This window comes from Schistocerca nitens, chromosome 3, assembly GCF_023898315.1.
Source record: "Schistocerca nitens isolate TAMUIC-IGC-003100 chromosome 3, iqSchNite1.1, whole genome shotgun sequence".
Taxonomy (NCBI): domain Eukaryota; kingdom Metazoa; phylum Arthropoda; class Insecta; order Orthoptera; family Acrididae; genus Schistocerca; species Schistocerca nitens.
In genome coordinates, this window is record NC_064616.1 from 925548069 (window position 1) to 925836426 (window position 288358).

The window sequence follows — 288358 nt, forward strand, 5'->3', positions numbered from 1 at the left end:
TTGTAATTCAACATAACATACTCTTCTCATTTAAAAAAAATCATCCCAGATTTTTCCTTTGTTTGTCTCTGGAACAATTTCATGACATTTATATTGGGTAGATAGTAATGTGCTGTATAATTTCTGTCTGCAACTCGTGGTCTTGTGGTAGTGTTCTCGCTTCCCAAGCACTGCGTCGCAGATTCGATTCCCGGTGGGGTCAGGGATTTTCACCTGCCTCGAGATGACTGGGTGTTGTTTTGTTGTCTTCATCATCATCATTCATCCCCATTATGGTCAGAGGAAGGCAATGGCAAACCACCTCCGCTAGGACCTTGCCTAGTACAGCGGTGCGGGTCTCATGCATCATCCCCTACACTCTGTCAAGGAGTATGGGACTTCACCATCATCATCGTATAATTTCTTGATGTTCAAATGTTTCTAAAAGCTTATTCACAAAGTCTTTGTTTTGTTTATTAACCTATATTGTCTCAATTGAATCTTTATGCTCCAATACAAGTTACCAATCTTATTTTATGTACTATTTTTTGTCCATTATTGATACTATTTAGCCACTCAACAGGACTTTGATGTATTGATGGTTCAGGGTTTTACATCTCAAGCAAAAGTAGAGTTCACAAACTGTTAGTATAATCATGGCAGTACTGGTAGTGGTAACATTTGTAGTGATAGTATTATACCACGTCTATCTCTATAGTTATGAATATGCTGGAACATTTATTCTATGGAACTTCATCCTTTTTGTGATGCTGTCTACATCTACATCTACATTTATACTCCGCAAGCCACCCAACGGTGTGTGGCAGAGGGCACTTTACGTGCCACTGTCATTACCTCCCTTTTCTGTTCCAGTTGCGTATGGTTTGCGGGAAGAACAACTGTCTGAAAGCCTCCGTGCGCGCTCGAATCTCTCTAATTTTACATTCGTGATCTCCTCGGGAGGTATAAGTAGGGGGAAGCAATATATTCGATACCTCATCCAGAAACACACCCTCTCGAAACCTGGACAGCAAGCTACACCACAATGCAGAGCGCCTCTCTTGCAGAGTCTGCCACTTGAGTTTGCTAAACATCTCCGTTACACTATCACACTTACCAAATAACCCTGTGACGAAACGCGCCGCTCTTCTTTGGATCTTCTCTATCTCCTCCGTCAACCCGATCTGGTACGGATCCCACACTGATGAGCAATACTCAAGTATAGGTCGAACGAGTGTTTTGTAAGCCACCTCCTTTGTTGATGGACTACATTTTCTAAGGACTCTCCCAATGAATCTCAACCTGGTACCCGCCTTACCAACAATTAATTTTGTATGATCATTCCACTTCAAATCGTTCCGCACGCATACTCCCAGATATTTTACAGAAGTAACTGCTACCAGTGTTTGTTCCACTATCATGTAATCATACAATAAAGGATCCTTCTTTCTATGTATTCGCAATACATTACATTTGTGTATGTTAAGGGTCAGTTGCCACTCCCTGCACCAAGTGCCTATCCGCTGCAGATCTTCCTGCATTTTGCTACAATTTTCTAATGCTGCAACTTCTCTGTATACTACAGCATCATCCGCGAAAAGCCGCATGGAACTTCCGACACTATCTACTAGGTCATTTATATATATTGTGAAAAGTAATGGTCCCATAACACTCCCCTGTGGCACGCCAGAGGTTACTTTAACGTCTGTAGACGTCTCTCCATTGATAACAACATGCTGTGTTCTCTTTGCTAAAAATTCTTCAATCCAGCCACACTGCTGGTCTGATATTCCGTAGGCTCTTACTTTGTTTATCAGGCGACAGTGCGGAACTGTATCTAATGCCTTCCAGAAGTCAAGGAAACTAGCATCTACCTGGGAGCCAGTATCTAATATTTTCTGGGCCTCATGAATAAATAAACTGAGTTGGGTCTCACATGATTGCTGCTACCGGAATCCATGTCAGTTTGTCCATTGAGCACAATAAGTTGGAGTTTAAGGTGTTGTTAAGGGACATTAGGTTTTGTCTGGTAACACTTCTAACAGTTTTTCAGAACTGTACAGTGCAGGTTGAGATAACTTGATTGTGGTCGTACTGGTGATGGTAGTTGGAAGATGAAATCATGCTCTAGCTATTTGACAAGATGTACCATTTATCAATATACTACTGTTTCATAGTTCTACTCAGGTCATGCCTTTGGGTTTTCTGTTTTTGTAACACGTCTCATGAGAAAACTGAATAAATCCAGTGTATCCCACTCTCTGGAAATGTGGTTGTGAGGCCAACACTTCTCTTTTGCACTCTGCTGTTTCTGCCTTCACTAAGAACAACTGTACTTCACATGAATGAGATTTTCACTCTGCAGCAGAGTGTGCACTGATATGAAACTTCCTAGCAGATTAAAACTGTGTGCCGGACCGAAACTCGAACTCGGGACCTTTACCTTTCACCAGCAAGTGCGCTACCAACTTGTGCTTCACATGCCAGAGCCTTAGACTGTATCATTCTGCCTCAAAAAGTCATGATGCTTTCTCTTATAGTTTCCTGTAAATCTGACACTGACATGACGACATATACCTCCCTCTGTTCTGAGTTTAATAATACTTCCTGAATTTGTGCCTGTATCCACTTGCCTATAGTTCTCCATTTTATCAGATACAGGTGAACAATAAAACAATGTTATCATGCATTCATGTTCACAACCACAATCTGAATGGATACATGCAGTTTTATTTTATTCAATTGGACTTTAATTGCTAAATGATAGAGTAGTGCTAGTTTTTTCTCAGTTAAGTTAATTATATGTTGCAGTTCTGGGGGAAATTTTTTTGTCCCTGGCATAATTATGCTATGAACTCACCTCTGTGGCCAAGGTCATGAACACATGCTTGTGGAGACTTTCTGCTAGTGTCCTGGTTTAAATACCAAAGCTCTCAACAGTGTCTCATAAAGTGAGGACACTGTTCACGGTAATCTGTCCTTTAGATGGTGACGTTAAGCATAGCAGACCTCTTGATTTGATTTAATTTAATTTTATTTTATTTACTGTTCCATAGGTCCAACTGTGTTGGGTTCACAAGGACGTGGAATGAGTCAGTTTTTTTACAAATACAATATGATAATCTTATAGTATATACAGACATTTGAGCACACAATTATATAAAATTTTATACAGTAATTTCTTTGAGTAGCAATACAGAAAAAAAGATACATATTTTCTTAGATTCATTAAAGCACCACAGAAAAACAGGTACAGAGCACAAACGGAAACAGAGCTCAAGCTGAATAGCATTTTTAGTGGCATTATGTCATCTTGTGTTATATAATATTAAAATCTTACAATTTATTTATTTAAAAATTCATCTAGAGTATAAAAAAATCTTTCTAGCAGAAATATTTTAGTGCTTTCTTAAACTTACTCTTGTTATGAATTTCTGTCTTTACTTCAGGATGAAGAGCACTGTAGAGTTTTGTTCCAGGGTAGTGGACACCCTTTTGCACAAAGTTCAGATTCCTATGCTCACTGTGTCTTTCATTCTTCTTCCGTGTGTTATGCTCATGATAATTACTGTTTGGTTGAAACATCTCTATATTTTTATAGACAAAACACATGAGAGAAAAAATATATTGCCATGTAGTTGCGTTTATTTTAAATTTTCAAAAGCTGTTTATACATGAGTCTCTTAGGTGCAGTCCACACATAACTCTTAAAACTCACTTCTGAGCAATGAACACTTTCCATGCTAATGACTGGTTGTCACAAAAAATAATTATGTATTCAATGAGTGAGTGAAAATAGCCATAGTATGCCATTTTTGCAGTTTTAGGTTCAACACATGTAATGACAACCTGCAAAGCATATGTACTAGAGGTAAGTCTCTGACAGTGATCTATTATATGTGAAGACCAGTTCATTTTTTTGTTAATGTGCACTCCAAAATATTTTGTCGTTTCCATTCTTTCTGTTGGCTGATTACCACATGTCATACTTAATTCTCTCTCTTTTTCTGTTTTTGTACAGAACTGAATAAAACTGGTCTTACTGGAATTTACTGAGAGACCATTCACATTGAACCAATTAACCACATCTGAGAGTATGTGATTAACGGATTCCTCAAGATCACTATCTGTTGTACTGCTCATAAAAATTGTGGTATCATCAGCAAATAAATTAAATTTACACGGCAGGCTTGTACATGATGGTAGATCATTTATAAAAATCAAGAATAATACTGGCCCAAGAATTGAGCCTTGAGGCACCACACATGTAAAAGAACTCCATTCAGAATGTGCAGAAACATCACAACTCCACCTGAACTATTCAAGACAACTTTTTGTTTTATGTCTTGGAGATACGACTGTAGCCAGTTACCTGTAACACCACTTATTCCTACTAATTTTGCTTTTTGCAAGAGAATCTGGTGATCACCACAGTCAAATGCTTTAGACAAATCACAGAAGACACTAATTGCTAGCATTTTCTCATTAAGGATTTCTAGGACTTCATTTGAAAGTGCATAGATTGTGTCTTCAGTTGAACGGCTCTTTTGAAAAGCCAAACTGGCTCTTGCTCATAACTCCATTCTTCATAGGGTGATCAGTAATTCTTACATGTATTAACTTCTCTAGAATTTTAGAGAAAGCTGTCAGCAAAGAAATAGGTTGATAGTCAGTTAATTCAGTTTTATCACCCTTTTTGAATAGAGGCATCACAATGGCTTACTTAAGCCTACTGGAAACAACACATTTTTCAAGGTAAGTATTGAGACAGGATTAAGGTGCATTTCTGGAATTGTGTTTGAATGTACAGTAACAACATAGAACACTAGAAGAAATAAAAACATATTCCATACATTAGAATTAATACTTATGTGTACACATTCAAATTAACAATATCAAAGTATATAACACTACAGCAACAAATAGTTAACATTTACACTAACATTGAATGGCTAACTCAGTTGTATAGTAAAACTTTGCTCCTAAGCACTAAAAAATTCACTAATTGAGTAGAATGACTTTTGTATTAGATATTCCCTCAGTTTGTTCTTGAACTCTGGTGTTTCAGGAGCGAGACTTTTACTCCTTCCTGTACAGAGGTATAGTTTGACAGGTTGCTATGAAATTTGTCTTTTGACCTTGTGTTGTGACCATGATAGTCACTATTGGTTTTGAAGAAAGAGTGGTTTGTATTAATGGAAACATGCAAGGGAGTATATGTACCGAGATGCCATTGTAAATATCTTTACTTTCCTAAACGGATTCCTGCATGAGTGCCTTGGTTTCACACCACTCGTGATGTATATAGCTCTCCTCTGAGCAACGAAAACTTTTTTTTTTTTTTTTCCAATGGCTGGTTGCCCCAAAAGATGATTCCATAAGACAAAACTGCATGGAAATATCTGAAATAAGCAGGTCTTATGGCATCTTCACTTGTGGTTGATGCAATTATACATAAGGCAAATGTTGCAGAATGTAGCCTTTTTTCTATCTAGAATATGGTTGGACCCATTTTGGTTTGCAATCTATGTACACACCCAGGAACTTAGCTGAGTCCACTTGCTTTATTTGTTGCCCATTACATTCTATATTTATATCACTTGGTTCTTTATGTGCCATGAGTTTTTTTATATTCACAGAGAGTCCATTATAGTTAAACCATTTCAGAATATCATCAAATGCATTGTTTCCTGATGTTTCCCTGTTGCTTTATCAACTAGAGGAGACGTATCATCAGCGGATAGGGTGAACTTGCTCACTGACATGGTGCAGTGAGGGAGGTCATTTACAAATATAAGAAACAGTAAGTTTTCCAATACTGAGACTTGAGGCAGTCCAGTGTTGTCTGTGTCCCACTTGAATAAAGCTGGGATTCCATTACTGTCAGTAATTGTTACCCTTTGTTGCCTATTGTATGGTAGGGTTTAATCCATGTCCCCATTATCCAACTTAACCCATAGTAGTCTGCTTTATTTAGCAGAATTTCATGGTTGACACAGTCAAAAGCCTTGGATAGGTCACATAGGATTCCAATTGGTGTCAATTTTCTGTTAAGAGATTCGAGAATTTGACTGATGAAAGTGAAAACAGCATCAGCAATTGATAAGCCTTGCCGGAAACCAAACTGACATCGACTGGGAATGTGATGGCTGTTCAGGTGATTAACAATTCTCCTGAATACCAGTTTCTCAAGGACCCTATGAAAAACTTGTTAGCAGGGATATTGGGCAGTAGTTTGTTAGATCAGTTTTTTCACCTTTCTTGAAAAGTGGTTTCACACAGGCATATTTTAATCTAAGTGGAACAATACTTTGTTTTAGGGATTAATTAAAAATGTGACACAAGACTGAATTTATATAATCATGTCAGTGCTAAGTATCTCAATTGAAATACACTCCTGGAAATGGAAAAAAGAACACATTGACACCGGTGTGTCAGACCCACCATACTTGCTCCGGACACTGCGAGAGGGCTGTACAAGCAATGATCACACGCACGGCACAGCGGACACACCAGGAACCGCGGTGTTGGCCGTCGAATGGCGCTAGCTGCGCAGCATTTGTGCACCGCCGCCGTCAGTGTCAGCCAGTTTGCCGTGGCATACGGAGCTCCATCGCAGTCTTTAACACTGGTAGCATGCCGCGACAGCGTGGACGTGAACCGTATGTGCAGTTGACGGACTTTGAGCGAGGGCGTATAGTGGGCATGCGGGAGGCCGGGTGGACGTACCGCCGAATTGCTCAACACGTGGGGCGTGAGGTCTCCACAGTACATCGATGTTGTCGCCAGTGGTCGGCGGAAGGTGCACGTGCCCGTCGACCTGGGACCGGACCGCAGCGACGCACGGATGCACGCCAAGACCGTAGGATCCTACGCAGTGCCGTAGGGGACCGCACCACCACTTCCCAGCAAATTAGGGACACTGTTGCTCCTGGGGTATCGGCGAGGACCATTCGCAACCGTCTCCATGAAGCTGGGCTACGGTCCCGCACACTGTTAGGCTGTCTTCCACTCACGCCCCAACATCGTGCAGCCCGCCTCCAGTGGTGTCGCGACAGGCGTGAATGGAGGGACGAATGGAGACGTGTCGTCTTCAGCGATGAGAGTCGCTTCTGCCTTGGTGCCAATGATGGTCGTATGCGTGTTTGGCGCCGTGCAGGTGAGCGCCACAATCAGGACTGCATACGACCGAGGCACACAGGGCCAACACCCGGCATCATGGTGTGGGGAGCGATCTCCTACACTGGCCGTACACCACTGGTGATCGTCGAGGGGACACTGAATAGTGCGCGGTACATCCAAACCGTCATCGAACCCATCGTTCTACCATTCCTAGACCGGCAAGGGAACTTGCTGTTCCAACAGGACAATGCACGTCCGCATGTATCCCGTGCCACCCAACGTGCTCTAGAAGGTGTACGTCAACTACCCTGGCCAGCAAGATCTCCGGATGTGTCCCCCATTGAGCATGTTTGGGACTGAATGAAGCGTCGTCTCACGCGGTCTGCACGTCCAGCACGAACGCTGGTCCAACTGAGGCGCCAGGTGGAAATGGCATGGCAAGCCGTTCCACAGGACTACATCCAGCATCTCTACGATCGTCTCCATGGGAGAATAGCAGCCTGCATTGCTGCGAAAGGTGGATATACACTGTACTAGTGCCGACATTGTGCATGCTCTGTTGCCTGTGTCTATGTGCCTGTGGTTCTGTCAGTGTGATCATGTGATGTATCTGACCCCATGAATGTGTCAATAAAGTTTCCCCTTCCTGGGACAATGAATTCACGGTGTTCTTATTTCAATTTCCAGGAGTGTATTATCAACCCCACAAGAGTTTTTTGGCTTCATCTTTCTGATTGTCTTATTGATCTCACTAATTGTTATGGGTGTTATGTGCATCTGGCAAACTCTGTCACTGTCTCTTTATGCAGAAGAGCTATCACATCATTCACTGAGCCTTCACAGCCTATTTTTTCAGCAGCTGTTAAAAATGTTTATTGAAGATATCAGCAACTTCCTCAGTATTTTTTAGAATATTTCCATCCTGAATTTATTCTATGTCAGTCATGTATTCTACTTTTTTAACACTCTCCAGATGCCAGATAGATTTTGATTTGTTATTTGACTTATCAATTTCAGATGTTATGTACATAGTTTTGGATTTTTTATTACCCTTTTTAAAATATTACAGTACAGTCTATATAGTCCTTTTTGATGGGATCACTGGATATCCTTAGGGATTCATAAAAAATTTCTTTTTGTTCTACAGGAAATTCTGACCCCTTTAGTAATCCAGGGTATCTGTCTTGTGGCCTGAGGATTGTTTCTCAAGATTATTTTTGGAAATACAGCTTCAAACAATGACATAAACTCATTAGAGAACAGATTAAAATTTTCATTAATATTCCTCTCCATAAACACAGGGGTCCAGTCAGTCTGCTGTAAGAGAAGGTTGAAGCTCTCTAAGTTATCATTACTGTCTGGCCTGGCAAGTTTAAAGGAGTGTTTCGGTTTGGCACACAGTTTAATATCATATACTGCAAGCATCTGACCATCATGATCTGACAAACCATAAGGATTTGACTTACAATAATACTGCTGCTTCTGTATCTGTCCAGGAATATATTGCAAATTAGGCTCTTACAAATATTAGTTACTCTAGTGGGAAAGTTAACTACTGAAATTAGTAGTTGTAGTAGCTTTATTCATCCATATATCTCTTTTTACAAGGATGTAGGACGTGTCAAAGTATTTACAAGTTTAGAAAATTCAAAATAAGCTAATTCGTATACACATATATTTACGGACTTCTAGTTAGAGACAATCATTAGATTTTACTCCTGGTATACAATACTTTTTTTACAAATAACTTATTAAATAATGTAATGCCACACTGTTCACTCATATCCCACTATCAGTCACTGCACGCACTATACACACATTGTTTCATAACACTTCACTCACTACACACGCAAACACACACACACACACACACACAAACACAAACACACACTGGTGATCTCTGGACCGTTTTCTGTACCACAGCTTCCCATTTGCTATCCTGAAAAACTGAGTCAGCATCCCTCCATAATGAGTGAGATGTTGAGCTCAGAAAGAGGAAGAGGTGTTAGTATTGCGCTATGCATAGATTGAGGGGAAATTGTTTCTAGAAAGGAAAAAAGAAGGAAATAAACATAAAGTGAAGGTGTTATGTGGATTGTTGGATGTTTTCTAATCATTATTATTAATATTTATTTGTATAACATTTGTGTATCAAACACATACTCTGTTTTATCTAAGTAATCCTTTAATGTATAAAATGTATTGCATAACAGATACCTTTTACCTGCCTTTTTAAATAAGTGTATTTTTGCAATTTCTGTAATCTCTTTCGGTAATTCATTGTACAGTTGTATTCCTTGGTAGAAAATGCTATTTTGAGTTTTATGTTTATATTTTCTTGGTAAATGTAAGTTGAGTCTATCTCTTGTTGTATGATCATGGACAGAGCTGTTTGTGCAGTAATTACCAATGTTATTTTTGATGTGTACAACTGACTGGTAAATGTTTTCACATAGAGTAGTTGAAATCCCTGGTGTTTTGAACAGATCCTTACAATGAGCTGGACTAGTATTTTTGGTTATTATTCTTATGGCTCTTTTCTGGAGTTTGAAAATTGTGTTCATATTTTGTGCATTTGTTCCCTAAAAAAGAATTTCATAGCTAAGAATTGAGTGTACATATGAATAATACGTAACTAAAAGACACTGTATGTTACACACTGATGATAGGATTCTAAGGGCATAACATGCTGATGAAATTCTGTTTGCAAGTACCTTTGGGGGTTCACACCACTTCAACTGAGAATCAATATTCATTCCTAGAAATTTTGCATTTGTTACACAGTCTATAGAGGTGCCAGCTACATTTAATTTAACATTGTCATTTTTCTTCTTCAAACTGAAATTCATGGCATTAGTTTTCTTTATGTTCAATGTCACTTTATTGTTTATTGACTAGTCGTAAACTTCCTTGAACGTTTCATTTGCTTTCTCTGCAAGGAGTTCTCTTGCTTTCTCAGTGACTATAATATTGCTGTCATTAGCGAAGAGAATTTTTTCACCATGAGTAACACTACTGGGAAAGTCATTGATGTATATCAGGAATAGTATTGGTCCTAATATAATACCTTGCGGAACCCCTATACTAATGTATTTTGGTTCCGATAAGTGTTTTACTAAATGTTTAGATCTATTTGAAGTATGTGTTATCTCTACTATTTGTACTCTATCTGCTAGGTATGATCGAAACCAGTCATTAGCTACCCCTCTTATTCCTAATGCTTCTAATTTATTTAATAGAATCTTGTGCTCGACTGTATCAAACGCCTTAGAAAGATCTAAAAATATGCCTGTGACACATTCATCTTTACCAAGAGCATCAAGTACAACTTTTGTGAATTCTACTATGGCTGATTCCGTATTTTTGCCACTTCAGAAACCAAACTGTGATTCGCTTAAAAGATTGTATTTATTCACGTAATTCATTAACCTGTCTTTCAGAACTGCTTCTATTATTTTTGAGAATGCTGACAGCAGGGAAATGGGCTGGTAATTTTCTATGTCTTCTGCATTACCTTTCCTAAGCAAAGGTACAAATTTTGCCTATTTTAGCTGCTCTAGAAATGTCCCTGATGTGAAGGATTCATTTATTATGTTTGTTAAGGGGCTTTGTATAATCCCCAAGCACTTTTTCAGTACAAACATTGGTATTTCATCTAAGCCTACTGACTTTTTATTTTTTAGTTTTTAAACAGTTTTATTGACTTCATTCTCTGTGGTTGGAAGTAACATCATTGTATTTAGTGTAACATTATTTACAGGTGTTATATTTGTTTTGGGGAATTTTTGCTGTAACTTCTCTGCAAAACCTGAAAAATGCCCATGTTGTGGATCATTTATTACCTTATCCCCCTCCCTCAGCAGTATGTTATTCTGCAGTTGTTCACCTCTCCCCATTACATTTTTTATAACATCCCAGACTGCTTTGCCTTTATTCTCTGCATTATGTATTATTTTGTCATCATAATGACTTTTTTTGCAGCAGTCAGCACCTTCCTATAGATCTTTTTCTATCTATGATAGAAATTTAAGAATTCTGGATCATTGTGAATCTTTTTCATGGAACTGAGGTGTTTAAGTGTTTTGGAGGACTTCTTAATACCTGGTTGTCCATCTGTTATTGTGAGATGTTGACACAGACATGTATACTTTTGGAAATGCCTTTTCAAAGTTCAAATTACACAATGTGGAGAATTTAGAGAATTTCATATTCACATTGGTTTCCTTATACATTTCATCCCAGCTTTGTTTTTTTTTTTTTTTTTGTTCTTTTGAAAAATCTATTATTTTAATTTCTGATAGATGTCGTTCGTAGACTTGTAGTTTAGGGAATGATTTGATGCCTGATTTTACTGTTGTTATTTGGTAGAGATGGTCTGATAGTCTGAGATCTTTTACAGCTACATCACATTTTTCCCTGTCCATATTTGTGGCCACATGGTCAATTATTGATGCAGTCATTGGAGTAACCCTTGTTGCACTATTGACCAATATGGACATTCCAAACTTCGAAGGATGTTTATGAAGGTGCTGCTGCATGTATTTATGAAAAATGCTCATTTACATAGTTTGCTAAGTGTTGTGGATCATTTATTACCTTATCCCCCTCCCTCAGCAGTATGTTATTCTGCATTTGTTCACCTCTCCCCATTAAATTTTTTATAACATCCCAGGCTGCTTTGCCTTTATTCTCTGCATTACGTATTATTTTGTCATCAATGCTGTTGCTGTTAATGTCCCCACACAAAATTATGTTGACCTTTGTACTTGAGACTTTATCTAGAACTTCTGTTAATTTATTGAAAAAAGTGTGCACACTACCACTGGGAGATCTATACAGACACAAAATGAATAATTTCTTGGTGATACAAGCCCTGTTAATTCAATAGCTGATACTTCAAAGTGTTTGTCTTCACTTACTGTACTGAGGTCATGTCTTGATTAGAGCTGTGTTCCTTTTCTGATATAAATGCATGATCCTCCTCCCCTTGAAGTAGTTCTGCAGCAAGAGTTTGCGTTTCATACAATGATAATACTACATTTTGGATTTCTGTGTCTCTACACCAGTGCTTAGTAATACAAACTACTGTGCAGTTCAAAGATTGGAGCTCAACTTCTAATAGTGTTATTTTATTATTTATTGATTACATGTTTTGATGGAGGATTCTTAACTCTGTGAAATGCCCCATGTGACTCTTTCCAATGTTTTGTTTTTCTTTGTGACATCTGGTAAATGTGATATTTGAAGTGTTAAAATCTGTCTTGTGAGTGATTGTTTCAGTATTTTTTAAACTGCTGGAAATACTTTTTAGGCAGGGGAATCTGTTGTCTGGATTTATCCCAAAAAAGTTCTACTTTTCCTACCTTTGACAACAGGTATTTGACCATGTGTGGCCCGAGATCCAGCCCCTATACTTTCATGAATCAGCTGTACCAATCTTCCCTTCCTAGTCCTGTTTAGGTGTAGGCCATTCTTAGTGAAACCCCATCTGTTGATAGTCCCAGCGAGCACCAGAGAAACATCAGCAAAGTTTGCTGTCCTCAGAGCCATCCCTAACCCCACATTGATTCACCTCACAGCTCCATCAAGGTGTGGTCGATCATGATGCCAGAACAGCTCAACAAAGTGTACGTTGGTGCCATGAGTCAGGGGAGCAATCTTGTGCAAGTCACCACCTATGTCATATGCCCCATCCCTGTCCAAACTGTTTCCCGCCCCACCCCGTATCACTACTTGGTCCTCTTTTGTAAAGTCCTTACATAAGGACCCTAGGACCTCTGTCACATGACTTAGCCCTGCATTTCGCTTGAAGATATTGGTGGCCTGGTACGCTGCCCCTAAACTTTCCTGTAACTGAGGGTCTACACCTCGCCCATGGCTTCTACCTAGCAGCAGCACTTTCTTCTTCTTAACACTTGGTACATTCCTAAGTTTATTGGCCTCAGTTGAAGTGCGCTGCAAATTTCCTGCTGCTCGTTCTACCTGAGGTTCTTCTCCACTTAAATATGGCAGTGGTAGATACCTGTTTTTGGTGTTGATGATAAAACTGTCAGATCACGTTCTCTTTCTTCCTATCCTCCTACCAGCTGCCAGTTCCCAACCACCCTCCTCCCCCCATCTCTCTTGATCCTTATCAGTTCCTTCCTTGTGTTGCAGGGTCAGGGGGTTGAACCTGGGCCTTCAGATGGCAGAGATGAAGCCGAGACCCACCACGCCGTATTTCGTCAGGAGGCCGAGCAAGTTCAAGAGCCTCAAGGGGCAGTGCAGAGTGATACAGCGGTATTCGGTAACATTTGTTTATTCCGATAATTTACAGTACTCGATGGGTGAAGCATAGTGTCGGCGTGCCGACCACGTGCTGTCCTGCGAGTCCAGCTGCCTCAGCAGACTCCTGGTATGCCAACGCCACTGCTACCATCATCAAGGCCGTCCTGCTGGAAGTCGGCCACTCTCTCCTGGTTGCCGCCCGCCGTTGCGTTGCGTCTTGCACCATGCTGCTGCCCGTGATTCTGGAGACTGCTACAGTCCCTGGTCCTCGCTGTCTTCCACCCCGTTTGGCCTGCTCTGTCCGACCAAGGGACGAAGGTGGCTGTACTGGTCACCCGTGGCCCTCGGGCCGCTGTTACTCCCAGGACAAGACCCGACTTGAACCCACACCCTCTTGGATACTGTGCCGCAACTTGCTGCTAGTGGTGCTTGCCGGATGGCAACACCCGTCACCATCTCTGGCACTGCTGAAGTGCTGCTGCACCTCCCGCAGTTTACGCCTCGCCCAGACCCCAGTATGCCAGGTGAGAAGCGAACGTGGCCCATAGACTCGAGTGGAACTGAGCCCCTCCTGGACCCACTGCAGACTACTGTCACTGCCCTCTCTCAGGCAGACCATGTGATCTATAAGTTGCAGGCTGCAGTTCCATACCACCCTGGTGTTGTGTCCCCGGAGGCAGAATATAGCCCGAACAAGTACATAGAAAACAGAATACGAGTTTATGCAGAATACTTTGCTGCCAGACTGGCCCCCATAAGCAAAGACCAGCACAGGTCCGTCCCGACGCTCGACTGACATGGCACACTCTGTCTCAAGCTAAAATTGCCCGTCTATTTATATTGGTTCCTCCCTCGCTTTTGACACAGTGTCAGAGAGAGACATAAACTATGACAGGGATAAATTCCCACACGTCAGCCACTTGCAAATCGCCACTCTTGGCTCTGGCCTAGTGCCCCGCCTCATACATCGCAATAACGTAAAGCAGCGCTGCATTTTCCTGCCTTGTTGTTGCTCCACTCAAAACAAATCGTGCGTGCAATGCCGCCATCGCAGCTCCGCGTCCGCGAGTGCCATGTTTACCTTTCCTGTGGCCTGCTGTCTGTCGACTGTTACCTCACTCTGCCAGCGGCCCCAGATTCCATTGCCCAACCACGCCTTCATTGAATTTTGATAAAATTTTCCTTTCCTTCGACTAGGACTGACACTTGCGCGGCACACCTCTCTCCTTTCAACAAGATTCGTCCCGAATCGAGGTAAAACAGACGTGGCCTGTGGCTGCGTAAACATACCTTGTTCACAAACTTAAATTCTTCAGACTAAAACTAACGAGAACATCAAAACATTAACTCTACACCTATACACTGTTTACACTGATTACCCATGCCGTAGGCAACTGATGTGTTGGCACCTCCTCCGATGGTATACGTTTTCACATTCTCCACAAAGGCCGGCCGGGTTGGCCGAGCGGTTCTAGGCGCTACAATCTGGAACCGCGCCACCGATACGGTCGCAGGTTCGAATCCTGCCTCGGGCATGGATGTGTGTGATATCCTTAGGTTAGTTAGGTTTAAGTAGTTCTAAGTTCTAGGGGACTGTTGACCTCAGAAGTGAAGTCCCATAGTGCTCAGAGCCATTTGAACCATTTCTCCACAAAGCTACACTCAAGGAAAATAGAAAAACGGCACACCCTGTGGCTGAAATGCCGACTTTCGTTATCGTCCGATGCTATTGTAACGTTCGAACGTGTTCCAATACTTTATTAACCGTGATATATCTTCCTGTGCATTAATAAAGGAATGCAACGTTTCCTAAAACCCTGGGTTTAACGTGGAGTTCAAATATGTCAGACTCTGCACTGTTAATATCTCCAAAACCCCTTCCGGATAAAACAACGTTCCCTGTGACAAAGTTAAAGCTGTTTCACCCGCACATGATGCCGGAAGACGGAAATGCTCCCCCACAATCTCACAAACCGTACCATTTATAGTTATTCTACTCTCCCGCAGTTGCAACCTCCTTATTTCATCCACTCTCTCCTTGGTATAACAAGTGACCATCACCCATATCGGCGTAAATACCGAATATAACCAATGCCTCCCTACTTTCTGGAAGTAGGAATGTGTCGATAACACCTCTTTCTCATAACCTGAGCCATTCGTAATCCCCAGGAACAATCCAACTTCACATGGTGGATTAGAGCAAATCATCACTCGCCCTTGCGTACAATACTCCAACTCTAACAATGGTAGTACTCCGTGAGCTTCTCTGTTCGCCAAAATAAAAAGTACGTCTCGCGTCCTAATCTGCACGCATTTACTGATCTCCTTCCATTTCACTGGGTATGGATGAATAGTGCAACACTCATAACGTGAGTCAACTTCGACTACTGGAAAATTGACATCGGTGTAAACTTGCACCCCATCTGTCCTCACCTGTACCAACGATACTTGAAAGAATATTGGTATAGCGGCCCCTGTTACCTCCACTACATGTTCTATATCTGGTAGAAATTACCTCGTCGCTAATTGTAATCCTCTAAAAAGATCGTCTGGTGAGATTAACACTGGACTAAGAAGCCCATTTATTGCATGATATATTGCTTCCTGTAACATCTTAACTTCTGTACGTGCGTCACTTAATCGGTCTGCTAATGCCCTGAGCAACCTGGCAATAGCCAACTTACCATCCAATATATTTAATCGTTTCTGCAGTATCTCTAACTCGTTATTTATAATTTCCCATGTCTCTCCCGCGTATCAACTCCTCTGCTAAAGTTTGTACGAGCTTGGTGTTATTCAATACCCTCGTTCTGTGGGGCGGCGGTTATGTGGGGAAAAATAATAATTGCTGTTCAAATGTTTGTTTGTTGAATCAGTTTCTGGCTTTTAGCATGTTGTTAATGCTGCCTTTCGCCGTTCTCAACACTGGCTCTCTATTTACTTTTTAGCCCTCAGAAAGCGATTTAACAAAACGTGAAGCCTGTAATTAGAGTTCCTAGTGCCCACTTCATTTGAGAATAATATTATAGCTGCAGCTTATAGCTCTGAGGAATTAGGAGATTGTCCGGGATTTCTAATCAAAAACGATTTTCCAAAATAGTTGAGTATATTCTCAAAGTCACAAATAAAAAACACAAGTATCCCTACAACCTAACTAACAGAGCAGTTCAGAGTCTAATGCGCTGATGCAACTATAAATGTCCGAATTAAATGTTGAAATGAATGCTCGCCATAATTTGATGAAAATTTTTCATCAAACGCCACGCTAAATTATTGGTAGAATGTCTGTCCCGCGACGGCACGTGAAAATACGACAATACGCAAACTGAAGCTAGAAAATGAAAATCACTTGAAATGATTTCATGATTACGCGCATCTCGAGTAACTGAATACGGCATCCGAGGCTGTTAGTAGCAGTGATACCGACGCGACGCGACTGTCCAAGGCTGTTAGTAGCAGTGATACCGACGAGACGCGACTGCCGACACAGATGGCGTGTTATTCAGCGTCTGGAGAGAACTGGGGCCTTGCTTCCTCGCGCAACGCTCTTATATATAAAGCCGCGGTGCGGACGGCTAAGGGAACGCCTGATCAAATCGGCTCTCCCGACTAGCCGCTGGGCTAGTAACGCACCACTTCAAGTTACATAATAAATTATAGCTTCTTTTGCTGATGGCCGATGAAGCTCTTAATTTAAATGTGCATTCAGCACGCAGGTAAGTATTGATAATAAATTTTTGACGTGGCTAAGTTAAATATTTTGGGCGAGAGAATTAATTTAATTACACTGCACGCAGCAGATGAGCTCTGAACTGTCCCTTTTGAGATCCGCTATCGCTATAATTTTATAGGTATTCCAAAGAAACTTTTCACATCTTCATAGTCATAGCGGACCTCCAACCTATTTAAATCTAAACATCCTAGCCTTATTTCTTAGCTTACTTAATCTATCTTGCTTCCTTCAGTTTTGAGACGAAAACCAGAAAATCATGAATTTCCACTAAAATCTTAATCTGTGAAATCCAAAGTACTGTTTTTATTAAATCATTATGAAAGATGAATCTAAATATAAATTTTGAAGCCTCTAGCTCTTTTCTGTTGCGCCAATGATTTTTACAGAAAAACGTCCAATTCTCGGAAATGGCTTAAGTTATCGAACTGATATTCAACACACATTAATTTAGTATTATTTCTGACATGCCAGAAAAGTTTTAGGTTATTTGCTTGATTTTTAAGGTATTGCGCAACATTTATGACGTCAGAGCTAGTTACAGCAGACTGGCTGGCACACAATTGAAAACTGATGTGAATTTACTACAGCGTGAGTAGGCTGCTTCCCTACATCACCCTCTACTTAAATTTTTTGTTTATGAATGTTAATGAATGAAAAAAAATTTAATTACAAAAAGGGAAGCAAGAGTACAGTTTAACTCCCTATGAAAAATCAAAATTGAAATGTAAATATGTAGAACCATTAAAAGAAAACTGATTACCTACATTAATTATTTAAATTGTGGGCATGTTCACTGCCTTTTAAAACAATGTCATTACTCAAAATTTTAAGCAAAGTCAATGAAATATTTTGGCATACATATTGCCTTAGACAAACAAACACATACAAATTGAAAAATTATGAAAATCTTAGATCCATTAAATACATTTTTACATACACAAATTCAAAGAAAATAACATGATACATAAACTGATGATTATCTCTTAGCAGTCTTTTTTAAACCTGAAAGAAAAGTTCACAAATAATTTTTACACACGTGGTTGTAGCCGCTTTGGCTGGCGTCCTACACTTCCATTCACAAGGGTAGAGGAGGGGAAGTTGCTATGGTGTGTGTCCTTCTCGATCTCTCTAAATTACATGGGGAAAGGGGAGGGGTCACTGTGAGTTGTGTCCAAGTCACTCCACGCTTTCACGCAGCTATCAGGCTGCCATTATCTGGTTTGTCCTGTAGAACAAACAAAAAGAGTGCCTCAGACTCTGTTCACTTAATATCTAAGGGTGGGTCACAATGAAATGGGGATATATACATTTTATCCTTCAATATTTTGCTGGAACAAAGTTAACAGAACTTTTTCAGTATTACTCTCGCGGTTACTTAATTGTCATAAAATCGTTAAACAAATGGCTCAAAACGCCTTTAGTCATGTACTAGAGAAAATTTATGCTCCTAAGGCATACAATCATAAATCATATTTAATCTGAATTTATTATTTCTGGGCCGGAACACTGAAACAATGCTCGGTACATTCCTGATACATTTGTAATTTATTCACTTAGCTGACATATCTTTGATTACCTTATTCTTAGAGATATTATGAGTATGATTAGTGGTTGTTCTCTCAGCTTCTTTGTACAGGTGAGTAACTTTTGGTAATAGTACAGTTGTGAGTGTTCAAAACACACTACGTTTAGTTGACTACTAAATCCACTTATTGGTCCTCTACTGTTGTCAGTTCCACATCTGCAATTAGGTACTTACTTACTTTGAAGTGTATTTATGCTGAGCTAAAATAATGTTTTACGTCTGCCATTATGTTACTTATTTACTTTGCTAGTGTATGTACTTATTTAACACTCACTCTATTAATATTTAAAACATAGGATAGCACATTTATTTCATATCTTTAGTGTATTGCAGCTGATCAGTTTGCTTACGTGGCAATCCATTTCCAATCGAACGGACGCTGAAACCACAGGTAGTCTCTCTCGACCTCCCACTAAAATGCATCAAGTAATTATGGACGAGCGTAATGCTAATTTCCTTAAACCTATAGGACACCATGAGCTGCTCTGTCTCATCTAACATAAGGGTACCTATGGTCGCATTCACGCCTCCAACTCATAACCTCAATACGTGTAGGTGTATCCTGTCACACCCTACACTAACGTAATGGCCAGCTCCAACCTTATAAATACTTCAGGGACGTGTCCTTCACGTCTCAACCACAAACACTGCTCAATTCTATTACACTGCCTTTCCTTGCTACACAAGGTGAGTTCATCCTTACAACTTATCTGCATATTTTTCATAACACTAAGCAATCTCTTTCTTATTAACTAGTTAGCTCTACAGCATACACTAATTTTCACTACCACTTCAGATCCTGCTTGTACACGAATTAGTACATCTTTTTTTAAAAAATATTATTGTGGGAGGACCATTTCCAATAAAACAACACTTTGTACTTACTATTTTACCAGGGTTCTATACATAATTGTTGCTCAAATACATTTTTTTAAATTATGTCATACTTCTCTATTGTTTGTCACTATTAGGTTTGTCACATTAGGTATTTTTCTTCACTAATCGGTAGATAGAATGGTTACATAATTCATGGCTTGATAGCCATGACAGAAAATTTTCATGTGTTGGAAAGAAGAGGTCGAAATTTTTGGGGACAGGAAAGATGAAGAATGAGTGAGACCTGAAAGAGAAAGAAGATCTCACACAGCTGGGACTGCACAGCTGCCACACTGTGTAGAGGTTACAGAACCACCTCCTCCCTACAGCATTCATTAGTTGAATGCTAGCTTAATAGTCATACCGGAAATTTTTCATATTGGAAAGAAGGGATCGAAATTTTTGTAGATAGGAAAGATGAAGAATGAGTGAGACCTGAAAGGGAAAGAAGATCTCACACAGCTGGGACTGCACAGCTGCCACACTGTGTAGAGGTTACAGAACAACCTCCTCCCTACAGCATTCATTAGTTTAATGCTGGTTTGATAACCATAACGGAAAATTTAATGTTGGAAAGAAGAGGTCGAAATATTTTTTTTGGGGGGGGGGGGAGGGGGGGGGGTGGGACAGGAAAGATGAAGATTGAGTGAGACCTGAAATGGGAAAGAAGATCTCACACAGCTGGGACTGCACAGCTGCCACACTGTGTAGAGGATACAGAACAACCTCCTCCCTACAGCATTCATTAGCTTAATGCTGTATTGATAATCATAACGGAAAATTTAGTATTGGAAAGAAGAGGTCGAAATTTTTGGGGACAGGAAAGATGAAGATTGAGTGAGACCTGAAATGGGAAAGAAGATCTCACACAGCTGGGACTGCACAGCTGCCACACTGTGTAGAGGTTACAGAACAACCTCCTCCCTACAGCATTCATTAGTTGATTATTGGTTTGATAACCATACCGGAAAATTTTGTGTTGGAAAGAAGAGGTCGAAATTTTTGTGGATAGGAAAGATGAAGAATGAGTGAGACCTGAAAAGGAAAGAAGATCTCACACAGCTGGGACTGCACAGCTGCCACACTGTGTAGAGGTTACAGAACAACCTCCTCCCTACAGCATTCATTCATAACTTTTGACCACGCCACGTCGATCTGAAAATACTTTATGATGCCTTTTTAGAACCTGTCTCAGTTCTTCCTTCTGATTGGCTGAAATCTTATCGATTTCCTGCAATTTAACTTCTATTTTGTCCAAAACAACTGCTTCTTCTTCTTCTGTGTTCAGCTTACTTGTACTAAGATTAACACCATCGTCCCAATATCTCCTATTTTTCAGTTTCATCATCAGTTACTACATGTTTATCACTAAAAGGTACTATAATTACTCCGGTTATTGGCAAGACCATTTTTAACTGGCTTCTTTCAAAGTCAACAACACTCTGATATTTTGACAAGAAATCTATGCCAATTAAAACCTCAATACTGAGATTGTTTACAATTAAACATGGATGATCAATTAAATTACCATTAATGTTAAAGGGCAGCAAAGCTTCTTGCTTTACTGTTTTTGACACCTTGCCAGTAGCACCAATTATTCTTCGTCCTGATACTCTCATTACTGTAAGCTTGTCTTTAACTGGTAATGCATCAAAGAAGGACTGAGATATTGCACTCACCTCACTTCCACTGTCTAAGAGACAACGTGCATTGATACCCAACATATTCTCTATTATTATAGGGTGGCTTATTCTAGGTTGTACAGGTGGTTCCTCAAATTCATCTAATAGTTCCTGTTGGATTTGTCTCCCACTAAAGTGATCGACATCTGTCTTCATTACATTTAGGTCACAGGGTGTAGGGGTTTCCTGAATTACATTTTCAGCTGCCTTTTCCAGTCGGTCTATTAATTTTAAATCGAAACATCGCACGACTTCATTACATTTAGTTTGCTGAACATGACCCAAATTACTGTAGTCTGGGCGATTCTGCGCTTCCAGACCGGGCATAACACTAGTTACAGCTAAACCACTTTTACTATTATCGTCGGTTTCCTTCTCAAGTGACAACTGGTCACAGCTACTGGGTTCATCGACCCCCAACAGGCTACCCTCTACATCCTCACTTATCTCCTGTCCTAAATCTATTAGTACATTATCAACATCCTGCACAGGCACTTTAGATAAGAGCACATCATTCTCATCGTAAATATAAGCATGAATTTCTTCTGCTTCTTCACCTGACAATTCAGTATTTTGTAGCTCTTCCCTACTGTTACACTGCTGCGCCTACTCTTGCTCTTCCCACTTAGAAAGCGTCTCTAACACGGTATCTATCAAATACTGTGAGTGATCTAATATTTCTGTTGTATCCTTAGGTGCTACCGACTCTTCATCCACATGTTCAGTTTGAGTATTCTGATCTGTCTTACCACTTCCCTTAACTACTGGCTTAGGAAAAGTAACCGCCTGGTGAGCGCCAGTGTCCTCATAGACGGGAACTAGTTTTCCTGCCTCGGCCTACTATTGTTTCCTTTATTTTCATTATAGTTAACTGGCACAGCATTGCTTTCCGCACTGTTGTTTACCTGCATTTTTCTGTTTGGAACAACATTACTGTCATTTAGATGCCATGGTTGGTTCTGATAATTAGTTCCCCAATTCCTACCTCTCTTAGGATGGCGAACACCTACTGTTCTGATGTTTACATTGCCATTTTGCTCGTTCCTAAAATTACTACTATTGTTATTAGCATTTCTGTTATTACGTGCTTGCTCCTCATTGGCAGCAACACGTTTTACACGTTCCAGATACTCAATGAAACGATCCAGATTGTCTCTAGGGGCAGATACAATTCTAGTTTGCCAATACCATGGCAGTTTGGCTTCAAGACCTAGTATAATCATTTCAGGTTTTAGCTTTTCGTCCAAATGTGACAAACGTGAGATCCATGACCTAGCAAACTCTTTAATTGATTCCTTGCCTGCATTGAAGCATTTTCCACTCCAAAATTCTCTCCACACTTCATTTTGCTTGTTACTAGACCAATACTCATTAATGAAAGCAGCTTTAAACTCCGCTAATGTTTTACACTTCAACATAACATCAGCTGACCAACGCATGGCGTCACCTGCTAAATGGCTTCTAATAAATGAGATTTTCTCTCGTTCAGACCAAGTTGGTGGAATCACATCTTCAAAATCGTTCCAGAAATCTAGCGGGTGGATATTTTTATCTGGATCGAACCGCAAGAACTGCCGACACCCGATAAAAGCGGCGTTTGCAGCTACAACTTGTTGTATACTACCATTACCAGAAGCTACTGAAGCTACTTTACTCTCAAGGTTAGCAATGTTAGTACTGATATTTTCTACTTTCATTTCCACATTATCTACTCTTTGTACAATATGAGTAGTATCAGTTTTGATTGCATCTATGTCAGCTTGACATATATTTACTTTTATATTAACATCTTTAAATCGATCTGAGCACAGTTCAGATTCCGCCTCGATCTTTTCTGTTAACTTGTGCTCCAGCTTCGCATCTTCCATTTGGAATTCTTTGCGAACCTCAGCAACTTCGGATTTTACTGTTTTATACATTTCAGAAAATTGTTGAGCAACCTTTTTCTTAATATCATCATGATTGTAATCAATTTTACAATTCAAACTGTCTAGATCCTCTTTCAACTTATTGCAAACAGCCTTGAAGGTATTGTCCATTTCCTCCAATCGTTTATTAAAATTAGTTTGGCTGGCCACAATTCTGTTATTTACCTCAATTATATCAGATTTTAATTCAGCTGTCATTCTAGCATTACTGGCTGACATTTTTGCATTACTGCTTTTGACCTCAGTTATTTCAGACTTTAATTCAGCATTACTGGCAGCTATTGCTTGTAATATAACCTTTAAATCAACAGCCCCAGCATCTTTGGGTTGCTCACTAGCTGGCTTTTTATCACACTCAGGTGACGAGAAACTAGCTCCAACACCAGAATCATCAAAACTAAATGAAACTTCTGACTGATTAGTCATATCTAACTGCTCCTTCTTAAACTCTACGATCTCTGATGACTGTTTCATTTTTAATTCATCAGAGAAACTATCATCCAATAAATTTACAATTTCTACTTTCTGCTTTACTACAGGGGTCTCTATTATTGAATCATTGCCCCTTCTTACACTACTGTCAGGAGACAATACTTCATATTTCACCTTAACATTACTACTTTCATGCACATTTACACTTGAACCGTTGTCTAGATTTACAGTTCCCTCAACAAACATAGGTTCTAATTTAAGTTTAAACTCAGTTTCTTTTGGCGGTTCCATCGCCGACAGTCTTTTAGTGCAGGTTAGTAAAATTTTTAACAGCTTTTCACTTAACTTAGTTCCTTCTGCACGACGTTGTCGACGCGGCGTACCAGGATTACTGATGCGACGTGGCACGTTGAACTGCAGACGGCACTCCGACGGCTGTTGTGTGTTTGCGTGGCCCGTAACTACAGGCACGGCTCCGGCTGCTGCGGCTGACGACTGCGGTGCGGCGAAACTGGCTACTTGCGATGCCGGCAGCACTGCTAGACTCAGTGCCAGCTCCGTGAATCCAGATGCGTTGTTAATCCAATTGCGTCGTCCACATGCACACGTAACACTTTCACTGTTCTATTACTCAGCTGCGTGTCGCATTTCACTCGCGAATCCGAATAGTTAAAAATCACTTTCACTTAGTTGATTTCCCGGCCGATGCACCATATGTGGGGCGGCGGTTATGTGGGGAAAAATAATAATTGCTGTTCAAATGTTTGTTTGTTGAATCAGTTTCTGGCTTTTAGCATGTTGTTAATGCTGTCTTTCGCCGTTCTCAACACTGGCTCTCTATTTACTTTTTAGCCCCCAGAAAGCGATTTAACAAAACGTGAAGCCTGTAATTAGAATTCCTAGTGCCCACTTCATTTGAGAATAATATTATAGCTGCAGCTTATAGCTCTGAGGAATTAGGAGATTGTCCGGGATTTCTAATCAAAAACGATTTTCCAAAATAATTGAGTATATTCTCAAAGTCACAAATAAAAAACACAAGTATCCCTACAACCTAACTAACAGAGCAGTTCAGAGTCTAATGCGCTGATGCAATTATAAATGTCCGAATTAAATGTTGAAATGAATGCTCGCCATAATTTGATGAAAATTTTTCATCAAACGCCACGCTAAATTATTGGTAGAATGTCTGTCCCGCGACGGCGCGTGAAAATACGACAATACGCAAACTGAAGCTAGAAAATGAAAATCACTTGAAATGATTTCATGGTTACGCGCATCTCGAGTAACTGAATACGGCATCCGAGGCTGTTAGTAGCAGTGATACCGACGAGACGCGACTGCCGACACAGATGGCGTGTTATTCAGCGTCTGGAGAGAACTGGGGCCTTGCTTCCTCGCGCAGCGCTCTTATATATAAAGCCGCAGTGCGGACGGCTAAGGGAACGCCTGATCAAATCGGCTCTCTCGACTAGCCGCTGGGCTAGTAACGCACCACTTCAAGTTACATAATAAATTATAGCTTCTTTTGCTGATGGCCGATGAAGCTCTTAATTTAAATGTGCATTCAGCACGCAGGTAAGTATTGATAATAAATTTTTGACGTGGCTAAGTTAAATATTTTGGGCGAGAGAATTAATTTAATTACACTGCACGCAGCAGATGAGCTCTGAACTGTCCCTTTTGAGATCCGCTATCGCTATAATTTTATAGGTATTCCAAAGAAACTTTTCACATCTTCATAGTCATAGCGGATTGGTTGGTTGGTTGGTTTTGGGGAAGGAGACCAGACAGCGTGGTCATCGGTCTCATCGGATTAGGGAAGGATGGGGAAGGAAGTCGGCCGTGCCCTTTCAGAGGAACCATCCCGGCATTTGCCTGGAGTGATTTAGGGAAGTCACGGAAAACCTAAATCAGGATGGCCGGACGCGGGATTGAACCGTCGTCCTCCCGAATGCGAGTCCAGTGTCTAGTCATAGCGGACCTCCAACCTATTTAAATCTAAACATCCTAGCCTTATTTCTTAGCCTACTTAATCTATCTTGCTTCCTTCAGTTTTGAGACGAAAACCAGAAAATCATGAATTTCCACTAAAATCTTAATCTGTGGAATCCAAAGTACTGTTTTTATTAAATCATTATGAAAGATGAATCTAAATATAAATTTTGAAGCCTCTAGCTCTTTTCTTGTGCGCCAATGATTTTTACAGAAAAACGTCCAAATCTCGGAAATGGCTTAAGTTATCGAACTGATATTCAACACACATTAATTTAGTATTATTTCTGACATGCCAGAAAAGTTTTAGGTTATTTGCTTGATTTTTAAGGTATTGCGCAACATTTATGACGTCAGAGCTAGTTACAGCAGACTGGCTGGCACACAACTGAAAACTGATGTGAATTTACTACAGCGTGAGTAGGCTGCTTCCCTACAGTTCCTAGGCTTGACAAGCGGGTTGCGTGCCATTCTACGGGTTGCGTGCCATTCTACGGTTCCTCTAACCTCACTGACCGCTTGTTCCACCTGCATTACTGATTGATTCAATGCTCGGCCATCATTGTCATCCACTGTACTGAACACCGTTTTCAGTATCTTTCCCCCTGCATTTATCCATCCCTCTTGCGCCTAGTTACTGCCTGTGGCATACTCTCCATTAAACAAGACAATTGCTCCCTAAGTTTACTATAAGTCAACTGTAGTTCTTGATACTCCCCTCGGTATACAATTCCGAAAATGATTCCTGGAATTTTCGTACTTCATTCCTGATCTTCCCTCGCTCTATTGTTGTTCATAGCAACCACTTATGACTTGTAACTAATATATCTGGCGGTCGTGAATACAGTACCCCCGACTGGATGGTTATCCGTTGATGTCCTGCTCCATTGCTGTGACCACAGATCAGCATCCCCATGGCTATCATCCAGCACGTCCACATACGTTCTGACCCTGTGAAGAGAAGGAACGAAACATGTGTGTACCACCTCTTTTCCACTACAAGTTACTACACATCTTACGACATCCTCAAAAATTCCCGACAGTTCACTCTGCCCCTATCTAAGTCTCTGAAAAAAAAAAATAGTCTCCGCCATACAATGACAAAACTAAAACAACACACAAGAAAAACGCAACTATTATCGCACCCACCAAAGCGCGGGAAAAAAAGAGAGAAAAAAACGCACTCACACACAAAAAAACGCAAATTATCCCCTGGTACAAAAATACAAAATGTAAACATGCCATACAATATTACACATACAATAATTTACTTCCTCTGTGACCGTAATTCTTACGGAACGTTATGCGTCCGCTGTTGTCCTTCCCCCCCCCCCCCCCCCCCGAGACTTCTTCTTCCGTTTGCTTTGCCTAGCCTCTGCAGTCGGGTCACTTCCTTGTAATTAAGGTAATCCGTCTACCATTCCTTTAGAAGGCTTTACTCTACTCACGTGGATAATGGATATTTTTGCTGGCAGCAGCACTTTAACATTCACAGGCGAAGTCATCTCCACGACCTGGTATGGTCCGTGGTACTTCGTCAAGAATTTTTTCGTCTCTTTCCCTTAGGTGTATATGGATTCGTGATTAATACCCATTGACCTACCCTGTAATGTGGTAAAGGTCCCAACCACTTATTTGGTTCTTCCTGCCTCTCTAACGCTTTCGTATTGACCCTCTGTACCCTCTTCCAGACTTCCCATATTGTTCGTGCAAATTCCCTCACTGCGTCCCTTTTAGCTCCCGATTTCGTACATAGAACGTCAAATGGCGATGGCATCTTTCTTCCATAGACCACCTCGAACGGTGACATTCCGACCCTCGAATAATGTTATAACGCGATACATGGACGATAAATAGTTTGGACAAGAGGAGAATAGAAGCTTTCGAATAGTGGTGCTACAGAAGAATGCTGAAGATTAGATGGGTAGATCACATAACTAATGATGAGGTATTGAATAGAATTGGAGAGAAGAGGAGTTTGTGGCACAACTTGACTAGAAGAACGGATCGGTTGGTAGGACATGTTCTGAGGCATCAAGGGATCACCAATTTAGTACTGGAGGGCAGCGTGGATGGTAAAAATCGTAGAGAGAAAGCCAAGAGATGGATACACTAAGCAGATTCAGAAGGATGTAGGCTGCAGTAGGTACTGGGAGATGAAGAAGCTTGCACAGGATAGAGTAGCATGGAGAGCTGCATCAAACCGGTCTCAGGACTGAAGACAACAACAACAACAACGCAATACCACATATGGAAGATAAACGTCCCAGTTATCATGGTTTCCATTCACATAATAACTTAGCATTTTTGAAAATTGTCCTATGTACTCGTTCCGTTCGCCCATTCGCCTGCGGATGAAATGGACTGGTCCATAATTTTTTAATTCTCAATTGACGACACAACTGTGACATTAATTCGATCATGAATTGCGTTCCCTGATCCGTAATTACGGTATCAGGTACCCCAAACTTCAATAACCAGTTATTGAGTTCAAATGGTTCAAATGGCTCTGAGCACTATGGGACTTAACAGCTATGGTCATCAGTCCCCTAGAACTTAGAACTACTTAAACCTAACTAACCTAAGGACAGCACACAACACCCAGTCATCACGAGGCAGAGAAAATCCCTGACCCCGCCGGGAATCGAACCCGGGAATCCGGGCGCGGGAAGCGAGAACGCTACCGCACGACCACGAGCTGCGGACCAGTTATTGAGTAAAGCTTGTGCTACCGTACTTGCCTGTTGGTCTGGTATTGCGACCATGGCTAGAAACCGTGAAATGTGATCAATTATAGTAAAACGTAACGATTCCCTGCCGGTGTTTTGTTGTATGGCCAGCAAATATCTAGCTTTTGGTAACTGTTGCAATGGAATTCTTGCATGCGTCACATCCGCTCGCTGCACACACGGCACACAATTTGCTACGTATTGTTCCACATCCCTTCTCCGAATGCACCACCAAAATCGTTCTGCTACTCGTCTTTCCGTTGCTCGACGACCACCATGCCCCGAGGGCACATGATCATGGGCCTGCTTTAAGACTTCCTCTCTCAAACTCTTAGGTACCACTACCCGAGGTCCGCACCTGGTAACTCTACACAACAAATTTTCCCCCACAATGAAATGTGGTTGAGTTCTAAAACCCTGGCACTACTCATCCTCTACTTGTGCTCTTTGTCATTCCACGACACTCTTACCCATTGCTTCTAATGCGTCTAACTTGCGACTTAATGCATCTGCATTCCTGTGTTTCTTCCCTGGCTTATGAATTACTTCAAAGTCAAATTCACTTAATTTTAGAGCCCACCGTGTTAATCGACTAGAAGGATCCTTGAGTCCCAGTAACCATCTCAAGGCTGCATGATCCGTCACGACCTTAAACTTCCTACCGTAAAGGTACCAAGGAAAATACGTTACTCCATATATTACAGCCAACATCTCCTTTTCCGTTGTGGAATAATTCCACTCTGCCCTATTTAACTGTCTAGAAGCATACGCCGGAAACACCAACACCGGACCAGAAACTAATCTCATCTTTAATTCATCGAAAGCTTCCTGACATTCTTCCGTCCATTGAAATTTAACCCCTTTCATTAAAAGCTTTGTTAACGGCTCAGCTATTTTAGCAAAATCTTTTACAAATTTACGATAATATGAACATAACCCAATATACGATTATGATTGCCTCATTGTACCTGGTGTCGGAAAATTTTGAACTGCCTCTGTTAACTGAGGATCGGTTTGAACCCCTTGTCCACTAATTACATGACCTAAATATTTGACCCGCATCTGCGCAAAATTACATTTTCCTCAACTTAATGTTAACCGTGCCGACCGCAATCTTCTAAAGACTTCTCTTAAAGACGATACATGTTCGAGTTTCGAAAATACTGTAATGTTACCTAGGTAAACCATACATGTCTTTGGTTTCAATCCCCTTAAAATCCCATCTAATAATCGCTGGAAAGCTGCCAGTATATTCTTCAACCCGAGCGGCATACGTACACTCCTGGAAATGGAAAAAAGAACACATTGACACCGGTGTGTCAGACCCACCATACTTGCTCCGGACACTGCGAGAGGGCTGTACAAGCAATGATCACACGCACGGCACAGCGGACACACCAGGAACCGCGGTGTTGGCCGTCGAATATCGCTAACTGCGCAGCATTTGTGCACCGCCGCCGTCAGTGTCAGCCAGTTTGCCGTGGCATACGGAGCTCCATCGCACTCTTTAACACTGGTAGCATGCCACGACAGCGTGGACGTGAACCGTATGTGCAGTTGACGGACTTTGAGCGAGGGCGTATAGTGGGCATGCGGGAGGCCGGGTGGACGTACCGCCGAATAGCTCAACACGTGGGGCGTGAGGTCTCCACAGTACATCGATGTTGTCGCCAGTGGTCGGCGGAAGGTGCACGTGGCCGTCGACCTGGGACCGGACCGCAGCAACGCACGGATGCACGCCAAGACCGTAGGATCCTACGCAGTGCCGTAGGGGACCGCACCGCCACTTCCCAGCAAATTAAGGACACTGTTGCTCCTGGGGTATCGGCGAGGACCATTCGCAACCGTCTCCATGAAGCTGGGCTACGGTCCCGCACACCGTTAGGCCGTCTTCCGCTCACGCCCCAACATCGTGCAGCCCGCCTCCAGTGGTGTCGCGACAGGCGTGAATGGAGGGACGAATGGAGACGTGTCGTCTTCAGCGATGAGAGTCGCTTCTGCCTTGGTGCCAATGATGGTCGTATGCGTGTTTGGCGCCGTGCAGGTGAGCGCCACAATCAGGACTGCATACGACCGAGGCACACAGGGCCAACACCCGGCATCATGGTGTGGGGAGCGATCTCCTACACTGGCCGTACACCACTGGTGATCGTCGAGGGGACACTGAATAGTGCACGGTACATCCAAACCGTCATCGAACCCATCGTTCTACCATTCCTAGACCGGCAAGGGAACTTGCTGTTCCAACAGGACAATGCACGTCCGCATGTATCCCGTGCCACCCAACGTGCTCTAGAAGGTGTAAGTCAACTACCCTGGCCAGCAAGATCTCCGGATCTGTCCCCCATTGAGCATGTTTGAGACTGGATGAAGCGTCGTCTCACGCGGTCTGCACGTCCAGCACGAACGCTGGTCCAACTGAGGCGCCAGGTGGAAATGGCATGGCAAGCCGTTCCACAGGACTACATCCAGCATCTCTACGATCGTCTCCATGGGAGAATAGCAGCCTGCATTGCTGCGAAAGGTGGATATACACTGTACTAGTGCCGACATTGTGCATGCTCTGTTGCCTGTGTCTATGTGCCTGTGGTTCTGTCAGTGTGATCATGTGATGTATCTGACCCCAGGAATGTGTCAATAAAGTTTCCCCTTCCTGGGACAATGAATTCACGGTGTTATTGTTTCAATTTCCAGGAGTGTATATACTGACAGTGTCCCCCAGGAACAGTAAAAGCTGTCTTTGCCCTGTCCTCTAGCGCTACTTCCAACTGATGGTATCCACTCTGTAAATCCGTCGTCGTAAAATACTTACATTGTCCCAGATTTTCCAATGTGTCCGTGATGTTTGGAATCGGAAAAGCGTCCGAAGTAGTTTTTGCGTTCAGAAACCTATAATCACAACAAAACCTATACTTCCTTGTACCATCCACCGACTTCTTAGGTACGAGAACTACTTTGCTTGAATATGGACTATCGCTATGCTCTATGATTCCATCCCGTAGTAGTTGTTCTATAAACTCCTCTAGTAGCGGTTGCATATAACGTGCTATCCTATAGGGTTTCCTAAACACTGATGTATTATTCTCCGTTGGTATGTGATGCTTCGTAATCAGTGTTGCCGGTAACGTACCCTCCGTTCCGAATAAATCGCTAAATGTCAATAATAATTCCTCCAACACGACCCTGTCGTCTCCCTACAAATGCTGTAATTTTCCCCTAACTGCACTGCATCGACGTTTTGCTTATGGTTTATACTCCCTATCGAGGTCATCTTTATGAAAAGCCCCCAAGGGGGCCAATAACAACCCTTTCGACAAGCTAAAATCCGCTCTGCCGAAGTTATCTATACTTACAGAAACCCCTATGATCTCCTCCCACATAACTTGCCTGAGCTAAACTCTTCCGCACAAAACACTGCGCATTATCCAACTCCTCATTACTCGGGAGTGGCTCCACCATGTACAACGTCTCCTTTGTTAAGTCCGTATTTATCGAAACCCAAACTACCTTCCCTGTACCTGCCGGTATGTCATCCTGCTCATCGACCTTTAATGAATCTGTTCGCAGTTTAGCTGACGTCACCTTCATGTTAAGTGCGCGAGAGTCTAATATATACAGTCGCGACACTCTCGCTGATTTTTGTTATACACTGCAACAACAGCGCCCCCAAGCGGTGGAGAAGCTACGCTGCTGAATACGGTATTCAGTAAATGTAAACAGTATCGTTTATATTCATTTTTAACATGGTTTTTACGAAAGGCAGCGTATGTAGCGCAATCAGTTGCAGTAATAATAGGAAGAAGACACAACATTTGTCATTATTCAGGTTTCCTAAGGACCCTGAGAGGTATGAAACACCACATTAGAGCGCTCTTTATTTACGATTTTTTTCTAATCTGTATTGAATTACTGAATTTGTTTTTCTTTTTTAGGAACAATAAATGGTTAATAAATAGTAGAGGACAGGACCTGCTGCAAAAAGATGCCCTTTATTTGCACAATAACGCGAAGTTTTGTGCGTTACATTTCGAGTCAAACCAGTTCATGAGCGCGGAAAAGAAGACATTGGTTTGGAATGCAGTTCCTACGTTAATTGACGTGCCGAATAAGCCACAAATAGTGACGATGAAGATAAAATTGCCATACAAACGTGAAAGTGTTACTGCAAAAACAATAAAACTGTCTCCTGACACAGAAGAAACAGCTACCACAAATGTTACTGCACGAGAGACATATCTAAAATCACTAACAATGGAATCAGTAACACAGACATCTTTTGAAGATGAAATGCTTAGGTTACGTGAAATTATTCGCGTGTTGGAAAATCGTGTGAAATGTAAAAAGTGCAAATCATTAGACTTCGTACAAAATTACTACGTGACAAGGAAAGTGCCCATCGTAAGAATAAACTGCAACCACAACGTCACAGGACACAAGTACAAAAGGACAAGCTCATTTTAAAAAGTATTGGTTCCAAGTACTTGAAAAAAGATGCTCTCGATTTATTGATAAGCCAAATCAGTATACAATTGAATTGAAAACGTGGTGCGAGATGGAAGGATGAAACTAAATTATTTGCACTTAATTTGTTGTATTATAGTACTCAGGCATACAGTTCTTTATCACACTGTTTTAGCCTTCCATCAGTACGTACCTTACAAAGGTATGTGGAAGATATACAATTAAATTGTGGGATAAATACACTCCTGGAAATGGAAAAAAGAACACATTGACACCGGTGTGTCAGACCCACCATACTTGCTCCGGACACTGCGAGAGGGCTGTACAAGCAATGATCACACGCACGGCACAGCGGACACATCAGGAACCGCGGTGTTGGCCGTCGAATGGCGCTAGCTGCGCAGCATTTGTGCACCGCCGCCGTCAGTGTCAGCCAGTTTGCCGTGGCATACGGAGCTCCATCACAGTCTTTAACACTGGTAGCATGCCGCGACAGCGTGGACGTGAACCGTATGTGCAGTTGACGGACTTTGAGCGAGGGCGTATAGTGGGCATGCGGGAGGCCGGGTGGACGTACCGCCGAATTGCTCAACACGTGGGGCGTGAGGTCTCCACAGTACATCGATGTTGTCGCCAGTGGTCGGCGGAAGGTGCACGTGCCCGTCGACCTGGGACCGGACCGCAGCGACGCACGGATGCACGCCAAGACCGTAGGATCCTACGCAGTGCCGTAGGGGACCGCACCGCCACTTCCCAGCAAATTAGGGACACTGTTGCTCCTGGGGTATCGGCGAGGACCATTCGCAACCGTCTCCATGAAGCTGGGCTACGGTCCCGCACACCGTTAGGCCGTCTTCCGCTCACGCCCCAACATCGTGCAGCCCGCCTCCAGTGGTGTCGCGACAGGCGTGAATGGAGGGACGAATGGAGACGTGTCGTCTTCAGCGATGAGAGTCGCTTCTGCCTTGGTGCCAATGATGGTCGTATGCGTGTTTGGCGCCGTGCAGGTGAGCGCCACAATCAGGACTGCATACGACCGAGGCACACAGGGCCAACACCCGGCATCATGGTGTGGGGAGCGATCTCCTACACTGGCCGTACACCACTGGTGATCGTCGAGGGGACACTGAATAGTGCACGGTACATCCAAACCGTCATCGAACCCATCGTTCTACCATTCCTAGACCGGCAAGGGAACTTGCTGTTCCAACAGGACAAGGCACGTCCGCATGTATCCTGTGCCACCCAACGTGCTCTAGAAGGTGTAAGTCAACTACCCTGGCCAGCAAGATCTCCGGATCTGTCCCCCATTGAGCATGTTTGGGACTGGATGAAGCGTCGTCTCACGCGGTCTGCACGTCCAGCACGAACGCTGGTCCAACTGAGGTGCCAGGTGGGAATGGCATGGTAAGCCGTTCCACAGGACTACATCCAGCATCTCTACGATCGTCTCCATGGGAGAATAGCAGCCTGCATTGCTGCGAAAGGTGGATATACACTGTACTAGTGCCGACATTGTGCATGCTCTGTTGCCTGTGTCTATGTGCCTGTGGTTCTGTCAGTGTGATTATGTGATGTATCTGACCCCAGGAATGTGTCAATAAAGTTTCCCCTTCCTGGGACAATGAATTCACGGTGTTCTTATTTCAATTTCCAGGAGTGTAATAACATATTTCATCTTTTAAAGCAGAAAGTGCAGCAGTTACCAGAAACTGATATAATTGTTAATTTGTCTATGGATGAGATGTCACTAATGGAAAATTTGATATATGACAGCTCCAGGGATCGTGTTATTGGATTTGAAGACATGGGTTTCATACGTACATCTGTGGTTGCTAATACTGCATTATTTGTAATGATTAACGGCATCTTCTCAAATTTTAAACAGCCATTGGTATATTATTTCTCCAAAGGACCACTAGGATCCACCCATCTGACGCGCATATTTTTTGAAGTTGTCAAAATACCCACAGAGATTGGTTTGGTTGTAAAAACATGTGTGACTGACCAAGGCTCGAATTTTGTGGAGTGGAGGCACAGACTGGGTATCACACCAGTTAATCCATGCTTAGTACACGAAGAGAGTAAGATCAACTTTTTTTATGACACCCCACACTTGATAAAAAGCATACGTAATAATTTATTCAGGTATAACATTATCCACACAACAGATGTCACTGCTTCATGGAAGGACATTTGTCAGTTGTACTCAAGTGATTGTGAAAGGAAGTACAAGTTGGCCCCCAAGCTCACTAAAAGAGCTGTCCAACTACCAGCATTTTCAAAAATGAAGGTAAGTAGTGCAGTTCATGTGTTGGGTCATACAGTAACAGCAGGCATTGAGACACTTGTTACTTGTGGCACCATATAATCATCTGCTTCTGCTACTGCAGAATTTTGCCAAAAAGTAAACGATATTTTTGACATATTTAGTGCATATAGTGTTAAAGGGCTTCCCCCATGAACCATGGACCTTGCCGTTGGTGGGGAGGCTTGCGTGCCTCAGTGATACAGATGGCCGTACCGTAGGTGCAACCAAAACGGAGGGGTATCTGTTGAGAGGCCAGACAAACATGTGGTTCCTGAAGAGGGGCAGCAGCCTTTTCAGTAGTTGCAGGGGCAACAGTCTGGATGATTGACTGATCTGGCCTTGTAACATTAACCAAAACGGCCTTGCTGTGCTGGTACTGCGAACGGCTGAAAGCAAGGGGAAACTACAGCCGTAATTTTTCCCGAGGACATGCAGCTTTACTGTATGATTAAATGATGATGGCGTCCTCTTGGGTAAAATATTCCGGAGGTAAAATAGTCCCCCATTCGGATCTCCGGGCGGGGACTACTCAAGAGGACGTCGTTATCAGGAGAAAGAAAACTGGCATTCTACGGATCGGAGCGTGGAATGTCAGATCCCTTGATCGGGCAGGTAGGTTAGAAAATTTAAAAAGGGAAATGGTTAGGTTAAAGTTAGATATAGTGGGAATTAGTGAAGTTCGGTGGCAGGAGGAACAAGACTTTTGGTCAGGTGATTACAGGGTTATAAATACAAAATCAAATAGGGGTAATGCAGGAGTAGGTTTAATAAAGAAAAAAAAATAGGAGTGCGGGTTAGCTACTACAAACAGCATAGTGAACGCATTATTGTGGCCAAGATAGACACAAAGCCCATGCCTACTACAGTAGTACAAGTTTATATGCCAACTAGCTCTGCAGATGATGAAGAAATTGATGAAATGTATGACGAGATAAAAGAAATTATTCAGGTAGTGAAGGGAGACGAAAATTTAATAGTCATGGGTGACTGGAATTCGTCAGTAGGAAAAGGGAGAGAAGGAAACATAGTAGGTGAATATGGATTGGGGGGAAGAAATGAAAGAGGAAGCCGCCTTGTAGAATTTTGCACAGAGCATAACTTAATCATAGCTAACACTTGGTTCAAGAATCATAAAAGAAGGTTGTATACCTGGAAGAATCCTGGAGATACTAATAGGTATCAGATAGATTATATAATGGTAAGACAGAGATTTAGGAACCAGGTTTTAAATTGTAAGACATTTCCAGGGGCAGATGTGGATTCTGACCACAATCTATTGGTTATGAACTGCAGATTGAAACTGAAGAAACTGCAAAAAGGTGGGAATTTAAGGAGATGGGACCTGGATAAACTGAAAGAACCAGAGGTTGTAGAGAGTTTCAGGGAGAGCATAAGGGAACAATTGACAGGAATGGGGGAAAGAAATACAGTAGAAGAAGAATGGGTAGCTGTGAGGGATGAAGTAGTGAAGGCAGCAGAGGATCAAGTAGGTAAAAAGATGAGGGCTAATAGAAATCCTTGGGTAACAGAAGAAATATTGAATTTAATTAATGAAAGGAGAAAATATAAAAATGCAGTAAATGAAGCAGGCAAAAGGGAATACAAACGTCTCAAAAATGAGATCGACAGTAAGTGCAAAATGGCTAAGCAGGGATGGCTAGAGGACAAATGTAAGGATGTAGAGGCTTGTCTCACTAGGGGTAAGATAGATACTGCCCACAGGAAAATTAAAGAGACCTTTGGAGAGAAGAGAACCACTTGTATGAATATCAAGAGCTCAGATGGCAACCCAGTTCTAAGCAAAGAAGGGAATGCAGAAAGGTGGAAGGAGTATATAGAGGGTTTATACAAGGGCGATGTACTTGAGGACAGTATTATGGAAATGGAAGAGGATGTAGACGAAGATGAAATGGGAGATAAGATACAGCGTGAAGAGTTTGGCAGAGCACTGAAAGACCTGAGTCGAAACAAGGCCCCGGGAGTAGACAACATTCCATTAGAACTACTGATGGCCTTGGGAGAGACAGTCATGACAAAACTCTACCATCTGGTGAGCAAGATGTATGAGACAGGCGAAATACCCACAGACTTCAAGAAGAATATAATAATTCCAATACCAAAGAAAGCAGGTGTTGACAGATGTGAAAATTACCGAACTATCAGTTTAATAAGTCACAGCTGCAAAATACTAACGCGAATTCTTTACAGACGAATGGAAAAACTGGTAGAAGCGGACCTCGGGGAAGATCAGTTTGGATTCTGTAGAAATGTTGGAACACGTGAGGCAATACTAACCTTACGACTTATCTTAGAAGAAAGATTAAGAAAAGGCAAACCTACGTTTCTAGCATTTGTAGACTTAGAGAAAGCTTTTGACAACGTTAACTGGAATACTCTCTTTCAAATTCTGAAGGTGGCAGGGGTAAAATACAGGGAGCGAAAGGCTATTTACAATTTGTACAGAAACCAGATGGCAGTTATAAGAGTCTAGGGGCATGAAAGGGAAGCAGTGGTTGGGAAAGGAGTGAGACAGGGTTGTAGCCTCTCCCCGATGTTATTCAATCTGTATATTGAGCAAGCAGTAAAGGAAACAAAAGAAAAATTCGGAGTAGGTATTAAAATTCATGGAGAAGAAGTAAAAACTTTGAGGTTCGCCGATGACACTGTAATTCTGTCAGAGACAGCAAAGGACTTGGAAGAGCAGTTGAACGGAATGGACAGTGTCTTGAAAGGAGGATATAAGATGAACATCAACAAAAACAAAACGAGGATAATGGAATGTAGTCAAATTAAATTGGGTGATGCTGAGGGGATTAGATTAGGAAATGAGACACTTAAAGTAGTAAAGGAGTTTTGCTATTTAGGGAGTAAAATAACTGATGATGGTCGAAGTAGAGAGGATATAAAATGTAGACTGGCAATGGCAAGGAAATCGTTTCTGAAGAAGAGAAATTTGTTAACATCGAGTATAGATTTAAGTGTCAGGAAGTCGTTTCTGAAAGTATTTGTATGGAGTGTAGCCATATATGGAAGTGAAACATGGACGATAACCAGTTTGGACAAGAAGAGAATAGAAGCTTTCGAAATGTGGTGCTACAGAAGAATGCTTAAGATAAGGTGGGTAGATCACGTAACTAATGAGGAGGTATTGAATAGGATTGGGGAGAAGAGAAGTTTGTGGCACAACTTGACTAGAAGAAGGGATCGGTTGGTAGGACATGTTTTGAGGCATCAAGGGATCACAAATTTAGCATTGGAGGGCAGCGTGGAGGGTAAAAATCGTAGAGGGAGACCAAGAGATCAATACACTAAGCAGATTCAGAAGGATGTAGGTTGCAGTAGGTACTGGGAGATGAAGAAGCTTGCACAGGATAGAGTAGCATGGAGAGCTGCATCAAACCAGTCTCAGGACTGAAGACCACAACAACAACAGTGTTAAAGGGCCTGTATCCTTAAGGAACTACGTTACAAGTGCCTCAGGACATCTGGAATTATTAAAGACACTGAAGCCATGGAGACAGCCATGGAAATTTGTAGATGTTGATGGGAAAGATTTTTCATCTAGGATTAAGTGTGTTGAAGGACTTCTGGGTAACATAAGCGCTTTGAACATGTTTGTTGATGATGTTTTGGATGGAACCAGGTTATATTCATTAACAGGAAAAATTAATCAGGATCAAATGGCAAACTTTTTCTCAGTGATAAGGCATAAAGGTGGTTTTTGTAGCAACCCATCACCACGGCAGTTTTGTGCTGCATTCAATAATTGTGCTTTACGCGAATTAATGAACGCTCACAGTGTAGCTAATGTGAGGGAATCTACTGGGGTCAGACAATAGTGGATATGAAAGCAGAGCCCAAATTACTTGTTTCACCACTGTTTGACATCAGTGACACGAGTTCAGTGATCAGACTACCAAATGTGGAAATCCAAACAGACCTCGGAGAGGCAAACAGCATGAGACACGTGTTTGGTTATGTATTAAAGAAACTGCTTACAATTCATGAGTGTTATAAATGTAGGACAGTACTTGTAGATGGCAGCCAAGACTTAAATGCAAATGAAAAAGTTTATTGTCATTTTAGAAGTTATGAAGGCAACTTTGGAAGCCTATTTATTTGTACAGAAGATGTCAAAGAATTTTTAACTCATTGTGAGACTAAGATGACTTCTACTTTTGATGAATATGCTCACATAAGTAATTGTGGTGCTTTCTTTGTGAACATGTTGATGGACATCCCCAATTTTCCACCTGGGTGCTGTGCTGAAACAAAGCTGCTGTTAATAAGACTGTTTGTGAAAGCGAGGCTCTTTTACATTATTAAATTCAGGAATCAAGAATTAGTCTGTAGGAGCAAGAGAAGAAATAAAAAAAGTGATGAAGCTGGCTCATTTGGGTTGCTAAAGTGTTAGGACTGACTCATTCATTGAATTTTATTTTCGTTAAATGTATCAATGGGATATAATAAAGTTTTAAAACAGTCATTCTTTTTATTGAGATAACCTGATACCACAAAGAATAAGATGGAAATTATATTTATGGAAGCAGACTTCCTGCAAAGCATAGCGGAATGAAAAGTGATGTGTCGCTTCATTTTTACACAAGGAAGAGCATCTATATACTTCATGTGTGGAATATACAGTGTGTATTCTCTTACTTTCAGTGGAATAAGTGCGACTGTATGCTACTTCTTAATTATTTCTTCAAGAATATGTTGCAGCTTATGTCACTTCATTCAATAGTTCGTGCTGTGTTTACTTATATTTCACGATCATTTATGTCTCTCGCTGTTCTCGTAACACTTGTGACGCAAAAATATACTAACTATTTTGTAAATTACGTACAAAACGAATTAAGAACAAAAATTATTTTCATGGGTGCACCCAGCGAGGGCAGGAGGGGGGGGGGCAGCCCCCCCCCCCCCCAGAAGATATTCGCAGTTTTTTTCATGGGCGTACCCAGCGAGGGGCAGGGGGGGGCAGCTGCCCCCCCCCCCAGAAGATGTTCACAGTTTTTTACTAGTATACTGTTTTATTTAATAAGAAATGCTGCATGTTTTCTCGGATTGTACAAGTGCAGTCTTGTATTCAAAATGTTTATTAAAAGCAGTTTTTCACTGGTTTACTGTTTTATTTAATAAGAAGTGCTGTATTTTGTCTCGAGTCCTTGTTTCCTGAGACTAGTATGACCTGCCCCCACCTCTAGTTCAGATCCTGGGTACGCCCTTGATTATTTTTACGTCGCATCTGCTGTCAGGGGAAGGCGAGCTTTCTGGCTGCTAGGGGCGCTGGTGTAACTTGAACTGTCAAATGGTAACAACTTTCACAAAAGTAAGTGTCGCGACTGTATATATTATATATTAGACTGTGAGTGCGCCTTGTTACATTCGTCCATTTGCAACCGTTTCCCCCATGCGAAATATTGTTTTACCGAGTTCCACTGTTTGTGCCAAAGATCTATCTTCGCGCGATGTTCGTCAAGGAATTCCAGTCCGAGAATCACCGAATACCCCTCACCCACACATGGTGACACCTCTACCTGCTCACTAAACTTAGTTCCTGCGATCACGAATTGAAGTACCATCATACCCAATGACTCCACTTTATAATCTCCCACCCCACGTAACCTATAATGTGGTGGTTCAAGCCTTCTCCTGCTAACCAGGCCCAGACTAATAACAGACATGTGTGTCCCCGTGTCAACCAGAAACCTCTGTACCCTTCCGTTCACCAAGCCTAATAAGCAGCATTCCGTCTGTGCACCTACAAGCGCATTACCTAATTTCGCTGGGACTGCTCTCCGATGGTTGAGGCAATCCCGTTCTCGTTCAACGGCTGCTGCCGCCGAGGTTCCCCCTACTTTTATTCATGCAGTTCACTGCCCGGTGACCCATTTTCCTACATGAGTAACACCGCAATTGACGCTGACATTGCCTCCTAATGTGCCCTACCTGGCCACACCCAAAACAATTTCCGCTGCCAGAACTCTGTGCTCCACCCTTTGCTTCGTCGAATAATCTACCTCCTCTAAGTATGGGGTAATCCTTAGAGCCGCCGCAAGATCACTGGGGCTCTCCATTCTCACCCGACGTGACATCCCCGGCGGTACTCCCCACAAAAACACATCTAACGCCCTGTTCTTGGCCTCTTGTAACAGCACTCTATTAGTCTCCCCATTTTGTGACAGTTCGAACGTTTGTACATTCAGTTTTCGAATCCCGTCTGAGAAAATCTCCATAGTCTCACTTTTCGTCATAATTAGCGCATTTAATTTTTCACGACAAAAACCTGGTACTATTCTGCTTTTGGTACCTCTGGCGTAACCCAGCATCACGTTCTGAAAACGTCCCCACATTGTTCAACGTTCCATGGTACAATATGTACGACTTGGCATCCTCTATCAAGCGTAACTTCGCCACTCTCAACATTACAACATCCGACCGCCCATTGGCCTCAGCCATTGTGGTAATATCATTAAGGAATACCGACACATCCTCCGTTGCTTTACCCGAATAGGGGTTAATCAATGCCGCGATTGCCGGGTCAAACGCTCTATGACACTCCACGACCTGTAATTTACTTTCACCCGACGTCCCTTCCCCTACTCGCAATGCCTCAAATCTCCCTGCTAATTCTGCATATTTTTCTTTGTCACTTATCGTCGCCTCTGATAATACCCGAATTTACTCTGTTAGAGCGGCTACAGCTTCCGCTGTAGTCACTGCCACAGCTTCCGCTGCTTGCCGTGTTTCCACTATTCTGTCTTATAGCTCCAGTGTTGCCATTAATTTCACTCTGCTACTCCTTAAACTTAGTTCTTGCGGCGAATCATCGCCCATCTACATTCTGAACAACTGCACGCCAAATTACCAAATCTCTCGCACATAAAACAATTATTTGGCACCCACTTCATACATGATAATCCGTGATCTGTCAGATTACAAAAATTACATCACTTAGGCGCTATGTTATCATGTTTCCCATTTTCCCTGAATCCAGATAAATCTACAGACTCCTCTGGCCTTACAAAAGACACCTTTAAAAAGTCTATCCTAATTCATACTTAACCCTTCAAAACACAAAAGAATGACACATAAACAATAAATCAAACGTCACTCACCCATCCACATCATGCTCGTGTGCAGGTGAACAGTCCTGCTTTCCTCTCTATACTGGTATGGATGAACACCTCCCGAGCGACAAGATGTAACAAGAAGTGCATGACCACCTGTCACGATGGAACCAAACACCTCAACTACCCGTCTACACAGGCACACCTCAACGCTACTTGTTCGACATAAGATGTGGGAGTGGAAATCCGGTACCAGCTTTATAACTGGCACCACTTCTGACACCATTGTTGTGGAGTAGGGGGGTCGAACCCGGGACTCCGGATGGTAGAGCTGTATTTCGCCAGGAGGCCGAACAAGTTCAAGAGTGTCAAGGGGCAGTGCAGAGTGATACTGCAGTATTCAATACCATTTGTTCATTCCGATAATTTACAGTACTTGATGAGTGAATCATAGTCTCGGCGTGACGTCCGTGCACTGTCCCGCGAGTCCAGCCTGCTCAGCAGACTCCTGGCATGCCGACGCCGCTGCTGGCGTCATCAAGCAACACCACCTAGACGTCACATACTGATGGCCGGGTCTCTATCGGAACGCTAGCGTTCAGCACTCTGCAGCTATACGAACTTTACGAGTTTTAGAGCTGAGACCGCATAGGTATTCTCGTGCTTTCCTTCTCTACATGGCCTTGGAATGAAAGTATGGAAATTTATATCATTGCGTAAAGTAACTGAACAAAACTACCCTATGATATTTCAAGATGTAAAATTACTTTGACGCGTTTCTAGGCTCGAATAGAAACTGTAATTTTAAATTCCGTCTTTTACCTCAGGAGCTATGTTTTCTTGCAGTAAAAAATCGCCAATATGCAATAACAAGCATACGTTTTCGGTTTTAAACAAAGCAGCTGTAGCTGCTACAGAATTCAAGAATTTGCTTCCTTGGTTATTTTCATAAATGTTCTTCTCCACTTCAAAATTTGCTGACCACACACGAAACTCAAGTCATTCAACGAAATGGAGCACCTCCTGACGTAATGTTTAATAAATCAAAAAACCCGAAATACTATTTTATTTCCCTGTTTCTCGAGAACTTTAGAACCTTAAACATGAAAAGATTGTTTCTCCTATATCCTTGACTGAAATTCGTGTCACAGAGTGCTGTTAATTAAATCACAATGCACTTACATCGAAATTCTGCTTTCTACACTGCTTAATCTGTCGAACACTGAATTCATTAAAGCAATTTTCTAAGGTAGTTTACTCAAATTGAAATTATTTCCGAATAGCTGTATATGTAAAACTGAAGAAAATCATTCTGTAACTCTTCCAAATAAAAGTACTGGAAACTCAATAATCTGGTAGGAATGATGAGGAATACTAAACATTTTCCTGCCACACTAATTAATATAACTATTCTGCGCGACAATAGTTGCTTCGTATTAACCTCGCAGCAATGACCCAGAGTTAAGAAACAAATTATACTGGTACATGATACATAACTACTTTTAAAAACAATTGTCAAATGTGGTGCAATGGAAACAAATAACACGCTATAAATTTTTTGTCATTTACTTACCCTTGAATGATGCATAGACACAAATTCCTGTCTGGGAATAGCTGCAATCCAGCGATTTCTCAAATTCACACATTTGAGAAATCGTAACATGTGCATTTTCAAGCCTTTTTCGGATTTATAATTTGCCTGGCAAAAGGGAACGCAACACTTGTATCCCATACTTCGAAGAACTGTAGGCGGATACTTTATGAAATATATATCACTTTCACGTGGCACACAGTTTCAACACAACATACACGCCAACAGGACTGCCGACTACAGATAAGATGGCCAACAGTTTGTGACGTCACGTGCCAATATGGCCGCTCTGCGTAGGCCTTGTATCTACAAATCTAGAAGGCTTTGCATCAAGGCCGTGCTCTCCTGGTCGTCGCCCGCCAATGCGTTGCGACTTGTGCTGCGCTGCTGCCCGCGATTCCAGAAACTGCAACAGTCTCTGGTATTCGCCGCCGCCCGCCCCGTTTGGCCTGCTCTGTCCGAGCAAGGGACGAAGGTGGGCGTACTGGTCACCTGTGGCCCTCGGGCCGCTGCTGCTCCCAGGACAGGACCGGACTCGAACCTGCGCCCTCTAGGATGCTGTGCCGCAACTTGCCGCTAGTGGTGCTTGCCGGATGCCAACACCCGCCACCGTCTCTGGCGCTGCTGAAGTGCTGCTGCGCCTCCCGCAGCGTACGCCTCGCCCAGACCACGGTACGCCAGGTGGGAAGTAGACTCGAGTGGAACCGAGCCCCTACTGGTCCCACTGCAGGCTCCTGTCACTGCCTTGTCTCAGGTAGGCCGTGCAATCTCCAGGTTCCAGGCTGCCGTTCTGTCCCACCCCGGTGTTGTGTCCCCGGAGGTAGAATATAGCCCGAACAAGTACATAGAAAACAGAGTACAAGTTTATGCAGAATACTCATAACTTTGCTGCCAGAATGGCCCCTATAAGTGAAGACCAGCACAGGTTCTTCCCAACGCTCGACTGACCTGGCACACTCGGTCTCAAGCTAAAATTGCCCGTCTATTTACACTACTGGCCATTAAAATTGCTAAACCACGAAAATGACGTGCTACAGACGCGAAACTTAACCGACGGGGAGAAGATGCTGTGATACGCAAATGATTAGCTTTTCAGAGCATTCACACAAGGTTGGCGCCGGTGGCGACACCTACAAAGTGCTGACATGAGGAAAGTTCCCAACCGATTTCTCATACACAAACAGCAGTTGACCGGTCTTGCCTGGTGACACGTTGTTGTGATGCCTCGTGTAACGAGGAGATATGCGTACCATCACGTTTCCGACTTTGATAAAGGTCGGATTGTAGACTATCGCGATTGCGGTTTATCGTATCGCGACATTGCTGCTCGCGTTGGTAGAGAGCCAATGACTGTTAGCAGAATATGGAATCGGTGGGTTCAGGTGGGTAATAAGGAACACCGTGCTGGATCCCAATGGCCTCGTATTACTAGCAGTCGAGATGACAGGCATCTTATCCGCATGGCTGTAACGGATCGTGCAGCCACGTCTCGATCCCTGAGAGCCGGCCGAAGTGGCCGTGCGGTTAAAGGCGCTGCAGTCTGGAACCGCAGGACCGCTACGGCCGCAGGTTCGAATCCTGCCTCGGGCATGGATGTTTGTGATGTCCTTAGGTTAGTTAGGTTTAACTAGTTCTAAGTTCTAGGGGACTAATGACCTCAGAAGTTGAGTCCCATAGTGCTCAGAGCCATTTGAACCATTCGATCCCTGAGTCAACAGATGGGGACGTTTGCAAGACAACAACCATTTGCACGAACAGTTCGACGACGTTTGCAGCAGCATGGACTATCAGCTCGGAGACCATGGCTGCGGTTACCCTTGACGCTGCATCACAGACAGGAGCGCCTGCGATGGTGTATTCAACGACGAACCAGGGTGCACGAATGGCAAAACGTCATTTTTTCGGATGAATCGAGGTTCTGTGTAAAGCATCATGATGGTCGCATCCGTGTTTGGCGAAATCGCGGTGAACGTACATTGGAAGCGTGTATTCGTCATCCCCATACTGGCATATCACCCGGCGTGATGGTATGGGGTGCCATTGGTTACACGTCTCGGTCACCTCTTGTTCGCATTGATAGCACTTTGAACAGTGGACGTTACATTTCAGATGTGTTACGACCCGTGGTTCTACCCTTCATTCGATCCCTGCGAAACCCTACGTTTCAGCAGGATAATGCACGATCGAATGTTGCAGGTCCTGTACGGGCCTTTCTGGATACAGAAAATGTTTGACTGCTGCCCTGGTCAGCACATCCTCCAGATCTCTCACCAATTGAAAACGTCTGGTCAATGGTGGCCGAGCAACTGGCTCGTCACAATACGCCAGTCACTACTCTTGATGAACTGTGGTATCGTGTTGAAGCTGCATGGGCAGCTGTACCTGTACACGCCATCCAAGCTATGTTTGACTCAATTCCCAGGCGTATCATGGCCGTTATTACGGCCTGAGGTGGTTGTTCTGGGTACTGATTTATCAGAATCTATGCACCCAAACTGCGTGAAAATGTAATCACATGTCAGTTCTAGTATAATATATTTGTCCAATGAATACCCGTTTATCATCTGCACTTCTTCTTGGTGTAGCAATTTTAATGGCCAGTAGTGTGTATTGGTTCCTCCCTCACTTCTGACGTATTGTCAGAGACATAAACTATGGCAGGGATAAATTCCCACACGTCAGCCATTTAACAAATCGCCACTCTTGGCTCTGGCCTAGTGCCCCGCCTCGTACATCGCAATAACTTAAAGTAGCGCTGCAGTTTACTGCCTCGTTATTGCTGCACTCAAAACAAATCGTGCGTGCAATCAAAATGTTCCTACTGCATACTTTGCAGTTCCAGGAGAGAGCCTTTTCTGTTCTCCCAACATTCTCCCCACTGCATCCCCCCCAGTGAAAATATTTCTTACAAGATTAGCAACAAATCCCTCTACTCACTACCCTATAACAGCTCCCACATTTCTCACTCATGGTCAGTTTCGAAAGAGTAATTAAGTTTAAAGAACGTTTTAAATTTGTCAAGGACGCGAGATTAGCTGTGTGTAAGCAAAAATCGACACAAAGGTCTCATGTGCGGTGGTTGTTGTTTTTGTACTGATTTAGAGATACAATGACAGAAGAATGAATTGTAATTACTTCACTTTTAGAGAATTTACGCTATCAGGCGTGTTTGGTCAGGCTTTTAAACGTTTATAACTCGGAAAATTTAGGCCTATATCGCGTCTATCTAACTAGTAAACAATGCGAAATGTGTTAGTTATGCCGGCCGCTGTGGTCGAGCGGTCTTAGGTACTTAAGTCCGGAACCGCGCTGCTGCTACGATCGCAGGTTCGAATCCTGCCTCGGTCATGGATGTGTTTGATGTCCTTAAGTTAGTTAGGTTTAAGTAGTTCTAAGCCTAGGGAACTGATTACCTCAGATGTTAAGTCCCATAGTGCTTAGAACCATTTGACCCATTTTGTGTTAGTTAAATACGATTTAGAAACGTTTAATTACACTTTTATTGCGACAATAGACACTGATGAAACTAGTAGCTGCCTTTTTTAAACGAATTTTGCACTATCAAGAAAACTTGAATAAAATTTGTTGTGTTTATGTCACCCAAAATTTCGGGTTCTGTCGCGATTATCGGGACTTCAGCTAAAGAACAAGTTTTTTCAAGAACAAGCTCTGCTGGGACGCTAATTTTCAGTTGTGTGACAAGAACGGACACTACAGCAAGTATACAAAACAAAGAAAATTTAAACTTGACACTATTTCCTCTTAAATAAGTTCTTTTAGCGGACAAAAAAATACCTGTGATCTCACTCGGCGGTCATCTTGCAACTCAATTAGGTTAAATGATTACATCAGGCGCTCTTGTTCTTATCTGCTGTTATTTGTAGTTAAGAAGTTAATATTAAAATCACACATGATAATTAAATCCTGGTGTTTTCAGTAGATTTGCTTCAAAAGTTGTCCCATATGGTTTAGAAAGGTATATATTTTCCCTGCAGGAGCCTTGTAAACTGTCAAAAACTGATTTATTATTTGTAGTAATTTCCGTTACACGTGCTTCAAACTGAGAATCTACACCATAAGTAATTGTGTCTAGGGATTTATATTTTAAATCAGTTTTAACATAGATTGCAGTCCCTCCTTTCTCCTTTATCGTTCTATAGTAGCTGGCTGCCAATGAGTATCCATCTATTTGAGGAATTTCAGTTCGACTTATCGCATGGTGTTCAGTAAGACATATTACTTGTGCATGGTTTACAGATTCAGTGTTATTAATGTCAAGATTTAGAAGCTCCAGTTTACTTCTGGGACCATTGATGTTTTGGTGGAACACACGGAGTGTACTGCTACGTATATCTTGGTTTTTTGCTGCACTTCGATAGCTTAACATCTCCTATAAACGTGGACTGTTTGGCAAATTATTACACCCCGGATTATCACCAGTCTTAACACTTAGCCTAGAAAAGTCTTAGAAACAGATTGCTGATGTTCGTCTAAGGATAATGTCCGCATGATTACTCCTCGAAGCTTATTTCCTATTTGACTCAGCACTTTATTCGCTACAAGTCGTTTTCCCTGGCCATTTAGATGCAGTCAGTGAGTCTCCCTGCTATTATCATCCTCACACAACACAAACATTACGCTATACTCCACACACACACACACACACACACACAACACACACACATGTGTTATTACAAATGTTGTAAAGGAGTATGTTGCAAATAAATAAAAAAAGATCCTGCTATGAGCTGCTTTGGAAGAAAAGAGTGCAGGACTGTTGCCCTTGTCTTGCATGCTAAACTGCTTTTGCAGTGTTGCTACTTTAAATCTCGCATCATCGAAACTAATTGCCAATGCTCGCAACAACCTGGTTACAGTCATTCTCTCATCTATTGCACCTATACAAGTATCAATTCTTCCTAAGTTGTTATTCATTGTTTGCATAGTACTTCTCCTATACTGTGTCAATTCTTTAGTTCTCTTACCATTCTCATATTATTTAAGACATTCTGTTCCATGTTTGACAGCTCCATTGTATGCTATTCTACTGTGGTTTTTGTGATCTCCGCTATTACCTCTGTTTGCTCTACTATATTACTTAAATTTTGTATATCTTCACCATCTGGTGTACTAAATATGGTTTTCAGTAATTTCCCTCCGACATCCAATCGTCCTCTTTTCCTTCATATTAGCATCAGTGGCACTATTTCTGTAAACTTATTCAGCTACATTCTAAATTTCTCATACAAGAATCTCAGCTCTTGATACTCTCGGTAATCTTGATACTTGATACAAGAAAGGATGAATTCTTTTTCGAAAACTGAGAATATCAGTTCTGGAACTGACATCAACATTTTTTCAACACCTGAAATACTGTTTAGCATTCTGTCATCCATTCAAATTTTACGCCTTTTCTTAATAACTGGTTTAAGGTTCAGCAATTTTTGCAAAATCCTTGTTGAATTTTCTATAATAACTTCATAAGACAAAGGATGATTGAAGTTGTTTGGTTGTTTGCAGTGTTATGTAGTCATGAATTGGCTATATTAATTGGGGATCAGTTTTCACACCTTCCCCACGAATTACATGTTCAAGGGAGATAATTTCTGTTTGCACCAAATGGCATTTATCTGAGCTGAGCATCAAACATGCTGTTTGTAGTCCATTAACTACTTCTTCCAATGTTTTTATGTGTTCTTCCACATCTTTCGAAAATACAGTTATGTCATCCAAGTACACCATACATTCCTTGGGCTTTAATTCAAGAAGTACCCCATTCAACAGCCGGAAATGAAGTTGATGTGTTTTATAATCCAAATGAAATTCTCTGATACAGATAATGAGCCAATGGTTTTGTGAAAGAAACTATATTTAGTTCAGGTTCAGGAGACCAAATGGGCAGCAATCCCAAAGACAGAAGTCATCTAATGAATGATAGGCAGCATGTCACATGGTCTGCATAGTAGCTGACTGACTGCAACTGAATCACATATGGGCTTGGAAGCCTGAGAATTTATTACTGCTTGTCTGAAGCAATGACGTTATGTCTTGGAGGGGATGGTCGCATGTGTCATTTCTGGATTCATCAGCATTCTTTTCCGCACCTCAATGTCACAATAGTGGCTTTCAGAGCATCAGCTTGGTGCTTTACTGCCATGTCAGTGGGCTGGTAGGCGTTCTTGTGGACAATTTACTTGTTCTTTTGGCGTTGTGCTAAGCTAGCAATGACGTTATGATCACTCCTCATTGAAGACATGTTGGTGAATTAACAATGTAGACGTCTTGCTCGAGTGAGGTGAGGCAATAGCTTCCAGGGTGTGCCATATTACACAGCTCTACAAAAAGTTTGAACGAAAATGGGATATTGTTATGATACTCATTCCGAGTATATTTGTACTTTTTCCAAATTGGCTCTGGTTTTTGAGATATAGGTTATTTGTGGAAATGAGAGTTTCATGTGGATAATATCGACTGCAGGGTCCATATATGGTGTAATGTATTTGCTACCTGTTTCTAATTAGTGATATTGTACTATCTTTATTAAACAATTGTGCTCATGGAGTGCATCTGTGTGGTTGAGGATTACATCATGCAAACATCACACTGTCAGCATGTGTTAAGTCCTGTTGTGCGGTGCGTGTGTTGAAGATATTGAGGGTTGTGCAGATATGAATTCGGCGGTACTCGACATTCATTTGTTGGCCGAGGTAATCCCCGCAACAGCCGATAGGTAGCGTTCAGTGTAAACAAGAAAAATGGCGATGGTCGAAAGTCACACACATATGCAGTGCAGCTTCAAGGAGATAGAACCTTTTCGTCGTGACGTAGCAAATAAGAGGTGAGTATTCATTTCACACAAAACAATTAATGATGTTTGTTGGATGTGATTGACATGCAAATACAAGAAAGTTCTGCATAATATGTAGTATTTGTGCAATTTTGTTTTAGGAAAACATGAGTTCTTCACGCCGTCTTTGCGTGAACCATCCAGATGAGTTCTGCTACATTTGTGGTGAATACGTTCTTCAAAAGAACAGGAAGAATATCACTCCTTTTGTGAAGGAAGCGTATCTGGCATATTTCGGAATTAAACTTGGAGATCAAGACAAGGCGTGGGACCCCATAAAGTTTGTAAATGCTGTGTGGAGTGCTTACGGCAGTGGACAAAACGAAAAAAGAAAAGCTTAAACTTCGGAGTGCCTATGGTATGGCGAGAGCAGAAGAACCATACAGATGATTGCTATTTTTGCATTGTTAATGTGAAAGGTTTTAATAGGTTCAAAAAACGAAAGTGGGAATATCCCGATTTGGAGTCAGCAAGAAGACTGGTGGTGCACAGCAACGATGTTCCTGTACCAACCTTCACAACATTACCCACGCTAACATCATCAGATGACGATGTGCACGGCGAGGAATGTACAAGTAGTGGTTCGGAATACGAAGGACGTGAGACACAACCCCAGCAGTTCGACCAGAAGGAGCTCAGTGACTTGATACGAGAACTCAATCTTTCAAAGCAAGCATCAGAACTCTTAGCATCCAGGCTTAAGGAAAAGAACTGTCTTCATCCAAGTGTTAAAATAACAGCTTACCGGACGAGAGAAGAAAACCTTCTTCCATACTTCAACCAAGAAGAGGTTATAGTGTATTGCAGCAATATACCTGGACTTTTACTTGAATTGGGGCTGCCGGAATATAGACCAGAGGACTGGCGTCTCTTCATAGACAGTTCCGCTAGAAGTTTAAAATGTGTTCTCCTACACAATGGCAATCGTTACGCATCTATTCCAATTGCCCACTCAATAAAACTTTGTGAAGCATATGCTAACATCAAGATGGTTCTGCAGAAAATTCAGTATATGCAGCACCAGTGGTTGATTTGTGTTGATTTGAAAATGGTGAACTTCTTGCTTGGACAACAAAGTGGGTACACAAAGCACCCATGTTTTATCTGCATGTGGGATAGTAGGGCAAAGCACGAACATTGGAAGCAGAAAACATGGCCTCCAAGGGAACATATGGCTGTTGGTGAAGCAAACATCATTAATGAACCTCTGGTTAGTAGGGACAAGATTGTTCTTCCACCATTACATATTAAGTTAGGACTAATGAAGCAATTCACCAAAGCATTAGACAGAAATGGTAATTGCTTCACATATATCTGCAATACGTTCCCTGGACTCAGTAGTGAAAAACTTAAGGCAGGAATATTTGATGGTCCTCAAATTCGCAGGCTCATCAACGATACCAATTTTACAAGTGTCATGACTGTCACTGAAGCATCGGCCTGGAACAGTTTTGTCGCTGTTGTAAAATGTTTTTTGGGCAATCATAAAGCTCCCAATTACGAGGAACTGGTCAAAAACATGCTCACTAACTTTCAAAACTTAGGAGCTAACATGAGCATAAAATTGCACTTCCTTCACAGCCACTTGGATCGATTTCCTCGTAATCTAGGTGATTTCAGTGAGGAACAAGGAGAGCGGTTCCATCAAGATATGAAAGGAATAGAGGAAAGATATAAAGGAAGATGGGACAGGCATATGATGGCAGATTATTGCTGGAATCTGCAACGTGACTGTTCTGAAGAGACCTATAAAAGGAAAGCGTGCAGGAAGCGGTTCGTCATGGACGGAAAATGATATACTTATAGAGAAACTTTTCAATTATGTTTTATACGTGGACAAATGCCTATCAGGTTTTCATAGAAGCTATTTATAAAGATTATTTTCTTTTTTCATTGTAGTTTGAAGCGCTCGAGTTCAGTATTAGCAATTTTTTCAAATTTTTTGAATAAATCATGCATTATCTCAAAAACTAGAGCCAAACTGCATAAATGATTGCTATATTCGTCCTCAGCACCACTAACCCATCCTAAAGCCACTCAAATATCCTTGGCAAGAAAATGAGTGTTGACCAGTGTTATTTACAATATTGGCTCTCTGCTTGTTTGTCATTCTGATTACTGCATGGCGCACTGGCCTGGTTTAACTTGGCTTAGCACTAGCTGAAAAAAACCTTCAGAAAATGTTACAGTTGCCATGATATCTTTCTGTGACACAAATGTGTTTCATATTTGTATATAAAAAGACTTTTCTGATGTCATGCCACATCATTTTGTGCAGTCAGAGGCCAGCCATCTGGATGCATAGCCATTCTGCCAGTGGTGGGGCCGAGGCATAGTGGGACAGTTGCAATTGTTCCATGAAATCACCAGGGATGGTGAGTGGTTTTCCACAGACAAGGTTGGCAGGTAAAGATCCCATCTCTACCTTCGTAGTTACTCATAGGCTGAGCAGTACCAGTGGGAGTTGTTGGTTCCAAGCAGTATCAGAGCAAGTCAGGGATGCATCTAGTGTCTTACAGAGCCAAATGACCATGTCATTAGTCCTGTGTAACTAGCATGTAGTCAAACTGGTGGACACAATGTGTCATGAAGTGACTGGGGCGTAGCATGTCACCCAGGTGTTGATGAAGGCAGCGGCAACATCTCAGTGGTGATGTCAGCTACGGGCATTTCCTCAAGCCAGCGAGTGAAGCTGCACATCATTGTCAACAATTAATGCTTGTGATGCCATTGGGGCAGCGAGTGTAATATGCTCATGTGGACACGTGCATAACTGCGTGTTACATCAGAAGCCACTAGTGGTTGCATGACTATGCCTCCCAACACTGGCATTCTGGCCCGCTGATGGCAGTCTCTCTTAATCCCTGGCCAGAGGAAATAAGCAGGCAAGAGTGACACAGCAGTTTTGATGCCGGGGTGTGACAGCCCATGGATGTACTCAAAAGCAATACACCAGAATTTCTCTGGAAGCAACGTGCAGTGTGTGCCCATGGAAATGTTGCAAAAAATCTTGATGATAGAGTCGGGAATGGACACTAGTCCCAATTGTAGGCCACTGGAGGTGTTGAGGCGAAGGTTAAGCCGCTTTCGTTACTCTCCTGTCCTTGCACAATGTCCTCAAAGTTCACAGGAAGCCAGATAGCTGCACAAGTGTGGGATAAGCAGTCACAATACCATAGTTCTGACAATATAGCGCAAGTCCACAGAGAACTGAGACGCGTGATCTAACTGCCAGAATTGGTGTGGTGAACACTTGGAATGACTGTTTCGAAACACATGAGTGATGGGCTTGTGATCAGCGAATATAATTAAGGAATGAACTTTCACTGACAGGTGGAAAGACTTCACCTCCTCATATACCAGAAGCAACTCGTGCTCATAAGGGCTCCAAGATTATTGCACTTCCAACAGCTTCTGTGAGAAGAACGAGAGACAGCTACTGGTGACACATTGTTGGAGCACAGCACCAATGGGAGACTGGCTGCCATCCACCAGCATGGCTAATTCAGTGTTGTGCACTGAATCAGTGGGCAGCGTTACTTCAGCTAGGCTTTGTTTGGACTCCATGAAACTTTTCTCCAGTGTATGCATCCAGATAACAGGTGTCTTTCTTTTTGAGATGGTGCCATGTAGAGTTGCAGTCAAAGGTTCCTGCATAGTGGCAGCATTTGGCATACGGCACCAATGAAAGTTTAATGTGCTCAGAAGTGACATAAGTCTTCACACATCTGTGGGTGCAGTGTATTCACGATTTCCTGTAACTTCATGGGGAGTCGTTGATCAAATGGCCAAGAAACTACATTGCAGTGACCACAGATATGCATTTAAAAACGTTAATGATGACACTGGCTTCACTCAGGCACTGAAAGATGATCGTTGGGTGGCGACAGCGGAGCTCAGACGACGCAAAGAACACTAAGATGTCATCAGGTTAACCAAAACACCTTGGTGAGCCTTTCAAAGCGCCATGCTGCCAGTTCTGGACTGCATTCCGAAGGTCAAACGTTATAATCATACTCTCAAAAAGCCCACATGGTGCGATAATGGCCATATTATGAATGTTCTCAGGCACCACAGGAATCTGCATGAACGCCCTCACACATACTCAGTTTTTGCTGAATATAGATGACTCCGTCAAGGCATGGATGAAATCCTGCAGGATTGGTACCAATTAATGGTTCATGACCTTTCATGGATATGGAGCGTGTTTGTCCCCACAAACTGTCTTTCGAGAGGACTGAGTGCAAGGTGGAGAACCAGGATACTTGATGGTCGAATTATGACTTGCTGCAGGATAGCCTCAAGCTCAGCCTTGGCTATTGTGAACATGTTGAGTGGAAGTCGACATAGGTGGTACAAAGTGGATGCAGCAGTCATGGTTAGAATGTGGTGGACAATAAGTTTTTAGCTCCCTCAGTGCACCAGGCGGGAGGTGAGCTCTGGAAAATTTTCAAGAAAGTCAGCATATGTAATGGGGCAGTTCATTGGTTCCATGATGAGAAAGGGGCCTGCTAGCACTTTGCCATATCACTCCCTAAGTGAGTATGGTGTCAACAAAACCTGTTAAGGGTTGTTATGACATCGGTGGAGTACTGCAGGGAAGGCTGTTGCTGCATTGCTCGTTGCACAAGCACTGATAGCTGGATCTTCTGCTGCTATGGTGCCTTCTGCTCACTGGTCATGAGAGTACCAACCAGCTGACTTACATGGTTGGTGCTGCCACCTGGACAGCCAGATTCTGGACTAGGTAGTGAAGGTTGGCATCCACAGAGGTCGGTCTGGAAAGCATGTGTTGCTTCAGAGTGTAAGATGATGCTCGGGCTATGGCATCATAGGCCACCATGCCTGAGGTACTAGGAGCCATTGCCATTGTGTCACGTACCCAATCAGCTAAGACCACAACGGCATCCAGCTGCATTTGTTTTTTGGTGGCGTTGACTGGTTACACTTGAGATGGGAGGCTATGCACCCAGACAGCACACAACAGTGAGTCTGGAACCATGTTGCACTGCGCAAGGCTCTGCAAGTGGTGCAGAACTGAGATGGCCTCCTGTTGTTGCATTCTTGTTGGTGTAGTAATTGATGCACCCGTAGTGGCTGAATTTGATGAGTTCACAGGTGATGTCGCTGTTCAAGAAAACTGTCTCCACTTGGCTAAACCACATGAATGGGTTTGGGGTCCAAGAGGACGGTACGCTAACCAACAGCTATTCTGTGCATGTCACTGCTTCAGTAACAGTAAGGGGAGCTGATGTGGTGAGTGGAGGGCACTGTGGGTTCAGGTCCAAATGTTTGATGTCAACACTTTTTGGTGCCTGCATTCTGGGAACTGCACTGACATCAACATTTTTTGTGTCTGCATTCCTGAAAATGCCAATTTTGAGCATCTTCAGGTGTCAGCATTTGTGGTTGTGAAACAATTGCGCTTGTTATATTCAAGGTCACCGATTTCCCCTCCCCCGTTCTGCTCTGGGCCAATTGCAAAACATCAGTGTCATCAATGTCTTTCAGAAAACATGCTCTCCTAATTTGATTGAGAAACTCTTCCATGTCTGAGACCAGTGACCATTCAGATTTGGCACAGGATATAATTCTCGAAATTTTTTGTCACAAATTAATTTATTCATGTTAACACGTTTCAGTACATAATCATCTGAAAATATTAGTGGTAGGAACAAAAATACAAATTAAGAACTGCTAATGAAAAATATTTCATGCATAATACAGCAATTTCTACTCATACTTACAATAAAATACAAAACAACGCCCACAAAAGTGAGCACATAAGTCACTGTAAATATGACTCTCATATCTATGGAGTCAAGTGCCAAACTGTATATGCACTGTTACGGCAATGGGTAATATGGGTCTCAAGTTATAAAATTTTTAACGGAGTTCAACCACCTTGACGTAATATAGGCTGGTTACACCGCGATTAGCAGCGGACCAGGAAGCATGGTGGTGCAAGACAGATGGGCAGCAGAGTCTGCAACTCTGCAGTAGCTGAGTGTGAGAGAGCACATGCAGTAGGAAAACAGAGAAGGACAGCGACTAAGCAAAATAATACGCACCCTCACTTGCATGGCGGAATACCCCAATAAGCAATAGCCACAGCTAGGGAAAACACTCGTAGACCAATTTAACTAGCTGCAAGGGTATCAGAACAACGAGGCCACATGCAGCCATCGCTAGTAAACCACACATCACAGAACTATGGTGAGCTCTTTACATACCAGAGACCCAATTCCAAATACAAAGAACAATTCAGGTCAATGGGAACGATGGAGTCCGTGTCGATGAAATTCCACTCCATGACCATGTTGTTTTAATAAGTCTTGTCTCAGATCAACCAGCACAGCATCAGTCAGCCGTGGAGTGCTACATAGCTGAACTCCACTGATAAACTTCATGCTGTGTCACACCAACCACTACTGATGGGAGAGCTGATGAACTACCAGCAGCAGTGCAGTGCCAGGTGCTGTACTCTCTGAGTGTGGGAAGACGACGACCAGGCCGGCAGTACTGGGTTCGAAACCTGCCGTCTACACCACACCGCGGGTGAGGTGGTCCAGGGAAGAAGAGGCGCGGATTGGGATCGAGCACACTCCCTCAGCCGGTAGCAGACATCCATGCTGCACCAGGCTGGGCTAAGCATCCGAATCGTTGAAAGAGGAACGACGTCTCGCTAGGACGCAGGCGCAAGGACTGACGCAGCGTCCGACACCGGGAGTCTGTCCGCGACTGGGGCAGGAGGCAACTATGGCCAACAGTGCACCACCATTCGTAAAGTTGTCACAATAAACGATTCATTGAATAATCCTGTTTTCTTAGCGGCACGAGCGCTTCCAGACGATTCCTGACATCGTGCAGAGGCGTCATCGGCTCGGCATCTCTGTGGCACCAATAGCATACCGATAAACAAAACATTACAGGCGCCAGATGGAAACGGTTATATAGAGAATAAATCGAATATCAAAGAACATAAATGCTATCAAAAAACTAAAGCAATGTAATATACTGTATCAAGTAGCATCTAAGGAAATGAGATACAGGTATAATACATTAAATGCCACAGTAATAGAATATTACAAAAGTTTTGCATCTTGTAAATGTTACAATATATCAGTACAAATGCAGACAACAAGATGATTTTACATTAAAATTACACAATAGGCACAGAAATTGACAGTTTAAAGTAAATTCAAAATAAGAAAGATTTTTTTTTGTTTACAATCCAGCTGTGAAAAAGGCAACAGCAAACTGCATGGATGATGCCATGCACATCAAAAACATTATACTGACAAAATAACGTATGTACTATTAGCCAGTAAAACCAAAAGGATAAATAAAATGTGCAGTGGTATAACCTTAACATACATAACAGTAATGAGTGAAAGGGTTACAATGTCAGAAATAAAATTGTATATACAGACTGCCACCAGTTATGACAGACCTGAAGTCGTTACTAACGTGAAGCCATTCGGGTGTACAGTAGGGCCTCAGTAATTTAAGCTAATTGGGTCTGAGTTCAATTCGAATTACGAAAAACTCAGATAATACGGAAATATTTATAAATTAAATGGTAGATCATGAATAAATGTTTAAAGAGCACAATAATGAACACTTGTGTTATATGTACAGTCTTAGACAAAAACATTGACCACTGGCCAGCCGCCACAAAAGCTAAGTCCGAGTCATTCACTGAAGGTGGCCAAGAAAGTCGATCGCCCCTCAGAGTTCAGTGTCCGGTAATATGCACGAACTGGCAACACTGTAGAATGGGAAGTGTCTGGAAGAAGTGTTGTCTTGTCCTTGAGAAGTTGAACGGTTGTAGATGCTTATGGTCTAGTGATATATGTATAGCGATGCAGCCACGAAATCATTTGGTCGAATTCACTCTGTTCAATTTTTTTCTTTAAAATCGCATTTCGATAGTCCGTGAAAGCAGTCAGTATGATGGAGCTTTGTTGTGTTTATCAACACAGGCGCCGACTCCATGGGGCCTGAGCACCCTAAAAATTTCGTTTGGCGGGGCTCCGCCCCCCCCCCCCCCCCGCCCACCCACCAATAATTTAAGAAAATTGCTAGTTGTATTATGCACGATAGTTACCTTTTAAAATACATTCAGTAACGAGTTTCAACAAATAATTATTATGGTAGTAAGCATGTTAACTGAAAACGAGTGGTGTGAATCATGATACTGTTCGGTGCTGCGAGCACACTTAGAATTTGTCCCGGTGTGCGAACCTTCGGGTAAAGTCTGGCGCCGGCGGGCCAGCGCTGCGGCCGCGGTGACATCAAAAGGACTGGTGCTGAAGCCCCTGGAACCCTTCGTCTCACGTCGCCTTGACGCTTCAAGACATTACGACACCGCGGCTATATAAAGCCCACCCTGCTGTTACAATCATTCAGTGTGGATAGTTTCGTTCAGTGCATGCTGCAGACGTGTTTAGTGTTCTCACTTTAGCGCCTAGTGGACTATTTTATATGACTTTATTTTATTCGTTTACTTTAGTCTCTTAGTGTATTGTAAATTAAGTTTACAATGGATAAATTTGTTACCAAAAAGGCGTGCTTGGAAGTTGATGATACTAAAAGTCAACATCCAACAATTATTATGTCGTCAATTGCTTCGTCGTCTTCAGGCGAGAACAATTCACAGCCGAAACCTGGACAATCCGGTAAGGGAAGATTATTTCAGAAGTCTTGGTTGATCAAATATACATGGCTAGAATATGAAGCATCTACCGAAAAAGTTTTTTGCAAAACCTGCAAAGAGGCAGATGCTATAAATCTATAACCATTTTCTTCAAAAACAGATGATGCATTTACTTCCGTAGGGTTTTCTAACTGGAAAAAGACTTTGGAGAAATTCCCTCTTCATGAAAATACGTTTACGCATAAAGAAGGTTTTCTGAAACTAAATTATATCCCTAACCAAAGTGTGGCCTCGCAATTGAATGAACAGTTACATGGTGATATGAAGAAAGGCCGTTTAGCTCTTGAGACAATTTTTACTACCGTGCAATTTCTGTGCCGACAAGGACTAGCAATTAGAGGACACGAAGATGTAAACTCATATTTTTTGTCGATTGTTGGAACTCCGAAAGAATGACATACCTGAGTTTAAAGATTGGTTAGGGCGTTCGCGGTATAAGTGGACGTTCCAAGATATTCCAAACAAGCTCATTGATCTGCTAGGAAAGTCTGTATCGAGAAAAGTATTGGCTTCAATCAAGAAGACTGAAAGTTTTTCTATTATGGTTGACAAAACAAGCCGGCCTGTGTGGCCGAGCGGTTCTAGGCGCTACGGTCGCAGGTTCGGATCCTGCCTCGGGCATGGATGTGTGTGATGTCCTTAGGTTAGTTAGGTTTAAGTAGTTCAAAGTTCTAGGGGACTGATGACCTCAGCAGTTAAGTCCCATAGTCCTCAGAGCCATTGTAATGTGTGTTCCAGCTCACAAGCGACATTGAAGCAGGTAGTTCCTGTGACTTAGTATGGACTGAGGTTATATTCGACAACCGGAATAAATTAATAACTGGCTCCTTTTACCAACCCCCAGTTTCAGATGAAACAATTGCTGTACATTTCAAAGAAAACTCGAGTCTCATCGCAAATAGGTACCCTACTCATACAATTATAGTTGGCAGTGACTTCAATCTACCTTCCGTATGTTGACAAAAATACATTTTCAGGCCATACTGTAGATAGAAAACAACTTCCATAATTGTTCTAAATGCTTTTTATAAAATTATTTTGAACAATTAGTTCACGACGCCATTCAAATTGTAAATGGTTACGAAAACACACTTGACCTCTTAGCCACAAATAATTCTGAGCATCACGACGGTTACAGGAACTGGTGAACACACAGTCGTAGCGAGGTTCAATTCCGTAACAAAGAAATTCACCAAAACTAAATGCGAAATATATATATTTTTAAAAGCAACTAAAAATTCGGTTGAAGTCTTTCTAAGAGACAGTCTCCAATCCTTCCGAACTATGTAAGTGAAGACCATATGTGGCTTAAGTTCAAAGAAGAAGTATCAAAAGCACTCTAGAGATTCGTACCAAATAAATTAATATCAGACGGAACTGATACCCCATGATACACAAAACACGACAGAAAGCTGCTGCAGGAGCACCGAAAAAGGCACGTATAATTTAGACGAGCGCAAAATCTCCAAGATTGGCGAAGTTTTACTGTAGCTCGAAATTGGTGCGGATTTCAGTGCGAGATGCATTTAATAGTTTGTCACAACGAAACTCTCTCTAGAAATGTGGCGAAAAATCCATAGAGATTCTGGTCCTATGTTAAGAAACCCAGCGGCGAGTGAGGAGGAGGAGGAGAAGCAGGAGGAGGGGGAGACAAGGAACCCAACACTTCCGAGCAGGTAAAATCGTGGCAAATGTCCGCCGTGGCAAATGTCCGGCGTGGCAGACCAGAAAGTACCTGTACGCTCGCACAAGCTCTCAAATAAACGTGCTGGGTTATCAAAGAAGTTCTTTTTCTTATTCAATGGGCCGTACAGAATCAAGCAGATGCTTCGCAGGAGAGCTTCTGTGAAGTTTGGAAGGTAGGAGACGAAGTACTGGTGGAAGTAAAGCTGTGAGGACGCGGCGTGGGTCGTGCTTGGGTGGCTCAGTTGGTAGAGCACTTGCCCGCGAAAGGCAAAGGTCCCGAGTTCGAGTCTCGGTCCGGCACACAATTATAATCTTCCAGGAAGTTTCATATCAATGCTCACTCCGCTGCAGAGTGAAAATCTCATTCTGGATGCGTAGTGTTGAGTAATCTGATAGCATCAGAATGTGAATGGTTATGAGGATCAGATGAGGCGCTTTCTCTCACAGTAAGATAATTTCTTTCTTTCTCATAAGTGAAAAGGTATAGAGTATGATGGTGTGGCGAGTAAATGGTCGTGAAGTGGTTGTTTATGATTAATTCCAGTTGTAGCGTATTTATTCCCTCTCGGTGAGGATGATTTTGTGAGATTTGCAACTGTACTACGATGTTTATGAGACAATTTGACGACTTGTAGGTTGATGGATTTGTGTATGAAGTGAGACTAATGCTGTTTGATTTTCAGAGATGCCACATTATAAGATGATTGGAAGTTGCAATTTGTCACCACCTACTACCAGGTACGTTTTTGGAAACCTAAATATGGAAGTCCTGGAAGATGGATATTGAAACACGTTTTAAAAGCATGCAATTTTATATTTGGTAAATAATCAAGGTAACAATCTATAAGTGTGAAATAACATGAAGATCCCTGGCGACACGTGGTGAGTAATGGTGCAATGGTTGTGAATATCATACGACAAGTAGTAAGATGAGAAATTATGGCCATGGGCAAATGATTTTTTTTTTTGACAATGTTTTATGTGTTTACGTATAGGATAAAGTGATTCTGACTTCTGTTTTATGCTCACTAATTCCGTTTAGACCAATCTGATGCCTAAATATTAGCACGTTATAATTGCAGGTGTGACTTGTATGAACCTTCTGTGTCTCATCAACCATAACTTCTATTGTGAAATGTTCATAGAAAAGATGTCACAGATATTTTCCACAGATCAGCGAATGTGTAGTGCAAACCATGGAGAAGCAGTCATAAAATAGCAATATGGGTATCTAAAAAATATATTTTTATGCGTGGGGATCGTAGTCCTATATGTTTGTGGTGACTGGTACAAATTCTGTAGATTGTGTGTGGGAATGTAGTTAGTAGTAGATAAAGTTTTGTGTTTGTAGTTAGTAGCGTCACCAAATCTACTCCAATTCCTTAGCAAACCTTGTGCAAGACCTGTCCTGAACCATTGTCTCAACGTATGTAATGCTGTATCTACACTCCTGGAAATTGAAATAAGAACACCGTGAATTCATTGTCCCAGGAAGGGGAAACTTTATTGACACATTCCTGGGGTCAGATACATCACATGATCACACTGACAAAACCACAGGCACATAGACACAGGCAACAGAGCATGCACAATGTCGGCACTAGTACAGTGTATATCCACCTTTCGCAGCAATGCAGGCTGCTATTCTCCCATGGAGACGATCGTAGAGATGCTGGATGTAGTCCTGTGGAACGGCTTGCCATGCCATTTCCACCTGGCGCCTCAGTTGGACCAGCGTTCGTGCTGGACGTGCAGACCGCGTGAGACGACGCTTAATCCAGTCCCAAACATGCTCAATGGGGGACAGATCCGGAGATCTTGCTGGCCAGGGTAGTTGACTTACACCTTCTAGAGCACGTTGAGTGGCACGGGATACATGCGGACGTGACTTGTCCTGTTGGAACAGCAAGTTCCCTTGCCGGTCTAGGAATGGTAGAACGATGGGTTCGATGACGGTTTGGATGTACCGTGCACTATTCAGTGTCCCCTCGACGATCACCAGTGGTGTACGGCCAGTGTAGGAGATCGCTCCCCACACCATGATGCCGGGTGTTGGCCCTGTGTGCCTCGGTCGTATGCAGTCCTGATTGTGGCGCTCACCTGCACGGCGCCAAACACGCATACGACCATCATTGGCACCAAGGCAGAAGCGACTCTCATCGCTGAAGACGACACGTCTCCATTCGTCCCTCCATTCACGCCTGTCGCGACACCACTGGAGGCGGGCTGCACGATGTTGGGGCGTGAGCGGAAGACGGCCTAACGGTGTGCGGGACCGTAGCCCAGCTTCATGGAGACGGTTGCGAATGGTCCTCGCCGATACCCCAGGAGCAACAGTGTCCCTAATTTGCTGGGAAGTGGCGGTGCGGTCCCCTACGGCACTGCGTAGGATCCTACGGTCTTGGCGTGCATCCGTGCGTCGCTGCGGTCCGGTCCCAGGTCGACGGGCACGTGCACCTTCCGCCGACCACTGGCGACAACATCGATGTACTGTGGAGACCTCACGCCCCACGTGTTGAGCAATTCGGCGGTACGTCCACCCGGCCTCCCGCATGCCCACTGTACGCCCTCGCTCAAAGTCCGTCAACTGCACATACGGTTCACGTCCACGCTGTCGCGGCATGCTACCAGTGTTAAAGACTGCGATGGAGCTCCGTATGCCACGGCAAACTGGCTGACACTGACGGCGGCGGTGCACAAATGCTGCATAGCTAGCGCCATTCGACGGCCAACACCGCGGTTCCTGGTGTGTCCGCTGTGCCGTGCGTGTGATCATTGCTTGTACAGCCCTCTCGCAGTGTCCGGAGCAAGTATGGTGGGTCTGACACACCGGTGTCAATGTGTTCTTTTTTCCATTTCCAGGAGTGTATGTTATATAAGAAGTATCTTCGTTGTTTAAACCTTGAGTATCATGTCGCTCTTGTGAAGGGAACTCAGATAATTTCCTAAGAGTTAAATCCATTTCCCTTTATCGTTAAAACTAATCCTAATGTTTAATAATTCGTCATATAAATTTTCATTTTTTAGATTGTTAAAAAGGCCCTCTTTGTAAAACCAATTTTGGGCAGTTTTTCATGTATCAGTCAGTAGTAGGAATTTCCACCGATTTTTTTGTAATATATGCATCATATTATGTGAAAGTATCTGTGAGTGCTGCTATTAAGCGGGCGCAACATCACCAGGCCGCCTAGTGAGCCTGCGCATCAGGAAGTACAGGACCCGCTGCAACAGCAGGTGTTGCGGAGCCTTGCAATCAACAGCGAGCCAGTGGTGTGGCAAGCGGACACGGCTGTTTCCATGCCAGAGGGGGCGGATGCTGGTTTTCCCCCAACCCCAGACTGTCGGCTGGCTCTGACAGCGTGGCGCGGCAGGGTATCGCGAGTCAGTGGTGTGCCGAACGGTCACAGCTGTTTCCATGCCAGAGGGTGGTGGATGCTGGTTTTCCCCCAACCCCAGACTGTCGGCCGGCGCTGACAGCTTGGCGCAGCAGGGCATCGCCCTGGTCGCTGATCCGGGCCAGGTACCAACGCGCGCACTGGGTTTGCGTGACACAGAACAGCGTCGCTCGCGCACACACAAGCGAGATTTGGGCAGTGCCCGAGGCACGACCAAAAAACATTAATACGGTCTGACGACAACATGGCTCCTGGTCTATTGAGACGTTACCATCTCACTAATATGGTTTTGCTGAGTTTCACAGTATGGGTTCATGCCCATGTGACAAGTACAGAACTGTGCAGCTGACTGCTACCAAACAGCACCTGAAGTGGACCTTCTCTGCTTGCTGAGGGTAGACACGAAGAAGAGCTTATTAGTGCATTCCTCGCGCGGGAATGTCCTGACGAATATTGCATGGCTCTACCAACTGAGCTCTGTGCAAACGATGATGACGATGGTATGAAGACTGAAGTGACGTGCACTAACATTCAGAAGAAATGCAGTTGTGGTCAACGTTCCTTGCTTGCCGAGGGCGGTGCTAACAGAAGAGCAATTTTTTGCCTCCCTCAGGCAGGAACGTCAAACGACCATGGTACGCTAAGATGTCCTAGCGGAAGAATTGACTCCAGCCACGGCGAAGTACTTCCGCATACTTCAGAACTGCCGAGTAGGCGTGGTGCATGGACAGTGACGCGTGGTGACAACTACGCCTGTGGGAGGGGTTCCACCAATGAGTTCCTTCATTCTGTGGGATGACGGCATGCACTCTGGTGAATTGGGGGGTTATGTAACCGCACGATCAGTGAAGTGCAAGTGTATGTTTTGTGTTGTTCGCTGCATAATATGGATGTGTGATTGTCTTGAGATAATCTATCGAGGCAGCCGGCCGAAGTGGCCGTGCGGTTAAAGGCGCTGCAGTCTGGAACCGCAAGACCGCTACGGTCGAAGGTTCGAATCCTGCCTCGGGCATGGATGTTTGTGATGTCCTTAGGTTAGTTAGGTTTAACTAGTTCTAAGTTCTAGGGGACTAATGACCTCAGCAGTTGAGTCCCATAGTGCTCAGAGCCACTTGAACCATTTAGCCAATCTATCGAGGCGCGTATGTCTTTAATGTGTTACAGCGTGGAACTAGCTATGATGATAAACAAAGTGCCAACGAAAGTTGCAACGTCATGTTTACAAACCACCGACGCAATATTCTCTTGTCTAGCCGTGCACTCACGAGTTAAAGCTTGTAGTATTGTGTGTTATTTATTTTTTTTAAACCTGTATATTTTATGTACCTTTTATGTAAGTTTCAGTGTTAATTACGATTTTGTATTGAATATCGTTATAGCCGTGTACTCACGACTTTAATCTTGTAATAATGTTTTTTTTTAACCTGTATGTTTTGTGTACCTTTTATGGTATGTTTCTGTGTTAATTATAATTTTGTATTGAATATCGTTAAACAATTTAATTTCCAATGTTACTTTAATGACCGACAGAGGTCTGTTTTGTCACATACATTTCATGTTTTCTCTTTAAAATATTATTTGAAATGTGTGTAATTTGGCTCTTCCATTGAGCATGATGATCAGCACACAAGTACTCATCACCTTATAATAATCACTTTTAATAACTGTTTAAAGCAATTTTTAGGATGATATCTCATGTTTGTTATTGCAATAAGTTGGGTGATACTATGTCAACTTCCAATGTCATACATTTCATTTATCTTAATCTGTTTGCTTTGTGGACCACATGAGGTCACAACTACTGACTCAAGTCATCCAAAATTCATTTAAATATTGTAGATTAGTCGTTTCCTTTGAACTGCTGTTTGCTTGTTGGGATAATTGTTTCTTAAGTTATGTCTGTTTCGAAGACTGTTGGCGAATCTCCTAGCACAGCTGGAAAATTTACAGCACAGTATTCTCCGGGACGTTTGGGGTGATGAAAGGGTCCTGTAGTCCCCTTTCATTATCCTTTTATTGGGTGTGTTTCATTTTGCTATACAGTGGTTTAGTCTGCTGCAAGAGAATCAGCGGTAGTCTTTCAGAATGGCCAACATTTGTAGCTTTCAGGTGAGAGGCACCCACATGCCTTGCTCATACTGTGGCATCAAGCAGTCAGGCCTGCAAGATGAGTGGTCTGCCAAGCGAGTGGATTCATTCTTATTTATCGAGTAACATGAGCTCTCGTACTCACAATTAAGTTACAAATTATCCTCCTGTATGAATAATACGCAACGGAAACGCACATCTGACTATCAGTGATTTACAGAACTCTGACTGTTCACTACGCACTGGCAATACCACTTTTTTTTGTCTTTTATTTAACGGCTTTTATCAACACGTGGCCACCGCACTGAATATGAATGGCGCACACATTATAAATTCGGGACATCATGACAACATACAATTCGAAGGAAAAGTCCACCAATCTTTTTCTTTTCACTATCTTATTTATTCCGATAAATTCTATAACCTAAACACACAAATTCTATAACCTACAACAATAACACATGAGAAATTCCGCCCAGTGGGCATGGCTTTACATTGGTAATTCTCTACCTTATGGTCTCGTAATTATTTAACGCTACAGTGCACTTTCTGGATTGGATGGTGGATCTTTTATTATATCTCACACTTCGACTCTCACAATCATCATCAAGAAACTTTCCTCCAGACCGAGCGGTACAGAAGGAACAAGCATAACCCACTAATCTTTTGAAACTACCTTGCTACTCTCCCATGCAAACCACACATACCCAAATTACATGACATACACCACACTACAACATGGAATACAATACAATAAATAGTCACAACACTATCACTTTCAGCTTTCCCACTTCAATTAGTATTTATCCCAGTTTCACACGACACTGCCCCACTTTGTAATTCTACTTTCCTACTATGAACTCTGGAGATATATGCACGTCTTCCTGTGCAATGCAAGCCAAGTGGCGTTGATGGATAGACTGCCGACTCACCTTGCTTCTCTCTCAGAGTTTGAATCTAGCGTCACACGGAATCATATCACGCAAAGTAACATAAAGAACATATTCATCACACACGCGAGTCCTCAACTGATACCTTGGACGAGTACTTCTCTTTATCCTTTGTCTCATACACAGATTGAGACTCACACAGTACTCAGCACGTGGAAGTACTCGTCTCTAATTTCAAGTCCTGCACACGCCATTTCTTAAATATTTCAACTTATGGTACACACGCTATTTCTTAAATATTTCAACTTATTGTACACACGCTAGTAATTCAGCTTAACTTAAGCACACGGAAGTATTTCAACTTATTGCTACACGTGGTTTCATTGTGACCGTTGGTCACTTCCGAAGATTTCTACGATCCCATTAATATTACCTGCCTGACATTTAATTCTCCCCACAAAAGTTCCTGAAATAGAGAAATTATTATTTCAAACTACTCTTAAATATTCCACATGCATACCATGTCTCCACTCTTTTGTCTTTACGGAGCACAACTAAGACAGGTCTTAACAGCACAAGATCCAGCGGCAGAGTGCTGAAACATGGCCGTTCTTCAGGTCCTCTCGCACCTCTGCTGAAGTGGGGTAGCACCTTGCTACCGTATTGGTCAGCCACATTTCAGGCGATCAAAGCTCAGGTAAATTTCATCTCTTCGGTCCCAACAAAGGTGGCCAAAGGATCGTCTCAAAGATGATCATATATTCACATTCACTATCTGCGGTTAGCAGACAACCATACATTCATTCATTTCACAGATCTCACCAAACTGGATGTAGGGATTTACTTTGTGGGAGTGCACATGTGATCAATTAAATAAATAAATTGTCATTCTTTCCCACACTGGTATCCGGCTAACGCTGTATTAATTGAAATTGAGTTATTTTACGAAAAAAATGTTTTGTTCTGACAAAAATAATGAAGTATGTTGTACCTATTTTCAATGTCGGGCGGTACTGTACCCTTCCACAGGTAAGCAAAGAGGTTTGCTCCCCTTGTGTGAAAGTTACCGGTGTTAGGTTGGTGGCGGAAGCCTCATCTCAGGGTTTTCCTGGCCATGAGATCGCGTGGGAGACGTTGGAGTGTGTGAGACAGTCAGTCTGCTTCCAGCTCACCGAGGGCCTGCAACCAAAGTCTCTTCAAAGAAGGGTGAGTTGACTAAACCGCGTGGCGCGTTGTCTCATAGCAAGAGGGTAGCTTTTAGCTTTTGGTCTCGCGTTTCATCTTATAAAGATTGATTTGCTGGGTCGCAGCAAGGAATGCAAGACTTTTGCTGACTTTCAGTTTGATTCCTAATGCAGACTTGACTTTGATCTGTAGGAAGAACGTTGCACAAAGGTGTTGCATATGTTGAAGCGCCCTCGGTTCAGTGTGAATGTTTGTGTGCCTGCAACTACGCGTATATGCATTCTTATCTTTTTCGATTCGTAGTAATTTTTGCTTCTTTGTGGATTTTCTTTGTCTCATTACTTGATGTTACTATAATTTGGCCACAGTACGTAGAAATTGTGTCTCCGCAAACCACGTGGGCACACCAGTCTGTTGTGAAACATATAGCGTTTCACAAGGAATTGTACTTAGTGTCCAGGCAACAGCAGTCTATAGAAGCATTACATCAATGTTGTAAGGTATAAATAAGTTTGCTTCCAATCTTATCCAGTGTACCGATGTTATGTCTCCATTACCTACGCCGTTTACCTTGTAGTTTTCCTTGTTTCCCCATCCATAGCGTTTCCATGTGCACAGGTCCACTGGTTAGTGTCCTTTTTTATTTAAAACAAATACTTTGGAATAGATCTTGTTTCAAGGAACGTTGCTGCAAGCTGCACTTATGCACAGCGTTCGTGCACTCTTTACTTTATTCAATATTTGATTCATGGGAACAGTGCCTGGATCATATTAATAAATACATCCCATTCTTTATCAGTGACTTTACAATGAATATTCTTTTGTGAGTTTTTCTTATGAATAAATTAAGTAATTTTCCGACTCAGTGCAACATCTTATTTGTCGTGTGGCTAGAGTTGGTGGCGACGCAAACTTTTACGTTGATTTCGCTGTCAGATAGCATTTTCCTATTCCAAGTATGCGTGGCTCTTTTAGCCATCAGGGTATATTCAAAGTGCGCTTCACACTTTTTACACATAGCAACTTTTTATTCACGTTCCTTACAACCTGTACTGCAGGATGGAGCCAGGCTGGCTGCTGCTCTGTTATGCTCTGAGGAACAATCAAGTGGGAATTCATCGGTCCAGTGGAGCACGTGCAAGGCGCCATGATGGCCAAGGAATGGTTCAAATGGCTTTGAGCACTATGGGACTTAACATCTATGGTCATCAGTCCTCTAGAACTTAGAACTACTTAAACCTAACTAACCTAAGGACATCACATGACATAAAGTCATCACGAGTGGCCAAGGAATATTGTACAATTGTTGCAGACCACATAAGTAGTAGGGCTAGGAGAGAACAAGCGCAATTTGCTAGTGCAAGTTGCCTACATCAGGGGCAGGTATGCACTCAGGGACAAGCTTATTGTTCTCCTTTGATTGATAGATACTTAAACTATTGTTCTCCTTTGATTGACAGGAACTTAACCTATTGTTCTGTTAAGTGCTTTCCCATGTCACTCTCATTTCCTTATATTTGACAGGCATTTAAACAATTGTTCACCATGCCCCCTCCCCCAACCCCTCCCCCCTCGCTGCTACAGGTACTCTTTCAGGTCTGAGTTATCAGAATAGGCCCCAATCTCACTCTAATCAATTTGATTGACTACTTAATTAAATTGATCAATTAATTACCTCTCAACCCCTAGGGACTGGCTGGAAAAACACTCAGCCTGTGTTGGATAGGACGGACATAAGTTTTAATTAACCTGTTGTTCTGTTAAGTGGTTTTCCATGTCAACCCCATTTCATTAAACTGTTGTACCGCATTTGATGCCAAATTAAGTAATCAGTTATGCCTCCCACGATTTTCTGGAACACTTTCCGAATTCCACGAACGCAATTTCAGGCGCATCCTTCTCTGTCACCCACCCCCTTAAACTATTGTACTGTGTTTCACATAAAAATTATTCAAATTCACTTAGTGTTCTGCACTTAACCCGCTGTTCTGCTCCATGTCACCCACTCACACACACCCTCCCCTTAAGTATTGTACCACTAACAGCACGTTGATATAAAAAATTTATACAAATTAATTAATGTGGCTCTCTTCACATGTACGGGGTGGTTTTTTTTTTAATTCACGGCATCCTATTTATCTTAGAGTATTGTTCGTCTGTATGGGGCCCTTACCAGTTGGGTCTGATTCAAGAGACTGAGGTTCAAAGAAGAACAACAAGATTTGTGGCTGCTACATTTAACCATCGCGAGAGTGTTACAAATCTCATTGAAAGTTTGAAGTGGCACACATTTCCAGATAGACGACACGCTAAATGGAAGGGGCTGTTTACTAAACTCCAAAATCCTATCATTGCCAGGGATGCAGGGCATATATTATTACCACCATATCGCACAATTATCACCATTCAAAGATAAGGGAATTTAGAGCTCCTACTGAGGCGTTCAGACAGTCACTTTTCCCTTGCACGATCCGCAAGTGGAACAGAAGGGAGGAAATACGACTTTGGTGCGAATAGTGCCCTCCACCGCGCACCGCTTAGTGGCTATGACAGTATATATGTAGATGTAGATGGAATATAGTTTAAACAAAAGATCGCTAGTAAAAAACACAACCTGCCACCCGACACCCGATGCCGATGACAGAGTCAGGGTGCACTGGTGCTCCCTGAGAAACTACGACGTGACCGGTCAGGTCCCACAAGAATGAGGTGGTGACATCACTTTCATACTTGATATCTGAGAAATTCCTGTTGAAGTACATGTTCACCTAGGCACCGTTGATGGTGCATGATGCATAGCTGCAGTCTGCGTCCAACCTCAAGAGAGATGTTGCTATGCTTCCCAGAATAGAAATGCATTCCTAATGGGACAACCCGTACATCACTGAAATTACCCGTCAAACTGCTAATGCTGCCAGTGTGGGATCACTATCAAAAATGGTTCAAATGGCTCTGAGCACTACGGGACTTAACTTCTGAGGTCATCAGTCCCCTAGAACTTAAAACTACTTAAACCTAACTAACCTAAGGACATCACACGCCTCCATGCCTGAGGCAGGATTCGAACCTGCGACGTAGCGGTCGCGCGGTTCCAGACTGTAGCGCCTAGAACCGCTCGGCCACCCCAGCCGGTGGGAGCACTATTCACCACTGTTTACTGCAGACGAGACTTCCGGCGGCAAAATTATTTTTCAATGATCGCTACATTGGGCTGTGGTTGTGGTACGAATCTCGGTATCTATAGCGAACTTTAGGAAATTGCGTAGTGTCCCACACATACTTAACTTGCCCTTTTGCAGGAGTTTTGTGATGTCTCGGTTGTATGCACGGAAATTCTTGCCCTAACAGAACCTGTTTACGAAAATAGCGCAGAATAATGTCGAATGTATTCTTCCTTGCAGTCCTAGCATGGCAGCCTGTCCATCACATGTTACCCTTCCTGCTTTCAACATACGCAACCGTTCTCACAGCTATGTAGAGATTCTTGTATCCCAGGACAAAGGATGTCTTGTGAATGAATTGGGCATTATGATTGGCTCTTTAGGAATTTACTCGCCGAAGTACTGATGCCACTGGTGTGGAAGCACCATCCGCCTTTATTTTCTTTCTGCAGATGAGGTTTTCAGGGGAAAAAACATATTTTACAAAGATCGCCATATTGCACCAACAATTAAACCTTGAAACGTGCCACTACATATCGTCAAATACTGGCAAACGCTTATTGAATTACACTGTTCACCCACTGAGGACAGGAGCTTGAATATTAGAGCATGAAACCAATCTCCAACCCAACAATATATCACTGAATACCATGTCGATGGAGTAAACATTCAATTCGTATTGTTAGTTATACAAAAATCGCCCTTTTTACATCATTTGTACACATACCGCGAAGACACACAGCACTGTAGATACACTTGCGCCACTAGATATTTCCCTGCGAGGTCAGCGGTAATCCACACCTGAATGGTGACCAGAGTGGCCTCAGTAGGCCGAAGTCACTCTCAGAACTGTTTTACAAATTTGGGCTTGTTCCGCTCGACACAAGCGCTTTACTGTTTCTGGTCCAGACCTGCTTGCCTACTCGCTCTTCTACATCCATCTCCAGACTCTGGGATTACAAGAACATATATATTTTTGCATGGTTCGCCATAATATTATACCATTTTCACGGTACTTCTCGATATCAAGCACACAGCAGTATCCTACCAATGGCTCGTGCAACATAATTCCAAAGATATAGACTGGAAATTATTTCTCTACAAACCAGAAACTTTAGCTAGGTGGGGCATGCTGTAAACCACTGACTACCTAGGAACTTGGCATGTCTACAAACACATTTACGTGGAAACTCGAGAAAAATAAAAAAAACTGATATTTCCACTTGTGAATACCGATGCAGGTGATGCAGCAGATTCCAAATCATCCTTATAATTTACAAGGTCAACTAAGATGTTTCTCATGTCTAGAGAACCAGTAAACGTGTCTTCCACATGCTAGATGTACACACCACAATCGACTTTCCCTCAACTAAATAAATGCACGAAGTGTGCAGAAACATTCAAACGAACAATTTACATGGGAGGGAATAACGGTCCAGTGCAAACACAAATCCATATTCAATCTTCTCAAATTTCCATGGCATCACAAAAGCTATGCAACACATACTAAGTATTGGTTCGCTATTCGGCCATCTAGAGGACAACAGTTAAGTCAGCTACATTCCTACTCTCCAACAGGCCTCTGCATTCGGACAGCTCCAACAGTTAACGGGAAACGTAAATAATTCCTGCCACAAGTCACTGGCGCTGCACACCAAGCAAACGTAGACAGAATCGTCCTAGGAAAACAACCGTCCTCATATATATTTGATCCCTGTACCTACAACTAAATGTTACGATGGCGGTCTCAGTTGAACAAAATTCGGCAATGAGCAATGTATTGGAAATACACCCTGTTGACTGCTGTGGCTCTGGAAATAGAAATATCGCTACCATTCATATGGCTTGACATTTGCTTCCCTTTGCTATCACAGTGCTACACGTCAAATCCTTACCTTCCTTACGACTGGACATAGTCATTTCCTTTGCGCATGTACTTTATAACCCTGATGCTCAAGGTGAACCTATCACACACCCCCTACTACTAAGTATAATACTTCGTCAATAACAGATTGCTGGTGATACTAAATAATACTGACCTAAAACCAAAGATGGGTGGACATGTCTCATAAGTTTTTCTTGCGAGTGCGACCACCATGTCTTAGAAAGAGAGGTGCAATCGTCTTACATACTGCCAGATGTTAAAAAACCTGATCCCCACAACTAGTGTATGTTACTGTCACAAGCGGTCTTGGTTCTACATGTGCACACAAGTATCCATGTTAAAGCTATACCAGGTTTATAAATTGAGTTATGGCATTACCTACAAATGAATTAGTTTTCCAGACAAATCCCGTGACACTGAATATAGACGGTGCACCCGCGCAATAAAATTGCCGAATTTAGAAAGTGGTGCAGCTAAGGAGCAGGGTGTGTAACAGGTATTTGCAACCACCTCACGCCGCCGCCATTAGATATTTCTCCAGTATTTGTATGCATTCTGTCTCGATGCCGTATCATATTTGTGGCACTCTCATATCGCTAAACAAGTCATCTTTCTCGAACCTATCTGCTACAGTAAAATTCCAACATGGTTTTATTCAGACCCTAAGCATCTTGCGATTGCTGCCATTTCTGCAGCTTTGCGCATGTGATCGTTCTAATGTAAGTCAGAACTGAGCAGAAGTTGGAGAAAGCCATATCCACCACCATCTACAACCCGAGTAGAAACACAGCGACCTGAGTGAGTGCGACAGGACCGTGTTTTCACCACTCAGTGTAAATGGGCACATTGTGGTGGGTCCCCAAACTACATGCAGATACTGCAGTCCAAAGCAGATCTGTGACCCTCAGGTCCCATTCCCGTCTATCAGCCCAACATGCTATCATCGTTATTTTGTACCATCGAACAGAGAAAAAATTACGAACTATAATAGCTCCACTAACTATATCCGATGGAGAACTCGATAAGATTTTTATCACATCTCTCTCCTCCCACACATCAAAAACAAATACTGCATGCATACTGGCATCGAGCACATGTGATGATCCCATTAAATATACAGGTGTTGATCCAATGCACCGACCAGTATTAGTTTAATCACCGGTACTGTAGGAGGATGACCAAATCCCACAGACCACACTGTAAACCACAACACATGCTCCCTGTGAACCTGTGTCGTCGTTTGAAAGGTTGTTTCTTTCTGCTGTAACACACTTTGTGCACTGCCGTACATTTTGTTTTTCCACCACAACTTCGAGGTCTATGTCAGGTTCTAAACTGACATTAACACGTTCTGATCCATTGCCTCTCGTAGAAAACTAGATTTCACATGGTATAATTATCTTGTTACTCCAGCTACCATAACACGCCAAACACACTGGATGATTTTAAATAAAAGACAGTTACAACATAAGGAAACTGGAAGAGTTTGGCGGCATTGTCGAGATTTTCCAAGCTGATGTCAGAAAGTGATTGACGACCTCTATATTTAAACTCATCTGTCACAACGATGGAATATCTGATGGCTCTGCACTCTGTTTTGACTGATTACTCAGATTGCACTCATGTGTGAGATCACTGTTTTGGTGCAATCCATCGTCAGAAAGTATTGTCCACTCACCAAACCATTTCTCCAACGCAAACAAGCGATTTCAGTCAATCATTATGTGGTAACCAACAGTGTACCAGTGGACGGATGGGGTGGAAAAGACACCACCAATGTATCCAAATAATAAGCAATACAGTTGACAGTGCGAACAATTTTAGCAATTATACAGTATTGCTGCGACAGCATGTTTCCCAATTTCAATATCATAGCTAAACCACACCCCTCTCTACTTTGCGAGTATACTGACACTGACCAACCCACCCTGCAGCACCGTTACCGATTTAATCTGCAACCAACCAGACAAAGACCGTTACAATCCATGTCTCGTGAATGAATGGAGCTAGCCAAGTCCTCGCCCATCCAAGTACACAAGATTTCTCCAGAGGCACCCACATTATCAGGTTAGCACCCCTTATCGACGTATACTAACAGATTTGAAAGTGTTGTAATAGCAGACGGTTAAGAAGAACAAGGAACGTGTGATTTTTATACATGATGAAGCTCCAGAGGGATGGAGTTCGAAGCATATTAGGTAAATCAACTACGCTATCAAGTCTAAAGTATTATTCTAGAGTGTAGGACAGTATCTGGAAGGTATGGGTATGTATTGGTATGAGCGAAGATAAACACACGTAGTCCTAAGGCTACAACCTTCCACACTTAAAACAGACAATAATGTTAGATCCCTTGAATTTCCGATCTATCAGTCATGTGGATTGCAGCGCTGTTAATATCCCAGTGTAAGAAATATGTTTCCACTGCATGGCATACATCCTTCTTGCAGGTTTCTCTAGAATAAACTGTGGTATCGGACCGTAAAACGAGAAAACTGCTTCCTTAAAACAATGTCTTAAGTGATACATGCACAATATAGCTTTCGTGAGATGTATAGCGTCCACTGTCCACATTCGATCACCATCCAGAAATTATACTATGCCCACATCAGTCCTATATAAAATGATCGCTAGTAACGGAGAATACCTCTTACAAGAAAACAGATAAACGCATAGAAGTGGCGTCCGACAAGAGAAATTACAAGTCATGTCGCCACTAACTTTGTAAACAGCACATCTGTCAAGCAGATGTATACACAGGGGATTGCAGTGTCTCACAAACTCCTATCACTGACTTTAGTTATGAAAATGAAGTATCGATTTTACACTAACATGCGACAGGGGAATGGAATACATCGCGTAAATCTTCGTTCATTTAGAGGAATGTGTCATGTTTCATCACACGTGAGATGGAAGTCCTCTGATGACCGAGAGGTTTACTGTTAGCGATCGCAAGTAGACACTGCTCTAAGACCCACACAGAACAAGCAGTTGTATACGAGTCGAATGCAGGTTATGTCACACATCTGTTGCATCCAGACGGAACATCAAGAGAAAAAAAATGATCAAATGACCTGCAGCAACTTCCCTCCCTCTCTCTCTCTAGAATACATCAGCAGTCTACCATTAAATTACACCTCGTTATACCCCCATCTTAACTGACCAATCTATCAACTCTATGTCGTCCTTTATCGCAGATGCAAGTGAGTTTAGAGGCAGGTGGTTCTCTGTCTTCCCGAAAAGAGTCAAATATAGTAGTCAACTCGCGTGTATCACTGTTACCTCAATAGACATGCAGTAGAATCTTGCCTTTGTGGAAAAAAAGTGACTGTTTCCCTGTTTCCCTTCGCTTCCAAGTCGATTTCTATCGATTTTATGTCAGTTCCATCCATGCGATCATGACATAACCTTTCGTTCTGTGTTCTAAAATTACTTGTAAATGTAGTACATCTGCCAACACCTAGCCCAAATGGGCTAATCGGGAGGTGTAGTATAGCACTGTACTCGATTGTATCCAGTCACCTCCACATTTGGAGAGCGCCTGCTCTGTTTTCTGTATATCTGTGTATGTTCATGTGTCGCGAGCGGCTCCCAGGATAAGGTCCTCTCACTGGTGGACCAAACTTCGAACATAGAGCACGTTTTCGGACATAACACCTGATTGGTCCACCTGTGAGCCCTATCCCAGATGTAACGTGTGGTGGATCTGCCTCTGAATATCGGTCTGGATGTATATAGTGTGCGGCAGATCCACACTCGAATGCTAACTTGAATGTAGTATATTTTGGGTGTGCATCCAAACACCACTCCGAATATTGTGCGTAGCGGATCCGCCTCCAAAACCCTATACCGTGAACGGCATGTTGAGGATCCGCTTCCCAACATTGCTCCAGATATAATGCACTGCGGATCCACACTCGAACGCTAACTCGGATCTACTGCGGGTTCTGGGAGCAATCCGCAACACATGCACATACACAGATATACTGAAAACAGAGCAGGCGATCTCCAAATGTGGAGGCGACTGGATGCTATCGAGTACAGTGCTATACTACGCTTCCCGATTAGTGTATTTGGGCTAGATGTCGGCAGATGTACTACATTTACAAGCAATTTTAGAACACAGAATGAAAGGTTATGTCATGATCACATGGGTGTAACTGACATAAAATCAACAGAATTGCGAAAAGTGATGGGCGAATAGGTATAAATTGACCAAATATACACCGAAATGTGGGGAAATTGAGCAAGTACTTGCACGTCTTCTGCTTCGCACAGAAAAAATTGTACATCGGTACAAGCATGCGACAGCAAGTGGTAGCCGAGAAAAAATTAACTTGGGAGCGAAGGGAACCAGGGAAACAGTCACTTTTTTTTCCACAAAGACAACATTCTACTGCATGTCTATTGAGGTAACAGTGATACACGTGAGTTGACTACTGTATTTGACTCTTTTCGGGAAGACAGAGAACCACCTGCCTCTAAACTCACTTGCATCTGCGTTAAAGGACGACATAGAGTAGATGGATTGGTCGGTTGAGATGGGGTTGTAACGAGGTGCGATTTAATGGTATACTGCTGGTGTATTCTAGAGAGAGGGGAGGAGGGGGGAGGAGAATTTGCTGCAGGTCATTTGATCATTTTTTTTCGTGATGTTCCATCAGGATGCATCAAATGTGTGACAGCCTGCATTCGACTCCTATACAACCGCTTGTTCTGTGCGGGTCTTAGAGCAGTTTCTACTTGCGATCGTTAAAAGTAAACCTCTCGGTCGTCAGAGGACTTCCATCTCACGTGTGATGAAACGTGACACATTCCTCTAAACTTCATTCCCCTGTCGCATCTTAAGTGTAAAATCGGTACTTCAGTTTCATAACTAAGTTAGCGATAGGTGTTTGTGAGACACTGCAATCCCCTGTGTATATATCTGCTTGACAGATGTGCTGTTTGCCGGCCGAGGTGGCCAAGCTGTTAAAGGCGCTACAGTATGGAACAGCGCGACCGCTACGGTCGCAGGTTCGAATCCTGCCTCGGGCATGGATGTTTGTGATGTCCTTAGGTTTAAGTAGTTCTAAGTTCTAGGGGACTGATGACCTTATAAGTTAAGTCCCATAGTGCTCAGAACCATTTGAACAGATGTGCTGTTTACAAAGTTAAGGCGACATGACTTGTAATTTCTCTTGTCGGACGCCACTTCTAGGCGTTTATCTGTTTTCTTGTAAGAGGTATTCTCCGTTACTAGCGATCATTTTATATAGGACTGGTGTGGGCGTAGTATAATTTCTGGATGGTGATCGAATGTGGAAACTGGACGCTATACATCTCACGAAAGCTATATAGTGCATGTATCACTTAAAACACTGTTTTAAGGAAGTAGTTTTCTCGTTTTACGGTTCGATACCACAGTTTATTCTAGAGAAACCTGCAAGAAGGATGTATGCCATGCAGTGGAAACATATTTCTTACACTGGGATATTAACAGCGCTGCAATCCACATGACTGATAGGTCGGAAATTCAAGGGATCTAACATTATTGTCTGTTTTAAGTGTGGAAGGTTGTAGCCTTAGGACTACGTGTGTTTATCTTCGCTCATACCAATACATACCCATACCTTCCAGGTACTGTCCTACACTCTAGAATAATACTTTAGACTTGATAGCGTAGTTGATTTACCTAATATGCTTCGAACTCCATCCCTCTGGAGCTTCATCATGCATAAAAATCACACGTTCCTTGTTCTTCTTAACCGTCTGCTATTACAACACTTTCAAATCTGTTACTATACGTCGATAAGGGGTGCTAACCTGATAGATGTGGGTGCATCTGGAGAAATCTTGTGTACTTGGATGGGTGAGGACTTGGCTAGCTCCATTCATTCACGAGACGTGGAATGCAAACGGTCTACTTCTGGTCGGTTGCATATTAAATCAGTAATGGTGCTGAAGGGCGGGTTGGTCAATGACAGCGTGAGGGGTCTTTCAGTTTCTAATTTTACCCTAAGACTGTGAGAATGCTCTGTGGCCCCCATCAACATAGAGATAGATCGTATATAAAGCACAATGCTCGAGGTGTTAGAAATATGTAGAGCACTGTCTGGTATACTTCGATGATGTATGTATTCGACGATTAATAATAAATGAACAAACCGCACAGTCATCTATCTACATTCTCAATGATACTCGCAAAGTAGAGAGGGGGGGCAGTTTAGCTACGATACTGAAATTGGGAAACAGGCTGTCGCAGCACTGTTCGGTGTTGAAATTACTGTAAAATACACTCCTGGAAATGGAAAAAAGAACACATTGACACCGGTGTGTCACACCTACCATACTTGCTCCGGACACTGCGAGAGGGCTGTACAAGCAATGATCACACGCACGGCACAGCGGACACACCAGGAACCGCGGTGTTGGCCGTCGAATGGCGCTAGCTGCGCAGCATTTGTGCACCGCCGCCGTCAGTGTCAGCCAGTTTGCCGTGGCATACGGAGCTCCATCGCAGTCTTTAACACTGGTAGCATGCCGCGACAGCGTGGACGTGAACCGTATGTGCAGTTGACGGACTTTGAGCGAGGGCGTATAGTGGGCATGCGGGAGGCCAGGTGGACGTACTGCCGAATTGCTCAACACGTGGGGCGTGAGGTCTCCACAGTACATCGATGTTGTCGCCAGTGGTCGGCGGAAGGTGCACGTGCCCGTCGACCTGGGACCGGACCGCAGCGACGCACGGATGCACGCCAAGACCATAGGATCCTACGCAGTGCCGTAGGGGACCGCACCGCCACTTCCCAGCAAATTAGGGACACTGTTGCTCCTGGGGTATCGGCGAGGACCATTCGCAACCGTCTCCATGAAGCTGGGCTACGGTCCCGCACACCGTTAGGCCGTCTTCCGCTCACGCCCCAACATCGTGCAGCCCGCCTCCAGCGGTGTCGCGACAGGCGTGAATGGAGGGACGAATGGAGACGTGTCGTCTTCAGCGATGAGAGTCGCTTCTGCCTTGGTGCCAATGATGGTCGTATGCGTGTTTGGCGCCGTGCAGGTGAGCGCCACAATCAGGACTGCATACGACCGAGGCACACAGGGCCAACACCCGGCATCATGGTGTGGGGAGCGATCTCCTACACTGGCCATACACCACTGGTGATCGTCGAGGGGACACTGAATAGTGCACGGTACATCCAAACCGTCATCGAACCCATCGTTCTACCATTCCTAGACTGGCAAGGGAACTTGCTGTTCCAACAGGACAATGCACGTCCGCATGTATCCCGTGCCACCCAACGTGCTCTAGAAGGTGTAAGTCAACTACCCTGGCCAGCAAAATCTCCGGATCTGTCCCCCATTGAGCATGTTTGGGACTGGATGAAGCGTCGTCTCACGCGGTCTGCACGTCCAGCACGAACGCTGGTCCAACTGAGGCGCCAGGTGGAAATGGCATGGGAAGCCGTTCCACAGGACTACATCCAGCATCTCTACGATCGTCTCCATGGGAGAATAGCAGCCTGCATTGCTGCGAAAGGTGGATATACACTGTACTAGTGCCGACATTGTGCATGCTCTGTTGCCTGTGTCTATGTGCCTGTGGTTCTGTCAGTGTGATCATGTATCTGACCCCAGGAATGTGTCAATAAAGTTTCCCCTTCCTGGGACAATGAATTCACGGTGTTCTTATTTCAATTTCCAGGAGTGTAGCTAAAATTGTTTGCACTGTCAACTGCAATGCTTATTATTAGAGTACATTGACGGTGTCTTTTCCACCCCATCCATCCACAGGTAAGCTGTTGGTTATCACATAATGATTGACTGACATCGCTTGTTTGTGTTGGAGAAAGAGTTTTTGTGGATGGACAACACTTTCTGGGGATGGATAGCACTGAACCAGCGATCGCATACATGACTGCAATGTGAGTAATCAGTAAAAATGGAGCACAGAGCCATCAGCTATTCCGTCACTGTGACAGATGAGTTTAGATGTAAAGGTCGTCAATCACTTTCTGACAGCAGCTTGAAAATTCTCCACAGAGCCGCCAAACTCCTCCAGTTCCCTTATGTCGTAACTGTCTTTTATTTAAAATCATCCAGTGTGTTTGGCGTGTTATGGTAGCTGGAGATAATTTACGCCATGTGACACCTAGTTTTCTGAGAGAGGCAATGGATCAGAACGTGTTTATGTCAGTTTAGAACCTGACATAGACCGCGAAGTCGTGGTGGAAAAACAAAATGTATGGCAGTGCAAAAGCGTGTTGCAGCAGAAAAAAAACAACGTTTCAAACGACGACACGGGTTCACTGGGATCATCTCTTGTGGTCTACAGTATGGTCTGTGGCATACGGTCATCCTCCTACAGTACAGGTGATGAAACTTTAAACAGGTCGGTACATTGGATCAACACCTCTATATTTCATAGGATCGCCAAATGTGCTCGATGACGGCACGCATGCGGCATTTGTATTCCATATATGTGAGTAAAAATCTTATCGAGTTCTCCATCGGATGAAGTTAGTGGGGCTTACATAGTCCGTAATTTTTTCTCTATTGGGTGGCACAAAATAACGATGATAGCATGTTGGGCTGACAGACGGGAATGGGACCTGAGGGTCGCAGATTTGCTTTGGACTTTAGTATCTGTATATAGTTTGGGGACACACCACAATGTGCCCATTTCCACTGAGTGGTCAAAACACGGTCCTGTCGCACTAACTCAGGTCGCTGTGTTTCTACATGGGTTGTAGATGGTGGTGGATATGGCTTTCTCCAACTTCTGCTCAGTTCTGACTTACATTGGAACGATCACATGCGCAAAGCTGCAGAAATGGCAGCAATCGCAAGATGCTTAGGGACTGACTAAAACCATGTTGGAATTTCACTGTAGCAGATAAGTTCGAGAAGATATGAGAGTGCCACAAATATGATATGGCATCGAGAGAAAATGCATATAAATACTGCAGAAATATCTAATGGCGGCGGCATGAGGAGGTTGCAAATAGGTGCACCACTTTCAAAATTCGGCATTTTTTGCGAGAGTGCACTGTCTATATTCAGTGTCACGGGATTTGTCTGGAAAACTAATTCATTTGTAGGTAATGCCATACCTCAGTTTATAAACCTGGTATAGCTTTTAACATGGATACTTGTGTGCACATGTAGAACCAAGACCGCTTGTGACAGTAACATACAATAGTTGTGGGGATCAGGTTTTTTAACATCTGGCAGTTTGTAAGACGATTGCACCTCTCTTTCTAAGACACGGTGGTAGCACTCGAAAGAAAAACTCATGAGACATGTCCACCCATCTTTGGTTTTAGGTCAGTATTATTTAGTATCACCAGCAATCTGTTATTGACGAAGTATTATACTTAGTAGTAGGGGGTGTGTGATAGGTTCACCTTGAGCATCAGGGTTATAAAGTACATGCGCAAAGGAAATGACTATGTCCAGTCGTAAGGAAGGTAAGGATTTGACGTGTAGCACTGTGATAGCAAAGGGAAGCAAATGTCAAGCCATAAGAATGGTATCGATATTTCTATTTCCAGAGCCACAGCAGTCAACAGGGTGTATTTCCAATACTTTGCTCATTCCCGAATTTTGTTCAACTGAGACCGCCATCGTAACATTTAGTTGTAGGTACAGGGATCAAATATATATGAGGACGGTTGTTTTCCTAGGACGATTCTGTCTACGCTTGCTTGGTGTGCAGCGCCAGTGCCTTGTGGCAGGAATTATTTACGTTTCCCGTTAACTGTTGGAGCTGTCCGAATGCAGAGGCCTGTTGGAGTGTAGGAATGTAGCTGACTTAACTGTTGTCCTCTAGATGGCCGAATAGCGAACCAATACTTAGTATGTGTTGCATAGCTTTCGTGATGCCATGGAAATTTGAGAAGATTGAATATGGATTTGTGTTTGCACTGGACCGTTATTCCCTCCCATGTAAATTGTTTGTTTGAATGTTTCTGAACATTTCACGTACTTATTTAGTTGAGGGAAAATCGATTGTGGTGTGTGCATCTAGCATGTGGAAGACACGTTTACCATTTCTCTAGACATGAGAAACACTTTAGCTGACCATGTAAATTATAGGGATGATTTGAAATGTGCTACATCACCTGCATCGGTATTTGCGAGTGGAAATATCAGTTTTCTTTATTTTTCTCTAGTTTCCACGTAAATGTCTTCGGAGACATGCCAAGTTTCTAGTTAGTCAGTGGTTTACAGCACATCCCACCGAGCTATAACTTTGGGTTTGTAGAGAAATAATTTCCAGTCCATGTCTTTGGAATTATGTTGCACGAGCCATTGGTAGGATACTGCTGTGTGCTTGATATCGAGAAGTACCGTGAAAATGATATATTATGGCAAATCAAGCGAAAATACATATGTTCTTGTAATTCCAGAGTCTGGAGATGGATGTAGAAGAGCGAGCAGGCAAGCTGGTCTGGACCAGAAACAGTAAAGCGCTTGTGTCAAGGGGAAAAGCCCGAATTTGTAAAACAGTTCTGAGGGTGACTTCAGCCCACTGTGGGAGCTCTGGTCATCCGTTGGGAGTGGATGATCGACGACCTCGCAGGGAAATATCTAGTGGCGCGAGTATATCTATGGTGCTGTCTGTCTTCGCGGTATGTGTACGAATGGTGTAAAAGGGGCGATTTTTGTATGGTGTAGGATACGAATTGTATGTTAACTATATCAGCATGGTACGCAGTTATATATTGCTGGGTTGGAGATCGGTTTCACGCTCTGATATTCAATGTCCTGTCCTCAGTGGGAGAACAGTGTAATTGAGTAAGCGTTTTTCAGTGTCTGACAATTAGGGGCACTTTTAAAGGTTTAATTTTTGGTGCAATATAGCGATCTATGTAAACGTTTGTTTAGCCACTGACGTCCTTGTCTGCAGAAAGAAAAAGAAGGTGAACGGTACTTCCACACCACTGGCATCAGTACATCGGTGGGTAAGTTCGAAAAGAGCCAATCATGATGCCAAATTCAATCATATGACATCCTTTGTGCTGGGATATAGGAGTCTCTACATAGCAGTGAGAACATTTTCCTATGTTGAAAGCAGGAAGGGTAACACATGATGGACAAGCTGCCATGCTAGGACTGCAAGGAAGAATGCATTCGCCGTTATTTTGCGCTACTTTTGTGAACTGGTTCTTTTAGAGCAAGAATTTCCGCTCATACAAGCCGAGACATCACGAAAACTCCTACAAAAGGGCACGTCATGTATTTCTGGGATACTATGCTACATCCGACAGTTCGCTATAGATACTGAGATTCGTTCCACAACCACAGCTGTCAAGAGGAGACATTACCTGTACATCGATCGGTGTCAGACTGTAGCAGCAATCGCAATATTTAATTGTAGTTACACTGGTAAATATGTTCCTGGCTTCGTATATTCTTTTGAGTCTTGTATGTATTTGATGATATGTAGACAACTTTTGCAGGGTTTAACTATCAGTGCAATGTAGCCATCTGTGCAAAATAATTTTGTCACTGAAAGTTTCGCCTGCAGAAAACAATTTACAGGATTCAAGGCAGTGTATGGAACATATGGAAATCTCTCTTGGCACTGGACCTAGACAGCAGCTATACGTCATCGCACCAGCAACGGTGTCTAAGTGAACACATATTTCGACAGGAATTTCTCAGGTTCAAGTATGAAAGGGATGTCGCCGCCTCATCCTTGCACAACCCGAACGGTCGCGTCAGAGCTTTGCAGGGAGCACTGGTGCACCTCGACTCCGGCGTCGGCGTCGGATGTCAGGTGGCAGTACGTGTGTTTTATTAGTGATCTTTTGTTTAATGTATACTCCATCTACATCTACATCTGCATATATACTCTGATAGCCACAAAGTGGTGTGTGGTGGAGGGCATTATTTACACCAAATTCATATTTCCCCCCTTCTGTTCTACTTGTTGATTGCGCGAGGGATAAACGACTGTCTGAACACCTCAGTATGAGCTCTAATTTCCCTTATCTTTAAATGGTGATCATTGCGAGATATGAAAGTTGGTGGTAATAATGTATGCTCTACATCCCCAGCAAAGATAGGATTTAGGAATTTAATGAGCAGCCCTTTCCGTTTAGCGCTTTATCTATCTGCAAGTGTGTCCCACTTCAAACTTTCAATGCGATTTTTAATGCTCTCGCCATGGCTAAATGTACCAGTCACGAATCTTGTCATTCTTCTTTGAACCTTTTCAGTCTCTTGAATCAGACCCAACTGGTAAGGGCCCCATACAGATGAACAATACACTAAGACCAATAGGATGCCATGAATTAAAAAAACTAGCCCATACATGTGAAGAATATCGAATTAATTAATTCGCATAAATTTTTATATCAACGTGGTGCTAGTAGTACAATAGTTAAGGGGAGGGTGTATGTGAGCAGGTGACATGGAGCAGAACAGCGGGTTAAGTGCAGAACAATAAGTTAATTTGAATAATTTTTATGTAAAACACACTTCAATAGTTTAATGGGGTGGGTGACAGAGAAGGATGCGCCAGAAATGGCATTCAAAAGCATGTGAAATTCGAAAAGTGTACCAGAAAATGGTGGGAGGCTTAACTGATTACTTAATTTGGCATCAAATGTGGTACAATAGTTTAAGTAAATGGGGTTAACATGGAAAACCACCTAACAGAACAATTTGTTAAGTGCCGACAAAGGCCCAAGCATTAGGTTAAGATATCCAGAGTACAGTGCCAAACATTATTTTATGCAACATCTTTGACACATGTAATTGCTTCTTGCAAGACCAAGATGTTTCCAAACAGCAGAGAATGATGAGCAAGAGTAATCCAACCCCCACAAACAGGTTTTTTACATAAATAAACAGTACACCCTTTCCATATATTCCATACACTGTCTTGAATCCCCTAAATTGTTGACATAAAGAATATTTCATGCACAGCAATCGCTTTCCCTCCAAATGACGGATCAACTGAGTCTTTGTTCCCGCCATTTTCGGGGAGGGAGGGAGAGTGAGTGGAGGGTGTACCAGAGGGGGAGAGGTTAATTAAGTAATCAATCAAATTGATAGTAGTGACAGGGTCTATTCCAATAACTCAGACCTGAAGGTGTACCTCTAGCAGTGAGGGGGAGGTTTCCTGAGGGGGGAGGGGAGAGGGAGGGGGTGAGAGAACAATAGGTTAAGTGGAGCGAAATGGAAAACCACTTAACAGAACAATAGGTTAAGTAAGACTTATGTCTGTCCTATCTAGCACAGGCTGAGTCTTTTTCCAGCCAATCCCTAGGAAGAGGTGGCGGTCAGATGACTTAGGTTAGTGGAGGTAGCCCAGGTGCCTTTTTTCTGTTGTTTTCTTAGGTTGGTGGAGGTAGTCATTGTATGTTGCGTTTTCCTGATGGGACTTGAACTTCTCACCATTTTCTGGGGGAGGAGGGGGGAACTCAGGGGATTTACCAGTGGTTGAGAGGTTAATTAATTGATCAATTTAATTAAGTAGTCAATCAAATTGATAAGAGTGAGAGGGGTGCCAATTCCAGTAACTCAGACCTGAAAGTGTACCTGTAGCAGCGATGGGGGAGGGGGTTGAGGGAGAGGGAGGGGGTGAGGGGAACGATAGGTTAAGCGCCTGTCAATCAAAAGGAAATGGTGACATGGGAAAGCACTTAACAGAACAATAGGTTAAGTACCTGTCAATCAAAGCAGAACAATAGGTTAAGTACCTGTCAATCAAAGGAGAACAATAGGCTTGTCCCTGAGTGCATGCCTGCCTTTGATGTACGCAACCCGCACTAACAAAATGCGCTCGTTCTCTCCTAGCCCTACTACTCACGTACACCACTTCATGACTATCATGTTTCCTGACGGCAGTGGCATTTTAACGAGATAATGTGCAATGTCACAAGGCCAGAACTGTGTCCGAGTAGTTTGAGAAACATAGTGGCGAGTTCCAGTTGATTTGCTGGCCAGACAACTCGCCACATCTGAACCCAATCGAGCACATCTGGGAAGTGATTGAATGTGGCATCAAAGTTCATCACCCCCATCCCCGGAATTTACGGGAATTAGGTCACTTTTGTGTGATGATGTGGTGCCAACTCGCTCCAGCAACCTACCAAAACTTCATTGCCTCCAAGCCGCAATGCGTCGAAACTCTTTCCCGTGCCAAAGGTGGACATACTGACTATTAGGTAGGTGGTCAGAATTTTTTTAACTGATCATTCTGTATTACCTACTACATTCAGGATACAAAACGAGCTGCCCTTTTTTGCACCCATTCGATGTCCTCCGTCAATCCCACCTGGTAAGGTTCCCACACCGCGCAGCAATATTCTAATAGAGGACGAACGAGTGTAGTGTAAGCTGTGTCTTTAGTGGACTTGTTGCATCTTATAAGTGTCCTGCCAATGAAACGCAACCTTTGGCTCGCCTTCCCCACAATATTATCTGTGTGGTCTTTCCAACTGAAGTTGTTCGTAATTTTAACACCCAGGTACTTAGTTGAATTGACAGCCTTGAGAATTGTACTATTTATCGAATGATCGAATTCCAACGGATTTCTTTTGGAACTCATGTGGATCACCTCACACTTTTCGTTATTTAGCGTCAACTGCCACCTGCCACACCATACAGCAATCTTTTCTAAATCGCTTTGCAACTGATACTGGTCTTCGGATGACCTTACTAGATGGTAAATTACAGCATCATCTGCGAACGACCTAAGAGAACTGCTCAGATTGTCACCCAGGTCATTTATATAGATCAGGAACAGCAGAGGTCCCAGGACGCTTCCCTGGAGAACACCTGATATCACTTCAGCTTTACTCGATGATTTGCCGTCTATTACTACGAACTGCGACCTTCCTGACAGGAAATCACGAATCCAGTCGCACAACTGAGACGGTACCCCGTAGGCCCACAGCTTGATTAGAAGTCGCTTGTGAGGAACGGTGTCAAAAGCTTTCCGGAAATCTAGAAATATGGAATCAACTTGAGATCCCCTGTCGATAGCGGCCATTACTTCGTGCGAATAAAGAGCTAGCTGCGTTGCACAAGAACGATGTTTTCTGAAACCATGCTGATTACGTATCAATAGATCGTTCCCTTCGAGGTGATTCATAATGTTTGAATACAGTATATGCTCCAAAAACCTACTGCAAACCGACGCCAATGATATAGGTCTGTAGTTCGATGGATTACTCCTACTACCCTTCTTAAACACTGGTGCGACCTGCGCAATTTTCCAGTCTGTGGGATTGACGGAGGACATCGAATGGGTGCAAAAAAGGGCAGCTCGTTTTGTATCCTGAATGTAGTAGTTAATCTATCGGTGAGCGAGCGGTTGTATATGAGTGCTAAGTAGGGAGCTATTGTATCAGCGTAATCTGAAAGGAACCTAATCGGTATACAGTCTGGACCTGAAGACTTGCCCGTATCAAGCGATTTGAGTTGCTTTGCAACCCCTAAGGTATCTACTTCTAAGAAACTCATGCTAGCAGCTGTTCGTGTTTCAAATTCTGGAATATTCCATTCATCTTCCCTGGTGAAGGAATTTCGGAAAAATGCGTTCAATAACTCCGCTTTAGCGGCACAGTCGTCGGAAAGAGTACCATCGGCACTGCGCAGCGAAGGTATTGACTGCGTCTTGCCGCTTGTGTACTTTACATACGACCAGAATTTCTTCGGATTTTCTACTTTATGAGAAAGTGAAACGTCTTTTGATTGTTACGGGCTTTGAAAATGTTTCCTTTAAGAACACTGTCATTGGCACTGTCACAGAAACAGAGGAACACAAATGAGAGGGCAGTCACCTTTCATTGCAAAATGAGAACTTCAAGGAGAGGCTTCGTAAGCTACGAATAACGTTACATTCTGAACCAAGAATTAGCTGGAAATCCGGTGCAAAAAACTGTGTAAAAGAGTGGCACCAGCGCATATGCACAGAGTTAGTTCGATTCAAACTACTGCTAACGGGAAAGGAGAAGCAGTTGTCATCAGAACAAGGAATAAGGGACGAAAAATGCAGACAGTTATCTCTGCAATAAGTCATCATTAAGCAAAACTGTCATTAAGTCTATAAATATTGAAAGAATAACAAGTAAAGTATGTACTCGTAATGATTACAGTATAACCACAGTTGATGTATTGTAAGTAAATGCGGAGAGCATCCATGTTGAAGAGCTTTTTAACCTGCATTATGCTTAACACAGAGAGATAGCGAGATAACAGTACGTTCACCATGGTGAGCGTTGTGCTTATTTTCTATGCCAGCGCTTCACAATCGCTGCACGGTGTTAGTAACTGAGTCCCTGGTGTTATCATTTATGAATGATGCCTCTATCCTGCCACAATACTCAGATTATCAGAATGTAATACGATGCCACAGAAGGGCAGACAATTCCAGTAGTTGCAGAAACGATTTGTACGGTGCAGATTCATGTCGCTAAACTACTATTGCGTCCGATTGTAGCTCAGACTTTTTTCTGCTAGCGGAAGAGTTATTCAACAGTGGATGAAAAGCATACACACCCTAGCACCCCACACAAAACACAGACCCATAATATGCCTGTTAATAGCAGTGAAATCCCATATGTTCGCGTCTTCCTGGCAGCGCCGTTTTTCCTTTTTTCTCCTTTTGCAGTAGACTGTCACGTCGTTTTGGAAGCGTAACATCAATTGTTACTGTCTACCACACCATAATTTATACCCACTAGCTCCCCATCCACCCACGACAACAACCGTGGAAGGTTCTTAAAATATGACACTGGATGCAATTTCTTACCTACATTACAAGCTTCTTGTTGTGAGCTTTTTGGAGTGGTTATTCTTCTGTTACTTTGAAGATGAATACATAAGGTACATACTAATATTTTATTGTGGTGAACGTCCAGTATCTCCATTCTTCCAGCTCCACCATTCAAAATGCAGTGAAAATGAGCAGCAAAAAGGCGCTTATGACTGATAAGCAGTATTATAGTAGTAACTAATGAAGTGTGGTTACGACGATAACGAACTCAAGTATTTCATAGGATTTTTTAGTTGATTTCGTTGTGGTCATTTTCAATTAAAATAGAAGAAGAGGATAAACATAGGCGACTGGAATGGCTATTGGAGTATTTTAGGGGTAGTGCTGCCAGTGAGAGGCCAGAAATCCATTGCTATCGTTGCCTTCTGCTGGGCTGGAGCCTTGCCTCGTTTGTCGTGATTGAAATCACGGCCTCTGCGGGTTGCAGATAATGTTTCATCAGTTGCTGTGGTGTAACACCATGTGATTCACTTTTTATCATTCAGTTGTTCACTTATATTTTTGACATCCTACGCTTCATCTGCATCCATGGCACACTGAATGAGTGTTAGTGGTTTATGAGATTACACTACTGCACTGCTTAATCTAACACTGAATGGGACATAATTATTCCACACAGTAGTGGTCCTTAAGCATAGCCAGCATGGCAACAATGAATTACAGCAAATTTTCTTCAAATGTGTTGCCCATTTGTTGTGGACTACAGAAGACGTACTGATGGTATTTGTTGTAGAGGCAACTGAAACATAAATCCGTAGAGTACCAAGCACATTTAATGAAAGCTACTGCCTTCCAGGAAAACAGATTTTTCAAAACTGATACCACGAATTTATTAAATTCCAAAAATTGTTATTACTGCAATCAACTTCAATGTGAGCCACACATGTTTGATCATTGCTGTTAAAGCAGGTGCACTAAACTCATGCAGAACTGAAGGATGTATTTTTATGGAATCATCCCTCAAAACCATTTCTCTATTAGTCTTTAGCAAGTTGATTGTGTTTTGAATTTTTTCGTGAATCATTTCACCTGCCAGCAAAAATAAATATCACGGGTTTGGCAAAGTGAATTACATGATCGAGGGGTAATTTTTACAGTAAAAGTGCCTGCTTTTCTTTCATTTACAAAGGTTTGATTAGAAAGTGCCTGATTAGTCTACACTTCCCATGAATCAAGGAAACGTTACCCAAATATTTCTAACTGTAAATACATGACACAAATAGAAAATACGTTTGAAGAACGTTTCTGGTACAAATTTTTTTATTAATGAAATTACTAGTGCAAAACCCAGTATTTTGGAGTAATTTTTGCAGGGCGTGTACCATTTAATGATAGCCTGTACAATGAAGCTGAAAAGAGAAGTACACAGACAGGATTTGAACCTGTATGGTCTGCATGGTAGCTGTGAACTATGGTGACTGAGCTACTCTCACTACCGTGGAACAAAGCTCACGTTATTGGTATAGGAGGTACACAAAAAACTTCAAAATCGATTTCCTCGGAAACTAGGAGCCACTGGATGAGAAGCCACTAGCAACGTACCTAGAACAGGTCACTCTGTGACGTACCTAAGACTTATCAAAATTTCTGATTTACAGGTCTAATGGTCTCCTTGTGAGAAATAGAAACCACTGGACATTTTGAACTTCTGCATTTGCAACAATGCTGCCCAAATAAATCCCATCGATGGTGTAACAGACAAATCATAGAAGGGAAGCTGATGTATATGACTAGTGCTCGTTTGCTTCTTCCAAAAGCGATATTAAGTACATCGACTGCAGTGTCATTAAAAGAAATGCACTGCAAAAACTCTCATACACTATGCTTATGTGATGCTAATGCTAGAATGAACATTAAATATCTGTTTTAGTGGTGCAAATATAGACTATATCAGATTTGCGGACGACAGAGTAACAATAATAATAATAAGAATCGTAGTAATAACAGAGGAATTATCAGAAAAAAGTGGGTTCAATAAAAACTACAGACAGTTGGAAAATGAGTAGTAATGAGGAGATCTTAAAAAACATAGAGAAAATATTTGACATGATAGCTAAGTGAGGATTAATGTTTGTTGAACATATCTACTGAATGAATGCGAACAGGCTGAAGAAACAAATAGTCTTTTACTTTGGGAAGAATAAATCAACAACAGCATGGGTTAAGAAGTGAGCAAAGAACTAGGAAAAAAACGTCAAAGTATTGGAACTAACGGAAATAAACTTTTTAGGGATAAAATATTGAATATAGAAGGCTTTCAAAGCAGAAGAAATAAGAAAATGGAAACGACATAGAAGAAGGAAAAGCCAACATAGGAGAAAATAATGAGACATTTGAAAAAATAGGGAACAATAACAGAGAAAGGAGAGGAATTGACATTCTTACGTGATCCTAGTTGGTAAATATGATAATAATAATAATAATAATAATAATAATAATAAATTGATTTCAAAAAAGCTTATGACTCAATGGATAGGGACACACTCATCAAAACACTTCGAGAATATGAAACAGATGAAACAACAATCACCATAATCAAAGAAACATTAACAAATACAACATCAAAAGTAAAATTCCAAGGAGAAATTTCACGGCATTTCGAGGTCAAAACCGGCGTCAGACAAGGAGATGCGCTGTCCCCGGTACTCTTCAACTGTGTTCTGGATAAAGTCATAGCAGAATGGAGAAAACTCACGCAAAAACATGGAGTTGAGAAAGTCCAAATTGGAGGGAAGTGCTACAAAGCCATTGAAACCAACTGTTTTGCCTTCGCTGACGATCTCGCCTGTTTAGCTTACACACAAAAAGACACAATAAAACAAATAGAATTACTTAAAGAAACTGCTGAAAAAGCAGGCTTGCAAATTTCATTTGAAAAGACAGAAACCATTACAAATATCAAAAATCCACCAAAGAAAATAACTACGAAATACAGGAAAATACAGGTATCTAAACATTTTAAATATCTTGGTGAACTAATTCAGCCTGTGGCAAAAGGTCATCCAGCCTGCAGGGCTAGAATACAAAAACTAGAGACAGCAACTCACTACTGCAGACAAATGTATTCAAAAAATGTATATCAAAAAACATTAAACTCAGACACTACCAGACCGTCATTAGACCGCAGATACTATATGCATCAGAAACACTGGCAAATTTTACATACGCAGAAAAGATAGAAAATCATGAAAGAAGAATTGTGAGGACAATTCTTGCACACAGGAAAATAACAGATGATCAAGGCAAGCCTGTGTACAGACTAAAAAGCAACAAAGAAGTGTATACGATTTGCAGCAAAATTACAGACGAAATTAGAAAAAGAAGATGCTCATTTTATGCTCACATCATGAGGATGAACCCGAATAGGCTTACAAAACAAATATTTTCGTACATCGCAAATCTAAAAAATAAAAATTTATGGTTTATCAACACAGAAAGAGATCTAAAAGAAATGGACATAGATCAGGAAACAATATTTAACAGAAACATTTTTAGAAAAAAAACTGAATTCATTCACGGGTTTCGGTGTGAAAATTAAGAAGACTTGTGGAACTAAATGGTCTGAAGAGCGAAAAGCCGCCTTCAGCGCAAGAATGAAAGAAGTGTGGACGGAGAGAAAGAAGATTTCCCAGAAGCGCAAGAAATACCTGTTTTCACGGTCTTTAACGGCCAAATTTGTATAATAATAAATAATAATAATAAATGAATACCTGAAAACTATGAAAACATTTTTATGTTATTTGCTGTCCATACCTCCAGGAAATAGATGTCGCCTTGACAACGCTTGGCTTCATTGCATTCTCCAGAATATTAATGTAGGCCTGAATCTGCCACAGGGACCCTGCTCCCTGAGCTGAGATATGGCCCCATACGGAAACAGAATAGCTTCCACTTCTTTCTCTTTCAGCCCCTTTTATGCGCTCGACTTTCTTATTTCAATTGGCTACTCGAGACACGTGCGTTTACTGCAGCGCCCCTATCGTTTGATCCACATATTGAGTCTCATCTGTTTTGAATTGTCATTTTCGTTGACAAGTCAGGTCATAATTGCCGGTGTTGTGAGAGATGTCTGCTGTGCAGTTTCGCATATGAATTGTGAAAGTGAGGTTATGAGGGACTATAATTTTTATGGAAAAGTCGAAATGTAGTGACAAAATGTAGGAACGAACAATGACGATAGAGTTTATTAATGGCCAAAGCAGAATTCAATGTGGAAGTACTTGGCAAAGGTCGTGTGGTAAATTCTCTACACTCCTGAGCACTGAAAGAATAGGAGAAGTGTCAGCCAAACATTTCAGAAAATATGCATTTATTTGTTCCAGAAAATATATACTTCCAAACACATTAGAAAATGCGTAGACCGCAGTAAATAGCACCAGTTTGCTTTATCCTTTGTATCTTGTTTGCGTGTGAAGTGTCTAATAACAAAGAAAATTATTTTTCTCGATCTATAATTCTAACTGTTTCGCTGTTGAAATAGTTTTCAGGAAAACACAGTTACCTATTTACCTTCTTATTTATGCATAGTGTTTTTTTCCCCTCTGTAAAACGCAGTGGCGGCTCGTGAGTATACATTCTGGGTGTTCACAAATTTTTAGATTTAGATAACTCTGAGAGTGTGAAATTAATAGCATCTGCTATGTAACAGTCACGCTTATCAACAGTTTTATACAACCACAGCCACTAACCAATAATAATAACAACAGTAATAATAATAATAAGATGCATAACTTATCTGACGAAAGAAAGAATTGTTTCTATCGAATTTTGTTGTTTTGTACATAATTAAGTACCGTTTAGGACAAGAACGAAACAGCTTTAGCAGCTCTCCATTTCGCATTTTTGAGTAAGTGGAAGTTTTCGTTCTTTTCCATATTTTCGGACAAATGTACAAGATCCCTGACAGATGTACTAGTTCACGTATTTATTTCCAGGCTGAAAATCAGATATTCTTGCGTTGTAGTCACGCTTATATGATTTTGTCACTCTTCAATCAAATGATCTGTTCTCGGAGGCCCTAGCTCCTTTGCAGCTAATTATTTCTGGTAAGTTACTTTTCTGTTCCCAGAATTAGGTTTTTGCTTTGTGCACTGATATGAAACTTCCTGGCAGACTGAAGTTGTGTGATGAGCCAAGACTCAAGCTCAGGACCTTTGCCTTTTCCAGGCTCTACCAACTGAATCACCCAAATTCAACTCATGTTTACACTGCATACAAAAGCTGATTCCTACACAGTAAACAACCAACTCAAAACACAAACGCCGTTTGTGAAAATGATTAAACTCAAGTAGTAATGTCTACCAACATGCTCACTTGACTAGAATAGGATTGAGGCGCAGAGATCTATAAGCGCCTAAAGCATACTGCTGTCAATGCCACATTTAAGTGAATATCAGAGAAACCAGTGGTACAGCTTTTAGCGAATTTTCTTAAATATAATGTTACCTAAAGCACAGATAAACCTGATTCACCATAATATCAACAGATTTCAGAAGCATGAATACATGCTGCAATGTCACAATCGGTGATGATGTGCTTTAGGCCTTTATGACTCTCAGGGCCTTAAATAGATTACTGTGTGACGATATTCGCACCTTGATATGCTACACTATGTGATCTAAAGTATCTGGACACCTGTATGAAAATGACTTACAAGTTTGTGGTGCCCTCCATCGGTAATGCTGAATTCAATATCATGTTTGCCCACCCTTAGCCTTGATGACAGCTTCCACTCCTGCAGGCATGCATTCAATCAGGTAAATAAATGTCGTGTGACTAGGGCCTCCCGTCGGGTAGACCGTTCGCCACGTGCAAGTCTTTCTGCCACAGGCCATGCATTATGAACAGGTGTTCGATCGTGTTGACAGATGCAGTCGCCATCCCCCAATTGCTCTTCAACAGTGGAAAGCAAGAAAGTGCTTAAAACATCAAGGCAGGCATGTGCTGCGATAGTGCCACGCAAAACAACAAGGGGTGCAAGCCCCCTAAATGTAAAACACGACCACACCATAACACCACCGCCTCCGAATTTTACTGTTGGCACTACACACGCTGGCAGATGACGTTCACAGGCATTCGTCATACCCACACCCTGCCATCGGATCGTCACATTGTGTACCGTGATTCGTCACTCCACAAAAGGTTTCTCCACTGTTCAATCGTCCAATGTTTACCCTCCTTACACCAACCGAGACGTCGTTTGGCATTTACCAGCGTGATGTGTGGCTTATGAGCAGCTGCTCGACCATGGAATCCATGTTTTTCACCTCCTGCCTAACTGTAATAATATTTGCAGTGGATCCTGATGCAGTTTGGAATTCCTGTGTAAAGGTCTTACACAATACGACCCTCTTCAACAGTCAACAGACGAGGTCGGCCTGTATGCTTTTGTGCTGTACGTATCGCTTCACGTTTCCACTTCACTATAACATCGTAAACAGTGGACCTAGGAATGTTTGGGTGTGTGGAAGTCTCACGTACAGACGTATTACACAAGTGATACCCAATCACCTGACCACATTCGAAGTCCGTGCGTTCTGCAAAGCGCCCCATCCTGCTCTCTCACGATGTCTAATGACTACTGAGGTCGATGATACGGAATACCTGGCAGTAGGTGGCTGCACAATGCACCTAATACGAAAAACGTATGTTTTTAGGGGTATCCAGATACTTTTGAACAAAATGGTTCAAATGGCTCTAAGCACTATGGGACTTAACATCTGAGGTCATCAGTCCACTAGACTTAGAACTAGTTAAACATAACTAACCTAAGGACATCAAACACATCCATACCCGAGGCTGGATTCGAACCTGCGACCGTAGCAGCAGTGCAGTTCTGGACGGAAGCGCCTAGAACCTCTCAGTCACACGGCCCGGCGATATTTTTGATTGCATAGTATATAACTCATATAGAAACCTACAAAACAGGTTCATTGTCAATACAAATTTAACATATACTGACGTCCGATCTGATTTTACTACAGTATATTGTTAGTGAATTACCATACCTAAGGAGTGGCTATATCTAGCAGGATTTATGCCAAGCGATCAGGGATAAAATTCTGCTACATTGTGCTACCAACCGCTGGCACTGATGTAAACTTCTATTTCAATGGTAAGGGTTAAGCTAGCTGAGCACATTGTGAAGCATGCACGCTGTTTATCAGATGAGTATCTATTTGGCCCATACGAGAATTATGTCATGCGAGTTGTGCATGCGTAAAAGCTCCTTAAAACGTGAACAACTGAAGGTGTGCTCGCAACACTGATGGCAAGTTTCATGGAGTCTATAGGAGAAGTAGCTCGTTAGATTTAAGTGCCCTATATTTCTGATTGCAACATCTATGTTACGTTTAACAGCATTCAAACAAAAATAACCAATAAATCCGCAAGGTGTCGAAATTCAGGGTGCTCACACGCTGTTGTGCTCTCACACAGCAGCCGCCAGTGGTAAAAAGTAAATGCTTTATGTTTTCACATATTTCGTCTCTTTTTGTAGGAGAACACTAGCAGGTAGGAAAAAATACAAGGTCCTTGTGTAATCGCTCACTGTGCCACACTAACAAAACAAACAACATAAGAAACATTAAGAAGACACGAAAACACAAAATACATTTCTACAATAGGAGTGAGCTAGACCAGAATAGATTATAACTTCCGATGTTAGCAGACGCTGCCATAGTCCCCTGTCTATGCTATGCACAGCATGCAGCATACCCGGAAATTTAGAACTCCACAGTTAACACACACTACAGATCGTTGACATCATAGACACACTCGCATCGTGAAAAGTTGCTGATTCACATGAGGGCACGAATGGCGCACAAACTTCAAGTGGTCGATTTTGACCAGAAAGTCGCTTATGTAAAACGGGCTTCAACAAGAAACGTTGAACTGAACCACTCTCCTCGCGGACGGTACACCTAGTAATATCAAAACCGTTTGATGTTAATAAAACCGCTCACAAATTCAACGAAAACATTTATTGAACAAGGGCAGCGTCATAAAAGTGTAACTATAATAGAAGGCAAACCGATTTTATGAATGGCGTTCTGCACTGCAATTACGCAAGGCCAGTTTTACATATAAAGCTTGCATGTATGATAGTACACACAGTCAGTTTGCTAATATCACACTTGAACTGGGACATTACTCACTGAAGAAAAGATTTTCAAGTCAGAAAATATGACTCTGCTCCATTCAAAGGCAATGTATTCTCTCGCAAAAGCCATGCGCTCGATCTTCTGATACATAGTCAAGCGTTGCTTTAAAGCAGCTCTTTGGCACTAAAGTTCATTATCTTTCAACCTCCTGCTCGCGGTTCTTGTTCTGCCAGGACACTCAGAAATCTCTCCTAGGTGACGGCAACTGAGGAACGGATTGGTGCGTATGTTGTCGAGCAGACGTCGGTCGTCTCTCTCACTGGACACACTGGGTCGCTCACTCCCACTTTCGTTGATTTCCGTAAATTTATGCGAAAGTGTTAAGCTGGTCAACTTATTTAAACACTAACACAGACAGATATTATTTCAATAATAAACGATTGTGAATAGTGAGAAGTGACACCTTGTTTTTGCCGTGCGGTTCTAGGCGCTTGAGTCTGGGACCGCATGACCGCTACGGTCGCAGGTTCGAATCCTGCCTCGGCCATGGATGTGTGTGATGTCCTTAGGTTAGTTAGGTTTAAGTAATTCTAAGTTCTAGGGGACTGATGACCACAGATGTTAAGTCCCATAGTGCTCAGAGCCATTTGAACCTTGTTTTTTTGCAGTAAACTCATTTTGTTACTAATTAAAACGCTGCGAGAAGTGAACATTATTTCAGCACAAATTCCCTGCCTGCATATGTTTAGGGTTATTACAACAGTGGTTGGTCCTTGGATGAAAACACAGCAACACAGCCAACATTTTAGAAATCTAACTATGTTGAGGAGGCCCTATAAACAGTGTTTTTTCCTGTATTTCAATTTTTTTTATTCTTACTAATGCATGTGTGGCTCACTAGTCATTATTCGGTGAAAACAACAGTTTATAGCTTCGCCATTTGTCATTTATTTATCCATACAGAATTAACAAAGTTAGCAAGAAAAACAAATCTCATTTACTTTCACCATACATCAGTCGTGTCTGAACCCTAAATGTTGCAACGAGTGATGAAACGTATATCATTCACAGTGCACTGCTTGAAAAAGCCAGCCAAAATATAGCTAGCTAGACTGTCACCTATAATGGCTTTAGGAACGTCTCCTAGGCTTTTAAAATAGGGTAGAACAACAGTCTCAAACCAATCTTCACAAACATTTCCCTCAAACCAGCCAGACTTGCGCCTGTTAAAAAAAAAAATAATAAAATAAAATAAAATAAAATAAAAATTTTCACCTTTAGGTTCATATTCTATCCATGTATTATACAGATTATCTGACTTGTGAATCACTTATGTTGGGAGTGAAACCCCACTAGCTGTGCCTGAAAACATAACAGAAAAGTTTGTCTTTGAAATATCTATTATCCTTCCTGGGTGCTTGAAGTTCCACTTCACAGTCACTTTCCTTTTCCCTAGGCTATCTCGGCATACTAGTTTGGTCGAAACTGACAGCTTCCTGGCTGACACTCTCTTATGGAACTAGCCAGTTCACAAAAATATTGATCTATAGTTTGTGGTGTAACTGCTGCCGTGGCATGTTCTTTAACTCGATAAATATCTCTTTGCCCCTTTTGTTCCGAGAAAATGGTTTTTGAATCAAGATTCTACCACTCCCTTTACATCAACGAGCCCCTGTACGACTCATTTAATATCAAATATTGTTAGTGGACGTCTTCACTCTGCTGTTAAAGCTGATATCGAAAATAACTTTTTCTTTATTCAGACTGAAAACAGTGGGCCAACCATTAGGATTCTGCTGTATATTTTTTACCCTCATCTGAATCAAAGACTCTGGAACTCCAAACTGTTCTCCACTATCTGTTTTCTACAATTCCAGCTGCCTTCTGTGTGGGACTGTCACTAAAGGTATCTTAAGCTTTTGAAGCCATGTCTCGTTAAACAATGCTTTCCCTCACTAAAACCTGAAAACAAAACAATGTAAGCATAACCTATCAATTACTTTGAATCAGTTTTGTGTCCTAACTTGGAACTTTTACTGTAAACACACATACAAGTCAAATGCAAAAAGATTTAATCAAAATATCGTGGCTAAGCCTTTATTACAACACTTTAGGGATACCAATTATTTACCTGACTTGAGTTACTCGTACAAGAGAGTCTTAGAAATCTGTGGAAAACCAGTAGACAACTCCGACATTGAGAAACGTCGATTTTCACGAACTTTTGCATCAACTGTCTGAACGAGTTCGTCAGTCACCAATGATGGTCTACCACTCCTCTCTTCATCATGAACGTTTTCTCGTCCACTTTTAAATAAACGTACCCATTCACGGACAACTCCTTCACTCATAACTCTTGGTCCGTACACGGCACAAAGCTCACGATGAATAGCTGCTGCAGAATATCCTTTGGCTGTAAAAAACCTTATGACAGCACGCACTTCACATTTGGCGGGGTTTTCTATTGCAGCACACATTTCAAACTGCCACAAAAACTAAACTAGCGCAGGTACGACGTTCACTCGACCACGGCTTGATGCCGACTGACCTGTTTGAGTGCGTGAACGCACAGATGGCGTCGCTACTCCCCCCACAAACCACACTGTGACCAATCGGCGGTTACTTTCTGAACCGCCCTCGTATAGCTTTTACGTTTTTTATAATACTTGTATTCACATAAAACGTGTTTCGTGGTACACACCCAAAAAGGGACTACTACACAAAAATGGTCCATATCTCATGGACATCAATGACAGAGATGAAATAAGGAGCCAGATGAGCAACACAACAACACTACCACTGAATCTGGCGAACTTTCAACTTATGAACAAGATACAAGTATTGCTCTCTAGCAAGTGGTTTAGTTAAAGATTTATTCTGAACAGCTCACCTTAATTGCAATAACAATTCACAAACTGAAGGTCTGTTCACTGGAACAGCAACAGTAATTTGTTTGCATTGAATCAACCGCCAGATCGAATCTCCCATACAGTGATATAGGTGTACCAACTGTCAACATGAAAGATAACAAAATATCTCCATTTAGGATGCTCTCCCAGGTATGGGCATAGGACTGTGTCTTGTTTGCAAAAAGCACTGGGAAACTGCATCAAAATTAATACATCCAGAGATAAAGTACAAGATGCACACTAATAAACATATGACTCAGTCGCTAATGGTAGTCCACATTTCACGGTTAAATTATTCAACAGCTTGTCCAGTTATATAAAACAGCAACAATATAAATACCCCTTTGAAAATACTCAAGTCGTTTCTGATAGATCGTTCCTTTTACCGAGTGAAAGGAATCTTGAAGCAAAAATACAGTCCTTGTAAATTATTCTTCTAAGCTAAACTCTGAATTATTGGAAAATTGAGCTACTGAAACTGTGTTATTTATAATTTGTATATCGAGATTCTGTGTACCATTGGAAATTTGATGTTTCTAAACTAAAAATAACGCTTTCTTTGTTTCTCTCTCTCTCTCTCTCTCTCTCTCTCTTCACAAAACAGACTTCCCTATATTGAATATACCAGCATGGTTAGAATCTGCATCTACATCTACACTCTGCAAACCACTATGAACTACATAGCAGAGGTTATACTGTACTGGTTATTAGGACAATTTTTCCATTTCATTCATGTATAAAGTGTGGTAAAAATTATTGTTTAAATGCCTGTGTGTGTGTATGCTCTAATTAATCTAATTTTATATTCGTGATCTCTAAGGGAGTGATATGTAGGGGATTGTGGTACATTCCAAGAGTCATCTTTTAAAGCCAGTCCTTGAAACTTTCTTAGTAGACTTTTCCAGAAGAGTTTCTATGTGTCTTCAAGAATGTACCAGTTCAGTTCTTTAAACATCTCAGTAATACTCTCCCGTGTGCCATATAAACCTGTGATCATTCATGCTGCCCTTCTCTGCATATTTTAAATATCGCCTACTAGTCTAATTTGGTATGGGTCCCACACACATAAGCAATATTCTAGGATGGGTTGCACAAGTAGTTTGTAAGCCACTTCCTTTGTAGACTGGTTGCATTTCCCTATATTCTACCAATAAACCAAAGTCTGCTACCTGCCTTACCCACTGCTGTGCCTGCGTGATCATTCCACTTGCTATCTCTACTAAGTTTTACACCCAAATATTTATATGAGACTACAGATTCCAACTGTGACTCACTAATATCATATTCACAGGATATTATGTTTGGTTTTTTTTTCAAGTACACAGTTTTACATTTTATAACATTTAAAGCAAGCTGCCAATCATTGCACCACTTTGAAATGTTATCATGAGCTGACTGAATATTTGCACAGTTTCGTTCAGACGGTATTTCGTTGTAGATAACTGCATCATCTGCGAAAAGACTGAAGTTAGTACTAATATTGTCCACCAGATCGTTAACATACAACATAAACAGTAAGAGATGCAACATGCTTCCCTGAGGTCCACGCGAAGTTACTTCTACTTCTGTCGATGACTTTCCATCTAAAATAACATGCTTTGCCAACCTACAAAGAAATCCTCAGTCCAGTCACATATTTCGTCTGATACCACACATGATCCTGCTTTTGATAATAAATAAATGTATGGTACTGAGTCAAATGCTCTTCGTAAATCTAAAAATACTGCAGCTACCTGTCTTGATCCATGGCTTTCACGATGTCATCTGAGGAGAGTGTAAATTGAGTTTCAGATGAGCTGTGTTTTCGAATTCCATCCAAACTGGTATGGAGGAGGTCGTTCTGTTCGAGATACTTAATTATGTTTAAGCTCAAAATATGTTCTAAGATTCTACAACAAATGGTTGTCGAAAACATTGGACATTAGTTTTGTGTATCACTTCTGCTACCCTTCTTGTAGGCAGGTGTGACCTGTGTTTTCATCCAATTACTGGGCACAGTGTTTTGTTTGAAGGATCTATGATACATTATAGGTAATAGAGGGGCTATCTTGGCTGCGAATTGGCTATAGAATCTGATAGGGATTCCATCAGGCCCTTTAGCTTTCTTCAGTTTTAACTATTTCAACTGCATCTCATCCCCACTGACACTAATATCTATTTCACTCGACTTTTCACTAGTATGAGAATTAACTTTGGGCAGTACTTCTAGGGTTTCCTTTCCTGAGGAACGTTTGAAAACAGAGTTGAGCATTTCTGCTTTTGCTTAGCTACTCTCAACTCCAGTTTCAGTTTCGTCCAAGAGGGGTTGGACACTAACTTCAGTGCCTGGTGCCTCTAACAGCCTTTACACATGAGCAGAATTTCGTTGGGTTTCGTGAAAGATTATCTGATAAAATTCCACTACAGTAGTCACTGAAAGCTTCATGCATTGCTTACTTGACCAAACGTCTTTCATTCAGTATCTCTGCCTACAACCGTATGCTTCGTTTTACATATTATGCAGTAGTCTCTGTTTCTTTAGAAGTTTCCTTACAGTGACTATATACCATGGAGGAACTCTTCCATTATGAACTGTCCTGCTGGGCACATATCTATCCAGTGCACGACCACCTATTCTTTTAAACTTCAGCCAAAGTTCCTCTACGTGTTCCTGTACCGAACTAAAAGTTTCCATTTTCTGATGGAGGTGTGACACTACTGTTTCTGTGTCATGTTTGCTGAACATATAATTTTTTCTGGTTGTTTTAATGGCCCTTTGTGGTTTGGCATTCATTGTTGCTGTAATGTTCAGTGAAGGGAGCAGTTTTGAACTATTTGTTCTATGTAGTTTTCAAAGGAGGCATTTAGTTACGTTTTACATACTAACTTGATATGCCTATCACTAAGAAAACAATAATTATCCCAATTACTTGTTGGACAATAAAAGTCTCCTCCACTGATTACAGTATCATTAGGGAACTTACGTACAAGCAAACTGAGGTTTTGTCTATAGTTATCGGTTATATCAGTAGGAGAATATAGTGGTCGATAGAAGGACCCTATTATAATTTTTTCCCACCCTTGGTACGGAATCTTGAATCTCACATACAGTTTCGACTTCTGTCTCTATGGATTTGAGTTTCTTGTCTACTGCAACAAATACACTACCTTCATATCCTGTTTCCCTATATTCTCACCTACAGGAGGCATTTCCTTTGATCTTAAGCCCGGTCCACACGCAACGATCTGTCTGCGCAGACATCGGCGCAGATGTCTGTACATGCAAAAGATCGCTGCAAATGTGGTGTGTTCACACGACACAAACCCCAGTCTACTACTCGCCCGCCATCTGTCGGTGTAGAAAAGAAATATCAGTGGCAAGCGACTACGCTCCCCGTAAACGTCAAAAATTTAATTAAGTTATTTTGAATTATAGAAATGGAGAAAGTTCTGTTGTGGTCTGTGTTCGCAACTTGTGTTGGAAAAAACATTCAGACCAACCGCAGGAAACAGAGAAAGCGGTCAAAATGGTGTAGACAGTGGCTGATAAAGCGAAAGCAGTTTTCTCACGTAAATTTACTGCGAGAGTTGCTGGGCGAACCTAACGACTGGCGAAATTATTTGCGGATGGATGTCGACACTTGTAGCCCCTCATATTATGAGAAAAAATACGTGTATGAGAAGGACAATTGCTCCTCACGAACGGCTTGCCAAGCAGATCAAAATACCATAACGTTGGCTGGTATACTTGATCTACTCCTACAACAGATCTTCTAGATTTCTGAACTTTGGATAACTCTTTTCTGTAAACAGTTCGCAACGAATTTTTTAAAAATATATATTACTGTTTCTCTGTTTGCCAAGGCGTCAACTGCCCGCAATTTTTCAATTAGAACATTGTATGCTGCTGTCTCGGGCACTATATTCTTTACTTTAAATCTTCCACAAAAATGGGTGGTTTCTATATATTTCAATGAATTCACTTACAAGCGCTCGAGAACACTAAAGAGTATCAGCCATTTTAATGCCCTGTGCGCACAAATACAAACACTAGACTGAGCAAACAGCTGTTTCGCGCCAGATTTACGGCGATCTCCTGTCCACACGCTCCAACTTGTCTGCGCAGATGTGGTTTGAACCCACAGATTTGAGAGGTTTCGCTCAAACCTCCAACTCCAACTTCCAGGTTTGCACACACCTCAGGTTGGTGCAAATCTTCTGTCCACACGCAACGATCTGTCTGCTCAGATGTGATGTGCGCAGACATTTGCGCAGACAGATCGTTGCGTGTGGACGGGCCTTTACTGTGATACAACTATCGTTATCTGGATTGGATGGAGGGTCGTCATATATATAAAACCTTATGTGCACCCCACACACAGTCAGCTACTTGGGTAGCTGCATCTGGTGTGTAGTGCTCACGTGATCGATTTAGTGAGACCGTACAACTTCCAGACCTATGGTGCAAATTTAGGAAGTCACAGTCTAGTTTTGTCACAGGATCGTCGTAGCCTCTGGTTCAAGTCATTGGGACCACTGTTTGTTCTGGGGACAATGTTGCAGATTGTGACCTTCGTTAAAACTACGTCAAAATGAGGAGTATACTGCTGATGATAGGCAAGGTCAGAGGCAAAATTTTATATTTGGATAGCTGGTCACTCAAGATTTATTTGTTATAGTGTAGATATCTGTGGTAACTGAAAAACATAAAACTACGTCAATATTTTCTACAACGCCATGTGAACAGTACTCAACGAGGGAGCGTAAAAATAATTTCGATATTTACACTCACTGCACGTTTTTGTGGCTTGTGGAACCTCTTATATACACATTACTGGCCATTAAGGATACTGTAGTACAATCGATTATGAGGGCGATAGTCGACATGCCTGCCCAGATTCCACCGGTATGTGTTGTGTTTGTGAATGTGTTGATTTTGACGGTGTCGCGTTGTACGGAACGCTTTAGGAAGTGTCAAACAATGGAGCGTCATTAGCTTGTCTGTCGGCAATGGAAATTTCAATACGTGAACGAGTATTGCTAACGATTTATTTCGAAGTTTTAATTGTTACGACATCATTTAGTGTCTTGAGCGAAACACCACAGTTCTGTGTTTCGGAGGAGGATGGTAGTAATTCCTGTCACCCAAGGAACGTTTGGAACACTGACAGGTAGGGTAAAAATTTTTGTGTTAAATGCTATGAAACTGTATCTGCGATATTTAAAAAAAATTCTATCACGTATCATGTTTTTAGGTACATTTTGTATGACGTGAATCCACCGGAAGGATTCAATTTGCGCCGAGATGTTTACATGCGAATCGCAGTTCTTATGAAGACGATGCAGTCTCATGGGAACTGGAAACTGGTATGAACGTTTTTTATTTTTATTTATTTATTTATTTTTACAGCACGTAGCATTTGCGTGTACATTATTTTTTACGTATTGTGTATCGTACCGTACTCTGTTGCAATTTATATAGTTACATGATTATTTTCACCCAGAAATATAATTTTATTTTCCTTTTCATATTAGCACGAATAATCCACAGCAATTAATATCAGATGTCATGAAAGATTGCTCATTATTTACCAACGTGCAACTGTTTTGTCTTATACTTGTCAGCCTGCTCCTAGGATTTGATTGACGTATTAATAAGGAACAGTACAATTTGTTGGTGGCCGTAGTTGCAATTGCATTCAAGAAAGAGAGGAACTGATAATCAAGAAAAATTATTGGTTGTTCAAATTACATAACGAATTATTGGGATCATAACCAACGTGATGGGGTCTGGATACCCCAATACTCATGCAAACATTGGTATAAATTTCGTTAATATTATTGAAATATTCAATTTATGATTGCTGTATACTATTATGGACAGTGCTGGACCTATAGAGAGAATGACATAATCAAGATTTCATACTAATAATCTTCAAAAGTGTCTTCAAATTCTCTGCAGTGTGGTTGTAGGCCTACACATTTGATGTTACAATGAGATGTTTGCTGCAACAGAATGTTTTGTATTACAGTGGAGAAGCAAGGTAAACTTGGTCCTGAGAGCCAGCCAACCTTACCAGCAAAGAACAGAACTTTCTAACTACTGCTCTACTGTAACTTCCCATATGAGACAAATATGACATTTAAAGAATTTTCAGGTGTTACCAAACTAAACAAACAAAAAATCTGACAGTTTTTGTCATTGGCACAAACAATAGATTTGCCTTTCTACCTCAGTTAACTAAGGAAGAGGCTAAGGTAGATGCAAATGTAGTCAGCACTCAGCAGACTTTGACCAGAAAACCAACTGTTTCAAAAAAAGTAGGAAGTCTGAGGAAAGTTTTGTTGTTAACTAGTAGCCATGGAAGAAATGTGTGCCAGATCTTTTAGAAAAAAAATGGTGACAGAAATCAGATCACAAGGTTTTTCAAGCCCAGTGCATGTCTTAGCCAAGTGATAGAGGATAAAATATCATTGTGCAAAGGTTTCACAAAGCAGGATCATGTTGTAGTGGGTTGACTAGTAAACAGTATTGATGGGATTAGGGCTACAACATTGGGAGTGTTCTGGTAGAAGTAGCATCTGCAACAAACCATACAAATGTTGTCTTGGTTTCTCCTTTCATGCGGTAGGATCGGCCCCAATTGAACAACTCTGTCAGGAGGGTCAGTATGTAGCTAGATCAGTTGCTTCAAGCGGCTACTTTGTCAGGCATGGGTTTGGTTCCTGTTGATGGTATGGGTAGGTAGGACTTCGCAAGACAGGGCCTGCATCTCAATAGGAAAGAGGAAGGTAGATTGGCTGAGATGATAGCAAAATTTTGAAAGGGGGGGGGGGCACTGACACTCATGGGAGTACCTCTTTTTTGGGCTAAGATCAGTGTACAATGATTTAACATTGAATGAAATTAAGCTTAATGAGGATCTGAGACAGGTAGATACTAGAGATTTTAAAACGTCACAAGGTTCTCATAAAAGAACAATGAAAGGTAATGTTAGTATGTCACAAAATTCTCATGAAAGCCCAGTGAAAAAATAATGTCAGTACATTGCATCAGGATATCAGTGGACTAAAAAATAAAGTTTATTTAGAAGATTTAGAAACTGAGGTTGGAATAGATGTACTATGCCTGTCTGAACATCATATAGTCTCAGATATGGAAAAGGTAAATGTAGGTGGATATAAGCTTTCAGTACATGTAAGTAGAGATACTATGGAGAGCGGAGGAGTTGCCATATATGTTAAAATCTGTAATAACGTGAAAAATTTACAAACTAAAAAAATTTTTGTGTAGAGCAACATATAAAAGCATGTGTGTGTGGGAGCTTAAACTAAATTGTGGTACACGTCACCCATTGGGATTTTTTGTCATTTCTCAAAGGCGTTTTACTGTTTGAATTGTGAAATTCTTCTAGATAAGCTTAAGTAGTAGCATGGAGAGCTGCATCAAACCAGTCTCAGGGCTGAAGACAACAACAACAAGCTTAAGTGATGTGGTATGAGTGGGACAATGTGCAAATGTTTTAATTCATATTTAACTGGAAGAATGCAGAAGGTTGAAATTAACAGTACAGGTAGTCTGCAAAAGTAAGCAGAGTCCCGTAACTGGGGAGGTATCAAGAATGGTGTCCCACAGGGTTCAGTCTTGGGTCCCTTATTGTTCTTAATATATATTAATGACTTGCCACTCTGTATTCATAAGGTGCAGAGCTAGTTCTTTTTGCTGATGATATAAGCATAGTAGTCACACCCAACAAACAAGAATCAGCTGAGGAAATTGTAAGTAATATCTTCCAGAAAATTATTAAGTGGTTCTCTGCGAACGGACTCTAAGTTTTGAGAAAACATGCTATGTACACTTCTGTACAGTAAATGGCATAATACCATTGATTTGAACAGAAGTTTGTTGCGAAGGCAGGCTATTCAAAATTTCTGGGTGCGCGCATTGATGAGAAATTGTATTGGAAGAAACACATCGATGATCTGCTGAAGCGGTTAGGTTCAGCTACTTATGCTATTAGGGGTATTGCAAATTTTTGTGATAAACATACCAGTAAATTAGCCTATTATGCCTATTTTCATTCACTGCTTTCATGTGGCATCATGTTTTGGGGTAATTCATCATTAAGAGAAAAAAATATTCATTGGACAAAAGCTTGTAATCAGAATAATAGTTGGAGCCCACCCAAGATCACCTTGCAGACATTTATTTAAGAAACTCGGGATATTCACAGTACCATCACAATACGTATTTTCGCTTATGAAATTCGTTATTAATAACCCATCCCAATTGAAAAATAATAGCAAAGTGCATAGCAACAGCACTAGAAGAAAGGATGATCTTCACTATTCTGGGTTAAATCTGACCTTGGCAAAGAAAGAGGTAATTAAGTTGCCACAGAAATCTAGGGTCACACACACAGGGTGGAGAAAAATTGTGTCACAAAATTTTAACCCTGGATAGCTGATGCCAATAGGAACCAAAATTACTAATGTTGTGTAGGTCAACAACCCACCATTTTTAATCTACAGAAACTTGGCACCGTGCTCTCTGATTGGCCACAGTACAAACCGCAAGAGCTATTTGACGAGTGTGTATGACATTTGGGCAGTGGTGGGGTGAGGGACGTTTGTATGTGTGAACCGACAACCATAGCGCTGCCTGTTAACTGATGAATGGCAATCTCATAGCCATTTGGAGCACTTGGCGCCACGTTTCCGTAGTTTAAAAATGGTGCGTTGTCAATCTACAGAACATTAGTAATTTTGGTAAGACAACTTGTTTTATCGTATGTAGGAGTACAGTATCTGTATTAAAATACTACGCAGACAGTATATCATGGCAGTTGACCGTTGCTGTAAACAAATGAGAACTTGAACTGTCTCAGGGGAGAGGAGCAGTGCAGAGGAATAAGCACTGCTTCTATGAGTGTCGTGTGCTTCCTCAGTCACAGAGATTGTGGATTCCCTTTGTTGTGGTGAGAGTTGCATTCCTACCAGCGTTAGTCTATTCATGTATTTCAAAATAAGAAAAAGAAAACAAGCAATCCATAACACAAAGGATGTTGTAGTGGCTACAGCACAACTATTTGCTGTGGTTGGCAGTGGTAGTTCAGGCCCATCCTCTACCTGTATCTAATGCAGCCATAGTTCAAAACACTCCCCATTTAAAACTGCCACGATGTAGTGTCCGCATAATAGCAAGATTTTATTGTTTTGATTTAAAGATTCTCAAATTTTTGCATGCAAAAGAGATTTCCTTAGAAGAAGTTGTAAGATGAAAGTTGATTGGAATTTTGTAATGTTCTTGAATTACAAAAGTGTCCTGTACCCTGACAAACTTCTCAGTTTCCCTTCATAGTATTGTGTGCATCATTGTGAATTAGGGAGGGTTCAGCACTCTCGAGCATCTGATCCTTGTGCTTAGATGATTAAACTATTGACCCCTCATGTGTCTCAGCATGGACCGTAGTTTTTTTACTAGAATGTTTGCATTGTATATTTTGGAAACCTGATAAGACAGTGCTCACATAGTTCTAGATTAGAATGAAAGATTAAACAGTTATAACATTAAGTTAATTGGGAAACACTGTCATTAATTAACTTTATCATTGGCTTCTCACTTAGTGGGCATAAAACTTGTATTAGTTTCTGCTCCAGCTTGCATTATGAAAGTACTAGATTTGTTTTTTCTGTTTGCTACACTTAGATCAAGTTCTGCACTAGTGTCTTGCAGTGCCACATATGATAGTCATTTATTGTTGTAGGCTGTTAAGTTGACTTGGCATTTGCTGCCATATGACTTGTCACATTCATGGACAAATCTAACTTTTGTTGCCCAATAAGTTTAAATCTTGAGAAAGGGTAACATGCAGATACACTAGACTCTCACTAATCCGGCCATTCCTGGCACACATGGTTGCCAGATTAGCGGAAGTGCCAGACTATTGGGTGTCTGAAATTTATTCATTTATTTTGAAAACATAGGGGATATAGTGTACTGTACTTTATAAACCAAAGGATACAATTTTAAAACAGAGGATATACTTAATTAAATCCAAAAACACACACATCAAAAAAAGTTTCTGAGAGTTCTGGAACCTGCACAGAAAATTGGTGGAGATCAACGTAAACATCATTTGCACCCTTTTTATTGCTCATGAAAACCACACAGTACATGTTGTACCACCATACAGCAAGACCTTCAGAGGTGGTGGTCCAGACTGCTGTACACACCTTACCTCTTATACCCAGTAGCACATCCACTTGCATTGATGCAGGCCTGTATTTGTCATGGCATACTATCCACAAGTTCATCAAGGCACTGTTGGTCCAGATTGTCCCACTCCTCAATGGTGATTTGGCATAGGCCCTTGGAGTGGTTGGTGGGTCACGTCGTCCATAAACAGCCCTTTTCAATCTATCCCAGGCATGTTCGATAGGGTTCGTGTTTGGAGAACATGCTGGCCATTCTAGCAAACAATGTTGTCATCCTGAAGGAAGTCATTCACAAGATGTGCACGATGGGGTCGTGAATTGTCGTCCATGAAGACGAATGTCTCGCCAATATGCAGCCGATATGGTTGCACTATCGGTCAGAAGATGGCATTCATGTATCATACAGACGTTACGGCGCCTTCCATGATCATCAGCGGCGTACATTGGCCCCACATAATGTCACCCCAAAACAGCAGGGAATCTCCACTTTGCTGCACTCGCTGGATTGTGTGTCTTGAAGTGTTCAGCCTGACCGGGTTGCCTCCAAACATGTGTCCAATGATTGTCTGGTTGAAGGCATATGCGACACTCTTTGGTGAAAAGAACATGATACCAATCCTGAGCGGTCAATTCGGCATGTTGTTGGGCCCATCTGTACCTTGCTGCATGGTGTCGTCGTTGCAAAGATGGACCTCACCATGGACGTCGGGAATGAAGGTGCGCATCATGCATCCTATTGCACCCAGTTTGAGTCATAACATGACATCCTGTGGCTGCACGAAAACCATTATTCAACATGGTGGCATTGCTGTCAGGGTTCCTCCAAGCCACAATCCGTAGGTAGCAGTCATGCACTGCAGCAGTAGCCCTTGGGCGGCCTGAACGAGGCATGTCATTGACAGTTTCAGTCTCTCTGTATCTCCTCCAAGTCCGAACAACGTGCTTTGGTTTACTCCCAGACACCTGAACACTCCCCTTGTTGAAAGCCCTTCCTGGCACAAAGTAACAATGCGGACGCGATTGAACCATTGTATTGACCATCTAGGCATGGTTGAACTACAGACAATACGAGCCATGTAGCTCTTTCCTGATGGAATCACTGGAACTGATCGGCTGTCGGACCCACTCCGTCTAATAGCTGCTGCTCATGCATGGTTGTTTACATCTTTGGGCTGGTTTAGTGACATCTCTGAACAGTCAAAGGGACTGTTTCTGTGATACAATATCCACAGTCAACATCTATCTTCAGGAGTTCTGGGAACCGGGATGATGCAAAACTTTTTTTTGATGTGTGTACATTAATTTTCAAAGAAAACTTAGTCCTTGAGTGTATACTGCACATAATTATACAGTCGTATCACTCACTATGAAACATGTCCCTAATTTTTAACTGTCACAATGTTGATACGCAACAGTGGCATGCTTTATAACGCTACTGCTTTACAAGGATTACATCGGTACTGCATGTCTCTTGTTGTTGCGTAATGTACTCCAGGAAGACCTCGACAGCTTCAGCACCAGCAGTGTGAGAAATCTTCATGTTCTCTCCTCCTATGTCCTCTTCTTCATCAGTTTCGTCATTAATTTCGTGCACACTTTTGATTATTTCTTCATCTGTTAAAGTTTGATCCATGTCACAGTTTTCCTCATTCAGCCACTTAAGAACATCTTCATCATCAATTTCTCCTCCTCCTGGAAGGTTGTGGAACATGTCAGTGTACAAAGTAATAGATAATTCTGAATTGACTGGCTCATCGCTGTCACTCACTACTGGATTCAACTCGGCACCAATTGGTGGCCACAATTTTCTCCAGCTCTTTATTATGGTAGCGCTCTCCACTTTATCCCATGCTTCGGCTGCTTGGAAAACATCACCACTTATGTCAATTGCTTCCCATGCCTTCAGCATAGTCTTGATAGAATCATTTTCACTTTCGTTCAGCAAGGAGATAAGTGAATGTCAATAATGACATTTAACTGATTCCAAAATTCCCTGGTCTATGGGCGGAATTAGGGCTGTCACATTGGGTGCGAGAAAGAGTGCTTGTACATGTATACCACCGGACTTTAGAGAAACTTCTGAAGAATGACTGGGGGCATTGTCAATTGTAAGGATAGCTTTCAGTGGAGGCTTTTTCTTCTTTAGCTCTTTTCTCACTGCTGGTACATACATTTCATGGAACCACCGAGAGAATATTTGTCCATCCACGCTTTCTTCAAAGGGCAATACTGCACTGGTAGAGTATTTATGTCAGTGTGTTGAAAACAACGTGGATGTTGGTATTTTCCAATCACCATAAGTGGTTGTTTATGACTTCCATTTGCATTGTAACATGCCATTAATGTTATGCACTGTTTCAGTTGCTTGTAACCACGAGCTTCCTTCTCGTTCTTGGCAGCTAATGTTTTTGAAGGAAGCATCGTGTTAAAGAGTCCTGTTTCATCAGCATTATACAAGCCATCAGCAGTTAAATCTTCTTCCTCTATTATCTTCCTTATCTTGCGTACAAACTCATCAGCATCCTTATCGTTAGCTGAGCGACTGTCCCTGGTGACTGTCAGCTGCCGAATGCTATGTCGTTTTTTTTTTTTTTTCAGTTTGATTGCAAACCTTCACTTGCTGCAAACAAGTTACTACCACCAAGTTGTTTGTTAAATGCAGCTGCTTTTTCTTTTATAATCAGGCCACTGATGAATTCCTTTACTGCATTGTATGAACCATCTATAAACAGCTACGTCCAGTTCTTCATTCTCACTCTTTCGCATAACCTTTCATTTTTCCCAACTCACTATCCAATTGTGTTGAGTACTGTTGAATAACATCTTCTTTCTTTTTGATGTCATAAATAGTTACTCGTCCAACAGTGAACTCGGCAACAATGGCTGTCTGCGAAGAGCCTTGGTTTAACTTACCTAAAATTTTGAGTTTCTGCTTGAGATCAAGTGTAATGTGTTTCCTTTTAGAGGACATGATTCTGAACTGTAAAGAAAGCTACAATTTCAAATGCAGTATATAAAGCGTTGTTTAAGTAAGCATTGTTGCACACAATAATTCAGTGTTCACATGTTTTTGGATATGTGCCGGATTACTGAGGGCCAGATTAGCAAGAGTCTAATGTTTACATTTGCGACCACTCATTGGAAATACCAATATAGATACCAGCCATCAGCTTTGACCCGTTGTGTCATCAAGGTGATGGACACGACAGTTTCACCCATATGCTATATGATGACCACGATGTCACAGTCAAGACTTGAACAGATGAAAATGATCTCATTATATGAAATTTAACCAAAATAATTAAAAGACGAAGAAGAAACTAACAAGGCAACCTCAGCAGTTAGGGAGTTTTGGGGGAGGACCAACAAGATAGATGACATTCCTCATGTGAAATACATACCAAAACTGAAACTTACACACAAATTTAGAAAGCTTACATTACATGAAATCCACAAAATTAGTACTGCCAACTTCAGTGGACCTGAATAGATAAACTGATTTCAATGTCACCGACATACAAATAAATCTGTAACAAACTGGTATTGGAATTTTAACTTGACCTATATAGCTCAAACGAAATACATGATTCCCCAAAACCACAGCTTGCTCCAAAAACTGGTATAGATAACTGCACTTGATTTATATATCTAGAACAAAGTTCATGATACCAAGAAAAACCAACTATAAACTTCCTGGCAGGTTAACACTATGTGTCAGACCAGAACTCAGACGTAGGACCCTTACCGTTCACGGGCAAGTGCTGTACCAACTGAGATATTCAAGCATGGATAGCTTAGTTGGTAGTACACTTACCCACAAAAGGCAAAGGTCCTAGGTTCGATTCCTGGTCCAGAACAGTTTTAATCTGCCAGGAAGTGCAGACAATCCCACACTCTATTGAAGGGTGAACATTCATAGTGGAAAGCACAGATCATTCCAGAAACATGTATTGAAAACTTCACCTCACATATTTAGCTATAACAAAGTGCACGACACCATAAAACCAAAACTCACTGATTTAACTGTAATGAAAAACTTTACTTGACCAAAATAGAAGAAACTCTACAATACCGACAAAGCTCCGAACATGCAGTTGCAATACAAAGCAAACGAGTAATATACAGTGCCCGACAAACAACACTACACTAGTCCAATCACTCACTAACAACATTCAATAGCAACTTGGTAATAACAACATTCAATACTAGAAAGCACCACCACATACTACAAAATGCCCTCTTGAAACAAAAGCAATTTTGTAATGTCCACATTCAACACTAGAAATTGCCACCACATACTACAAAACACTTTCTTTAGACAAACACAACTTCAGAACATTAATGTTCAACACTAGAGAGCATTACTACACACTGCAAAAGGCCCTCTTTAAATATTCCATGTAACCATAAAATCACATAACACAACATAGTTACATGACAAGTTAGAGCTGATGAATGGTATCACATCGTTTGCATACTTGGATCTGTAGAATCCATACATCTTTGTATATTCACACTTACCATAATAATTACTGCCTGTTTCATGTCATCTTTAATCCTCATTAGTCACTATGCTTTCTGACATAATCCTTTTCAGTCCAAAACATGACTTACATCTCTAATGATCTCATCATTCACAGGACGTTAAACCTTCATCTTCCTTTCTTCCAAAACCACAGCAACTTTAGTTTCACATGCTTTCTATACTTATTTGTGTCTAAACAATTTATATTTAAGTGATACGGCCACAAAACCCGTGGAAATGACTTGGCTTTGTCTGTTGCTGTAGAGATAGTAATAACTGATGTAGAGACCTGAGATATCTACACTTTTCGTTATCTATTGTTAGATCACTGTTTGTCCTGTCTTATGTCTTAAATAATTAGTAACTTATTTTCTCTCTTCCTGACTGAATCAGCAATCCAAATCCTCCTTACAATTTCTTGCGTCAGGATGTGGACCTGACTGTACAACAAAACTCTTAACAACTATAATGTGTTATGTTTGGTATCAACGTATCTCTTTAGATCTTTTCTGTGATTCACAACATTCTCGAGGAAAATGAAACGTCTTTTTGGACAATTTTTCTGGTTGTTTCAGCATTTATCCTGTGTGTGAAATATGTGTATATGGTATGTATTTCATGTACCTGTTTTTTTTACTACACACATTTTGTTAATATGTTGTCATTCCTATCCTGGAAGGTGTTACCTCCATGGCCAAAGCTTTATCACTGGCAATCAACAGATGTTGGAAGACAGGACATGCTGCCTTGGAGCTTATTTTTTGACATAGAGAGCCTCAAAAAATTTACCCCAGTTGTGGAAATGACAGATTTTTTTTCCGGTATGCATTATGTAATTTCTTAATTGTTTTTTCTTCCTTTGTGTATGTGTGTGAACCTCTGAATGAAATATCACACTGATTAAAAGTGTTTTTGTGACATTGCATGCTGATTTATGAAAAAAGTCTTTGAAATAAATTTTAAGAGTAGCCTTTTGTTGTGTGTAAACCACTGTCAAGGCTGAAGTTAAGCTGGCATGAATTCATGTATTGTTGGATGAAAATATAAAACTGACCAGTTTTTCCTTCTAAGATCTTGATGATTTCGTTATTGCTATGTAATGTACTTACTTGGCTGGTAGTCCATCATTCAGCTGATCTGTTGCTTGTCCCTGACGTGTTGTCTTGTGCTGCACCAGGTGTGCTATTCTTTCTGTTATTTCTTTCTTATTGTTTTTTGCCATTTTGTCAAGCTCCAACTATCACTTCAGGTATTTCTCATGTTTCCTTGGCATATTTCTCCTCATTTTCAGTTGTCATATTACCTGTGTTGAGTACAATAGAGTCATTAACAGTAGACATAATTTTCTGTAACTATTTAGTTTTTATTCTGTGTGAGCAGAATTACTTCTCAAGTTTTCACCCTAAGAATATTCTGAAGCAGTTACTTGTCTTGTCCTTTGAAGCATGTTGGGTGGCCTCTTCACAACTTATCCATTAGATGCCACTCGTTATTCTTGATTTCTGATTCTGTGAACTAATTTGTAGTCACCAAAATGATTTATTTTGCTTGCGTATCATTATGCACGTATGCAGTTATTACATGTGATGATTTCAGCACTCACTAATTGAAGAAATGATAACTGTCATTAGGCATTAGTAAGCCATTACTATAGATCTAAAAATGTAACATCTATTTTTGGTGAAATTAGAATTTATGTTAGCAAAATTAGCACCAATTATTTGGAAATGATTAGATGTGCAGATTTGAATGAATCTGGTTACTCCCTGTTACTAGTATGTGTTATATCTTGTAGTTGGCAACTGCTTCATTAACTACTACTGTGTCATTAATCTCTTTGAGGAAAGAAAGAAAACTGGTATTTTATGACTAATTTCTTAGATTATATATTTTTGTCAAAAGAAAGTAGTGTATATATCTCATATTACATTTTTTAATATTACATCTGCTGTCTGTAACAACACTGTTGTAGTGAGCAACATTGTTGGTATCCACAGTAAATCTAAACAATGTTTGGCAAATATTGTTATGTTTATGCTCAGTCTGAGTGGCATGTAAATCATCCATTACATCAAATTTGCCATTTTCGTTTAACTGCTTTTCAACAAGTTACTTAAAATGACCAAACCCACTACACACTGCATGTCATGTCACACCTCAAAAACATAAAATTGTCTCAGTTTGATCTTCTTTTCACTAATATTTAACATGACATTCCTGGGAGAAAATGTCAGAGCGAAGACTCAAACCTCTTATGATTGGGATCCTTGCTTTCCAATATAGCTAGAGTTGGTCATTCCATGTCAAATGAACACAGAAAAGTGCAATTTTGAACCCAACCAACTCTGTTTTTTACGACATTTGATTTGTTCATTGCAAATGCTGAGAACAAAAAGTACACCGAATTTCAGAATTGTAGCATGATCACGACAAAAATAATTACTTTTAAAAATGCTCAGAAAATTCAACAAACACCACTGACAAAAACGTAACTGCTGTTCTAGTATAGACAGAACCGTGAATGAGGTAATTTTGGAAAGGGCCAAGAGCAAGCTTTATATCCGACATGACCACATTCAAACAATGTGGATAAGGGCCTTGATCTTTGACCTTGAATATCTCAAAATGTGTCTCCTTGAAAATTTCTGAAAAAATATGTTTGCTTCTTTATGATGCTGCACAGCACGGTAAAAGATCAAGTTGGGATGACATTTAGATTAGAAGATATGTTAATATCTACAGCTGTGTGGTACAGTAAAGCAATACACATTGTCTGCAAATGCAAGAAAATGACATCAAGTGCTGAAAAATGTGTTAACTGTTGAAATGGTGGTGTGATAGCAATGCACAGTAAGGGAGCAATATGAACAGGCCAATAGCAAGCATTTGTAATAGGCAAAGTGCAAATGTGGATGGTTGATAAGATCAGTGACATAATGACAGACCACTAAATATGTGATAGGTCTAGCAAAAATCGACACAGAAAAAAGGGCCTGTGGCTGAATCAACTACATTGAAACTGATAGGTATCACAAACCTGCATATATCCTCAGATGAGTCAGACACATCTTTAGCCACAGATATTGATTTAGTTGCATTAAATGACAGTCTGTATCCCTTGGTGAGTCACCAGTGGAAAAGAAGACAGAGAGAGAAAACATATGCACAGAAAAAGTTTCATAAAATGTCAAGGTATTCCAAAGTTAATACGAGAAAATGTAGAGGGTGAAAACAGTGTGGAATCTGAAACTATAATGTAGTTTAAATAGAAATTCGGTACTAGCACCACAAATAGGAAGAAGATGCAGATATTAACATTTCTTGCAAAGAGTAGGAGCTTTTGGAGGATTGAAAATGCCGGCCGCGGTGGTCTGGCGGTTCTAGGCGCTCAGTCCGGAGCTGCGCGGCCGCTACGGTCGCAGGTTCGAATCCTGCCTCGGGCATGGATGTGTGTGATGTCCTTAGGTTAGTTAGGTTTAAGTAGTTCTAAGTTCTAGGGGACTTATAACCTCAGCAGTTGAGTCCCATAGTGCTCAGAGCCATTTTGATTGAAAATGAGTTAGGAGCCTCAAACTATTTAGTGAGAAAAACAAAACAATTATTCAAAGAATGTGGTATCTTAGTAACTCTTAATCCAAGAGCTAGACGTGTCCTAAGTGAACATATGAAACATGCCATAGAATTCTACAACTGAGAAGATATAAGCCACTGTTTACCTAGGGAGAAGGATTTTGTTTGTCAAGGAAAATGGTTCCAAGGTTCAAAAAAAAAAAAAAAAAAAAAAAAAAAAAAAAAAAAAAAAAACTGCCGTTGGGGAACATGAATGAGCTGTGTCAAGCATTCAAAGATAAAAGTAGCTTTATCCAAATTTTTCCAGTTATGACCCAGTAACTACAGTATGTGTGTTTGCAGTATTTACAAAAATGCAGTATTCACGAAAATTTGGAGGTGTCATGTTGAAAGGTTTGAGACTGAAAGAGTTGACACATTTTGCCGATTGTCAACATGTACAAACGCTGTCTTGCTCAGATCATTTGTAATCCCATGGAGCCAAAGTGTTATATGTCAACATATAGAGAACTACCCAACTTCATATTCTTTAATGACATACAAGGAGAATTACTTGACAAAAGTTGAACTGATGAAATAATGTACAAACTGTTGACATCTACAGATAAAATAACTCAACAGATATGTCTTGACTTCTATGGAAAGCTTCTAGGAAAACCTCATCGAAAAATTAAGAAAAGCTCCTTCTGCACTCCTCTGTAGCCACCTAACAGTTTGAATTTCTGCAACATCTGAAGAGAGACTTTCTGACAGTGAATACTTCATTATACATGATGTTGCAGAGAATTTTGCATTTGTCTACAGGATGAGGTCCGTGGGTTTCAATGGAACAATGCACGGGCCACCATTCATCCATTTGTTATTTATTATAGACATCCAGAAACCCTTACAGTTGCTCAAATTTCATTTATCATCATATCAGAATGACTTACACATGATACTATTTGGTTTCATCTTTTCCTCCATAATTTCGTTAACTTCACGATGTCCCATTGTCGTAGACACCCAAGTACATTTATTACTTCTCAGATGGTGCTGCAGCCCACTACTGATGCCAAAAGTATTTTGAAAACATATCTTTTCATGAGTGTGATTCCAGTGTCTGTGTAGAGTGGCATTTCTTTGCCACATCATATGGCAAAGGACCATTTGATGAAATCACTGGTATCATCAAGAGACTTGCTCCCAAAGCCAGTCTGCAGTGCGTATACAGCTCTCAGATGATGACATGCAGTCCTGTAACATTAAAGTGTATCACGTACATTATAAAACTAATAGTATGGTGAAGAACCATCTATCCTTATAGAGCGGCTAGCTGAGATTTGCACATTTGCAGATACAAGTTACACTGTGTTATTTCCACCAGCCACAAGAAAATCCAAACTAAGGTTTTCTCCAATTCACGAAACTTCAGAAATGAATATCTAACAGTGACCAAACAAGGCTCATGCCTTGGTGACATCACTGTTTTTTTTTTTTTTTTTTTGTTTACATGTGTGAAGGTTGCTGCTGGCTTGGATGTGTTTCGAATGTTAAGGAAGTTACCAGTGGGGCTACAGTTAGCTTCCTACAGGCACATGGTCCTTCACCTTTATTAATAAATCCCAAGATAACTGACATCTTTACTGTGGATAAGAAATGTTTTGCTACAAAGGTTGCTGTAAGAACAGCAACAAGCTGGAAGTGTGCCCTTTCACCAAACAATGCACAGTGTTTTATCTTTCTACCCAGTATTGAGGTATGATGTGTTCTGATGATACATTTGTCTTTGCATTTATTTGTGTAAATATGAACCTGTTTGCCATTCATTCCTCCTATATCTGTCTGTGAAGGTTATATCTTGTTTTGCCTCATTGAAGGTCAGAGGTCATAGTTCGTTGCCTCGCATCTTACAGGTACTTGCTATTGACCTGTTCAAATTGCTATCGTACTGTGTGTTACTATTACACCATGTTTCTAACAGTTAACATATTTTTCAGTATTTTTTCATTTTTCTGCAGTTTGCATTCAAAGTGTATTGATTTTTGGAAAACACAGCTGTAGATATGATTTATACCTCTCAATCGAAATGTCATTCCAACTACACTTTTTTACTGTGTTCTGTAGTGTTACTTGAAGAAGCAAATATATTTTTGTCAGAAATTTTGAAGCTGATATGTTTTGAGATATTCAAGATCAAAGGTCAGAGTCACTTACCTTAATTATGAACAGTTTGAATATGGCCATGTTGGATATCATGTGAACATTTGTTCATAGTTCTTTCCAAAACTACCTGAGTCACAGTTCTATCTCTGTTAGAACAGAAGTTGCAGCCATTTTCATCACCAAGCAAGGTGGCATAGTGGACTAGCATTCTGGAGGACGACGGTTCATATCCGCATCCGGCCATCCTGATTTAGGTTTTCTGTGATTTCCCTAAATCGCTTCAGGCAGATGCCGGGATGGTTTGTTTGAAAGGGCATGGCTGACTTCCTTCCCCATCCTTCCTTAATCCGATGGGACCGATGACCTCACTGTTTGGTCCCCTCCCCAGATGAACCAACCATTTTTGTCAGCAGCATTTATTGAATTGTCTGCAGATTTTTAGAACTTTGCATGGCCATTACTTTCATCATGCTCGTGCTACAATTTTGAAATGGTGACATCTTTCAGTCTCTCCTTTTGTACAATTTTCAGTCTCTCCTTTTGTGCAATCTTTCATTCTCTCCTTTTGTGCAATGAACGCACCAAATTTGATTAAAATCAGAGCTGGTTGTGTTGGCAGTTATGTTGATTTGACATGGAGTGACTCTTTTGCAGAATTAGCTGGCTTGCCAAAGACATCTTTGCATGCAGCTTGTTCTGATGTCATTAGAGCACACAGTGCTTGTTATGTATCTTCTAAGCGCTGTTCTTCACATATTATTCAAAAATTTAATTTGAGATTAAGTATACAGTTTTAGATAAACTACAGGTGATGCTGGATACTTTGAGTCCTCAAGTATAGTTACATGTTCCACAAGCTGCCTGACATTTGACAAAAACCATATGGGAGTAAATCCTATTCATGTCTGGCCTTAAGATTTTGTGTAAAATTTTCACCACATTTGCTTGTCTCTGGCAATTTAAAGAAACCTACAGTGTGGTAGAAGTTACTTACCAAATAGAATATTGCTTCAAACCGGCTGTTCCACCTATGAACTACAGGTAATATATGGGGTTTAGATTCCTTTAAATTTCCATTCTTCAACTTGAGAAATTGACTGTAGTTGTATTTACATTTCATTTAAGTTGGACATTGCCGTTGCCCAACATTTACTAACTAAATTGCGCTGATGTGTCCAACACTACACTGGGATTATCTAACTGCCAATAGTGGCCTTTGAAGTTAGAGGCACTGTCACTAACAATGTCATATGGCATGTTGTGCTCATGTAGTGTATCTCATATTATATGAGAACAGTTTTTTGCATTTACTGGTTGTTGAAATTTCACAGCACTAAGGAATAACTTGTTCTTCTGCATCAGACACTTGAAACAGGACATCAAAAATGCAGCTTTCCATTCTATGGTTTCATCACATGGGAGGTTTGTCTTCCTTCCATACAACAGTCACAAAACAATCATCAAAGTTTCAATTCACCTGGAAGCTATCCTGGCAGCAAAGTTGGTTTCGAACTGATTTTTCTGATATTGTTTAAGGTATTATTAAATTAGCTTACAATGATAAAAAGAAATGGTTTCATTATAGCTAACAGTAAAGATTTTTATTTATTTTGTGCAAGACACGTTATGGCAAATAATTTCCATCATAGAGCAAGTTTTCTTACTGTGCCGTGGTATCTTAAGTGTAATGCTTGCTGTGTGTGACCTGCTACATAATTGTGTTGACTATACTGTCATGCAAGGACACAAAAATTTGTCCATGACTGATGTATCTCATCTTACAACTCATACCAAATGTGAAAGTAACTGTAATTATGAAAGTTTGAAGTGAACTGTGGTGTAACCCTGACTGCTGGCCACAATGTTTACTAAACAGTAGTAGTTATTGATGGAGTAGTTATCTGAGCCACAAAGAGGAACTATTATGAGATCATTCCAGAGTAATAGAATAAAGTTAAAGCTCGACTTAGTTGAAAAACATGTACTTCATTATCAAAATCCCACATAGGCAGGAGGTTGTGGAGTCCACAAGTTATTGGTCTGTTGCACTAAACAAATAAGAAACAGTCGTCAGTGAAGAGTCCACTTGTAGAAGTGAGTTGGGCAGCAGCAACTAGGGCTGAAACCACCGTTGGGCAGCCTTATAATTGGCTCACTATGGAGCTACATGACTGGCTTGCAATATCTGCCTTGTTCCCTCCACAGGCACTCTCGCCAGACGTGTGAAATTTTACATGTATCGATATACAGGGTGAGTCACCTAATGTTACCGCTGTATATATTCCGGCTTGCAATATCTGCCTTGTTCCCTCCACAGGCACTCTCGCCAGATGTGTGAAATTTTACATGTATCGATATACAGGGTGAGTCACCTAATGTTACCGCTGGATATATTTCGTAAACCACATCAAATACTGACGAACCGATTCCACAGACCGAACGTGAGGAGAGTAGCTAGTGTACTTGTTTAATACAAACCATACAAAAATGCATGGAAGTATGATTTTTAACACAAACCTACATTTTTTTAAATGGAACCACGTTAGTTTTGTTACCACATCTGAACATATAAACAAATACATAATCAGTGCCGTTTGTTGCATTGTAAAATGTTCATTACATCCAGAGATATTGTAACCTAAAGTTGACGCTTGAAACCTCCGACGTTCAGTTGCGTGTTGTAACAAACACAGGCCACGGTCGGCGAGCAGCATCTGCAGGGACATGTTTACGATGACGACCGTGTTTACGAGTGTGGCTGTAGTGCACTGTTGTGGTTTGGTATAGCTGTCGCAGTGTCCGCATGTAGCGCTTGCTGCTATTGTTATTCTGCATTCGTGTCCACATGCAGACCAACTGTAGTACACCGTGTTACCAGACGTCTGTGATAGTGTAGTGTTGTAGGAACTGTGGCCATGGTGTATTCGAACTCTGAAAATGCGGAGATGATACTCATATATGGCGAGTGTCGACGAAATGCAGCTGAAGCCTGCAGGATGTATGCAGAACGGTACCCGGACAGAGAGCATCCAACGTGCCGCACATTGCAAAACATCTACCGCCAACTGTGTGCAACAAGTATGGTCGTAGCACGCAAACGGGTCCGTAACAGGCCCGTCACAGGAGAAGTGGGTGCAGTTGGTGTGTTAGCTGCTGTTGCCATGAACCCACACATGAGTACACGGGACATTGCAAGAGCCGGTGGACTGAGTCAAAGTAGTGTCATGCGCATACTGCATCATCACCGCTTTCACCCGTTTCATGTGTCGCTACATCAGCAATTACATGGTGATGACTTTAATCATCGAGTGCAATTCTGTCAATGGGCATTAATAGAGAATGTGTTGCAGTTCTACCTGTTTACCGATGAAGCGGGTTTCACAAACCACGGGGCAGTGAATCTACGGAACATGCATTACTGGTCCGTGGACAATCCTCGCTGGCTCAGACAGGTAGAGCGACAGCGACCGTGGACTGTAAATGTATGGTGCGGAATCATTGGCGACCACCTGATTGGTCCTCACTTCATTGCAGGGGCCCAAACAGCTGCAACATACATCGCATTTCTACAGAATGATCTGCCAACGTTGCTCGAAAATGTCTAACTGGAAACACGTCAACGTATGTGGTATCAGCATGATGGTGCACCTGCACATTCCGCAATTAACACTAGGCTGACCTTTGACAGGATGTTCGACGGGCGTTTCATAGGACGTGGAGGACGCATAAATTGGCCAGCCCGTTCTCCTGATCTTACACCTCTGGGGTACGTTAAAGGAGAATGTGTTCCGTGATGTGCCTACAACCCCAGAGGATATGAAACAACATATTGTGGCAGCCTGTGGCGACATTACACCAGATGTACTGTGGCGTGTACGACATTCATTACGCCAGAGATTGCAATTGTGTGCAGCAAATGATGGCCACCACATTGAATATCTATTGGCCTGACATGTCGGGACACACTCTATTCCACTCCGTAATTGAAAACGGAAACCACGTGTGTACTTGTACCTCACCCCTCATGGTAATGTACATGTGCGTCAGTGAAAAAGACCAATAAAAAGGTGTTAGCATGTGGATGTAATGTGCTGTTCCAGTCTCTTCTGTACCTAAGGTCCATCACCGTTCCCTTTGGATCCCTACGTAATTTGGTGCTCTCCGATATACACGATCGAACAGCGGAGGAGTGGTACTCAAGCATCAACTTTAGGTTACAATATCTCCGGATGTAATTAACATTTTACAATGCAACAAACGGCACTGATTACGTAGTTGTTTGTATGTTCAGATGTGCTAACAAAACTAACGGGGTTCCATTTAAAAAAAACGTTGGTTTGTGTTAAAAAACATACTTCCGTGCATTTTTGTATGGTTTGTATTAACCAATTACACTAGCACCTCTCCTCACGTTCGGTCTGTGGAATCGATTCGTCAGTATTTGATGTGGTTTATGAAATATATCCAGCGGTAATGTTAGGTGACTCACCCTGTATATGTATCGTCGGTCTGCATGTGTAGTGTGGTTGGTAAATACCCCCTCCCATGAACTGACACATAAAGCTGGTACCTGTCTGGCCATTATGGGGGAAGATGACACAGTAGAAGTGGCAGAGAGCTGAGTGGTGTCATTGCTAAAGGTTCTGGGGAGACGTCCCGCTGGACTCTGCCCAAATATGCATGTCCACATCAAGACATCCATACAGAACTGTGTGTCTGTGTCTGTCTGTCTGTTTGCTTAGTGTTCTTGGGGTTAACACAGGAGATCCAGAAGCATCCTGTGAAGATACTCATAGAGGTGCTGTGGTGGGCTTCGACCATTGATGGTTATGGACCTGTAAGATGCTAGGGAGGTGTTTAGTGGTGGAGCCAATGAAGCAGATCATGAAGCTTTCAGCATTCGCACATTAAAGGTGTGAACAGATTATAACACTTCCACTCTGCTACTATTACTGCACCATAACCTCAGTGCTAGAAACAGGTTGTGACATAAAACTATTTTGTAAAAGCAATTATGGTATAAAGCAGCAGAGCAGTGTTACCCTCTGAGAGGAATTTTGTTGTTTGACCGCGTTGTACCTAACAGAGGTGGCTTATCGGAAATGAAAGTCAGAATTACGTAAATGTTTGAACAGTAACAAACAAAATTTTGCCTATCTGCACTGTTTAACTGATAATAGAAAACGGTCGCCAGCCTAACTAGGCAAAAGAATGATTAACATTCTCGTTGAAGAAAATAGTTATTATTAATTTTAACGGATAACATAACCTATACTTAGCCACACGTGAGTGCAATGAACTCTGACACACTCATATGATTACGGTAAGATTGAAACTGACAGTTGGAGCAGCACAAACTATTTGCAAAATTATAACAGCTACCGAAACACACTATTACTTTCAGGGCTTACACAAAGTGAATGGTCTTTATAACATTACTATTAATATGCCCTTCTAATACACAAGAGAGACAAACACTTAGCAAACAAGAGTGTATAACATTTCACCACTGCAGCTTTCTCACTTTTACTACATCGAAACACAATGCTAACAAAATTGCAAGAAACTGGCTCACCTTTTAGAATTTACTACAGATATCAAGGTGATCATTAGCTAAGCAAAACTTTAGAAGCCTCAGTCTTAAGAACTTTTAATTTTGCAGTTGGCAACAGCACTTTAATAAGCAGTTTTAATAGGAAAATTATTTTCAGCAAACAACATTTACTTTAACTCACTCTCTTGCCACATTAACTTTAACTTTCTTTTTACTAAGTTCAAGAGGCATTAATTAGCATAACATTGGTCATAAAAGTTCTTTCAGTAGGGACACTCGGTGATTACTTTAGTTCAAACGGAAAGGAACCTGAGAGGTGTTATGATGAGGAGAAAAATCAAGGTTGGTACATAAATTCAGATATAAATTACCTTATATTTGAGCACAATAACACCTCCATTAAGCTGATCCTTCACTGTACATCATTATAGTATTACGTTACAGTGATTGCGCAACGTGATGGCAACTGCATGTTGGTAGGTGGATTCGCAGACTGAATTGCTGGACTCTGTCATTTCTTGGTGGCGACGACAGATACAAATTCCAGAATAGTTCCAGCTATTTATCCATTCATCCGAGGCATTGGAAAGTAGCAGGAAAAGCCTCTCTCGGAACCAGCACAATATGCATCTTTTACATGGCAGTGCACGGACTCGTAGCTCGTCCCCGACTGCTGGCTCGTCCCCGACTGCTGGCTCGTCCCCGACTGCTGGCTCGTCCCCGACTGCTGGCTCGTCCCCGACTGCTGGCTCGTCCCCGACTGCTGGCTCGTCCCCGACTGCTGGCTCGTCCCCGACTGCTGGCTCGTCCCCGACTGCTGGCTCGTCCCCGACTGCTGGCTCGTCCCCGACTGCTGGCTCGTCCCCGACTGCTGGCTCGTCCCCGACTGCTGGCTCGTCCCCGACTGCTGGCTCGTCCCCGACTGCTGGCTCGTCCCCGACTGCTGGCTCGTCCCCGACTGACTATCAGTTCCACCTTTTCCACCTAGGCCAATGACAATTTGCGCGCACTACACAGTTCCGTTCCCGAGGGGAACCACAACAACTTTTATACACAAAATTACTAAGATTCCTAAGTGAGGATCAGCAGTTTACATAACAGCAAACAAACGCATTGAATAACACAGAACATTTGCACATATTAACATGTCTACAAAAAATTATTCACACAAAATTACAATTATATACAGTAAGTTTTGTTCCCTCCAATTGGTACAAAGAGTTTAAATGGAAGATATGCTACACAGCATAGAACCAAACCATGACATCAAAGTTTATATAAAGAAAGGAGTATACAATTTTATGTTATCGATTCTAACAAACACATTTACAGAAGCACAGCAATGTAACATTAAATGAAACAAAAGCAAAATAGATTAGTAGAGCATTAGAGCCATGGTGTTACAAGATCATTCGGCCAGCCTATTTAATGCTCGATGCAAAAGGGGCTGTGATAATATGTTTAATATCATTGTGGGTGCAAAACCTTTTGTAATCGATTTTTGTGAATTGGGGCTGCCGTCGGTCACTATCTTGTGGGTGCACCTTCTGTTGTGATGATCCAGTCAAAGCTCCCATTGAGGCTGCCATTGTTGTCAGCTGCAGGTGGACAATGTGCGGATTGTGGGAGAAGGAGCCCATGATGTGCAGACCCCAGGAAAGAGCCTTCAAATTGGATGTGAACTCCATCCCACAGCTGTGTCAGTACTGGTCATCATGGCTGAAGCAACTGGTGTGGGGCTGGGGGCTGATTGGTGTGCTTGGTGAATGGCAAACTGTTGCACCACCCATGCAAATCATTGGAGCTACACAGGGCCAGTACACATAGTGGCGTATTAGTTGATGCAGTCTAGAAGTTTGCCTGTGGGCTTATGCATAAGCTGAAACACAGGGTCATTGCAAAGGAAATGGTACTACCTTCTGGCTCTGTTCGTCATCTTCTGTAAGGAACACCACACCTTGCCAAACTGGAAGTTAGTGCTGCTGATGAAGAGGGGAAGAATGGGGAGGAGGCAAAGACCAGGTGTATCTGCACCAGAGCACTTGGGAGACAAACCCAACTGGACATTTTACAGCACTCATTGAAGAAGCAGGTCATATCAAGACAATTAATGTTCTGAGAAATTATAGAGAACTTGTTCAGAAGTTGATCTGATTGGTTGTCTAACTGAAAACAATCTGTTTTCTGGTAGTCAAATTCAGAATCTGCACCTGCTGGCAGGCAAAACAATACATATGTTTTATAATTCTGAGTGAAGTGTGATAATGAATAGAATATTGGCAAATCGCCAGATAGAGAGCCCGTTACAAAGGCAGTGCCGCATACACTCTGGTAATTTAGTCTTGGGTACAAAAAGCAGGGTGGCAGCTCTTCTGGAAAAACTAGAATCCTCAGGGAATTATATTTTACCTGTAAAAATCTGGGAAATCTCAGGGAGTTCTATGAATTTCATAAAATCTCATTTGTAGAGTTTAAAAACTACTTATTACACCTGGTATATAGCTCAGCTCAGCTGAGAGGAAAGAAAAGACATTATTGTGTCAGCCATGCGAGGATATCACGCCGCAAAACCACTGAAGAGGATCTCTGAGTCAGCAAAGGAGAAGACCATCTGCCTTTGTTTGATTTCTTGGAGCCTTTGCAGTTGGCAGCTGAAGACTCAGATGTTTGTTGGCTGGAGAGATGTAAAAAGTCTTTGTGGGCATATTCCTTCCGTTGTGTAGCAGGTGATTTCACCACCAGAGGCGACAATTTGGGTCTTGTTGCACAGCTGGAGTCGGAGAAGATAGGAATGCTACCATGGCACTGGGTATTTTACAACCATGGTGCTGAATTTGAGGTTGCAAGTCTGTGTGGCCATGGCCCTTCATGGAGGCAGGTGTAGCAAGAACGGTACTGTAAGTGCCAGATGGTAAAATGCGGGGCTTTCAACTAGCCAACAACTTGTGGGCAACAAGGTAAGACACTTTTTCCTTCACCTGGATTTCCTGGACAGCCCACTCATTGGGATGTACAGGACATTCTCGAGCAGAGGCTGCATTGTCACAGTTGCAATTGATACAGTGGGGAGGAGGAGGAGGGCAATCACATTCATGAGCATCCCTACAACACTTGTAGTGGTTCCACCTGCTTTTATTTCTTTGTTTGTTGTCCTCGGTGTTGATGTATTGCGTTGCTACACTGGCTGAAAAATGGGTTGTGGATTCCGACACTGGCTACTGTAAATAATGTAGCAGACTGGTGCACAGTTGCATTTCACAGTACTTTAATTTCACTTTTCACAACCTCCTAATAATACACAGTTATATGGCCAGTACAATATTGTTTAAACTTTTGATAAGCCTCATTAATAGTTAGCAGGCGAACCTCCACATACTACTACTATCTTGATGCAATAATTTACCAACAGCCGTATGATTTTTAGAAGTTTTTTTTTTTATGAACTTCTATGTGTACCAGCTTTGGCATTACATTGATGCCATCTTCTGGCCCCACTCGTCATAGTCTTAAAATCGCTATACACGGAAGGAGCCATATAACTGGATCCGTGAATCAATCGTCCTGCAACAGCTCTTGGTGGACAGGCGACGCAGACTCAAGTGGTAAATTATTGCACCAAGAAGTTCATGCCAACCGTCGTCCCACGATCCATAATGGATCAACGAAGATTACATACTACTATAGTTTCTTGTCGAACGTCTATGAGCAGTAAAAACCTAACCACAAAGTTCACAGTTCTTGAAGAATAATCAGGTACGTATGGAGCAGACACTGTCATTGTTTTTACACATGGCCTAATTGTTTAACACTTATTACACTGTTAAGTTCAAGCATTGTTGTTGTTCTAACCAGCACAGGTTACTCATCTGAAACATGGCCATTGGCTGACTGTCTTGTGACCAAAAACCGGGCCCTTATATATCCTCACAATAATAGGTACTGAAACTTCACATTGTTCGAAGTTAAATTTACAGAAATTACAATTACAATTAAAACTTAACTCATTAAATTAACTGAATACATCGAAAAATTGCATCTTTTTAACAGTTTCTTCTACTACAAGACTTAAGCCGAATTATTTGTTTAAACCATGAAATTAACAAATGTAGTTATGTAAACAATACTTTTGACAAAACTGTTAATTACTTTCGAATTAATGAAGGGCCGGTTTTGCTGACATGTTTTTGAATAGAGCCAAATAGATACTTTAAGATTAATAGCATTTTGCCCTCCAAACATTTATAATTAGTGCAGAATTTATATTTGTTTATATGCCAACAATAGAATTTAAGTTACGAAACAATTACTGATTTTTCCCTATAATGAAAGATACTAACTAGGAGTAGTCAAAATAAATTAGAAAATCAATTACATACATAAAACTAGGCATAAAATTAGATCTGGTGTTATATTCTTTAAAATTAAGGACCAGTCTTTCTCTTTTATGAAAATGCAAATTATATTCACGTATGTTAATGGTAACTATATAAACATGAAAAAATGAATTTAAGGAGGCAGATGGCAAAACAAGGGGGTAATTAAAATTATCCCAGCTTGCTTCATCACAATCTTGTCACTTTGTTAACCCATGCCATGAACAGTTTTATTTTGAAATACCAGACTGTTGCCATGTTTGTTGATTTGGAGAAAGCCTACAACACCTGCTGGAGGACTGGTATCCTCCATACACTCTACACGTGGGGGTTTCAGAGCCCGCCTGCCCCGTTTCCTTCAGGACTTTCAAAAAGACAAATTTTTCAAGATACGTGCGTGTTCTGCCTTGTCAACACCTTTATTCAGGAAAACTGTGTGCCTCAGGTCTCCATCTGTGTTCCATTGCAGTTCTCCACAGATTTGTCTCCATGAGCGGCGTCATCAGCGACATCTTGATTGTCTTTACTCGTGGAACATCAACAGTGGCTTTTGATTTTCCGTGGACAAAACTGTTTGTATGAATTTCTGGTGGTGCAGTGGGTTTCATCCACTGTCTGTAAACCTTGGGCCTCTTGCTCTTCTGTTCACTGAAAGGAAACTTTCTTGGTCCTCCCAAGTGTCTTACCTGTCTGCGTGCTGTACCTTGTCCCTCAGCGTCCTGTGTGTTCTAAGCAGTACTTCCTTGGGAGCAGACTGGACCGCCCTCCTCTGTTTGTATCGATCCCTTGTTCATTTGAAACAAGGCTATGGGTGTTTTGTTTATGCACCTGCATGTCTGTCCATCTTACGCTGTCTAAATACAATCCACCATTATGGAATCCGTGTGGCCCCTGGTGCCTTTTACTGTAGCCTGGTAGAGAGATATGTGCTGCTCAACAGATACGCATGCTGTTTGTCTGCCATGTCTGGCCACATCCTATGCTTCCTATGACTCCTTTGACCGCCTGTATGGGGCATGTCCCTCTTTTCTATTGCTTCCTGGAGTTCGCTTTTGGCTATTGTTTTGGCAGCTTAACTTCATGATACCTGCTGCTCTCCTGGCGGCACATGTTCACCTTTGACATCTTTTGTTTCCCAAGGACACTACTCCATATTCTATCTATCGTTGTAAGTTTCTCGATATTCACACAGAACTTAGTACCTTTGTGTACACTGATAGCTCTTGGACTGACCATGGTGTTGGGTGTGCCTTTGTTATTGGCACCGATCATATTTGGTATTGGCTTCCAGAACACTGTTCAGTGTTTACAGAAGAGCTCTTTGCCCTGTATCAGGCCAGGCAGTACATTTGGAAACACAGGCTTTTCAATTGTGTCATTTGCTCCAATTCTCTCTGTGCCCTTCAGAGCCTCTGTGTGCTGTACACAGTCCATCCCTTTGTGAAATGGGTCCAAGAAAGCTTCCACTTGCTCACTTTTGAGGGAGCCACTGTAATGTTTATAGGGGTCACTGGTCATGTTGATCCAATGGGAAACAAGGCTACCGACTCTACTGCCATGTCTGCTGTCATCCTACCTCGGCCTGCTAGTTCTTCCATTCCTTCCGATGATCTCCGTGTTGCCATCTGTCAGCAGTTGGTGTCACTTTGGCATCACCACGGGTCTTCCTTTTGTGGGAACAAGCTCTTGGGAATTAAATCTCTCCCAACGACTCGGTCAGCCTCCTCTCGGTCCTCTTGTTGCAAGGAGATCACTTTAGCTAGGTTGTGTATTGGGAACTGTCATTTTAGCCATGGCCATTTGTTAAGGGGTGACCCCCAACGCTTTGTGCTGGTTGTCGTCAACCTTTGACAGTTCGCCATTTCCTGACCAAACACCCCCCCCTTTCCCCCCCCCCCCCCATTCTGATGTATGTTTGCCGTCTGAGTTATTGGCTGTTTTAGCAAATGAAATGCAGGCTGTCAACTACGTTTTACTTTTTACCTGTCATAGTAATGTGGCAATGGACATTTGATTTCTAGTTCTGGACCTCCATTGTCTTTATGGCATATTTTGTGAACCTTCCTCCAGGAGGAAGGCCTTGTTCTTAGCTCTCTTACCTTCCATCGATTGGGCGTAGTACATAGTCGCTTCTATTTCCTTTTTCCTATTGGTGTTAAAACTTCCATCTTTAACTTACGAGAGAGAACTGTCCCGATGCCATTTAGTGATGCATCTGTGACCAAGTGGGGCAGGTAAGTCACAAGGCAGGATGCTGATTGGAGAGCCAATTTTGACCCCTGAAAAGCCCGATTGCACTCTTCATATGTTAGAAAGGTTCTCTCTTTTTTTATGGAGACAATCTACTGGACAGGCTATGGAGGCTGCCTGGGGAATAAATTGTGCATAGTAATTAACTTTTCCAAGAAATACCTGAAGGTATGTAAGTTATTTAGTCGCAGGCACATTCTCACATTCTGAATAGTCTCTATGTATTCCGTGGTTTGCTGAATACACTCATCAGTGATCTGAATTTGGATTTTTCTTTTTTTTTTTTACACAAATCATGCATTGATATAATCTAAATAAGTGATTAATGGCTGAGAGAAGGCACATTTGGAAAAGTTACACTGATGTCCTATCTGACCAAGGGCCACAAAAGTCAGGCAGAGACTGTGCAAATATTTATCCGTTGTACTGTGCAAATGTTCATCTGTTGTACAGGCAGTGGCCAGAACATCATCAAGGTAATTCACACAGTACAAAATGCTGGTAATAATCTGTTTAAGAAAGCTCTAGAACGTGGTGGGAGGATTAGCTGTGCCAAAGGCAACTTTCTCCGAATGTTCGGTTAATCTGAACATGAACAAGTATGGAAAACTGTGCAGTACACTGCTTTACATACACACTATTTTAATTTGCACCGTACAGGAAACATGTATTAGAAAAATTGGCAAGAAAGCATTAGGTTTAAACAATGCATAACAATGAAAGAAAAGCTGTCAGACTTACTAAAATGCAGCGGACATTTTATCCCTACTTTTTAGATGACAAAAACTCAGTCATTGTTTTTTGGTGTAATGAAGACAGACTGTTATATGACACATATTTGCTCCATCGTCTCATAAACATCAAATCAGCAGTGGGCTGTTGCTCCAAATAATGTAGCACAAGGTCAAGGGCTTCTGCTGCGTCACTGTGTGGCACCAGCTCTCCTGTGTCGCATTCAGGCTCATTGTCACTTCTGTCACAGCAGTCCACTTCTTCCTGATGTTGAGGCACAGCAGCAACTAAATCAGAGTCAGTAAGGTTCTCCACACATTCCGCATCTACTGCCATCCACTCATCTATGTCTCCTTCACTAGCTTCTTCACATCCAGGTATTGCCTGTATCATTCGTAGTAGATTTTCCTCTTCATTTTCAACTAGGTTGTCCTGAAATTCAAGAGATGTCCACAGTTTTCTCCACGATTTTCACCAAGTATTTTCTGAAATATTCTGCCATACCTCAGTGGCCCAATAGACAATATCCTTCACATTGGTCTTTTTTATTTTGTCCACTAAAGGAATGCATTCTTAAAAATTGTTTTCTGTAAATCAGTTTTAATGTTTGCAGTACGCCCTCATCCATTGTCTGTAGAAGTGGTGTAACATTCAGCGGCAAAAACTTCGCCACAATTTCTCCATCATATAATTCCTCAGTGCTGGGGTGGAATGGCACCTTACCAATCAAAAGGATTGCATGGGGAGACAAATGATTTTCATTAGAAAACCCTCGAACAGAGGGAACAAACTGGCCGTGAAACCATTCTTTGAACAGCTTACCATCCAACCTTCTTTTTTTTTTTTTTTTTCCTGGTTGTTACCAGCAGCATTGTTGCACACTAATAAAGTTACACGATCTTTGCACATTTTAAAACCAGGAGCATGGTCTTCTTCTTTTGATGCCAGGCTTTTTGTTGACAATGCCCTAAAAGTAAGGCCAGTCTCGCCAGCATTATAAATTTGTTTGGGAGAATACTTTCCCTCTCTTATCATTTTTTCAAACTCACACAAGTATTCCTTTGCTGCATCACAGTCAGATGAAAGCTTCTCTCCAGTAATTGTTAGCTGACGGATTCCATGACTGTTTTGAATCTGTCCAACCAACCCATACTCGCACTAAATGAATCATCACCGTTCATTAACTCGTTCAGGTAAACAGCCTTCTCATGAACCAGTGCTCCACTTAAAGGAGTTCCCCTTTCTCTTTCCTGCATAAAGCAGAGGAAAAGAACTTCATCCACTATATAATACTGGGACTGTTTCAGAGTCTGTTGAATTTTGAGTGTTTTTCCTGAAGGCGTTGCACAGAACTGTTAGAGCTTCACTTGGTTCTTCCTTCAATCACAAATGGTTGCTTTACCAATACCCAGTTCCGCTGCAAGTTTAGATACATTCTCACCATTGTCTATCCGCTTCAAATCATTCAGTTTTTCTTTGAGAGTTAACGTTGTATGTTTCTGTTTACTCATGACGAAAATATGCACACCATTACACCTGAATGAATACAACTCTTACGCGTACCAGCGATAACCAAGTGCTTTGCGAGCCAGCTGGCAGTGCACTGACCTCGAGACACTACGAAGGTCTCAACAATGCACAACAACAAGGGTAGGGAGCAAGAGTGAGTCATTGTTCCCACACTTGTTACCATGGTGTACCTACTTATCAGCTTGGTATACTTTATTCTCCGGCTAATCCGACTAAATTGGTAATCCAAACAAATCTGTAATCCAAACAAGGTCTGGTCCCAATTAGTTTGGATTAACGGGACTCTACTGTATATACAAAGTGTTTAAGACTAATATCTTCCATGAGACTTCATCAAGAAGCAATCGAGAAACTGCCTCTGTTAAATTGATTTTAGAGCGTAGTTTACTTCCTGAAGGCTTAGAAAAGAATTCATCCAAACTAGGCAAAGGGATAAGAATCAGTGTCTGCCTGAGGCAGAATGGTTTGCCTAAAGTGACCACACAATCAAATAGAGCCCCCAGTTTACTTGACCACCACTGATCCCAAAGCCCACTCACTGACTGTAAGAAGTCGGGGACAGTCTATCCAGATCAATCTTAGCCTCATCCTTAATGGTCAACAGAATCGGGCGAGCCTCACAAAATTTCGTACTTGCTGCAGTCTTAAAAGGCAGAGCCAGAAAGTAAAGTGCTGTCACCAAACCAGGTTCAAACAATTGTACAAATTATGTATAGAGCATAAAGTGGCAACACAATGTACTATCTAGCTGATGGAATCTACTGCCAATGTAAAGAAAATCCAGAAGCTGAATATATATCGAGGACAAATATATTCCACAACAAAAAATGACAGTATTTGAGGCACCCGATTATAAGTGACATTGCTGATGAGCAAAAAGTAGCACCTCACAGTGGCCGTATGCGAACAACTTTGATTCCACTGCACTGAGTGAAGGGGCATCTACTCTATAAAGTACATCAACTGGTTGATCACTGAGAGTGACACATAAATATCGAAGAGAAAAGTCACTTTAATTTTTTTCACTGTTGCATGTAATTTCAAATGCACAGCACTTCAGCCAGGGATGGTTCAGATTGTCTTAAAGCTTGTGTTCAGAGCTCCTTATCCAGGGATACATGGATCACTACATCACAAATTAAACTTTCACATATGGTTTACCACAGTCACATGTGGATTTACATTTTCAGTTTCCTCCCTGAATTCTGCAGTCCAAGCTGCATAACTTAAAGCATATAACTTACAATGATGTAAGAATTCTAGCCTTGCTACTGCATTCGTTTTGTTGGAAAAATACTCAGACAATAAAGATTATATATATCAGACAATAGTAACACCTGTGAACCAAACAATATAACTGAGGATTCATAGATAGCATAAAGACCTATTTGCATCCTGGACATTTAATCTCACTTGCTGGGAAATACAATGCAAGGCATTTTTTATATGCTTCCCAGTCTTCTTGGGCCTCATTAAATGACTGGATTGGTGGAATGAATAGCAGCACCTGTGAATGAAACTGTGTTAAATTAGTGACATATTTCAGATATTCCTGATGATGATGCTGCTGCTGGTGCTACTGCTGCTCCTGTTGCGGTTTTAGCTGCTACCATTGTTGTTTCTGTGAATGAGTTAAGTGTTTGATCAAGCCATACTGTTGGTTTAGCTGTTACTACCACAGCTTGAGAAATTTGGTGAAGCAAACTGCGACCCCCTCATTGCCAATATTGTAACTTTCATTTCTAGCCACAACATGTACTGGACATGAATAAATTCAGTACCAATAATCTAAATTGTCAGCTAGTCCATGAACCAACCAGCAATAGTTTGTGGCGAAATATTAATCTAAACCATAAATAGAAACTACTATGCTATTGTTCTAGAGCAGTAGAATGAAGCCCTAGCACGGTTTGGCCGGATAACATGTGTTTTGTGATCAGAGTCCCATATAGGCAAGAAATGATGGAGTCCACAAGCTATTGTCTGTAGCATTAAACACACAGTAAACAGGTGGTGCCACCAAATCCACTTGTAGCACTGGGCAGCTTTATATTTGAGCCACTACAGAAGCTAATGTGTGCTGCAAGCGCTCTCAGCAAACATAAGCAATGGTATACCTATTAACATGTATGTATCAGCCATCTGCACACCCAGTGGGGTTACTAAAAACTGTAAGTGATGAGTAGCATATGAGTTTCTGAGTAAGAGGATGTATTTGGTAGTATGAAATGTACATCACAGTTTTTGCATATTTTACATTTCAGTAAAGTCACAACTGCAATGCAGTAACTCGCACTACTTCTTGGCCATTAATGCTGTATGATCATGTCAGTACATAGCTCTTGTATGAAGGATTGCTCTGCAGACTGTGACATGTATTGGATTAAAAATGTGTGAAATTGTGCAGGATCACACTACAGAAGTATTCAGCTGGTTTCTGACTTTCTCATTTTTGTGGCAGCTTATTTAAAAACTAAAGGTATAGTAAACCAGTTACCATGATGTAATATGTGTTTAAAAGAAAGTGATAGTATTATGCACTAAAATTGTGTGTTCCAGATGTATATCTGTCACTTTGATAATTCCTATTGCAAAATTTAAGAATGACTACTAACAGTAGACAGCAGTCTTGACTCTGCATTTCCATTCCCTGCTAAAAGAATCAAAATAATTTGAAGTTATTGTAGTGCACAAAAATGATGTGTTCTGCACACGAGTTAGCGAACAAGACCTGAGATCTGTTTTGCTGTTATTTCTGATTTACATGATAATCTCAAAGCTCAAAAGCAAATAACTTACCTGAGAAATATTTTCCATGCAAAGCGCTCACACACAATAGATCTTCGTTCAAGGATTGAACAGTCCCTGACCAGATGGCACTATTTTCCAGCTTTTTTAGTGGATTTTTTTCACAAAAACATCAACATTTCTATTCACAAAATGGTCTTTACCATGTTTTCTTCTTTTAGCACAATTTAAGCTTTCCCCAATTGATGATTGATTGTGTAGAGAAGTAGCAGCATTTTCTAGTGAGTAAACGGAATTGCTTCTCCGATTTGAAGCATTTCTCAACATTGTCATTCTTTTTCCACCCAATTCAACAATTGCAGAATCTGCACAACAGCACATCAGCCCTTACCGGCATATTGCTAAGCCTTTCATGTGCATGCATAGCAATACTTGACAATACTACAGATAGAACTGACGAGGTGGTATAAATAGAACTGAAATGAACTACATGCATGCATTCCAGAAAGACTTTCAGCGTGGCAGCTGATCAGAGTAGCTGAATTGGTAGAAGACAAATGACATTGGCCCATACTGACTGCTTTTTGATTGCTGCCACTGCTAGCTTGCAGACAGTACATTTAGGGCCAATATATCCGCAAAACTAGAAATGACAATGTAAATTACCAATAGCTGAAATGTGAGTCCGATTGAGATTGTATCATCTCATTTGTTGACATTTTAAATACATTAAACACTGTTTTGTCTGCTAGTTAAAAATTATAGCAACTGGAAATTGGTAGGTTCTACTGGTCAACGTATTTTGATTTCTATCAATCCAGCAACTCCCATCAGCTACCTAGCGAGAGCTCTTGTTTTTGCTGGCCACATCTGACGACTGACTCCTACGTAGCCATATGTGACATACATCTGGTGGAGGCCTTTCACCTGCCTGACAGTTGATGTAGCACCACAATATAAGTTAAAAGTGCAATGGTACCCTATTTCATTTGTGCATAGGTGCACTTTTTATTTGTCTGTATTTTTGCAGATGCATTCTTACATTCTCCTTCCACATTGTGTTTCACCAGCTATTGTGTAATACTAGTAACCAAAAATTGACTACTTTATAGATATTTATGTTCAGAAAATTTGAAATTATTGTAGAAAAAATAGTTCATCTGGATACAATTTGTTACAAAATAGTATTTATTAGGTAATTTCACAGATTTTCATCTTGAGCTGGAATTGGCATCTATATTTGCATTTATTACAAATGAGAACTTTTAAGGTCCACAGCTATTACCAAAGTTCGTAAGTGCATGTCTTCCAGACATTCATCTTCTTGCATAGGTTTCTTTCTCCAGAAATTTATAATAATATTGTATGTCTATTGCAAAGTGGCTTCAGTGCCGTGGTAAAGGAACCTAGGAAACATCTCTGTCTTCAAATTATATATATATAATCTAGTTCTAAGGGAATTATATATATATATATATATATATATATATAGCTGGCAGGTCGATAGACACACAAACAAACACAAATATACACAAAAAATTCAAGCTTTCGCAACAAACTGTTGCCTCATCAGGAAAGAGGGAAGGAGAGGGAAAGACGAAAGGATGTGGGTTTTAAGGGAGAGGGTAAGGAGTCATTCCAATCCCGGGAGCGGAAAGACTTACCTTAGGGGGAAAAAAGGACAGGTATACACTCGCACACACACACATATCCATCCACACATACAGACACAAGCAGACATATTTAAATATGTCTGCTTGTGTCTGTATGTGTGGATGGATATGTGTGTGTGTGCGAGTGTATACCTGTCCTTTTTTCCCCCTAAGGTAAGTCTTTCCGCTCCCGGGATTGGAATGACTCCTTACCCTCTCCCTTAAAACCCACATCCTTTCGTCTTTCCCTCTCCTTCCCTCTTTCCTGATGAGGCAACAGTTTGTTGCGAAAGCTTGAATTTTTTGTGTATATTTGTGTTTGTTTGTGTGTCTATCGACCTGCCAGCGCTTTTGTTTGGTAAGTCTCATCATCTTTCTTTTTAGATATATTTTTTCCACGTGGAATGTTTCCCTCTGTTATATATATATATATATATATATATATATATATATATATATATATATATATATATATTGTAATTCCCTTAGAACTAGATTTTTTTGCAGAAATCACATAACACAGATTTCAACATCCTGTGGATGACAGATGTATTTCATTTGAATTTCCAGTTCCTCATACTTTGCCAGTTCCTCATACTTTGCCAGTTTTTTGGTTCCTCATAGAGGAACTCTGAAATCAATAACTTGGGTCAACTAAACCTACTGAATAATGGATGCTGACTAATGATGTGGCGTGTGGTGTCACACACGCATCAACAGAAAGAGCACAGAACACTGACAGTACCGTTTTTATTTTTCGTGTCTATTATTATTATTATTATTTTTTTTTTAATATGCAGTTGGCAAAGGAGTATCATAAGCTTCACTTAATGCAGTAATTTTGTCGCTCTCATTGATTTTGATCCTGAAAATGCTTGACAATAAAATTTAAGTTTTTTAATGTTAAGAGAAGTATAATGGATGATTCTTACTGTGTTTTTGTGCTGATTTCAAATCTTTTCCATTACCCACAGTTTGTGAGTAATCTTATTAATAACATTTCTAGTAATTAAATAGTTGAGTAAATGTAATAATTTTACCTACCTAACATGTATTTGAAGTAGGTTTTTGACTACAGTTGAGGAACAACTGTGCAGAGTGTCCAATAGTAGTCTGCCAACATATTTGGTGTCCATTTTCCTTGATAACATTTTTTTCATTTCAGCGATGTCCTGGTGGAAATAGTGACTGTTCATTGGTTGCTGATAGTGTTGAATTTCCCAGGGAAGAAATCAAGATGCGAGTCCAACATGTATATTTTCAATGACATTCTCTGTAATGTTCAGACTTTGTTTCCTAGAAAGTTTGACAATGTTTTTCAAAGAGAACCATGCTGCTGATTCTTGCGTATTTAACAGGCTTTCAAACTGTGAATGCTTCATAAATTCTTGAATTTTATGGCCAACCTCCTATCATAATCCATTTATTTCACAAAATTCACAATCAAACCTATTTTTACATGTAATGGATGCATAAGGTTTTGTCAGCACATACAAGTGGTTGATGAACAGAATTTGCATATTTGGGATTGAATGGCTATCTGTTTGGCCAGCTTTTCGTAATGTGATGATTGCTTTGGTCTCTGCTATGCTACAGACCCAAGAAACAGCAAAATTTTGTATAGCCAAGTTGTAATCCAAGCAGAACAGGTATCAGTTTCAAATCTGCTTATATCTGAACCACAAATAGTCATCATATTGGATACTGAATAGCAAGAGATGCATGTTTATGTTACTTTCCTTCATGCCAAGTAAGTGAGATATAAGAATGGATGGAAACTTATTTCTGTGATGTAGAAAGACTTCTTTCTAACTGGTTTTCAAGGAGTCAGTGAACAAATGCTGATCTTCAGGTTTATGTTCAATAGCTATTGACTCCATCAAAGAATCAACTTTTTTATAGATAATATTTAGAAAATAAATGCTCAAATTCTTTTTGGTGTCAATGGAAAGACCTTATGTTTATGCCACCTTGCAGGAGGTGCCAGCCTTTCAATCTTAAAGCAAGTAAGTCTTCTATACTTTTAGATCACCTGAGACCACAGTCATTTAGATCATCCTGTGTTAGAAAGTGCAGTTCATTTGTGGTAATTTCTTCCACAAAATGTGGATCACTGTTATAATTCACTAACATCATCAACACATTCAAAATCATTTGCCGTCTGATGTATGTATGTATGTATGTATGTATGTATGTATGTATGTATGTATGTGAACGCCTGTTCCATCAGGCACTGATTGAATTGCTGATCCTAAAGATGGACGTTTAACAGTCTGTTTGGAATTTGAACTATTTCAGATACAGGGTGTTACAAAAAGGTACGGCCAAACTTTCAGGAAACATTCCTCACACACAAAGAAAGAAAATATGTTATGTGGACATGTGTCCGGAAACGCTTACTTTCCATATTAGAGCTCATTTTATTACTTCTCTTCAAATCACATTAATCATAGAATGGAAACACACAGCAACAGAACGTACCAGCGTGACTTCAAACACTTTGTTAAAGGAAATGTTCAAAATGTCCTCCGTTAGCAAGGATACATGCATCCACCCTCTGTCGCATGGAATCCCTGATGCGCTGATGCAGCCCTGGAGAATGGCGAATTGTATCACAGCCGTCCACAATACGAGCCCGTAGAGTCTCTACATTTGGTACCGGGGTTACGTAGACAAGAGCTTTCAAATGCCCCCATAAATGAAAGTCAAGAGGGTTGAGGTCAGGAGAGTGTGGAGGCCATGGAATTGGTCCACCTCTACCAATCCATCGGTCACCGAATCTGTTGTTGAGAAGCGTACGAACACTTCAACTGAAATGTGCAGGAGCTCCATCGTGCATGAACCACATGTTGTGTCGTACTTGTAAAGGCACATGTTTTAGCAGCACAGGTAGAGTATACCGTATGAAATCATGATAACGTGCTCCATTGAGCGTAGGTGGATGAAACTAAAATGAGCTCTAACATGGAAATTAAGCGTTTCCGGACACATGTCCACATAACATCTTTTCTTTTTTTGTGTATGAGGAATGTTTCCTGAAAGTTTGACCGTACCTTTTTGTAACAGCCTGTATATTTGTCAAACAGAAATACCAGTCTCTTACATGATCCTTTCATTTCCACCTTATCACAGGAACTGCAAAAGGCGTATGATAAGACCCTTTAACCAGCCAGTTAATGTTACGCATTAAGCACAAAAGGTTTCTGGAGCTCAAAACTTATTCTAGCCCATTTTATTGCCAAAATAACACTTGTAAGCCTTTTTAATTCAATGAGTAAAGTTTTGCCTCTATAGGTTTAAGGTGAATTTGTCACAAATGCAACAAAAACTGTTTTTATTGTTTAAACAGTTGCGAGACGTATCTCCTCCTAAAACACTGTGCTTAATAAAACACACTATTACCTGACACTACATTGTCAGTCCACAGCTGAAGATCACACAAGATTAGGTTATTTCATTAAATAAAGCTTCTACTCCTCGGGCTACTACCTGACTCAGTCAAGCAGGACATTTTATGTCTGTAACAGATCTTCTTCCTTATATGTTGGTAGCACAAACCTTGACCAGTGTGTGGGAAAGCCATTATTTGTAAGGAAACATTCATTGTTGAACATTGTTGTTATTCCTGAAATCAGACAATAATTAAAAAAGAAACCACTGTCCGAGCAGGCCTTGAATTCCCAATAGTACCAACTGGCCGCCGTGTTACCCTCAGCCCTTGAGCGTCACCGGTATGTTGGTGTGTTCTTCCCAACAACCTGTGCCCAGAACCTACTTGCTGGTATTTTAATTTTGCTAACTGGGAGAAGAGGAGTTTGTGGCACAACTTGACGAGAAGAAGGGACCGGTTGGTAGGACATGTTATGAGGCATCAAGGGATCACAAATTTAGCATTGGAGGGCAGCGTGGAGGGTAAAAACCGTAGAGGGAGACCAAGAGATGAATACACTAAGCAGATTCAGAAGGATGTAGGTTGCAGTAGGTTCTGGGAGATGAAGAAACTTGCACATGATAGGGTAGCATGGAGAGCTGCATCAAACCAGTCTCAAGACTGAAGACCACAAAAACAACAAACTGGTTATGTACGTCCAGTTACACCATTTCTGAAAGTGCAAGTTCTCACACTGAGTTAAATCAGTCAAGTCAGTTCCATATTATTATTATTTCTTTACTTTCTCAGACGTTAAGTCTGGTTAAGAATGGAAAGTGATGTGGACCTTGATCAAGCATCACTTCCTATTAACTGTACGGTATGTGTTATATTGCATTTAGGAACTTTCGGGTAATTGAACATATATCAATAATTACGGATTTCTGTAGTTGTATATATATGTTTGGATGTAGCTGTATTGCATTGATGTACTGGTGGATATTGTGTGGTATGACTCCTGTAGTTGATAGTATAATTGGTATGATGTCAACTTTATCCTGATGCCACATGTCTTTGACTTCCTCAGCCAGTTGGATGTATTTTTCAATTTTTTCTCCTGCTTTCTTTTGTATATTTGTTGTATTGGGTATGGATATTTCGATTAGTTGTGTTAATTTCTTCTTTTTATTGGTGAGTATGATGTCAGGTTTGTTATGTGGCGTTGTTTTATCTGTTATAATGGTTCTGTTCCAGTATAATTTGTATTCATCATTCTCCAGTACATTTTGTGGTGCATACTTGTATGTGGGAACGTGTTGTTTTTGTTGTATGGCAAGTCGTTGATGTATTATTTTTGCGACATTGTCATGTCTTCTGGGGTATTCTGTATTTGCTAGTATTGTACATCCGCTTGTGATGTGATCTACTGTTTCTATTTGTTTTTTACAAAGTCTGCATTTATCTGTTGTGGTATTGGGATCTTTAATAATATGCTTGCTGTAATACCTGGTGTTTATTGTTTGATCCTGTATTGCAATCATGAATCCTTCTGTCTCACTGTATATATTGCCTTTTCTTAGCCATGTGTTGGATGCGTCTTGATCGATGTGTGGCTGTGTTAGATGATACGGGTGCTTGCCATGAAGTGTTTTCTTTTTCCAATTTACTTTCTTCGTATCTGTTGATGTTATGTGATCTAAAGGGTTGTAGAAGTGGTTATGAAATTGCAGTGGTATAGCCGATGTATTTATATGAGTGATTGCCTTGTGTATTTTGCTAGTTTCTGCTCGTTCTAGAAAGAATTTTCTTAAATTGTCTACCTGTCCATAATGTAGGTTTTTTATGTCGATAAATCCCCTTCCTCCTTCCTTTCTGCTTAATGTGAATCTTTCTGTTGCTGAATGTATGTGATGTATTCTATATTTGTGGCATTGTGATCGTGTAAGTGTATTGAGTGCTTCTAGGTCTGTGTTACTCCATTTCACTACTTCAAATGAGTAGGTCAATATTGGTATGGCATAAGTATTTATAGCTTTTGTCTTGTTTCTTGCTGTCAATTCTGTTTTCAGTATTTTTGTTAGTCTTTGTCTATATTTTTCTTTTAGTTCTTCTTTAATATTTGTATTATCTATTCCTATTTTTTGTCTGTATCCTAGATATTTATAGGCATCCGTTTTTTCCATCGCTTCTATGCAGTCGCTGTGGTTATCCAATATGTAATCTTATTGTTTATTATTATTATTATTATTATTATTATTATTATTTGTGAAAAAGCCTATTACGACTGCAAAGTACATAGAGGTGGGCATTTGCCTTCCTTTGTGCCTATATTTCTTTCGTTCCCTTCCTGTGCTCTTCCTTTCTCTCTTCAGACTGTGTTGTTCCAGTCTTCTTCTATGGTTTTTCGTATTGTCAGCATGGCGTTTGTGAATTTTGGATCTGAAGATTTTGCAGTTTTTGATATCTTCTGGTGTAATTCCTGCCAGTTTCAGATCAGTTTTGATATTGAAAATCTATTTCATCATGTCCATTGTGGCTATTAAAGAATATGACTGTTTATTTTGTTAAGTCTGTCTGTGTTCATCCTTTTGTCTGTAGACTCTTTACCTGCACTTTCTAATGTCAATAAAGTATTTGTGTATTGTCTGATTTCCTGGTAGCCTCTGAGTTGGTATTATTCGTCTTCAAGTTGTGGTCCTAGAATATTTCTTAAGATTTTTTCCAGTCCCAAAATGTATTATTATTATTATTATCTTTACTTTCTCAGACTTTTTAGAAGTCTGGTTAAGAATGGAGTGACGCGGACCTTTATCAAGCGTCACTTCCTTTTTGCTGTACGGTACATGTTATATTGCATTTAGGAACTTTCGGGTAATTGAACATGTATCAATAATTACGGATTTCTGTAGTTGTATATATATGTTTGGATGTAGCTGTATTGCATTGATGTATTGGTGGATATTGTGTGGTATGACTCCTGTAGTTGATAGTATAATTGGTATGATGTCAACTTTATCCTGATGCCACATGTCTTTGACTTCCTCAGCCAGTTGGATGTATTTTTCAATTTTTTCTCCAGTTTTCTTTTGTATATTTGTTGTATTGGGTATGGATATTTCGATTAATTGTGTTAATTTCTTCTTTTTATTGGTGAGTATGATGTCAGGTTTGTTATGTGGCGTTGTTTTATCTGTTATAATGGTTCTGTTCCAGTATAATTTGTATTCATCATTCTCCAGTACATTTTGTGGTGCATACTTGTATGTAGGAACGTGTTGTTTTATAAGTTTATGTTGTAAGGCAAGCTGTTGATGTATTATTTTTGCGACATTGTCATGTCTTCTGGGGTATTCTGTATTTGCTAGTATTGTACATCCGCTTGTGATGTGATCTACTGTTTCTATTTGTTGTTTACAAAGTCTGCATTTATCTGTTGTGGTATTGGGATCTTTAATAATATGCTTGCTGTAATACCTGGTGTTTATTGTTTGATCCTGTATTGCAATCATGAATCCTTCTGTCTCACTGTATATATTGCCTTTTCTTAGCCATGTGTTGGATGCGTCTTGATCGATGTGTGGCTGTGTTAGATGATACGGGTGCTTGCCATGTAGTGTTTTCTTTTTCCAATTTACTTTCTTCGTATTTGTTGATGTTATGTGATCTAAAGGGTTGTAGAAGTGGTTATGAAGTTGCAGTGGTGTAGCCGATGTATTTATATGAGTGATTGCCTTGTGTATTTTGCTAGTTTCTGCTCGTTCTAGAAAGAATTTTCTTAAATTGTCTACCTGTCCATAGTGTAGGTTTTTTATGTCGATAAATCCCCTTCCTCCTTCCTTTCTGCTTAATGTGAATCTTTCTGTTGCTGAATGTATGTGATGTATTCTATATTTGTGGCATTGTGATCGTGTAAGTGTATTGAGTGCTTCTAGGTCTGTGTTACTCCATTTCACTACTCCAAATGAGTAGGTCAATATTGGTATGGCATAAGTATTTATAGCTTTTGTCTTGTTTCTTGCTGTCAATTCTGTTTTCAGTATTTTTGTTAGTCTTTGTCTATATTTTTCTTTTAGTTCTTCTTTAATATTTGTATTATCTATTCCTATTTTTTGTCTGTATCCTAGATATTTATAGACATCTGTTTTTTCCATCGCTTCTATGCAGTCGCTGTGGTTAACCAATATGTAATCTTCTTGTTTAGTGTCTTTTCCCTTGACTATGCTATTTTTCTTACATTTGTCTGTTCCAAACGCCATACTTATATCATTGCTGAATACTTCTGTTATCTTTAGTAATTGGTTGAGTTGTTGATTTGTTGCTGCCAGTAGTTTTAGATCATCCATGTATAGCAAATGTGTGATTTTGTGTGGGTATGTTCCAGTAATATTGTATCCATAATTTGTATTATTTAGCATGTTGGATAGTGGGTTCAGAGCAAGGCAGAACCAGAAAGGACTTAATGAGTCTCCTTGGTATATTCCACGCTTAATCTGTATTGGCTGTGATGTGATATTATCTGAATTTGTTTGGATATTAAGTGTGGTTTTCCAGTTTTTCATTACTATGTTTAGGAACTGTATCAATTTAGGATCTACTTTGTATATTTCCAATATTTGTAGTAACCATGAGTGGGGTACACTATCAAAAGCTTTTTGGTAATCAATGTATGCGTAGTGTAGAGACCTTTGTTTAGTTTTAGCTTGATATGTCACCTCTGCATCTATTATCAGTTGCTCTTTACATCCTCGTGCTCCTTTGCAGCAGCCTTTTTGTTCTTCATTTATAATTTTGTTCTGTGTTGTATGTGTCATTAATTTCTGTGTAATGACTGAAGTTAATATTTTGTAGATTGTTGGTAGGCATGTTATGGGGCGATATTTAGCTGGATTTGCTGTGTCTGCTTGATCTTTAGGTTTCAGATAAGTTATTCCATGTGTAAGTGTATCAGGGAATATGTATGGGTCTGCAATGTAACTGTTAAATAATTTAGTTAGATGTGAATGTGTTGAGGTGAACTTCTTTAGCCAGAAATTTGCTATTTTATCATTTCCAGGGGCTTTCCAATTGTGCGTAGAATTAATTGCTCGGGTGACTTCATGTTGCAAAATTATCACTTCAGGCATTTGTGGTATCATCTTGTATGTATCTGTTTCTGCTTGTATCCACCGTGCATGCCTATTATGTTGTACCGGGTTTGACCATATGCTGCTCCAGAAGTGTTCCATGTCTCTTATGTTTGGTGTATTGTCTATTTTTATGTGTGTGTTATCTATTGTTTGGTAAAATTTCTTTTGGTTTGTGTTGAATGTTTGGTTTTGTTTCCTTCTATTTTCACTTTTTTTGTATCTTCTAAGTCGTTTCGCCAAAGCTTGTAATTTTTGCTTCTTTTCATCTAATTGCTCTATTGCTTCTTGTTGTGAGATTTTACGTAACCTTTTTCGTTTTTTGTCTGATATTTCATTTCTTTTAAATTGTGTTAACTGTCCGATGTCTTTTCTCAGTTTTTCTATTCTGATCTGTAGCCTGTGTTGCCATGCTGGTTTTGTGGATTTCTTCTGTGTGTTGGTTGGTTCTGATCTCTGCCTAGTGTGTATATTTAGTGTAGTGAGTGCTCCTACATAAACCAGTAGTTGTAACTCTTCCATAGTTGTGTATTCATTTATTTTGTTGTGTATGATTGTGTTGATAGCTTTTATTGTTGTTTCGACTTGTGGGCTATTTGGTGGTCTATGCAAGAATGGTCTAATGTCTGTATTTGTGTCTTTGTATTCTATATATGTCAACTGAAATTTTTCTTCTATATCTAACATGTGTGTCACTTCGTGTTCTATTTGTGCTTGTGCTGGTGGCTGTCTTAAAATTTCATTTTCCTCTGATTGTTTAATTGATGCGTGTTGTTCTTTGTTTGTTTGCTCTGGGATGTTTGAGTCCATTACTGTATTTTCTTCTTCTTCTTCTAATTGCACATTATTTTGTTCCAGTATTTGTTGTACTTGTTGTTTGATGTTTTCTAATTCTGACTGGGGTATCCTGTTATTTTTTATTATTACACGAATCTGATCAGCTAGACGTTGTTCTGTTAAAAATTTTAATTCTGGGTATCTGGTAATAAATGTTGTGTATACTTGTGATCTGTATCCAGTTGTGTTGGTTCCTAGGTTTGTTGCTTGGTAATAACAGAACATGAGGTGTCGATTAACTTCATCTGACCATCTCATCCTCTGTCTTTGTTTTCCTTCTAGGGTGGTTGCAGGAAGCATATCCTGCAAAACACCTCTATTTGGATTTAAATCATTTTCCAGTTGGCTAGCAGTGTCATTACCATTGTGGGCGGGCATAGGGTTCAAGCGCCGTCCCCGACCATGACGGCGCTTGTCCGAGGCTTCTTTAGTTCTGTCCTGAACCAAGTAATCACACTAAAAGGGGGGTTAGCCCTATTAGTGGTTTGTTCTTTTCGTCGCCTTTTACGACTGGCAGAACATACCGGAGGCCTATTCTTTTCCCGGGCCTCCACGGGGTTTATTATTATTATTATTATTAATAGTAGAATAATAGAATAGTAGAATAATGAACTGCTCAGTGTGGTTATCTTACCTTCATTCTTTCTATTTTCTTTTTAATTTTATTTAATGATCTGAGGATGTGGCTTCCACATATTCGCCAGCTTAATAAGAAGTTCCCTTTGAAATCTTACATATTGCAGCCTCAGTCACACTTCCTGGGTTGCAGACTGCTTCACCCTCTTGCATCTGTACAAAGCACTAGTCCTATCCCTACAGAGTTATGGGTGTTTGGCCTATTGATTAGCAGCCCTTTGATGTTATGGCTGCTGAACCTAGTTCACCACTGTGGGATCCAAACATCACCAATTACTACTAAATCTTGCAATAAGTGTCCGCACTACCCGAACACCCAAATAACCTTATCCTGTTGGGATGACTTGCCTGCCACAAGAGTGACCCAGGCATGGTGTTCAAATGGCTCTGAGCACTATGGGACTTAACATCTATGGTCATCAGTCCCCTAGAACTTAGAACTACTTAAACCTAACTAACCTAAGGACATCACACAACACCCAGCCATCACGAGGCAGAGAAAATCCCTGACCCCGCCGGGAATCGAACCCGGGAACCCGTGCGTGGGAAGCGAGAACGCTACCGCACGACCACGAGATGCGGGCCCAGGCATGGTGTTCTAGAGGTAGTTCATCTGGAGTCTCTTCATCCTAACCTTGGCTTACTGCCATTGAACCCTCGTCAGGTTATCTCGTTGACCCTGCCCCGACATGGTGCATACCTCATACAAAGATTCAGCTGGACCTTTCTGCTGGACCAAAGGAAATGATAGACCCTTCTGTAGTTTGACATTTGTTACAGTTCTTGACAAATTTTCTTTTTCAGCAATGATCTATATTGATATTTTATAGGTTGACAGTCACATCGGCTACACCACCATACATTCTGGGGCCATAAACAACACTCAGTATCATAGAGATGTAATGTTTTGACAGCAGTAGTAGTGGCCATGATCCAAGCCCCTCCATTATATCTACACTCACGAAAATCTTCTAACATGTAATGATTCTCTAAGCAGCCTTCAAGCCATAAACCAATGCTATCTTTGGAACCTGTTGGTTTTGACCATCTTTCTTGCCTCCATGATACTGGGAGCTCAGTTGTATTCCTCTGGACTCTAACTGCTGTAAGTATTCAAACGATTTTGCATACTGCTTAGGAAAATAAACTACCAAGATGAAAGTCATGGTGATGGGGGTAGTGGGATCTGACTTGTGGTCAACACTAAGTCTTCAGCATTTTGAATGGTTCACTGTTGCCACTGTGAACATCTACATCTGCATCTACATAGATACTCCACAAGCCACTGTACACTGGATGACGGAGGGTACCCTATACCACTACTTGTCATTTCCCCTCCTGTTCCACTCGCAAATAGAACAAGGGAAAAATGACTGTCTTTATGCCTCTGTATGAACCCTGATTTCTCGTATCTTATCTTTGCGGTCCTTAGACGCAATGTATGTTGGCTGCAGTAGAATAGCTCTACAGTCAGCTTCAGATGCTGGTTCTGTAAATTTTCTCAATAGTGTTTCTCAAAAAGAACATTGCCTTCCTTTTAGGGATTCCCATTGTAGTTCCCGAAGCATCTCCGTAGCACTTACATGTTGTTGGAACCAACAGATAACAAATCTAGCAGCCTGCTTCTGAATTACTTTGACATCTTCCTTCAATCCGACCTAGTGCAGATCCCGAACACTTGAGTAGTCCTCAAAAATAGGTCGCACCGGAACAGGTGAACCGCTCTTTCCTAAAATTCTCCCCATAAACGGAGGTCGACCATATGCCTTCCCTACCGCAGTTTTCTCATTCTCATTCCACCTGAGATTGCTCTGCAATGTTACACCCAGATATTTAAACGAATTGACTGTGTCATGCAGGACACTAGTAATACTGTAACCTAAGATGACAGGTTTGATCTTCGTACACATCTGCATTAACTTACATTTTTCCGCATTTAGGGCTAGCTGCCATTCATCACACCAACTGGAAGTCATCTTGTATCTTCCTACAGTCACTCAACTTCGACACCTTACCATATACCACGGCATCATCAGCAAACAACCGCAGATTGCTGCCCACCCTGTCTGCCAAATCATTTAATATATAGAGAACAACTGCAGTCCTATCACTCTTTTATGTCGTTCAGTAGCCAAATGACAGGATGTTTGTACAGTTCTCCTGTGTGAAAAATTTCTTGAATATGAGATTTAAAACTTCGACTTTCATTTTGCTTTCTTCAGCTGTCAAGCCAGACTGGTCAACAAGGGTACGAATGGAAGCCTTAGACCCACTTATCGATTTTACATAGGACCAGAATTTTCTCGGGTTCTCTGCCAGATCTTTTGCTGAGGTGTGACAGTGGTGGTAGTTCTATGCTTCGTCCATAGATCTTTTCACAGATGCATGAATCTCTACTAACCTTTGCTTGTCATCGTGTGTGTGTTCCCTTTTGAACCGGGAGTGCAATAGCCTCTGCTTCTTCAGCATCTGCCGAATTTCGTTTTAAACCATGGGGGTCTTTTCCATCCTTTGTCTACTTATTAGGCATGTAACTCTCCAGACCACGATTTACAATCTGCTTAAACTTTACGCGTAATTCCTCTACAGCAATCTTACTGGAACTAAGTGATACTAATTTACTGTCTAAGTGAGATATTAACTGCTTATCTGTGCTATCTAGCAGACACACCCTCCTAGCCTTCTTGACTGATTTATTAACTTTCATAATCATAGTTGCTATAATGACACCATGATTGCTAATTCCCATTTCTATACTGACCTTGTCGATAAGGTCCAGCCTATTTGTAGTTATAACGTTTAAGATATTTCCATTTTGTGTGGGCTGCAGAGCTAGCTGCTCAAGACAATTTTTCAGAAAACCTGTTCAAAAGTATTTCACATGACTGTCTGTCTGTACCCCCTCCCACAATGTATCCATTGACAACCCAGTCTATACTCGACAGGTTAAAGTTGCCTCCAACTAGTATTGCATGATCTGGGTTCCATGAAAGGGTCCATGACTGCATGGCGATTTTCCTTTCACCCTTTGCAAATGGAATCCACTATCCTTTGCCGACTATATAGCAGAAGTACCTGGCTGACTCACAGTCACTTTCTCCAGTGAGAGGGTCTATCTCATTGTTGTTTTGACATTCTTGTGTCAGTGGGTCACATCTTGTTTTAATTGTACCAGTGTATCTGGTTTGTGCTGAACACTGAAGCTTGATAACTCTTTGTGTCTACTATTAGACAACTTTGTCCTTTGAACAGGACACTTTTGTTTGTGTACACTGTTCTGTATGTCTACATGCCTCTAAGGCTCAGTTCAAGATTTGATTGTATGCACATTGTTACTGTATGACAAGAAGAGTTGTCAGCATGGAAAGTTGGTCTCTGTATTAGAGTTTGCCATAGCATTCATCTTGGCTATTTTATTCAAACATTCATCCACTGTTATGAAGCACAAAACATTGGAATCTGCCTCATAGTGGTTGTCCATCATCAACACCACCAGCTGATGACAACTACCTACATGTAATGGCTCTTAAGTACCGTAAGGAGACCCTAACAGAACTGCACACTGCCTTTTTGGAGGCAGCTAAGACTGGGCTGCCCCAAAAAGTATTCAACCATCTCCACATAATCAATTTGGCTTCAAAATATCCAATATTGACAACAGTACAAACTATCCAGCACAGAGGTGCCCAAAGATAATGGGCAAGGGAACATGTGTAATGAAACATGGATCACCGTCGTTATGTTGTCTTCAGCAATAAGTGCAATATTTTTCCGATGTCTGATAATCGCCATAGAAAAGTATGGAGGCAGCCAGATATCAGTTCACATGTCAGACATGCTATCCCAGGGATTCAGCTAGGTGAGTCGTCATGTTTTTTCAGTATCAGTTACAGACATTGGATGCCTCTCAACATTACAGAGGACAGTGCGGTATCAAGATGGTATCTCCTGATCTACTGTCCAACTCTTATCATCAACATTTTTGGTGATGGTTTAGTCTTTCAAGAGAATAATGCATAAACACAAAGCATCCATGTCCAGAAGGCAGGAATCAAACATATGAAATTGCTTACAGTATATTTTGACACGAACCCTATTGAGCATGCTGGGGATCAGTTGAAACTTGAAGCAACCCTCCTTGTGCTCAATATAACTCTGGAGGATAACCATCAAAGAGTGAGACAAATGTGAGCATCAATGTCATGATCACTTTGTGAATAGTGTGGGGATCAAAGTATGTTTCAGTGCTTGATATGGAGCAATGCAACATTGAATTTACGCAGCAACATATTTTGCTTTTGCTGATGAGCTCTTTCCAACAGACTGGCTTTATGTTGGTAATTTTTCTTTTTTTTAAATTTCTCATTAAAGCTATTTTTGTTTTGCTTTCTTTCTTTCATTGCAACTCTTAGAGTCTAAACCAAAACACATCCACAATTATGCAGGTGGTGCAAAACATTGCTTCAGCAGTTTATGAGCAGCTGCAGGCAACTACTAGTGGGATGAAATAAGTGAAAATATCACAAATAAAATAGTTGCAGATAGAATCAATTAATTTTAACCTCGGGAGTGTCCAAACTCACATTCATACTGTGTTGGGAACATGTGGTCATCATACATATTATCCTGTATCCTGACATGTTGTGGCATCATGCCAGTGAAGGTTTGATCCCATTTGCTGGATGGAAAATGGTCAGTAAAAGTCAGTATTTTTCATATTTTTCAGTTTTAGTCTGCATTTTTCAGTTTTGATCTGTAAAGTCAGTGTTATACAATGGCTTATTAAAATAGATTTACATGATATGGAGAAAGGTTTGTTGCCAGTAAAGTAATGTTTTGTGTGGCAGGTGGATTGAAAAATTAGAAAATGCTGTTGAGAAGGCCCTGAGTTACACCTTTGTTAACAACCTTGTTCGCCAGTACCGAGCGAGGTGGCGCAGTGGTTAGCACACTGGACTCGCATTCGGGAGGACGACGGTTCAATCCCGTCTCCGGCCATCCTGATTTAGGTTTTCCGTGATTTCCCTAAATCACTTCAGGCAAATGCCGGGATGGTTCCTTTGAAAGGGCACGGCCGATTTCCTTCCCCAAACTTCCCTCACCCGAGCTTGCGCTCCGTCTCTAATGACCTCGTTGTCGACGGGACGTTAAACACTAATCTCCTCCTCCTTGTTCGCCAGTATATGATTCTTGATTTCTATATTGGGAATGTTACATAAGAGATGTGAAGTTATTGAGAACATGAAGATATTTGACAGATCTCAAGACTAGCCCGAAATTTTCAGTTTCTTGGGGCTTTAGTACTATACAGGAGCATGCTTGCAACTTGAAAGCACAGAGAACAATGTAAAGTGAAACTGAGTGCTTCACAACTATATTTGCCTTCTGCCTGTTGTGGATGTAGCAGTGATATTGTAATGTAATCTCCTGGAGATACACCATCAATTCAGCTTTATTCTGCTAGGAAAGCTGTTTTAAAAGCAGAATTAAAGTGGTGGTTGGAAATGATTGGAGGGAACTTTGCTGTTGAGTCAACTTGTGAAGATGTCAAAGAAACCTTTGAGGTAATGTTTCCTGGAAGGAAGTGTTCCTTTTGAGTTCACCCTTTCAAAGACAGAGGCCAGATATTTATTATGTGATGCGTTAGCTCCATATTTTAAAGAGCAATTGGTGGAGATGTTGGAGTAGCATATTTCTCTCTTTGTTTTACCTCCAGAGAAAGATTTTCAAACTGTGGTTAAATACTGGTCTGATTCCAAACAAATGATTATGATACGACATCTGCAGACTTTCTTCATCCGTAAGCCCACTGCTAGTGATACAGGGTGACACAGAATAACAGAAATGTGTGAAATGAGTAGTGGCAGCCATGGGCAGGTGGCAGCACTGCAGGTTCGTGACAGTTAGCGAGTAAACAATGTGCCATTTCAATAATCATGGATCAGTGGAATGGACAACAGCATGCATTAGCTATATTTCATAGCCAGCCCCAATAATTCTATCTTCAATAGAGCTCTCTTCCTCTGCTCGTGCACATATTTTGTAAAAGTATCCTTTGGATAAACCTTGGTTGTGGTATCTTGTATGTGTGCATCCTGCTAAGAGGAAGAAAGAAGGGTCATACAAAAATGTAGTGAAATTGGGTGCAGTTCTTCCTATTGTGTACACTGAATGGCAACTACTGACAGTAGAAGAAGTAAATTGGGCAGTGACAAGAACACAGTAGAATGGTTACTGGAGTAGGTTTTTTGAGAAGACATATACCTCTAGAGAAAAGAAGTACCCTACCATTTTTGTTGTGGAGGCTGCCCTTGCATTTCGCATGGCAATACGGATGTAGAAAGGGGATTCTCATTGTTGAGGAACATCTCGAATGAAGACACTACATATACATGTGAAAGAACATTGGATGCCCATTTGACTGTAAGAGATGCTGTGGTGGTTACTTTATAATTACCACTCAAGAACATTTTCAGTTAGCACAGACAACTCATATCGGATACAAGCAATACTGTGAAGGGGCTGAGGAAAAACTGAAGAAACAGGAAAACAATAAATTTTGCAAGTAAGTATGAAGAGTAAGTTTGAAAAAGAAAGAGTAAATATTGAACACAGTAAACAGATACTGAAGAAAATGAAAGAATAAGAAAAGGAGAAAAGATGAACTGTAGACAGATTACTGGGTGGTGCAAACAAGTGCTTGAAAGAATTAATTAATAAGGAGGTTTTTTTGGAGGGGGGGGGGGGGGGAGCATGTGTGTCTCAAACAAAGTTTGGGGGGAGCTACAAAAGTTAGGGAACAAGAAGTGAAGGAAGTTAAAGACTTGGAAAGGGTACAGAAAACAGTTGATAAGTGAAAAAGGAGTGCTATAACATTTTTTCAAAGAAGCAAAAGCAAATTGAGTCCTAATGACCTAATTTTGTAGAGGAACTAAAACATTACATTTAGAAGTTGTAACTATTTTGTTTGTATTACTCTGAGAATGGTACTGTACAGCTGCACTTTAAAGCTGTTTCTAGCTTTAGGTATGTTTGTGCTGGATAGGAGCATGTCAGTATTATAATGAAAGGCAATGATTTTTTTTAAAAAGGGTTTTGATCCTTCTTTCCTAATGAGAAATTTGAATCAGTGTTAAGTCTTTTTTTTTTAATGCACAAAGCAGTAAAGTCAGTTTTTGTAATCAAAATGGTCAGTAAGATAGTAATTTCAGTCTTGAGTTTGGTTTCCATCCCTGCATCTGGTTTGTACGAATGAAGCGATGTAATGGTTTTCGAGACTACAGGTGACTGAAAGTGGAAGTTCTCAACATCATGTGCATTTCATACTTGGTCCTGCATAAGAATGTATGTTCATTTAACAGAGCATGTATTATTGTATACAAACTAAAATCTTTCATTGATCGCAAAAATGTAGGGTTAGGAGCTGAAAGACATCATCTACAACTGGCAATTTCTGTGGATAATTCTCATCCAAATAATGACTGTCTTTTTCAAATCAGTGTATGTGCTAATGCTCTATGTAGTTATGCTTGCTACAGACTCCATTTTTGTCATGTTGTATACAGTTTTCTGCTTGAACAGCTTTTATATTTCATAGCCTGCCCCAATAATTCTATCTACAAGAGGGTTCTCTACCTATGCATGTGTACATCAGAGCAGTGCCGAAATATTTTTTGGTCAAATTGATGCATCATTGTTTTGTGGATAATTGCTGATTTTAGATATTTTCATTGCTGACCTGTTTTTTATGTAGACATTGGTATGTGTGTATTGACAGGGGAGCCTAATAGGTATAGTGAAGTAACATGACACATTATATGTATGTGTTTATTATGCATTCTCATGCTTTCACCAGTGTGATTTTCTACTTATATTAGGCAGTGACTAATACACGGTCCAGTCATATTAATGTGACCACCTGTCAAAAGCGTGAATAAACACATTTTGCTGTGCGGACATGCTGGAAGATAGTCAGTGAGGTTCTGATAGGTACCAACAACAATATGGAGTGTTTCCGACTCCTGTGCTATAGCCAGCTTCGCTAGACTTCTCGCTTGAGGAGCCATGGCGCAAACAGCCCAGTTGAGGTGGTCCCTCAATTTTAGGCGCTTCAGTCCGGAACCACACGGCTGCTACGGTCGCAGGTTCGAATCCTGCCTCAGGCGTGGATGTGTGTGATGTCCTTAGGTTAGTTAGGTTTAAGTAGTTCTAAGTTCTAGGGGACTGATGACCTCAGATGTTGAGTCACATAGTGCTTAGAGCCATTTTTGAGGTGTTCTCACATATTCCCAATTGTACTTCAGTCCGGGTAGTTTGGTGGCCAGGGGAGTATGGTAAACACATCCAGGTGCTCTTCAAGCCTCTCGTATACACTGTGAACTTTGTGACACATTGCATTGTCCTGCTGGTAGGTGCCATCATGCCAAGGCAAAAAACAAGCTGCATGTAGAGGTGGACATTGTCCCTAAATGTAGATGAGATCACCCAGGGAATGCCACGAAAACATTCCCAAGGCCATAACGCTCCTTCCTCTGGCCTGGACTCTTCTGACAACCAACGGCTGCCTGTGAGATGGAGCATAAAATGTGATTCATCTGAAAAGGCCACCTGTTAACACTCTGTGGTCATCTAGCAGTAGTATTGGTATGCAAATTCCAGCCTTTGTCACCGATGGACAGCACTCAGCATGGGTGCATGAACCAGGCACCTGCTGTGGAGACCAAATGCAGCAATATTTGCTGATCAGTCATAGGGGAGACACTGTTGGTAGCCTCTTGGTTCAACTGGGCAGGCCATTGCTCAGCAGTTGCACCTCTGTTAATTTACACATCCCCGTAGCCATCATTCACCCTGTCATCTATCGGCCATGGTGCACTACAGTTAGCTTGGCATTGGTTTTGGATAGTGCCATTTTGGCATGCACAGTGTACTTTAACCATGGCTGCTGCAAACAGTTTACAAACTTAGGTACTTTGGAAATGCTTCCATCAGTGCCCCAAAAGTCTGTGATCATGCACTTTTAAATGTCAGAGAAATCGCTCTGATTTCACATTACTACGATGACTGCACTGTTTTCTGCATCCCTCTGACAAGCTTTTTTATATCCTCCACTGCTAGTGCTGCTGCCTGCGAATGGTTATTGCATATTGATGTCAAACACAGGCAGTGGTCACATTTACGTGACTGGACAGTGTATGACAGTGTTTCAAAATTCTGAGGAGAGTTCATTGCTGTAGTGTATATTATCTACTAACAGTAATAAACCTCACAAATTTTGCTGTTGTTTAATGCTGTTCATTTTGATCTTTCAGAAGTAAACACAACCATAATTGACCATGTTTTCTATCTACAACACCCAAAGGACCTGTGGAAAGATGGAAATTTTGAAGAAAGATATAGTATTGATGAGTGCCCTCAGAGCATTCCTTACAGGTGTGAACTTAGAATTAAGTGTCATTAAGATAGTTTTGTGGAGATTTGTACCAAATCAAACAAGTTTCAACTGTCTCATAAAGAGACAAAGCAAGGGAAAATATCAATTAAGTAGCATAATGTTCATTTAGCAAGAAATGTACACACTTAAAAGTAGTTGAAGCTCTAAGTAAGTGGGGAGAAATGTGGGCTATCCAGATATGCGACATTTGTACATATGTAACTTCTAGAAGGTGTAGCCAAGTACTGAAAGTAAATGATACTGGTTGAATAAATGTGTTGTTACTAATTGGGTGCTCAACCTTTTGTGTCGTAGGTTGCTTCTGCTTAGAGAAAGCTAGATGGGAATTGGACAGATGACAGAGGGAGAGAGGTTAGAAGTGGGAGCTGGCAGTTGACAAAAAGATTATTAGGAAGAGGGCAAGATCCAGTTAGTGTTATGGTAAATGTTGACAATAAGGTTAGTCTGCTGTCAGAGTACTACAGTTGACAGGAGCCTCTGGTAGTTGTAGAATCAGGGAGGATGCAGCAGACTTCCAGCATTTTAAAAAAGCCTAAGTGAAATAGAAACATTAAGGAGAGGATGATGATGCTGCTGCCAAGTAGCAGCCATAGGTGAGGTAAATGCACACGGCTATTGAAAACTTTAGTCGCCATTATTTTCAACACAAACTCAAGGCTTAGTAAAGAGACTGAAGACTTATAAGGACATTGTGTAAGGACTTGACTAAAGAAGATCACATATTGATAGGGAGTAGGGAAAAGGGGTCTGCAAGAAGTCTTGGTAAGGACTGAACTTGTTACTGTATATAGGCAGTGACTTTGAGACGGTCGCTGCTCAGAATTGCAGCACTAGTATTCACTTTGTACAGCTATAACAGCATCATCATCAGCCCCATTTAGATAGAGATATAAAGTGAGTTAATATGGGATCTGAGAGATCACTGATGACTGCTGAAAAGGCACACATTTTGTTGGTGCCAGTAAGTCAGATTACATTAGAAATGGCCTGGGAAGGGGTTGCTAGTTTTGCTTATAAGTGATAGTATAGCATCGATGTTATTGCTCTCTCTAGTCCAAATTCCTGTGTAGCTTGTAGAAGGGTGAAACCTTTTTTTTGGGGATGAAGCCTGTGAAGGGGTATCACTCTTTCAAGATGGTTTCTGTAATAGTGAATATTAGTACAACGAATAGGGAATGCAGGTTAGAGGGCTCACAGTGAGATTGTTTTGTCAAAATTGGTTGTGAATTAGAGATAAAATAGAGAAACTGATAATGATCTCAGCTGTGGAATTTGTTTTTGCATCAGACTATCATGCACATAGAGAAGAAATACTAAGACTTCCTTTAGAGGGGTACCTTACAGTATATCTGTGTGAGGAGTTATTGCAGATGGCAGAATTGACCATTTATGCAAAACGTGATGTTTTGTTCAGAATAATTTACATAGCAAAATATCCTACAGACAAATATTTGAAAGTTATGTATGAGTGTTTGTATTTTCAAATAAAAAATTTTCTGTTTTAGTTGTACAGATCACCCAGTTCAGATTATTTTCCTCTCCAGACTTGACAGTATGCTAAACTCATCCGTAAAAAAGACATAATGTTAATTTTGTGTTGGGATCTCAACATTAACTGTTTCACAGGTTCTCCGCAGAAAGGAAGGTTTATTGGATCAGCTTGAGTCATACAATCTGATGTAGTCAAACTAGGGTATGTGGACAGATGCATATAGATAATATCGTAATAGATTTTTCTGTAGCAGAGGCACACAGTGTGAGAAAAATTGGTTATGACCCATCAACACTGTAAGAAAATAATGCCAAGTCATGTCCTGAGATAGTAAACAAAAGATTTAGAGATATTAGTCCATTTGCAATGCAGGCATCCAAAGCCTGTCTCAAATGGCACACTTTTCTATCTTTACCATAAGAATAATCTTTTGCATAGCTTCAGTCTATTACATCCTATGGTATAAAATTTTGGAGGAATTTTATGCAGTCCCAAAGAATGTTCTGAGATAAGAACTGGATAATGAAAATGATCTGCTATGTCAATTCACAGACTATGCAGGCAGTTGTTCAATTGTGTTAAGAGTTCTTATTCCGCAATCTCTATACATAATATTACTAATCAGATATACCATATACTTAGACACAGTGGAGTGGATTGTGGGCCTCAACAATAAAGACAACTAGCTGTATCATAGATTGAACCATGTCAGAGGTGTATATGTGGAGAGGCCAGATTAACATATGGTTCTTGAAAAGGGGCAAGAGCTTTTTTTGTGGTTGCAAGGCAACAGTTTTTATGATTGACCAATCTGGCCTTGTGACATTATCCAACATAGCCATTTTTGTTTGTACTATGGTGCTGTTGAAGGCGAAGGGAAACTACAGGCATTATACTTCTTGAAGATTTACAATTTGGGTGCATGTTTTAACGATGATGGCATCCTCTTGGATAAAATATTACGGAATTAAAATATTCCCTCATTTGGGTCAACAGGCATGTACTACTCAGGAGGATGTCATCATCAGAAAAAAGAAACATGGTATTTTATGGGTTAGAGTGTGGAATGTTAGGTCCTTCACTTATGTAGTTAGATTAGAGGATTTGAAAAGGAAGATGATTAGTTTGAAGTTTAATGTACTGGGTGTTAATGAAATTCTGTGCTAGCAAGAACAGGATTTCTGTTCAAATGAGTACAGTGTTACCAGCAAAAAATCAAATAGTAGTAAGGCAGGAGTCAGTCTGATAATGAACAAGAAAATATGATTGTGTGTGAACTACGATGAATAGCACAGTGAATGTGTTGTTATAGCCAAGATAGGCACAAAGACAAGACCCACCACAGTAGTACAAGTATGCCTACTAGCTCTGCAAAAGATAAAGAGAATTAGAGATATAATTGTGATGAGATAAAATAAGGGAGATTATATTTTATTTATTTATTTATTTATTTATTTTTTTGAGGAGGGGGGGGGGGGTGACATTTGACAGTAGAAAAGCACGAGAATGGAAAGTAGTAGCAAATTGTGGGCTATGGGAAAGGAATGAAAAGGGAAGCCATGTGGTAGAGTTTTACACTGAACCTAGTTTAATAACTGTGAACTCTTGGTTTAGAAATCATGAAATAAGGTTGCATACGTGGAAGAGACCTGGAAACATTGGAAAGTTTTAGATAGGTAAGGTGGGTTTGAAAACTAGATTTTAAACTGCAAAACATTTCTAGGAGCAGATGTGGACTGTGACCATAATAATATGTTTGTTTATTAACTGCAAATTAGAAGTGAAGAAATTAGAGAAAGGTTGGAAATGAAGGAGATGGGACCTGGATAAATTTAAAGAACCAGTAGTTGTTGGGAATGATATAGGAAGCATAAGGCAACAATTGATTGAAATGGGGAAGGAAATGCAATACAACATAAATGTGAGAGATGAAATGATTACATCAGAGGTACATCTAGGCAAAAAGACAAAGCCCTGTAGAAATCCTTGGGTAATGCACGAAATATTGAAAGGAGAAAATACAAAATGCAGCAGATAAAACATGCAAAAGGGATTATAGAATCAGAAGCACGCGATTGACAGAAAGTGTGAAATGGTGATGCAAGAATGGCTGGAGGAGAAGTGTACAGTTGTGGAAGTGTACAAGACTGCAGAGGGAAGGATCCGCATAACGTCTACATATAGGAAACTTAAGGACAATATGGAAAAAGAGGAGGAGGAGGAGGAGGAAGAATTTGAAACAAGGCACTTGGAATAGACAACATTTCTTAAGAATTATTAAGATGTCTGGGAGAAATGACAAAATTATTCCACTTTGTACGCGAGGTACATACCATCAAACATTCCAGAAGAATGTACTAATCCAAATTCCAATGAATGAAGCTGCAGAAAGGTGTGAATATTAACTGTCAGTTTAATAAGTCATGGATACAAAATACTAACACAAATTATTTACAGAATAACAGAAATATTGTCTGAACCTGATCTCAGGGAAGATCAGCTTGGGTTTCGGAGAAACTTTGGAACATGCAAGGCAGTACCAATCTTACGACTTAGAAGATAGATTGAAAATAGGCAAATGTGCATTGACAGCATTTGTAGATCTAGAGAAAACTTTTGGCAATTTTGATTGTGCTCTCTCTCTCTCTCTCTCTCTCTCTCTCTCTCTCTCTCTCTCTCTCTCTCTTTCTTTGAAATTCTGAAGGTATTAAGGATAAGACAGAGGCAGCGAAGGGCACTATTAAAACTTATACAGAAACCAGACTTCAGCTTCAGTTATTTGGGTTGAAGGACATGAAAGAGAGGCAGTAATTGGAAAGGGAGTGACACAAGGTTGTAACCTATCCCCGGTGTTATTTGATCTGTACACTGAACAGGTAGTAAAGGAAACCAGTGAGAAATCAGGAACAGGAGGTAAAGTTCAAGGAGCAGAAATAAAAACTTTGATGTTTGCCAATGACATTGGAGTTCCATCAGATGGTAAAGGATGTGGAATATCAGTTGAATGGAATGAATAGTATCTTGAAAAGTGTTTTTAAAATGAATGTCAACAAAAGTAAAATGAGGATTATGGAATATAATTGATTTAATTTATGTGATGCTAAGGAAATAAGATTAGAAATGGGCTGCTGTAAGTAGTAGAGGAGTTTTGCAATTTCAGGAGCAAAATAATACACAGTGCCTGAGATAGAGAGGATATAGAACTTAAAACTGCAATGGCAAGTAAGGCTATACTGAGAAAGTGATATATTTTAACATTGAATGTAAGTTTTGGAGGGGCAGGGGTTAGCTTCAGATGAAATTGAAATTTGAATAATGATCAATTCAGACAAGAAGAAGATGCGAAAATGAGATAATTAACAAATGTACTGAATGAGATCAAGAAGAGAAAGGTGATGTATAACCTGACTAAAAAAAGATTTAGAAAAAACTATTTGCACTTGGATTACAGTTCCTGTGCACTATTTAACTAGTTTCATTTTCTCTAGGCTTCTAACAGAATTAAAAAAAGAGCTATACACCCCATATTTTCAAATCCAATTTGAAAGACTTCTTAGTGGCACACTGATTTTATTATGCACAGGAATTCCTTGGAGTTGTTTATACCCTTGCACTATAAAATATTATTTATTGTGTAACCACTTGTAAAACTGTGTGTGTGTGTGTGTGTGTGTGTGTGTGTGTGTGTGTGTGTTTTCCCCGTCTTCTTATTTGGTTTTTAAATTGAATTATCTGTATAAGAAGTTATCAAAACTTAAATGTTTGTTAAATGCAGATTGAGAAGGTTGTTTTTTGAATAGTACAGTTCATGATGCCAGTTCTCCACTTCAGGAATAGTGACATCTGGAGATTGGAATACATACTGTAAATGCTAAGAACAGTTAAATATCAGCAGTGTAAGTGAAGGAATACTGATTAATATATCTGTTATGATTTCTGTGTACTTAGACTTCAATGAATGAATTGCTGTTTCATTCATTGTTAAGTGGTGACCAATTGTGTTGTTTCACAGAGTATCATAGTTTCATAATTTGAGTATTTTTATAATAAATTGATGCAGACAGCTATGCAGGGAAAATTCTAATTTCTCTTAATCACACAAACATAATATAGTAATTTTATCAACCATTGCTGTTCTTCTAGGAAAGTAACAAAAGATGGGATATGGAGAGGAAAATTCTGGGGCTATTCAAACCTCACAGCTACAGATCTGAAATGCATTTCTTTTCATGGACATGTCTCGCTTCTGGTAGACATTCTGAAAAACGTACATAAGAGGTAAGTTTTATTTTACAAACATTTTTTCCTGTCTAGCATTTCAGTTAGCCCTTCAGCCACAAACATTCATTTGGTTGGTCATACTGAATTTCATATTTTTAACAACAAATTATGTTTTATTTTCTCCACCATTGAAGATAATTGTTCTGTGCAAATAATTTCCACTTTATACATGGAAAAAGTGCTGTACTGTTTGGGGGGTGTACTGAAAATATTGAGTTTCAAAATATTTTAAACTTTGTCATTATTTTAGTGAGTTTTTAGTTAAACACAATCACGGCTTCAGACCTGTGACAGTATTTTTAACTTGTTTGTGAGGATCTCTTGGTTATACTGCCTACCATTTACCCATTACAACTTGTAAGCTTCTTTTTAACTTGTAAGCTTCTTTTTGGTCATAGATTTATGCTTGGGGTCAGTGGAGAGAGATTTGTAGCGTGTTCAGCGAAAGTAGCTACAAATTGCTTGGGTAATGTACACTAGCAGTGTCAGGCACAATCTGAATGTAAGTATTCTGAATATTATAGTAAGAAAAGCACTTTGATTTGTGTGTAAGAAACATAGAGAGAAGAAGTGATGTAATGCAATTTCTGATCATTGTGCTCTTTCGTAATGTTTTAAATTCCAAACCTCACCCAAGTTTCTTACAGAGTCAGCACATGAGACATTGCTGACAAGGTAAGGGCTATATTCTCTCTTATTAATTTCAGTGGTGCACTATTTCACAGACACAGGCTGTATACATGAACCAGGTTCCCTAGGGGGCTCACATCTCTTTTGTGAATATGTGCTTAGCCACCTCAGGGCCCAAGCTCCTTTCACATGCTGCAAGTCTGTCCTTTTACTATTCTTTTTTGCTCTCTAGCTTTCCATTGGATGACATTCTTGAAATCAATTGTGCTTGGATCTGGTTTGTCTGTGTTTGTGAATTTGGACACTTGTTTTCTTACTTTCTGGCATTCTACAACTGTTCATTCTTAACTATATGGTCCCCTTATTGGGTTTGATTTGCTCCTCATCTTCCAAATCATGCAGAAGTGCATATCATCCAGAAAAGGTTGCCCAGTCCAGCGTTAATTCCACCTCTTGTGCCTCCTTTCTTTGCACTCTACCTTTGTTCCAATCAGATCGAGAAACCACACCAGTCTTGGGTATTATTTGTGTTAACAGCTTTTTCAGTATTAGATAACAACATTTCAGTTTTTCATGTAGTGAATCGTTTGACGAGCTTTAATGAGGTAATAGATTCTTTCACAGAATGGAAAGCATGCCATGTAAAGCTGTAGCAAGATTAGAGAGGAAAAAATGCTAGGAGCTAAGTATTGAAGAAATGTGTACTTTGTTGCTTGACTCTTTCCTTTATTGGTTTTATGTATCCTAGATTTAATTTTATGACACACAAAACAGCAAGTTATTAGATAATAGGCAATAAACAGTGCAAATTTTCTGAAGAGTTCTTGTTCTCCCGATTACAAAGAATCCCATCCACTATTAATCCGATATTTAAATTTTTTTTAAAAAAAAGAGGGGCAGGCTGTCAAACCGGCCGACTGGGAGCAGGATAGGCACCACAGGAAGTTTCAACTTCCAACTGTCCTGAATATAGTTTGATGGCATCCAGTGCAATATATACACGTTTCAGTTCCACGGTACGAAATACAGTGATGTGCGATAGAAGAATGCTTTATGAAGAGGCGTGGCACTGCACTTTGGCACACTTAACACCAAATAACATGTCTTACATTTCCTCAAACACATATGTTTTATGTTTCAGACTTTTCAGAAAGATGTGCACTACAAGATGAACATATTTTTGAAAATTTGATTTTAGTATTATTGACCCGGTTCGCAGATATCGTAGATCCGAGGCTGTTGCGCATAGCAGTCTTGAGTTATAGTGGATAGTGTTCATGTTACCCGTGTTTAAATTTAGCGATTTCCCCTTCATTTACTCTCACGTCAAATGAAAACAAAACAGATATCTGTGGCCGGGAGCTATCAAGTGAATTAAAATACATTCATATAATTACGGAAGGCTAAAATATGTCATTAGTTTCAGATTTTATTTTATTTCCACCTTTCTGACTGTCAAGCGTTAATTGCCTTGCAGAACAATGAAGTTATTTTTGTCTGTTTGCTAAAGAAATTTGACTTTTATTAACCTTTTCCGCAGAGACAGCCAATGTATTTGAAATGAAATGTTAACTTCCACAGTACTGGCTAGTTTCAACTGTTAACTGCATTTCAAGTGCATGTTTTCATCTTCTAGCACGTATGGCATTATGCCATAATAAAGAACCAAACATGATATAATACAGTACTGGTGCTCCAAGAAAATTTACATCCCAGCAACCACACTGAAAAGCTTAATATCAGGTCGAGGTCTACTTGATTGGGAATCTGGACATACGAATGTGCACTTTAAGTATGCACTTTAAATGTGCACATTTTAGTTATGGTTCATGAAATTCTGATGCTCTTGGAGTATCCTCTGATGATGTCTTGTTTCTTTTATGACATAATGTATGATCTTTCACTGTTTTACACGTACGTACATACGGTCTTCCTGCATCATAGTAGCTGCGCAAGCACGGTGACGCCTGTTATCTGCGCTCTCTGGCAACTGCTGAAATGAACCTATTTGTAACAGGTCGCGGGAAAACATTGCGATTGTTGGTTTGAAAAGCGTTCCTTTCAAAGTAAATATCCTTTTACATAAGTTGAACTATGTGCGAGGATGTACCACGAATTTCTTAAATCACAGAGCATTTGACTGTCATTTAAAAATCAGCCCTTTGATGACGAGCCATTTAGAAGAATTTCAAACCCCAAAGAGCAGACATTTGTCATTATTAAAAATTTTACTGGCACATTTGTGTGATTCTTAAAGTGTAACACGCGAAAAAAAGATTAACATTATATGTGAAATCATAGCTTCTCTTGCAGCTTATTAACCTTAGAGACCAATATTATATGTGAAAGCTTTGCTTTTCTTGTAGCAACACTAAGTATATTAATTTTAAACTATTAACTTTCCCTATCAACAGTGATGTTGCTGTTAGCTGACTACATCACGTGTCCTATGCTCTGAATATTCGCTGTCATCAGCTGCCGAGATCACATGACATGAGCTATGACTGGCCTACAGAAACATACCGCAATATCGATTTCAATGATTCGGAAAGTAACATGCGGTGTTTGGTGGAATTCCAATGTATACTTTCGTAATATGAAAATACGCAACATACATGTTGCTGCACATAAAAGATATTTCCAAAACGTGTCTTTTTCCAAAACGTGTATTTTTCTCTGAGTTTCGTTTTCTAAAGTGCCAGGAAATTCTACGCCCATGAATAAAACCTTAACCATTCAAAGGATTGATAAGGGAAAATATACTGTCATTTAACATGGAAAAAGCGTGTTTTCACCTGGGAGAAAGTGTATTTTTAATTGGGAAATCTGAGAAAAATCCAGGAATTTTTCTTCCTTGTCCACGTATACAGCGTGAATAATCTTCTCAACCTGGACCCCATTCTTTTCTGGGCAATCCCAATGCATTGTAATTTAGGAAGTGTGACATTAGGATCATAAGGTTGTTCTACACATATCCAGTCATATGCCTTGCCGTCACCGTCTCCCAAATACTGTGTGTATCTGAATCTCTGTTTGCCACTGAACGATAAAAAGTCATGAGAACTCTTTCTACTTCCATCCCACCACTTGGACCAGTGTAATTCATACTCTTTCTCAGTCTCACTGCCACAAGTTTTACAGCACTTGCTTAGAATGTCTACATCAATTACTTTGCCTGTATCAAATGATGTAGCTTTCATGACACCATTTAGCAAAGCGCGGCCACATTTCTGCCAGCTGTATTCAAAACAAGCACAAATATCACCACTTCACTGTTATTACTTTCCTTGAGTGCTTCTTCAGCTGCTTCCTTCATGAGATGTTACAAATTTCAGCAACAGCAGTTCCAATAATTTTATTGTAAGTCATAAATTTTGGAGGTAGATTTGGAATGTCAAGTGATGCAAATAAGAGTTTGCCTGCCTCCATCCGTTTACCAATAGATCTGAGACCATAAACTAGCCTGATGGTATTACCATACAAATTATTATTTGCTATTTCTGATGTGTCATTGCTGTAGCAACTGCACACATTTTGCACAATTAACGTCTGTTTTGACACAATCCCATTGCAAAAACACCGATTCTCTCCCAAGGATACGTCACCCCCACATATTCTGCACACAGTATTTTTGGAAATGAAATCACAGGATATGCTAAGGTTCACCACAATATTTCCAAACGAATGTTCGTCTCCACAAGCTAACTGGGAGGAAACTCCTTGAAGACACTGCAGTTTCTTTCTTGAGGTGCTGATTATCTGTACATTTAACATTTTTGCTTCCTTTGACCTGCTAACATCATTTACCTTTATGTATATTTCCTCTGAATTTTAATTTAGGCGAGAGTTGATTTATTTGCAGCATTTTTATGAAAATATGTGAAACTAGAGAAAATAGAAATCAGCACTCACTCCACTCACAACCAATAGTGTTCAAAAACAATAACAAACATGATGAGAACGATGAGTATCACTAGTAGATACAGGGTAGGAAGCCTTGACACGGTAAAACAATAAAATCAGGAAATAATGTACAAGGAATAAAATAAACCTGTGCATTCTCTCTGCATGGTGCCAGATCACACAGTGTCAAGCGGAAGACCATGTTGCTTCCAATGGACTGCTGAGAGGTTCGTCTGCACTTTTAAAACTCCACTGGTGAGATTGCACTGACATCATGATCTCGACAGAGTGATCAGTTTATTTTTATTTGGTGTATTTGCTTGAGGGAATGTTCACTGTACTGGGTACTATCTGTTGACAACTTTTGCTTTGATTTGTCTACATAAGGACTTTAAGATTGGCCAGCTTTCTTTTGTTTATGTGACATCTAACTTGTATGTCATTTTCTTTATTATGCGTTTCTACAGTGTTGTCATAATAAGCCAAATAAATTGTGCTCATAACTGCAGACTTCTACGGTGGCGACAAGTCTTTTTGAACTCTAAATGCACCAATATACTGGACAAATGCAGAATTTATAACGCAGTGGCTCCAACAACAGCAGAAACAGAGACTTCTTGGTTGGCAATTACTGGAACAACAGCAACAGCAGTTGGCCTTACTACAGCAACACATAATAGCATTGTCCATCAGGAATGAGACAACTTCAACAGTTCTGCCATTTTTTTCATTTCTGAATGATGTTTATGATCAGGAAATGTACTTACGACACCTCCACCATCACTTTTCTGCCTACAAGATTGGTGATGGTCAGTTTTTCTTTCGTGGTCTTCGTATTGTGTGTTGGATTTGCTCCTTGTAAATTGTCCCGTACTAAACGTACTGATAATTTGTCTTTTGCTGAACTTTGTAATCTGCTGTCAGATCATTATAGAAAGCATTTGCTAAGATATCAATTTTACCAACATTACAAACAACCATCAGAAACCTATAAATCTTGATCACTGATCTGCAGGGTCTTAGTCACCATTGTGCTTTTGTGTGCTCCGACAAATCATGTCCCTGATCGTCTGCCAACTTCTTGATTTTGAACTTGCTTCTCCAACATTCGCCTGACAAGGAAGTCAGCTCCCAGGCTTTATGCCATGTGGCTCCATTGTCTGACAAAGTCCTTAAAATTTCTCAGGCTTTTTAATTAACAGAGGAAACTGAAAGCCAGTAGGAGGTTCAGTCTGCTGTGCCCACCATTGCCACCTGTGTAACGCTCCACACTTCCTGTAGGCACAGTAATTAAACACATGCTGTGCTGGTGCACTGCCCTCGAGGCACAAGAACCGGGCGGTGACACTTCTAGTGGCTCTGAATGACCTCCCTCTCATAACAAATTTCAGAATCTTTTCTGTTTTCTCCATATCGATGGAATTCCAATCTGCATTGTGTACCTTCTTTTGTCCTCTGTGTTTCCACCGAAACCCTCCCTCCCTCAGCCCACATCGATACACTACTTGTTTTTTGTGTAGCGTTAGGGTGCACATTGCTAATGTATGGTGGTAGTCCAACACCCAGAACCATGGGTATGCTGTAATGTCTGGCTCTTCCATTTTGTTCCTTGCAGGATCTCATCACAGCTCTCCTACTGAAGCAGTGTACCCTGTTGAAACTGACACAGCATGCTGCAAGTCAACTTGTCATACTGGTAATCATGTTAAGAGTGAATAAATGGGAATTCCCTTTTCAGGTGGATACTGGCAACATCCTCTTCTCTTATGAACAGTGCTATCTACACTGCTTTGGTTAACTGCCTTATATATGGATCTGTTTACCCCCCCCCCCCCCCTTCCCCGGTTTTAGACAGGCTGTGGCTATAGCTGTAAAAGTTCATTTGAAATCTTGGTCTGTGCCTCATTTCTTGCACGCTCTCCCTATTCCACACATCGATGCCATTAAAGTGGAATTGGACTGATTGAGGTATGTAGTAACAGACTCGGACAGCGACGTGGAGCTGTCACAGCTGTGAGAGATCAATCCCTACCTTCTGCTCTCACCACTTTTGGCACTGCAGTCTGCAAGTAAGTCTCTGCAAGAAGTGCTGTGGGAAGAGGCGATGTCCCTGGAGCTCATGTCACATCACTTGGCGAGACCCCATGACATCTGATCGGCTAGAACCACGTGCTGCCATGCAGAGGACACTCATTCTCTTGTGTACCATCTTGAGGGAATGTTTACTATACCCGCCGCCATCTGTTGACAACTTTTGATATGTTTTTGGACTATATATGGCCTTAAATATTGGCTGGCTATGTTTTATTTATGACATGACATGACATGACATGACATGACAGAATGTGTCAGTGTAATAAGGCAAATAAACCTGCAGACTTCTACACATATCACCCCAGTGCACTGTTGCAGTGTGTTGGCTACCCAGATGGAAGAATTCTCACAATTTTCTGTTCCAGCGTTGGTCTACTTGACACACAAAAGTACTGATGGCCACAGCTGGCTTACTCAGCTGTAGAACCCGCAGACCACAGGACCCAGGAACAACAGCCTTTGGCAGACCAGGCACCAACTCACATGGACAACAGCAGCAGTTCCGTCACCCCCTGGCAGTACCACCATCTTCTGGGGTGCTGAGGTGTTACCATCTGTCTTCTAAGTGGCGGGGGATGCTCTTTCGGGGTTCATAGCCCACCAGCATAACAGCATTGCGCCTTGAGCAGCCTATGCCAACACTTGAGTGGCTGAACACCGCCACTGCAGTTCCAAGCATATGATTCACCTACAGGCGGGAGCAGCATCGGCACGCTCTCAAAAGGGTGCAGTTGGTGTGGACCTACTCACTATTGCAGGATCGTGAGCTCGAAAATAGGTCTTACAAATCCTGGCAGCTCAATAGTGATTTCTCCATGAACAAGCTCTCTTGGGCTTTATGCTGATTGGTACCACTGTTAGTCAATCAGAAGCTGTCCTGGAATTCTCCCACAGCCTGTCGTCTGGTGCCAGTCTACCTGCCAGAGATCTTCGTCTCTGACGCTACATAGAGCAACCAGCAGTTGCCATGCTGAGACTTGGTCTTTACAGTGTGGACCTCCAGCACTTTGGTATGTTGGCTCAATGCAGTGTTTGTGTAATTAGAGAGTCGGTCAGTTGCTTTTGACCTGTACTTCAACTCTAGTAATTGATTCGCTTTCAGTGGCTGACAGTTCACTGGGTTTGTGTGTCTCACATGCTTCAATGAAAGAGACCTAACTGTGAACTATTTCGTGTAACCTAAAAAAAAAAAAAAAAAAACAACTCAACCTCGAGGTGTGCTGCGTTCTGATGGAATGCATGGCTGTTGAGGTGGAACAGTTGTTTGTGGGCAACGTCTGCAGAACCTGCCGTACCTCAGTTGTGCTCTGTCTGAGTGGACCCTTACTTCCCTAGCTGATCGTGTGGCCAACATGGAACCCTCGAAATCTTCTTCTCCTCCCAGCAGGAAGGGTGTACCGCCTGGGAGTATTCACACCCATTCATCCAAAAGAATGAGAGAGGCTAGTCCTCCTGATAATAAGAATACTTTGGACTGTAGTAACAGGACTCATGGAGTTGTGAATAACAGGGTGTTTCTGGTGATAAAGAGGAAGGAGGGGACATTTGAAAAAGTGTCCTCCTTTTATATCCATAAGGGTTTGGAAGGCCTTGCTGGAACATTAAAATCTATAAAATGATTGTGTAATGGCTCATTGTTGGTCGAAACTAGCAGGTCAAAGCAGGTAGACCTTAAGAAATTGCAGAAACTGGGTGACTATGATAACATTGTTGAGATGCACACCTCTCTCTACTCCAATAAGAGTGTTGTCACATGCTAAGATATCATGGACATGGACATGGACATAGAAGAACTTAAGCAAGAATGGGCATCCTAGGAAATAGTTGATGTGGAGCAACGAACATGCAGGAATAATGGAGGAACTGAAAAGACTGCCACTTTCATTGTCACATTCAATTCTCCGACACTGCCTGAACATTTCATGGCGGGCTTCCTTCGACTTAATGTTCGGTCTTACATTCGAAACCCTATGCGGTGCTATAAATGTCAGTGTTTCGGTCATACAACCATGAGTTGTGGAGGTGAAGCGATCTGTGGGAGCTGTGGAAAAGCCACTCGTGACATTGGGACTGACTGCTCATCTCCAGCAGTCTGCATCAACTGCTCTGGGAACCACCCAGTCTAATGCCGAGACTGCGCTGAAGATTGCAAAATACAGGAGATGAAAGTGACCAAGGGGATCCCCTATGCCGAAGCAAAAAAGAAATTAAGGCGACGAAAGCCTCTGTCTTTGCCACCTCATATTCTTCCATGGTGCAGAAACCTATTCCCAAGGCGGGCACTTCGGCACAGATGACGCTTAATGTGCCTGTATCCACCACGAGCACCTTACTTCCATGTGTAGATGTCAAGGGAAAAAGAGTAAGAACAAAGCAATCCAGGCAGCTACACTAGGAAATACCAATAACGGTTCCGCAGCGAGCATCCAGAAGGTACAAGAAAAGCAGAGTGCCTCTCAATGCCCCCTTTCCCCCTCATCCTCGAAGGGACAGGGTGCAGGGAAAGGCTCATGACAGAGTCAAAAGGTGTCCTGAGCACCATCAGACATAATTCTTTCCGTCTGACTGATGAGGAGGATATCATAGAGTTAGATGCCTTGCATCCAGGCAGCCCCTCCACTCCCCCTCGCTCTTAGAGTGCTTCATCTCCCCAATGCAAAGATGGGGTAGATTAAAACCACACTGAAGATATGGGTTCCGTACTGTAGAGAAACATGAATGGGTTCAGGACTAATGTAGAGTAACTAAAGCTCTTAGCACATGAACGTCTCTTGTGCTTTTGTTTACAAGAAACACATTTTAAAAATACAGATGTCCCTGTGCTCCAGGGATATACACTATACCGCAAGGACGACCTATTGGGGGAAAGGACCAGGGGAGGTGTCGCAGTGTCTGTCACTAATGCGCACCACTCCTCTGCTCTCTCCTTGTCTACTGACCTGCGAGCAGTTGCAGTTCAAATTCATGTGTGTCGAAGGATTAGTATTTGCTCTCTGTATTTACCTGTGCAAGATGCACTAGACTCTGGGGCTCTCACAGATCTTATCGCACAATTCCCATGACCATTTCTCCTCCTGGGAGACTTCAATGCCCATCTTGTCCTGTGGGGCTCGACCAATACTTACCCTCGGGGTCGGGTTTTGGAGGGCCTCATGACATCACATGAGCTGTGCATCCTCAACACGGGTACTCACACACATTTCTCTACTGGTACTGGGTCATTCTTGGCCATCGACCACTCTGTTCTGCCGCCCTCGCCTACTCTGTTCACTGTGTCATTGGTGACCTTCATTCCAGTAACCACTTCCCAATCCACCCGCCTTCACGTACTAAGTAGCTCAGCACCTGAAGTTAAGCCCCGAAAATGGATGGTCAGCAGGGCTAACTCAACACATTTCAGCCAGTTGGCTGTGTTCGAACACTGCGACAGCGTCAAGGATGAGTGGACATAACACAAGTGATCCATCGTGCCACTGACTTCTCCATCCCACAGCCCTCAGGCCATCTTAGGAGGCGACCAGTACCTTGGTGGACAGATGAATGCCATTCCGTGATCCGGGAAAGGCATGCTGCTCTTCGACATTTTAAATGCCGACCAACAACAGATAACCTTAGGGCCTTTCGAGTCGCAAGGACCAAGGCTCGACAAGTTGGTAGGGATAGTAAGAAAAGGTCATGGCAAGCATTCCTGGCCTCCGTCAAGAGTTCCACTTCTTCTATAACAGTATAGGAAGCCATCCGGAGGATTTACGGTAAACGCAGCCATTTACTGATAGATGCTGGCCGAACATTCTGCATGAACTACTGACAAGCAGGCCAGGATCCAGCATTTCGTTGCTAATCGTGCAACTGTACGGAGGGAAAAGTTGGACTTCAGGTCCAACAGTTCTGAGGCCTACAACTCCCCTTTCTTCATGTGGGAGCTCGAATCGGCTCTGACTGAGATTCGTGACACTGCACCCGATCACGACCAAATGTGGTAATGCATGCTTCAACATTTGCCAGCAGCATCAAAGAAAATCCTCCTCGAATGTTTTAATCTAATATGGCAGATAGGCAACTTCCCCAACTCGTTGAGGGAGGCAATTCTGATCCCTCTCCTCAAATCAGGAAAGGACTGCATGCCCCAGTAGTTATCAGAGTATCACCTTAGCAAGCTGTGTAGGAAAGATCCTGGAGTGAATGGTTAACTATTATCTGGTCTGGTTGTTAGAGACCAGGCAACTCCTTAGCTGCTCTCAGTGTGGATTCCAAAGATTTCAGTTCACTGTCGACAATCTGACCCTCCTAGAGGCAGCTATTCAGCAGGCTTTCCTCCGTGAGCATCACTCTTAGATATAAGTAAGGCATACGATACTACTCGGAGACACTTTATTCTCGCACAACTGCATCAATGGGGCTTTCATCACCACCTCCCCATCTTCATATGGTCTTTCTTGTCTCAGCAGTTTTTTAGGACATGAGGTGATGACACACTGTCTGATTGATTTGAACAGGAGAATAGTGTTCTTAAGGTCAGTGTTTTAAGTATTACCCTCTTTACCATAGCCATCAATAGTGTGTCACATCTATGGTAAGGAGTCCTGCACAGTGCCACTTATTTGTGGATGATTGGATGATTTTGCTGTTTTCTGTTCCTCCTACAGTGTTGCAATGGCAAGCTGTTAGTTGCAACTTACAGTGCGATGGTTAGAGGAGTGGGCTGCAAAGACAGATTTTCAGTTTCCTGGAGATAAGTGTGTGTGCATTCATTTTAACTGTTCACGTCGTCTTTGTAATTTGCCTACCTTGAATATGGGGGACACCAACCTACATTTTAGATACACAGTGTGGTTTCTGGGCCTCATTTTTGACTCCCAATTGTCGTGGTTACCACACCTGTGAGATCTGAAAGCCAGAACCCTGAAGGCACTGAACATCATCAAGTGGCTTAGCCACAGGTCTTGGGGAGTGGACAGGGCGTGTCTCCTTCAGTTTTATTGGGCTTTTGTGTGTTCGCGGCTGGACTATGGTTGCATGATGTATGGGTCAGTGAGGCCCTCTTACTCGTGTGTCATTGACGCTGTCCATCATCATGGGATTTGGCTGGCCATGGGTGCTTATCAGACTGGTCCCATACCTAGAATCTATGCTGAGGTGGGGGAACCGCCACTTTCCATTCAGAGACAGCTCCTCATGGTGCATCAGGTGTGTAAGTTCCTTGCAGCTCCAACTTCACCTGCACACCATACTGTTGCTTGTCCACCTCTGGAATACCTTTTTTCCAACCGTCCATGAGCCACAATGCCATTTGGGATCCTCGTGCAGCTTGGAGCCAGTATGACCCCAAATCCAGGGTTTTAACCACCTGCCACCGTGGTTACTGGAGACGCCCAGTTCGATTTTAGATTTCGTGCAGTACAGGAGAGAGAGCACTCCTGCTTCTATTTTTAATGTGATATCCTCTGATATTTTATCTGAGTACGACGATCATGTAGTTGTTTTTATGGATGGGTCCAAGCAGAGGGACTCTGTTGGTTGGTCTGTCGTTTTCCCAGATCGTGTCCTCAAGGTCAGACTGCCTCCAGTATTTACCATCTTCGACACAGAATTATATGCGATCTTGCGAGCACTGGAGCAGATGAGATGTTCTTCCGCTGTTAAATTTTTCGTCTGCTCAGATTCTCTGAGCGTACTTTACTCTCCCCAACATTTGTACCCAGCAGATACTGTAACCCAGAATATTCAGGATGCCCTCCTACAACTACAACAACTGTTGAGGTGGGATCTTTCTGCTGGGTACCTGGGTACATTGGAATTGCAGGGAATGAAAGGGTGGATCGAGCAGCCAAGGAGGCGTGTCATAAACTTCCAGTATTTCAGTGTGCTATCCCCCTGCATGCTATCACCTCACTGTTGAGGTACAAAGTTGTGTCGATGGGAAGACTAGGGGCTGGCAGTGACCAATAACAAGGTCCGTGTCATCAAGCCCACAACTTTGCCATGTAGTACTTCCTTCCAGTTACGTTGGCGGGATGAGGTCCTTCTTACTTGTCCTCGCATAGGCCACAGCCCTAAGACACATGGATTCTTAGTCCAGCGAGAGGACCCTCCAATGTGTGGTGCTTGTGACCTGCAGATCACAGTACACCACATTTTATTGGATTGCATTTTATTTGCTGACCTGCAGACAGCTGCGGATTTGCCTGCAGATCTGACGTCTATTTTATGTAATGATCAAATGACTGTGATTAGGGTTTTTAAAGTTTTGTGAATTGTCCAACATTTTTAACAAGATTTATGGGAGATATTTTTAATGTGTCAAAGGGTGGCTGGCTCACCCTAGATTTCTGTAAGTGTTCAGCTAGTCACATTTCCCCATGCTTTTCTGTTAGTACTTCTGTGCTTTGTTTTCTCTGTGTTTTAATTTCCTGATTAGCTCTCTTCCTATCTAATTGGTTTTTTAATGCATGTGAGAGTGCAGGTGATCCAGAGTGACTGTGGTCATTTAGAGTGCGTGTTTGTAAAACACTTTTAGTTCATCTCTACATTCATTTGTTTTTATAAGTGTAAGGGCGCTGATGACCTCGCTATTGGGAGCCCATTAGGTCACACACACACACACACACACACACACACACACACACACACACACACACACAGTGTTTTGCTCATGTTTTGCAATATGGATGTTGATGAGGCACCCCTACTCACCAGTGTAGACCAGTTCATAATCACAGCTAAGCTTGTATACTCTTAGTATGTAGTCTTTAGTGGCATGCAGGAATACTCTTACTTTGTTGTTGCTGTTGTAGATGGGTTTGATTGCTCCTTTGTGTAGAATCTTGTCCACACTATCACTGAGGCCTCATACTTTGTAGTTGGGGTATTTGCTGTGGCAGTTCTTCCTGAGTGCTCTTGATCTTGTCTCTTGTTGTAATAGCATTCTTTATGGTACTCTCACTAAAGCTACTTGCTCTGAAAATGGTTCGTTGCCTCCAAAGTTCACCATCCAGGGTGCTGCTGTTACTGATTCAGTGTGCTCTTGTTTTTAGTGTGTGAATTAGAAAATTATTTTGTTTTGGGTGGTGATAAGACATGACAATCCAGTATCTGTTCATGATTGTTGGTTTTAAATACTGTGTGTCCGAGTTTCCTGCTATGTTTCTCATAGATCTATTCTTTCTCATGTCCACAGTGAACTGTATTCTGTCAAGTTATTAGTTTAGATGCTGGTGGAAAAGGCAAAGCTTATTTCCTCTGTGTGGTTAAATGATAAATGTCATCCACATTTTGTAACAAGCATTTAGGAAGAAGATAGATTCACCCAGCTACAAGTCATCAGATCAAGCACAACTGACTGTCAAAATCAGAATTTTGCCCAACTATCACCACATGCTCCCAGTGAAAAGCCTACGCTGGACACATTGGAGATAGTTGTGAACCACTCCAACCACACCCTCAGTGAGGCAGCCAAGCAAGTGCTATCCAAAGGACACAACTTAGCATTGGCTCCGCAGTGGGTCTCCACAGAAGAAATAAGAATCAGTGAAAGTTTCACTCTGTGCCCTGCTCCGAGTAGAAGCAGAGAAGATTAGACAAGAGACAGTCAAGACCTTGCTACGTGCAAAGCTGCTGCAAGTTAATATCTGAAAGGAAAAACAACATGCCATGTTAGAACTGAGGAATAATCCTGATATTTTAGTCATACAAGTTGACAGTGGCGATGTGTCCATCATTGTGGACTCTGTGGACTACAGTTCCAGGATGAGATACCTCATCAAAGAGACCATATAAATAGAACTTAAGAGTGACACTAGTGCCAAGATACAGATGAACACTCTAATTAAGGAGTCAAGATTACAGAGTGACACAAGAAAAAAAGTCATACCTGAAGTTCCAATAGCACCAAGGATTTATGGACTATCTAAGGCACACACAGAAGAATATCCATTAATTCCTATAGTTAATTGTATTAATTTGCATACATACCATCGGGTGAAATGCTTAACGAACAAGCTGAGGCATGATGGATCATACAGAGTTGTATGTTCAGGACACTTTATATTTCATTGACCGCTTAAAGGTCCTATCCATCTCATCCACAGAATTAATGGTGAACTTTGATGTCAAATTCTTGTTCATCAGTATCCACTACAGGACATACTGAATATTCTACTTCAGTGTGCTGAATCATATACAGAGTAGTCCATTGATCGTGACCGGGCCAAATATCTCACGAAATAAGCGTCAAATGAAAAAACTACAAAGAACGAAACTTGTCTAACTTGAAGGGAGAAACCAGATGGCGCTATGGTTGGCCCACTAGATAGCGCTGCCATAGGTCAAACGGGTATCAACTGCATCTTTTTAATAGAATCCCCCACTTTTTATTACTTATTCGTGTAGTACGTAAAGAAATATGAATGTTTTAGGTGGACCACTTTTTCGCTTTGTGATAGATGGCGCTGTAATAGTCACAAACATATGGCTCACAATTTTGGATGAACAGTTGGTAATGGGTAGGTTTTTTAAATTAAAATACAGAACATAGGTACGTTTGAACATTTTATTTCGGTTGTTCCAATGTGATACATGTACCTTTGTGAACTTATCATTTCTGAGAACGCATGTTGTTACAGCGTGATTACCTGTAAATACCACATTAATGCAATAAATGCTCAAAATAATGTTTGTCATTCTCAATGCATTTGACAATACGTGTAACGACATTCCTCTCAACAGCGAGTTGTTCGCCTTCCGTAATGTTCACACACGTGTTGACAATGCGCTGATGCATGTTGTCAGGCGTTATTGGTGGATCACTATAGCAAATATCCTTCAACTTTCACCACAGAAAGAAATCCGGGGATGTCAGATCCGGTGAACGCGCGGGCCGTGGTATGGTGCTTCGATGACCAATCCACCTGTCATGAAATATGCTATTCAATACCGCTTCAACCGCACGCAAGCTATGTGCCGGACATCCATCATGTTGGAAGTACATTGCCATTCTGTCATGCAGTGAAACATCTTGTAGTAACATCGGTAGAACATTACGTAGGAAATCAGCATACATTGCACCATTTAGATTGCCATCGATAAAATGGGGGCCAATTATCCTTCCTCCCATAATGCCGCACCATACATTAACCCGCCAAGGTCGCTAATGTTCCACTTGTCACAGCCATTGTGGATTTTCTGTTGCCCAGTAGTACATATTATGCTGGTTTACGTTACCGCTGTTGGTGAATGACGCTTCGTCGCTAAATAGAATGTGTGCAAAAAATCTGTCATTGTCCCGTAATTTCTCTTGTGCCCAGTGGCAGAACTGTACACGACGTTCAAAGTCGTCGCCATGCAATTCCTGGTGCGTAGAAATATGGTATGGGTGCAATCGATGTTGATGTAGCATCACCAACGTTTTTGAGATTCCCGGTTCTCGCGCAATTTGTCTGCTACTGATGTGCAGATTAGTCGCGACAGCAGCTAAAACACCTACTTGGGCATCATCATTTATTGCAGGCCGTGGTTGACGTTTCACATGTGGCTGAACACTTCCTGTTTCCTTAAATAACGTAACTATCCAGCGAAAGGTCCGGACACTTCGATCATGTCATCCAGGATACCGAGCAGCATACATAGCACACGCCCGTTGAGCATTTTGATCACAATAGCCATACATCAACACGATATTGACCTTTTCCACAATTGGTAAACAGTCCATTTTAACATGGGTAATGTATCATGAAGCAAATATCGTCCGCACTGGCGAAATGTTACGTGATACAATGTACTTATACATTTGTGACTACCACCCTGTATAAATGACCTTGTGCAGCATTGCCTGACACACTTATTTCAAGTGGTAAGGGAAGTTTTATAAACAGTGTGACAATAGGCACTGCTCTCCACTCCCCAGCATCCTAAATGTTGATTCTGCTATGTGGATGACACATTTTTCATTTGGGCACACAGAGGAAATGAACTTCACTGTTTTCATCAACATCCAAACCAACAATATGACAAAATACATTTCATGATGATGGAAATCAAAAAGGACGGCGTGCGACCATGTCATGATGTTGAGGTCTATTGGAAGCATGATGGGAAACTCGGACACAGTGTGTTTAGGAAGCCAAATACCTGAATGCCATGTCTCATGACCACTCAGAATAAAAGAACTTTGTGATTTATGCATTGACAGTGAGAGCACATGGAATCAGTGATACCGAAATCCTGGAGGGAACTTCACAAGTTATGAACCATATGCAGTGCAAATGGCTATAGTGAGGATACCACAAAGAAATCTATAGCAACAAGGGACAAAACTGATACTAGTAAGACAGAACCACCATAACAAATTGCCCATCTACTGTATATAAAAGGTGTTATTAATAGAGTGGACAAATTTCTACATAGGGGAGGAGGATGAAGCCAATTTAATACAGCAACAACAAAACAAGAAACGCTCCTGGTTCCACTAAAGACTGTAGGCAAAGTTCGTATACCAGCTCAGATGTAATTATGAACTGGTCCATATTGGGGAGATGGAGTGCCCTATCAGCTCTCATATTGGGGCACATGAGTGATACGCATGGTGTGGTCACCATACTAAATAGACAGTGGCATAAAATGCAGACAAGTGTGGTGGGTCTGTGCAATGTCTGTACATATTTCAACCAGGTAGCCAGTTATCACTAATGGAAAAAATCAATCAGGTTGTTGAAATATCTGAGTGGCAGTGAGGAGGGCTAGAAACTATCACTGTCTTGGTTGCCATTAATTGCAGGCCGGTGGGCCAAATGTTATAGATGAGTTATCACACCATGTGATGTAAATACTGCACTGCAGGCAACGTGAATCACTGACAGGTCACTATGTAAGCAACAGCATGTAACAAAGGCAATTTTCACTGGATTCTCAGATGACAATCAATTAAAATCAACATTCCCAGGAATAGTATTTGATATCCTTCCACCATTAACCCTTCAGCCACCAAAAAATAGTATTGCCATTACAATCAGCCATTTCTATTTGTGATGCAGTGTTAGTACAGTGTACCACATTCACAATAACAACATATTTGATGTAGATGCATGAGGCAACAAAGTAAATTAGGATATTATCACAAAGAAACCACAGGCAGTAACTGATAACTTTTTGGGTGCAGCTGGATGTGTTTCTTGAACTTTATATTTTATGGGTGTTATACATTGTCACAGATGCTATATGATGTTGCTAGTCATATCAAAACTACCAGTGAGTGCTCCTGGATTACAATAAAACTAATGGCGTTACCATAATTTCTGTTACAATGTGAAGTTCATTGTCATTCCTGTGTCATCCACTACTGTGCTTAGGAGCATCTATGATACTAACACTGTGAAGATGAAGATGAATGTGGTTAGTATTCATATTATGTGTGTTTTACATGCCTTAAAAATGCAATTAACAGGAAAATTTTTGTTCCAGAGCAGTCATGATTGATCATGCAGAAATTGCTCTGCATGATGCATTTGGTGATAAAGTATACTGGGAAGTGAGGAGGAGTATGAGATTTGCATTGCCACTTGTTGAGATAGCAACAGAATTCAGGAAAGATTTTCTTGACTCTGATGATGACACTGATGGTACAGTAAGGCCAAGGGACTGGCAGATGGAAAAGGTGATATAAAAATTAATCATATATAATAGACTTCAAATGCTTTTAATTCCATAGTCTTAACAATAAATCTTTTTTTACCTCCATTTATTTAGTTATTGCCAATAGTTTATTTGTAGTGGACTCGCGCAATAAATTCTTTTTTGTACCCCACAAGTGCAGAGAATAGTTGTGTGGAACTTCATATGGTCTTTCACCTTTTTAAAGACAATGCTGTGCTCACATACTCGGATGAAGTTATTTACCAATTGTGATTGTGAATATAGTGAGCACTGTATTCCACTTGATGAAGAAACCATTTAAGAATTGCTTTAAGTAGCACTGGAACAAAGCTTGAAACTCTTTAGCACAGCAGGGATATTGTTGTAGTTTTTTTTTTTTCACTTCAGTAAAAAAAGTCTCATAGCTCATGGCCGGAAGAGTATAAGGCCAAGATTAGAACATCACAGGGTCCCAGGTTCGATTCCCAGCTTGGTTAGGGGTTTTCCCCACCAGGGAACTGGTTATTTGTATTGTCCTCATCATTCGGGAGTGGCGAGATTGGAACTGGACAGATGGGGAAATTTTACGGGTGCTGATTGTCTCGATGTTGAGCACATCATAATCAAGATTAGAACAAAGTCGAAGCTTAACATTTCTGTCTTTATCAGATTTGCAGCAGTTCTAAGCAGATGAAGTAGTTTGTAAATTAAAATGTATTTCTAACCAAGAAGGTCTAAGAAGCAGCTTCAGTGCTATCTGCAATTGTCACATTAATTTATACACTGTTCCTTATGTCTTTAAAAAAAATTGTAATCGTCTCAATATTATAAAACGGATAGTTGCTACTCACCATATATCGGAGATGCTGAGTCGCAGATAGGCACAACAAAAAGACTGTCAGAAAGTCAGCTATTGGACAGCAAGTGTTGAAAATAGACAACATAGAAACATGCATGCACACACACACACACACACACACACACACACAAATGCAACTCACACACATATGACCACAGTCTCTGGCAGCTGAAGCCAGACTGCAACCAGCAGCGCATGATGGGAGAGGCAGCCAAGTGGTGGAGGTAAGAAGGAGACTGGGGTGGGTAGGGGGACGTTAATGTGCTGCTTGTGGGAGCATACAGGGATGAGGTGGAGAGAGGGTAGGGCAGCTAGGTGCAGTCAGGAGGTTAGACGGAGGGCGGGGGTGGGTGGGGTCAGGTAGGGAAAAGAAGATAAGTGAAAAGACTTGAGGGGGTGCATTGGTGGAATAGAGGACTGTGTAGTGCTGGAATGGGAACAGGTAAGGGGCTAGATGGATAAGGACGATGACTAATGAAAGTTGAGACCAGGAGGGTTACAAGAATGTCAGATATATTGCAGAGAGAGTTCCCACTTGAGCAATTGAGACAAGCTGGTGTTGGTGGAAGGATCCAGATGGCACAGGCTGTGAAGCAGTCATTGAAATGAAGAACATCATGCTGGGCAGTGCACTCAGCAACGGAGTGGTCCAGCCGTTTCTTGGCCACAGTTTGTCAGTGTCCATTCATGTGGACAGACAGCTTGTTGATTGTCACACCCAGCACAGCAGTTGCAGCTTAGCTGATAGATCACATGACTGGTTTCACAGGTAGCCCTGGCTTTGCTGGGATGGGTGATGCTTGTGGCTGGACTGGAGTAGTTAGTGGTGGGAGGATGTACGGGATAGGTCTTGCATCTAGGTCTATTACAGGGATATGAGGCAAGGGGTTGGGAGCAGGGGTTGTGTAGAGATGGATGAGCATATTGTGTAGGTTCAGTGGGCGGTGGAATAACGCTGTGGGTGGGGTGGGGAGGATAGTGGGTAGGACATATCTCATTTCAGGGCACAATGAGATGTAGTCAAAACCATGGTGGCCAATTTAATTCAGTTCCTACAGTCCTGGGTGGTATTTAGCCACGAGGGGAACGCTCTTCTGTGGCTGGGGCAATGGGACTTAAGGAAGCGGTGGGTGACTTGAAAGATAAGGCACAGGAGATCTGTTTTTGTACAACGTTGGGACGGTAATTACGGTTTATGGAGGTCTCGGTGAGATCCTTGGTATATTTCGAGATGGACTGCTCGTCACTACGTATGTGACGGCCATGGCTAGCAAGGCTGTATGGAAAGGACTTCTTCATATAGATTGGGTGGCAGCTGTTGAAGTGGGGTATTGCTGGTTGTTGGTAGGTTTGATATGGACCGAGTTGCTGACGTAACCATCTTTGAGGTGGAGGTTAACATCAAGGAAGGTGGCTTTTTGGGTTGAGTAGGATCACGTGAAGTAAATGGAGGAGAAGGTGTCGAGGTTCTGGATGAATGAGGATAGTGTCCTGCACCTCAATCCACACCAGGAAGATGTCATCAGTGAATCAGAACCAGCTGAGGGTTTGGAATTCCAGATGTTTAGGACGGAATCCTTTAGATGGCCCATGAATAGGATGGTGCCATGTGGGTGCCCATAGCCATACCCCAGATTTGTTTGTAGGTAATGCCTCCAAAGGGCAACAGCCTTGCCGCAGTGGATACACTAGTTCCCGTCAGATCACCGAAGCTAAGTGCTGTCGGCCGTGGCCAGCATTTGGATGGGTGACCATCCAGGCTGCCATGCACTGTTGCCATTTTTCGGGGTGCACTCAGCCTCGTGATGCCAATTGAGGAGCTACTCACCCGAATAGTAGTGGCTTCAGTCAAAGGAAACCACCATAACAACTAGGAGAGCGGTGTGCTGACCACATGCCCCTCCTATCCGCGTCCTCAGCTGAGGATGACACGGCGGTCGAATGGTCCCGATGGGCCACTTGTGGCCTGAAGTCAATGTGCAATGCCTTCAAAGGAGAAGTAATTGTGGATGTGAGGATATAGTTGGTCATGGTGACTTGAAGGAGGTTGTTGGTCTGGAATCCGTTGACCTTGGGAAAGGTAGTGTTCAATAGCAGTAAGGCCATGGACATTAGGGGTGATAGTGTTAAAGGAGGTTGCATCAATAGTGACGAGAAGGGTACCACGTGGTAAAGGAACAGGAACTGTGGAGAGTCGGAGGAAATGGTTGCTATGTTTTCTATAGGAGGGTAGATTGCGGGTAATAGGCTGAAGGTGTTGGTCTATGAGAGCAGAGATTCTCTCTGTGAGAGCGCTGTAACCCACCACACTGGGGCATCCTGGGAAGTTGGGTTTATGGTCTTTGGGAAGCATGTAGAAGATACGAGTGTGGGGAGCAGTAGGGGTGAGGAGAGAGATGGATTCCAGGGAGAGGTTCTGGGATGGGCATAGGGAATTGAGGATAGACTGAAGATCCTGCAGGATATCTGGGATGGAATCACTGTTAGACAGTTTGTAGGTGGATGGATCTGATAGCTGGCTGAGTCCTTCTGCCAGGTAATCCTTCTGGTTCAAAATATCAGTGGTGAAGCCTCTGTCAGCAGATAGGATTATAAGGTCAGGATCAGTTTTTTAGGTGGTGGATTGCAGTTCTTTCTGCAGATGTAAGGTTAGTTCATATGTTGAGGAATTTGGGGACTGATGGTGAGTCAGGGTTCAAGGTTAAGAAATTTTGGGAAGTTAACAGGGGGTGGTTTAGGGTCAGTGGGTGTGGATCACGGTTGGATAAGGAGCAAACGGAGTCAGGTTCAACATCGGTGTTTGGTTGAGTATGATCAGTAGGCGTGGTGGTGAAAAAGTTTTTCCACTGTAGGGGCCGGGAGAAGGAGAGGTGGTCTTGAATAAGTCCTACATGATTGAATTTTGGAGTGGGGCAAAAGGTGAGGCCTTTGGAAAGGACTGATACTTCTACAGGGCTAAGGCTTTTGCAGGAAACATTAATGACTGAGTTTTGGGTCTGTTTATTAGTCAGATAAGTGTGTGTAAAGTACATGGCAATGAGGGTGAACTAACGGACATACACCACTCTGACTCAATCGTGGGATAGCTAAAGAATATTTGTAATATAGTATAGAATTACAAGAGCACCTGTAAAGAATATTATAGTTAATAATTTGCACTAAGCATTTAATATGAGGAGTGCCTTTGTAAATACTGAATGAGTAAATAAATAAATCGTAACTGACTGGAAATATATTTGCTAATCCCAAAACAATTTCTGCTGTCCCTGAATTGAAAGTATTTTAAGTGAGAAGATGAAAACCCAATGACAATTTTGTGGTAGCTGAGGTCAAAACATTAGCCTGTCCCCGCACTGAATGAATATTTCATTATTTGAGAATGGAATGGGATGTACCTTTGCTATAGTCTTTCTTAGATCACACCCAAAAAATGCAGTTAATTGTAGAAGTGGCTTTTCATAGCACATCTAGCAATAATGAAAAATTAGCAATTTCCTAGATTTTTTCGATGATTAAGCTTCATTTTCACTTTGTCACCATAAAACTAGAAATCAATTGAGTAAAAAAAAGTAAATAAGTTGACCAAATTATTTAAATAATTTCTTACAGCAGTTAAGAAGTAATAAAAATTTTATTATTTCAAACAAAAAACATGACTCAAAACTAACGAAATTGAGTTCCAAATGCAACATTCAGATAGTATGAGCTTAAAGAACACTCATAAAAAATTTGCATAATAACTCTAGATTTTACATTACTTATATCAGCTTCATTTTCTGCACATGTTCGTAAGTATTTTTCTCACCAAATGCAAAATAATAGACTATCGCATTTGATGATGAACTGTAAGGGAACCAAGCAAAAATGTACAAATTATGCCTTTGCTTGACACAAGCTTTTCTAATATGGCTCTCAAAAGAACAACAAGAGTTTACAGAATGCCATCTCTTAAATCATCCTTTCTACAGAACTTGTTCAGCATGTTTGCCAAACAAGTACAATGACTTAGAATATTAGTAGTCTTTTTTTTCCACTTTGTGTGTTATTTTTATATTCTGCAGCTGTTGCCTGTCTTGTTACATATCCTGACATCTTGTGTCACTATAGATGGGATAGTTTTTCCAAACCCCACTAGAATGCATCGTCGCCAGCTTTATTTTCTAAGGGTATATTGTATGAAAATGAAAAGAAAATATATGTGCTTCAATATTTGTTCTTATCTGTCACTCCACCTTCTTTGGCATTCTTCTGTCTGGTGCAAAAAATAATTCTGTGAGATATACATGTTTTATTTACGCTTGACCAGCATTCAAATATAATCAACTTAGAGCTACAACAAAACAAACACTCGAGGTAGACAGATGTGAAAAGACCTTTACCAACCCCCAAACTGAACTGCAACATTACGTATGTTCAAGGGTTATTACATTTTCTGTTCTTTTACGATGTAGCTTATGATGTATTGGCTAGTGTGACTTTGAAATTTAATAAAAATTTGTGACAGTAGTCCTTGAGTTGTTAGTCTAGTGGTGTTTACTAAAGTAAAAGTTGTGCCAGTAAGACCATTTAAAAACCTAATTACAACCATTTGACAAGTGGTAGGAATAAAAATAACACAAATTAAATTAATTTGTGTCTTCTGGTCTAAAAAGTTAAATTACAAATTGAATCCTATTGTGTAAAGTTTGAAAATACTATTGTGGTGCAAGAGATGTTAACAAACTTGGAAGGTATAAATTGACTACTTAGCAAGTAAACTTAACAACTTAGGATTTCCAATGTGTATTTTGTCAGGTGCTACAAACGTAGACACCAGAAAGATAGTCTATCACTACTTTGAGTCAGTTGTTCATTGCGGGATAATCTGGGAAAATTCAGCAAGTGCCGTGAGCTTCCTAGTATTAAAAAAGAAAATAATTAAGAACAAATGTGTTGCCGAAAAACGTGTATCATGTTGACCACTATTAAAAATTTAAGAATACTATCTGTTCCCTCTCTTTAAATATATAAAGTGGTGATGTTCTTATGTAAAAATCAACATACACTTGACACTTTCCATTTTGACCACAACTACAGAATGTGCCGCAGACAGCATGTGCCACAGGCACAATGTGCCACAGACTGACTTTTAAACTCTTGACTCACCGCTTAAAATACTATGCTTTCATGCCAGAATATACGAGGTTAAAAATTTACAGTAAAATAAAAGACAGTAATATATTTAACATGGAGATGGTTTCACTGAAAAAGAGTGTACTTTACTCTGGAAGAGTGTTGTTATACTGTTCAGGAATTCATTGAGAACAGTTTCACAGTTTGAAGAAGGAACTAACACATTTTATGTTTTGTATACTGGAAGCTATAGAATGTATTTGTGTAGCAGTATCTCAGAAATGTATATAAAACAATACAAACTTTTGTATTTCTTTTAAAAATATTTCTTATTGTAAATCTTGACTTGTCTCCCATACGTCAAATCAGATGATTTGAAAAGTGTGTGTAACAAGGTGAATAAACGAAATTTCACTGCTATCTGGAAATTGCTATTGGATGAAAATATCAAAGGTTCATTCTGATGTTACCTCTCTCCCTATATAGCTGGCTACTTCTGGTGTGTTTTTGTAAGTGGTCAGTCAGCTATACTTTCCAGAGTTATTTATTTTGCCTTCAGTCTGTCATTTAGCTAGGATTTTAATAGCACATTTGAACATTGACAGAGTTGACAATTTTACATTCTGCATGATTGAGTTGGTGAATGTGAGTGAAAATGGGAGAGAGTGATTGTAATTTTAAATCATTTATAATGTGTGCATTTTTAGTTTTACCTCTTTCAACCACATTCATCTCAGACTATTCTAGCAAGGGTGCTAATAAACCCACTATTGAGTATTCTAAATCAACACACACACACTTTCACCTACATTTGTAAACTGGTATACTGAAGCTATAAGTCACAACTTGAGATTGTAACACTTCGTTGGTAATATTTTGCTTATGTTAAGCAAAAGTCTGGATTTCAGTTCCCTTTCCCGCAGACAGGTTTAATATATCTGAAAAGTTTTGTTCTGGAGACACCAACTTGACTGTTGAAACCTATGATGACAAAGTATGAAAAAAGTTAAAAACAAATGCATACACTGTCCCAGTGTGAATAAGAAGTTTGAAACTCTTCACAATTTTTGTCACTTTTAACTCTATCAGGAAAGAGTTCTTTGAGTTGTTGGAAATGCAGATGATAAACGGGTATTCATTGGACAAATATATTATACTAGAACTGACATGTAATTACATTTTCACGCAACTTGGGTGCATAGATCCTGAGAAATCAGTACCCAGAACAACCACCTCAGGCCGTAATAACGGCCTTGATACGCCTGGGCATTGAGTCAAACAGAGCTTGGATGGCGTGTACAGGTACAGCTGCCCATGCAGCTTCAACACGATACCACAGTTAATCTAGATTAGTGACTGGCGTATTGTGACGAGCCAGTTGCTCGGCCACCATTGACCAGATGTTTTCAATTGGTGAGAGATCTGGAGAATGTGCTGGCCAGGGCAGCAGTCGAACGTTTTCTGTATCCAGAAAGGCCTGTACAGGACCTGCAACATGCGGTCATGCATTATCCTGCTGAAATGTAGGGTTTCACAGGGATTGAACGAACGGTAGAACCACGGGTCGTAACACATCTGAAATGTAGCGTCCACTGTTCAAAGTGCCGCCAATGCGAACAAGAGGTGACAGAGACCTGTAACCAGTGGCAACCCATACCATCACACCGGGTGATACGCCAGTATGGCGATGACGAATGCACGCTTCCAATGTGCGTTCACTGCTATGTCGCTAAACACGGATGCGACCATCATGATGCTGTAAACAGAACCTGGATTCATCCGAAAAAATGACGTTTTGCCATTTGTGCACCCAGGTTCGTCGTTGAGTACACCTTCGCAGCCGCTCCTGTCTGTGATGCAGTGTGAAGGGTAACCGCAGCCACGGTCTCCGAGCTGATAGTCCATGCTGCTGCAAACATCGTCGAACTGTTCGTGCAGATGGTTGTTGTCTTGCAAATGTCCCCATCTGTTGACTCAGGGATCGAGACGTAGCTGCACAATCCGTTACAGCCATGCGGCTAAGATCCCTGTCATCTCAACTGCTAGTGATAAGAGGCCGTTGGGATCCAGCAGGGTGTTCCGTATTACCCTCCTGAACCCACAGATTCCATATTCTGCTAACAGTCATTGGATTTCGACCAATGTCGCGATACGATAAATCGCAATCGTGATAGGCCACAATCCGACCTTTATCAAAATCGGAAACATGATGGTACGCATTTCCCCTCCTTACACGCGCCATCACAACAACATTTCACCAGGCAACGCCGGTCAACTGCTGTTTGTGTATGAGACATCGGTTGGAAACTTTCCTCATGTCAGCATGTTGTAGGTGTCACCACCGGTGCCAACCTAGTGTGAATGCTCTGAAAAGCTAAACATTTGCATATCACAACATCTTGTTCCTGTTGGTTAAATTTCGTGTCTGTAGCACATCATCTTCGTGGTGTAGCAATTTTAATGGCCAGTAGTGTATTTGAAAAACAGTGTCATGGCTTGTGATATCAAAAGAGGTACATGGGATGATGACAGTGTTTTTCACCAGTGCACATAGTGCATAATTTCTCTGGACAACACTCTTTTTGAACAAGAAGGCAATCATGAAAGATTTTGTATTAATAAAGATTAACTGAAATATAAGAAGCAGATTTACATGTGTTACTTTGTACATACTTCACACAGGGATTTTCTGAAGCACATGGTGGACCATACCTGTGTGTACATCTGAGGAGAAAAGATTTTGTCTGGGCAAGAGCAAAAGATGTACCCAGCATCAAGGGAGCAGCCCAACAGATCTCAGAGTTGTTAAAGAATTTGGAGTTGGACACAGTATTTATCGCAACAGATGCTCCAAAAGAAGGTATATATCTATGCAAATAGTGGAATATTTGATTCTGCAGTGTTCTATCTTTAATAGCTCTATGTCTATTACATCAGGCTATGAAGACATTCTTGTATCAGGTAAACAGAGAACTAGATTAGCTTTTCCCCTTATTGTTATTGTTACTTTCTTTGTGAATGGTTAACTTATATAAAACACCTGTTTCATTAGTAATATGTAGGGACAGGAAAATATTGCACACAAAACAAAGAAAAAAAAAACAAAATCTGCAGTCTTTAGCAACATAATGCAAACTCAGTGATGTTTATGAAATATCAGAAAATTTGGTATTTTTCCCTATTCCAGCGTATCATAAATTTGAGGGCAACAGAAGCTGAAATTACTAAGTGATAGTTGCTTAATGCTGTAATTGGATTTTGAACTTTTTGCTCAGCACTGAGAAATGTTCTTATCATAAAATAACACTTGATGTCCCTCTTAAAGAACTCTAGATGTAACGTTAAACAAAAGTACCTCCCATCAGTCTTTTGACTGGTTTGATGTGGCCCGCCACTAATTCCTCTCCTGTGTTAACCTTATCAGTTCGGAGTAGCCCAACTTATCCTGTGCAGCTCTCTCTGGTACCATGGAACTTATTACTTGATGCCTTAACAGATGACCTGTCATCCTGTACCTTCTTCTTGTCAGTGTTGCCTGTATACTTCTTTCCTCACTGATTCTGCAGAGAACTCCTCATTACTTACCTTATCAGTCCACCTAATTTTGAACATTCTTCTGTAGCACCACATCTCAAATGCTTCCCTTCTCTGCTGTTCTGATTTTCCCACAATTCACGTCTCACTGCCATACAGTGCTGTGCTCCAGACGTAACATTCTCAGAAATTTCTTCCTCAAATTAAGATCTATGTTTGATACTAGTAGACTTCTCGTGGCCAGTAATGCCCTTTTTGCCAGTGCAAGTCTGCTTTTTATTTTCTCCTGCTTTGTCTATCATGAGTTATTGTACCAAAAACAAAAAAGACTCATTTTTGAGAGAGCTGTAATGAATCTGAATAGTGCCAAGTATGGCACTTTAGCTGTGCAAACACGTAAATCAATGTGTCATCTGAATCATGTATCAACAGAACTTTGACCCAAGTCTGCACAACAGATCACTCTGTCACCACAGACTTCATTCACAAAACAGTAAAAGTAATATTGAATAAATATTGTATATTCTCTGCACTCAAGTTTTACCTCCTGACACATGTTTGCATGACATCATGTGTCCCATGCTCTGATTGGTTGATTGAGCAGATGTCATATTGATTCATGTGTTTTTGAAGATATAGTGCAGTTTTCGATGATTTTTGTATTTATAATTGGGGACTACAAAAAAATACAGTATAACTGATGCACCACATTAAAGAACTCCACAAAACACTTTGTGTTTGGTATGATTTGTTGCACAGAAAATTGAGAAATCTTATGTTACTGGATTTAGCTGCATTCAAAGTTAAAAGTGCATATTGCTTCATTATTGTGGAAAATTGAATTTTGATGATGAAATCGGCAAGATTTTGAAAAATATTAATGGATGAATACTCGGACAAGGTGAAGGAAACAATTGAACACACTGGGTTGCACTTTCAGACAAGGCTAATAAATCTTTTGACCATAGATCTGTGTAATCTGTGTTCACAGTGTTAGGATCCAATATCCTCCCACCCTGGAATATTTTTTATATTTTGTCCATTATAATTATCCAGGACATGGACATGATATTTCTGGCCATGAAAGTCTACATTTTTTTTTATATTTTGTCACATTTTTTGTAACTTTATTGATCTGCATTACTGCAGAGCATGTGTTATATTACAGCAGCTATCGTTGATTTGGCCGTGTCCAGCATGTTAGAGTAATCTTTACCCAGTGATAATGCTCTCTGGAAGTGTGATTGTTTTAGATGTGAATTCTAAGCAGATTATCAAGACTGCTAAATCTGAGTACAGGAGAGCAGTCAGTTAACCAAAAATTGAGTGTTTTAGAAAACTGCTCAAAGATATGAACTGGAAAGGTGTTTATAGTGCTCACGACATGAATGAAAAATATAACACATTCATGAACAATGTCAGTACCATGTTTGAAAACTGTTTTCCTCTAAAAGTTACTCAAATTAACAGAAGTCTATAATAAAGCCATGGATTACACAAGGAATAAAGATTTCCTGTAAGACAAAAAGGAAAATGTATCTGTCGACCAAGAATAGCTCCAATGCTGATTATTTAGCTAAATACAAGGAATACTGTAAAATATTTAAAAAAGTAATTCAGACATCTAAACAAATGCACTACGAGAAGAAGATAGCAATGTCAGGGAACAAAATAAAAACAATATGGGATATAGTGAAAGAGGAGACAGGTAGAACCAGAAAGGAACAGGAGCAAATAGCACTAAGGGTAGATGACACATTAGTAACCGAGGGGCATAGTGTGGCAAATCTATTTAACAAATACTTTATATCCGTTACTGATAGAATGGGATTGTCAGGATCAGTAAATAATGCCCTTGAATATCTGAAACTAGCCTTCACGAATAGCTTCAAGTACATGAATATGTCACTCACTTCACCAAAATAAATAACTTCCACAATAAAATCTTTAAAAACAAAGAATTCTAGTGGTTATGATGAAATATCAACAAAGTTAATTAAGGCATGTTCTTGTGAGTTTAGTACAATTCTAAGTTACTTGTGTAACCAGTCAGTTATAACTGGGACATTTCCTGACTGGCTAAAATATGCAGATGTTAAGCCTCTACTCAAGAAAGGGGATAAAGAGATACCATCAAACTACAGACTGATTTCACTTTTGCCAGCATTCTTAAAAATTTTAGAAAAAGTTATGTACAGGCAGCTTCTCAACCATCTGACCACAAATAACATATTATCAGGAACACAGTTTGGATTTCTGAAGGGTTCTGATTCAAGAAGGCTATTTACACCTACAGTGAAAATGTACGTAATTCATTAAATAACAAGTTACAAGCAGCAGGTATTTTCTGTGATTTGTCAAAGGCATTCGATTGTGTGAACCACAACATCCTTTTAAATAAATTAGAATTCTATGGTGTCACAGGCAGTGCTACAAAATGGTTCAAGTCATACCTCACTAACAGGAAACAAAGGGTGTCAGTGCAAGGGACTAGTGAATTAAGTCATCAGTCATCATCAGAATGCGAAGAAATTACATGCGGTGTCCCACAAGGATCCATCATAGGGCCATTGCTTTTTCTTGTGTACATTAATGATCTCTCATCAGTTACACTGCCAGAAGCTGAGTTCGTTTTGTTTGCAGATGACACAAGTATTGCAATAAATAGTATGTCGAGTGTAGTTCTAGAAAGATCTGCTAATGATATTTTCATGGATATTAATAAATGGTTTAAAGCCAACTCACTGACATTAAACTTCGAAAAGACTCACCATATGCAATTCAGAACCTGTAAGAGGTTTCCACCCAGCATATGCATAAAGTATGAAGAAGAGCAGATAGAAGAGGTTGACAGTCTTAAATTCTTGGGATTACAACTTGATAATAAATTCAGTTGGGAGGAGCACACCACAGAACTGCAGAAACGCCTTAACAAATCTGTATTTGCAATTCGAATGTTAGCAGACATAGGCGACATAAAAATGAAAAAGCTTGCATACTTTGCCTACTTTCATTCCATAATGTCATATGGTATAATATTTTGGGGTAACTCTTCAAGTCAAACAAAAGTTTTCAGAGTCCAAAAGCGTGTAATACGTATTATTTGTGGAGTAAATTCACGGACGTCCTGTAGAAACCTCTTCAAAGAACTGGGTATACTAACTACTGCCTCTCAGTATATTTACTCCTTAATAAAATTTGTCCTTAATAATATATCTCTTTTTCCAACAAACAGCTCAGTTCATACATACAATACCAGGAACAAAAATGCTCTGCACAAGGACTTAAAAGCACTTATTTTAGTTCAAAAAGGGGTCCACTACTCAGGAACACTCATCTTCAATAATTTCCCAGCAAACGTAAAAAATTTAGTTGCAAATAAAGATCAGTTTAAAAGGAGCATGAAAGATATGCTAGTGGCAAAATCCTTCTACTACATTGATGAATTTTTTATAGAAACAAATGATGTATGTATTCATACTATTAGTATTGTTATTTCAGCTTAAAACAAAAAAAAACAAAAAAACAAAAAAAAATTGGCATGTTCCACATCCACGAGGATCTCCTCAGCACGGATCTATGGATCGAAAAAATAATCTAATCTCAGTGGCATGCGCTAGGTGTAGCACTGCAGTAGCATGTGGACAGTTTGGAGGAGGCATTGGTTGGCCGCCTTCAGTAAATGTGCTCAATTAAGTGGTGTGGTTTTGAATTATGTATTCAGGCTAATTATTTGTGCTGTGTTCTCACATTATTAAGCATGACAGTGGTGAGGTTGACCATGCTCGCTATTGCTTTCAGACTGATTATGCAAACTGCATTCTTTTTGTCTTAAAGTTTCAATTAGAAGTTATTAACAGTGTATTGTGGCGTATGGGACATTGCTAAAACTGTGTGAAGTTAAGCAGGTTTTAAATGAATGATAACTTGAGTAATAAATCATACAGTCAGTGATATGCTAACAAATGTTATCAACTCAACCCTCCATTGCAAATATTTTACTTTTCTTACTATATTTGAACCTTCCATTGTCTGCTTCCTAAAAATAAGAAATTATATAATTAGATCTTTGGAGTAATAAGGAGGGAAGCAGCATCAATCATGAAACACCAACTGGGCATGTTATAACCAGCCTATGTTCTTGTTTCAACCATGGAATGATAGTGAACACTATTAATGCTGACATGGAAAAGAGTTTGTTATATGTACCTAGAACTGCTAGTGTAAGCTGTCTAAGATACTCTCTTCATAATTTAGTGGAAAAGCAACTTTCCCTGCCAGAAGCATATGTGGATATTGCCAAATTTCGGGTGTTGTGCTAAAACCTGTTTGTCTTCCTTATTCAAATTTAGACTCTAGGCACCTGAGAAGTGTTGAGGGATCAGCAGCATAATGTCTCAGGAGAGTACTCTGAAGAAATGACAACGCTTTTTATGAAAAACTTTTAACAGTGCATGGTTGCGAAGTTATTTTTTCTTTAATGGAATAAGTGTAATATGTTGGACATGTATGACTTCTGTTTTCAATAATGTTAACAAATGTGATCTGTGATGCCAATAAGTTTATTGTAATTAATGGACATATCATTTTTATCATAACATCGAAGATACAATGATATAAGACAAAAATAAGGAACTTATGGTACTTTAAAAATAAGCTCTCAGTAACTAATAGCAAAATTAGCAAACAATAAGGTCAAAATTGACAGAAAATGTCAAAATTTGCAGAAAGTAACATCAAAATTGGTAGAAAATAACACCCAAATTAGCAAATGATAACCCGGAAATTGTAAAACAGTGACATAAAATTTTGTCATGAAATAAAACTATCATTTCCTGTCCTTAGAAATATACAAGATGCATCTGAAAAGTTTGGTGAATGGTCTCAAAAAATAAAGGCCCTCAAAGCAATCACAATTAGCTCATCATCTTCCGCATTTCCCTCGGATGGAAATTCATGAAGGATCAAGCCATTGCTGTTGAAAAAGGTGATCAATATAATTTTAATGTTTCATTTTGTCAGCCAGCTTTTTTTGGGAGGCAGGGAAAATGAAGAAAACCATTCCATTGTCTGTCACTTGTTCTCTGGATTGTTTTGGTAGCACCATGTCTCATCTCCTGTAATGATGTGGATACCCAACAAAATGGCCGGCCGCGGTGGTCTCGCGGTTCTAGGCGCGCATTCAGGAACTGCGCGACTGCTACGGTCGCAGGTTCGAATCCTGCCTCGGGCATGGATGTGTGTGATGTCCTTAGGTTAGTTAGGTTTACCTAGTTCTAAGTTCTAGGGGACTGATGACCTAAGATGTTAAGTCCCATAGTGCTCAGAGCCAACCCAACAACATGACCATGGTACTTGGAACAATTCCACAAAAAGTGTTTGCTGACAGTTTTCAACAGCTTTACAACTGGTGTCAGAAGTGTGATGTAACTAATGGTGAGTACTTTGGATGACAGTAAAGGTTTTTTTTTTTTTTTTTTTTTTTGTAACTCTTGTTTCCTTTCTTTTCTGAGACCAAACTCAGATGCACATTGTATATCATGTAGTCAGATTAGGTGGCTGAAGAAGTCACACAGTTCTTAAGTAGTATTTCATTGTGAACAATGCTAGCAGTGAGACATGTGATTTATATTAGACAGAGCCACAACTTTTTAATGTGTGCAATAGGATCGAAAACATGGTAATACTCTTCATTGCCCCTCTGAAATTTCTTGACTCGTGCTCCCTCCTTGAAGGCCCCAGACACGTGGTTGTCACTTGATACTGCCTCAAGTGAATATGCAGAATATGATACATATAAGTAGGATCCCGAATTTTTATGTCGACAGTTGCTGTGAGTGGCTCAGTGTTATCACACTACAACAGTACACTATTCATTATTAAACAATTATTTTTGATATGAAAGCAGGCTTCAAATGTTTCTCAAATGTATTACTAACTTTTTTCTGCATTTCCACTGCAGATGCATGTGCTCTTAATGCCCTATATTTTATTTGTTGTGGCATAGTGTACATAATAATGCATTTCAACACATCCAGTTTAATATTATACATCATTTTGCAACAAATGATTAAAAGCATCAGTAAAAATACAAATAGCAGTAATAAACTTAATAAATCATTTTGAATTTAACATAGGTTACTCAGTTGAGAAAACCAATTCATGACCAGTTACAATTATTTGTGAAGATAATGTCTGCACCATTTGCATTGTTCTGTTTATTCAAAACCACAACTGCTTTTGACCTGTTGTGGTGTTAAATAGACAGAAAAGTGTAACTGGTGTGGACATTTTCTTCAAAACCATTACCACAGTTCCTGAATCATTTAATCACAAAGTAACACTATTTGGTTTTTTTTGTTGTCTGTTCAAAGCATTTGAGTATAAATTCAGATATGTTGCTGTAGAAACTGAAGTTAAGAATGTAACAGTGGCTGGTTTAAATCATATTTAGTACTTTGAGTCCTGAGCTACTTTATGCAAATCTGTATAGAGAAAGTTGATAGCTTTTCCATATTTGAAGCAGTTACTGTTAGAAAGTTTTTAGTGTAGCAGTAACCGTGACATTAATGAAAAATATAGATTTTGTAATATAAATTAGTGTGTATTAGATTGATCTTGAATTGACATATCACTTCACAAGGTGACTTTTTTTATATCACCATTTTTGAAAACTGAAAAAAATTGGTCAAGGGTACATGAAAATAATTTTTCAGAAACCAGTATAATTATATTATGCAAAAATATTTAATATACTGAATTACATATTATCAGCTGATGGTGCAACTTATTGTAAGAAGATGAAATGATAACATAACCATAAGTACTGTTATCATACTTGGTGATATCTTATGATACAATTTTCAGCTCTGTATTATATATTTTGAAGCATAGTAATGTGCACAGACTCATTACACTGTTAGCTTGCATCTTTGTTCTACACTTTTTCAGTGAGCTTCCTGTGTCTCTTAGAGCACTCTGTTCATCATTTTTGTTTTTCGCCTACTTCTGTCTCAGTTATTACAAGGAAATGATTTCAAGTCAATAGTCTACAAGAGGTTGACTGATGAAGAAAAGACAAAAATAATATCTCATGATTTTGAGGATTTTCTCTTTGATTTCTTGGAACACGATTGTCTCTCAAATACTGCAGTGTTTGGCACACAGTCAGTGGTTGTCCAGTTTTCTCACAGACAACATGTTACATAATTCTTGCTCTTCTTTTGAAGCCATCCATGTTCTTCATGCACGACATCTAGGGGAATAATGCCATTGCTTGTACCTGAACGGGTTTGATGACAGCTCACTTCTCATTATGTGCCACAGAAAGTCACATATGAAAATAAAACTACTAATTTTGTACTGAAAGCACTTCCAATGAAAATATGAAAAAAAAGTACTGAGAATTTCATTATAAACATTCTTTTCTGCGATGTCAGAAATTTCTTCTGAAACATAATCCATATTTTGTATGCAACATGATCTTCTGAAATTCAGTCTAACTATCTTCAAAATCAGGAAGTGACTTGTGAGCTGTTTTGTCATCAGTAAAATAGCCTGACCATGTTGACGCAACGAAGTGCGTAAGGACTGAACATGCCATGGTGAAGACCCACAAAAAAAAAAGAAGTACTTTCCCAGCATGCCCACACCATCTAGCGACCAATGCTGTAACTAGAGTCGCTACTGAGAACCCAATTATGTGGGAAGCATTTAAAAAAATTCACAGCACTGCAGGGAAATGTTAAGGAAGCACACCTTTAAAATTATAGGTGGTGGACATTGAGGCAAGCCAGTTGCACCTGTATTTTTACTGGGGGCTGGCCTTAAAATGTTATCCAAAATGCTACAGAAATTTCTGGCACAATTGCAATAACGCAGACAAGAGAATGAGTTTGTTTACCATGGTTTCATGTCTGTTCCTTGTGAAAGACCTTTCATCAAATGTAAAAGTCAGGCAAGTCATGTTTGCGAATGGCAGTATTATAGTCAGTCCCAATTGATGTACACATATAGCAACAGCATAGATGATAAAATATTTTATGATAATTGTAGTTCATCCCTTAATCTTTAAAGAATGTATGTATGCACAGTAAAGGGGTAAACCAGTTATTAATGTAATATGTGAACAGACCTTAAAACTTTTGGATTTTCATAAATATAGGAATTTTATTTTGAAGGTAGAAAAAGCTTATTCTGGAGTTCTTAACTTGCTAGCATCAGCACTTTTTGTTACCTTATTCTTAGCAAGGAACTCTTGAAAAGAATGAAAACATTCGCTTTGAAAGTATGCAATAAGAATAGTATTGCCGTATAATCATACTATAGATACTTTGTAGTGATTTTCAAGAGAAACAAGCAGGCTCAGAAATATTTCTCCTTTACAGTCCTGTGCCATGGATAATTTTGTTTAGCTACTTGGTTCTATTTGAGACTAACATATTGTCATTATTAAGTAAAAATTATTTTCACTATTTATATCCTTGCTTTTAAATGGGAACCATGCACCCTACTATGTTGTAAAGATGAGGGGTGTTAAATAGGTTGTAAACACATCAGAACAAAATCTGGTACCTTTGAGGGATTATTAAATGCTCTTTGCAATTTTCTATTGCAGTTACAATGTTAGTTTTATTACATTTTACACAAATCTTTTAGTATTCAAGTGTATTGTTTCTTTTGCAGAGTTTAAAGAACTGAAATCATTTCTGAGGGGATACAATGTGTTAAGATACAAAGCCCCAGCTAAAGTGAAAGAGAAGTACAAAGATGGAGGTGTTGCAATTATAGAGCAAATAATTTGCTCACATGCAAGGTAGTATAGAATTACAACTGTAGTTTCCTTGCACAGAATTTATATTCCCTTTTGAGCACATATGCTGCAAAACAAAAAAAAAATCATTTTTGGTGGCAGCATATGAGAGGCAGTCATCTTTCAGCATAAGTTTTATGTAATCATCTATGTATTTGCTACTGCTATATTTTTTTGCTTTTGTCTGTTACATGTGTGAGAAAAAGAAACAATGTCCTTACTGTAAATATTTCTGTTCTTGTAACAAATGTCAGATAAATCATGCAGAATGTTTGAGACTGTTTCAAATCTCTGTCTGCTTTCTCTGATTTTATTTCTTCAATTTTCTTACATAATTCCAACTGTTAATGAGTTCATAATGCAGACTGGTGGCTCCATAAGTAAGAGTTATACTAAAAATACCTGACATTTGATACCCAGTTGACTCAAAGATTTTTTCCTGGGAGTCATATCTGACAGTGTTTTGTTTTGGTGAAACAAAACTAGCTATGTAAGTCATCTCCAAGTTCATAGAAAGCAAGGACATGCCACCACCATTAGGACCAGTCTACAAATTACTTTGATGTTCAAACCAGCTTTATTTTGAGGACAAGCATACTTTTGAATCCAGAGAGGAGCTTCTCTGAACAAAGTAAAGTATTTAGTTTTACAGTTTCTGCAATGAACACATACAGTCATTCAGTATAAAATGTTTACTGCTCCAACTCAAAAAGTGACTGGCAAAATAGTGTCATTACCACTTTTAACAGGTGTAAATTTGCTCACAAAGAGAGAAAATTTATGTTAAAATGTTTCATTTTCTTTGAAGCTGCAAATAATCACAAGCTAAGAATAACACATTCTTTACAATCAATCACAGAAATACAGTAGTTCACTGTTCAGAAAGAAGTGACAGCATTCAGGCTTTTCCATAGACATTTTGTCACATGGAAAACTAGTCAAATTGTGAATCCAGACTGAGGTAATCATATGCTGTCTAGTGTATGGTGTGCAATTTGATATAGTACTCAAAATTTCTGTCATGACTGAAAGTATCAAAATCAGTGTGAAAGTCAGTTGTCACGATTGATTGTGTAATGACAGTATTCATAAACACAATCTGTGGGAAAATAGCTGGAAAGCTATGGCCAGAAAACTTCAAATACCAGTAGCACTGGAAGTTACAGGACCAAGAAGGTGCTGCATACTTCAGATACGTGGAGATAGATTTGAGGAGGAGGAGGAGGAGGAGGAGGAGATTTAGCGTTTATCGTCCCGTCGACAATGAGGTCATTAGAGACGGAGCGCAAGCTCGGGTTAGGGAAGGATGGGGAAGGAAATCGGCCGTGCCCTTTCAAAGGATCCATCCCGGCATTTGCCTGAAGCGATTTAGGGAAATCACGGAAAACCTAAATCAGGATGGCCGGAGGCGGGATTGAACCGTCGTCCTCCCGAATGAGAGTCCAGTGTGCTAACCACTGCGCCACCTCGCTCGGTAGATTTGAGGGAAGCAGAAGAACAGAAGAGCAATTATCAGCAAAGAACTGCAAGAGCAACTTTATTCACTGACTTCATTATACATACCTCAAACTTTACAACATATGTTTTGATCTATTCATACAACCGGTTTCATTGTAAAGAATATCTTCTGAATTCACTGAACATTATTTGTGTTTCTTGGTTCTACTCAGTTACTGAACTATTTTGTGAGGTGGGGCTACCCAACCCATACTTCATGTCGTTTCAGCACTGCAAAGTTACCTCAGTAAAATATGGTGCTTGGATGTTTCATTTGTACAACAATGAGAGTGCTATAAGTTTTGCTAAATATGCCCTCCAGTGATGTTCTCTTGCCCCATGTATTGGCTTACAGGAACAGATGACATGTGATATCCTCTTTTTAAAATTACAGCATATGGCTACAAACACAGTAATTCGCAGTTGAATTGGAGGTAGCTGTTGCATTGGAAGAAAGGGAGGGAGGATGTGGGGAAGAGTGGAAATTATATATATATATATATATATATATATATATATATATATATATATATATATATATATAATAGAGGGAAACATTCCACGTAGGAAAAATATATCTAAAAACAAAGATGATGTGACTTACCAAATGAAAGTGCGCGCGCGCGAGTGTATACCTGTCCTTTTTCCCCCTAAGGTAAGTCTTTCCGCTCCCGGGATTGGAATGACTCCTTACCCTCTCCCTTAAAACCCACATCCTTCTGTCTTTCCCTCTACTTCCCGTCTTTCCTGATGAGGCAACAGTTTGTTGCGAAACCTTGAATTTTGTGTGTATGTTTGTGTGTCTGTCGACCTGCCAGCACTTTCATTTGGTAAGTCACATCATCTTTGTATATATATATAAGAGAGTTAGTACCTTGTGCTACTCATCGATATGACAGTCAAGTGTACAATGAGAAATATCAGCACATTTGTGCAGGACCACACTTTTAGACATATTACTGATGTGAAGACACCTGCTTTTCACATGCCACCATGTCAGGGTGTACTGTGAGTACTTTGATTTGGGCAAAATCTTCAGTAGTTGTCCAGTAGTTAACTGCTGAGAGAAGAGTCATAACATGCAGAAACACCACCTTGCTATGGATTGCAGAAGCAATCCCCCCACCAGTGTTCACCGCATGTTGCAAGACAGAGATAAATATGGTCAAAAGAAAACTGCTGTTGAAGGCTTGAAGTATATTAAAAAGGTCACCTGACTGATAAGCTGCCGAATACATCAGTATATGTGAGTGGCAGGTTATAAGAACATCAGAAAACAAATGAAGTATAACACCTGCTTGCCAGTACAGCATTGTTTAACTAGGTGGTGGAAGTTATTCTTGTGTGTTAGGTGTTAACATGAGATAAAATTGGACACTTGATACATGCCACCCATTCTCCTTAACCAGCAAAAAAATACTGGAACTTGTAGGCCTGTCATCTGAATGCAGTGTTCATTTGGAGCTCCCTGCAAATAATCAATATCATGAGGACTCCTGATGTATTGTTTACCATTGAGCAAGATGAGCACCTTAAGACAATTCTGAACAATGACAGTGAGTGTTAGATGGTGTTTAAACTGTCGTGGATCCTCAACATTACTAGGTAGTTGATTGTAATAAAATGGGTCACTACGATCACTCATATTGTATTCCTATCATTGTTTCTTTACTCTGTTTATATTTTGTTGCTTCTATACTGTTTTCTTCCATGCTGGTCACTTCTGTATAAAATCTGCCATTTTTCCCTTATTGCTAGTATGTGTAATTACTCTAGTTCTTTAGCATTCATTGTTGCTTTTCACTTATAAGTACAATTTTTCCAACTCACTGTAAATTGTTATCTTTCCTTTAATACTTTGAAGACTGGACAAAGGATTCAGTTCAACTGGCTGATACTGTGCTTTTTCACATTTTTTTTAACTTTATGTGCTACATTCTACTGCACCTACCATTTGAAATAGGGGTCTTTTTGTATGGAATACTACAAAGAAACATAGACTTACAACAGTGATCATTTTTTTCTGTATCGAATCAAAATTTGTTTTCACAGCAACTTTTTTTTTTGTTTGTTTCATTTCCTAAATAGGCCAGATGTTGATACTAAAAGTAAAACTGTTTGAAAACGTAGTTCTTTCTATTGATAATTACTTAGTTACAAATGCCTTAGTTTGAAAATTTTTGAAGGTTTTTGGGAAAACAAAATTCTTGTTTCACATTCTTCACAATAATACCCATATCTTTTCTTGCCATTTTCCCAGAGCTTACCTTGGTTCGTTCTGCACAAATCTTGCCTCTCCTGAAAGGCCATTTTCACCTTCCTGTAGTCAGAATAAATTTAAGAAAATGTCTACCACTGAGTCTGTTTACAGGTGAACTGTCCTGAGTGGAAGTTGTAACAAGGCCTCCTTCGTGTATAACAGCCACTGCCAATTCAGTAACAAATTCAATGAGATGCTTGCTAGTGGGCCTCAACTTTTTACGTAAAACGTACAAATTTTATCTTGAAACTGGGGGGGGGGGGGGGGGGGGGGGAACTTTCTTCTGCCACTTTACTTGCTTCCTCCCAAAATGGTGGTAGCTCATTAGCTAGTTGTAATCCACACCAGTGTTGTTTGCATTATAATCCAAAATACATGCAAGTTTCATCTTTTCTATCATTCCCAAGTTTGTTCTGACATCGACGTTGGATGCAGTCGTTTTGTGTTTTGTTATCAAAAGAAGTACATTCCTAGTTAATTTCCATTTTGCAAACAGCAAATTGTATTGTCTGTGAACTGAAAGTTAATTTTTTTTAAATGATATGAGTACCTTTATACAGACGAAGCTGAGAAACAGCCAACATAGGTCTTACCTTGCTTGTCTCATTGGAGCTATGTCACTAGTCTCCAAAATGTTAAAATTCTTATGGTTACTGTGTATCAAAAATAAATGTAAAAAATATTTATTTTGCTTCCTTGCGTATATAAATACCTTTCTCTGTAATTGCAGGTACTTTATTGGATCATATGAGTCAACATTTTCGTTCCGTATCCAGGAAGAGCGTGAAATAATGGGGTTTCCTACTGAAGCAACATACAATAGATTGTGTGGAGATGGAGTGAGGAACTGCTCAAAGCCTGCTCAGTGGAGAGTGGTATTTTAATAAATAAAGATGCTGTTATTAATTCAGTTTGTACAAAACAATCCTGGTTGAGATAAATGACCAGTGATAAGTTTCTTCTGTGGAATGCAAGATGACCAATAATTTACTACATTTCAAATAGTTGTACATGATGCTGTTAATCTCTTTCTGCAGTAAATTTCCACATCACATTGTACAGAGTTTGTGTTTCTTGTATGTCTGTGAATGCAACCAAACATTGCAGTTTTTTACTAAAGATACTGGTTTGTTTGCCTTTCAGCTTTTTTAATTTGTGTAACTGGAATGTCTATCATGATGCTGGTATGTTAAAGTATGTAGTGTTCTACATCTACATACAAGCCACCAGCCCTACAGCACTTGTTCCACATGTGTATGGACTGCTTGGCTACCCCTGCCAGTATGCATTCAGCAACTGCAGTATGATCACATACACTATGGCCTGGGTCCAAGACTGTATGTCAGCTGGTTGCTCACTTCTGCTGCCAATGTTCATGGTGGATGGCACCTTATTACCGTTGCTAGTCATTCCCTTTCCTATTCTACGCACAAGTTAGGGAAAGGCAACACTATATGCCTTCATAGGAGCTCTAATTTCTCTTACCTTGTCTTTGCGAGATGTAAGCTGATGGCACTTCGTCGCAATTGCTGGTTCCTCAATAGTGTTTTGTGAAAAGAATGTCACCTTCCCTCAAGGGATCCCCATTAGAGTTCATGGAGCATTTTTGTAATACTAGTCTGTTGATCAAACCAATTGGTATCAAACCTAGCAGCATGTCTCTGAAGTAGTTCAATGCATTCCTCTAAACCAACCTGGTGGGTATACTGAACACTCTAACAGTACTAAATTACTGTTCACGTAAGTGAACTATACATATTCTCTCTCTCTCTCTCTCTCTCTCTCTCATTTTTAAGTGAGCAACATTTTCCGAGAATTCTCCCAATAAATCGAAGTTACCAATTCGTCCCTACAAATACTCTACTTGAATATTACAGAATTGTTTTTCCAACTCACCTGAATTAGCGTACATTTTTCTAAATTTAGAGCAAGCTGCCATTCCTCACACCAAATAAAAATTCATCTTGTAGCCTCCCACAGTCACTCAACAGCAACACTTTCGCATGCACTACAGTGTCATCAGCAAACAGTTGTGGATTGCTGCTTACCCTATTCATCAGATCAGTTATGCATATAGAGAACAAGCGGTCCTATTACATTTCCCTGGGCATTTGTTATGATAGCCATGCCTCCGATGAACAGTTGCCATCCAGGACACTGTACTAGGTTCTTTAACGTCTTCAAGCCCCTCACATACTTCAGAACCTATTCTGTGTGCTTGGACCTTAGTTAACAGTCTGCAGTGGAGCACTGTGTGAAATGTTTTCTGGAAAGCAAGAAATATGGAATCTGCTTGTTGAACCTCATCAGTGATTCACAGGATATCCTGCAAGAAAAGGGCAGGCTGAGTTCCACACAAGCAATGCCTTCTGTGTCCATTCTGATTCGTGGATAAATCTATCATATCAGAACTTAGAATAGTCTCAAGAATTGTGCAGCAGACAGACATTAAGAATATTGGTCTGTAATTCTGCAGGTCCTTTCTTTTACACTTCTTATATATGAGAGGAAACTGTGCATTTTTCTGGGACTTGGCGCAGCCGAGTGATTGGCGATGAATGCAACCTAAGTCAGGGGCCAATGCTGAAATGTATTCTCTGCAAAACTGAATTGGGATTCAGTCTGTATCTGGCAACTTATTTGCTTTCTACTCTTTCAGTTGCCTTCAATGTCAGGGATGCCTATTTTTATATATGTCATACAGAAGTCTCTGCAACAGACAAACAATAATATGTCTTTACAATTCTCCTGTGTGAATATTTTTTAAAAGAAATTTAAAACTTCAGCTTTCCTTTTGCTGTCTTCTGTTGCAAGATCAAACTGGTTGATGAGTGACTGAATAGAAGTATTTGATCTGTTTCGTGAAACAATACAGTCTCCTGAAACTTTTAACACCAAAGCACACAGTTACGCAGAATGCCTGTCATTCAGCATCTACCACTAGAGTTGCTTAGCGTGAACCTGGACCAAAATGCGCTATTGTTCTTTGTATCGTCGCTACCAAATCCTGCTGGGTACAAATGCCAGGCCGATCAACAGTACTCGAGTAATGGTCAGACATTGTAAACTACTTCCTTTGTGGATGGACTACACTACCTGATGATTCTTCCAATGAATCTGTGAGGCCTCTGCCTTTCCTGCTATTAGTTTTATATGGTCGTCCAATTGAAATCGTTCCCTATACATACTCCTAGATATTTTATAGATGCGACTGCTTCTAGTGATTGTTTTGCAATCATGCTGCTATAGTTGAGATGTCATTCAGGCAATAAGAATACCTTCTGCAGTTTGGAAATGTGCTTGAATTCACTTACTATTCAAAAAGTAACAAAACAAAAACTATTGAATCTCCCTTCTGCAAGTTACGTACAAAATCCTGTCAGCATGCTCCAAAGAATTTAGGAGCATTTAGATAACAAAATTGGCAAATATCCATCTGGCTTACACACTGGTACCTATAGACCAAACATTTGAATTAAAATACGAAGTGCTCAGAAACAGCTAGCGTGTGCGTGTGTTTTCTGAAGAAGGTTTTGTCCAATAGCTCAATGTGTAACAGTCTTCATTGTACGTGTCTGCAACTGAATGTCATCTTTACAATGAGTAGGAATCTAAATATTATCAAAGAAAGTCACCAACACAACCTCCAAAGTATGGTTCATGGATGAGGTGTAGGAACCTTTTTTGGCAGGGCAACAGTCTGTCTCCCTCCACTTCTTATTGGAAAAACATATGACTTTGAAGACATAAAAGTGATATCATCCAAATTTCTTGCCTAGCTTTCACAGATGTTCTGGCAGTACTAGCAGATGATGGCACCAATTAAGCAATCAGGCAGTAAAACACAGTTATCTAGCTGGAAGTCAAGTACACTAGCAAGATGCTTACACTTCTCAGAGTATGTGATCTAAAAGGTATCCTAAAAGAACACAAAATTCTGAGAAAAATACTCAGCCCAAAAACAACAGGAGGTGCATACAGACTAAAATCCTGAAAGACTACTGAATCTCACGGCAAACATACGAAAATGATGACTGAAATTTTATGGCCATGTCTAAAGACTCCCAACAACAAGACTACTCACAAAATTGCAACTCAAAACCATAACCTGGATCTAGCAGGTCAAGAGAGATTTAGACAGGCTCGTATAAGTCCATCACACATTTTCAACAGAAGCTTATACAGACAAAAATTAATAAATGGTAAGTAATGCTGGAGAATGAAGTTGCCACCAGACCGGGGACAAAGAAGACTAAACAGGGGAAAAATTAGAGCTGCTTGGAAACTGAAGACTGAAACATAACAGCTCTGCATGATCCTTAGGATCCAGTTGCACCAGATAATTTATCTATAATTTGGACCATACATTGAGAGAACTTCTACAATATAGTACATAAGGTAAATGAAAGAAATAGTGCAATAAGACAAACAGTAATTACACTTAAGTCACCATGATTCATGAGATGGTCCCTGGACATTACAAATGGTGGGACATGGTTCTTAATAAGGTGTGTGCTCCCATGCTGGCCACAATATTGGCAAATAGTTCTTGTGGTAGAGAGCATCCCACACATGCTTGATGGGATCTAAGTTGCGGGATCAGGCAGGTCAGTCCATTCCCTGAATATCCTCATTCCAACAGCTCCTCAACCTCCACTGTTCAATGCAGTCACACATTGTCATCCATAAAAATGAAGTCAGTACCAAATGCACCCCTGAAAAAATGCACGTGGGAAGGAGTGCATTGTTGATCAGTGAGTGAGCCGAGTGTATAGTCTTCTAAGATTTGGAGATCAGTACGCCCATGCAACATTATGCCTACCCACACCGTAACGCCTGGACAACCAAAACAATCATGTTCAACGATGCTAGATGTACCCTCATATGGCTAGAGGAACAATCTTCTCCAACTTTCCAGGTAAAAAATGTATTTCATAAGAAAAATTCAGGTTATTTTGAGGTGATCCTCTTGTGGATCCAGTTTTTCAGATTCTTAAAAGATGTGAAGTACTGTTGAGAAAGGCTAGGCTGTATGGACTGAAAAAACTGTACTGAAAGCGGTTGTATCCATTGAATAGGGTGGGTGGGGTAAGAAGTCCCTTCAAAGTTTTCTTCAGTCAGTTTGCAATGTGCAGTTTGGCACTGTCATTAAGCATATTGCAAGTGTTTGTCTTTAAGTGTGTGATCAAAGTGAGCAACTGTGCATCATTTGACAAGGTTGCAGCAGCTCATGGTACACCACACATCACGATACAGTGTCACTCACCCCAAAATCGTTGGCTTTGAATCATCAAAACCAACCTCTACTCACGGTTTCCCCAACAGAGCATGCTCTCCGCACACTTCCACTAACAAATGGCGACTTCCTGCAAATGTTTTGTAGGTACAAAACCAAATGTGTTCAAGGCACTAACATAGGTATGTATCTTTCACTCTGCTCTGAAAGCCTCATGTTTCTACTATTAAATAGGTCTCGTGTTGCTCTGTGTTATGCAGCACTAGTACAACTACTGCCCATCTTCATAAACAGTAAGAATTAATTAATGCTCTCAAAACATCAGAAATTGCAACTACATACCACCATCATCAAATAGTAACAACAGCAAATATAAAAAAATTGCAGAAAATTTTCCACCTATGACAGCATGTGTTCTATCACTTTTTTTTTTATCTATCTTATTGGGTACTGAAAGGGGGCAATATGGGTACATTTTCTTGTTAACAGTGAGCAGGTGTAATTCAGCAGAAAATACAGATTAATAAAATTGTTGTGGCATCACATACTGTTATGTCTATTTACCAAACAAATGCATTTTTTCAGACATGATATAATGTACTTACACTGTTTGCTAGTAGCTAATAGTTACCCTTTCTGTTACATTTATGCCAATGTCTGCCAATTCAGAATCATAATTCTCATGATTATTCACCAGTGTATACTTCAAGGTAAGTGCATTGAAACCCCCCCCCCCCCCCCCCCACACACACACACACAAAAACTTTTGCTGTGTTTTCCTGTTGAAATGTGAGCAAATCTGTACGTCAACTGACATGACTCGTTATTGTTTCCTCTAATAACATGCTTTAATAACTTACAGTGTTATCTTCATTATTGGAATTCATACATGTATACATTGCTGCATTCCCAAAAGATGTTGAATCCCAAATTCTTGAGCAAAATCTTAATGACCAAGAGCACTATGTCCACAGACAGAGAATTACTGAAATGCCAAATCTTCCTTCATTTCCAAGGTAACGAAAAGCTGATAACTTCTAGAACTGTCCAATGTTAGAAGTAGATTCATGCCCTGAATATGAAAAATGGGCAATATACTTTGGGATTTAATCCAGACAGTGTTGAGTCCAATTCATCATATGAATCCAACAAGTTCTAACAGGAAGGCAGCACGAATGTCTTAGAATTTTTTCATTAGATCTTTAAAAGTGGCATAGCAGACAGTTAATTGCTTGTAGAAAATTCTGCAAATACCATATAAAAAAGTTCCAGTTACAAATGCAGAGAAGGGTTCAAGAAAATGTGACATCTCTCTTTCACAGTAACAGTTTATTTTGTAGCATAAGCAACAATTTCTAACACTCCACCCAGTGAAGTGTTAATGAGCAATTCTGTGAAATATCAGATGAGGCACTAATAATTACAGGTAGCTGGGTTTACTTTGACATATTAAATAGATGCATAAAATATACTCTGAAAAACAGTCATCAAGATAACAATATCTTAATTTTATTGGTGATTTGAATAAGAGATCCACAAATAATCTATGTTGGAAATCAGTGTTCCACCAGTGAAGGATTCAAGTACTTTCTGTAACACCAAAAATTAATCTAGTGTACCAGCACTATTCTTTATCTTCCCCTTAACAACTTCAAGGAGCTGGAACTGTGAAAACCCTACCACCTACACCTGAGTAAATGTTGAGAGTTCCAATTAATCCTTTATGTTCATACGGGCCATTTCAGTTGTGCCGTTTCCCTTTGCTAAAGAGCCAACAAATACCTTATCAACCATTGCTGTTGGTCTTGGCAGTTATACGAATTGGTTTCATGACGGCACAGCATAAAAAAGCCAGTTTTTATGTCCAAAGTTTAGTAGCTATGGCCTATTGCAGGTAGAAAATCATTTCACCGCATCTTGTTTATAACTTCCAGACCATCCAGCAACTCTGCATTTTTAAAATCTTGCTTTCTCATTCCTAAGATTTCTCTCAGCCCACTGGAATAGTTTCTACAATGTCTGGCAAATGTCAATTCTTTTTCTGTGCAGCAAGTGGCTTTGCAATTAACTCTTGTTCTCGCTGTATTTGTAGTTCTCGCTGATGCTGGCGTTGCAAGGCTTCCTTCTGTTTTATCTGCTGAAGCTTCATGGCTCTTTTCTGGAACAATTACAGTTTTAAATAAAATAACCACAAACATTTGAAAGTAGTCAATAATAAGTAACAAGACGTGACAACAGTGTTCTGATGTAAGTGCGCAAGTTTTTAGTTACTCATTAATTGTAACAAGAAATTAGGAAATGGCATAAAATATACATTTGCTAACTCACTGAGACAAATGAATGGTTTCACATTTTCTTTTTGTCACTCAATGCTACAAGAGATGTCTGGGTTACACACAGCAATGGTATGTATACAGTTCGTAATCTGTATGGTGTCTGTAATGAATATTTCATGACAATCACATATACTGTAGCAATAAAGGAAGGAAAGAAGATTATGGTGTAATATCCTATCCACAGTATTGATCACAATCTCAAATGGGGGAGGCAGGAAATAAGACCTGTCTTTTTCAATGGAGCCATCAATTTACAGAAATCAACAAAGCCTACAATGGAATCACAAGGTGGGGATTTAAAACCCACTCCCCCTGAATCCAGTGTGTTACCCATCATGTCACCTCTATCAGTGAACAGCAATGAGCCTTAACTGGAAAGTACAGATCAGGTACAGGCATCAGTAACTTTGCTTTTGTTCATAGTGATGGGTTAGCAAAAGCATAAGCCACTTACGAAGTCAAGGAGACTTTTAAAGCATGACAATTTCTGATGAAAGTGTGATGGATTTAGAGGTTTTAGGGAACAAAACTACACTGGTCATAGGTATCTCCACAATGGACATGTCAAAGAATGGGAGAGAGCCATTAAATTTTAAATCACAAACAAATGGGTGTAAAAAAGAAATTGGCACAGGCCAGCCATAAGAAGTGTTATGAATAAATTAAGAGTGTAAGGGGGGTGAAAGATAATAGGGTAGGGTTGACAGCAGCAGGGAGTGATTTACGGCCCACTGTCTCATGTCATATGGCGGAAGGCACACTGCATCAATGCACTGGTAGGCAACCCTCCACCCCTGTCTGACACCCAGAAGAATTATAGTAATGAAGGTTTCAGAAAAATTATACAGTCCACTCTAACAGATAAAACTTATAACTTGCTTTGTCACCTGGCTATTATCGACTAGATAATTGTATTCAGTATTTGTTCACTTATAAAGTGAATTTGATTCAGAGTACAAATGGATTAATGCAAGCAAGTGTAAACATGGTAGATGTCCATAAAAAGCCAATGTACGCACTATACATTTCCATGGTTGGCTGCACAATGGAATCTACTGCCTGCTCAACACTCCCTCCCTGCAGTCATCATAGTTCTCAGCCAAATAATGTCCTTGAGCAACAGTGAAATATGGATGGCAATATCTTATACGGTGCAGGTCCTATATAACAGCAGCAACATAAATAAAAGATAAAAATTATGATTCAGTTCATTTCTTGAACTTTCGCTCATCCTGCAATCTAGTGATGTCTATTGGTACTATCACAACAATAGATCTTTCCCCTGTAATTTCTTCTTGCAATTACAATTGCAGTCTGTTTAATGTAATTTACTTCATGCGTTAGACGTTTAATTGTGGATTAATTTACTTTCTCATTTCACCTACCAGCCATCATCTTGTTCTAAAGCTGATCAATACTTGTTAATGTTTTTCAAAAAAAGGGTTCAAATGTGTGTGAATTCCTAAGGAACCAAACCGCTTATGTCATCAGTCACTAGACGTACACACTACTTAAACTAACTTATGCTAAGAACAACACACACACCCATGCCCGAGGGAGAACTCAAACCTCCGGCGGGAGGGGCCGCGCAGTCCGTGACATGACGCCTCAACCTGCGCGGCCTAATGTTTTTCCCTGGTATCTAGTACGTGAACAGCGACCAAATTTCTCATTTGCAGCCCACTTAGTAAATCATTACAATTTCTCTTAACCAAGTAAAATATTGACTTGGGTTCAGAATCAAGTAATGCTTTTGAAGAACAAGATTTTCACCTCTGGATGTTATCTTAAAAAGTAACGTAAAACACAACAAAAGTTTGTAAGTTGATAGAATTTAATGTTATTTCCTCCCATGTTTCACAAGTCAGTTTTTAAGAAGAGCATTAGATTGTTGTAGTGGCTAGTTCATAGTTTCTCACGTATCCGTTGCACTAGCACAGAGACTTAAATGTCACGTGGTTCTTCGAGCTAGGTCGATACTGTGTTGAGCACATCAGGAAAATCTCGAACTTATTGAAACACAAGTTTCCTTGTTGCTTACGTGTGACCCTCATTCCTGGTCGGCGATGGTTAAAAAGACAGTGCCCCATCTGGAGTCTAGTTACAATTACCTCCTCCTGACGAAGTCGGGAGGAAGAGGTCCAAGCACCAGGGAAGAAGTTTCACGTCCCGTAATTTATTATTGGGAAGCGTCGACCAATGTGCGTGCCATAAAAGAGCAACACGATGACATAAAACACACTGTGTATTGGTTAAGGGAACCATGCGAACAGCAGGCCGAGAAAGAGAGATGCAGTCTTGGCCTATATTGGCTGCCTCGTTTTCGCGGATACCAACATGCCCTGGGATCCAGAGGAATGGCACAGAGACACCCCCCCACCCCCCAAGTGGAGGCAGTCCTGAATCCGGTGGACCAAAAGGTGGGCAGGATAAAGAGCTTGGGGGCTGAGGAGAGAGATGAGTGAATCCGAGCGTATAATATTCTGTATCCGCTTATGGTGATGGATGTACTATACACCTGGAGAACAGCGGAAAGCTCCGCAGTAAAAACCGAACACTGGTCGGGAAGCCGAAATCTATTAGGGGTGTTGCCAACAATATAGGCACTCATAACACCAGATGTTTCTGAGCCATCAGTGTAAATAAATGTGGCATCCTCCATTAGTGCACATAGAGCAGCAAATGCTTAATCATAAACAAGAGGAGGTGGTACTATCTTTGGGAAGCTGACAAAGGTCACGGAGCAGACAGGTCCGGGGGTGCAGCCATACCCCCAGTTGTCAAGAAAGTTTAAAGAAAGTGGAAGGAAAGAGAATGTAGGAGTTGACAGAAGTGGACTCCCAGTGGTGGTAGAGAAGAAGGGCAGCCTGCATACCCTAAATCCAAGGAGGCATCGAAAAAAACGGCATGGGCCAGATAAGCAGCCATGGAAGACAGGTCACTAGTGTAACCACTCAGGAGGACAGCTCACCGATTGGACAGTGGAGATTCAGCAGTCTCAACATAAAGGCTTTCCACGGGGCTGGTGTAAAAAGCTCCAGACGCTAATTGCAATCCGATGTGGTAGACAGAGTTGAGATGCCAAAGAATACACAGCCGAGCAGGAGTAAAGTATGCTGCCATAGTCCAATTTCGAGTGAACTAAGGTGTGATATAGGCAGAGGAGGACCACTTGGTCCACTCCCCAGGAGGTACCATTCAGAACACGGAGGGTGTTGAGGGATTGCAGACAGCGAGCCGAAAGATATGAAACACCAGCACAGTTTTCTGTCAAACATCCAAATGGTCGAAATACTGGCCGCCATGTAGGAAATACGAAATGTCAATGTGTGCTTAAACAATTCCACAACTGTGCTATCAAATACCTGGGGAAAGGAGATCTATACAGTCTTTGACCAGAACACGTGTAAACAGGAAGACCACATCAAAACTAACCATAATATTGATTAAAATTCTTCTGGGTATTATGCCACATCATCGCTAAAAACTAACAACAATAATAAACTAAAACCAATGTTTTGGCCTAATTGCAATAGCCTTCCTCAGGGCATGACTGGTTTTGCATGGGGATAGGTGCTTCTATTTATTACAGACTATCGATGTCTGACGTCACTGTTGTAAAACTTTTAATTGGCCCTCTAATATGATTGGCTAGTCATGACGCAAGGGAAGATGGAAAGAAAGAGGCTATTTGTGGATGTCCATGTCATCAACAATTGGTAGCTGTCCGCCAATCAGCGTTCGGCTTCTGGTCGGTAAGTTTTCCTCCTGGTGTGCGCAGAAGTGGACAGACAGTTGCTCTACAGCTGTTTGTGCAGATACATCCATCAGACATTATGGTCAGTTTTGACATCAAGTCTCTCTTCACTAACATTCCTATTGAGGAGACTATGCGCATTCTACAGGAGCGGATCCCACTAGATATCTGTGATCTGGTGCGCTTATGCCTGTCATCTACGTACTTCACCTGGTGGGACCAGTATTACGAACAGTCAGATGGAGTGGCAATGGGTTCCCCATTCTCCCCTGTAGCTGCGGACATCTTCATGGAAGCCTCTGAGAAAACAGCTCTAGCTTCTGCTCCATTGCGTCCCAGTTGCTGGCAACGATATGTGGACGACACATTCATTATCTGGCCTCATGGTGAAATGGGACTGGGAAACTTCCTCCAGCACTTAAATAGCCTGCACAAAAATATAAAGTTCACATATGAGACCAAAAACAGTGGTTCCTTGCCATTTCTGGATGTGGAAGTATACAGAGCTGCCGAAGGTAAACTGGGACACAAAGTGTACCGGAAACCAATGCACACTAATCGGTACCTGCACGCGGAGAGCCACCGCCACCACCACCACCACCACCACCACACCACCACCACCACCACCAAGCTCAAAAGTATTCTGTCCTGCATACGTTAACTGTCCAAGCCTACCTGAATAAGAGATGAAAATAACATCAAAGAAGAATTAAAGGAGCTACAAACATGTTTTGTGCCAACGGCTATGATGACAAAATCATAAGCAAGGTAGCTAAAACCAAAGGGAGCAGAACACGAGAAGAAGGCATAGAAGAGAAGAAGGCGAAGAAGAGAAGCTTCCACTGGTAAACTTACCATATGTAAAAGGAGTCAGTGAACAGCTAGGCAATGTCCTCCGCCGACGAGGTTTCCAACCGATTTTTCGGAGCAATCACAGGACCCATGAAATGATAGGTTCCGCCAAGGATGTAGTCAACATTCTTAACACTGCAGGTGTTTACGAACTACGGTGTGAGTGCGGAGCTGCCTACATACGAGAAACAGGGAGACCTGTCAGCTTACGAGTAGCAGAATACAAACGCTATGTACGATTACAACAACATAACAAATCGGCGTTAGCGGAACACCACCGTGACTGTGGACAACCTATCAGGTTCCAGGAGGCCCAAGTACTGGTGAAAGAATCGTGGATGCAAGAATGCAAAATACGGGAGGCAATCGACATTATTAAACAGACTGACAACATCAACAGAGAAGATGGCTACAAACTCCCCACGTCCTGGCCGCCGGCCATCCCAGTCCAACGGGCCGCGAGCGGTCGCGAGGCAGAAGCTACACGGGACACGGACGTATCTGCACAAACAGCTGTAAAGCAACTGTCAGTCCACTTCTGCGCACACCAGGAGGAAAACTTGCCGACCAGAAGCTGAACACTGACTGGCGGACAGCTACCAATCATTGACGACATGGACATCCACGAACAGCCTCTTTCTTTCCATCTTCCCTTACATCATGACTAGCCAATCATATTAGAGGGCCAATTAAATGTTTTACAACAGTGACGTCAGACATCGATAGTCTGTAATAAATAGAAGCACCTATCCCCATGTAAAATCAGTCATGCCATGAGGAAGGCCATTGCAATTAGGCTGAAACATCGGTTTTAGTTTATTATTGTTGTTAGTTTTTAGCAATGACGCAGCATAATACCCAGAAGAATTTTAATCACTATGACTCCGGCCGCGGAAGCCTACATTCTTATAACCATTATTTCTCCTTGACTAAGACAGAGTTGTTTAATTCCATTGATAAAGTCGTTGGTGTTCGTGATATGATGCACACAACGACCCAAATGCGGTGCAAGGAGGCTGGCCAAGAGTTTTGCCAATCTGTAAGTGGGTGACCCAATGGTGTTCACAATGGGATGAAGAGGAGAGTCTGGTTTGTGGATTTTTTGTGGTGTCACCGCTAGACACCACACTTGCTAGGTGGTAACTTAAATCGGCCGCGGTCCTGTAGTACATGTCGGACCCGCGTGTCGCCACTGTGTAATCGCAAACCTAGCGCCACCACATGGCAGGTCACAAGACACGGACTAGACCTCGCCCCCAGTTGTACGGACGACATTGCTTGCGACTAGACCTACCAAGTCTTCCTCTCATTTGCCGAGAGACAGATAGAATAGCCTTCAGCTTAGTCCATAGCTACGACCTAGCAAGGCGCCATTTGTATCAGTGCTTATAGCTTACTAATATTCAAGAGAGATGTATTCCAACAAGAGAATTAAAGATAAGTATTAAAACGCTACGTACTTTTCTTCTTATTCATTAATAAGTCTCATGTTCCAGAACTTCAAGCCCGTCTGCGTTAGTTTAGCGTGCACCTAGCTACCTCATTGTGTCTATGCTGTATGAACTAGACACAACATTTTTGGTAGTCCATAAAGCGTAGGTGGTCTTTGCGCCTGAGGGAGGAGATTCTTAATAACGCCCTCTTCCAGTGTTGACTTTTCTAGAAACTCTGATGTCTTCCTCATTATTCTTGATGTCGGGTCCCGTGGCAGTTTCCGGTATGCATCCTCTTCAAGAATCAACTGAATTTTGGTGTCGTCGTCGCCAGCTTTATTTAAAATGATGGATGCATTGCCCGTGTCAGCTGGCAGAACCACAATGCGGGGGTCGTTGCGGAATGAGTGAAGACCATTGACTAGGGCTGAATGCAATGGTCATCCATCGGCGTTCAGGCCCCCAGCAAAAATTCGACAGCTCATGAGGCCTATGAAGGAAGATCTAGGGCTTAGAACGCCTGGAGTGTACAAGATACCATGTCAGTGAGGCTGCTAGTACGTCGGCCAAACAGTACGAACTGTGGAGCAACGCCGGACGGAACACGAGAGGTGCTTACACCTACGCTATCCAGAAAAAAATCAGCCGTGGCAGAACACACCTTAGAAAATGGACACCGAATTCTATTTGACAAAATATCTATCGTTATGAGGACGAGGGGATTTTGGAATAGCATCATAAAAGAAGCTACTGAAACAAAAAACTCTGAAAACACCATCAACAAGGACGGCAGTTTGCAGCTCAGCACAGCCTGTGACCCACCCATCGCGAGGTTAAGACGCACACGATGGATGCGAGATGAATACATTACCATATATGGTGAGGAAGAGAGCACTAGTGACATCACAGCTAGTAGTGCGGCTATATAACGACGAGGCCACAGCGACACAGCAGCCAGTCTTACAACTTGACAATGACTGAGGAGAGCTTGGTTGAAAGCTCGTGGGATTTTAACCACCTGATGCGGCTGGAAGCCAGAGAAAATTTTATTAATTAGTATCCCCCATGATTACCGGCATCTCAGATGGCGCGCTCCTTCCTCGTGGGGGCCCTCCCTGAGGTTATGTGATTGTTCACACCTCCCAGGAAATGGACGGAGGGACCAATCGGCACATTCAGAAGGTACCAGCTCGGTTAATCACCTCTCCATGGGCCAGGCCGTTACCAGGTGGTATATACATGTCCTACCTGTCTACCCGGGGCGGGGATTGATTGAGAGAGTATGGAACCAAACGTTGAGGTCATCAGTCCTGCAATTCCAAAGGGAGTTACATAAGAAAGAGAGCCTGCTAAAAGTAAACTAAGGAGTAAGAGGAGTCAAATTATGAAAGAATAAATTTAAACACACACACTATAAGCATAAAAGGTGAGACCAAATGTAAAAACTGGAAAAGGGGGGAGGATGGGGGGGCGGCGGCGGTCATGGGGTCACAGACCGTGAAGACTGCAAAAGGAGTCCCAATCACAACCAACCTGCCCCTGCTCCAAGACAAAAGGAGAACCTTATATCTGGAAATAAAAACCACTTTCACGGAGGAAACAGAGGACCAGGTCTATCATCCATGGATCTTCCGGTAATATTAAATTTAAGGAAGCAGGAAGACTACACTTGGCTCGAAGGGTCGAAAGAAGGGGACATGCCACCAATATGAGATATCGTCAGTCTGGCACCACAAACACATTGTGGGGGTGGGTCATTATGTAGGAGGAAACAATAGGTGAGCCAGATATGGCCAGTATGTAAACAACATAAAACAGTAGACTCCTTCTGAGAGAGGCGGAAATGAGTGCCCCAAACTGCCGTAGACTCCTTGATTGTGCGGAGTTTATTACTATGAGCAGTAGCACGCACGCTCAAGGGCAGAGAGAAGGTCATGGATGGCAGAGACCAAGGGGTGATGAGAGTAGCATCAATTGATAGCCTGAAGGCTGCTCATAGAGTCGGAACAAATTAAAACACTATGGAAGGAGGCCTGAGAAACAAAAAAGGAGGCCCCTGTAAATGGCTAGAAGCTCTGTGCTGTAAATACACTACATGATCCTGGTAACAAATGGTGCTCAAGGCTCGTAGGAGATGTGAAGGCGCATCCCACTTTATCAGTAGTCTTAGAACCACCAGTGCAAAGGATGGTGGCACCCTGGAACTCTGCAAGGATGGCACATAAGACACCAGTAAACCATAGGAGCAACAGAGACCTTAGGTCCGTGGTCTAGGCACCATCCACGTCCAGTGAGTGCAGATGGAGATCCCGGCAGAGGGTAGTGAGACTGATGCCAACCGGCAATCCCACCCATGGGCGGCTGTTAGGAGGGAGACATCCCTCATTGGCGAAGAGCACAGGGTGTACAGGATGGTCAGGGAATTGGCGAATGGTGACTGCGTAAGAAACAAGGAGTTGGCTCCGTGATTTGTAGAGGGCGAATCCCCGCTTCTGTGAGGAGACTATCAACAGGACTAGTGCGAAAGGCACCAATAGTCAGATATACCGGGCCATATACCTGACTACCATAATCGAGTCTGGACAAAAACAGAGTAGTGTAAAGATGGAGAACAGTGGAACGGTCTGCAGCCCAAGATGTGTGGGCCAGGAGGTGGAGAGCATCAAGTTTCCGCATGCATGTAGTCTTTATGTGACGGATGTGGGGAAGCCATGTCAGCTTTCTATCACAAATAAGGCCCAAGAAACGGGACTGTGTAACAATATCAAGAAGCTGGCTGCCTAAATAAAGTTCTGGATCAGGATGAACTGTGGGTTGACGACAAAAATGCGTAACCCATATTTTGGAGGAGGAAACCTGGAAGCCATGGACGGTGGCCCACATAGAGGCCCATCGGAGCTGGCGCTCAGCAGCTGCCACCGAGTGGGAGCTGCACCAGAGGCAAAAATCGTCAATGTACAACGCCAGGGTAACCAGAGGCCCAACAGAGGTCACAAACCCATTTACAGCAATGAGGAAGAGCGAGACAATTAGCACAGAACCCTGTGGGATACCATTCTCCTGAATTTGAGGGGTGCTGAGTGACGTGCCAACTCGAACCCCGAAGAGCCGGTAAGATAAAAACTCGCATTAAAAATCTGAAGGGGACCATGGAAGCCCCAGTCAGGGAGGATAACTTAAGTGTGATGGCACCAAGCCATGTCATACGCCTTTTGTAGGTCAAAGAACACTGCGACAAGGTGCCGGCAGTGAGTAAAAGCCTGTCAGATGGCTGATTCCAATCTGAGTAAATGGTCACTTGGAGACTGCCCTGCCCAGAAGCCACACTGATAGGGTGACAAAAGGTCCCGAGATTCGAGTACCCAATAGAACCTGGAGTTGATCATCCTTTCAAGCAGTTTACGAAGCACATTCGTAAGGTTTATGGGGCAGCAGCTGTCGAGAGACGTTGGGATTTTCCTGGGCTTAAGGACGGGGATAACTATACTGTCTCGCCATTGTGACGGAAAAGCACCCGTGAGCCAGATGTGATTGAAGACCCTGAGGAGCTGTTGCCCTTGGGGAATGTCCAAATGTTGAATCATCTGATTGTGAATGGAATCTGGCCCTGTGGCTGTGTCTCATGAAGAGCTAAGAGGCTGCACCAATTCCCATTCAGTGAAAGGAGCATTGTAGGGCTCAACGTGGTGTGGGATGAAATGGAGGGGGGTCTGTTCAGCTCTATTTCTGTTGGAGAAAGGCAGGAGGATAGGAAGTGGACGAAGATGCCATCACAAACTGTGTCGCCAGATGTTCTGCAAGGACCAATGGATCAGTGCATAGAGCACCTTGGATGTTCAGACCCTGGACAATTGACTGTTGCTGGCCGCCCAGAATGCTACGGGCCTGCGATAAAGAGGCATATGTCCCCAGGGAGGAAACATAGCGTTCCCAGCATTCCTTTTTATTCCGCTTAATAATGTAACGAGCCTTAGCATGAAGACACTTAAAAGTGAGAAGGTTGGTCTGCGAGGGCCGTCGCTTAAATCACTGGAGCGCCCTTCGGCGGTCCTGGACAGCGACTGCAACGTCCTTGGTCCACCACGGTACCGGCTGATGACGAGGGGGCCCTCTGGATAAGGGGACAGCAGTGCCAGCAGCATCAAGAAGAGTGCCAGAGATGCCTTGCATGACTACATAAATGGAATTTGAGAGGGAGGTCTCAAAGCGGACAGCAGACACGTATAAAGGCCAACTGGCCCTGCGGAATGCCCAACGTGGGGGCCTGTCTGCCTGGCGGCCACAGGGGAACGATAGTGTCACTGGGAAGTGATCACTGTCACAAAGGTCATCATGGGATGACCAATGTGTTTTATAGTTACAAGCATCTGTCTCCAGACGCAGGTACGAAACATACTCCCAAAGAGGGAGAGGGGGAAGTGAAGAGGCAGGGGACGGGGGGAAGGATGTAGAAAAGGAAGGTATGCAGCCCAGAAAGGAAAGAGAGCCGTACTAGCTCGGGGCCCCATGCTTGCCATGCATGTATCCACAAAAGAGATGTGGACACGCTGGGGGAGGGGGGGAGAGATAGACATTAAAGAAGGGGGTGGACTCTACATTTGTTCCTATATGTACTGTCAATGCTTCCGCTGTTATATCTGGTCACTATAGACACCTGAAGTATCAGGATTTTATGTTCCTCATTTAGGGAACAGACTCTGCAGATCAGGGAGAGTATTATCTCAATCCTCGACAATGAATTTTGTTTTTCCTTTCCGATGTTGAGTTTCATTCAACATGATTCTTCATAGCTCTCGAATGCTCCACACTCAAATCTGACTGTAGCAGGAGTCAGTGCTGCCATCTAGCCTGTGTTAACTCAGTGTCTAACAGTAGCAGTTCTGTTGAGAGAAAAAGTTGTAATTATTACATTCAAGTTAGTAGATGTGAAATGGCTAATTCTTCATGCACAGTCCATCCTGAGGAAGAGATTGTAGAGCTTTCAGAGGAATATCTAAGTGAAAATGATTAACAATGATTTATTTGTCAATGATTCAAATGAAGTGACAATGGAAGTAGTCCACCCTGAAGAGTCTCAAAAAATATCATGCAATGAAAAGTTCTGTGCCGTAATGCTTATGCATATATATTTGAATGAAAGTGCACTCTGTGTTCTCATTGCTTTCACAAAGAGACTCACGTAATTCTCTGTGGCACACTTGCCGCACAGGCGGAAATAATCCAAACAGGAGTAGATGGAGTCAACCTGTGTCTGGATTACTGAGTACAAAGGGTTAAAGCACTGTATTAGGAGTGGAAAGTATGACTTCACATCACAACCATAGACTGGGATTTTTACTTTCTCAGGAATTAAATCCACTTTAAAGCAAGGATGAATGCTCTGGTGTTACATTACTGTCTGGCAGTCCTCAACGTACATCAAACACAAAATGGAACCACCGTTTCTCCAAGTTTTAGGGTAGCTGTCATTAATCTGCAGTGTTAATTCCTGGTGAAAAATTAAACCCTGTACCACTTTCAAATTTTTACAGGTCGTTATGGATTGGCGTTGGGTAGAAGGGCCAGGGGGAAGCAGCCCCCTACTACAGTAGATCAGCCAGGCTGAGGTCTTTCTCATATGAGTGGAGGGAGCTGAGGCACCTGCTAGGAACTGGTGACAAGGGAGAGGGAATATTCATTTATGTGGGAAAATGAGGGACGAATTACTTTTCGGAAGCAGCTTGCATCTACATGATTACTCTGCAATTCACATTTAAGTGCTTGGCAGAGGGTTCATCGAACCACAATCATACTATCTCCCTACCATTCCACTCCCGAACAGCGCGCGGGAAAAACGAACACCTAAACCTTTCTGTTCGAGCTCTGATTTCTCATATTTTATTTTTATGATCATTCCTACCTATGTAGGTTGTGCTCAACAAAATATTTTCGCATTCGGAAGAGAAAGTTCGTGACTGAAATTTCGTAAATAGATCTCGCCACGATGAAAAACGTCTTTGCTTTAATGACTTCCATCCCAATTCGTGTATCATATCTGCCACACTCTCTCCCCTATTACGTGATAATACAAAACGAGCTGTCCTTTTTTGCACCCTTTCGATGTCCTCCGTCAATCCCACCTGGTAAGGATCCCACACCGCGCAGCAATACTCTAACAGAGGACGAACGAGTGTAGTGTAAGCTGTCTCTTTAGCGGACTTGTTGCACCTTCTAAGTGTCCTGCCAATAAAACGCAACCTTTGGCTCGCCTTCCCCACAATATTGTCTATGTGGTCTTTCCAATAAGTTGTTTGTAATTTTTACACGCAGGTACTTAGTTGAATTGACAGCCTTGAGAATTGTACTATTTATCGAGTAATCGAATTCCAACGGATTTCTTTTGGAACTCATGTGGATCACCTCACACTTTTCGTTATTTAGCGTCAACTGCCACCTGCCACACCATACAGCAATCTTTTCTAAATCGCTTTGCAACTGATACTGGTCTTCAGATGACCTTACTAGACGGTAAATTACAGCATCATCTGCGAACAACCTAAGAGAACTGCTCAGATTGCCACCCAGGTCATTTATATAGATCAGGAACAGCAGAGGTCCCAGGACGCTTCCCTGGGGAACACCTGATATCACTTCAGTTTTACTCGATGATTTGCTGTCTATTACTATGAACCGCGACCTTCCTGACAGGAAATCACGAATCCAGTCGCACAACTGAGACGATACCCCATAGGTCCGCAGCTTGATTAGAAGTCGCTTGTGAGGAACGGTGTCAAAAGCTTTCTGAAAATCTAGAAATACGGAATCAACTTGAGATCCCCTGTCGATAGCGGCCATTACTTCGTGCGAATAAAGAGCTAGCTGCGTTGCACAAGAACGATGTTTTCTGAAACCATGCTGATTACGTATCAATAGATCGTTCCCTTCGAGGTGATTCATAATGTTTGAATACAGTATATGCTCCAAAACCCTACTGCAAACCGACGTCAATGATTTAGGTCTATAGTTCGATGGATTACTCCTACTACCCTTCTTAAACATTGGTGCGACCTGCCCAATTTTCCAATCTGCAGGTACAGATCTATCGGTGAGCGAGCGGTTGTATATGATTGCTAAGTAGGGAGCTATTGTATCAGCGTAATCTGAAAGGAACCTAATCGGTATACAATCTGGACCTGAAGACTTGCCCGTATCAAGCGATTTGAGTTGCTTCGCAACCCCTAAGGTATCTACTTCTAAGAAACTCATGCTAGCAGCTGTTCGCGTTTCAAGTTCCGGAATATTCCATTCATCTTCCCTGGTGAAGGAATTTCGGAAAACTGCGTTCAATAACTCCGCTGTAGCAGCACAGCCGTCGGTAAGAGTACCACCGGCACTGCGCAGCGAAGGTATTGACTGCGTCTTGCCGCTTGTGTACTTTACATACGACCAGAATTTCTTCGGATTTTCTACCAAATTTCAAGACAATGTTTCGTTGTGGAACCTATTAAAGGCATCTCGCATTGAAGTCCGTGCCAAATTTCACGCGTCTAAATTTTAGCCAATCTTCGGGATTTCGCGTTCTTCTGAACTTCGCATGATTTTCCGTTGCCTCTGCAACAGCGTTCAGACCTGTTTTGTGTACCATGGGTTATCAGTTCCATCTCTTACCAATTTATGAGGTATGAATCTCTCAATTGCTGTTGCTACTATATCTTTGAATTTGAGCCACATCTCGTCTACATTTGCGTAGTCAGTTCGGAAGGAATGGAGATTGTCTCTTAGGAAGGCTTCTAGTGACACTTGATCCGCTTTTTTAAATAAAATTATTTTGCATTTGTTTCTGGTGGATTTGGAAGAAACGGTATTGAGCCTAGCTACAATGACCTTGTGATCACTAATCCCTGTATCGGTCATGATGCTCTCTATTAGCTCTGGTTTGTTTGTGGCTAAGAGGTCAAGTGTGTTTTCGCAACCATTTACAATTTGCGAGGGTTCGTGGACTAACTGCTCGAAATAATTTTCGGAGAAAGCGTTTAGGACAATCTCTGAAGATGTTTTCTGCCTACCACCAGTTTTGAACAAGTATTTTTGCCAACATATCGAGGGAAGGTTGAAGTCCCGACCAACTATAACCGTATGAGAGGGGTATTTATTTGTTATGAGACTCAAATTTTCTCTGAACTGTTCAGCAACTATATCATTGGGTCTGGGGGTCGGTAGAAGGAGCCAATTATTAACTTAGTTCGGCTGTTCAGTACAACCTCCACCCATACCAATTCACACGGAGTATCTACTTCGACTTCACTACAGGATAAACCACTACTGACAGACACAAACACTCCACCACCAATTCTGCCTAATCTATCTTTCCTGAACACCATCTGAGACTTCGTAAAAATTTCTGCAGAACTTATTTCAGACTTTAACCAGCTTTCTGTACCTATAATGATTTCAGCTTCTGTGCTTTCTATTAGCACTTGAAGCTCAGGGGCTTTCCCAGCACAACTACAACAATTTACAACTACAATTCCGACTGTTCCTTGATCCAAGCACTTCCTGTATTTGCCATGCACCCTTTGAGATTGCAGCCCACCCCGTACTTTCCCGAGGCCTTCTAACCTAAAAAACCGCTCAGTCCACGCCACACAGCCTCCGCTACCCGTGTAGCCGCCAGCTGAGTGTAGTGAACTCCTGACCTATTCAGCGGAACCCGAAACCCCACCACCCTATGGTGCAAGTCACCCGAAACCCCACCACCCTATGGCGCAAGTCAAGGAGTCTGCATTGCAAAACCGTCTGAGCGTCTGACTCAGACCCTCCACCCGGCTCTGCACCAAAGGTCCGCAGTCAGTTCTGTCAACGATGCTGCAGATGGTGAGCTCTGCCTTCATCTCGTAAGCAAGACCGGCAGCCTTCACCAAATCAGATAGCCGCTGGAATCCAGAGAGAATTTCCTCAGATCCAAAGCGACACATGTCATTAGTGCCGACATGTGCCACCACCTGCAGCTGGCTGCACCTTGTGCTCTTCATGGCATCCGGAAGGACCCTTTCCACATCAGGAATGACTCCACCCGGAATGCACACTGGATTTCTTCCCCTCCTTAGCCGCCATATCCCTAAGGGGGCCCATTACGCGCCTAACACTGGAGCTCCCAACTACCAATAAGCCCACCCTCTCTGATTGCCCGGACCTTGAAGACTGAGAATCATCCTCTGAAACAGGGCAGGCAGCTGCATCTGGCTCAGCCAGAGACAGCACCTGAAACCTGTTTGACAGGCGCACCGGGGAGGCTTTCTGATCAGCCTCCGGGGACGTCTTTCGCTGCCTGCCACGCCTTGGAACGACCTCCCAATCAACCACAGGAGAGGGCTCAGCCCCACTGCGGGCAGCAAACGGGGCAACCACAGCGGCAGAGCGATCTTGGGACAGACAGGACGAGGGGTGCCCTTTGGCAACAGCCTCAAGCTTCGCGACCGAAGTCAGTGCCGCCTGCAGCTGTGAGCGAAGGGATGATAACTCAGCCCTCATCCGAACACAGCAATCACAGTCCCTGACCATTCTAATTGATGTTGAACAACAGTTACTGAAACATGAGTCCGTGCCTAGATAACGCAAGCAAGGGAAACACGCAAAGAATGTATGAACTAACCTGTACAAATGCATAACGAATGCGCTACAATCTGCCTGAATTTATGATTACAGTAACTAAAACGTGAAATTACACCTCAGGTACTAAAACGTGATGCTACAACTCTCAAATACTATAATACGCCCGAAATTTATGAATTAAACAATGCAAGTACCCAAAAACACACAAAGAAATTAAGAATTAAACTATGTAACAAATAAGTAAGCTAGGAGTATACGACTTGCTGCTGGCAGCTGCTTATCTAATGGCAGCAGGGAGCATTGTCAGTCGGACAAGGAAAATGTGATTGTAATTGTTGCTGGCTCTTTGGTATGTTAAATGATCAAAATTCTTGAACTCTTGGATCTTATGTTCTCTTCTTGGGATGTGACAGATTGGTGATTCGGGGTGAGATCCTCCCTGCAATTAGTGTAGCACGGTGGTTGTACACAGGGAACATACCCACGTGTGGTCGGTCTGCAATCACCACAGATGGGTTTATTTTTAACCCTAGATAACGATCCAAATTTCATATAGCTGAAGTATCTGACAAGTGGTGACACACAGGGTTTTACATCGCACCACTAAATCATAATATTATCCTGTAATAACCCACTCAAAACCCAAAATAGATGCTCCAGTGTCTACTTCATTATCTTCAGGCTCTTATGGTTCCAAATTAGTATGTAATTCCTCATTGGTTTGCAGTATAAGGTCTCTGTGGAAGTTTATACCCCTGACCATATTCAGTTCCTGTGAGAGATAATTTAAACAGGGATGCTGTACTGCATTTTTAATATCAAGGTAACTTCACCGTACTTGTCTCCAATTTCCTCTATAGAACATAATTGTTTGATATTTAAGAATGATTCACCATAATTCCTGGTACAGCCTGTAAGTGGGGTACATGTATCTCTCCTTGTCTGACAGGTTTGTTTTCATCTCAATTTGTACTTAACAAAGGAAACACATTAGAGTTGTATCCTATCGTGTTAAAAGTGAGTCAATCACTCTGATGAGACTACTGGAGCCATATAGCCACAAGCATGATTCAACTACTCCTCAGCCTTTATGGGGCAAAAAGAATGCACACACCAACAGTGCATTCTCTGTGTAGTCAATGGGCTACCACCGTACAGATATGTAATAACCCTCTGCATACTCTGGCAACCATACTAGGTATTGTGTGACCTTTTTGCACTGTCCATACTGATGAAAAAGTTTGAAAATAAAGTGGAGGTCAAACTGTGTAATGGGGATCTTTTGTAAATAAACTGAAAAGATGTAGGTTTTAATTAAAAAAAAGGGGTGCAAGTGAGTAACCCAATGCAGACACCAGAGATATGGTCAATTCAACATCAAATACAGCATCTATTGAAGTGAAAACATATTGAATAAAATTATGAGACAAGAAGAGAAGAAATACTGCAATGGCTCAGTGTCCCATGTTGCCCATACGCATACTTCGAGTTGTGAGTCCCAAGGGTGAGGCGGGCAATGTTAAGGGGATAGTACGTGAACTTTGTCATCTCACTTCACTTGATTGCAACTCATGGTATCAGTTAAGATTTTTTATGGGTATCGTCAACTTTTTAGGAATGCCCAACAATGTAACTTTTTAGGAAGGTAAAGAGCACCAACCAAGCCAATTGCTACCTCCATTAGCACTGTCTGTCCTGCTATTTCAGGTTGATATCATTTCATGAAATTACCTTTCATTCTTTAACAACTCAAAATATGGGATGAGTAGCATTAATAATTCTCAATGATAATAAGGAAAAATTTCACATTAACACAAAACTAATTTCAGAAAGAACAAATTGATGCCTGTATAATGAAAGAACAAGGCCATTGACACCCAAAATTATGTAACTGACATATTTAACTGTTCACTGGCGAAAATGAGTGCGACTGGCTACCGGGTAACAAATTCTCATTCCCAGTATTCTGTGGAGCAGCACAGGCGACAGACACTATTATCCAGTTGTTCCTTAAATTCGAGAACAGGTACTGAGCAAGAACTTGATAGTTCCTTTTTATTATAAAACAGGAAGAGCAGAGTAATGTTTTGCTGACAATGAGGTCCTTAGAGTTGGACCATAAATCTGGATTGGGGAAGGATGGAAGAGATAGATTGGTCATGCCCCTTCAATGGAACCATCCCTGCATTTGTAATCAATGAAAAGTTCAATGGTGACAGAGCACCTGCTCAAACAGGATAAGGGTGTGAAAGGTAATTGCCTATGTCCTCCTCGAAGAGGCCATCCTGGCATTTATCTTAATCTATTAAGGGAACCTGTGATAAATGTAATTTTGGATGGCTGTAAATGGGATTTCAACCCTGCTCTTCTCAAACTGACTTGGAGTTACAGTAGTACAAGGAATTATTGATTTCACAAGTTCTTATCATTTCTGTACTTTGATTGTTAGTGGACCCTTTAACATTCATGAGTTAAAATCCCTAGTTCTATGATTGTAATCTGGCTTCAAATCTTAGCAGTGACTGTTCTTAAATAGCACCACAAACACATGGTTGCTTAAACAAAATTATGACTGGTGCCTCTGCAACACTGTGCTGTATTTAACATTGGTATGTACTCCACTTAACAGCAACAGATACTGTGAGAGGTTGCCGCCATGTAGGCATTACTGCTCACCCAACACCTCTCAGTTCCTAGCAGCAGCCTCCAGATGTCGCTCACAAACTGAGACCATTTTCTGCTTCAGCGGGACTTCTACCTGTGTATCACTCATCCTCCGAGTGTCTACAGGTACCACAGACATTCGCACAATTAAGATTTATCAGTTAAGACAGTTCAGTGCCTCCTCCCAGTTCAGTAAAGTACACTGAAGATTACCTTCTGACTGAAAAGTTGCTATTTATGGAGAACTAGGATCTGGACAGTAACATTCTATTACAACATTAAACAACAAACACCCTGTCACATGTAGTCACGGTGTTCAGTAAAGCATCTAACTCAGCCCAATGAACAATGCCACTTTAGCTAATACATTCTTACACAGTCTTGATGTATGTGTGTGTCATTCAATTTCTTCAGACATTATGAAACTTCTGAACACACAAATTACACCACAGAATACGGTCCAAAGTGTGAACAGTAAAATAATGGTAGTATGAAATAACTAAATAGGTAAACTGAAGTTTATACTCACTTTAAGTTTCAAGCTCCTTTCATGTAATTGCGACATATCCTTTTTAATCGTAGTAAGCTTTGTATGATACTGTCTCACCATGGTGCACTGTTAATTGAAAGAAATTACAAATGTTACAATAATAAGATTGGGAAAACGTCTACATGTAACAGTTCAATTCATTTAGCATCACACATACAAAAATTAAAGAAACTAGTCAAAGACAAAATAGGTAGGTCTAATGCCTTATTCACAGCAGTTGTTAACACTTCAATTTCTAACAACTAGTAGCACAATGATTGACAGGTCTTTCAAGATGGAAAATATTACTGTCTCTTCTTAATGTTATGGAATGGGGAAACTTTTAGCGGTTACCATTTTCTTTGTAACAGTGAATTGCAATCTATGTTATCAAACTAATGAACTGAGGAGTCATGCGTTGCAAGTAAAAAATACATTAGCACATTTATTATTATTACCATTTCTTGCAGATCGTTCGTGCACTGCATTTTATTTAGTTTTTCATTTTCGTCCTGCAGTTGAGTGATAACGGACATCTGCTTTTTTCTGAAATAATGAGAAATTTGTAAAACGATGAATTACAAAATAACAAGTTAAATGAATAGTTGGCAGTGAACATCTTACAAGACTTGTCTACCGCCTATTGACGCCTAGCAGGTATGAAACAATGGTGCTTATAACAAGTTAACTGTTATACAATTAAGTGGATTATACTGTATTTAAATAACTAATAACTTCATTCTATTATATAAACACACAACCGAACTAATTATTCTATAAATGAAACTCACGTCAACTCATCAAGTTGCCCTTTCGCTTTCACAAGATCCGATTCATACAAAGACAACAGTCCCACTGTAAGCTTGTTAATTCCATCATCATCTACAAAGTGCCTGCTGAAAGTACAATTCATTATTACCCATACTCTTCAGAAACCCAGTAAGCCTTCAAATTACTAACAGACCTCTCGACAACAGATGCTGAAACATTTTCATCATGCGACATACTCAAACGTCACTTCCAACCTCTGGCAAACCGTAAACACACCCCTACGACCCTACCATTTCACAACAAAAACTACCACATTACTAACTCTGCTTACAAACTTCATTAGCTCCACTGTCCAAAGAATTTAACAACAAAAACGTACTGTTCTTGTTGATATCGACAGAAATCTTCGATATACGCTGGCTTGACGTACTACATGTGAACGATTCCTAGTTGACGGAACGGTACACCATAACATTCCACACTCATAGCCAATTTTGCACAAGCCGGAACAATCAGTATGACAACCGACGCACAGCTGTCAAATAGACGGCCGGACTTCCAGAATGAACGTTTCGTTGCACTTTAAAAACAAAGCAGTTTTATTCTCTAATATATGCATTTACACGTGTAACAAATACGCCTGAGAACGATTCACTGATATCTTCCCATTTACGTAGTATCAAATGGAACTGTAACAAGACTCGAAGATTACTTAACACGAAAAAGGTACATGTGCAGAAGTATATTGCAGGACATGTCATATGCACAGAGATGTGCACAATGCTAGGCTTGACACACGAAAGAACCTGTAATAATTTTTCCATTTAAATAACCGAATATGGAATTTTAAGAAATGACGATAATTATCGTATACGAAAATAAAACGTTGTACAACTGTCAAATATAGGGTAGCATGTACGTTATTACAGCACATTGAAAACAATTTTTCCTCCCAGAAAAAATGTAGGAGATGGAAACTTGCTATAATGTATTAACTGTAACATACACCAAGCGGTTTGTAACGTTGTTATACAGTCGCTTAAGTCATACGAATTTTATTATTTATTTATTTATATTGTTTAGACCCGTAGAGGATCACATACAGCAAATTATAACCTTGGCTGTTATTTTTATTGTTCTTCCAGAATTGTTTCATCATCTCGCTATGCTTAGCTCGACGTTCATCTGACTGCTTTCTGCTAGATTAGATTAGATTAGATTTACTTTCATTCCAATTGATCCGCAGTGAGGAGGTCCTCCAGGATGTGGACCATGTCAGAAAAACAACAATACATGACAAATATTTACAACTAAAACAAATAAGCTAATGTACCATTCCACAAGTCCCAAGAGGAATGATCATCATTTTTTAATGAACACTATATGAAAGTCATTTTACAAATGCTAATGCACTGAATTTCAAATAAAAAAGTTTTTTTATTTATTTGTAAGGTAATACACATGTAATGCAACTACTATAATACTTATTTACAATGAACACATTACTGCACTGAAATTGCGCAGAAGTTATATATATATATATATATATATATATATATATATATATATATATATATACACACACACACACACAAAATCAGTTGGTTTTACTGAGAAATTCATCAATGGAATAGAAGGAGTTGGCCACCAATAAATCCTTTAGGCTTCTCTTAAACTGAATTTCATTGGTTATTAAGCTTTTTATGGCTGCTGGCAAGTTATTGAAAATGTGTGTTCCTGAATAATGCACACCTTTTTGTACAAGGCTAAGTGACTTCAAATCCTTGTGAAGATTGTTCATATTTCTAGTATTGATTCCATGAATTGAGCTGTTGGTTTGAAAAAGTGATATATTTTTAATGACAAATTTCATTAACGAGTAAATATATTGCGAAGCAGTAGTTAGTATCCCTAGTTCCCTAAACAGGCTTCTGCAGGATGTTCTAGAGTTCACACCACATATAACTCTTACTGCACGTTTTTGTGCCCAGAAAACTTTAGCTTGGCTTGATGAATTACCCCAAAAAATAATCCCATATGACATTATGGAATGAAAGTAAGCATAGTATGCCAGCTTTTTCATTTTTATATCCCCTATGTCTGACAAAATTCGCATTGCAAACACAGATTTGTTAAGACGCTTCAGCAGTTCTGTGGTGTGCTCCTCCCAGTTAAATTTATTATCAATCTGTAATCCCAAGAATTTAACACTGTCCACTTCTATCTTCTTGTCATCGTATGTTAGACATATACTCGTGGGACACCTCTTACAAGTTCTGAACTGCATGTAGTGTGTTTTTTCAAAGTTTAGTGACAAAGTATTGGCTAGGAACCAGTGATTAATGTTCACAAATATTTTATTAGCTGATCTTTCTAATAATACGCTTGATTTGCTATTTATTGCAATGTTTGTATCATCAGCAAACAAAACGAACTTGGCATCTGGTAATGTTACTGATGAAAGGTCATTGATATACACAATAAAAAGTAAGGGCTCCAAAATGGAACCTTGTGGGACCCCACATGTAATTAGTTCCCAGTTGAATGATGCCTGATAGCTTGATACATGTCTCTTTCCTAACAACACCCTTTGTTTCCTGCCAGAGATATAAGATTTGAACCATTTTGCAGCATTTCCTGTTACACTATAATACTCTAATTTACTTAAAAGGATATTGTGATTTACACAAAGGTACCTTGGGTTTGTAATCTGATGAAATTTCCCAGCTGTAGACCTTATGTCTGAAGACTTTTCGATCTTCGCTGTCTATGGTAAGATTTTGGAATTTTTTAGGTCAAGTTGGTCCTGTTTATCCAGACTGTTGTCGTTTTTATTTTCTATAAGTAAGTCAAAATTTTCTTTGTTAGTCGGCTGTCACCTAGTTTCATGATGTTTCTGTAGAATTTCAGTCGTCGTTTGCGGAAATTGGTTTCGATGTTGAAATATTTATCTGTGTCTGTGTGTGATTGTAGACAGTATCCTTCGTCTGTCAGTTTTGGGCCTTGGATTTTTCGGATGATTTTTCTTTCAGTCTTCTTTTATATTTTCGAGGTCTCCTTTGCAATTAAGTTTTAGAGTCTCACTCGCGTAGTGTGTTTTAGGTTTGATAACAGTCGTGTAATATCGAACTTTTGTGTTGATGTTAATACATTTTTTTATTGTGTATGTTCGCAACTTGCCCATATGCTTTCCACATTTTGAGTTCCTGTGTTTTTTATGCCAATCTTTCTGTACATGTAGGCTCAATAACTTCTCCTGAGTACTCGAAGTTGTTAACCTTGTTTACTGTGCCATATTTTGTGATTAAATTTTGTGTTTTGATGTGTTTTTGTAGCCATCAATTCGGTTTTAGAAAAAGAAATTTGCAGTCCTACTTTCTCAGCACATTCTTTGAGGATTTCAATCTGATGGATAGTTGTTTGTTCATGAGCAGAAAGGATCGCGAGGTCACCAGTGAAGGTTTAGGCATGTGACCTCGAAGTTATCCTTTTCTTTTCCAAGCCTAATGGGTCTCTAGATGTTTCAATTTTTCAGTCTTGACGTTAGTCTTGATGGAAAAAGTTTGTGAGATTTCTCCATTGAATTTGACTTTGGATGTTGTGTCTGGTAAGGTTTGTTGGATGATTCGTCGCGTTTTTGGATCGAGATTGTTTTCTTTTAGTACAGGGTGATTCAAAAAGAATACCACAACTTTATAAATGTGTATTTAATGAAAGAAACATAATATAACCTTCTGTTATACATCATTACAAAGAGTATTTAAAAAGGTTTTTTTTCACTCAAAAACAAGTTCAGAGATGTTCAATATGGCCCCCTCCAGACACACGAGCAATATCAACCCGATACTCCAACTCGTTCCACACTCTCTGTAGCATATCAGGTGTAACAGTTTGGATAGCTGCTGTTATTTCTCGTTTCAAATCATCAATGGTGGCTGGGAGAGCTGGCCGAAACACCATATCCCTAACATACCCCCATAAGAAAAAATCGCAGGGGGTAAGATCAGGGCTTCTTGGAGGCCAGTGATGAAGTGCTCTGTCATGGGCTGCTTGGCGGCCGATCCATCACCTCGGGTAGTTGACGTTCAGGTAGTTACGGACAGATAAGTGCCAATGTGGTGGCGCTCCATCCTGCTGAAATATGAATTGTTGTGCTTCTTGTTCGAGCTGAGGGAACAGCCAATTCTCTAACATCTCCAGATACTGTAGTCCAGTTACAGTAGCACCTTCGAAGAAAAAGGGACCAAAAACTTTATTGGCCGAAATGGCACAGAAAACGTTCACCTTAGGCGAGTCACGTTCATACTGAGTTGTTTCCCGCGGATTCTCAGTGCCCCATATACAGACATTGTGACGGTTGACTTTCCCGTTAGTGTGGAAAGTTGCTTCATCACTAAACACAATCTTTGAAACGAAAGATTCATCTGTTTCCATTTGAGCAAGGATAAAATCACAGAAATCGATTCTTTTAATCTTATCAGCTGCAGACAGTGCTTGAACCAATTTCAGACGATAAGGTTTCATAACTAACCTTTTTCGTAGGACTCTCCGTACAGTTGATTGTGGAATTTGCAGCTCTCTGCTAGCTCTGCGAGTCGATTTTCCTGGGCTGCGAACAAATGCTTGCTGGATGCGTGCTACATTTTTATCACTCGTTCTCGGCCGTCCAGAACTTTTCCCTTTGCACAAACACCCATTCTGTGTAAACTGTTTATACCAACGTTTAATACACCACCTATCAGGAGGTTTAACACCATAATTCGTTCGAAATGCACGCTGAACAACTGTCGTCGATTCACTTCTGTCGTACTCAATAACACAAAAAGCTTTCTGTTGAGCGGTCGCCATCTTAGCATCAACTGACGCTGACGCCTAGTCAACAGCGCCTCAAGCGAACAAATGTACAACTAAATGAAACTTTATAGCTCCCTTAATTCGCCGACAGATAGTGCTTAGCTCTGCCTTTTGTCGTTGCAGAGTTTTAAATTCCTAAAGTTGTGGTATTCTTTTTGAATCACTCTGTATATTAAACAGGTATTGTCAGTCGATGGAGTCGTAAGCTTTCTTGAAGTCGACAAATGTAAAGATGGTTGGGATATTTTGTGTAGCTCGAATTTTCAGTGTAGACTTCAGGTCGAAAATTTGTTGGATGCCTGATCTGTGTGGTCCGAACCCTGAATGATAGTCACCTGTTAGGGGCTGAAGTTGTTCTGGTGCACATTATAAGAGGTAAGCGGAGATGAATTTGTAAGGAACGGAAAGGAAGGAGATTCCTCTGTATTCACATCAGGTTTGTCTCCTTTTTTGTGAAGTAGGTGGATGACTGCGCATTTCTAGGCGTCTGGGAGTTTTTCGCTTCGCCGTATGCCCTGAATAATCTGTGCGGTTTCCTGTAATGATCATGTTCCGACATTTTTCAGTAGTTCTGCGGTGATTCCATCTTCTCCTGATGTCTTTCCGTTCTTTAGTTTTGTGATGTGGTGTCGTATTTCTTCTTGTGTCGGAGGATCGGCGTCAAGTTTCGTGTGACTTGGGGATGTGTGTGGGAATCATTCGGAGGGTTCAGGGCAATTAAGAAGGTTGGAAAAGTAGTGTGCCGTATCTTTCCAGTTTTCTTGATTGGTGAGTGCGAGTTTCCCATCTTTTTTTCTTGAAGGTCAAGTTTTGTGGCAAGTAATCTTTAATTCTATTAGCGAAAGCTCTATAGAAATTTCTGTTCTTGTAACTTCTGATGTGCTCAACTGATTTGAGCTGTTGAGTGAGGTAGTTGTGTGTGGTTTTTCCTGGTGGTTCTGGTTGTATCTTTGGAGATATCAAGGAAGTGCTGTAGGGTTTCCAGCGATTTGTTGCTGTTGTATTTTTGAAAGGCGATTCGGCGACTGATGATGGCTTGGCCGCAGTTGGAATCAACCATGGATGTTTTGCCTTTTTCTTAAGTGGGAATAATACTTTGGCTTTTCTGATTATTTTCCTACAGAAGTCAGTCCAGTTGTTTGTCGGTTCTTTTTGCCAATCTTCTGGGATCTATTTTTCTTGATTTCTAAATGTGTCGAACTTTAGGATATGCAGTTTTTTTATGTTGTACTCTCTTCAGAGAGAATTTTACTTTAACTTGGGTAAGGTAGTGGTCCAAACTGATGTTTGCACCTCTTTGGACTTGAGTGTCAGGGATGATTCTGTAGTGGGCGTAGGAGATAGCAATGTGATCCATCTGATATTCATCAAGATGTTGGAATGGGGATCTAATTTTATTATTATTATTATTATTATTATTTCATCACTATCAACATACTGTAATAAGATATCTGGTTCGATGAGCAATGTACACCTGGTCAAAGGGAAGGCAGGAAAAATGCTTAATCTGAACACAACGTTTGCTTAAGTAATTGTTTAAACATTATTGTAGCAGGGCAAGGTTTTGCGTAAAGTTGTTGGAAATTGCTTTTTGTTACCATAGTTTCTTAATCAGCAAAACGAATTGGTGAAAACTAGAACCGCATATGTAGGAACAAATTATGAAATTTCTTGTGTATAGGTTTATTTGTCTTTTTTTCAGCTGAAATGTGTAAGGGTTTATAACTGATAGACTTTACACTAGTCTGAACTTTTTTGAAATCCTTTCACTGACTAACCGTAGAAACATAATGAATCGTTTATAACAGTATGGTACCACTTGTCACTTCCTATGATCCTGCCTACGTTTCCACAAACTCCTGCTAAGCTTTTAACAACATCATCTGCAACTACGTATTGTGTCTATTACACAGGTCTTTTTCTTGCTTCAGTCTTCTTTCATTCGGATCTTTTCGAGACTCGCATTTAGTCAGTTTACTTAAACAATGTGGCAGATTCGGAATAATTCTTTGAATCGCCCTTTCAAGTAATTTCGGTCGAGTTCGTGTATACTTCTGCTCTTTATCTTGTACATATTTTAAAGTTTAATTGTTGTTATATCATCTCCTTCAAAATTCGTCGCATAGACGTGGGATCTCTTGAAAATTATCCAGCCTTTACATGGAATTGCCCTGTGCATGTCTATATCTGTTGGGAACCAAACTGCCATGTTGTAGGTCTTACCGCCACTGTAATGATAACTAATTGCACATCCTGCACCATGGTATTTTTCTAGCATCTGAAAAATGTTATTTACTTAATAATGATGAACATTTACAATAAACAACACGCCACTTTTTACCAACATGTTATGTGTCCATCTACAGGTACATCTATGTAGTACATTATATGGATTTACATTCTCACACTACATTTAAATATTGTTTTTGTAACGGCAAGTAGGCATGGAAACCTGCTTTCAGAGACAGATTAGCGATGTTTGGACGTCTAATGTAACAATTTTTTCAGTCATTGTGCATCTCACAACAATCTAAGTCAAAATGTTTGCAATTTGTATTACCTTAAACTCCTGCCATATGGCAGGAGTAGACTGTCTTCACACCATTGCCAATTTTCATAACTCCAGCAAGTGTAAAAACAGGCTGTGCCACAATGCACTTCGAATGGCGATATTTGCAGAATGGAACTTCGAGATCAGGTTTCTTGCGAAAAAGGTTTTGATGTTGACTGCGACATTGATGGGGAGAGATAGTCATAGTTTGTTAACATTGGAAGTTAAAGTATTTTCCCCATGCTCACTAAGCTGGAGTCATGAGAAGTGACAATGCTGTGAAGATGGCCTCTTACCAATACCTCATTACATTTACACTAAATTGTCTCTGTAACAGAATTACCTCCTCAATGTCAACCAGCATGGATTCAAAAAACACTGATCATGTGAAACCCAACTCGCACTTTTCTCTCATGACATACTAATGGCCATGGATCGAGACAATCAGGCGGATGCCGCAGGCTATTTCTCGATTTCCAATAAGCGTTTGACTCCATACAATATCCACACTTATCCTCAAAAGTGTGTTCTTATGGGATATCAAGCGAAATTTGTGATTAGGTTGAGGATTTTTTTTGGTAAGAATGATGCAGTAAGTTATCTTGGACGGAGAGTCATTAACAGATGTAGAAGTACCTTTGTGTGTGCCCCAGGGAAGTTTACTTGGACCCTTTCTGTTCATGTTGTATATTAATTATCTCGCAGTCAATATTAATAGTAACCTCAGACTTTTCGAAGATGATGCAGCTATCTATAATGAAGTACTCTCTGAAAGAAAATGTAAAATATTCAGTCAGATCTGTTCAAAGTTGTGCAAAGACTTGCAACTTGTTTTAAAAGTTCAGACATGTAGAACTGTGTGCTCCACAAAACGAAAAAATGTAGTGTCCTGTGATTATAATATCACTGAGTCACAACTGGAATCATTCAACTCACACAAATACCTGGGTATAGCACTTTTTAGGGATATAAACTAAATAAATGTCTTGTGACTAGAGCCTCCCATCAGGTAGACCATTCGCCTGGGGCAAGTCTGTCGATTGGACGCCACTTCGGCTACTTGCACGTCGATGGGGATGAAATGATGATGATTAGGACAACACAACACCCAGTCCCTGAGTGGAGAAAATGTCCGACCCAGCCGGGAATCGAACCTGGGCCCTTAGGATTGACATTCTGCCACGCTGAGCACTCAGCTACTGCGGGTGGACGGGATATGAACTTAAACAATCACATATGCTTAGTCACTGGTAAAGCAGGTGGGATACTACAGTTTATTGGTAGAATACTAGGGAAATGCACTCAGTCTACAAAGGAGATTGCTTACAAACCAATCATGTTCCTCAAATGTCTAGGACCCATACCAAATATGACTAAAAGGGGATATGGTATGTATATAGAAAAGGACAGCATGAATGGTCACAGGTTTCTCTGATCTGTAGTAAAGTGTTACAGAGACGCTTAAGAAACTGACATGGCATGCTCTTGAAGATAGACATAAAGTCTCCCTCGAAAGGCTAGACACGATTAGATTAATTAGGAAGTCCATGGAGGTATTTTTCCTGCACTCCATATGTAAATGGAATAGGAATAACGTGGGCATACCCTCTACCATGCACTTCACAGTGGTTCACAATGGTATAGGTGTAGATGCAGATGTCTGATAGTTCTCTGCAGCTCCTACCTGCCTTACATTGTGTGAAAAATACTCTGTCTGCCGATAGCAGTTTAGCATGCTATTAATCCCAAGGAAGGCAAGAAGTTTTCAGTGAGTTGTGGTCACGTCAACCACAAACGTTGACAAAGGGTAAACATTGGGATGTAGATTGAGCGCAAAGGTAGTAAAGTTTAGAAATGATTAAAGAAGCAAAAGTAATAAACGATAAACTGGAGACTAAATACCATGAGAGTTCACGGGTAATAGATATAGATGTCCTTCAAAGGACTGTGTGGAAATAGAATATAACATGAAACTTCCTGGCAGATTAAAACTGTGTGCCCAACCGAGACTCGAACTTGGGACTTTTGCCTTTCGCGGGCAAGTGCTCCACCATCTAAGCTACCGAAACACGACTCACGCCCGGTACTCACAGCTTTACTTCTGCCAGTACCTCGTCTCATACCTTCCAAACTTTACTCAGGCTGTGGCTAAGCCATGTCTCCACAGTATCCTTTCTTTCAGGAGTGCTAGTTCTGCAAGGTTCGCAGGAGAGCTTCTGTAAAGTTTGGAAGGTAGGAGACGAGGTACTGGCAGAAGTAAAGCTGTGAGTACCGGTCGTGAGTCATGCTTCGGTAGCTCAGATGGTAGAGCACTTGCCCGCGAAAGGCGAAGGTCCCGAGTTCGAGTCTCGGTCGGGCACACAGTTTTAATCTGCCAGGAAGTTTCATATCAGCGCACACTCCGCTGCAGAGTGAAAATCTCATTCTGGAAACATCCCCCAGGCTGTGGCTAAGCCATGTCTCCGCAATATCCTTTCTTTCAGGAGTGCTAGTTCTGCAAGGTTCGCAGGAGAGCTTCTGTAAAGTTTGGAAGGTAGGAGACGAGGTACTGGCAGAAGTAAAGCTGTGAGTACCGGGCGTGAGTCGCGCTTCGGTGGCTCAGATGGTAGAGCACTTGCCCGAGAAAGGCAGAGGTCCCGAGTTCGAGTCTCGGTCGGGCACACAGTTTTAATCTGCCAGGAAGTTTCATATCAGCGCACACTCCGCTGCAGAGTGAAAATCTCATTCTGGAAACATCCCCCAGGCTGTAGCTAAGCCATGTCTCCGCAATATCCTTTCTTTCAGGAGTGCTAGTTCTGCAAGGTTCGCAGGAGAGCTTCTGTAAAGTTTGGAAGGTAGGAGACGAGGTACTGGCAGAAGTAAAGCTGTGAGTACCGGGCGTGAGTCGTGCTTCGGTGGCTCAGATGGTACATTCCGCCGCCGGCGGCCGTGCTGTGCGGACGTGCGGAGCGGCTGTTGCGGTGTTTACATCGTCGCTGCGAGCGGCCGGCGCTGTGTGGTGAGTGCGCGCATTCTGCGTTAGTTATAGTCCACGATCACATTTCTAGAATGACATAATGGAGCAGACAACGCGACGCGATACTTTGAAGTTGATTTTCGATCCGAACTACTCCCGACCGAAATCTTACGAAGTTGAGGCATTTATCGAAGAAACTTTTAAGGTCAAAGTGGATGAATTGATTGGCATTCACCTGTCGATTGTCAGTCCGACTGTGTTCCTTAAGTTATCCAGTTCTGACAAGTGCGACCAAATTGTAGAAGCATGTGGTGGGGTGGCAAAATTCAAACATTCAGACGGACACATAGGGCAGGTTACGGTTTCGCGTGCCGGAATGGGAATAAGAACGGTTCGAATCTTTGAGCTCCCCTTTGAAATAACGTCCGAGGAGATTAACAACAAACTGAGAGACTATGGCACCATTATCAGCAATGTCGCCGAAAAATGGTCTAGCTTGCACAAGTATCCAGTATTAAATGGAGTCAGGCAAGTTAAGATTGATATGCTGAAACATATCCCATCGTATCTCTGGATTGGTGGATATCGAGCGATCATCATTTACGATGGGCAGCCGAGAACCTGCTCGGGTTGTGGTTCGACCCAACACGTCCGCGCGCAGTGTTTTCAACGGCGTGTGACGCAACTGCCGACTGGGGAGCGAGACCCGCCTAGTCAGAAGGCCACGCTACCCGTGACGTACGCCGCCGCAATTCGCAGTGACGTCGCCCCAGACATGTGTTTCGACAGGGCGGTAGTTGCTTATGCCGACGTTCCCGATGGTAACGTAGCCATGGATACTAGCAACACAGAAGCTACAGGTCCAGCACACTCACAAGACGAGGAAACTGACAGACGTGCAGAACAAGACCAGGCTAAGACGGCAGAAGAAGGCATGTGCAAACCACTCGATGAAATCGGGCAACAAAAAGAGGACACGGTTGCCACGTCGGAGGATAATGACCAGCAGCCTACAACTGTTTCACCGAAGAAACGGAAGAAACGTCGAATAGCCCGACAGGGAGCAGCAGAAATCGCGCCAATCCTGCGTGAAAAGGCGAAACAGATAGGCCAAGAACTGGCGGAGACGACACAGGCAACTCCTCTGGAAGATCGAACAACAAAGAAGACGACCCGAAATGAGGACACTGAACCCGACCGTGGAATCCACATTCCAGACGGTACAGCTAGTCCGAAGGACCCTCCACCTGTACCAAAAACGGACACGCGGGAAGTTACGTGCACGCGAGATTGGGCGGATGACATCGAGGAGCAAAACCATGATGCAGAGATGGCTGACATACCACAACGTTCAGAACGGACGGCACCCGACCGTCGACAAGATGTGTCCACCCGGCAACAAACCACCATCAAAGACGCTCGTGCAGAAGATGATGATGCCGACTTCTTCTAAGTAGAGCACACATCCACTTCACCTGGCAAATAGTATCCCACCTGACGCGGTATAGTCCACATGACGTCCTTGCAGGCGTACAGAATTGCGACCTTGAATATAAATAAAATTAGCAGCACCCTCAATCTGAGAAATCTCCAAGATTTTCTGTACGCCGCTGATGTTGACATCTTAATGCTGCAAGAAGTAACGGCTATCCGTTTGGACGACATCACTGGCTACAACGCCGTCATCAATCCTGGCAATGACAATAGCCTCGGCACAGCGATTATGACTAAAGAGGGGATCCTACTTACAGACGTGACGAAACTGCCGAACAGTAGAGGTCTCGCTGTCACGATAAACAACACCAGGTTTATCAACATCTATGCCCCGTCAGGAACCGGAAACAAGCGCCGCAGGGCCGAATTTTTCAAGGAGGACATCGCCCCCCTTTTCGCGGTGCGATTTGAACAAATAATATATGCGGGTGACTTTAATTGCGTGCTGAATCCCAAAGATCAGACGCCAAATTTTAACAAATCTCTGGAGCTGGAGAACATCGTCAGCGAATTCCATCTGTTAGATACTTGGGAACTAAAACATGGTGATCAGCTCGGTTTCACCTATATCACCAGCCATTCTGCCAGTCGTATCGACAGGATTTACGCAACGTCCAATTTAAGGCGACACGTTTTACAGTCCGAGCTATGGCCCACTATTTTCTCTGATCATATCGCGTACATATGTACGATAAATTTAGAGAAACAAGGCACTTACAGGGCGAGAGGTCAGTGGAAGCTAAACGTTGCTCATCTTTCGGATCCTGGATGTCACGCCGCCTTCCACACCACTTGGGCAGAATGTGAAAGGAAGTTCCACTTGTATGGTACGGCGCTGAATTGGTGGCTCAACTGCGCGAAGCCCGCAATCATAAAGACAATTAAAACTTACTCCCGTGAAAAAGTCGCCTGGCGGAAGCGGACATTAGACTTTTACTTCAGCTGTCTGAGAGACTTGTGCGTTCGGGATGCTACAATCATAACAAACTATGGGCAAATCAACAGAATAAAAGCAAAATTGCTCACCCTGCAGAGGCACCATCTCGAAGGCTGTAAAATACGAACGCGTTTGCAGAACGGTACACGAGAAGAAACAACATCGATGTACCACATCCTCCAAGAGAACAAAAGACAAAAACGGAAAATTCTGACGGAACTCAAAACTTCAGACGGGAGACTCTTGACAGATCAAGCTGCAATACGAGACGAGATCCATCGACACTTTAGTGAGTTGCTGGCCAATACACAGACAGATGAAACAGAGCAGCAAGCTCTCACTGCTAGGACGACAGAGCGACTCACTCCAGAAGAAGCTGATGTGCTCGCAGCAAGAATAACGGACGAAGACGTCGAAGATGCCATCTCGAGGAGTCCAAAGAATAAATCGCCTGGACCAGATGGGCTACCCGCTGAATTTTATCAAACTTTTCGCGAAAAGATAATTGCTAAATTGACACTCGTCTGCAATGAAATACTAAATGCCGACACTGACCTTCCGAAGGAATTCTGTGAAGGTACAGTGGTCTTAGTCCTCAAAACACCAAGAGGCAAAACCGTGGAGAATCTTCGACCCATAACACTTCTCAATAGTGATTATAAAATCTTCGCCCGTATCATGATGCAAAGGTTTAATTCAGTTATTCGTACAGTGGCAGGAGCTTACCAGACAAGTGTGGGAAAGGATAGAACGATATTTCAGACCTTATGCGACTACAGAGACATTATAGCGATATCGGAAGCCTGCAACATTCGCTGTGCCCTGATGTCGCTTGACTTTGAAAAAGCTTTTGATAAAGTTAATCATTCGTACCTGTTCCGGTGTATGACATCCATGCACTTCCCACAGAAAATTATAGCCTCCGTGAAAAACATACTGACGAATAGCACGTCAAGAATCAGTGTCAACGGACAACTCAGTCACCCGATCAATATTCACAGTTCGGTAAGACAAGGTTGCCCCATGTCCATGACGCTTTTCGCGATTGCGCTTGAACCCCTCTTAGTATCCCTGACTCGGCAACTCCGTGGACTACATATACACGGACAGAAGATCATATGTCAAGCCTACGCGGACGATGTAGGGGTACTTGTGACTGACGAAAGCGAGGTGGCTACAGTACTTGAAGTTGTGGCGACCTACGAACTGGCGTCAGGAGCTAAACTCAACCGCAATAAATCTGGTATTATGAATCTTGGTAGGGGCATAGAGATCAGAGCCGCTGGAAGTATCAACACTGTGGAAAAACTAAAATGCCTTGGAATAGAATATACGAATAATATCCGCCGCACAGCCGCTCTTAATTACAGAAAATTACTTGCCACATTACGAGCAAGCATAACACAACACAGCTTGCGTAATTTAAATGCAATACAAAAAGTGCAACTAGCCAATACCTATATAACCTCCAAAGTAAACTATGTTGCTCAAGTGCTTCCTCTGCCACGCACCATAGCACGCCAAATGCAAGCAGCGCTTGGTTATTTTGTCAACAGAGGTCAGATGTTTAAGGTTTCCTATGATACCTTGACGCTATCGACACGCAATGGAGGGCTACATCTAACAGACATCTACCTTAAAGCGCAAGCGCTATACGTTAGCAAAACTTATAAACAGTGGCAACGATCACCGCGGACCTTAGTGGCTCATCTCTTACGTGAAATCACCCCAGTCAGCAGAGATCCACCAATCGATGTGCATCACATCTCCCACGAGCTGTACCACTATAAACACTTTCTTGTGGAATACAGCTATGTACGCCATAGAATACCGGAGAAGGACATATATCAGGTTAAGGAGGTTTACAACACCTTGCTGGGAGGAAAATTGCGCAATCGAATAGAAAACAAGTTTCGACATTATAACTGGAAAAACATATGGGAAAACGTATCTGACCCCCATCTACCATCCAATGTGCGATCGACGTGGTACCTCGCAGTCAATAGAAATATCCCCACCAACTCTAAACTGCATGCGATACGTCTGGCACACACACCAAACTGTCCCAGCTGCGATGTCGTCGACACCGAAGAACATCGTTTCGTCTGTGACGATGTGAAAGACGTGTGGAATCTCTTCAGGCAAAAACTAGCACGTGTGCTCCGCACGTCACCTAACACGATTACACCGACACACGTCCTTCTGCCAGATGACGTGCCATATCCTAACACCAAAAGAAGGTCAGCCAACTGGCTCAAAGGACTGACAGTCCATTACATCTCAACGGCTATGACGAAGAGTGCAGAAGACTATTGGATGTACCTGATGACAGAACTTCAAAAGCTCGAACGACAAAAGAAATACAAAGAAAATTACGCAAATTTCTTGAACCGAACTTTGTCCTACCGACAGAGCTGAAGAACGATTAAACGATTATTTTTTTTTATTTTTTTTATTTTTTATTTTTTCTATTTTTTTTATTTTTTATGAAATTCTCTATTAACTTTCTCATTCCTTTTGCGCCAACAAGGTGGCTATTTCGTTTACCCTTTGCCCTCGTGTAGCAGCACTAATAGGTTGCTGACGCAACCCTGCGACGCCAGCGGGCTGAAGTACGCCTGGCTCTCCTATAAAAATCGCTACCGCACAATGATGGAAGAATGTAGCGGTCCTATTTTCTTTACACAACTCCAAAAGAAGGGATTTTGTTCACTTGTACACATTTACTTCGTTGGTCAACTATCTATTATGGAACAAACATAGCACAGAAGCTAGCCGAAGAAGGCACAAATGGCGAGCGGAAGGACGGGCTGTAGGGGAGGAAGGAGGCCCGAAAAAAAAAAAAAAAAAAAAAAAAAAGATGGTAGAGCACTTGTCCGCGAAAGGCAAAGGTTCCGAGTTCGAGTCTCGGTCGGGCACACAGTTTTAATCTGCCAGGAAGTTTCATATCAGCGCACACTCCGCTGCAGAGTGAAAATCTCATTCTGGAAACATCCCCCAGGCTGTGGCTAAGCCGTGTCTCCGCAATATCCTTTCTTTCAGGAGTGCTAGTTCTGCAAGGTTCGCAGGAGAGCTTCTGTAAAGTTTGGAAGGTAGGAGACGAGGTACTGGCAGAAGTAAAGCTGTGAGTACCGGGCGTGAGTCGTGCTTCGGTGGCTCAGATGGTAGAGCACTTGTCTGCGAAAGGCAAAGGTTCCGAGTTCGAGTCTCGGTCGGGCACACAGTTTTAATCTGCCAGGAAGTTTCATATCAGCGCACACTCCGCTGCAGAGTGAAAATCTCATTCTGGAAACATCCCCCAGGCTGTGGCTAAGCCATGTCTCCGCAATATCCTTTCTTTCAGGAGTGCTAGTTCTGCAAGGTTCGCAGGAGAGCTTCTGTAAAGTTTGGAAGTTAGGAGACGAGGTACTGACAGAAGTAAAGCTGTGAGTACCGGGCGTGAGTCGTGCTTCGGTAGCTCAGATGGTAGAGCACTTGCCCACGAAAGGCAGAGGTCCCGAGTTCGAGTCTCGGTCGGGCACACAGTTTTAATCTTCCAGGAAGTTTCATATCAGCGCACACTCCGCTGCAGAGTGAAAATCTCATTCTGGAATATATTCTCAAAAACAGAAAAGAACCTCCACATATTCTCAAATCTGTGTTAAAGGAGTTGGGAAGTAATGTGAAACAAATGGAAGATTTAATGAAAGAGCAATACTGATCCTTGTATATTGGACAAAGCGTCAAAGAGATATAATCTTGCATACAATGAGAAAATATCTGCTAAGCTGAAAAATCATGTTATACAGAAGTACACCAATGCAATACTTGCAAGCAATGGTCTCACCAGAAATCCTAAATATTGCAGCTTAGACAGTCCACAGAAGGCAAGTAGTCTTAGGTGAACTGCGCTCCCATCAACGACAAACATGGACAATGGATAAACAAGAGCATGTAGACAGAGCACAAAAGTTTTGAAGCTTGGAAATGATTGCAAGAGGAAAAATCTCAGTAACACACAAGATGCAAATGTCTAAGTTTAACACATAGCACAAATTAGCTAGCGTAAGTGCTTCTTTGTGTTCAGTAAATTTCTTATGTGTCTTTGTATTTACTGTCATGGTACGATTAACAAAACGCACAGAGAAGCGTTAGAACTCGTTCAGAGTGTGGTGTGATTAGGATCGTTGGTCTGGCTGAGCTATGGGGAGATGTTGCATATGACAAGGTCTGCTGCAAGGAGAAAGAAGCATGTCATTTTGGTGTTCAAAGATTGAGGGATGATTTCTGAATTTGATTTCAGTATATTCCTAGCAGGCATTCCCGTTAGTCTGGGAGCAGTCATGGGCAAGTTTTTGACTGGCGCCAAACATATACCAGCCTGAACACTTTACTACTCAAAAACTCATTGACATACTTGAAAGCTTTCCATCGCCTCACTGGTAACAACACCACTCCCTGCTACCCAGTCCTGCATAATAGTAACCCAATTCATGACAGTCTATCTGATAATCATTTTTCATCCTACCTGCAAAATATTTTTACAATCTCTGATGATGACCCCCTCAGTTTTATCACTCCTCATTCCCCATAGTCCCTGAATGAATGGATGCCTCTGGGCCACCTATTGTTCCTAGTTCCCAATACCTAGTCCACATGCCACAAACAAACGTTAATACCCCAACTACAGCATACAATATCATCATACAAATACTACACCAGAAACGAAACACTGCTACTGGCCATGGATTACTTACCTCTCATCTCCTGGAAGAATTCCCCAGAAATCATTGCCAAACTCTACAATGTGATCTTTAACACAGTCTACTACCCTGATACAATGAAGCTTCCTGTTCCTACTTATCCTGAAACACGGCAAACCTGGCAGTGACACGTCCTCCTAACAACCCATTAGTCATGACTCAGTGTTCAGCAAGGTCTTCAGATCCATCCCCTCCAAACACATACATAAGCACCTTAACCAGTGTCTACCCTTACCTCTCTACAAGTCTGGCGTCTGTCTTAAATTTTCCTCTGACGAGCAGCTCCTGTATCGTACCCACCTCCTGTCCCACCAACTCACTAACTTTGTGTCAGCTTTGTGTCCTGCGACTAGAGAAGTCACATGACTGCATATAGCATACTAATCACCTCTTCAAACTCTAAATGTTCGCGCTTCCAAAGACCTCTGTGCTAGTTATTGCATCCAGTCTGTCCACCTATCCATCCTGTGTAGCCATAAACAACATGACTTCCGCATTTTCCGTTTCAGTGCAGGTTTGCCTCAGGGCTCTGTCCTTTCTCCACTGTTGTACATCCTCTAAACTCCTGATATCCCTAAATCTCCTCGTCCAGTACACTGATGACATCATTTCCTTAGACCTACACCCCACTCTCCAGGAATCCAAACAATCCCTTCAACTCTAGCTCCCCAGTTAACCTTCTCATGCAATCAGTGGCTTCACAAAATCAACACTTCCAAGATGTAGGCAATAGTTATAAGATGAATCATCCACAACTTCCATCCTAGTGATTTCCAACTCACCATTTATGACTATCCTATATAATTAGCTAACCAACTAAAATACCTCAGACTGATCTTCAACTGTAAACTGGTATGGAAATAACTACTAACCACTCAACAAAAAGACTGTGATGTTATTTCAGTGATTACAAAATCGAGTCAAATCTACAAAGAACTCCTCAGTATGAGCCCACTTATCAGTGTGGGCTGTCCATAACATAGCGTTGTGCCATCAGAGTTCCATCAATAACTACCAGCAGTGACCTGAAGGCATACCTAATGGCTCCCCACACCATTCTGCCAGAAGTCACACCCCAGTGCCTGTCCAAAACAATGGAAGAATCAGATTTTCCCCCAGTAGCTGTTGAGGGTCATCCAGGATAGTGCAGAATTCCATTTCATTGCTGGACACAGTGCAATTCCATTCATCAGCAGTGCGTTCTTCCCTGTCATGGAACCACTCCAAACACAGCTGTTTGTGTTGGCGGTGTTGATGGCAGCCTACTCATGGGACAGTAATTCCCTAGTCTGGCTGCTACTAGTCACCAAACAATGGTGCAGGGCAGACTGAAGGGCTTACAAAGTGCTCGGTGCACAAATGGTGATCCTCATTGTGGTGGTCAGACATGGTCAGACATGGTAGACTGTAACCTTAACGACGAATATGCCTGATTTCACGTTCTTGTGCAGTTCACCATTGGGCCACTGAATGTTCCACAAATTGGATGTTGCAGAATTCGACCAGCCAGCTAAATGGAGAACCAAAATTAGGTCCTTTTCGAACTTTGTCAGGTGCTGATAACATTGTCTCATGTGAGAACACATCATCTCCATCTCCTTGATGGTGACCACTCAGCATTTGATGCAATTCAAACCGCTCATATACCCTACCAGGCATGCCAACAACACTAAACATAAATAACACTAAGACACTCTGGGGTCATTCCACTTCTCACAGAGAAATGGAACTGTAATCATTTACATACTATGGCTTGTAGATGTATGAAGTTACATTGTCATCTAACCATGTTTCCAAGGTGTTTCACTTTTTCATTTCAGGGAGTATAGATGTGTCAGTTATCTCCAACTGGATGAATAGTAGTGGCCAGCTGGGGTGGCCGAGTGGTTCTAGGTGCTACAGTCTGGAACCGCGTCACTGCTGTGGTCGCAGGTTCGAATCCTGCCTTGGGCATGGATGTGTGTAATGTCCTTAGGTTAGTTTGGTTAAGTAGTTCTAAGTTCTAGGGGACTGATGACCTAAGAACTTAAGTCCCCTAGTGCTCAGAACCATACACAATTGTAGTGGAGAATTTGGGATACTGGTACAGTCTGCATTGTTTTCAGATTTATGATGATTTATTTTCTGTGGTGACATCATGCAACATTGACAGATTTCACTCCCCTTTCCTCTCCGATTCTTCTGATAGCACAATCCAAGATGGTGGTAGTAGGTCACTTGTACTAAGTTTAGAATCCAATAGAGCAGATCTAGACCAGTTCTCATAAGTACAAAACGGTAGAAAATTTAAAAAATCCAAAACGATGAATTAATATAGTTGTCCTAAGTAAATAATGGTGAGAAATTCAAAAAGCTCACAGATTTCCCCAAATCCAAGTTGTCCTAATTTTAAAAATGGCGAGAAATTAAAAAAAAATGTTGATGGCGGTTCCAAGCCACTTTCGCTAAGAATAAAATTGATGAAAATTAAAAAACTCAACTTATTTTCCCCAGGTTTAGTTGTCCTCAATTTAAAGTGGTGGGAAATTAGAAATAGCCCAGTTAAAATAGTGAGCTAACCCATCTGGGGGCCATTTTTATCTAAACATTTGTGGTGTATGTTGTAGTATAGGAATAATTTTATTATTTGTTCAAACAGTTCTGGGCTGTTCCTGGGGGTACCGTCTGTGGTCTGGCAGCAGAGCTAACAGCTACCCACTGTGATGTTTAAACGGGACCCTATCCCATGATCCCAGAGCTGCTAATAAGCTTGTTTTTCATCATTTGTTAATATGTGTGCATCTATTTTTAACAGAGAGGTATCAAGGACAAAGCATACAATGTCCTACTAGAAGAAGTCGACTACAGTAGTAACTGGCAGAATAAAAGGTATGCATAATCGAGCCATACCAGAAACCTATGTCCTGTATTTTCACACTCAGCGCTTGCTGATCAACGCCACTGCAATCTGTTGAGTACTCTTGACTGCCTGGTGTGTTTATGCACTCCATCTGGTAGTACAGTTACAATTTTCGACTTGCAAAAGAGGTCTTGGGAGAAATGTTGTTTGGCCATCAAAACTAATTACCAAACACGTCTAGTGAAAACAAATTATTGTAGAGGTAAAGTGTCCTTCAATTAACTTGGGATACATTAGCAACAATTTGCAAATCAAAGACCAATATGCAATGCACCAGAATTCACGGAGCCTTCATTGAAGCCACTAATTCCAAGTAATCTTCGTCACAACATAACATTATCAAACTAGCAAGACCAGTGGGATATAAAATTAAGTATGCTACGGCCGTGCTGGACTTTATAACTGAAATGTCAGAATATTTCTGATACTGCTTAGCACTGGAAACATCCAGAATTCTCTACTCCTATGACAATGTCACTCGCAGTCGCAACCAGAAGACCATCTGTGATTATTTACTAGATTACTGACTATACACAGTAAGATAATAAGTGTCGACCTACTTACGAGTAACAGTGTGAGAAACGACGTAATAGTATGAGGTAGCGTTGTTCCTCTGATCGAACCATGTCTAAATCTGTAGTCATGGTCAAATATAGATGTATAACTTTTAAGAAACAATTAAAATCTCTTCCTATGGGACTGATCATGTTTATATTTTACAACCGATAACGAGGGCATGCTGCTCCAATTTCTAAATTTTTGGTCAAGGGTGGTGTTAGACGCCTCACTTTTCCAAATACACATAATTTTTCGTTATAAGTCGTCTGTTTCGGTTTCCCGATGTAGTTTCGCTCACTGCTCTCGACTTCTCTTAACCCTGAGCCACCACTAGCCGAAAATTCCGCACTGCAATCTGTCAATCTGCAGAGCTCGATGAGGGCATCGCGGCCGCTCCTGAGCTGATGAAACGGCCGAATCTGTAGTTGTTTCCAGATCTCTCCCACAACAACGGCCTTCCGGAAGCTTGGATTACAGGAGTTCGCCACTACTCCCAGCCGAGAACGAGGGCATGCTGCTCCAATTTGTTCCTTTGATGCTCCACATTTGTACCTCACTCTTGAGCACGCTAGGAAACCTTCTTGTAATTACTTTTAGATCTCTCTCTCCATTAAAAAAGCAATTTTACTTTCTCTCTCCCACTCTCAAGGGCTGTGAGGCGAGTCCATCCAGCTGTTGTTAAGAAATGTATCTCCGCTGAAACTGCATCGCAGATTTTAATTTGGATGGAAATATTATTGCGCCAAGCTTCCAGAAACCCCAATATGCCTCGGCTTTGCCCTCCACGGGTCACTGTTACAGTCCATATGGACGAATTGCACCACACCCATCAGCATAAAATTAGTGAATGCAGCTGCCTCACATTTCTGCGGCTTCTGATGTGCTGCTCAACTAAACTCCATTAACTAGCAGTATAAGCATCATATTTGGATGCGGTCTTTTCCAATGAATTGCAGAATACACAAAACATGTATTTAGAATATGTTCTAATGTCTATTATTCCTTTCTTACACTTACTTAGTTACATAACGTTTTCTCTCAGAAAGGAACATGGTCAGAGAGATATGTCTTTGCAGCACCTCACTCTACCTCCACCTTTTAAAACTACACGAGTTTTGAAAATCAATACATGAATACCAACTTCATATGGCATTATAATTCACTTTTCAATTATCACAGATCATTTTGAACTTACCAACTCACACTTATCCTATTGTTACAACTATTACATATAAATAAAATGAAGTAAGTACTAACAAAAACAAATCAAATACTGGACACTTATTTTACCTTATAAACCTGGGAAACTCACTGCAAACCTCTCACATATGTATTACATTTACAAAACTTGTTATGTCATCTGTTGCACAGATCTGTGCATTAGAGACATTTGGGGGAAGCATGGGAAGGGGGAGGAGCTACCGGCACTCCAGCTGTGTTTCTTCCTCAGTGGTAAGATCTGCTAACAGCGAGGCGTCTGTTGTCAACACCGTCTTCATCTTCGTTTCAGACTCTGCATGCAACTCCACACCTACCTTCTCTCTTACCCAACTGTGTGATATCTTTACAAACTTCAGAACTTGGCCATGCAAGTCTAATGCCATCACTTGTCTATTTAAATGTCAATATTTCCATGTGTCCTATAAACATTATACTTTCTCTTGACTGTCTTAAATGAGATCAGTTTTCTGATTCTGTCCTTTGTTGTGAAAGCCTTTCCATCCTTTTTATGAGTTCTTAATAATGGTGATAGATGTAATACCTGGGTGCTTCAAAATTTGTATTTATTATTTTGGCTGAATGTGTATCACACCTTTTGGGTTCTTACTTTTTCCTTACTTTGCTCCTCAGTTATAGTTATACCACAATTTTCTACTTTTGACTGGCGCTTATGGCTACTCAGTCCACTGATTTTAATTATTTTTTGAAACATTATTAGAGATATCAGCATTCAGAATATAATCTTTGAAATTAATTATAACAGTGTAGATTGCAAGGTATATTTATTATAAGGTGACTGGTTTCGATCATAACATGATCATCTTCAGGTCTACAGCCATTTGATGAACTACAGCTGTACGTGGAGCAGAAACCGTTGAATGACGATAGTCAACTGCTCAGTTGACTATCGCCATTCAGTGGCTTCGTTCATGGTCCCTTTCATGAAAAACGCTTTGTGACCTGTCAAAGTTGGCTCGAAATCTTCAGGCTGTCCCCCAACAGACAGTCTGGAGAGACCATCTGTGACAATATTATCCCCTCATTTCATATATTGTTTCTCCATATCAAACTGTTGTAGATACATCGCCCAACTGGCCAACCTAGGATGTTATAATCGCGACCTGTTTAGTAAACTAAGTGATTTGTGGTCAGAAATGCCGTTATATGGTTTCCTAACAAATTATCTTCTAATTTTTTGAAACCATACATGATGGCTAACGCCTGTTCTCACTTACAATAATTTCTCTTGGGTGTCATTAAAGTTTGACTTGCAAATTAGATGGTGCTATGTTGATCCTCTCGATCCTCACTTCCCAATTGCAAGATATCAACTCTTATACTGTTAAAACAAGCATCTGAGGACACAAAACATGATTCAGAAAAACTGAAACAGTAGAAAACATACTTTGCACGAATTCAGGCTTGAGTTTCTGGAATGATGTTTGCATTTTTCTGTCCATACCATATGGCATTCTTCTTGAGCATTTGGTTCAAGTATGGATTATTTAATGCTTGTTATGACACAAAGCGCCTATAGAAACAAAACAGCTCAAAAATGGGCTTCAACTGCTTTCTATTCTTAGGTGTAGGGAACCCTCCACAGCCCTTTATTTACTTTCATCAGGAGCTATTTCTTCTGCACTAACGACATATCACAAAAATTTAGTTTGACTCCTGACCAATTCAGTCTTATTGAACTTTAGTTTCATCTTTCAACCTTCCTGCATGGCTGCTAGTACTTGCTCCAATACCTTGCAGTGGTGTGCCCAAGTAGGTACAGTTAACAGTAGGACATCAACATATACAGTAAATTGGTCCATGAGTCCTGGGTCTAGCACCTAATGCGTTACCCTCAAGATGCACAAACAGGTATGTTTAAACCAAAGGGTGCTACACAGCACTAGTAGCACAATCCGCTATGTAAGAATGCTATATACTTTCGTGGCTCGTTCCATTAATCACAAGTAACGTACAGTGATGACAGGAATTTCACTCTTTGGAACCTTTGCAGGAATTTGTCAATCAAGACTGGGTGGTCACTTTCTCTCTCCACAATCTCATTCAGCTTTCTAATATCTAGCGCCGCTGTACACTGCCCTTCTTTTTCAGATCTGATAACAAAAGTTTGATGTACTCACCTATAACAGTTTCTACACACATCAAAAAAAGTTTTGCATCACATCAGTTCTGAGAGTTCCGGAATCTGTACAGAAAATTGGAACAGAGATCAACATAAACAACATTTCCACGCCTTTTAGGGCTCATGAAAACCACATATTGTATGTTGTACCACCATACAGCAAGACCTTCAGAGGTGGTAGTCCAGACTGTTGTACACACCGGTACCTCTAATATCCAGTAGCAAGCTCTCTTGCATTGATGCATGCCTGCATTCGTCGTGGCATACTATCCACAAGTTTATCAAGGCACTGTTTGTCCAGATTGTCCCACTCCTCAACGGCGAATCGGCGTAGATCCCTCAGAGTGGTTGGTGGGTCACGTGGTCCATAAACAGCCCTTTTCAATCAATCCCAGGCATGTTCGATAGGGTTCATGTCTGGAGAACGTGCGGGCCACTCTAGTTGAGCGATGTCGTTATCATGGAGGAAGTCATTCACCAGATGTGCATGATGGGGGCACGAATTGTCGTCAATGAAGGCGAATGCCTCGCCAGTATGCTGCCAATATGGTTGCACTATCGGTCGGAGGATGGCATTCACATATCATACAGCCATTACAGCGCCTTCCATGACCACCAGCAGCGTATGTCGGCCCCACATAATGCCACCCCAAAACAGCAAGGAACCACCTTGCTGCACTCGCTGGACAGTGTGTCTAAGGCGTTCAGCCTGACTAGGTTGCCCCCAAACACGTCTCCGACGATTGTCTGGTTGAACGCATATGCGACACTCTTCGGTGAAGAGAACGTGATGCCAATCCTGAGCGGTCCATTTGGCATGTTTCTGGGCCCATCTATAGCGCACTGCACGGTGTCGTGGTTGCAAAGATGGATCCCACGATGGACGTCGGGAGTGAAGTTGCGCATCATGCGTCCTATTGCGCACAGTTTGAGTTATAATGCGACGTCCTGTGGCTGCACAAAAAGAATTAATCTACATATACATCTACATCTACATACATACTCCGCAATCCACCATACAGTGCTTGGTGGAGGGTACCTCATACCACAACTAGCATCTTCTCTCCCTATTCCACTCCCAAAGAGAACGAGGGAAAAATGACTGCCTATATGCCTCTGTACAAGCCCTAATCTCTCTTATCTTATCTATGTGGTCTTTCCACGAAATGTAAGGTAGCGGCAGTAAAATTGTACTGCAGTCAGCCTCAAATGCTGGTTCTCTAAATTTCCTCAGTAACAATTCACGAAAAGAACGCCTCCTTTCCTCTAGATCAGGGCTTCCCAATGTGTGGTCCGTGGACCCCTTAGGGGTCCGCCGGCTCTTTCTAGGGGGTCTGCGGCCACGATTCACCAAATCGTGTAAAATAATGAGTAAAATTATTGAATAAAAATGTGAAAATCAAATTCATCACTTTTTGTCGTGTGAAAAATATGTATACTTTTACTTCAGGTCGTATTCCCAAGCAACCTTTGCGGTTCCTAAGTGAGAACGCATACACAGTTTAGTGCCGGAGAATTCGGCTTCTCTGATCGACTGTTTCGCAACAATAAGGGGGTCGTTTGTGCGCCGGCTCACGGCGCTAGATGCGCTGAAACCTTTTACGCATAAGCAGAGTGAGCTTTGTCGACCAATCACAGCGCTGGCTGGCACGTATGCGGCCCCAGGCATCATTAAATGTTAAACTTGCTTTGTCAGTGCACTACCTATTTCATAAGTCCATTTTTGACCTTCAAGTTGTTTTCATTCATCTCTAAACCAAAGGCTATTGATACTCCAGGGGGTGGGGGAGGGGGGGGTCATTGGGAACATGGCACTTGCATTAAGAAGCTCGAGCAGTGCTCAAGAATAGGTCGTATTAGTGTTTTATAAACGGTCTCCTTTACAGATGAACCACATCTTCCCCAAATTCTACCAATGAACCAAAGTCGACTATCCGCCTTCCCCACAACTGCCATTACATGCTTGTCCCACTTCATATCGCTCTGCAATGTTACGCCCAAATATTTAATCGACGTGACTGTGTCAAGCGCTACACTAGTAATGGAGTATTCAAACATTACAGGATTCTTTTTCCTATTTATCTGCATTAATTTACATTTATCTATATTTAGAGTTAGCTGCTATCCTTTACACCAATCACAAATTCTGTCCAAGTCATCTTGTATCCTCCTACACTCAACGGCGACACCTTCCCGTACACGACAGCATCATCAGCAAACAGCCGCACATTGCTATCCACCCTATCCAAAAGATCATTTATGTAGATAGAAAACAACAGCGGACCTACCACACTTCCCTGGGGCACTCCAGATGCTTTCTAAAGCCGTGCTGATGCATGGACAGCAACTTCTCTGTTTCAAGGAAATTCATTATATTCGAACTGAGAATATGTTCGAGAATCCTGCAACAAACCAATGTTAAGGATATTGGTCTGTAATTTTGAGGATCTGTCCTTCTACCCTTCTTATATACAGGCGTCACCTGCACTTTTTCCAGTCGCTCGGGACTTTACGTTGGGCAAGAGATTCGCGATAAATGCAAGCTAAGTAAGGAGCCAATGCAGTAGAGTACTCTCTGTAAAACCGAATCGGAATCCCATCAGGACCTGGCGATTTATTTATTTTCAACCCATTGAGCTGCTTCACAACCCCAGGGATGTCTATCACTATGTCCTCCATACGGGAATCTGTACGATCCTCCTGCGTGAAAGATTTCTAAAATGCTAAATTTAAAATTTCAGCTTTCGTTTTGCTGTCTTCCGTTGCCAGGTCAGACTGATCAGTGAGTGACTTCGACCCGCTTACCGATTTTACGTAAGACCAGAATTTCCTTGGGTTTTCAGCAAGATCTTTTGCTAAGGTATGACGGTGGTAGTGGTTGAATGCTTCGCGCATCGCTCTTTTTACAGCAGCACGAATCTCTACTAACTTTTGCCTGTCCTCATTCTCCCGATCTTTCTTGTACCGCGAGTGCAACTGCCTTTGCTTCCTGAGCATTCTCCGAATTGCGCTGTTAAACCACGGTGGGTCTTTTCCGTCCATAACCCACTTTTTCGGCACATACTTGTCCAATGCGTGATTTACAATGTGTTTAAAATTTGCCCACAATTCTTCCACGTCCATCGTACCGGAAGTAAATGAAGTCGACTCATTTACTAAGTGGGATGCTAACAACTGCTTATCTGCTCTTTCTAGTACGAATACTCTCCTAGCCTTCTTGACCGACTTTTTAACTTTCGTAACCATAGTCGTAATGACAACATCATGATGGCATTGCTGTCATGGTTCCTCCGAGCCATAGTCCGTAGGTAGCGGTCATCCACTGCAGTAGTAGCCCTTGGGCAGCCTGAGGGAGGCACGTCATCGACAGTTCCTGTCTCTCTGTATTTCCTCCATGTCCAAACAACATCGCTTTGGTTCACACCGAGACGCCTGGACACTTCCCTTGTTGAGAGCCCTTCCTGGCACAAAGTAACAATGCAGACGCGATTGAACCGCGGTATTGACCGTCTAGGCATGGTTGAACTACAGACAACACGAGCTGTGTACTTCCTTCCTAGTGGAATGATTGGAACTGATAGGCTGTAGGACCCACTCCATCTAATAGGCGCTGCTCATTCATGGTTGTTTACATCTTTGGGTGGATTTAGTGGCATTTCTGAACAGTCAAAGGGACTGTGTCCATGATACAATATTTACCGTTAAAAGCTATCTTCAGGAGTTCTGGGAACTGGGGTGATGCAAAACATAAACAATGATAAGGTGGCTCTAGCCATTTGTGTTATCCCTATGTCACTAAATTCATGGAAACTTTTTTAAGAAGCACAACTTAACCTCCTTTAGTTGCATAGATCATTTTTCACATTTGTCTGATTAGCAATAAGTTTAGAAATTGATTTGGATTTTGTAATATATTCAGGATCTTTTTCTGATTCTTAGTTAGTTACATCATTCTCAAATTTGTACGAATCATCTCTGAAAACGATTTTTCTGGCGTGAACACCGCACATGTTACTACTACTAATGGCAGCCATGTTTTTGGCCCTTACCGCCGTTGAAATGCTCACATCCTGACAAAGTTGCCATTAGTGAGACAGTGAAATTACAAACAGAGCTACCATTTTTCGGTTTATCGTGGATAGCAGTGTTTATGTCCAATGTCTTCAGTTGACATGCTCATCTACATGTACTCGGTATTAAGCAAGCTGGTTTCTAATGTTCTGTTTCATGTCGAAATTCAAGAGTAAATTTCAGTTGAAATATAGATTCTCACGGTTCAGTCGCCGTTTTTAGCCTGGAATATCCATTACTAATTTCAGTTGTTACTTTCACACACAAAACGTGATTTTCCTTTTATAGATCGCTCTTTAGATTACTGAGTGTCTCTATAAAAGTCAGTAGCAAAATATTTGTCCAGCTGGTTTGACATCGGGAGATTTAGTAATTATGCAAGTGTCACCAGTATGACTAGGTACTAAATCACTCAGCTGATTCCAGATTTTCTTGAGCTGAGCAGAATATATATCTGGACTAAAAATTCCATTAATGTTGATCTCCATTTTAATTCTGTTCATATCAGTATTATCTTCCACATTACTTGATGATGGAGAACTTACTGGATCCCACTAACTGCTTTATCATTCTGAAGTTTTACAAGACTGCACAGAAAAATATTTTGTGACTTAGTTTTCCTGGGGTCATCTGTTCTGTTGTTCTCTGACGTGTCTCCAGCAGATGTGTATGGTGTACTCTCACTCTTTCTGGCCTTTGGCAGGGCTAGCTACCACCAGACAAGTCACTCAGCATTGCTTTCTAATGCATCTTCTCAATGTAGAAAACGATGCAAAACATTTTTTTTTACCAATGGTGCATTCTGTAGCAGTATCCATACTGTATCCCTGCAATACAATGCACACCACTTTGTAGCCTTAATTCAACTGGTCCGTTAATATGTGTGCATCGATTTTTAATGGAGATGTTACAAGGACAAAAAATATGCAGCGTCATACTAGAACAAGCCAAGTGTATTGGCAACTGGCAGAATAAGAGGCACATATGATCTAGTCATACCAGGGACCTACTTGCTGTGTACATCCACATGGTGCTGGTCAGTGCCACTGCAACCTGCATGTGTTGGGTAATGATAATCACTATGTCAACTGACCATCATTGTCCCACCTATAAACTGACCACCATTGGCCCACCCTGTGAACAGACCATCATTGACCCACAGTAATGTCAAACATTAATTAGGGTAAAGGCAGCCACTCACTGCACATATATAATGTCTGTTGTGGAACTCGTGTTACAACACAGTTTTAGGATCCAGCAGCTGACATCCACTGTCAAGTTATGGTGTCAGACTACTATTTCAGTTCCGAATAACTACATGTTTGTGTTAACTATCACAGTCTAGCCAATATAGCATATTGTTTGTTAAGTTTTCCAACTGTAACTTGAGATGAGAAAAGAAAAGGAAAAGAACGTAGTCACTCTACCAGCTGACCACCATTGCCCCATAATTTCATGTGGGGTAAGAGTATTACCATGTCAACTGACCATCATTGACAAACTATAGTATCTGGAGGTAATGGCAGTCACCATAATTAAGGACACAAGCTCTGTGTCCAGTACTGTACAGATTATATTAATGGGGAGTGAGGTTCTGGCCACCACATGGAGCGAAGTTCAGACCACCACAGACATTACACAAACAACCATTGCAGGTGTCATATCGGTTTTACCTGGCTGTTGACAGATAGTCTGATCATCATTGCCCTGGTTAGTTATAATTTTGTGTCACATGCCAATGTATGTAGCAATTTGTTACAGTTTTGTGTAACATATTGATGTATGATAAATGTGTTACAATTTCCCCATAACATGTCGATGCATAGGGTAATTTGTTACAACTTATTTGTAACTTGGTGATCTATGGGGCAATTTCTTACATTTTTGCTGTAACATAAAACAGTTTGTTACAGTCTTTCTGCAACACATCAATGAATGAGGCACTTCATTAAAAATTCGCTGTAACATGATGTATGATGCAGTTCGTTATATTTTTGATGTAAGATGAGCAGTTTGTTACAATTTTTAAACTTCCTGGTAGATTAAAACTGTGTGCCGGACCAGGGCTCAAACCTGGGACGTCTGCCTTTCGCAAGTAAATGTTCTACTGATGGAGCTATCCAAGCATGGATTACGACCTGCCTTCATAGCTTTACTTCCACCAGTACCTCATACCCTACCTTCCAAACTTCTTGGTTAGCACTCAGGACTCGCATTCGGGAGGATGATGGTCCAAATCTGCAGCCAGGAACCCTGATTTAGGTTTACTGTGATTCCCCTAAAGCACTTCAGGCACATTTCAGGATGGTTCCTTTGAAAGGGCACGACTGATATCCTTCTCCACCCCTACCAGATCCGAGCTAGGCTCTCTCTAGTTACCTCGTTGTTTATGGGGTTTTAAAAAATAATCTCCTCCCCCTCCAAGCTTGTTTGAATTTTGCTGCAACATCATGATGTATGGGTCAAATTGTTACAGTTTTCCTGTTACATGGAGCAGTATGATCTAACTTTGCTGCAATTCAAAGGGCAATTTGTAACTGTTTTGCTGTTGTTGTTGTTGTGGTCTTCATTCCTGAGACTGGTTTGATGCAGCTCTCCATGCTACTCTATCCCGTGCCAGCTTCTTCATCTCCCAATACCTACCGCAACCTACATCCTTCTGAATGTGCTTAGAGTATTCATCTCTTGGTCTCCCTCTACGATTTTTACCCTCCACGCTGCCCTCCAATACTAAATTGGTGATCCCTTGATGCCTCAGAACATGTCCTACCAACCGATCCCTTCTTCTAGTCAAGTTATGCCACACTGTTTTGCTATAAGATGGCAATAGAAGGTAATTATTAGTAGTGTCTAAATGTGTTGTCTAACATTATAATCAATATTGACATATGTTAACAAATTTAATACATGGTACAAGGGTAGAATTAAGCTCATTGACAAACCCCTATGTTATATCAGCAGTGTCAATAAATGAGCCATGTGTACTGCAAACAGTATGGATGAGTAAATACTTAATTTAAGGATCCATCGTAACTTGTTAGGTGTGGTACAGATATCGAACTTTTGTTATCAACAAGCACTTAACGTATATGTTGCATCAAAAGCGCCAATATACAGTCCATGTATATTTTTATGTACATTACAGAAACATTAAGTTATAGCAGTAGTGTCATGCATGTTTTGTACTCAAAATCTTAAGTATTTTGGTACAAAGTTCGAATTTTTGTTTGCAGTCAGATATCTGTCATTCTATTTCTGTATTACGATAAGCAACCTGCATGCGTTTGTGTTCAAACCATTATGTATTTTGATAAATACGAGGGCAGTTCAAAAAGTAATGCAACACATTTTTTTTCTCGGCCAATTTTGGTTGAAAAAACCGGAAATTTCTTGTGGAATATTTTCAAACATTCCCGCTTCGTCTCGTATAGTTTCATTGACTTCCGACAGGTGGCAGCGCTGTACGGAGCTGTTAAAATGGCGTCTGTAACGGATGTGCATTGCAAACAACGGGCAGTGATCGAGTTTCTTTTGGCGGAAAACCAGGGCATCTCAGATATTCATAGGCGCTTGCAGAATGTCTACGGTGATCTGGCAGTGGACAAAAGCACGGTGAGTCGTTGGGCAAAGCGTGTGTCATCATCGCCGCAAGGTCAAGCAAGACTGTCTGATCTCCCGCGTGCGGGCCGGCCGTGCACAGCTGTGGCTCCTGCAATGGTGGAGCGTGCGAACACACTCGTTCGAGATGATCGACGGATCACCATCAAACAACTCAGTGCTCAACTTGACATCTCTGTTGGTAGTGCTGTCACAATTGTTCACCAGTTGGGATATTCAAAGGTTTGTTCCCGCTGGGTCCCTCGTTGTCTAACCGAACACCATAAAGAGCAAAGGAGAACCATCTGTGCGGAATTGCTTGCTCGTCATGTGGCTGAGGGTGACAATTTCTTGTCAAAGATTGTTACAGGCGATGAAACATGGGTTCATCACTTCGAACCTGAAACAAAACGGCAATAAATGGAGTGGCGCCACACCCACTCCCCTACCAAGAAAAAGTTTAAAGCCATACCCTCAGCCGGTAAAGTCATGGTTACAGTCTTTTGGGACGCTGAAGGGGTTATTCTGTTCGGTGTCCTTCCCCATGGTCAAACGATCAACTCTGAAGTGTATTGTGCTACTCTTCAGAAATTGAAGAAACGACTTCAGCGTGTTCATAGGCACAAAAATCTGAACGAACTTCTCCTTCTTCATGACAACGCAAGACCTCACACAAGTCTTCGCACCTGAGAGGAGCTCACAAAACTTCAGTGGACTGTTCTTCCTCATGCACCCTACAGCCCCGATCTCGCACCGTCGGATTTCCATATGTTTGGCCCAGTGAAGGACGCAATCCGTGGGAGGCACTACGCGGATGATGAAGAAGTTATTGATGCAGTACGACGTTGGCTCCGACATCGACCAGTGGAATGGTACCGTGCAGGCATACAGGCCCTCATTTCAAGGTGGCGTAAGGCCGTAGCATTGAATGGAGATTACGTTGAAAAATAGTGTTGTGTAGCTAAAAGATTGGGGAATAACCTGGTGTATTTCAATGCTGAATAAAACAACCCCTGTTTCAGAAAAAAAATGTGTTCCATTACTTATTGAACTGCCCTCGTAATTTTACTTTGGCGAAAAAACTGTGTTTTCGATATTTTGAAATTTATTCTCTGCAAGTGAACAATGTTCATCATTGTCCTTAGTCATGTTTACATCTCATATTCAGAACATTGCAAACTTATATTTGCATATTACTAAAATGTATAGTTTAAGTGATACAATGCAATAAAATTCTTGTCAAAATGTATTTTACCCTGTAAAATGATGTACATTCAATTTGTTTATGTTTGGCTATTTGTGTGTTTACAACTAGTGGAGCATTAAGATTAGATATTCGTATTATTTAGTAGCTGATTGTGGGAATACACTCTGCAAACGTTTTAGAAAGCCTTGTCACCATAATTCTGATCGGCAGATGTTGCAACCTTCCTCGAAGTCCTTTTTTTTTTTGTAATTTTCCCATATAGGCCTAACATAAAGTTACAACTGGCTGCTTAGAATTCTACATGTATTTTGCACAGTTGTAGAAGAATTTAGACGTGGGATTAGCATTGTGGCTATTAAATTGGCAGGTCACAGCCATGATTTAGATGCCAACTGTAAGCAATACTTTTATAGCAGACCCGTATGTTGAGGGGTGGCTGTGATGTCAGGATAGTAGACAGCAAAGGGTTGAGGCAGGGTGGCAGGTTGGTGAAGGACGAGAGAGAAGCGATTGTCGAAGTTAATGTTTTATTCTGTACTGTTACATTAGCACTGCATCTGTGCAGTGAGGCAACCACGCCCGACTCCATGGAAAGAGAACTGGTGTTCAGCAGGATACTGGCACTAAGTCGTGGCCAGCTGGTGGCAACACATTTGTGCACCGCTTTTTCCACACCTGCACTTGGTGACTGGCACAGGACTCTGTTTCTTGAGCTACAAACACTGTGTGAAAGCCACACATGAACACAGTGCACCAAAATCAAATTGTATTGTTTCTCAAAATATATAAGATTTTGAGTGGAAGACACACTTGACACTACTGTCATAACTTAATTTTTCTATAATACAAATAGAAATGCACTTGGGTCCTACTTAAGACCTCTGTACCACTGTCTACCACAGCTTCTACCATAACAATGTCTAGCGAATCAGTGTACAAGTTTCAGAGACTGTATTTAACTTAGAAACCTTACATGCTAGATTTCTTCTTACAGTATTAAGTTGTTTATTACTATTGCGCTTAACAGCCAATTAGTTCCTTTGGCGCATACATCAGCCTGTGTCTTTACACTTCTCTCGCCCTGTCAGTCTTGTGCGCTTTGCGATTCTCTTTGCAAATGTTCATGGCTCTTTCTGTGGCCTCATATCCTCTTAAATCCTAGGAGATATATTTGTATTTAACATTCACGCTATAAAATTCCACATTTACTCACTTTCATCCTCTAGTGAGTCATTCTGCTATAATCTGTACAGCTGGCAGATAGGTTTGTTGGGTGGTTCTGCACCTCAAATATATGAAGGTTACGTGTAGCAGAGTTAGAGCCAATACCATGTTAGGTATAGCAACGCTCAAGATCATAGTTAATCATCGTTGCCTTTCCTGATATTGATGAACACGCTCCACCAAGAGCTCTGAAATTCATTGCTCTAGTGTGGTTCAGGGAATCATGGTCTTCTTCTGGAGAACCTCTAGGGATATATCTGGTTGCACAGCTATGGCTGCGTTATGTTCAATGGAGTAATTCCTGTAACCATAGCTGGTGGATAGGAGGATGGCCCTGTTATGTCCCATGCTGTTCCATTAGTCAAAACTCTTTCCTTCTCAGCTCTGACAATCTCACTTCCATGAGCATCCCCTGTTCATAGCAACTCGCTACAACTACCATGCTGTTATATATGGAATAGATCCAGTGTAGTTCCACTTGCTGGAAATAAGATCTAGATTCCATAATATTCCTTGGACAATCCTGTCCTACGGTTCTGCCCCAGAACCAATCCAGTCCTCCAGTTCTGTCCAAAAATAGTTGCACTGTGCATGCATTTGCCCCAGGTCGAATGACCCAGGCTGGAAAAGCTGCAATCCTCTTCCTCTAACAGCGTTGCAATTCCTATCACCACATGCCTGTCCCTGTCTTCAGAGATCAACGACACACCACCTGTCCTCACCTGAAGAAACTTCTTCAAGCACTCCCCTCTTCTTAGTTCCATGTTGAAACCCAGAAAATACCTGCTCCAGCTTCCTTCCTTCATTCCGAAATCCCCATGCATTAATAACTAGACTCAGTGTCCCTTAATATCTGGTAACCTCCATACCCTTCTGTTTGGCAGAAATAGCTCATCCTGCCAGGTAGTGATTCTGCAATGCCACCTCTCCACCCCAGGTGAAGGGTACAGCACTGCTACAGTTAGGATGCTTACCACCCTCACATCTGGTTCACAGGAACCTGAGGACAGGTACTACCATCATTGTCCCTCCCACCCCATAAGGCTGCTGCAGCTGGTGAACCTTTATAAACAAAGAAAACTAGAGGAACTTCCACTCCAACACAACCTGCTGCCTCATAAGCATTTACCATAAGTAGAATGGAATTGTATGTTCTGGCTCACTAACTCACTCACTAGCTCAATACCGCAATTCTGATTAACTCAACCGATTTTTTAGATTCAGTCTATTTAAATCATTCCTACCGATTTTTGAGCTTTAACTCATTGCCTCAATTTTTGACTAACTCCACCGATTTTAGCTATTTACCTCATTTTTTCGTTCACCAACCGAATTCTAATCTTTTTATTTAATATAAAAGGTGCACGTAAAAAAAGTGCACGTCAAATTCACCCATTTTTACTTCATTCTATAAAAGGTGCACGTACGAAAATAAAGTTAATGACTCATTTTACTATGTGAGCGTAAGAAATTAAAAGGTGAATGTATAAAATTATTCGATTTCCTCTTTCGCAGCCATAAACTTTTTGTTCTCTCATGCTGTCTGAGTGCACATTTCAACGCAATACATTAAAAATAATTTCATTGTCAAAAAGTGCAAAACATCCCCCACATTGTCCTACAAACATCTTCTGTGTTTCGGAATCCTCTGACCCTATGTACACAGCACTACACGAAGACTAACTTCTGAATTAACAGAAGTGCTTCATTAATTCGGGCTGTTATTAAGTACATAGGCGAGGGTGTTGGATATTTTAGCCAAATGGCAGCACTCTAGTTGGTATTTGAGTGACAAAGTTGGTACGAGAGCAAAAAGTTTCGAGCTATATAACGATTATTAAAATCGATTTTAATCACTTAGAAACTATAGCAAACTGTTTAATTAGTTTCACGTCAGAGTTTAAATCATCAAAATCGGTTCGGCGACTGCTGAAGCAGTCTTATACTGCACCAGAAATAGTAAAATTATCGTAATATTAATTTTCTGCAGTCAGCGCCAGCGGCCAGAGAGATCTATTGAGAGCTTGCTTAACTGCTGCAAGACAAGTGTAGATGAGACTGAGAGAGACAGAGATAAGGAGGCGTTATCTGAAGGCCGCGCCATTGCTTTATAACAGCTTGCTGTTTCCTCTAGACGCCACGCCATTGGATGTCATACAGACAAGAGCTACGCGATTTCTTGAACATGCAGCAGTCAGTGGCGGTCGATACGTTAACCAGTTATAAAAATTCAAGATGCTAACATGACACTTTCTCAATCATTTTGCAAACATTTCAAACTGAATTGGAAACATGAAGTTACACTTCTATAACTTTTTCTAGTTTTTTATTCATTTACACAATTAAAAATTTTCAGTAAGTATTCTATGTTGTGCATCGCATGTAAGATTCTTTTTACCATACATAACTACATAAGCAAGTGTATCATTCGTTAGTTTATTGATAAAAGTTGCACAAAGTTTCATAGTCGTTTTCTGTGTAGTTACAACATTCTTTCTACGAGTCACATTGATTACATAAATTGGATAATTCGTTATGAAACTAAATGGGCTAATATCAGTGTAAGTTTTCAGTAGAGTAATTCGTTTAAAATCGATAAATGCATCGTATACTTTGCGAAAATTATTTGGTGGATTAATATTCCACATTTCCTGCGGAAAAATTAGTTTAGCGTCATTGAATAATGAAGAGTCAACTAATTGATTATTTTTACGATTTGTCTGAAATGCAACAAACATGAAATATGACATATCAAATTTTGTCGAGTTACAGTAATTTGTGATATCGAGTTCAGAGCTCTTCTTACCAGATAAGCCAGCAACTTTTTCAGTTTGAAGTTCATAAAAAGAGATCGGAATTTTAGGATTTTTCAGAATATTTCTCGTTGTTCAGGCTCGTAATTTGATTAATATTTAACAATAGGATCACTTATCTCCATAGATTGTACAACAATTTTACCTCATTTTAGAAGTGTATCTTTTATTTCAACACCAGCATCGTTTTTATCAGACCATCGAAGAATTTCGTCTCCAGAAGTTGAACTACGGGTAAAAATTACAGTTAAATCTCCTTCCCAAATAGTTTCTTAGTAATATTTAAAAAATCCGCCGAGCATTGACAACAGATAAAGGACTTCATTTCTCTTACTCTTTATTTTTCCAATGTTAAGAATATGTCCCTCTAAGCTTATCTTGTCAGCCACAAATGAAGTCTGATGCAGTAAAACTGATGAGGAAATAAAAGGATGTTCAATTCTAGAGAAAATGTTATTCCCTTTCCTTATCATTATGAAGTCAAACAGTTTTGATAAGTAATTATCGATTAACTACTTGTTTGATTTCCCATCGTAAAATGAATAATCCGTTCCATTAGTTCCAATAATACTGAAATTCATGTACAATTGTGCATGATTTGGATGAAGCCACCCATCTCCAATATTTATTTCAATCTCTGTATCCTTATTTGGAGCACTGAAATTATTTTTAGTTTTCTCATTCACAGGGAATGAATAAAACTAATAATTCTCAGTTTTATTCATGATTTATTAAGGAAGAAATTTATTAAGACATTTCTAAAAGAACTGTTACAGTAGCACAATTAAAGTCAATTAAATTATCGTTTTCTTCAGTTATAGTCTTGAACTGGGTCAAAAACAGGAATATCAACAGGATAATGTTTTTCATGAATTATTGGTCGACCAAATTCTGCATTAGGCTTGAATGAAGAAATAATATTAGTTCCTCTATGAAAATGCTTTACAAACATTCCATCTGCAAGACTAAAATTTATGGTGATTAACTAGAATGGAATAATTTTAGGAACATCTTTAGCCACAGATTCTTTCTTTCACCTCAACAACTTGATTACTAAAGCCAAGCAAACTTCCAATGTTATCTACTATATCCATATAGAATTTTACACCACTTATGATAACAATTCTGTTTAAAATTTCATCTGCTTCGATGTAGATGTTAGCCTTTTTTGAGTGAATAATTTTTTTTTATGTTTTTCAAACTGTACTGACCTAGAGGAATTTCTATTGCCTCTCTGTTGCAGTAAAGTTTATTATTTTTCAGTGTGATGTTTGGAGTTAAAATGGTTGTGTAAAAACCAACCAGTGCAACATTAGTATAGTTATTTCATATGGGTACAGTCAATCTTTTTTTGAGAACTGATGACTTACCACTTAATTGAAACAACCGCAACATTTACTACTGAAAAAAATTATTAGTAAATGAGCAAAACTGATTGGGAGCCAAAAATAAGACTTCCAGAGAAGAAGTCGAAAAACAAGCTTGGTAAGCTTTTACCAAAATCTCTTCAATGTGCAATAATTGGAGCGAGTGGATGTGGAAAAACAACATTAATGATTGATAATTATATTTTAGCTCCAGGATGGCTGAATTGGAAAAATTAATCATTTGTATGTTTATTCAAAAAGTTTAGATCAACCAAAATATCAAGAATTTATTAAAGGATGTGAAAAAATTGAAGATAAAATTAATTAAAAAATTGTTAGTTTTATTGAAAATAACGAAGAAATCATTTCATTAGATGAATGTGAAGAAAATTCAGTTGTCGAATTTGATGACTTCATTCTTGAGAACCAAGAAATCGTTAGAGATTACTTTACTAGAGGTAGACACAAAGGAATAGATGCTTTTTCTAAGCTCAAACTTACTCAAAAATACCGAAACAGTTAGTCAGAGACAATCTAATTTTTTAAAATATCTTTAGACAGGATGACACTAATTTAAATCACATTTATCATGAGTTTGTTGGTGGTGATTTAAAGTTTGATGGTTTTAAAGAAATGTATAGTAAATGTTGGAATGATGAGTTCATATTCTTTACGATAGACATGAGTAGAAAACCAAGTGAAGGTAACTTCAGAAATAAAATATAGCATTTCATAACAACATGTTAATAAATGTTTGTGAAGTATGATGAAGAAATTTTCAAAAAAGCCAAACGAAAATGAAAGAAAGCTGAAGAACTGAAAGAAGAATTCAAGCTTTGGAAAAAGCAACCAAGAACAGAATATGAAAAATATAAAAAGGAAGATCAACCTTTTATTGATGCTATCGAAAAAGTAAAAGAAGGAATTGAAGGATTAGGAGATAACTTTCTGAAAGTGATTGAGGCAATTAGAGAGGTTGAAAACCAGATGAATCCATATCATCATCATATAGGAGATTCTGGAGATTTATGATCAATTAAACCATTAAAGCCGGCCGCGGTGGTCTAGCGGTTCTGGCGCTGCAGTCCGGAACCGCAGGACTGCTACGGTCGCAGGTTCGAATCCTGCCTCGGGCATGGGTGTGTGTGATGTCCTTAGGTTAGTTAGGTTTAAGTAGTTCTAAGTTCTAGGGGACTTATGACCTAAGATGTTGAGTCCCATAGTGCTCAGAGCCATTTTTGAAACCATTAAAAGATTGATCTGATAATATTCCTGGCAAGTATGACTACACATTAAGTGAATCAGAAATTCAGGAAGTATGAATAAATACCAAGAAGAGACACAATCTCAGACACAGTCCAGCAGTCGTAAAAATGAAGGTAAAAAGATAAATGTTAGTGAAAGAATGTTAAAGTATATTAATCATAGTGAGGATAAAGTTTTTGGATTGAAACCCATTGGCATGTTTAAATATGTTGGTAATTTACCAGTTAAATTCAATGGGGATAAATTTAAAATAAGTGAAAAGACATATGAAGGAACTGATGGATTAATGAGTCTTTTAACTGAAAAACAGATTACAATGGATGATATGGGTGAAAATTTTGATTGTGTAGCTTTATCAAATTATGCAGATTTATTATACAATTCAGGAGCATTGTATTCTGACAATAATCCGAATAAAATAAGACCAAGTAGAGGTAATAAATATAAACATTTGATAAAACCAATTGTTGGTGACTATTTTCCAAACTTAAGAAGACCAACTATAGATTCTTCTGGTTTTAGGTCACCTGATCACAGATCTGACGGTGAGAAGAAAGGTAAAGGCTTAATAAAGAAGTATACAGAAAAACTAGCTGAATATGTCTGGATGAATGATGTTCGGCAATTAATAGATAGATTATCAGAAATCCATGGTGAAGAAATAGCGTGGAATAAAATTTTTCACAATGAAAAAATTACCATAGCACAGATGTTAACAAATAAATTTAGTGATCTCATAATCGACAATCCAAATAATTCCATATCTGATTAGATATTTTAATAATTTAGCACAAACATTCTGAACAAGCGAAAAACATGGGGAGGTCCTAGTAAACACTCTGATCAACAAATTACCATTCGAAATGCATCTTCCATGCTACTCATACTGTGGTCCGTGAACTAAATTGGATGAGCGAGTAGCGCATGGTGATCCAGGAATTAATCCAGTAGACAAGGCTTGCAAAAAACATGATATTGCTTATCGTGATCATGAAGACTTAGAATCTAGACACCAAGCTGATGAAGAACTTCAGTTAGCTGCAAAAGAAAGAATGCATGCAAGTGATGCCTCATTAGGAGAAAAAGTTCCAGCAACAGCAGTTAGAGGAATAATGTATGGAAAACGAAAATTAGGGATGGGATGCTATCCTCAGGCTGCTTCAGTTGGCACTGGCTGAGATCTTGACGAAAATGGTTGGGGTTTACAAAAATTTAGGTAGCCCCGTTTCACCGCTACCTAAAAAATATTAATCTTTATTAACTTTTACTCTATATAAATAAATAACTTTACGATCGAATATACTTTGCTACCTAGTGGCAAGACTAAACTAAAATCAATGAAATTAAAGTTGAATAATGAACAATTAAATGCAATCGAACCATTTTTGACTGAGCCACAAAAACACAAGAAAGAGAAAACTGGAGGAAATTTACTTGTTACATTAGCTATTCCTGTTGTGAAAAATATTATCGAATATCTAACAAGGAAAAGGACTAACACAATATGAAGGTGGATTTCTACCATTACCTTTGGCTGCATTACCATACCTAGCAACTATTCGTTCACTTGGTGACAGATCTGTAGTCATTGCAAATGCAGTAATAAACAAGAAGAAAGCCGATAAAGAATTTGAAGAACAGAAAAGACACAATCAAACAATGGAGAGGATAGTTGGTGTAGGACTGAAGAAAGGAAAAAAAATCGAAGAGCTGATCGAAAAATTTAACAGCCCTTTATCTAACTTTGACATAGAATTGCCTAATAAACCATCAAAAATTGAATGCGGAAAAGTAAATTTAGATACTTCTGATCACACTGGTACTCACCGGATTTGTTACTATAAAAATAATGACAAAAAATTAGTTTTTGATTCAATTGGTGGTAATACAACAAAACAACTAGTTAAATATTTGGGGGAAAATGATGTGTACTACAATAGCGAGAGAATAGAAAATTTTGATGAAATAATATGTCGCCATTTGTGCCTTTTGTTTTGAAACTGTGGTCTGTTAATTATAATATTTTAGATTTAATAAATGGATATTTTTGGAAATAAGATAGGTCTAAGGGCTTAGCGTGCCTGCGTTCGATGTAGAAAAAATCAAAAGCGAGATTGGATCAGAAATTGATCCAAAAATAGAAAATATGATTAACCAATTTCAATCATCAATAGACCCAAAGATAGCCAATGCAATTAAACAATTTCAGAACGAATTTAATACTATTTTTAAAGTAACTAGAGGTTATATTGGCTTTAAAGGTAGAATACTTGCGAATGTAAGTGATCCAATTGATGCAAAAGATGCACTGAACAAACATTATTCCGATAATGAATTATCAAATGTTGTTACAAAGTCTGAATACGCAAGTATTCTGACACAATTCACTAACTATGCCACTAAAGAGACCTTATCCAGATTCATCAGGATAACATTTTTCTTGATGAAAAGATTAAAAGTATGAGTACAGGTCTTTCATTTGCTATAGAAAAGAAGAGCAAACTAGAAAATATAGTTCATGATAGACAAAGAATTGAATGTACTTTCATGACAAGTGGCGACCAAAAAATGCTCGGTTTCGAATACGACTTCAGGCTCAAAAGAATTATTGTTGTTGGTAATAATATAAACGGAGACTTGAAATTTGATGAATTTGACATCATTGTAAATGTGGCTGATAAGCTATACCAAATAAATAATAATAATCAAGCAATCATGGTACAAAAAACATATTTTCTAACTGTAAGATTTAAAGATAGAGTTAAAACTGTTCTTGTACATTTAAAGTTAATTATATTTGGCGAAATAATTTAAGCCTCATTAAATATTTTTTCTATGTACATGGTTGATCACACTTTGCATTTAGTCCTTAAGGACGATAATGTTTATTGCTTGAAGTTTAAAAAATTTACTGACACATAATTCACACAGACTAACAACAAAAAATGGAAGACAGTGAATGGAAGGCCTTTGTATAAAATGTAAAACTAAAAAGAGTAAATTCGTTAAAAAAATTTGTAGGCCAATGGTGTGACGGTCTAAGCAGTCTTCAGACTGTGTCTAGCTCTAAGACTGCTTCAGCAGTCAGTGGTGAAGGTCTGAATAATATTCGTGAAGAAATAATACATGAATTACATAAATCAATGAGAAAAAAATTTAAAAGAAGATACATTGTCTCACTTGGTACAGACGATTTATGGCAAGCTGATCTAGTCGAAATGGACTCATGTAATTTGAAAGGAATTTCAAATATAAACAAAGGATACAAATATTTATTGAGGTCTTTTAGAAATTTGCTTGGGCTATCCCAGTTAAAGATAAAACAAGAAAAAATGTAACTGACTCTTTTCAAAAAATATTTACACAAAGACACCAAAGAAATTTACAAACAGATAATGGTAAAGAATTCTACAACAAACAATTTCAAAAACTGATGAAGAAATACAACATCAAACATTATTCAACTTTTTCAGAAATAAGCATCTGTTGTTGAACGATTTAACAGAACATTGAAAGAGAAGATGTGCAAGAAATTAGCTCTGCAAGGAAATTATAAATGGGTTGGATGCAGTTCAAAGTCTGCTTCAGCTGATGCTGGATGCAGTCCTAAGCCTGCTTCAGCTGGCGTAGAACTTACTTGATGAATACAATATGACAAAACATTCTACGGTAAGAATGAAATCCATAGAAAATAGCGGGGAAAATTTAAAAACTGGCACCATTGTATCTAATGAAGAAGCGAAATTTAAAAAAGGTGATCAAGTGAGAATTAGTAAACTTAAAGGTCTTTTTGAAAAAGTATACACTACTAAATGGCCAACACAAATGTTTGAAAGTGAAGATGTTATTCATTATAATCTAATCACATATAAATTGAAAGATATCAAAGACTGTTTCCATGATCAAGAACTGCAGAATACAAAATATCCAGATGTATACTTAGTTGAAAATTTTTTGAGAAAGAGTGGAGATAAAGTATATGTTAAATGGTTGGAATTTGATAAATCACACAATATCTGGCTAAATAAACATAAATTAAGTTTATAAGATGTAAGTGGTTGCCTTATGTCTCAAATTTTTCATTGCCTTTTCTTGTGTCTGCGCTAAGTGTATAATTAATATCAGTAACCAACTCTTCTTGTCAGTAGTCACCCAAAAGATTAGAATACTTTTGATAGCAAACAACAGCTAAGTTTTCTTTCATTCTTTGGTATAAATTGATTGAATTTGGATTGCAGTTCAGTTTTAGCAGTTCTCCACAATTAGGATGTCCATTTTCAATTCTATATAGCTGTTTCTATAAATCTTTCCTCAGAGTCCTAATCACATAATAATCATATTCACATTCATCATCGAATAATTTTTAAAAAAACGAGAGTTGGTCTTAAATTTTCATTAACTGTTTGAGGAAGAACATGAGGTAATAAACTAATTGTTTTTTCATTTATTTTATTTATTATTTCTGAAGCAATATTAACTGTTTCTCTTAAATTTTCAATTTGTTTCTCATCTAATTTGATTATTTCTTCATTTTTTGTATATATTTTTTCTAATAGTTCTATGCAATAATTTTTATGTTGAATTTGATTTTTATAAAACTTTTTTACTTCTCTTATAATCTTATATTCTCCATATTTTCTAATTGAAGGTAAAACTTCGTGAGTAACCCATCTTTTAAATTGTTTTGCAGCTGGTAATTTTGAACTGATAACTAAGCCATAAAGACCATATTCTGTGATAAATATAGTATGTTTTTCATTAAAAGTTAGGGGTAGTAAAACACCACCTCCAATTATGTGTTCCATCTTTTGTTTATCTTCATTATCAACATGTTGCCTTATAGCATTTATGTTACCTTTGTATGCCAATATGTCACAATCATCTTTTGCTTTAAACCATGGATATTTTCTATATCAGTAATCAAAAGCACTTGCTTATTGTTGTATGTAAGATTGTTGTTGATGAGGTCAACACTTGACTCCATTTATTAAGAAACAATTTTTATTAGTTTTGCAAAAAACACACAGGAGTTGAAATTTGTATTTTGTATTGGCCATCTTTTCTAAACCATCTTTTGAATTGTTTTGCAGCTGGTAATTTTGAAGTCATAACTAAATGATTCGTTGATGAAAATTGTTCTTTTTTATTTTTTAAATATCTGATATAAATTATTTCTTATAAATTGCAAACCTAAATAAAGTGGAAGTTAGAGCAAAAGAAACTTATGAATTTACTGAGGAATCTGAAAACAATTATTGTCCTATATGTTAAGTGATGAAACTAATAAATTTGTCGAAACAAGCTGCAATCATATTTTTCATAGGGATTGTATTGACGAGGGGTTAAAGAAAGACGAAACATGTCCATATTGTGGAACGGTTATTAAAATCAACGATGGAGCTGATTTTTTTAATGTGATGGATGCCCTTGATTATACAGCTGAGAATATACTTGAAGCGACGTATTTTCAGATGGATAATAGACCTGATGATGATGATGACATAGATTAAATTGCAAAAATTAGAAAAATTTACTTTTTCACAAATCTAATGAATTTTTTTCCGTATAAATGGAGCAGGTTCAACAGCAGTCTTCGGTGAAATCCAAATACTGTAATACTGAGAAGTCAATGGATAATTTTACTTTACAGAAATACACAAAGATGGTTATTGAACTATGTGTAGAATATGTATAAATAAATATCATGTAAAAATTTACAATGAAAGTCGAATTCTTTGCATATGTAGAAAAAGTGTTGCTAAATATTATTACAAAGAACATTTACTGCAGATTCCAAGTAAACTACATTCGAAAATATTATTATCAATGAATAATGAAGAAGCTGTAAAGCATCCGCATCTACAAAGAAATGTAAAGCTTGTCAAGAGATTAATGATTTAAGTTGTTTTTATATAAATCCTTCACATGAAGATAGCTATAACAATAAATGTACGAAGTGTACTTTAGATTACATAAAGAATAAGAAAGCTATTGCAGTAAAAGCTAAAGAAGCGTCAGCTGAAGCTGGCTCAGGACTGTGTGTCGAGTCAGTTGACAACTGAAGCGTATTAAACTCAATAATTAATTATATATTAAATAAGAATCCTTTCCATTGATTTGAGAATCCTTCGATTTGTGAAAAACTATTTTTGCGAATCTAATGAATTTTTTACCTTTAGGTAGAAGGAGCAAAATGGAAAGATACACAGTTGCTCAACTTCATGCACAAATGGAGCGATTCATCATTGCTCAACTACATTGCAAAAGAAATAATTTACAACGATATAGTAAATTAAGTAAAGCTGACACAATTGCATTTATTTGTTAGACAACATATACATAATGTGAGGGACTATCTTTGATAACAATTACCCTGTCATAAAATTGAAAATGATGATTTTTTCAAAACTAAAGAAGATAAACCATTGAAAAGAATATTTCCATTTTCTACCAATGTGTTTGTGAAACAGAAGACTAGAACTGATAAAGAAATATTATTTCCCTTTTACACTGATTTATTTGAGAAACAAAGAGACAGGAAAACAGAGGTTATGTAGTTGATAAAGCATTTGTAAACAGATTACAAACTATAGATTTTGAAAACAGTGTAGACTCACTTGAACCTGATTATTTCTTGTCTGCAGTGAAGACGAAAATTCTGAAAATTGTGAAAGATCACCTGAGAGTACATTGTGGTTTGAAGATATATTTCAATTTATTTTGTATTTGTATTGTATTTGTATTTATTTATTTATCCTGTGGATCACATGTTGTACAAAGTACACATGACATAGGACAAGTCATTTTTCTTAAGAAATATGTAGTTTGGAGAAAAAAATAGGCAATGGACTGCCATTTAAAAAATGTACACAAAATTGTTCATTGATGAATATAGTAACTTCACATACAGAGAATACAAACAATTTACATGGGGAACTAAGAAACATGTAGGCAATGTAGTGCTAATTTAAATTTACACAAATAATCACTGAGATTACAGAATAGTGAAAATGTCAACTGGAAACACAACAGAAGGACAATGTCATTTAAAAACTACATTAAACATGAAATTAACATTGAGATTTCACAGACAATTAAGTTTTACTACTAATAGAATGTGTACTTGTACATTCAAAAGCGAGTTGAAAAATTTTGGGAAGTGAAACTGAAACATAGTTGTGTATAGTAGAAATTATGTTATTATTTTGCCTACAGAATGTTTTACTCTAATCACATTATTTTACAAAGTAACTTTATAATTTTTCATTTCCAGGAATTCTTGTACTGAATAGAAACAGCGCTTTGTCAGAAATGCCTATAGTTTATTTCTACATATTGGATCTGGAGCAGTTTTTATTTGTTCTGGCATTTTATTGTGTAATACGACACCCAGATGAGTTATATATTTTTGGTATGATGATGTCCTTGAAAAAATTTGATGGATATTAGATTGCCCTCTGGTATAATGAGCGTGTATATCATTGTTTTGGATTAATTTGCCTGTTATTGAGAGGTATTCCCTGGTGAATAGGATTGTTTCTTGAATGAATAGGGATGGGATGCTTAGAACATTAAGTTTTATAAATTGACATTTACAGGATTCCAGCTTTTTGAGGCCACTTTTTACCCTCAGTGCTCTTTTTTATAGTTTAAATATATTTGTGCTGTGAGTTGAATTTCCCCAAAAGATGATTCCATAGCGGAGTAATGAGTGGAACTGCGCATGGTATGCTTGCATTAGTGTGGATTGCAAATTGCAGACGGATGATAAAGTTCTGGAATTTGGACAACAAACACAAAACTATACCATTATGACAGAGAAGGATTTTAGTAAGAAATTCGAGCACATCAAGCAAAATAATTTAGAAAAAATATCTAATTTTCAAGCACATGGATCAGGATGGACATTAAACAGAATTATTTGTTTATGGCTAGCAATTAACAGATATATTCCACTGAAGGGATCATCTTACATTGAGTTACTTGCAGCTGTAAAAAACCAAATGGCTTGTCTCGACATAAAAAAGGATGATCAAAAATGTTTTCTATGGGCTATAAAAATGGTTCAAATGGCTCTGAGCACTATGGGACTTAACTTCTAAGGTCATCAGTCCCCTATACCTTAGAACTACGTAAACCTAACTAACCTAAGGACATCACACACATTCATGCCCGAGGCAGGATTCGAACCTATGACCGTAGCGGTTGCGCGGTTCCAGACTGTAGCGCCTAGAACCGCTCGACCACCACGGACGGCTATGGACTATAAAATCCGCATTGTATCCGGTAGATAAAAATGCTGAAAGAGTAACGAAATACAAAAATATTTGTCTTGATCTTGATCAGAAACTTGAAAATATTGAGTTTCCTGTAGTAGATGATCATATTCCAAAAATAGAGAGTAGAATTAATGTATCTATCAATGTCTATTCATTTGATGAAGAATATCAAATGTATCTATTAAAAATTACGAAAAGTAAGAGAGAGATACAGGTAACTCTCCTTTATTTCAAAAAAATATGATAATTCATACTATTGTTACATAAAAAACTTATGTCATGTCGAATCACCAAACATACCGAAGCAAAATTTATTTGTGACATCTGTGTGATTCAATTCAACAGCAAGCAGAGGATGGATGAGCACACATCAAGTTGTTTGACTAAGAAGCCATTTAAAGTAGAAATGTCACATAAAGGTTCTTACATACATTTAAAAAATTATCAACATACACAGAAAGTTCCAGCTGTAATTTATGCACATTTTGAAACTGTCAACCAAATCCAGCAAAATCTATACAATGAAATATCAAAAACATAAACCAAGTCGATTCTGTTATTGTATCAAGTTCATTGATGGACATTATAAAGATCCTGTTCCTTATCATGGACCAAATTGCCATAAGAAGTTCATTGAATTATCCTAACAGTGCAAGTATACTTTATGACTCCCATCTGCATAAGGAAATATGGGCAATCGTAATTGTAAATTAGGCCCCATGATCGAGATGCTAATCTACACTCCTGGAAATGGAAAAAAGAACACATTGACACCGGTGTGTCAAACCCACCATACTTGCTCCGGACACTGCGAGAGGGCTGTACAAGCAATGATCACACGCACGGCACAGCGGACACACCAGGACCCGCGGTGTTGGCCGTCGAATGGCGCTAGCTGCGCAGCATTTGTGCACCGCCGCCGTCAGTGTCAGCCAGTTTGCCGTGGCATACGGAGCTCCATCGCAGTCTTTAACACTGGTAGCATGCCGCGACAGCGTGGACGTGAACCGTATGTGCAGTTGACGGACTTTGAGCGAGGGCGTATAGTGGGCATGCGGGAGGCCGGGTGGACGTACCGCCGAATTGCTCAACACGTGGGGCGTGAGGTCTCCACAGTACATCGATGTTGTCGCCAGTGGTCGGCGGAAGGTGCACGTGCCCGTCGACCTGGGACTGGACCGCAGCGACGCACGGATGCACGCCAAGACCGTAGGATCCTACACAGTGCCGTAGGGGACCACACCACCACTTCCCAGCAAATTAGGGACACTGTTGCTCCTGGGGTATCGGCGAGGACCATTCGCAACTGTCTCCATGAAGCTGGGCTACGGTCCCGCACACCGTTAGGCCGTCTTCCGCTCACGCCCCAACATCGTGCAGCCCGCCTCCAGTGGTGTCGCGACAGGCGTGAATGGAGGGACGAATGGAGACGTGTCGTCTTCAGCGATGAGAGTCGCTTCTGCCTTGGTGCCAATGATGGTCGTATGCGTGTTTGGCGCCGTGCAGGTGAGCGCCACAATCAGGACTGCATACGACCGAGGCACAAAGGGCCAACACCCGGCATCATGGTGTGGGGAGCGATCTCCTACACTGGCCGTACACCACTGGTGATCGTCGAGGGGACACTGAATAGTGCACGGTACATCCAAACCATCACCGAACACATCGTTCTACCATTCCTAGACCGGCAAGGGAACTTGCTGTTCCAACAGGGCAATGCATGTCCGCATGTATCCCGTGCCACCCAACGTGCTCTAGAAGGTGTAAGTCAACTACCCTGGCCAGCAAGATCTCCGGATCTGTCCCCCATTGAGCATGTTTGGGACTGGATGAAGCGTCGTCTCACGCGGTCTGCACGTCCAGCACGAACGCTGGTCCAACTGAGGCGCCAGGTGGAAATAGCATGGCAAGCCGTTCCACAGGACTACATCCAGCATCTCTACGATCGTCTCCATGGGAGAATAGCAGCCTGCATTGCTGCGAAAGGTGGATATACACTGTACTAGTGCCGACATTGTGCATGCTCTGTTGCCTGTGTCTATGTGCCTGTGGTTCTGTCAGTGTGATCATGTGATGTATCTGACCCCAGGAATGTGTCAATAAAGTTTCCCCTTCCTGGGACAATGAATTCACGGTGTTCTTATTTCAATTTCCAGGAGTGTATATTCGCAATCTAGTATATGGTACTCACAAAGTACTGGAGGGGTGGTTTAGGGATGATACAGAAACTGTGAAGCATGCTGCTGTGTCACTCTTTGGTGTTGAAAAACTGGTAAAATTGCTAAAAGTGATCATATTATGAACTATGATGCTCATTACAGTACATCCACAGTGTCTTTTCCATACCATCCACCCAATGGTACACTGTTGATTACCACTTAATGATTGACTGACATCACTTGTTTGAGATGGTGAAAGAGGGAAACACCTTCCGAGGATGGGTAGCACCATGGCAGTGATCATGTAAATGATAAAAAAAATGGTTCAAATGGCTCTGAGCACTATGGGACTTAACATCTGAGGCCATCAGTCCACTAGAACTTAGAACTAGTTAAACCTAACCAACCTAAGGACATCACACACATCCATGCCAGAGGCAGGATTCGAACCTGCGACCATAGCGGTCGCGCGGTTCCAGACTGAAGCGCCTATAACTGCTCAGCCGCACTGGCCGGCTTACATGATCACAATATGAGGAATTGTCTAAATGGAACACTGAGCCATCTGCTACTTCGTCACTGTGAAAGATGAGTTTAAATATATAGGTCATCAATCACCTTTGGACAACTGTTTGGAAACGCTCTCAAATGTCGGAAACTCTTCCAGTTTCCTTATGTTGTGACTATCTTTTATTTCAGTCATCCAGTGTGTGTGTTGTGGGAGCAGCAGCAACATGATTTACATAATACAGTGTCCAGTTTTCTGTGAGAGCCGATAGATCGAAACATGTTAATGTCAGTTTAGAACTTGACACATACCTCAAAGTCATGGTACATAAAGTACAATGTATGGTTGTGTACAAAGCTGTAGTAATACAGAGCTTGGACCTGTTACACCAGAAGAAACACACTGTATCAGAAAACAAAACAGGATAGTCTGTGGGTTTAGGTCCTCCTACAATACAGGCGATGAAACCTTACACCGGTCTGAGCACAGGACTTCGATCACTGGCCACCTGCTTCAATGGATCAATACCTGTATATTTAATAGGATCGCCACATATGCTCGATGTCAGCACACAATCTGAAGACAGTGACGCAGAGAAATCTTATCAAGTTCTCTGTCAGATGATGTTAGCGGAGCTTTTATAGTTCGTAGTTTTCTCTGTTGGATGATACAAAATAACAATGATAGAATGTTTGTGTGATAGATGTGAATGCACCCTGAGGGACACAGATCTCCTTCCGAGTGCAGTACTTGTATGTAGTTTGGAGATGCACAGCAGTGCAGTAGCAAAACCCTCGTTCTTCTTCCAGTTCCCATACTGTCTTTTACACTACCTCATGTTGCAGGAGAAAACTTCGTTTTGGTGCTGCCATTAGATATAGAACTCTGCGACGTCTGCTCAGTTCCTACTTAAGTTGGGACGATGACATTGACTAAGCTGCAGGTAGAGCAGGTCAGAGACTGAGGAAGAGTTACAAGATCCAAAGGGACTGTCTAAAGTCATGGTGGAGTTTTGCTGTTGCATATAGGTGTTTAATAGGGCGTTCCTTACGGGAAATGTATGTTGTCGGCAGTAAGATCGTTCTGTGGTTAGTTTCAAATGTCGATTCTTAATGGTGTTCCTGGAAAAGAACATCGTCTTCCCCAAGGGACTCCCATTTGAACTACCTGGTGAGGGTAATCCGATTACTGAAAAAGATAAATATCTCGCTATGTGAAGTGACTCTCAGGATCAATTTAATTAATTAGCCTATCAATTTGATATCAGTGACTTGCCGCCTGGCTGGTGGAGGCGATGGCTGGGGCACCACAGATATGATTTTTGACTTGGTGTTTTTTTCATTGGGATGATATCTTTTAACAATATTTGAGTCTCTCGCCTAACAGGGAGTGACGACCATAGTAATAAAATCATTTGTGTTGCCAAATTTATAAAGTGATACGTATTATAAAACTTATATTTACAACTTCTCTGTGCTGTTACCTTAAGAGAGGGTCTGAATGTGAGGAGGTATCCCGTGACAATGGTAGATCTTAGCACTCCACCATGAGCCAAAAATGAATTCAATATTCTAGTCCTGTAATGCAGGACATGACAGTAAGAAAAGATATTTTTCTACCTGATAAGAGAATATTTAGAGGGAATGCAGTCTATGCCATAGTCTTGCACAGGATTTTCACAACAAGTAGTGATACTTTAGCGATGTGAAAACCCGTGTATGGTCCAATTTCTTCTATCTTCAAAAGTAACTCATATATAAGGGAGAAATCTACCTTTCGTGTGAAAAATTCGAGATGTATGGTCAACAACATCGCTGCCTCTAATTGGGTAAAGTAGATTTTTTAAAGAGGTCAGTCAATATGTGGAATTTTGTAGAACTACTGTATATGTCCAAGCTGCAGCTGCTTGTTTTGCAGTGCACCGGAGCTCGCTGCAGTGGCCGACATGAGGAGTCGGGAACTGGAAGCAACGGATTAGGTCAACCTGTGCTGGATACAAAGAAGACCTGTCTGATGTTGTCCACAGCAGCAAGGATTGGCGACCAGTGTGCTAGCTGAGCGCGACAGAGACGGACGTGTGTGTGTTGTGTGAGAGAAGATTCAAAAAGATGAATGTTTGTGCTCGACGTATTGACAACATCCGAATTCCTACCACTCCAATCATCCTCGGTAGCCCTCTATGGCAGCCATACACGTGCGTCCACGACTGCCGCTGCAGCTGCGGCTCCAGTCGGCGATGGCGGTGTACAAGTCGACGGGTGCGCTGTGTGTAAATGTCTGGCAGGTGAGTGCACGGCATATGCGAGTGTCTAGCCACAACAACAACAACAACTACTACTACTACTACTACTACTACAGACTGGGTCATGGTTTGAGTGTCTCGTGTTTAGTGCTTCTCAATACATCGCAGTGGACTCTGTCTTGCAGTGGTATTTCCTGTTGTCTCTGTTCTACCACGCAACAGAACCTTCCTCCCTCCTTCCAAATGCAGTGGAGAGGACCAACTTAGGAAATATATTGTACTTTTGAAAACCCAATCATGACATCAAATTCCCTATAGATCAATTTATCGTTTCCGATAGTAGTGTTGCGTGCACCCATCCGATCAGTATAGACGACCATGACCGGCGCAGGCCTCTGACTCCCAGCCAGCCTGGATGGGGCTATCCTGCAGTCGGCAGATGGCGCTCTTCGTGATTGCAAGTTTGTGTGATCTTCAGAATTTTTTTTCATCAGGTATGTCTAGTGGAAACGTTTTGGTGTAGGAGGGTGTTTATGCTCTCAGACATCAGTGTGTACAAGACATCAAATATATTTATCATTACGACCTGTTTTTCACGGAAATTTCATTGCTTGATTTGCATAATGTTTGTGTGTGACACTGAAACATTGAAATACGTTTTATTATGAAGAAGGATCATTTTAAGGTGGTATTGAGTGTTTTAAGAGATCTGTTTGACTCCTGTAAATTGTTAAACAATTAATTTGACAGGGTAGTGCAAATGGATTATTTCACTCTATTGTTGTTATCGAAATTGCACCAGCATTAGCCAATAGGAATACAGTATTCTGAGGCGAGATGAAAACTTCCATCTTAATGCTTGGAGTCGTTGGTTCACACAGACATGCTAAGGGTGGCCTCTTGAGAAAGACAGAGAGAGGAACTGAGTCTGGAATTTGTCGATCAACAGAATGCCGCCACTTGATGCTTTGTTTGGGGGCCGTGAGGTCAAAGGAGGCCAATATCCGCTCCGTGGTCAGTGGTATTTAGTAATGTGATCCATAATTAGGACAGTGGGCTGTTTTGACATTCGTGGCAGCGCCTTGACGATAGACACACATGCGGGAGGCCTAAAACGTTAACTACTATACCGCAATTCATTGCAGTCTCTGGTGATTTGAGTTGTTATGTCTTGGGGAGCAAGAGTGGGGGGTGCAGTCATGATATCTACCCAAGTGGAGGAATCCTGTCTCTCGCAAACTGATAAATAAAGAATATGTATCAATATATTACTGACTTTGATTTGAATTTCGTTTTGTGATCTCCTTCCTCTCCAGCACAGAGGTAGTCGCTTTCTTATCATTTTTTTCTGTGATGGGTGGTGAGAGTGGGGGCGAGGGGTAGGGGCATTGAAATGTGAAATGCTGGTACATTAATAACCAGTGTACATCTACATCTACACGGTTACTCTGCAATTCACACATAAGTGCCGGGCAGAGGATTCATCGAACCATTTTCATACTACTTCTCTACCATTCCACTCTCGAATGGCGCGAGGGAAAAAGGAACACCTAAATCTTTCCGTTCGAGCTCTGATTTCTCTTTTTTATAATAATGATCATTTCTCCCTACGTAGGTTAGTGTAAACAAAATATTTTCGAATTCGGAAGAGAAAGTTGGTAACTGAAATTTCGTAAATAGATCTCGCCGTAAATAAAACCGCCTTTGTTTCAGTAACTGCCACCCAAACTCGTGTATCAAATCACTGATACTCTCACCTCTATTGCGCGATAACACGAAACGAGCTGGTCTTCTTTGCACTTATCGATGTCCTCCTTCAATCCTACCTGATAAGGATCCCATACCGCGCAGCAATATCCCAGCAGAGGACGGACAAGTGTAATGTAGGCTATCTCTTT

At 40.9% G+C, this 288358-nt stretch overlaps 2 protein-coding genes across 3 annotated transcripts; one reads left to right on the forward strand and one right to left on the reverse strand.

Moving 5' to 3' along the window:
• Positions 1-106255: 106255 nt before the first annotated feature.
• LOC126248995 (GDP-fucose protein O-fucosyltransferase 2) lies at positions 106256-207265 on the forward strand. The gene is made up of 9 exons (XM_049950572.1): positions 106256-106561; positions 106646-106757; positions 116813-116954; positions 159965-160085; positions 165743-165877; positions 183962-184154; positions 192786-192963; positions 202323-202452; positions 206937-207265. Exons 1-9 carry the CDS (start codon positions 106401-106403, stop codon positions 207088-207090), a joined length of 1326 nt encoding a protein of 441 aa, XP_049806529.1. The 5' UTR covers positions 106256-106400; the 3' UTR covers positions 207091-207265.
• A 5487-nt stretch (positions 207266-212752) lies between these two features.
• On the reverse strand, positions 212753-233751 carry LOC126248996 (biogenesis of lysosome-related organelles complex 1 subunit 6-like). 2 transcript variants are annotated; one of them, XM_049950574.1, is made up of 5 exons: positions 233569-233751; positions 233396-233497; positions 233063-233150; positions 232605-232691; positions 212753-213600 (listed from the first exon to the last, which is right to left on the reverse strand). In XM_049950574.1, the coding sequence occupies exons 1-5, from the start codon at positions 233607-233609 to the stop codon at positions 213472-213474; spliced, it is 447 nt and encodes a 148-aa protein (XP_049806531.1). In that variant the 5' UTR covers positions 233610-233751; the 3' UTR covers positions 212753-213471. The 2 variants fall into 2 exon arrangements, with proteins under 2 accessions (XP_049806531.1, XP_049806530.1); XM_049950573.1 differs by having other exon boundaries at positions 233396-233500; positions 233569-233750.
• Between the last annotated feature and the right edge of the window lie 54607 nt (positions 233752-288358).

What these genes read in the sequence shown, in the direction of transcription:
- LOC126248995 (XM_049950572.1), top strand. Translation starts at nt 106,401, where the DNA reads ATGGAAATTTCAATACGTGAACGAGTATTGCTAACGATTTATTTCGAA. An exon ending in GGGACTGGCAGATGGAAAAG is followed by an intron (nt 184,155 to 192,785) that starts GTGATATAAAAA and finishes TACTTCACACAG; the next exon opens with GGATTTTCTGAAGCACATGG. An exon ending in ATAATTTGCTCACATGCAAG is followed by an intron (nt 202,453 to 206,936) that starts GTAGTATAGAAT and finishes CTGTAATTGCAG; the next exon opens with GTACTTTATTGGATCATATG.
- LOC126248996 (XM_049950573.1), bottom strand. Translation starts at nt 233,609, where the DNA reads ATGTCGCATGATGAAAATGTTTCAGCATCTGTTGTCGAGAG. An exon ending in GGGCAACTTGATGAGTTGAC is followed by an intron (nt 233,151 to 233,395) that starts GTGAGTTTCATT and finishes TCATTATTTCAG; the next exon opens with AAAAAAGCAGATGTCCGTTA. An exon ending in AAAGGAGCTTGAAACTTAAA is followed by an intron (nt 213,601 to 232,604) that starts GTGAGTATAAAC and finishes TAATTGTTCCAG; the next exon opens with AAAAGAGCCATGAAGCTTCA.